Source organism: Cataglyphis hispanica, chromosome 4, assembly GCF_021464435.1.
Source record: "Cataglyphis hispanica isolate Lineage 1 chromosome 4, ULB_Chis1_1.0, whole genome shotgun sequence".
Classification (NCBI taxonomy): domain Eukaryota; kingdom Metazoa; phylum Arthropoda; class Insecta; order Hymenoptera; family Formicidae; genus Cataglyphis; species Cataglyphis hispanica.
This window is the reverse complement of record NC_065957.1, coordinates 4,728,861-4,999,273: the sequence shown is the minus strand read 5'-3', so window position 1 is coordinate 4,999,273 and position 270,413 is coordinate 4,728,861. Positions and strand designations below refer to the sequence as shown.

General features: G+C 35.3%; 20 protein-coding genes across 49 annotated transcripts in view; 10 read left to right on the top strand and 10 right to left on the bottom strand.

The window, feature by feature from the left end:
- Window positions 1-19,602: 19,602 nt before the first annotated feature.
- Window positions 19,603-36,961, bottom strand: LOC126849347 (paired box protein Pax-6-like). The gene is made up of 6 exons (XM_050591093.1): window positions 35,378-36,961; window positions 28,571-28,747; window positions 23,883-24,023; window positions 22,009-22,410; window positions 21,174-21,358; window positions 19,603-20,995 (listed from the first exon to the last, which is right to left on the bottom strand). The coding sequence occupies exons 1-6, from the start codon at window positions 35,862-35,864 to the stop codon at window positions 20,426-20,428; spliced, it is 1,962 nt and encodes a 653-aa protein (XP_050447050.1). The 5' UTR covers window positions 35,865-36,961; the 3' UTR covers window positions 19,603-20,425.
- A 26,336-nt stretch (window positions 36,962-63,297) lies between these two features.
- LOC126849345 (proton channel OtopLc) lies at window positions 63,298-92,497 on the bottom strand. Of its 8 annotated transcripts, none has more exons than XM_050591084.1 (10): window positions 92,056-92,497; window positions 83,728-83,972; window positions 82,956-83,098; window positions 71,165-71,504; window positions 70,391-70,499; window positions 70,138-70,298; window positions 69,872-70,028; window positions 69,261-69,772; window positions 68,856-69,183; window positions 63,298-68,698 (listed from the first exon to the last, which is right to left on the bottom strand). In XM_050591084.1, exons 2-10 carry the CDS (start codon window positions 83,935-83,937, stop codon window positions 68,004-68,006), a joined length of 2,655 nt encoding a protein of 884 aa, XP_050447041.1. In that variant the 5' UTR covers window positions 83,938-83,972; window positions 92,056-92,497; the 3' UTR covers window positions 63,298-68,003. The 8 variants fall into 8 exon arrangements, with proteins under 8 accessions (XP_050447041.1, XP_050447038.1, XP_050447042.1 ...); XM_050591081.1 differs by having other exon boundaries at window positions 92,060-92,497; XM_050591085.1 differs by lacking the exon at window positions 92,056-92,497 and adding an exon at window positions 88,153-88,236.
- Window positions 92,498-97,537: 5,040 nt separating this feature from the next.
- Window positions 97,538-115,586, bottom strand: LOC126849346 (proton channel OtopLc-like). 3 transcript variants are annotated; one of them, XM_050591089.1, is made up of 9 exons: window positions 114,861-115,586; window positions 111,492-111,771; window positions 110,298-110,551; window positions 104,335-104,562; window positions 102,891-103,093; window positions 102,317-102,633; window positions 101,289-101,454; window positions 100,935-101,220; window positions 97,538-100,663 (listed from the first exon to the last, which is right to left on the bottom strand). In XM_050591089.1, exons 2-9 carry the CDS (start codon window positions 111,576-111,578, stop codon window positions 99,958-99,960), a joined length of 2,247 nt encoding a protein of 748 aa, XP_050447046.1. In that variant the 5' UTR covers window positions 111,579-111,771; window positions 114,861-115,586; the 3' UTR covers window positions 97,538-99,957. The 3 variants fall into 3 exon arrangements, with proteins under 3 accessions (XP_050447046.1, XP_050447047.1, XP_050447048.1); XM_050591090.1 differs by having other exon boundaries at window positions 102,317-102,630; XM_050591091.1 differs by lacking the exons at window positions 110,298-110,551; window positions 111,492-111,771; window positions 114,861-115,586 and adding an exon at window positions 107,502-107,648.
- An 858-nt stretch (window positions 115,587-116,444) lies between these two features.
- Window positions 116,445-118,487, bottom strand: LOC126849363 (vesicle-associated membrane protein 7). Its single transcript, XM_050591122.1, has 6 exons — window positions 118,213-118,487; window positions 117,588-117,799; window positions 117,380-117,517; window positions 117,135-117,293; window positions 116,951-117,043; window positions 116,445-116,871 (listed from the first exon to the last, which is right to left on the bottom strand). The coding sequence occupies exons 2-6, from the start codon at window positions 117,789-117,791 to the stop codon at window positions 116,803-116,805; spliced, it is 663 nt and encodes a 220-aa protein (XP_050447079.1). The 5' UTR covers window positions 117,792-117,799; window positions 118,213-118,487; the 3' UTR covers window positions 116,445-116,802.
- Window positions 118,488-118,900: 413 nt separating this feature from the next.
- LOC126849352 (mitochondrial amidoxime reducing component 2) lies at window positions 118,901-125,706 on the top strand. The gene is made up of 5 exons (XM_050591100.1): window positions 118,901-119,222; window positions 122,764-123,062; window positions 123,425-123,709; window positions 124,318-124,595; window positions 124,806-125,706. Exons 1-5 carry the CDS (start codon window positions 119,219-119,221, stop codon window positions 124,972-124,974), a joined length of 1,035 nt encoding a protein of 344 aa, XP_050447057.1. The 5' UTR covers window positions 118,901-119,218; the 3' UTR covers window positions 124,975-125,706.
- Window positions 125,707-126,267: 561 nt separating this feature from the next.
- LOC126849360 (uncharacterized) lies at window positions 126,268-155,477 on the bottom strand. 4 transcript variants are annotated; one of them, XM_050591116.1, is made up of 8 exons: window positions 155,467-155,477; window positions 147,299-147,347; window positions 144,910-145,019; window positions 141,073-141,174; window positions 137,238-137,450; window positions 135,011-135,208; window positions 132,155-132,313; window positions 126,268-127,730 (listed from the first exon to the last, which is right to left on the bottom strand). In XM_050591116.1, exons 3-8 carry the CDS (start codon window positions 144,997-144,999, stop codon window positions 127,665-127,667), a joined length of 828 nt encoding a protein of 275 aa, XP_050447073.1. In that variant the 5' UTR covers window positions 145,000-145,019; window positions 147,299-147,347; window positions 155,467-155,477; the 3' UTR covers window positions 126,268-127,664. The 4 variants fall into 4 exon arrangements, with proteins under 4 accessions (XP_050447073.1, XP_050447072.1, XP_050447075.1 ...); XM_050591115.1 differs by lacking the exon at window positions 155,467-155,477 and having other exon boundaries at window positions 147,299-147,459; XM_050591118.1 differs by lacking the exons at window positions 135,011-135,208; window positions 155,467-155,477 and having other exon boundaries at window positions 147,299-147,459.
- A 3,093-nt stretch (window positions 155,478-158,570) lies between these two features.
- LOC126849370 (uncharacterized) lies at window positions 158,571-163,637 on the top strand. The gene is given in 10 exon segments (XM_050591150.1): window positions 158,571-160,111; window positions 161,012-161,125; window positions 161,128-161,253; window positions 161,410-161,478; window positions 161,578-161,640; window positions 161,701-161,823; window positions 161,910-161,969; window positions 162,089-162,157; window positions 162,287-162,478; window positions 162,749-163,637. Coding segments are annotated over 10 exon segments (2,256 nt in total). The 5' UTR covers window positions 158,571-158,974; the 3' UTR covers window positions 163,052-163,637.
- Window positions 163,638-169,443: 5,806 nt separating this feature from the next.
- LOC126849357 (uncharacterized) lies at window positions 169,444-180,592 on the top strand. 3 transcript variants are annotated; one of them, XM_050591111.1, is made up of 8 exons: window positions 169,444-169,767; window positions 173,069-173,195; window positions 174,162-174,321; window positions 176,031-176,141; window positions 176,358-176,655; window positions 177,023-177,201; window positions 179,309-179,449; window positions 179,767-180,592. In XM_050591111.1, exons 3-8 carry the CDS (start codon window positions 174,202-174,204, stop codon window positions 179,854-179,856), a joined length of 939 nt encoding a protein of 312 aa, XP_050447068.1. In that variant the 5' UTR covers window positions 169,444-169,767; window positions 173,069-173,195; window positions 174,162-174,201; the 3' UTR covers window positions 179,857-180,592. The 3 variants fall into 3 exon arrangements, with proteins under 3 accessions (XP_050447068.1, XP_050447069.1, XP_050447067.1); XM_050591112.1 differs by lacking the exon at window positions 169,444-169,767 and having other exon boundaries at window positions 173,054-173,195; XM_050591110.1 differs by lacking the exons at window positions 169,444-169,767; window positions 173,069-173,195 and adding an exon at window positions 173,208-173,382.
- Window positions 180,593-182,160: 1,568 nt separating this feature from the next.
- Window positions 182,161-188,899, top strand: LOC126849354 (uncharacterized). Of its 4 annotated transcripts, XM_050591104.1 has the most exons (5): window positions 185,374-186,454; window positions 187,260-187,559; window positions 187,644-187,877; window positions 188,275-188,601; window positions 188,705-188,899. In XM_050591104.1, exons 2-5 carry the CDS (start codon window positions 187,260-187,262, stop codon window positions 188,789-188,791), a joined length of 948 nt encoding a protein of 315 aa, XP_050447061.1. In that variant the 5' UTR covers window positions 185,374-186,454; the 3' UTR covers window positions 188,792-188,899. The 4 variants fall into 4 exon arrangements, with proteins under 4 accessions (XP_050447059.1, XP_050447058.1, XP_050447061.1 ...); XM_050591102.1 differs by lacking the exon at window positions 185,374-186,454 and adding an exon at window positions 182,161-182,387 and having other exon boundaries at window positions 187,260-187,877; XM_050591101.1 differs by having other exon boundaries at window positions 185,367-186,454; window positions 187,260-187,877.
- A 169-nt stretch (window positions 188,900-189,068) lies between these two features.
- On the top strand, window positions 189,069-193,811 carry LOC126849358 (uncharacterized). Its single transcript, XM_050591113.1, has 6 exons — window positions 189,069-189,751; window positions 190,243-190,317; window positions 190,563-190,649; window positions 190,729-191,044; window positions 191,177-193,023; window positions 193,732-193,811. The coding sequence occupies exons 1-5, from the start codon at window positions 189,692-189,694 to the stop codon at window positions 191,497-191,499; spliced, it is 861 nt and encodes a 286-aa protein (XP_050447070.1). The 5' UTR covers window positions 189,069-189,691; the 3' UTR covers window positions 191,500-193,023; window positions 193,732-193,811.
- Window positions 193,812-193,840: 29 nt separating this feature from the next.
- LOC126849351 (PE-PGRS family protein PE_PGRS18) lies at window positions 193,841-198,929 on the top strand. Of its 2 annotated transcripts, none has more exons than XM_050591099.1 (7): window positions 193,841-194,000; window positions 195,984-196,170; window positions 197,055-197,407; window positions 197,769-197,843; window positions 197,932-198,124; window positions 198,205-198,440; window positions 198,532-198,929. In XM_050591099.1, the coding sequence occupies exons 1-7, from the start codon at window positions 193,899-193,901 to the stop codon at window positions 198,583-198,585; spliced, it is 1,200 nt and encodes a 399-aa protein (XP_050447056.1). In that variant the 5' UTR covers window positions 193,841-193,898; the 3' UTR covers window positions 198,586-198,929. The 2 variants fall into 2 exon arrangements, with proteins under 2 accessions (XP_050447056.1, XP_050447055.1); XM_050591098.1 differs by having other exon boundaries at window positions 197,766-197,843.
- Window positions 198,930-200,777: 1,848 nt separating this feature from the next.
- Window positions 200,778-202,572, top strand: LOC126849366 (uncharacterized). Of its 2 annotated transcripts, XM_050591140.1 has the most exons (4): window positions 200,778-201,227; window positions 201,484-201,582; window positions 201,964-202,311; window positions 202,409-202,572. In XM_050591140.1, the coding sequence occupies exons 1-4, from the start codon at window positions 201,081-201,083 to the stop codon at window positions 202,493-202,495; spliced, it is 681 nt and encodes a 226-aa protein (XP_050447097.1). In that variant the 5' UTR covers window positions 200,778-201,080; the 3' UTR covers window positions 202,496-202,572. The 2 variants fall into 2 exon arrangements, with proteins under 2 accessions (XP_050447097.1, XP_050447096.1); XM_050591139.1 differs by lacking the exon at window positions 201,484-201,582 and having other exon boundaries at window positions 200,786-201,227.
- Window positions 202,573-202,665: 93 nt separating this feature from the next.
- On the top strand, window positions 202,666-204,739 carry LOC126849369 (uncharacterized). Of its 3 annotated transcripts, XM_050591147.1 has the most exons (6): window positions 202,666-202,977; window positions 203,065-203,118; window positions 203,506-203,611; window positions 203,805-203,914; window positions 204,311-204,383; window positions 204,491-204,739. In XM_050591147.1, exons 1-5 carry the CDS (start codon window positions 202,900-202,902, stop codon window positions 204,356-204,358), a joined length of 396 nt encoding a protein of 131 aa, XP_050447104.1. In that variant the 5' UTR covers window positions 202,666-202,899; the 3' UTR covers window positions 204,359-204,383; window positions 204,491-204,739. The 3 variants fall into 3 exon arrangements, with proteins under 3 accessions (XP_050447104.1, XP_050447103.1, XP_050447106.1); XM_050591146.1 differs by having other exon boundaries at window positions 204,311-204,739; XM_050591149.1 differs by lacking the exon at window positions 203,065-203,118 and having other exon boundaries at window positions 204,311-204,739.
- Window positions 204,740-206,790: 2,051 nt separating this feature from the next.
- On the bottom strand, window positions 206,791-218,733 carry LOC126849123 (tetraspanin-9). Of its 2 annotated transcripts, none has more exons than XM_050590702.1 (5): window positions 218,569-218,733; window positions 211,752-211,863; window positions 209,288-209,479; window positions 208,550-208,732; window positions 206,791-208,392 (listed from the first exon to the last, which is right to left on the bottom strand). In XM_050590702.1, the coding sequence occupies exons 2-5, from the start codon at window positions 211,827-211,829 to the stop codon at window positions 208,057-208,059; spliced, it is 789 nt and encodes a 262-aa protein (XP_050446659.1). In that variant the 5' UTR covers window positions 211,830-211,863; window positions 218,569-218,733; the 3' UTR covers window positions 206,791-208,056. The 2 variants fall into 2 exon arrangements, with proteins under 2 accessions (XP_050446659.1, XP_050446660.1); XM_050590703.1 differs by lacking the exon at window positions 218,569-218,733 and adding an exon at window positions 212,171-212,859.
- Window positions 218,734-219,394: 661 nt separating this feature from the next.
- LOC126848876 (protein THEM6) lies at window positions 219,395-221,058 on the bottom strand. The gene is made up of 3 exons (XM_050590151.1): window positions 220,797-221,058; window positions 219,891-220,105; window positions 219,395-219,803 (listed from the first exon to the last, which is right to left on the bottom strand). Exons 1-3 carry the CDS (start codon window positions 220,939-220,941, stop codon window positions 219,567-219,569), a joined length of 597 nt encoding a protein of 198 aa, XP_050446108.1. The 5' UTR covers window positions 220,942-221,058; the 3' UTR covers window positions 219,395-219,566.
- A 944-nt stretch (window positions 221,059-222,002) lies between these two features.
- Window positions 222,003-231,354, bottom strand: LOC126849056 (protein THEM6). 5 transcript variants are annotated; one of them, XM_050590530.1, is made up of 6 exons: window positions 230,792-231,354; window positions 230,606-230,713; window positions 229,180-229,600; window positions 225,726-225,940; window positions 224,942-225,127; window positions 222,003-223,996 (listed from the first exon to the last, which is right to left on the bottom strand). In XM_050590530.1, exons 3-6 carry the CDS (start codon window positions 229,334-229,336, stop codon window positions 223,886-223,888), a joined length of 669 nt encoding a protein of 222 aa, XP_050446487.1. In that variant the 5' UTR covers window positions 229,337-229,600; window positions 230,606-230,713; window positions 230,792-231,354; the 3' UTR covers window positions 222,003-223,885. The 5 variants fall into 5 exon arrangements, with proteins under 5 accessions (XP_050446487.1, XP_050446489.1, XP_050446488.1 ...); XM_050590532.1 differs by having other exon boundaries at window positions 230,813-231,354; XM_050590531.1 differs by lacking the exon at window positions 230,606-230,713.
- A 349-nt stretch (window positions 231,355-231,703) lies between these two features.
- Window positions 231,704-235,794, bottom strand: LOC126849055 (probable tyrosyl-DNA phosphodiesterase). The gene is made up of 7 exons (XM_050590529.1): window positions 235,608-235,794; window positions 235,426-235,503; window positions 234,989-235,353; window positions 234,086-234,783; window positions 233,451-233,993; window positions 233,170-233,371; window positions 231,704-233,009 (listed from the first exon to the last, which is right to left on the bottom strand). Exons 1-7 carry the CDS (start codon window positions 235,618-235,620, stop codon window positions 232,863-232,865), a joined length of 2,046 nt encoding a protein of 681 aa, XP_050446486.1. The 5' UTR covers window positions 235,621-235,794; the 3' UTR covers window positions 231,704-232,862.
- A 4,017-nt stretch (window positions 235,795-239,811) lies between these two features.
- On the top strand, window positions 239,812-241,926 carry LOC126849281 (uncharacterized). The gene is made up of 2 exons (XM_050590968.1): window positions 239,812-239,939; window positions 241,166-241,926. The coding sequence occupies exons 1-2, from the start codon at window positions 239,822-239,824 to the stop codon at window positions 241,924-241,926; spliced, it is 879 nt and encodes a 292-aa protein (XP_050446925.1). The 5' UTR covers window positions 239,812-239,821.
- Window positions 241,927-254,970: 13,044 nt separating this feature from the next.
- On the top strand, window positions 254,971-265,682 carry LOC126849279 (LIM/homeobox protein Awh-like). 4 transcript variants are annotated; one of them, XM_050590966.1, is made up of 6 exons: window positions 254,971-255,265; window positions 261,366-261,658; window positions 264,264-264,481; window positions 264,774-265,022; window positions 265,231-265,401; window positions 265,543-265,682. In XM_050590966.1, exons 1-6 carry the CDS (start codon window positions 255,260-255,262, stop codon window positions 265,608-265,610), a joined length of 1,005 nt encoding a protein of 334 aa, XP_050446923.1. In that variant the 5' UTR covers window positions 254,971-255,259; the 3' UTR covers window positions 265,611-265,682. The 4 variants fall into 4 exon arrangements, with proteins under 4 accessions (XP_050446923.1, XP_050446922.1, XP_050446921.1 ...); XM_050590965.1 differs by having other exon boundaries at window positions 265,219-265,401; XM_050590964.1 differs by having other exon boundaries at window positions 264,777-265,401.
- Window positions 265,683-266,546: 864 nt separating this feature from the next.
- LOC126849280 (LIM/homeobox protein Awh-like) overlaps window positions 266,547-270,413 on the bottom strand; it is an 8,625-nt gene continuing 4,758 nt past the window's right edge. The window contains exons 3-4 of the mRNA XM_050590967.1: window positions 267,324-267,778; window positions 266,547-267,245 (exon numbers count right to left, since the gene is read on the bottom strand). Coding sequence (XP_050446924.1) covers window positions 267,040-267,245; window positions 267,324-267,778 — 661 coding nt within the window. The 3' untranslated portion in view covers window positions 266,547-267,039. The remainder of the gene's footprint in view (window positions 267,246-267,323; window positions 267,779-270,413) is intronic.

The window sequence follows — 270,413 nt, the reverse complement described above, 5'->3', positions numbered from 1 at the left end:
CACATTTTGCAGTCGTTAGAATTTTTATCACGTTACTTCCTCTCCCTCTCTGTCGAGATTAATATATATACATCATCTATTTTTAAGAGACATGCGTGTTAATATATTAATGCAGCAATTGGCAATATTGATGTAATATTGATCTTTTGTTTTCTCGGAGTTACACATATTTTTCATATAAATCTCGCGATATATAATTTTTTTTTGCCTTTTCTTTCAATCTAATCATATAATTGTTACAGCAGGATTTTAGTAATTCTTATAAAATTTAGAGTTATATTAATACAATAATACTGTAGTGTTTATAACTATTAATAAATTTATTTCTCACACAATTAAAAATATTTTAATCTTTTTAACTTTTTATTGCATAACTAAAGATTCTAAATACATTAAATTTCTCAAAAAATTTTTAATTGTTTCAATATATTTGTCTAATAATATAGTAACATAACATGATATGACGTTCTTATGCTAGCTTGGAAAATAACGACTCGAAGAGATTTTATTCTTATCAATTTTATAACAAACAGTTGTGGTGGCGCCATCCATTGCTACAGATCGAAAGATCAAAATGGATGCAGCGTAATGCTGCGCGATAACTCTCATCAAAACTACAACTTACCGTTGATAATTTTCTTTCTTTTTTTCTCTCTCCGATATTTTATATATAATGTTAAATATAAATATTACCTTCTGAGAAAGAAATTGTGTGTGCGTAAAAGAGTTTTGTTTTAATATAGTCCTTATTAAAGTTTAAAAGAAATCAAATAATTTTTATCTTCTCGACTGTTAAAAAAAGGACTGTCAAATTAATACAAAAAGGTAGCGCGCGATAAACGAGTTGAAAGAATCCCGAGTTGAAATTTTTCTTTTTCTTTCAACTTCAATGTTCAATCTAACATCCACTTTAATATTTTAAACTTTAAGCAATCAATCACTCATTATATTTTGGAACTATTTAACCTATAGTTTTGCCGAAAGCTCTTTTTAATTATAAATGTTTAATTGTAAATGTGTAATTGTAATTGTAAGGAAAACTATTCGTGTACTGTCCATTTGAAGCACAAAAAATAAGCTTAGATCATTTTATGTATGAAAATCCTTTAGATTCCATAAGCATGAGAAAATAGAGGTTGATAATAGAAGCAAAATTTCGATTCGGGATTCGTTTATCGTTAGCACGCATCTCCTAACGTCTTTTAAGTCTATCCTTGTACTCAATCAATGACAGTTTCTCCCTGCGGGTACAGGCATCGATATCGCTTTACGTGCAGATCATGTAGATACAATTTCTCACACGTATGCATCACTTTCCGACATGGTTTGTCCCCCTAATGTCTCGTGCATAAAATTTAACGTGTTCATGTTTTTTTGTATAATTTTCTCATATCGCAATCGCGCACACGTGATTAAAGGCACACATGTCAAAATTTCTTTATACAGACACTAAAAAAAACTTTTTGAAGCGTAGAATTAAAGAGCATAAATATGAATCATATCACTATTGTTAAAGAGGCTATAATTGTATTCTTAAAATGGGAGGAAAGGAAGAAAGAGAAACTTTCTTCTCGTATTTTGATACGTAGGATGATAAGTGCATATGCGTGCCGCGAGTGCCTATTGTGAAGGATCTCATCGTTTTCTTTTCCACGTTTACGAGATAGGTTCCCACGAGCAAAGTCAAACGCACGGTCTAGAAAGGCAATAAGCAAAGATGATTAAGATATAGTCATTTTGTTCTTTGCTCTCCCCGGCGGTTCGGCTTGTCGTGCCGACACGAATGCAAACGCGCGGCACAGTCGTTAAACGTACAATTTAACATGTTCACGTTTTTCGCATAATTTTCTCATATCGCAGTCGCGCACACGTGATTACTGACGCACATGTCGAAATTTCTTTGAACAAAAACTAAAAACTTTTTGAATCGCAGAATCAAAGAGAATAAATATTACTCAAAATTAAATATAATAAAATTAAATATTGCTTATACTACAATAAGTACATTTTATAAAGAATCTTATCGTCTTTTTTCCATTACTTTTTCATTGTTTATTGGTAGATTTGAAGAATAATTCTTCTCTCTTTCTAACATTAGAGTCACGAGCCGACCCAGCTGTTCCAAAATGTCACATCGGTTAAATGATTATATATTGCATTGTTTATATGCAATTATTTTGTACGACAAAGAAAAATTTAAATTGATAAATGATATTTTTCCCTCTATTTTCCCTCTTTTTTCTCTTTATTCTTTATCCGCATAAAATTATACCGTGCTACGATTATAATATACCGATTTTGCAAATAGTAGATGTCACATTTTCAAATATTTTAAAATTAGTTTTTCTCTAAATTAATTATACGAAATATTATGAAAAATTTAGATAGAGCTTAAAACCTTCTCGCATAATACGTAAAATAACGGCGTTTATCGATCCACTTCGTTCTAAGTTTGCCTTTAAGCCACGTGAGTATAGAAACTACTCCGATCGTAAACTCGGTTAACATCAGGCTGGCCATTATCGCGAGTTTAAAGGGTTGAGAAACGGTGCTCGGCGATACTCGATAATTTTTCGCGCGGATCGTATTTCGACGAGCAATTTATTTGCAACTTTAATGATACAGGGAATGACATTTCACAACATCCTGATATGCTCTGCTGACTAGACAAGAAAATTAATCCAGCTATAATACCGTAATGTAAAACGATATATTTAAACTGTTTTCGCGCGATTTGAGAATCTTTATAATCCGTGGCAGCGCGACAGTTGTCAATAACAAAATTAACATCTTTCTTATTTTATTTTCGAATATAATTACAGATAATAGATATGATTAATTAATATGTTTATTATTTCTCAACATCTTTTTTATCATTAGATTTATACAGCAGATACAACAAGATAATGAATAATACGTTATATTGATATGAAGACTTAAGATCAGAAAGACTTTGAATAAGAATTGCCATTTAATAAGCAGCTTATCACGTGCGCGTCTGATATATCGCGTATCTAATCAATTTTTTTGACATAAGGTAAGAGTGCAAGGTTTTTATTTGTTAGCGTAAATTGTCCGGTGAGATAAATTATATGCAATGTTAAGAGAGAAAGAACGCCTAAAGGGAGGAACGCCAATCATGAATCGACTTTAACATTGGGAAATTCCGCGTGCCGCGGAGTCGCGTGTGCTCGCACACGCGTGCACACGAGGGTCGATCGTATGAGGTTACGGACGGACGGGCAGGCGAGGCAGGCGGGAGCACAGGTAGGATCGATTTAAAAAGTAAATGACTGACGGACTGAGGTCGCCTACCAGGCAATTCCAGTAGCGCGGGCAATTGCGTGCAAGAAATTACTTGCCAATATTGAGTGGCACGCAAAGCTCGGAGCGAACGCGAACGCTGAAGGATGGTGGCATGACGGAGAGAGGCAACGTCGGCCCCGCCGTCGCCTTCTCACCTCTTCCTCGTCTTCGTTCTTCCCTCAAACCTTCTCCGACTATCCCGTCACCCATGCATGCGAACCTGTCGACCACGAACGAGCCATGCGACTCTTCTCGAATTCGTGTTTGCCTCTTAGGTCGAATCCCTCACAGATCGACTCTCAAACCTTCCACTTGCTACTTTTCAACATTTTTCTCGAAGCTTGTTGATATAATCATCCAGTCACAAAGATGCCTAAAGGGAAACTTTGCAAACGAAATGTTTTTAATCATATAAAGAAGACTATTAATTAATCGATGATTCGTATTAATGTATAATATATTTAATTATTTTTTTGTACGAATCCAGATAACTGTGTATTTCTTTTATCCTCTGATATTTCTTGTGTTTGAATAAAATGTGAGAAAATTTTGTAAAATATTTTGTGTGTTAATCGATTTACAGACACATCTAGCATAAAATAAATCAAATTTTTTTCAGATTTCTGTACATATAATTACACACATTATTATATCTAATTATATATTTTAATATTTGTTGACAGATGCTGTACAAAGTGCTGAGGGCAATTAACTCCGGGAGTGCTGCGCATAATTAATATCGGCAGTGTCGTACAAAGTATCGCGTATAATTAATATCGAGAATACTGTGCAAAGTTCTGCATATAATTAATGTCGGGAGTGCCGTGCAAAGTTTTGCGCGTCTTTAACGATAAGATAGAGAGTGCCGTGCAAAGCATCGCGTTTAATCAATATCGGGAGTGCCGTTCAAAGTGTCGCGCAATCGACGTATTTTGCTAATTGGTGATCATAATTAGCCGCGTGTTTTTGCGAGTATGACACTGTATTGTGTCAAGGAGTCAAAAAGATGAGTAAGAGGAGGAGGAGGAGGCGCGGGAAGACACCAGGCAACGGCGGAACAATCGTAGAGTAAGCACCTTATAATTTGTTTAATTTATTATCTGCTATTTAAATTATATTTAATTAAATTAAATTAATTTATTATATTTAATTTAATTAATATATTTAATTTAATTGATATTTTAATTATATATAGAATCACATTCTCATATTTATCAAATTTCATAAAAGTTTACCACTTAAAAAAATCTATTTTTTTTTTTCTTTAAAATTTCTTATGTAATTTTTAAATTAAATATTTATTATAAAAAATGAATAAAAATATTAACATATTTTTATAGATGAACGTTGTGAACTACAATTCCGCTGCTGCGCATCGTGTGCCGGTGAGTCTCAACATATATTTTATAATCTCGAATTTGTACGAAATAAAAAATAAAAAAAGTAATAACAAAAATATAGATGAATCTATACTAAATTAAGTAAATTTTTTTTATAAATACAAAATTTTCTTTAATAAATATTTTTGTATAACATGCAAAGAGAGAGATAAATTTTGAAGTATACATTTAAGCGATCGCGAGTATTTTCATTTAAACGGAGTTTTTGAATTTTAGTAGCAGCCCTTTTGCAGCACTTTCTGGAGGCCTGTTTAATATTAGCAAGTTTTAAACTTTTACTCCAAAAACGTTTTACACTTCGACACGAAGTGGTGGGTCTCGTAAAAGTAACACTTTTCTCGCTACCGTTTCTCTCGATTTGCCTCCGCGTGCGTTCCTTTAACGCTTCGATGAATCTCTTCATCCTTCTCGGAACTTTAAAAGTATTAGTTGCCGTCCTTTATATTATGACATCAGAAATTTCTCGCTTTGGAATTTGAACATGCGATGGATTCTCGTTCCAGAAATAAAAAAAGATACGCGCGATAAAGATATGTCGTAAATAATAAAAGAATCTTATCGTATTTGACATTTTTTCATATTGTTGTACAATGATTAATAAATTGATTTTATTCTTTAATACTCTCGTACAAATTCGGGATTAGATTAATTGCATGCAAATATAGGACTGATGATCTCGTTAGAGACATGTCGAGGAGCGGCATCGTAAAATTGGACGATAGTCGTGCAGGCGCAAACATTATACGCAGCCTCATAAAATTAATGCAGTATCGGTCGACAGATAATTCCTCGGTTACGGTAAATTTTATGCCAGGCAATAAGCAACCGCGGATAGTTTCGCATTATAAGGCCGCGCCTTGGGAAACAAGATGCTCGAAGATAGTATGTACCGAAAAGAAAAGTTTACAACAGTTCTTATCAGACTTTGACTCGATCTTCTCGCGTGATATTGCGCGCAAATATAACAAATGGTTTAGAGAGCTTACGATGTGTCAAAGTAAATAAATATGTTTGGATTTTTTTTTTTTTTCAATCATTGTTTATCTCGTCATTCGAAGGAAAACAAATTCCGAGGAAAAGTTAATCTATATTTGCAGCGATATAAATATGCGTATTAATAATAAGAGGCTAGGTATTTATCTGAAACTTTATCTGGATATAAAAATCGATTTCACATGATTGATTACATGGCGATATTCGAAGGAACCGGTCGATTATTAATGAAGCAAGAACGGATCGCTCCGATTTGTCCCGGATTCCGATGGGCCGTAAATGAGCGAACCGTTCGTCGTATACAATGTAAAACGTGCGCGCCTTTCAACTGAATCTTCAAAATTGATCCATGGCGAGAAGAAACAGTGGGAAAGAGAGAAAGGAGAGGAGGCAAGCAGAAAGGAGCCAGCTGCTCGTAACAATTACATTCGCATAATACACGGCCGGTTATATCCCATCCGTGCTTAAAACCAGTCGCGAACTTCACTGCCCGGAGTATCCCGAAGAATTATGCCGTTGCACCGACTGATTTTACGACGCGTCGTTGTGTTCGTATCTAGCACGTCACCGTCTTATTTTACGATGCTGCCGCTCTTTTAACGCTTCCTTAACTTCAAACATCGCCAGCGCACGGCCCATCGTTTTACATACGGTTTTACACGCGCGTGAGATTCTCTCGTGTGCGTGCTATGCTGAAAACACGCGCGAGAAACGAATGTGTCTCTCGATTATCATAGTGTTGCCATTACCGTGAACACAGCGAAGGATGCGTAAGAAAAGCTGTGTCCATAATAAGAATGATATTAGATTGCAGTTTTTGCGTGCAACAGAAAAATCGTAGACAGGTAAAAACTGATTGATGAATAAGGCAGATTAGCGTAATGACAGATTACTTTTAAATTTATCGTGATAGTTAATTTGCTCGCGATTGATGTTAGAATACATTAGAATAAATTGTTATAAAATATACAACTTTTCTCCCTCGGATTATTTCGTCAGAAATAGATACGTCAATTAATCGAAACGTTGTTGCAACCGCGTGTCTTTTACTCATTACGCGTATAAGGAAACCAGGCGATCCTGTATAAGCATCCGATTAATTCGCGTTTAACTGCCAGTATTAACTATCGCATTAAGTACGCGTTATAGAGCGAGTTCTCACTTTCACTGAACATCAATTTAAGCGCAAAATCCATTATCGCATAAACGCGCTTTTAATGGTGCGTAATTTTATCTGAGAATTGTTATTATTTCATATGAAAAATATGTAATGAGATAATTATTGTTGCATCAAGAAAAAATCGTGGGAATAACGATACAGATGTGTTACCCTGACACGGTTAATCCAAATCGAGATGATTTTTTTTAACGAAATTATATATGTTGCTGCAATCTTTGATAAGTAACACATACATGATTTTATTTCGAGATATATTTCTTATTCCTTTATAAAATACAGGTAGATCTAGCAAAAATATAATTAATTGATTTTTTATTTTATCTGAAGCTGTAAGATGGACGCTACTTATTCAAGATGTGTTCTTACGTACTGATCCTAATTAAATCCGACATTATTTCTCGCGAATTAACCAAGTAAGCTCTTCACAATTTTACTAGTAAATATCACAAAAAAATAAATTTGTAAGAATCTATTATCGAATAATACGAAAAGTAATCTATATTCAACGCATAATGGTATCGTCGCCTTGTAAACGCTTGCTACCGTTCGACGGTATCCGTATCAGAGATATCTGGAATCGAAAGAGAGAGAGAGAGAGAGAGAGAGAGAGAGAAAGAGAGAGAGAGAGAGAGTGTCCGGGATAGAATCAAAAGGGAGTCTCGTCCCGGGAGGGGGAAGTAATTAAAGAATTAATTAAACGGAGGCTTACTCAGCTAAGTTTAGCCATCGATCAAGGCTAACCACGGCGGGCTCTTGTTTGGCGCTGACAAAAAACACCGCTACCGAAATCATAGGGAGGCCTCATTGTGGCCGCCAAGTTCTCGGAGAGGGTCCGGCTCTCGGAACGATGACGACGATGGACACCGCGATCGGCATCGGGAGTCAGGAGTCGGGAGACGAGATCGCGGTGCGCTGGACGTAGAGACGATAGGAATGCAGCTCGCGTGCTCCATCCCTGTCGGTACAAATTAGAGTAAAAATCATGAAGCAGGATCGTGGCAAATAACTTGCGCAGCGGGATATCTCCCCGAGTGCAGACCAAAGGAGCGAACAATGCCTTCAGCTCTCATCTTCCTTAGAGCGGACTACACCGTCGTCGTTTCTCGAGGCCTGCTTTACTCCTCTCGTCTGGCTCCCTTTCTCTCTCTCTCTCTCTCTCTCTCTCTCTGCGCTTTGCTCTCGATCCAAGATGCCATGAAGAGCGAGCAGTGGCAGATATTCATATTAAAGAAATAAAAAAGCAGAAGTATCTGTAAGTCCTATACTGAGAGGACGTACGCGAAGGTGACGTTTCGTTTCCCATATAAACTAATTCTTTGCATCCTCGTCTTTCTTCTTTTCCCGTCATCATTATCGTTTTCGTTTTCTCAGCTCGAATCTTGAGATCAGCTCGAAGAAGAATTTAATCATATTATTGACTAAATAGAAAATTGAATGAATTTAGAGAAAAAAGTATATGTTTAAATCCACGAAAAGCTTTTATTTACTTTTATTTACTTTTAAAAACGCCGGATATTAGAAAAGGAACAAGAAAAGTTATAAAGACAAAAAAATTATATTAATAGATTTTATGCCACGATAAATTGATAAACTTCGAAAGAAAATATTTTATAATACAGATTACACTTTTTCTCTCTTTATAGAGCTGTATAAGGCTAACTCTAATTCTAGACTAATATCAGGGCTATATAAATCTCGCTTTTACTATAAAAAATTTCACCAAATATTTTAAGATCACACAGATATGTTACTGAAACATCTTGGTTTTGCATTATATAAATAACTTCTTTAATAGAAATATTTGAGAGAATCAACAATAACAGATTATATTACATAATTTCTTGCATTTGTATTTTTATCCTTTCAAGAATATAATTGTATCATGCACAGCTTTTTACTGAATTGTCTTAATATTATGTTTTGTTTCGTCATAACATAAATACATAAAATCTGCCGGGTCTTATGTTAGGTATGAACAAATTTTTGAACATAAATTGAGGGTATCATTAAAGCCTCTGCTCATTTAAGACTTATTTTCAATTGATAACCTGCTCACTCTTGCTTCGCATTTGACAACTTTCATATTTGCAACAAGTCTTGTGAAGTTACATGATAATTAGTGATGTTACATGATAATAATTACATTTTATCGGAAATTTCCAGATAACAATATCGAGCGTGTGAAGAATCAAATTAGCCGAGAGAAAAATACATATTTTCTTCGATCGACTATGTTAATTTTTTGCATAATATGTGTGAAAAAAAAAAGAATAATAAATGTCATAATCGGCACAAGTGTCGATACATTTAATTTGAGAAAGAGATACAAAATAAGAATGCAATCGATATTTATGTGCTTGTAAATAATATTATAATTCGAATAATACGTATTAATATGGTTCAACGGTTTATGTTTATACTACGTTTGTTTATTTACATCTTCTATACCGCCATAGTCCGCAATTGAGAATAGATATCGCTTACTCTCATTTTATTCGCGTCGAGAATAAAATCGCTTCGTTGCGTCTCACACAATATGTGTATCGCGCGCGTTGCGTTCACGTCTTCAGATAATTTCTTCCTCCATTCCAAATTATCGTGTCGATGCTCCCGAGAGCCATCACGCGCCGTCACGCAATAGCATGTAAATACGCTCATACCCGATCGAGCGGGAGAGAGGTGAGGTGATTCTCCTTCCCACTTGCCGAGAGTACAAAAGCCGCCAGCGTCTTGGAGAACAAACGGAGCTGGCGAATAAATTGGTCGAGGAGTTCGGGGCTGACCGGTAGCACCCGACAGCTTCTCACTTTGGGGCTCGTCCATTTTCGACGGTCTGACGAGCCGAAGCGAAAGCCTGTCGGCCATTAATAATTGTTCGTAATAATGGGGCGGCGGGGGAAAGAGGGTGGACGGGGGACTCCACTACCGCGGAAGCGCGGGGCGAGGAAAGGTGGATAGAAAAAAACGACCGCGCGAGACAGGTAACGAGCCTGACCGATTCACGGTTGCGTTGTTGCTGCCGTTGGTGTTGGCGGATGGGGGAGGCGAGCGGGAGGAAGCGGATGGTAGCGGTGTCGATCTTACGCGGAGGCCACCCCCGCTGCGTTCCTAATAAACCTACTTGCTAGCGGGATAATGGCTGGACGGTGACTCTACACTTCTGATGAGGGAGCGAGACGGGGCGAGAGATAGAGGGAGAGAGAGAGGGAGAGTGGGTGGCGGTGAAATGGAGAACATCTTCGACATCGACGAGACGTTGGCTACCATATCGAGCAGCAAAAAGGAAAGAATCGACAGTGAGTCGAGCATTAGCAATCGGCTCGGCATATGCTTTGTAGCGAATCTTTCGAGAAGAGCCTGCTCCGTGAGATGGATCACTTGCTTACGAGGCGTTATACTTTTGACGCGTCTACTTTATATATTTCGCGAAGGAGTTGCGCGGAATGGGATGTCACGTCAGTCTATTTACGTTCAAATCGCTATAAACATGAATATGCGATCAATAAATGTTATTATTATAGTCACCATGTTCCAACCTTTGAACGTCTCGCGCCCTTATATGCGTATCTGAAGTTATCTTATCTCTACATTAAATAATATCTTAATTGCTCGTTACATATCCATTCGTTGCAGGATCATTATTCGTTTAAATCATAATTATCTTTTTTATGATATTGAATTGCTTTTACGGTAACAAATGCAAAATGTGAATTAATGGCTATGTATATAGCGAACGAACGGCAGGTATCGTAAAGAATTACATCTCTCCTGCGAAGAATCATTAGATCCTATTTGGATGACTCAGCGTCCTTATAAATCGACTCACACATAGCTCGCTCCTTAATAGCCAATTACTTTGTGCCCTAGTATAATTAGGTCTTTTTCCGATCCTTGACTCTCAAAAGCTTTAATCTTCTTCCTATCTCAGGTGATCCCTCGCACCTTCACAATCCGCCTGGTAGCGATCTTAAATCGTTAAAATGTATGCGCGCGATAGCAGCCTTTGAAAACGATCTCTGAAATCAGATCTCCAATTAACGCACGCAGACAACGTAGTTGATACATGCTATTTTAAAATCTAGATCGATTCACTATACCGTTATGTAGAAATATTTTACCCAACTGTTACTTGAATATTTCTTATTTAAAAGTCATATTGTTAAACAATATTACTAATATTTCATAGATTAAAAAATAAGTAATTAAAAAAGAACCAATATTTTCGATAAAACATTATTTTTAATTATTTTATACGTTTACTTTCTTTGGAAAATTTTTTAAGTAACATATTGCCTGATATTATATCCATCCAGCTTTAGCAGAGCAGACGCGTTAAAGAAACATGAAAATTCAAGTCACGAGCATGATTGCGGTAATCCATGATGGCAATCAGTCAGCTCACGCGGTGTATATGATAGATCGGATGATCGTCGTGTGTCGCCTCGTATGAGGGATCGTTCCGATTTGCATCCCTCGTGCGGGGAATAATGCATAAGCGAGTTGACATTTGAAGCTGCTCGAGCGGTAACGATATCGTCGTATTGCGGTTAATTTTATCGCGTTTCTTCGAGCAAACATTATCGATGTATTACATGTATATTACATGATAGTATAAAATTTAATTAATTTAATTAATTTAATTTTAATAAAATTTAATTAATACTTTTATTGATTGATTTTTTTCTTTTTAAGCAAGTAGTTTTTCGTGTGGATTGTCAATATCAATTCTATGAAAAATAAAGATAAGAAGAAAAAAATTTTTCTTACGACGAGTTTTCTGTAACATATGATGTAATACTTAAAATTCTTTTTCTTTAGACTGTAAATTCTTTGGCCGGTTATAAATCGATTTTTTTTTTTTTAAATATTGAGGCATACATAATTTTTGAATTATAAGCAATTCAAAAATTATTTGAGAACTCATGTCTTTAAATGAAAAAATATATAGATAATAGAATCATATATGTTCCTCGGTTAATTTAAATATATTTCGCTTTGATAAAATTTTAATTTGAGCTTTAAGTTAAAAATATATACAATGTGATGTGTACAAAATTTGTTTTGTCGCGATGCAAATGAATGATGCGCAAGACAAACTTTGTTTCTTTTCTCGAAACACACGAATGATTTTTATTTCGAAAATGTGGTTCATGATAGAAGCGCGATCACGAGGCTGCATTTATGTTTGAAATCTCGTAGGGAGTAATTTGATACGACGAGGCTCGAGTGATCTTGCGTGGACGATAGTAGTACGATTTGTCAATCGGCCGGCAGGTAAAAAGAATTCTCTCTCTCTCTCTCTCCGGTCTTTTTCTTTCTCTTTCTCTTGTATCCTTTCTCCCGCTCGACACGAATCGCCTTCCAAGCTGACGATGCCTATCAGCGTCATTAGGCAAGTGGGTGCTCTATTAAACTGAGAACTTATTGGGAAAATTTATAGCGGAAACTCGTGATTTCCCATTTGTGTTAGTTCTCGAGACTTTTTGTAACATCGCTACTATTACGAGCCGCCTTCTCCCTTAGGTAGTTATTTGTACCTTATACTTGTTTCTCGAGAAACTCCCGACTTTCTCCACAATGATCGTTCGGGAGAGTTTTATATTTCTTGACTTATATCGCGTAATCGCGCGCGTCGTCTTATCTTCGTTCGCGCGTTTCCTCTGTCATTTTGTCCGTTTATTTATTGCTCATCAACGTGCCTGTGAGCCACTCCACCGATAAAACGACAATTCGTATGCCGAACGACAAGAGATCGGGGTGATAACGATGCGCTCGACATCGTAAGAAAATTAAAGCGGGGTACTAGGTTATCTTGGGGATTTGCGTGGCGATGCGTGGCAGATTTAATTGATTACAAATTGGTGCAGGATTCGCGGTCGCACATTCGCGCCCGGCCTTTATTCCCCGGCAATTTCGTATTCACGATCTTCCGTTATCTCACTGTGCGCGCCGCGTCGCTTCGGCACCGCCTTGTTTTTCAGCAGATAAATTAAATCGTCCTTTTTACTTCGGACCTCGTTACATTTTAACCGTGCCTCCATTCGTGCCGCTCGACTCCTGCTTCTTTTTTTCTTTTCCTTTTCGGCCACTTCATTCGCACCATGACACTACGGAGCCTTACATATGAGCCGCACATATCCCATCTCTCTCTTTCTCTCCCTGGTTCCTGATCGTCCTCGCGGACAAATTCCTCGCAATCAATTCTCAGCGAGCTTATCACTCCCAATTCGATATTTTATCGCCGCCGAGGCCGAGTGCACAGCTAAAGTCGTTCAATTCTCGTTGCATTCCAGTAAATCCAAGCACCAATTCATACGTACGACGTGATAACGCTATTCGAGCGTACCCCCTGATAACGCAATCATTTATATGCCGAGCGTCGGCGCGATGGTAATCGGTTCTCTATCTCACGCGATGAGGATAAAGAACGGACTCTAGCGCCGAACACTCTTGAGATAAAATATCCTCGGGTAAATATCTAATTGATGACAAATACAAAAGAGTAACCACTGCACGCGAGAGTCCCCTCCGATCGTTTTCGTATAAATATGTTTATAACAATTTCCGATAATAAGCTAGCGGCAATTATGTATTGTGCGCAACCGTCTTCCTATCTCCATTCGCATAAACGCAAAAGTGCTCAACTATTGCTTAAATAAATAAAAAACCAGTACCAGAGAAAGGAAACGAAAAAGGAAACGAGAGTAAGAGCGAAAAAGAGAAAGAGAGATAGATTAAAATGAGATGACAAAATAACAAAAAATAAAAAAAGAAAAGAACGTACCGAGATACGACGGTGAGGGATAAGGAGCAGAAAAATCGACCGAGACCGCGATGAGCAGGACAAGACAACGAGAGAAAACGAGAGTAAGTGCCGAGAAGAAGAGGGAAAAAAGAGAGACGACAAAAAGGAGACTCGATCTGACCACGAGACCGTGCTTTATACGCCGATGCGTCGGGGAGAGAAGCCGAGGTTGGTTGGTGGTAGTGATGATGGTGATGAAGGAGATCGGGGGTAGAGAATGGGGGGGGGAAGCGAGACGAGAGTGGAGGGAGGCTCGGTAAAGAGGGAAGGGTTAGTAGCTCTTGTAACGCTATCGACCCTGTCGCTGTACATCACGTCGACACCATCCTAGTCCGCTCATTTCAGATCGCGGGTGTAGTAGGAGTCGGCTTCTGCGCCATTACTTCGGTCACCGGTCCTGTACGCACGCACACACGCGTGTACCGTGCGGCGTGAGCGTGAGCCACGTATATGCAGGTTGCACGCGAGCGAGAACGGATGAAGGAAGGGTGGTAAGAGGGGAGCCGCTCTAAAGGAACGTGGTGCATTATGTATCCTGGCAGCACGCTTCTTCGGAGATGCGATGCCGATTGCGCGAAATAGCGCATTCTTGCCGGTAATATCAGGGAAATTTATGCGGCCAATGATAGCGAAAACTTGTGACGTTTTCAAAGTTTTCAGTAGGAATTGTTTCAGCCTGCTTCCACGTGCGAGATCCCGACTTCTCCGAATGAGATTTTATGAGCATCAAAGACGGGAATGATCGGACAAATTTTCAACTCGATGATACACCATTGCGATATAGCAATGCTACTATCCTCTGCATAGAGATCGATATCGATAAGTTAGGATAATAGAAAATTTAAGGCAGTTTTCGTTAAATGTATAAAATTTGTATTTAGAACGGAATACTTGTTTCGCAGAAATTTTGATTTTTTTAATATTATTAGAGACAATTTCGATCTCCATTTAAAAGACTCTGCGCATCTGTTCCGAATTTCCGACGAATTGATTTAAGTGAACGCCGTTTTATAAGCACGCTCGTCATAGAATATCGCTCGCATTAATTTAGATATGCGAATTGAAATGATTTCTTGAAATAATCCGAGTAATGCATTTGCCTATTGACGCGAATATTTGACGTAGAAATTTATTTCGTAGACTTGATCGTTTTCGATTCTGGAGTACATCATGAGCAAATGCTATATTCGGTCAATAATACTCGCGGATTATTTTGGACGTTCCTTCGGTAAAAAAATAATCAATAAGAATTTTTCTTGCACATTAGCAAAAAGGTGCATAGATGCTACATTGTTTTTTGATGCGCGTTTAAACAGCATCCAAGTAATAATGAAACAATGCACGTATATATTCGTTCGATGACGTTTCGTCAAATTACTGTATATATGTATATGTACCTTTATTAATATCTTCATTAATAGCTTCGGTATATTAACATCTATCGCTCAACGCATCAGCATCGATGCGTTTTTTTTTTGCAGTTTGTGTATCGGCCTTGCGGAAGTGAGGTTGTATGTGAAGCATGCTATTCTATAAAATGATTACGTATGCTATATATGTATTAATACTCGAATTTAAAACTTTGATATGTATTTATACAATATATACACGAACGACACCGGCGATTGCGCACTCAACTAAAAAAATTTATTCTATATTTATTTATTCTTTAATTTAATATGATGTTGATATTTTAATATGTATGATAATTTCTACGTATGTATTTCTTGCGCGTACCTGTTTACTTATCTCAGAGAATCATTATTATATATAAGAGCAGAAGCTACGCATGTCACACATCCGATGCGTTCAGTCGAGTGAATTCTTCTCTCGACCAAATTCTACTTGCTCGCAGCTCGTTGACTCGTAAGCGCGATGCACGCGACCACGCGATCGCCCAATCATTCGCTCTATTTCCCCGGTCCTTCGTCCACCGAAAAGCTCCGGGAGTCGTCGTCGACTGATCCGTACGCGGTCGCCGTGAGCTAACCCGGCGGAGCGTGAAACGTGCGAGAACGTCTGTTTCTGGTGGGATATCTCACGACCATTTCCATTTAATTGATCGTCCTGAAACGTTGGCGCGTATATATGTGCCCTGTGGATCGAAGGTGATACCACGGGACGGCGATTTCAATGGGCAGTGGACGAGCCAATTAGCTCCGTCCCAATGCTCAGGTATTCTCTTCCCCTTCCCCCTCCCCCCCAGCCCTCGCTGCAGCTCCTCTCTTTCTTCACTTTCTCTCTTTCTTTCTCGTTCTCTTGCACTCTCCATTCTTTTCTTTACATTATCTTTCTGTTAGCCTCTCTTCCTGTGTCTCTCCCTTATTTTCTCTCTTTATCGCACCGCTGGCTTAAGTCCTTTATCCCATATCTTTCTCTCTTTCTTTCTTTCTTTCTGTTTCTGCTGCCAAGCCAAACTCCCGATCTATATGCGAACCTGGAAGGCTTCCGGACTGAAGCGGGATATTACAGACCCCTCTTTCGTCCCGGACACGAGAACACAGAAAACCGGGATCCTATCTTATCCGCGAAGAAGTTTATAGCCCGGTCGACTCTAATTGGGCGAGAAATCATCGGGCACTCCTTTTCTCCGTCCGCACGCTCAAAAAGACCTCTCACTAATTCACGATTTCTCGCGTATTATTGCCGGACCGTGCCACCGTCTCCCTCTCTCTCCCCCCCTCCCCCCTCCCCCTTAGCTCCTTTCGTCGTTCTGTCAAACACCTTCTCTTTCTTCCTTCTGGATTCTTGGCAACGAGCAGACATCATTCCGATAGGATTTAACAGTCCCGATAAATCGGCTCTTAAACTTGAACAGCGTATTTGAATGTTTTTATGCAGTGTGCCTATATGTATATTCATATTTTACAAGAATTGAGATACATAGCTGAATAAGGAGTCGAGATAAAGCAAAATTGGATAGATGTATGATCATCGCAACATAATCAATAAAACGAGTATGTATATTGTTTTTTATCAATTATTTTTCTAATTATTTTACATAGTTGAAAGAAATTGAATGCGAGAATTATTCAAGTACGGGTAAAAATGTTTTATACGATCTGCATAAGCAATTTGCTTATCAACAGACTATCGTTCTCTCGTTTCACCGCGTAATAAAAATGTACAAATCAATTTACTGCAATTCCTCCTTTAAAAATAAATTCAGAGAAAGAGTTAATTATCTGGAATAAAAATTTTGAGGCAATATTATTAATCTCGCCTTAGGATTTATACCTCAGATATCAACGCGTGATCGACTTTGTCGATTAAGCGTTTGTATTAATTTTCTCTTTATCAGATTCGAATTTTTTCTCACGAACGGACGCGACGGAAGTGACTTAACGCAATTTACGGCGAATACGAACGGCCGCGCCTGCCTGTCGGCATATAATCCTCCTCGTCCTAATTCTCGTTAACATCCAAATATCTCAGTTTAAGCGAACTGCTCGGTTAACGCTCGGCGCGGTAACAGACGATTCGGAGCGCGCGCGCGAGGAGGTGCGCCAGGCAATATCTCACTGAGCAAAGGAGGAGGTGACTTTAACGTCGATCCCCTCTCCCCTCGCACTCTGCCGGTGAGCAATCGCGGCCAAGACGGGGCCCGACCGTTGCCCGACGAGGGAGTAAGATCGTTAATCTTACCGCGCACCGATCGGGCGCAGATAGTAATTGTTACGTTCTGCTTTCCTGTGGCCGACCGTTCGAGCGTGTCCGACGAGAGGCTCCTCCAACACCTGAGGACTCGAACCCCCCGTCTCTTTCTCTCTCACACAGCTCCGCGTTCTATTTCCCACCTCTGTCCCTCCGCGCACGCTCGTTTCTCTAAGTTTGCGTCAGGAGTCGCCGACCGATCCTCACCCATCACCGGGCGCATTAATGCCTCCGGCGAATCTATTGATATTACAATGCCGCCGATATCTGTTTGCCACTCTTTTGCCGACTCTTGGCTTCTATATAACGATGACAGGTGAATGAAACCGCGCGCGCGCGGAAGTTGACTCGGCCCAAGCGAAAAAACTCCGCGATTTAGAGGAAGAGTAAAGTATGTGATGATTCGCAAGCGTGAGCAATGTGAAAAATTAAAAGGCCGTTTAAATAGGAAATTAATGTTTTTTTTTTCTTATTTTTTTTTTACTCTCGCGTTGATAACTATACTAAAATACATCGTCATTTATGATCGATATTATAATAAAAGAAGCCATGAGAATCTTTCTTGAATGAGGGAACCGCCGCGATCGCTATCCTTTATACCCAGAATTTCTGGTCTTCTTATTGGGCATCCTTCACCTGTTCCACCTTCGGAAAGGCTCGAATTACTTTCTCATCTCGAAATCCGCAAGCCCTATATCCCAACTTCGTGACTTTTCGCGGGATTTCTTCGTGCCTTTATATACCGATGCCGACGAGTCTGTCATACAGTCGTCTCACTCACGCGCAAATCAGAAGCAGGTTCCCCATTCGGTCCCCCAAAAAAAGTGGAGATACGCGCGTGAAAAAGTACGTCGATCCGTCGTTTTAACAAGTCCGCTCGTATTACATGCCCGACGACGCGATCTCGCTTCTCCGCGTTCAGCTTCATCCCTCCTCTCCTATCCAGGCATCCTCTTGATCTCCGGCTCTGTGTCTGCCCTTCTCGTCCTACCGTGCGCGTATCCTCGGCTCGTGAAGCCGAGAGCGCGGCAATAAATTCGCCGCTCGCGTTGACCGTTGACGCGGGCCACGATATCCGAAATGTCGCGCGGATCCAATGTTTTCGTGCTCTCGACGGCAACAGGCGATTCCACCCGTGCCGAGTAGATGAGAGTGTCGCTGAGGAGAAACCAGTTTCGCGCGCAGATTCCTTATTTGCGAGCCCGACGAAACCGTAGATTCGAGTTAATCGTCGATGAGCCTTCTCGCGCGCTTTTTCTCCCGTTCCCCTTTCTTACTTCCCCTCTTCTCTTTCCCACAATTCGTACACGCGCGTTCGAACGGCCCCAGGAATACCTGTGTCATCATCGACGTCTGCCACGGAATGAAATTGTTCCGGTAACGATTGTGAAATATTTAATTTCTGTCACAGGTGTGAAATAAATTTATTTTTAATAGGAAAATTTCAAGACGAGAGAGAGAATACGCGAATGAATATTTCCGCAATAATTAATTTAAATAAAAGAGGTGGACGATAAGATCATGCTTAATTTTCAGGAAGTCGCAAATAATACTAACCGATATATTTTTATTGTGTTCTATGGAATATTGAGCAGATTAAAATTACTAGTTAGATTCTCTCTCTCTTCGGGTGTGCAATATGTAGCGAAATATCTTGTATATCGAAGAGTAGATATGCGGAAATACATTCCGCCAAGAATAATTGTCGTAAAGTATAAATCGAAAAGTATCTAGAGCTACTTGTAATATCGATTATTTTACGTATTGATATCCTCAGCAATTTCAATGTAAATCGATAAAGATATGTATAGTCGCCGGAAAGCAAACACAGATTAAGTTATTGTAGGAAAAACATCTCGCATTTTTCTATAGCTTACCTGTTTTTCATTTCACGCTTTACCCATATAATCAAAGCAATTTTTTAAAACGGAAAGAAATTAGTTATTAAGTAATTAAGTATAAAAAAAAGAATTGATTTTATTTTTTTTACCATTATTTATAACTTTGGATTGGAAGGAAATTGATTCGACAGATGAGATATTTATGTAAATTTATTTCAATATAATATATTATATTGTGCGAATATATTCGATGGGTAGCCGAAAATTGTTTTAGGGAATAGTTGGAAAGGAAATTTTTGGAAGAGTTTTCGCAAAGAAAAATGATTTGTGTGACGCCAAATATATATATATATATATATATATATATATATATATATATATATGTGAATATTTACAAAAAAAAACATTTTCATTTAAATAAACGTTATTTTAACAGATATTTCATACAGGATTATCTGTATTTTCACTTACGTCTATTTCAAATATTTAGATAACGCACACCTCTAATTCATAATGGTTTGCTAGGACTAGTTCCGAATGAGCTCGAACGATCTCACTCTTTGCTCGTAATATTTTCGTAGTATTTTATTCTCGATTCACGCGAGCGGCTCCGCAGACAGGTTTGAGCGAATTAATAGCATTTGCTTTTGCCACGCGATATGCATGGATTGTCTACGTAATCTACAACAATAATTACAGTGACACTGATAACTGTTGCGTTTCGATATTACACAGAACGCAGCAGTTATATACTCGCAATTTTAATTGTAAGAAATCGTCCGTATTTGTAATAAGTAGTTCCAGAAGTGTTAAAGATTTCAACTGATAGAGAAGAGCCGAGCCCGATAATAAAGAAAGATGAGAGAATATAATAAGTACATGTTGTTGCATCTGACGTTACACGACGATAATCGCCGTGATGCAGTTTATTGCCGATGTTAACACGTTATCGATCTGCCGCGTATACACTATCGATGTTTCGGATCGACAAACACACATTTCATGGTTAGCTAATCTTAGTATAATTCGAGCACCATAGAGCGAAAGAATATTTTTTCCACCTTTGCACTTATCGATCACTTCGAGCACTGATAGAATTACATATTTGCGCGATTTTTTCCGGTTGAGATATATAAATAAATAGCAACACGCAACCGTACGATAGATGTTCCGATCTCGTTGAAAAATGTCACTTCAGATTTGACAGTCATGTCGATCGAGACCGAACTGATGTATCACATCTCATTTAACGATCGTGCTTCGTCAATTCCAACGGTTGTTGATCAGTCCAGTGATCCCTCCAAGCGATCGGCGGCGACGACGGTGCATCCTGATCAGAATCCTGTACATCAATCTCCTCATCCTCGTCCTCATTCTGATCGTAGCGTATCCTGTGCGCTGATCCCGGTCTCGGACCAAATCCAGATCCATGTCGTTCATACATAGGACTGGTTGGTCTCGAGAGTTCGGAAGAATCGTCGCCCACTAGTTGACTGATCATGCGAAAGGCGCTGGGTTTCTTCTCCGGTTGCTTCGGTACCGATTCCAGCCTGTCGATCCTCTCGGATCTGTCAAGATTTGTGTCCCTAGTCGCGGAATTGGTGACGACCGCGCGGAATGCGCTACTTTCGCCGCCCATGCCGGCGATGGAGCAACCGGATGTACGCTGGCCGATTTCCATAGCGGACGTAGCGGAGTGCGGTTGCTGCTGCGGCTGCGGCTGCGGCGGTGGCGGTGGAGGCGGTGGTGGCGAGCGTTTTAAGAGGTTCATGCGCTGGTGACGACGCCACTTTGCCCGTCTGTTGGAAAACCAAACCTAAGAGTCACGAGTTAGGTCGTTAGAACGCTCGTGATCAAGTCGTGATAATCGGTAATTCGAGAACGACGCGACCGTTCTTCGCAGAGTCCGCTTCAATAAACGATCGAATTAGACCCTGCGTGTTTTGTCGCGTCGGTCTTTTATTTTTTTATATCTGCGAGTAGTGGATCCTTACCTGAACGCGCGCTTCCGAAAGTGACGTTTTCGAGGCGAGACGCTCGCGCGTCGACACGCAAGGGTAATGCGATCTCTCGAACTCCTTTTCGAGCTCTTCAAGCTGCTCCGGACTGAAAGTCGTGCGATTGCGTCGGAATTTCGGCTGCTCCGAACCGTCCAAACTTCCGTCATCCCCGTCACCGTCTGCACATTAATAAAAGCATGTTTTTTTTTATAGGCTGTATGTCTGACAATAAATACAATTTTCGTTTGAAATAAAACATCCTTTACTTATCGACGAATTTTAGCAAGACTCGTAATATATCACAGTATGAGTAGTATATAATTAAGAAAGTAGAAAACTTTATTTTTATAATATCCATATATTGTTGATACAAAAATAATTTAACAAATAATAATTTAACAATAATTTAAAAAAAATGCAAAATATAGACATTGAAAATTCAATTATAGAAAGTATAGAAAATTTTTATTGCTACCTTTTATTTACACAAATTGTAAATATTAATTACCGTAGGCGAGAATATCTTGACAATAGAATATTGAGTTTAAATCAATTTATATACAAACATGTAATACACAGCTGTTTTCATTTCTACTACAACGATTATATGCGAATCTGTATTTAATTGCATCTTATCATTTGGAATCTAATCTACTGGAAAAAATGTTTAAATCTTTGAAAATATGATGCAAAATATTTCTTAAAAATCAAAATACAAAATATTTTCTGAAAATCAAGTAGAATATTTTCGTTCTCCTAAAATAGAAAAAATTCCGCATGTCAAGATCTCAAAAGACGACAAAAAGCGGCGTGCTCTTGTCTCTCCTACCTTGCAGGTATCCTCGAGCGATCACGTCGGCGGCGTGAAGCGCGTGCTCGGAGGTGCCCGCGGCGGATGCGGACGCGGCCGCGGCCGCGGCCGCAGCCGCACCGGGACTCAGAGACGGCGGCAGAAGCAGCGCCGACGCGGCCGCGCCGGATATGCCGGTCGCGAGAGGCGGCAGCATCCACGGATGGCCGGCCGCGCCCGCCGGTGCCGGCCAACCTGCCGGCAGATGATGGCTCGTCGTCGGATGCTGGTGCGAGTTGAAGTACGGATGCGGCCCGGCGGCCGCGTACAGTCCATAACCGGCGGCCCGTGCGAACTCCGCGGCCGCGCGTTCCGCCGCGCGATTTCGCAGTATCCGATTGATGCTGCTGACCGACGGTGCGGTCGCGTTACTGCAAACTCCTGGAACAGGGCGAGTATCGATGCCTCGGTCAACAAGAGGGAGTCGTGCTCGATGTAAAAGTGTCGCGGAATTATTAATTAACATGAATACCATGAGAGATTTTATTATAAATGCGTAGAATTTTTAAAGGGTTATATGTTTTTGACAGGCTGAAAACTAGATTAAAATTAATGAATTTTTATTCTGGGTAAAATTATGTTTTATTAAAAAATGAAAATACATGTCTTTTATAATAATTTTTCAGCATATCTTTCCAAAATTTTAATAAAAAATATCAAAAGTTGATATTTTGCGGTAGCTATTTTCCTGACTAGTATTTTATAAAAACGGCGTTTGCCAAAAATATCTCTGTCTCTTTTCATTCGAAACAAAAAAACAAAAATTTTTTGTTAAACTAGATGAATAAACCTAGTACTTGTCATATGATTTTTTCGATTTATGGCTTAGTTTTTTTTGTACATATAAATAAAAAAAAAGATCGATTCTTATATAAAAAATCGCATTTTTTGCTACGAATTGCTTTTTTTGAAAAATCAATATTTTCAAAATCGGCAACTATGACAAGTACTAGTGTTATTGATATAGTTGTTTCTAAGAAAACATTTTTGCTTTTTGTTTTAGATAAGAAGGGAAGTATCTCTAGTACGAGATGCGAACGTCATTTTTACAAACATTGTTCGGGAAAATAATTGCCAGAACCTCAATTTGTGATATTTTGTATTGAAATTTTAGGGAGATATTCTTAAAAAACTACTCTATTAAACATGTATTTTTATTTTTTAGTAAAACATAATTTTACTCATAATAAAAATTCGTAAATTTCGACTTACTTTTAGACCTGTTCTTTGACAGACCTTTGTATGTAACTCTTTAAGATACTCTCTTTTTTCCGTATTTTCGCCTCATCATTGTTAATTTTATGTGCGCGATGCAAATTTTGACAATACGTTGTTGAATTTTCCGAAAGCATTGCATACAGCAAGGGCATTTATGTATGTCTTAAGTCTTAAAGTTTACTGACAATTGTAATGAGATTCGTGTTAGCACGAAGAACGAAGTATGTATGTCAAGCAATAAGGTCGCAGAAACGCGTTTCTTAATTCTTCTAAATTATATGTTATACTCATACGTGTGTCTGTAATCACGGAAGGTTTGCATTCGCATGGCTCACAGAGGACGAGCATAATTAAGTATAAAAAGAAACACGCTAGTTTATGCATCGCGCTGACGAAGACTTGACGTTATGACTAACAATAGATGCGTTCTGCGAAAAATCGTAGTCAATGTCAATGTTAGTCAATCTGTCTTTGGGTTTAAACTTGACAATAATTGCTTTATCGCGTTTTTTGCATTAATCTTTTGATCATTATTTATGATCGATTTATTCCAATTTATTTTTAATTTACAATTTTTAGACGTCGCGTCTTACGATAAGAAAAATTCCGCCCAAAAAGCGGCATCGTTATCTTACCCTCCGAGATTAATCTCTCTCGAATTTCCCAAGCGAAGATGGTCGGATTCTCCCTTTTGTATTGCTCGATCTTAGCGACGACAGCCGGTGTCGCTACTTTTGGTTTACTGCCACCGATCAGACCTGGCGGGCGCAGTGTACCTGGAACATACGGATAAAACGAGTTTCAAGGACGCGATGCATTGGTAAAAGTGCTGGCCTGCGATAAAATCGCTGGTAAAATGGCGCGCCGCAGCATGCTGCATTTATTTATTTTGCATTCTATTCGGCAGGCTCGGTCACGCCAAAAATCACGAAGCTCGCAGTAATTTCCGAAAATCACGCGATGCACGCGTCTCGCAATCCGAACGTATCTTTCGCAGACATGATGAATGTGAACGAAATGATAATTATAATATATTATACCGTGTATGATTGTGTTATTAGATATAATTTATCGCATTTTTAGACATCTGATCGCCTCGAATACTGCTTCATGTATATAAAAAATGCGTTAAAATATTTTCAAAACTTTTCAAAATGTGCATAAAAACATTGTGTGACGTAACAATCAAAAAAAAAATTTCAAATGCTAATATATAATATTGCAAACGTCACGGAGCAATATTATGCTTAACATCGCGTGCTGTCATACACGAACAGATATCAATCCTATTGTCGTATCTGGGCGGATTCATGATGCAGCGATTAGGACAATACGAGAATACCTTACGTAATATACATCGTGATACGACAAAATTATATACATACGTGTGTAATCGCATTGGCTTGCGATAATCCGGAATATTTCGAGTATCATTATCGCGCTTTGTAAATATCTGTTTAAAAGCTCAATTGTACGCTTTGTTCGATTGGGCTATATAATTTATAAGAATTATAGTTTGCAAATAATGTTTTTGAGGTTTTATGAAACATTTATTATAATATATTTAAACAGAACGCTAACACACCCACGGTCATAAGCAAGCACATAACATATTATATCTACCGCTGTCATGTTCTATAGAAACTGAGCTTATAATTTACTAACCCGTGGGAAAAACAATGAGTAACGCAGTGGTCAATTAGTAATAAATTAATTACTACCTATGAGCGAATGCTGAGATGCATAATAGTCCGACGAGCATATTACATGTATAAACAGACTATACGTATGTACGATTGATTTTACGTCGTGAAATAAAAGTTGTTGATAAAAGACAAATAAATTATCAATATTCTAAATAACTGTTTCAATGCATTAGATTATAATAGTTTCGAAAGAGATTAAGTACACATACACATTTATAACGAAAATAATTTTATTTCATATCCTGTATATTTTTCCAAATAAAACAGCTAATTATTTTTGTCTTTTCCTTTGGCACAATTTATAGATTCAAAAAAAAAAAAAAAAAAAAAAGAATGAATGAAATATAAATAGTTTTTGTATAACATTTTTTTTTTAATATTGATTATTATAATATTGTAATAATGTATATAATTAATATCATCACATATTAATTATATATATTATTTGTAATATTTTATTTTAATATCGCACAGCAACATCCATATAATATATATATAGTTTTGTAAGATATCTTTTTTAATCTCCTCAATTATTACTATATTATAATAATATAATAAATATTGATTTATAGGCTTTAATAGCAATCATGCATTATATTATAAAATTTTTATTTTTTTATTAATTTTGATAGTCAAAAGTATTCTCGTGTATATGGACGCGAACGGGTTGTCGCTTTTGTCTTGTTTTTCGCGAATGGCAGAAACGGGAAGCAAAGAAACGAAAGTCACGTTCGCGTGCTGACATCAACGTCAACCATCGAGCATAAAGGGTCTCATCGAGAGACTCGCGCCTTCCGACCCCAATTACGCGTGGATTCATCGTGGAAGAGCGCGTACGTCGCCTATGTGCATGCATCATCCGTGATTCGCGTTTCTGTCGTGGCCACCGCGGTCTTGGGGAAGAAACGCGAGGAGAATCGTCCGTCAATTCTGCTGAGAGGCCACGAGGTAATGGAAACCAGAGGCGCAGGCAGACTTGAGCAATTATCGGTCGTTAGGTACTATTATTAATAACAATAATGACGGCTAAACCAGGCAGGGTATCGCGTGCGCTCCCACGGGTGAAATGCGTGCCGGGTATATAAACGATGTACCCATCTAATAGGTATCCACGCCGCGAGCAAATTCCTTGCCTCGACCTGCTATCTCGGTCTCTCATTCTCTCCCTCACTTCATCTTTTAGTTTCTCTCTGTTTTTCCTTCCGTATCTTTTCATCTATACCCTTCCCCTTCATCTCTTCCTACCCTGATCTCCTCTGTCTTTATTTGCTGCTCGCTCCGTTTGCTTCTGTGCACGTGTTTTACGTACGTGCGTGCGTAAGACATAAAACTTTTGAGCGACGTAAAACTTTTAATAAAAGAAATTGTGCACGAAGCCAATTTCGTTAGCCAGGTAGGTTACTCGCGACCATGGTCGCGGCATGGTTCCAGGCGTTGTTACGGGGGCGAAAAAACGTATTTAGAGCGCACGTTTTCAGCAAACAGCGACGTGATCTTTTTTTGATGAATTGATAATGAGGGATTAGCAAAATTACACGAAGAAGAGCGATAGGATGGAAACTACGAGTACAAATAGTCGGAACGCCTCCGGCATTGTCCTTTTTAATTATTGTCCAGCTATCCAAATGATTGCGATAGTGACATATTGTTTGTTGACATATAGCTTGTTGTGACGTTAAGCTTGTCACAGCATGCTTGAACGATGTTAAGCATTGAAACCGCGTTAATTCATTTTCGAACGGATTCTCTGCGATTCATATAGGAAGTGAAATTGCAGTTTCTAAAGATACGAAGGAAATCAATATAATCGAATTATATTTTTAGCTCATAAAAAGAATAAGTAAAACTGATATAATACAATTCGCATCTCGTGGTTTTTTTTTTCCGTACAAAAGAATCGACATGCGCGAATCGGAGTAATTTGTTTGCTCTGAAAAGTCGACGAAATTAATTGCTCCCCGCGTTTAAGTAATTGGCTGACCACGATTACGGTACATTATATTCATTTCGAGATGCCTTAAGGAATCCGTATCCAACGGGATGAAGACATTACTGGCGCGCCGCGAGAGAACAGGCCCCGAACGGTATTTTTACGAGCGGCTCGTAAAGTTAACGAGGATCGTGCGAGATAGCAGGCAAGGTCTTATACGAGAAAGAGAGAAACTCTTCTCCGACATTTCACGGAGATGCCCGGTGGCTCGCTTCCATTTTTTTTTTTTTTTATTATTCGCTTCTTCCGGCGCGTGAATTCTCCTTTTTCTCTCTCTTTGCTGCTTGTTTTTCTATATCTTTCTTGGCTTCCTTGTCTTTCTGCTCTTTCCTCGAACGCGGATGCGGGCTCCTGTACGGGCGCCAGACGATTCCCGATCTCGTTCGAGACTTGAATTTCCGCGAGTTTCACCATGCTCTCTCTCGCATGCCGGGATCGCACTCGCGTGTCCGTATTGGCGAAAGCGCAAATATTTCAAAATCCAAGATACAAGGAACAAAGAAAAGGGGGAATGCCGGAAAGTACAAGACGTCATTTTTTGAGCGATTAGATAGTGCCGTGTTGTAAATGAGATGTAAATTTTTGCCGTATTCCAAAATATACTTGCAAAGAAAAGCATGCCCTGAAATAACTTTTCAAAATCTGTCATATAATATATATATATATATATACAATATAAAAAATATATTTTATAAAAAAAAATCGCTTTATGAAGTCGCAAAAGACTCTAACGTTCATCAGATTAAGAAATTTGCTGGAATGCAGAAAAGTTAATGCAATCATTGACGAATTATTTGTGTTGCCGAGGTGCTGAAGAAGTTTGAAAGAAGCGATTATTACGCGTTAATTTTCGCGAGCTAACGAGGTTCGAGCGGCCCTTCACGACTTCACTCGTTACATCCAACCGTGTTTCACGAATATATTCAGTGTTGTGTTCTTTGTTCTTTGCCTCGCGAAAGAACACTCGAAATATTAACGAAACATTAGCGTTTAAGATCGATGGTGGTTGCCGCCAGAACCGGCGGCGAAAAATATTAAATATATATGTATATTAAATAAGATTTTAATCCTCTTGAATATTTTCAAACGAAAATTAAAAAAAAAAAGTTTTTCTTTTTTTTTTTATTTGTGTGTCTATAAATATGAAAGAAAAAATACGGTTATTATTTTTTACCACAAAAAAGCATGAAAATTTAATTCGATAAATATGACAACCTTTTGCATCAATTTAATAATTCCCATCTTTGGAAACTACCTTTGTACATCTTCTATTTCTTTTTTTCATTCTGTGTAAGGGTCGATGGTATTTCCGAGATATAGCAATGGATGATTTCTACCCTGTGACTTTGTATCAAAATTACGTATGTACGTAATGCGTACAGCGCTCGATAGCCGCGATAGCCATAGGGCTGACGATATAATGACGATATGTCAACGGAGTAGTTTTCCTACGTAAGTTCTCGTATTCGGAATGTCACTCAATAATTTGCATATTCTTATATCGTCAACGATAGGAAACACACAACGCGGTATGTAATATTGTATATATACCGTGAACGCGATTCTTTTGACGTAAACTTGCTTCGAGAAAAATCGTAAAAATATGTTTCACGAAATGAAGACTCACCTAAAAGTTTTGTGACGACTGCGCCCTGCTGATTTAAGGACAATACGTGATTAGCGAGATCGTTATAGTGCCTTAATGCTCCTAGCCCATGTGATAATTCGATTAAACGTTGCCGCGATGCTCCACCGTTATTTCCGCTCGCAAATGGACCCGCCGTGCAATTTTGTAAATTCACACCTGTAATGAAAGAAAAATTTTATTGTGCTATGCATAATAATAAAATTATAATATTGAATAATTAGTAGTAATTATTTGGAGACAAGTTGGCTTATCTTTAACAATTACGATTTTATCACATTTTTATATTGTTCATAACATCACTTCCATAAACAAATTAATGAGATTCGAATGATGATTTTACGGTTCGAGATAATCGGGAATTTTTTTCACCAAGATCTTCGCGATCTTCGAAGTCAGTTGAATGCTTCATTAAATTAACAATCGCCTGCGTAATCGCTGTGACGAAAGTGGTCACGGTCAAATATCTTCGGGTTCGTGCGCATTAATTTAAACTGCAAGTGATCCTGTGATCCCGTTATTGATGCTATCTTTCAGATCAGAATATTGAAAGCGCAGTTAGAACACCTGCCGCTCGCAAAGTCTGATTAATAATCTATATTCACACACTTTTAGTTGAAATCGAAGGTACAAAGACACATGCTCGACTTCATGCGTATTGGAACTGGCTTGCACTGTTTTTACATTTTTTATATCAATACTATAAGCGCGAGCCATTTATTTTGTCTATATTATATTTATTATATATGCAAAAGAAATGACAGAATTTTGCTTAGATATTTATTGACAGATATAAAGAGACTTGGTGCAGAAAAAACAGGCGCTATATTTTTGCGGACAATTATTTCTTTATCAAAAAAAAAAAATTTCTCTAAGATTAATAAAAATATAAAAGATTATACAATTAATGAATTTAATGTTAATCTAAAGTTGAAGATAAAAATTTATCTTTACTTTATATTTAAATGAAAATTTCATAATTTATTATTATTATTATTATTATTTTCTCTCTTTTAAACTTTTACTTATCCCGAAAGAAATTTACGTGATTTTAATAAATCAAGGAAAAAAAAAAATATATATTGCCATATTTTTTGTTTAATATTCAGCGCGGAATTTATATTTTTTAAAATATATATATATATATGTCAATATTTTTGAGGGCAATAACAAATCATTGGTATGCGGCCTTGGTATAGCGTACTAATGTTTACATCGAATTGTTGTCATATTTGTCTTTAGCGTAAGGATTTAAGGTGTAACGATCGGATACACGACAACATCAAGAATTAAACATTGATTTAATTATTAAACTGGAGATTTAATCATCCATTTAATTTTGAATACTCGAGCATTTAGTCGATCGTTTAGGCCAAATTTATGATTACGTATCTATGTTAAGCAGAAGATTGACTCATAAAAAGTAATGTTAAAAGAGAGAAAACTGTAATTATATAGCATCAAATAAAATCATGGTAGAGCGAAACGTTTAAGTGTAAATCGATGCAAGCTTAAGGATAACATGAATTAGAAATGTGAGATACATGTTAATTATCGTAGCAGCAGTGTGATCAAAATTATGATGTACTTATTTGCAGGCTTGGCTTTCTCATAATCGCGCTGCCGACTAATCTTAATGACGTTTAGCGCGACTCATCGCAATTTACGATCAAATAATACGATAATATTAAGAGCGTGAAGTAACGGTCTCATTTTACAAACGGCAAGCGCAAATTACTTTTCATCCCGCGATCGGTGGGAAGGATCGTTGGGCGAAAATTAAAATCCCGAGTGACGGCAGAAAACAGGTTCGTCGTGCTCATTTGTATCGCGTTGTTTTAATTGGTTTTAACGGATGGATCGTGTGTTCAAATACGTTAGAGTTCGTTTACATAGTGAGACTATTTAATTAATTCCTTTATGAGTTGAGCGGATTACCAATTAATTCGGCATAAGACATCTTATGCAGATTGTTCGTAATTTGCTATACATACGATTGAGCGGCCATTTTGACAGAATGTACGACGTTAATGCAGTTAATTATTAATGAGAATCAGAATTTAATTAATTTATTGTAATTTGAAGGAGGATAATCGATGCGATATTTTTTTGCATGTGATTATTATAACATTATTGGATGTTTATTATAGTCTATTATTTGTTTTTTAAGTATACGTTAGATTTATATATATATATGTTAGATATATGTAGGTATATATATTAGATTATTGTGGCAACTTTACGCTTTTCGCCCTTTTGTTATAATCTTGATCTTATTTGATATTGCATTTAAGAAAAAATTATTTTAAAACATAGCGTAAAAATGCACAGCTTTAAAGCACTTTTTGCATTAATAATTAAAAATTCGTGAAGATCTAAAAATCATCTATCGAATCATGAAAATTTAATTAAGAATAAAGATATTTTTCCAAATCATATTTGCAAAATCCCCGAGGGATTTATTGCAAAACTGAAGTGCCACTGAAGTTATTTAGGAATCTTGTTCGCGACGATTGCTCGAATAATAAAATTTACGGGAATCCTGCGAATCTCGCACCCGTTCCGTCCGTCTAAATAGCACATCGAGCGCGCATTCCGCGCTCGTTTGTGTGTCAAAGCGATGGGACGATGTTGTGAAAACGAAAGTAGCCGATGCACAGAAAGAAATGCGTTCCATCGTTTCATCGACACGAAGCGGGAACCGGTTCTGAGCGAGTTTTGGTATCAGTCCTCGCGGTATAATTCGTCCGTATATTTGAAATCGCCGCCGGTAAAGACCGATCGCTTGACACTTGGTAATAGATAATAAAAGATAATAGAAGAAGTGGAAGGCCGATTTTCTTTCCGCGAACAAGCCAACTCGTTCGCTCCCGATGAATGGTTTTGTCTGAGCCAAACCCGTAGAGATGATTTCAAGTAAAACACCGTATCGCGAGTGTTTGCTGACGCGAATCAAGTTAGCCCTTAAATCAACTCCTTTTTCAGCGTAATAAAAATAAAATGCAACAAAAATTAAATTATTTGGAAAGAATGTTACGAAGTAGATGATGAACTTTATGCATATGGAATGAAAAGAAAAATAAATATTTAATAATTGCTAATAAGAACTCAAAACTAAAGATCTACATTAATGTAATTTTAAACTCTATGTATTGTATATGTGTCTGTCTTTGTCGATAATTTATTGTAATAACAATTCACATAATAGTAAAATGTTGCAAATAAAATCTAGGCGATTTATGCGTTATTTCTGCGAAAAGTAAAATTCATACATATTCCTTGAAGCACCGATCAATAGTTTACATTGATGGTAATACCTGATAAAAAAATCTCATACATACATATTATCAGATTATCATTTATAAAAATAACGTTAAGAGTAAAAATTATACATGATAGCCAATAATTGATATATATATATATATAATTATAATCGAGCATTTTTTACGTAATAAAAACTCGATGATAGTGACGTTTGTGGGAGACAATATGATACTCAAGAAATCGGGAGGGAGGAATTCATTGTAAATGAAGATATCTATTTCTTCGCAATTGCCGTAAACTAGGGTGTAATTAGAAAATCTCAAAGGATTGGAATAGGATAGTTATGTGTTGTGCGTCACCGTAATAGTGTCTAAAATTTCACATTTATTCATAAACCTCATCGTGTGCACGTTAGTCTATATTCGCATATTTACTTTAAATTTTATCAATGTTATTACATAGGTTGAGAGACATCTTTATATCACATCTAGCGTTAAACGTGTAATGAAATAGGCGAGCCATTGTTTTTTAATCACTTAATCACGACTGACTCGCATGGCGCATTATTGCAATTAAGAATGGCTATAAACGCGAATCGTTATGATCGTAAATTTAAAAGTACGACAAATGTAAAGTTTGATGTTGAAGAGCATGTATAGGGGGAAAAAAGATTACATTTTACAGCGAAATTATAATCTGATACTCAGCAAAAATATTCCACGTGTAATTAGTACATATCTCTTTGCCGATATTTTTTATCATTGATCGCCGAAACTGTAACAAAGTGCAGCGTGCTAGACAGCTATTAGTCTCGAGATATTTATTTCAAAATTCTCAATGCAATCATAAAATTCCGCGATCTTACATCAAGTATCGAGAATAACGAAGCGAATTCGTATTAAATTCTTAAACTGAATTAGCTAAGCAAAAGCTACGCTTTTTATCTCCAACAATTTGAATTTTTTGAAACTTTTAATTTGCAATTATTACTATTCGATCAATAAGAATATTAATTGAAATATAAGTTCAAAATTTAATATATATATAAAACTTGACGGATGAAATATTGACGAATTTAATTTAGATGAACGTTACATGTCATCAAGAGAAGATATATATAGTTTTCATAATTAATATACATCTTTTTTACACGCTGTTTTTATTTCTTCCTCTTTTTTCATTCGCGAACGGAGACGTTTATTATTTATATAATGCCTCAAAATAGTCTAGATATAATCATGAAAGCTTCTGTTTCTGAAACAAAATATTCCGAGAGAGAGAGAGAGCGAGAGCGCAAACGTGAGAATCGAAATGAGTACTCGCGGGACCGACGGATATCGAGCGTTAAACGAGAAGTGATATCTCTTCTGGAACCTAGAGACATATATTGTAAACGCATTGAAACTGGTTTCGAACAAGTGCGATTTTGAAAATCTCCGTATTCCATCTCGGCAAGATATGCAGATGCATATACGAGATGAAGCAACGGAATAATCGCCGCTCTTGATCTCGCGCCCTCTTTTATTTTCTTATCAACAATTTCGCGTTCAAGCTTTGCGCGAGACGAGCAGCATTTTATCTAAAAAAATTTGCGCGTTGCAATTATATTTACGCGAAATGACGTAGACGAAAGTGAATCCGATTGTAACAAATACACATCTTCGTTCCTCGTCTGCCGACAACTTAATTAGCGGCTAAAAAGTGGCGATGCGGTCGGTCGTTGATAATGAGCCGTAAACAGAACGAATCCAAATCGAAGAATCTAAAAAAGATTATTTTCTTATTTCCCGATTCATATGATCGGTGTAGTATAGTGTATTGAGCCGGTCTCGTAAAGATTTAGAAACTGGTATTGGACGGCTTGATTAATATGCATGTTTTCAACATGACGATCAGTATCATGGCAATTCTTAATCTTGGAAACAGGAATTATGTCGCGTTCCTTCCACGATTTATTATGCTACTATAATCTCTAAATCGAATTAATTATTTTGCATTTAGTAGTGATTAAAATTTCATAAAGCTCACTCTTTCCCCGAGATTTTTATGTGTTTTAAGAAGCGTGAAATGGTCCAATTATTGTTAGCTGGGAGAGGTGCCCTGTACAGGTGCTCGACTATACAGGTGTTCGATGTTAATTGCGGTTGCCATCCTGCATCGAAAGGTTCATGCGGCGAAAGATCGTGAAGCGATTCATAATTCAATTTAGTTATTTGGTTATCTCTCATCGAAACAGATATAATCGATACATTCATTTGTCGTTGCGCGTATCGCATGTTTAACTTTCACGCTATCAAGAACATATAATGATTAAATGATTATTAGTTGCATAATAAAGATGATTTTTCACTCTTCCGCGACGTTTGAATGCAAATAAGAAGCCTGATTTAATCCATATTTTTGATTTATTTTGTTTACTTTATTAGATTGTCTTTAATGATTGAAGATAAAAAGTAATATATTCTTTAATGATATAAGCAAATGATATATCATATAATTATATTATAATGATATCATATAATCTATAATTAATAATATATATATATATATATATAACAAAAAAAAATATATATATATATATATATAATTAAAAAAACAAGATGTTTTTAGAATTTAATTTACTTAACATTATTTCGGTGAAAAAAACCGAGATTTATATTAAAAACCAATGTGATAATAATTCAAAGAAAATTTGACAATATCCATGTTATCAGAAATGTTATTTGATTCTCGTTAATTTTACAGAATTCTCGTCGTTTCCAGGTACTCGTTATTTCGATTTCATCGATTATTGTCTCTATCTTCGATAGTCCCGAAGGTGTATTCAGGTGTTCGGATGAGGTCTGTTAAACAACGGTTTTAAATTTGAATAACGCCGTCGTGCAATTTTGTTATAATAAAGTGCATGGAAGACGATTGTAAATAGTGACGCTGCGTGTGACGTATCGCGTAATTATCGATTTATTTGCGGCACAACGGAATTAATTGCCTCTTCATTGCTTACACACGCGCGCGTTCCTCTTATCTTAGATATCCGAAACTGAAGAATGATATTATAATCAGTATGGAAACGTACCGAATATTTCTATAACAGAAGCGATTGCGTATTACTTTTAGCAAGAATTAGAATTCGTTTCAGTCTATAACGAATATATTTCTTATCGACAAATAGCGACAAATCAAAGTGAAATTATGCAATTTGATGAAAATATTTGCCTTATCATGATTCATTTCCGAACGTTCAGCGTGAAGAAATTATTTTAACTTGGAGTTCAATGCACTCCAAGATTTTCTTTGTTATCAAACGATTAATGGGATAATATTTGCACGCAGATGAAAGATATATACAGTAGCCTTTTTAAACAATCATTTATTCGATCGACAGCAAATCGATTAACTGAGCTACCGTATGAGAAAAACTCGATAAAAGAAAGAGACACGTGAAGGATAGTGTGAAGATTCTCGACGATTAATAATCGTTCGATTCGATTCGAATTTTACGAGAATCTGAATATATCTTCTTACCATCGATGAGAGAGACGGGTACGTTCATCTGCTGATGATGATGCGCGGCCGGATGCTGATGATGATGGGGCGGATGGATCTGCAGCAGGTGCGATCTCGTCTGGGAGAAGGTCGGTGAAGACGGTGGTTCCCAAGGTCGAGCGACACCGATGCTGACGGGAACGGGGTCTTCATCTTGACAGCAAAATTTGTCGCTGGCGCCCGAGGTGGTTGTGCCGGCGCAATTCGCGACCCCGTGTCCATCATTGTTGTTGTTGTTATTGCTAATCTCCCCGTTATTGTTGTTGTTGCCGCTATTATTATTATTATTGTTACTGCTATTTGCGAGGCGCGTGGTGGTCGCGCCCGTCGCAGGGCTACCACTACCACTAGCACTGCCACTGACACTACCACTGCCAATGCCGTCGACCTGCACCATTTCGCTGTCGATCGCAGCAGCCGACTTGGCAGTACCAGGAGGGGTCGCGACGCCGCCACCGATCATCATCACCAGACAATCTCACCTCCTCCCCCTCCCCGCTCAGCGCAATGGCTCCTCCCTCTCCCGCTCTTCCTCCACTTTTCCGTATGCGCCAAGTCTATCCTCGGCTCGTTCTCGTGCCTCGATTTGTGTCCAACAATGAATTTTTCGCTGTATTACGCGTCGATTGTCCTCCGCGGATTCAACAAGCAATCTAAACGTCAATGAATGTCTTCGAGCGCGAGTTGATGTATCATCTGCAAATAAGAATATTCACGCTTCTCATTATGCGTCGGGCAATATCGTTGCACGGACATTTTTTGGATTTTTGCGTGACAAAAGTAAAAGTTAGTAATACGCTTTCAGTCAACTGTCAATTCAGTGCGATATGGTCGAATTCGTTGTATTCCTCTTCTATTTTAGTTCTCACGCACGTCGTCACAATAAGAATTTGATACAAGTTTAATATACATTCCTCGTGTATTCGTCGAACAACCGTTCTCATTTGTCTCTGTGAAATCTTCACTTGATCCTTATCGATATTCACTTGTCACGTGTCACACCATGAGAGCACACCGTCAGACACACTATCCTCTGACAGCATAGACGCGTTTCACGCTATTTGTCACGTGACACACGAGTCATTGCGGATGCCCTAGGGATCCGATTAGCGAATCGGTATGATTTCTCGTTTACTCGCGCGATGACAGTCACGACGCATCGCGACGCGAGCTTTTACGTCGTCGCGATACTCGAGCCTAGCAGCCGAGGTGCCGAGCAGCGGAAGGCGCGGAATGTTGGAGCGCAAGCGCCTTCGACGAAGGCGCTCGTGACCACGTCCTCCTTCTCTACCTCTCAACCCTCCTCTACCACCACCACCACCTCTTCCCTCTCCGTACTCTTTTTTCGCGTGTCGATTGCCCTCTCGCTTCTTCCGCCTATGAAGGCTCCCCTACTCCCAATGACAGGCCGAACGAGGACTACGTCACCGGGGTAACTTGCTCGCGCTCCGTCGGATTCGAGCGCGGATTGCCTTCCGCTCGGGGTTTCGAAGCGCACCCAGACTAGCCTTACCCCCACCGTTCCCCTCCCGCCGCCGGGAGAGACTCGCCTCTGGCTCGCCGAGGTGAGATCAAGATTTAATGTGACGTGTGACTTGCCTGGTCACTTCGTACCTGATCACGACCGATTCCCTCCTCGCGCTTCCCCTCCCCTCCCCTCCCCCCTCCCTCACCGTCCTTGTCTGTTGACCACGAGATCTTTTTCTCCCGATGCACAAGTTATCGCCGGATTTCTTACCCCCTCGTGCAACTTTTCACGTGTTCAGGAGACTCTTTTTGATATGAAAGAAAATATAAAAAAAAAAAATCCTCTTCCAGGAGGATCGCGGGAACGAGTACTCTTTTCCTTCTTCTTGCTTTGGTTTTTTTCTTTTTTTCTCCCGTCGTTTTTCCACCATGCACTACTTTTCTTCTCACGCGATCAATGCGTCGAACTATCTTCTTCGTGTCCCGGCGGGAGAGAAAAATAGAAGAACTCACCGCAGTTCATCGTTCAAGAAGAGGACCCCGTTATTACAGAGATGCTCGACTGTAATACCGGTGCATCGACGTGTATCGACGATTGCTCTCTTTAATCTTCTCTATCCGGACGAATGCGTGACGCGGGGCAACCTGCTCGCGCTCCGCCGTATTCGAGCAGATTGCCTTCCGCGCTGCGCACGAAGCGCGCCCAGACTAGCCCTACCCCCACCATCTCCTCTCGCGAAACACTCTCTGCTCTCTGCTTGCTTCTACCCACCGTGAAGATGAGATTAAGATTTATAGACGCCGCGTGGTGCGGTAACGGCGAAGACGAGGGAAGCGAATCGACGAGGAAGGCGGTCGAAAACATCAGAAGCTATTCATTAGACCAGGCCGGAATGTAAAGGGTGGACGGAAAACACCGGCAGTCGCGGGCACTGGGGGAACCCTCGCGAGACCTAGTCGATGCGCATACAAGCGTGGTGGGGAACGAGCATCGTGGGGATGCATGATAAAAAAAGAGAGAGAGAGAGATAGAACTACAAAGAGAGAGAGAGAGAGAAAGAGCTGGGTAAAGCCAGCCAAGTGCGCACAGCAAACCGCGCATCTGAGCTTACCCAACGCCCATCAACCATTACCAAGACGATCCACCAATTGGGCGAACCGGTAGCCGCCCACTGATCTGTTCGTTCTCCCACGCTTTTAAAGAGCGACCTTCCGCTCTTCTTTGCAACCGGCGTGAAGAGCGTCGTCGCGATCCTCGCCGGCCGTTGCCACGGTTGCCGTATGCAATTTTGGTATCGTACGTTGATGTCGGACACGAACAGCACGCTCGGGTATAACCGATTGGTGCGCGCGGTTGGTACCGGCACATTGCACTTGCTTAGCCTCCAGCCTAGTCTTTCCACGCGAATGAAACTGGAGTACGAGGTAATCACCCGACAGTACACTATCTAGGGAAGTTCTATCTCTTCGAGTATGCCCGAGAAAGGTCTATTTATATCGCCCTCGAGATTATCTATAAATTGTCGGTTATTAGTGAAATTTCATTCTACCAATCATTGACTGACGTAATATAGTTGAACGTACTTAGGAGTGGATCTTCTTTTTAAAAAGCGGCTAATTCAGGCACGCACAAAATATACTTTTTCTTATTCCATGTTTGTAATTTTAATTTAAAAGATAGTCCATATATGTATATAATAAAATATATGTGCATATATACACATATATCACAGAACTATCAAATTTATCTTTAATCATAATTGTGAATTTGAAAACAATTTCTTAATATTTAAAACATTTTTGATACATTTTTATATGTATAATTAATTTTTAAATTAAATTTGTATTAAAGTTTATTTATATATAATTAACAATTTTATTTATTTTTTAAACTTAATTTATAAAAGTTTATCAGCTTTATATAATAATTAATTTATATAATAATTAATATTTATATGAAAATTATAAATAAATATTAATAAATTATATATTTATTTATAATTATTAAATTATAAATAAATATTTCAACATTTTTGCATTAGAAAATTGATTCTTTATTGGGCAAAAAATCTATAGTGCTAAGGATACTTCGTCGTCTTATAAATATTCTGTACTAGATAGGAATTTTTCTAAAAATATACTTGTTAATCGAGAGGCGCGATTAGAAAACAATGAAATCGAGAACGATTAGAAAATGCGGACATCGAGAAACGTTAAAATTTTGAAAATGAAGACAGATCAAAGGGCAATTATTCTCGGAGGCTTTTATTTCGAGACAATTTCACAAGATCTGAAACAATACATTTAAAGCCAAATACAATAGAACAGCTGAAAATGTATATGTTTGTTAGAGCGTTATTTATTAAATAATTTTCTTAATCAATTTGAATGAGATTATTCTGAGAATGAGATTATTCTTTTACGCGCTCAAGGTAAAAATAGAGTGACAAGACGAAGTGTATAGCCGTCGCACCATTGCCGTATATAGTATTTGTGTGTTGAAGATATATACATATTAATACATACATATATCGATTACTTAAGAAGAATTATACTCGTCTATACCAATCGATTTATTAATAGGGGCATATAAATAGTTACCGTACTTATAATTTTTATGCTGGAGAGAAGAGAAAAAAAAGAGAGGAACGAGATGCTCAATATATACTATATCTATACATCATATAACTAGTCATATTAATAATAGAAAACATAAAATAGTTAATGCAGATAATAATATTAATATAAATAAGCGATGATATAAGTCGATAATAGCCATTTGAAATGGCAACTCCATAAATTCCATAAATTTGATATTTATTTTAGTTTATTTATTATTATTATTATTATTTAATGAATCTTTGAGTAAGCGTGTAGATGATATTTTTCTTTCCTTTCTTTTTAATATTTCTTTTTTAATATCTTAAACGCATTGTAATTTTATGCTCGATGAAACAATGCAAAAATAAAACACACAAATTTATTTCAAGAAATATAAGAATGTTAAAGAAATTATTTAAAGAAATTTTGGTTATTATTTCAAAAATAAAGGGCATACATGATGTGTCAACTGGCTTGCTCACGATTTTTTTTTCTCTCGAATTAATTCTCAAATGAGTTGACACTACAATGCGCTATATCTTTTGATAGATTTCTGATTTACCGAAAAATTGGAAATTTTTTTCTTAATATTATTAGAATTGAAAAAAAGCTTCGGTTTTATTGGAACGACATAGAAGCTGTCACACACATACACACATATAATAATTTTCGGGCGTTTAATTAATAGATATTTTTCTAATAACAGTCAGTTATACTTAGTGCGATCTTAATTTGATGAAAACAATATGTCTCGATGAATATGAAATGTTTATCTTTCGAGAACGAGTATATTACAAGCGTTTGTTAGGCGCGAATATTACGTATTAATGATTATGGACTGATTAACGAGATTAGTTATCTAGACAGCTGAATAAATCAATTTTTGTTTCACCAACTGTCTGATTAGAAATAATGAAGTTATCCAAACACACGGGCGACAGAGTTGTCTTATGGCAGTTACATAGTTATACAGTTTGATAGCGATGAATTTAAAGGAATCGGCGATCCGTTCGCAAAGACTGAAATGTAAATGCTTTTTTATTTTTCCGTTACGTTACAAATTTGCAGAATCGTTTAATCGTTACGTTCGAACAAAGAACAAAAGAAGGAAAATCATCGGATACCACGTGTCCCAAATTACAAGCCGCGCGATTACTCACCGCGAATTAACGTAACATATGCACATTGTTACAAAGTCGCAAAACATTCGAGACTGTTATTATCATTCGTGCGACTGAATACGCGATCTTATGTCGCGTGAAAAAATAACGAGTCAGACATGTGTGGTGAAAACAACTATTAATTATTGCAGCGGCATATTAACTTTATTGTTCTCAAAACATGGATAGAATGGGAGAATCAAATGAGAATTAACTTGTCCACTGAAACAAAGAAATTAATTTTTTCGTGTAAATTTTATCTTGCTATGAAAGAACGTAGTTATACATTTTTACAAAAAAAAAAAAATATTCAAATAAAACAGGATAAGTTATTATCATTATTTCTTTATAATTCTTAACGCTTAGAATTGGTGTCTAATTTCATAATATTATACAGGATAAAAATTTATACATATGACTTTTTTATGCAAATAAATATGCTTATCATTTTACATATAATGATAATAAGATAAAATCGTCAAGAAACATTTCATGTTTGAAATCATCTTTTATATTAATATACATATACTGATATAAGATGCAATATCTTATATCTTGTATAAGATATTCTCATTTTTCAATTTCTTAACTTAATTAAATTTTATTTTTTTTTTTTTATTTTAATTAAGCAAAGAGAAATTAATCTCCATGCAAAAGTGTTTCTATATTGCTTGAACTGAAAAATCAGTTTTATCTCTGACAAAGATTCATGACAGTTAGATATCTCGACTTCTACTATTTAACATGAAAATTTTTTTCTTAATCTTGCATATTTATGTATGCATAAAAATGGGATTTGTTGATTTTATTACTACTTATATTAATATATTAGTATATTTCATAATAATTTTCTCAATGGTATTGTTTAAATGGTGCGCAAAAATGTCGCAAAATTTTGTAAGACAATAATAGGGACGAAAATTTTCCATTATAAATCACACGACAGGGAAACTATCGAGATACTTGTCGCGTTTGGCATGTAAAAAATGAGATTATTGCGATTACCTAGGGATAATAACCGCGATAATCACTCGCACATCGTGCGTTCTTTACGCTGCCGCTTATTCGGGTCGCGCCAATATAAAGTATTGTCAGTACCACCGTCACCATCACTACGACCACTATCACGAGCCTACCATTATCACCATCGCACGCTTGACGGTGATAAATCGTGCGACAGGAATGATTCGGCTAAATTGCTGCTCGCACGTATCCGCGCTCGATGCCTGCCGTGCGGGTCGCGTTGCATGGTCGGAAAAGCGATGCCGTCGGTGGGACGCAGGGGGTTGCGGGAGAAATACGGCGGGGGAGAGAAGGGTACGCGACCTTTCCCCACTATAGGCCGAGGTGGTCGGGGACCGGGGTACCGGCGAGAGGCAATGTCCGTCACGAGCGGTAATTACGCACGCGTTCCAGTAGCCATTGGTCTATTGATTTTGCCGGGGGAAGCTTGTCGGGTCGGGTGCCCTCCGTTGCTGCGACTCGCCCGGAACAGCTCGGCGTGGCGTTCGCGCAGCGGCTGCGGATGGGAGTAAACTTGATAGGCAATGGTCGAAGCTGGTTGCAGTGGGGCAACACTAGGACCGATTGGTCGGCCACAATCTATCGCCGTCGAACACGCTATCTCCCTGACCGCGTCGGAGATTTTCTCTCTCTCGCTCTCTTCGGCTCTCCCTGATCCTCGTTTATACATTGGGGATAGCGTGCGCGATAGCGCGATTGCGTTGATTTCACGCTACGCGCGGATAAAGGAATATCCGATGATCGACGCGACGCACTTGACGCTTCCACGGGCTTGGTCTTTGTTGAGAGATGAAGGACGAGAAATTGAGAATTGTTATCTCGTTATGAAAAACGACACCGATGAGAAAAAATGTTTCGATAGGTGTGTCATGTAGACGAGAATTCTTTCTCTCTTTTTTCTCTCCTTAATATGCAAGCTAATTGTCATAAAAAGGAAATTAACGAATTGTCAATTTCAGAAGGTGCTTATGGTATTAAAAATTATTACATGTATATATGCGTGTGTGTTGGGGATATACAGGGTGCTAAATTTCAAACGTAACAGCCAAATATCTCGATAATTAAATGAAATATAAGGATCTTTTTTTTTACGCGCCCATCCAAAGTCGAATTTTTTTCAAAATTTGTCCGCCTAAAAATAATATAATCTAAAAAAAAATCAATATTTCAACCCCGATATTTCATTTAGTTATCGAGATATTTAGCCTGTTACGTTTGAAATTTAATACCCTATTTTATTAATTCAATTTTCTATTAATATTATTTATAGTAAGCTATATTTTCGATTAGCCTTCATAATGTTGAAAGGAAATATAGGGATAATAGAAAAACCAAAAATATATACTGTTATTTTTGAACAAAGCTTATTTTTTTAATCATGTATTATATACAAACAGTGTATGAATAATCGACAAATAATTTGCGAGCATGAATAATAGAGAAATTTTCTAAATCTTTTGCAAATTTGTGTACGCATCTATTTATTACACGATAAATCTGCTCAAACATATTAATGTATTTACGTAGTTTCCAAGTTTACAAATTACAACTCATTTTTAGAATAAGCTTTCATTAAAACACGTTACAATGACATTTCATACACAGTTGTGAGCAATTATCGTATAATGCAAGGTAAGTCCAAGTGACTTTGTCATGCCTACATTCTTGTAAAATCCATCTTGGAATTATAATATTTAAGTCGTTAAGAAGAAGGTCTTCTCATTTAATAACGTACTATTATTAGCCACATCCTTCTCGCAGAAACGAGCTTGCTTAATGCAGAGAAAGGATTGTTACTGCGCTAAATGGAGGCACCTGATCATCCATTCGATAATTCTTCGCGGTACCTACATTGTAAGTAATTTTGAGCGGATAAAGAGAGCGCGGCTAATTACGTGCCTCGTATAAATGGCGTCGTGACGGTGTTTTAAGTACATCAGACGCGTATCGGAGCGACGTCGCTCCTCCTACTAGCGCGAGAATTTGCTACATTCACATGCGACCCCTTGTGAAAGTCAGTTAATTGGTTGGCAACCAAGTCTCTCCATTCTCAGTGCCGTCCTATGAAAATTGCGATTTCCAACGCTCTGGAGATATCGCGGCAACGCTATTTTCTTATCGCGTAAACGTCAATCTCTACATTCTACTTCCGGATTCATTGTATTTCCGAGCGTGTTTGCGACTCCTCTAAGATTGTTTCGACACGAACAATAATTAAAAAGTAATTTTATATTCATCAGGATTATGAACAAAACTATCTAATCAAGTGCAAAGTATTATTTATTTCATGGCAGGTGTATGTGTTGGAAATTTTCTCAAAAAATAATAACACTAAAATTATTTAAAAATTTTTTAATACTGTATCTTGAAAATATATACGATTATTGCTGATTTTTAATTGAAACCATACTGATAAAATCAATGATAATATTCATTGATAATATATTTATTAATATTGGATAAAATCTTGTGTGACTGCTTTAATCGGCGATTAATTAGTAATTTTCATTGATTTAATTTAAGAGAAATATGGTTTTTGAGAATAAAAAATTTTTATTAATTTAAATTTTGGAAAACATGTAATAATTTTTTTACTTTCTCACAAATAGACTTATTCTGATCTAATTTTTAATTGATAGCATAGTAAAGATATAAAAATAAAAAAATAAAAAATAAATAATATAGATGATAAAATAATAATTTTGAGAATTTTCGCTAAAAATATATAAATCGCTCAAAGGAGAAAGCTAAAAAAAACCAATAATAATAGTTCTGAAATTTTACATAAAAATTATTGTCATTATAAATTTTTATAAAATATCTATTTGTTTATCTAGCGTGGAAGAAGTAGAATCAATCTTTCAGAAAATTACGCTCGACGTACAATCTAATTCAATTTAATTCTTACAAAATATAAAGTAATTACAAAATCCTGATGAAGACATCTTCGTCAATCGTTGAAAGGCACAATTAGCGGCAACGTTCGCGGACGCCTTGACCGCTGTCAAACCGCGATCGGTTCGAATTTTCGTGCATGTTAGTTTCTGAACGAAACGAGAATCGTCACATGTGCGTACGGGCGCGCTTCGTCGATGTTCCTTCGTCAGTCTGTCCGTTTTCCTTCCTTCTCAGAAGCGACCCTGAGACCTGAGACGCGCGCGGTGTGCACGCGAGAATTAAAGGCCGCACGGACCACCGGAACGAGAGGGACAAAGGAATACCAACGGTGCTTTCATTCTGACAAAAAAAATAAGAGGAGTCGGAGAGGGCCTGACAAGGCCCTCCGTTCGCGTTGCTTTCCCTTCGAGATACACCCGTGAATGCATCGCGCGTGTAATGGACACGTATAAACGAGGCGGGACTCGAAACTCCGACCGGGAGCAACGCTCATCGTAATATCGCGTCGACGCGACCGGATGGGAACGCAACGATGCCAGTCCAAGTCGATTGCTCAAGCCGAGAAACGCGGGCCTGCAGGACGCAGCCGCGCGTATTGATCGCACGTAATCGCACACGCTCTTCCGCTTCTTCGCCGCGGCCGTTTCTCCTTTTGTTCGCGATAATATAACGAGAGGCCGGGCGATTACTGACCGCGTGCGATATGCGTCGGCTTATAAAACGTTTTATGGAAAGCAACTTCTACGCGATCTTTTTTCGCGTGCACCGAAATTCACCAGCGGTAACGCTTGGTATTATATCCTCGTTTCTTATATATGTCGCAAGAAGCAAGAGTATTCCTTCAACAGTATAGATAACGAATTTAAATATGATAATCGTATAAATGCTAGTGTATCATTTTTATCTAAATGATATTTTTTTATATATTTTCTCGAGTCTCGCATTTTTATCTAAATCTCTCTGATATCTTCTATACATTTTTTCATATTCTGCAGACATTATACAGAATGGCTTAAATGGCCAAATTTAAAATATAAATTTAGAACCTCAAAACAAAAAAAATTTTCGAATAATATTGTTCACCAGACTTAATATTATTAAATTTTTTTTTGTATGGGAAGCTTTGAAGCAAAAAGTGTACCTGTTAATGATCTTCAATCATTAAACCAAAAGATAGTGCAAGCGTGCGAAAAAATTACAGACATAATGTCCGAATTAGCCACTCGTTCTCTCATCGATAAGCAATGCTTGTCTCAGGATTAGAGGTCATCATTTTGAACAAAATATTTAATAATTAAATTATTGTAAAGCAATAAAGAAAATAAAACTAGATTATTTCAAAATTATTCATTCTTAATATTCAGAAGAATATTTTTTGAACGAAGCGCTTGCAAATAAATTTCCAAAGAAACATTTTTTTTGTATTGAAATGTCAAATTCACATTTCCAATTTGGCCATTTAACCTGGAAACATCCTTATAATAATTAAATTATATTATATAATAATATAAAATCATATTATGTAATAATTCTTTAAAATATTTTATAACATTGTCGCGTTTTTCACTCGATAAATAAAAAAACCACCGCAGTCAAGCGTCTCGTTAGTCAACTCGCGCAACGAATTCGAACTATCCGTATCATCGACTTATGATAACGTGCACGTGACGCAGTCATCAAGTGCGTCAGCGGCTACGCATACTTTAGAAACACAGTGTTACACATTAAACGAACGGCCGTATCGTATCTAGCCGAGGCAACCACCTGTGCGCATAGCTAATACCATATAATAAGGGTTCATGCATATGAATTTAGTGGGCCAGTCCCCACCGGCTTATCGTGAGGAATCTATCGGGCAGAGCTCTACTCGCGGCAGAGCACCACTGCACCCGCGCGCTCAACCCTTTTCGATACATAGAGATATATACACGCATAATAATGCCTCACCGGTGCCTCATCGTGTGTGTCACGCATGTTCCGCCACTTTCAGCCACTTAGGATACACGCGTGTGGATGCGTAAAGATACAAAGATTACAACGCGGTCCGATGTTCTTTTAACATGTACGAGTGTACCGTGATAAGGTATATTTATCTTTTTCCTTTTTTTTTTTACCAGAAAATATTCTATAAATTTTTCCCTAAATTTTTAAATATAAATTGATTAGTTTAAATCAAGATTAATTTTAATTGATATCAATATAAATTGTTTAATTGATTATTAATATAAATCGATCAGTTTATTATCGGTCTTATATGCTAGCTTTAATGTAAAATATATTTTATTTCTGTGTTTGATATTTTTATTTTATTAAAACGATCAGTTGTAAGAAGCTCTTTTTGATTTTTCAATATGAATACTTTATTCCGAAAGCAATTATAATACATTCGTCCAATTAACGCAAAATTTCTTCATGTTTTAGAAAGACGAGTAGTGTTTATATACTTCAATGGAATATAAAAGGGATAGTTAGGCTTTTTCTGAAGCGAGGTTGGATCGGATCGTTATCGCTCATCAATATATGCACCGTGAAGATCGGATACGTGGAACTAATGTGCGTGGAGGAACTTTTTGTATTCCTAACTTATAATAAAGGCTGACTAAAGAGGAGCAGATGCAGAAACACACGGTAGCTGATCAATTCCACCCGCTGTTGATTCTTTTTGTAAAGGTGGCGATCGATGTCTCGGCCATGGTTTCTTTTCATCGATGCGGACACGCGCATCGGTATGCCTAAACAAACTGCTCGCGTCGTTAACGGAATAAAATTGGTTAATTTGAAGGATCGGAAGCCATATAGGAGACACTTATGATGTATTGATGGTAAAAAAAATGTGGGCGATCTTAGTCCTCTGTTAAATTAGAAAATATATTTTTACTCGTTTACCCTATAGCTTATATAGAATTCAACGAAATGAAATGAAGAAATAAATAAATGAAAAAATAATTTATTGTGCAATAATATGGTTTATAAAAAATAATATAATGACCAAATATATTATATATATATATATAAGTAAGGATTCTTGACATGTATATAATGTGTAATAATTAATCCGCACGAAAACATAGATCGATGACCAATAATCATAATCATTCTATTCGCATAATTAATTAAAAAGATCGGAATTTTTGAGAATTTTGTGAATTTTATTGCGCGAACACGTCAAACCACCTCGCATCTTCTTGACGTTTTGGATCTTTTTTTTTCTTGCATCCTTCACGCATTTTTCTTCCATTATTCTCGCATTATCAAATTTCTAATTCCTCCAGAAAGGCACGCTCGAGCGAGCATCGCTCGGTTTCTTCACACTCGGTATATATGCAGATAAAAATTAAAACAAAATATACTAATATTTTTTGACAACTTTCAGTTGTTTAGGTATCGCACATCACACCGAAAGTGACAAATAACATGTTTATTTACATGTTCACCTATCATCGACTTTCTTTCATGTCTCAATTTAGTTGACTGCTTATATACAAACTTATTTCATACATGCGATTATAACGTTGATTCGTTCTGACAATGAGCGTTTTCTTGAAAGACAGTTTATTGGGGGCGATTTAATATATCATTGATATATCGTGATTAAAGCAATCAATGCCATTTGCATAAAAAGTAAATGTTTACACATATTATTTATATTCTTTTAAAATATTCTATAAGATGATGTTATAATAAATATACATTAATGTTAATTCACTGATGATATTCTTTTTTATTCATTTAAAGTATATTTAAAACATTTTCTAATTCTTTCTTTCTGTCTTTCTCTATCTTAAAAAAAAAAAATATTATTTGGAGATTTTGAAAATATATTCATATCTATATAAATATAAATCTATATAAATAATTTACAAAAAATGTTATAACATTTGAGATTCAATACTCTTTTAAATGGAATCAGGTATAATTGAAATCTTATGCCACTTTTAATCAGTGCGATTTTGTATTATCAAAAGATTTTATATTATCAATTTTATACTAATTGTATCTGTGAAATTTCATAACGTAACATGCTCGGCTAAAAATTTCTTAAATAATCGAACATAGAATCAGTGCGGAATTACACGTACATCGCGTATTCCCCGCTGATTTCATTGAGTATCGTTCGTGACTCAATCGTGGCACATAACGATTTCCGCGATTCGAAATAATATCCTGGAAATCGAAGGCCGCGCCGTCGCGTTTCCTGATCGGCATCCGTCATGCGATTAGCTTGTTCAACCGCGTCGAACACCTTCAAATTATACATTAGAACGACAGATAGGCGCGTAAAAAGCCGCGCAGCCATGCTGGATCAGTTCACGTCACATCCTGTCGTTGTCGTTGTTGCTTGATTGCATTTAATTATCAAACGTCTGCTATACACGCATTTATCCCCACCCTTCTATTCGTAGGGAGACATTTGTCTGGACAATGTATATTACCTTTTACTCTCTCTCTCTCTCTCTCTCTCTCTCTCTCTCTCTATCATTCCTGGTATTTGACAGATGTGCGCGCTTGCGTATTCGCGTATCGGTACATTAGAATCGCATGCGTTAACTTACGTCGGCATTTTTAGATAGGATATATATTTTGACAACAACTATAGACTGACGAATTTCTACGTGTGTATAGATTGAAAAAATAAAAATGTTTATTAATTTCTAAATAATTAATAGATTGATAAAAGGAGTTTTATATGATTTTCATAATGATTATAATTGTTTAGTTAATTTAATATAAATTTTACTTTAAGAAAATTTAAAAAAATTTAAATCATAAATTATGAAAAAATTTGACGAAGTCGATGCTTTATATAACGCGAATATATGTTTCTACTTATCGAATTATTATGTTAAATAAGTTTTTTCTTAAAAATATTACACTTGTAGCAGCTAAAATGTTTTAATAATTATATAGAATGTCTTAAAATTGATATTCCCTTCATAGTAGATTCTCTAGTCGACTATGGAAACGATTTTTTTAAATCAAAAGTCTCAAGGCATTAATAATTTTTAAATTTTAAACAATTAATGAAAAGGCGTTTTGCAAATTATATAATATTATTATTAATTATTTAATTACTTACAAGTAATCAAATAATTGGAACAAAATTGTCTAACCAAATTACTATTAAGAGTGATTTATTAAAATTTTTTATTGGAGCAGTTTTATTCGTGTAAACCCGTGGAGAAATGGACAAATTTTTCCTTAAAGAAGTCAATTCCTTAAGACAAAATTTAACCAATTTTACGGGTTTACACGGATAATGCTCCCATCGTATTCAATGATTTGTAAGATTACATGTGTATAACTTACACTTTTTAAATAGACCATTTTAGCCATTGTTCTTTACAATTAGTAGTCACAAAAGTACCTGATAGAAAAAAATTGGAAACTTGCAAGAAATGACGATCTCCTTCGACATTTTTGTTAAAGAAAAATCGAATTCAAACCAACGAGAGAATCTGCTATCAAAAAAGTAACCGGCTTATACTCATCCATTTCATTTCTTATCCATCTATCAATTTTGCTTCCATCCTCTCTGTTCTTTTGCTTTCCTTTTCTCTCAATCGCTCAACTCTCGGTGGCGCTTGGGCCATAATGAAGAGAGGAGAATGCACCGATGAGAGAGACAAAAAGAGACGGCTGCGCGCAAGCTAAACGGCGGCAGAGAAACCCAGAGAGTCGAAGTCAAACGAACATCTGTGCGAACTGGAGCGGTAACGCGGGGACGCGGATGGGCCGAACGGGTGGACACGAAACAGGTGGGCCACACCGTCGGGATTCTTGGGAGACGGCGAGTTTGCCCTCGGGGCACATGGCGCGGCGCGAGCCTTTAATTCATGAATTCTCATTGCGGCGCCTCCGCGCGGCCGCGCGTATCCGGTGCGTGCCGCCGTATACGAGAGGCACTGTTCCGGTAATTGCACGCGCGCCCGGCTGGCTCCGTCGATTCCATCGATTTGCATCCTGTTTGATCTGCGAATTGGTCAAGCCCGGTAATTGTCGGTGGTGGTGGCCCAGCCACGTTGTTATTACGCAACACCACCGCCATAAGTCGCGGCGGGTCTGCGCGCGTGTGTTGTCCATAAATGTATTTTTCGGCCAAGGCGGTTGCGTATACATATATCTGCGTGCGATGTGTGCGTGTCTTCTTCGCAGCTGTGATTTTTCGATCTATCGTACAGTTATTCGCTTTAAACGATTCGTAATTCGCCACCGGATTCGAGATAGGAGTCTACTTATAATTTTCTGTCGTGTATTTGGAGAGGATTCTTTCAAATATATTTTTATGTTACACGACTAATATAAATAATATAAATAAAATTTGTTTTGACAGTTATATTTTTGACAGTTACCAGGTATTCCTGTTTTTATTTCATACTCGTATTGCTTGATCTTTAATATGCATCTAACATTGTAATGACCTGTTGGTCCGCACGCAACATTCTCATACGTCTTGTAAAATGTTAATTCTTATTGATATCGATTGTTATTATTGAAGGCGCGAAATATATTTTGTATTGATTTTGCAAAATAACTTTGTCGTGCTGTAATCGATATCGCGCGGGCGGTCGAGATGCAAAAACGTAGCTTTGAATAATACGTCTTAACGGCTGCGTCGCACTTACGTCAATCGTAGTTATTTATGCTGATCGCGCAGCTTGCGTGCACTGTGATAAATAGTGCTGCTGGACAGGACGGGTTAAAAAAGTCACATACGCAAGGCAAGCGACAATAAAAATTTAATCCAATGAATTGCAACTCAGTGTTTGCTGAATAACTTGAGGCACGATACGCAGGGGAAAGAAAAGATGCAAATTTTAAGAGCTCTGCAATTTTCGCTTCTAATCATTAAATACAAGCAAGAGATGTCGGTGATATTTAACGCGAAATTTTTGTGAATTTTAGACAGTATTATTGGAAGTTTAGCAAATGAAATACTTTATTACACATGTTTTCGATATCAAATTATTACGTTACACAAATGTTTCGAAAATACGGGCCAATTTAAGATTTAAGGTTTAAAGAAGATGTATAATATTACGTTGTACGGCCGCTAGGATGCGTGTCAAGCCATTTTCTCGATAACGTTTCACTACTGATAGGATGATTTATAGAAGATTCATGGGGAAAATTGATCAGAGATGCTTGCGGCTGAGAAATGAAACTAAACTGAGGTTTTATTCATCCCCGGGATTCTCGCTGGGATTTAAACAGAGAAAATATTACTTTGCGCAGCATCTTTATTTTTGATGTTTTTTTCTTTTTGTTTTGCGTAAAAGTCTCATTGCGGAAAGTGTTCTTGTTGAAAAAAAACAAATGTAAATATATTGCGATATTCGCGAAAGTTTATTCCTTGTAATATTATTTAGTAGAATTAGTTTAAAAAGATTTAATTTTTGATTAGAGATTTCTGAAATTTTTTATAGGATAAAATTGTTGTTTTAAAACATAAAGCGTTATCTAAAGAAAGTTTAGCATGTTATTAAGATGTTATTAAAATTTTAAATGTTTTTACATCTAAATAGTGAAGAAAACAATCGAAAAGACTGCAGTATGGTTAATTGCCGAGTGTTTCTCATCGCATTTCCCCTCGCAAACTACCAGTCCGGAGATAATCTTCAGGAAGTAACACGATAATCTCCGGAGATTAGAGGCCTTATGACTTTCACGTTATCGATGTGAATAACCGTATGTTTGTCACGCATTCAATAATTTATCGCGGTTAAAATTAAAAATTAAAACAATATGTCGCTCTAGCGGCAGATTTATAAATATGAGAGTTTATTATTTCGCGTACTTGCCAGATGAATTTTGTTACAAAATACGAAGAAGTTGATTTACCGCTCCTATCCGGTCAATTGTGATTTATGATCGAAGATCATGCACCTTTCTTATCTGCCAGTTGCTTCTATCGTACGCGGCCTCGCCGAAATCATAAAAATAATGCCGAAGGCCCGTAATTTCACTCTCTCGCTGAGCCCGCGATAAAGGATAACTCGGCGATGACGTATAGCCCCGGACTGAATCTCTCCACCTCCGCTTCCGGCCCGCGGGCAGACAGGTAGGTCACCACCTGCCGAATACCTGCCTACCGACGCACGCACCGCATCAGCGAAATATCTGCGCGGTCCTTGAGACCGCTAAGCGCCGAAACCGCGGCCAGATGTTACCGTTAAAGTGGCGGCGAGAGATCGCGATCGTACGATTCGCGCGCGTACAACCAGCTGCGGCGTATCCTCCGCACCGCGAATTTATCGCCGCGATCTACGCGTCGTTGAACTAATCGGACGTTTCTATCGTACAGAGGGGCCTTTTTCTTCCGCACAAACTTTCTAAACGATGGGCGGTTCTGGACGGCTTGAGAATGCGGATCGATGCGCCGTTCATTGTTGCCCGAGAGATTTCTAGGAATATGCGAAACCCGTTTCATCCTATTTTCTCAATCCTCGCACTGTGAAGGCGGGACTAGGAGTTACTTTTATTACGCCGCACATACGTACACAAGTGCAAAGAGCTATTAACGATGATAAATTCTTTCGGTATATCGAGCTAGATCGTTATATCGATTATTATTAAATTGATATGTGAATAAATTGATGTAATCATTGGTCGTAATTAATCAATCTGGCCAGATTGTTTTTCCTTTGCAAACTTTCTCGCGCAGCCTTCATTCTCACCTGGTTTTTGCCACTTGAGAGTGTACACCTGGTCGTACCAGAAAAACCTTGGATCGTTAACAACCGTACTTGCATATCTATACACCTGTTGTCTTTTAACGAGTTGGATACAATAAAAACTTTATACAACATTAATTACTGACTTTGATACTTTGTGAAATATCGTACGAACAAAAAAGAATTCACTTTCACTTGGAAAAAGCTACGTATGTTCCCGTAACGTTAATTTTTTTTTTTTTTTTGTAATTTATATAATAGTATCTACATCCAGGAACTGCGAATTTGATAGATAGATATTTTATATTATTTTATATTATGATATATATATATATATATATATATATATATATATATATATATATATATTATATGCAGGGTTGGATAAGTTCATTTTTCTTAAGTAAGTTAAATTTAAGTTTAATTGTCTCAAAATTAACTAAATTTACTTAAACTAAATTAACTTAGTTAAAGTTAAATTAATAAATTATTATCTTATTATCCAACCCTGATTATATAATGATTATATGATTATCTTATGTTATAAGAATTGACATTCTCTCAAATTAAAAATACATATTAATTTTCAATTAAAATATTTTACTTTAGAAAATTTTATACAAACTTTCTTGTGTGTGTGTGTGTGTGTGTATAATTAACTAATAAAAACGCCATCCTTTTTGTGGTATGTTCCTGGGGATGAATGATGTCTCCGGAAGCTTATTATCAGCGTCACCTTGTAGTTGCGACAGTACCGCTACACTACGAGAAATAATCGACAACCATTCTCTCATGGGGAATATCTCTTCTGTCGGAAGCGAAGAGAGCGTGTTGGTAGCATAACGCGAAGCGACTAGAGCGGAATCGCTCGCAACCGCGTATTTCGAGCGGCCAACGCGTCGAATTTATCAACCTCGATCTTCGCATAATGAGCTAATCGGATGTTACACTGTTACCATCGAGTCCCACCTCTCTTTTCCTCCTTCCTCTTCCCTGAATACGGCCGGGCGAATTAAGGCGAGCTGAGAAAGCGCCGCCGCGGTAGCGCGAAGGAAAGGAGACGATAGAGAACAATGAGAGGAAGTGAAGGTCCAATGAGTGCGCCTTCTTTCCATTCCCGATTGCCACGGAAGACTCTTAGAGCGAAGATATCATCCGTCCCTCCGTTCTCTCATCAGCGCGCCCCGTTACATACAACGCTTGTGTCAGATATACCTTGGGAGAAAAGGATACGATGCCCTCCCTCTCTCTCTCTCTCTCTCTCTCTTTTCGTTATTTCTTCTTTGTTCAATGCAGTCCGCAATTTATCGAGAGACCGAACTGATCTAGCTCGTGCATCGCGCGGTGCCACCTCGCGAAATTACAGCCTTATTCTTCGACGACTCGCTTCGTCTTCTTCTTCGTCGTCCACCTCCTCACGTTTACGATTTACGTAATAGCCTTGCACGGACTCGGCGCGCTTTCCCGGATACGGAAGATTGAGTTTGCCCTGCCAAGTCTGGACGATAGATGCGGCAGGTGCATGCGTTAGGTGTAAATTGCGAGATTCTTTAAGCGGCTACCTGTTTTGCTATGCATAGCGTTTTCTATAAGTGAACACGAGAAGACGTTTAACTTTTTATAGAAGAAATAAAAAATTTTTATTTTGACAAGATATTAGACAGTTGAGTATAATGATTTGGAGAGAGAAAAAGCGAACTAATATTCAATTAAATTTAACAAGAAAATTTTAATCGGTAATTATACATTGATTAAATATTAGCTTATACATTTATAATAATGATTATTATCTCTCTCTTTTCTTTTTTTTCATATTTTATTTACATATTAATCATTATCTCAAATTAGGCTGTATTACTGTTGATATATATTAAGATGATGAAAATATGTGATGTTTATAAAAAATGAATTATACTTGTAACACATGATACGCACTTCTCACAGTAAGACGGATGACATTAAACCCGCGTGTTTAACTGGCAATCATAGACACGCGTGCACTTCCTCGCGACAGGCGAGAAAAAATATATGCATATACCAGTAAATTGCGCAGACTTTTAGATCAAGCTGAGACTTCTTGTTGGCAACGACCATCCAACGTGATGTGTAATAATAGTAATTATTTTAATGTCTCAGAAATGAAAATCGCACATTTTCTCCTCTTACCGTTATCTTCATAATTATTTCATCGGCGCTCGGAGATATCAAGTTTCTTATTTGATTTGCAATTAATGTTTGAGCGGAATGACTTATGATGAATTAATGCTTCACATGAATCGAAGGACAGGAGCCCCTACTTGTCCTCTCACTTCTTTCGTCTATAATTTCTTTAATAAATTTCTCATATTAATGTCTAGATATGATAGATGATTTTCAAGCCCACCTTCCGAGTAAGAGAGTCTATTATTATTATAATTTATATTGATAAAAAAATAAATGCGTATTGATAAATATCATTTTATCCAGATACGATTTTACAAAGAGAAATTTAGTGAAACTCGTCTACTCTTTTCCCTTTCTTTTTTTTCGCGCTGGGAATTCGTATTAAATGAGCCCGGTTCGGGAACGGTCGGTGGCGCGCAGATGGACATATGGAGAGGAGGTGTTCGCGAGGTCATTCTGCGGTTTTTACGCACATCGTGCGTATCATCGAGTCGCGCGTAATAGCCGGGTAAGCATCCATCTCTCGCGCATTTCGCATCCGTGCGTGAGGCTGCCGGTGCACGATCGTGACGTGCATGTTGGATATGCGTCGTGCTGCGCGTGTGAGAGAGCCTCCGGACGGAGCGCAGCGTGCGCTTCGCTCGCCGGCTACAGCGTGTGTGCGTAAACGCGTGTAATAGGCGGGGAGGGGCACGCCAGCTGGCGTCAGAGTGACAAGATCTAAAATTAGAGCGCCTGTCTTGCGTGTCGATCGTCGCATGCGCATATCGTACGCCCCCTTCCGGTTTCGCCTTATTTTCATAACTTCTTTCAATTCTTCTTCTTCTTCTCTCTCTCTCTCTCTCTCTCTCAATGTTTGCCTCTCTCGATTCTGTATCCTTTCCCTCCCCCTCGTCGCCTCCGGAGAAGTCTTTTCCTCGTCGCTCCTGTCTCTTGAGCGATCGGTCTCCCTCATCTATCTTCGGCCGCGGTTTCACGAGTTCTATCTGTCTCTCTCGTGGCTACCGACGATTCTCTTCCTTAGACCGCAAAAAGAGAAACCGTGAGAAGATCGATAATCCGCGGAGAACTCGCGAGAAACCGTGAGTGCACGTTAGATACATTCACAGTGTGGATATATCTCAACTTTTCCATCTCTTCAATATTCTAACGTTATTGTAAAAAAAAAAATTGTAAAATCTGCATATAAGTTTGTCTAATTAAACCATTTGACAATATCATACAGTTAACATATTGACAATATGTGATTGATATATGAATAGCAGAAAATGTGACAAAATTGCTTTTAATAAAAGTTTTGTAAAAAATGACAGATGATATAAAATCATGTTTTGGAAGAGAAAAAAATTCTAAGCCATTTTAAAATACTTTAAAATCAATTTGCTCTCTAAACAAATAATTATCAAGGTAAAAATCAAGATAATTATGAAAAAATTATATTTTCAATTATATATTTTTTCTTTAGATAAGAATATTTTACAAAAATCAATATCTTTATATTTTTATTTTTATATTCTAGTTATTTTTACGTATAAAGCTACGGAGACGATCCATTAGGTTGGAGAAACATTCGTTCGTGCCGTTAACAAATGTAATCGAATCTTTTGCGATTGTCGTATTTGCGATTTTTCGCGCTATCGCCGCGAATATAATACACTTACAATCTCGGTGGTTGCGGCGCTCTTAAAGCCGAGAGAGATATTTGCATAAACGCGTATGAAACGCCTAATGCCTTGCCCAGTCATGGCGGCGTACGCACGAGAGAAAACTAATGGCACTTGCACGTGTGCCTACCCGTAATTTAACGTAAGTACGCTGCCATGGTCGCACGGGGTTGCAGATAAGTGCAGTCCACCTACTTTATGTATCCACCTGCATTATTTCGTGCCGCCTGTAAAAAAAGGCCTCGTCGGGATTTACGTCGGGCCGACAGCAAGCCAGTCTTAGAAATATCACAATGCAGTTTCTTGTTAGATTTATGTTGATATATGCGCGAGTATTTGGATATTTTCGAGGATAAGGAGGAAAACTGAGTATTTTTTTTTGGATTTGTCTTCTTACAAAAAATCAGAGAGTGAAAAAAAAATTTTGCTGACCGTTAGTAATCTTTAGTGAACCTTAAACTATGAGAAAATGAAGCTGGTTGCTAAAAAAATATTTGGCTATCATGGATAAAATTTTTTGAAGAAGTCAAAATATCTGGTTTTGCCTTATCGATAGGGTAAAACCGGATATCTATTTAAAAACATATAAAACATCATGCAATTACAAAATCTAGATTTATTTTCTAGATTTAATCAAAATACAAGAATGTACTTTATTGATAAAAATCATACATAAAGATAGCTTCTTGTCCTACATTGCTGCACGACTATTTTATTTATTTTTGCAACTTTAAGGAGTTTAAAAAGTTTTTTTTTTCAAAAAATGGTTTTATTTTTTGAGTGATAGTTTTTGTTTTCAACAACTTTTGTAGGAAGACAAAGTCAGGATAACAGTTTTTTTCTTTTTTCATTATACATATATTTTGATTGTGTGCCTCGATATCGATCTTTTTTAGCCCGAAAATTTTGAACTTTTTTCAAAGAAACAAATATCGTGTGCACGTGGATACGATTCATCTCAAAATAAGATATCAATCAATAACTACTAACATCTATAATAACATTTATAACTAATAACACGAGTTGTCAAAGATAGTAGAACTTATCATGCACGAAGAAACAAAAATATCCAGTTTTATCCTACTTTCCCTTATATATTTTAGATAGATTATTAAAAATTTAGATCTTGTTGTCCGCGTCTGTAAAAATTCGTCGTGCTCGCGAAAATGTTTTTTGTGACTGACAATGCGAGAGAGATTTTCACTCGATACATAAATTGCCGGATGAAAAGAGCGAATAAAAAGCGATTAATTCGATCGCATGGCTTCGAAACATGAATCTCATTTTCCCGTGCAACTTCGAATTCGACATATTGTTCTTATAGATAAACGCTCGTAATTACGGCGTTCGGTGTTTCCCGCGATAAGAAAGCGCGCGCTGTCGGAAAATAGTGATTACCGCAATCTAGTAGTTTTGCGATTCATAACTGCCGCAATCGGACTAATAATCAAATTAGCATCCTGTCTGCATTATACCGAACGCGAAACGTTCCACTTTGATGCCCACGGATTACATCTCCTGGCGCTCGTCTATGTCGAGAAAGCCCGTAATGACGACTATTAAAAAATTGGGCCCGTATATAGACGAGAGAGCGGAAATAGAGGGAAGATGCGCCTATTATCCTTTTATCGATCCGAGCTAGAAGGTAATTAAGGATGCACTTATTCCGCCCCTAAAAGAAGAGAGCGGAAGCCCTTTCCCCTTTGAAGAAAAGTGCAAACAACAAGCGCTATTATCGCCTTTGAGTTACCTGCGACGAGTTATATATCTGTGGCGTATATGCATGCACGCAACAAACATAATTATTTTTAAAAAATTTTAAATTAATTCGTATAACTTTTATCTTTTATTGTGATGTGATTTACAATCTCAATAAATATTCAAATAAAAACAATTTAAAAATAAAGTAACAAATTTTTTAATACATGTATTTGTATTAGGTCAATAATTGAAAAGCAAAATTTTTGTTTCGCATTTTTATTAGAAAGAAGAGAATATATTCTCTCCATTTTCTTGTTGCTTACTATATGATTCTATGATCCATCTTTACGTAAAAATATTTTATTTTTTTTGTAAGAAATAATTTTGTCCTTTTGAAGGAGTCAATTGGAGCGCACTCTGTGCGCCAGTCGAGCCGGCTGGCCAAGAACGATTCATCGTTTCATTGTTCTTTCATCGGCGATTGTCGGTCTTAAAGACGAGCGGCCAAGACGCGTGTTCCGTTCCCGATTTCACATTATGCAAGAAAGTTAGTGCCAGCGCGCACGTATGATGTCTCACTTCCTGTCTCGCGAGCAGCTGCCGTGAAATCACGGATCACGGTCGCGGTGTGAAATCGCGACTGTTCGTTCCAACTTGCTCTCGTTTCGCACCGCGATATCAGCCGCCTTCTTCAACTCGTATTCTTATACGTGCACGCATCTTCGTTGTCGCGCGGTAAAAATTTTTTTGATAAAAAATTTTCTTCGCGAATAGTTTACGAAACACTGCGCAGTCTAAAAGAAGGTATTAGAAATGACACGTTTCGCATTTGTTACGGATTGTGAATAGTTAATAAGTTGGCTCTCCTTTTTATTCCTTGTCTTTCTAATCTTTACATAAGAAATAATGGAAAATGTCTCCATTAAAAAATTTATTTAGAAAAAAAAAAAAACTTGTTTACCTCTTTGTAAGAATAATGAAAGATAACGCACGAGATGTATATTTTGAATTGATAGTGAGAAGCGGTTTGAAAGCTTTCCCTGCCATTACTAACGTGCGGTAAATCTTAGCTCTCGCTCTTATCGTTCATATACCGGGGAACGGCCGGACATCAGTCAGGGGCGAACATATTATCGCGCAAGGATCGACTTGTACGCGACGGTATGCAAGCAGTGCGACCTGGCGCATCTGCGCCAAGTCGGGCCGAAAAAGACGAGCGTGTGCACTGGAGCTCTCGCAGGTTTTACAGGTAACACCGGGTTAAAAGGAGGGTGCGTATCGGGCACCGAGATAGTGATCGCGCGGCGGTAGCCAAGACCGACCGGCTGGCCGAGATAAGGATCATCGGATCAAACGAGGGCAACCCCTTTCGCTCGGCACCCGCGTCCGCCTTTCCTAGCCACCTTGCGCCGGATTGTCGTATGCATTGCGTATGCGTGTGTGCGTCCCGCGCGTTCCTCTTCGTCGCACCCTACGGTCCACCTTACGGCGCACACACAACAATATATCGCCATCTGTACGCCTCATTAGCTTAAGCGGTACAAACAGCCTGTGGTCTCTCACCTCGCGCGGCTGCGCCAAGCCGCCCGGGGCATCTCCGAGTCGATTCGCTTCCTCGAGTCGAGTCGAGTCGAGTCGAATCGACTCGCACCCGCACCCGCCATCCAACCGCCATTATACGGACTATTACGTTGCCTCTAGAGTGGAAAGCCGTCGGCTATCCGGAAGCACGCCAGAGACTTGCGATTTTTGACGTCGCAACCGCGCGTACTGATGAGGAGAAATCTCCCGGTTGTAGAATGTTATCAGCCTTTCAAGCACGGGATTACTTGGGATGAATTCCCAGTAGCCTCGTTATCTCGATGATGGATCGTAGTTAAACAAGCTGAAGGCATGGCCTCTATACTTCACGAGGAATGCGAGTAGTTAAGAATTAGAAGAGAATTTTGCAGAATGCAAATGTGTTAAATTTTCTCAGCATTGAAATATACGTAATTTGAAAAAAAAAAAAAAAAAAATTACTGGCGAGCAAAATATTATTTTTATTCAACGAAATTAAGAAGATAAAGTGAAAATACTTTGCAATATTTTTTTTAGGGGGTATCCTCTTATACGATTACAAATATATCACAGACTTGAATATTTCTCTCTTACTATTACAATTTCCTACAATCATTCACCCGATGTTTCTTGTCATTGATAATCCCGTGTCTCACCTAGCGAACCTAGCTAAACACGGATTCCACCCGATAGTCGCGGCGAACACCGGAGACGAATAATTCTTCCAGCGATTATCGTGAGAAAATGCGAGGCACGGACAGGTCACGAGTATCTGAAACATGTTTTAGGAATCGGTCTTTTAACGCGGCTGCCGTGCGCGGTCGCCACCCACGCCGACAGGAATACGGATAGGTGCAGGTAATACATGGTATACGGAGCCTCGACAATGGCCGTGTTGCACAATGAGAAGAAGACGAAGGGAAGCAGCGCATTGAAAGGCAAATGAGGCCCCTGCGCGGGGCCGGGGCTCCTCTTCTTCTTCTTCTTCTTCTCCTTCTTCTTCCCCGCTTTCGGTACGTCATCTCCTTTCTATTGCGCACCCACATCCGCTGCTGCCTTTTCAAGTAGCACCCCAAAACACACCTTACGCAAATTAATGTCGCATGTTAACCAGGCCCGCCACGAATGACCGGGACGACAGAGTGCCTGAGGACAGTCGGCTCTCGTCATCGTCGTCTTTAATAATGATTCATCGCCATACGGCGCGACTAATTGTTTACCGGTCGTTCACAATGCCAGCCAGCCAGTCAGCCAGCCAGCGAACACTTCTGGCGACGTCGCGCCTACACCATACATATGCATTTGTGTACCTTTTTTTTTTTTCGGCCCGGCCGTTTTCCACCTCGTTTATAATTTCGCTCGTTCAACGTTGCTCGCCTTCTGTCTTCTCGTCACTCCTTTGCGTTACTCTTGTCATTCGAGTATTTCGTTAATTATGGTTCCTCATTCACGCGTCCGGTTTATTCGATTTCGCAATACATTACGTAAGCAGATTTTTACATAATTACATTTACACTCTTTCTCAAATTATCTTTTTCTATAACTACAAACATTAATGGTTTTTTTTTTTTGCATCTAGATACAGTTTTAGAAAAGCAAGAAAGACTTTACTTACATATTAAAAATTTTTATTTCGGCATATAATAAAATAATTTTTTATGTGAAAATAATCTTTTCGCATTCTCCCACAAGTAAAGCATATTAAAAGCTTTTATTAATGTTTACATCGCAGATGTATTATAAGTGTCGTGCGACAAAAAAATCGTGCTAGATTTCCATTGAACGATGTCCTTAACATACTTTATACGCGCAGGTGGCTTAAGCGCGATATGATCTCCAAATAATTAATGCAACGATTAATAATTCACAACCGACCTAATAACTTTAACCGGGCTGATTATTCGCAAGGCGTACACGAGGTCTAAGCACCGGCATTGCGATTCTCGCGTGCAAGCTTAGATAGCGTCCTAGTATGCACAAATGTTAAATGCAATAAGTTAATGATAACTCGGACAATATATGAAGCAGTGCGGAATTGTATCGCTGCGTTTCCGAGAGAGCGGGTAGAAACAACCACCATCTCGCGTGGTGAATGTGAAATTCAATTGAATTACACGCCCTCGTACTTTTTATCAATGTTTAGACTGAATTAATATGTTTTCATTATAAATATCTTTGAATTAAGTATGTTTTAATGTTGAATTTTTATATGTAAATTGCATGAAAAATAATGCATGAAATGAAAATGATGTGTTTGGAAACTTGTATCTGCAGTAGATACATGAATCCGTTACGTGAATGTCGTTTACTGACAGTTGATCTGTATTTTAAGCACGCCAGAGGAGAAATGTACTTCAATTTACATAATTACAAAAATGAAAATAACTCTAAAACTTGTAAACTATAAAAACTTATAAATTAAAAAATATTTAAAAAGAAAATTTCTTTCTCTCTCTCTCTCTTTGCTATTATAATAAAATTGCATTATATAAAATTTCTGTAATTAAATATTATATAGTAGTAAATAGTATTTACATATTTATATATACATATTAAATAATATATAAATTTGAACACACACACATGTGAGAAAAGTCTACACAAACAGATAAGACACACGGACATCATGTATAAATAATTCCAATAATTTTTATAAATTTTTTCCATACATCTTTATCTTTTTCTTATAATTGAAATAGTAATAAATTTGAATAGAGAAGCAAAAGAAGGAAATATAACGAATAATTTCAATAAAGCAGAAAACACATTACATATACGTCTAGATAACTTTTATTAACCAATATAATCATGTATCGTTACAAATGATGCGGCAATGACGTGCCGATGCAACTCGGGTTACAATGAAACTGGTTTTGTTAACGGTATACAATGAAAATAGGAATTGATGTGAATGAGCGAATTTACGAAAATTTACAGACGTATTCGTCGCTATTCGACATTCGAAGAACTGCTTACACCACAACATGTAATTTATACTTTTATTTTTTTTTTTTTTGTGTCTTGCCTGCCATTATCGCCTGCTGCTGACGAAACGTTAACTTCTTCCGTTCTATGCCTGCCATTGTCCTCGCTTCCTCCTTCGATATAGTGTCTATCTCTGGTAAATCCGTGAGTGATGTCATTTGTGCGCGCGCATATGTATATATGTATGTATGTATGTATGTTGCGTATAACTGTGTGTATACGTGTACAAACTGTAATTATATTCGAAGACATCGAAAACTCACTACATTATGTTAAATAATAATGTGTCGCGGATTTGCTTCCGGCGCGCATACATATGCAAATTCTTGCTGTCTTTTTTTCCGTTCATTTCTTGCAGATTCGTGACTTGGAGCTATATAAAATGAAGTTACGTGCTGTTATTGCTATGAAAGAAAATTACTTAAACATCTGGGCGCACTATATTTTTATGAGATTAAACTATTTATTTGAGTAAATAGTATCGATCTATTATATATTCACACACACACACACACACACACACACACACATAAAATATATAAATACTATTTACGTAAATAAAAACTTATATAATAAATGAAAAACGGCATTTGCGCTCTAAATTTGCAGAAATAATTCTGTCGATTACGAGTAAAAATAAAAAAAATAAAAAAATAAACAGTGCAATTATTTGCAATTAAAATCTTGATTCTCTGGCCTTATCGCAAATCCGCGACTCACTAGTTAGGCTTACGGCTACTATCGAGATATTGATGTACATATACAAGAATTGTGGTTTTTTTTTTCTCCTTATAACACGGGTATAGAGTATACAAAGACGTTGTTTGCCGAAGAAAAACAGTTCGCATTGTATCATTTTTTCCCCTTCTGTTTACCTCTCTCTCTCTCTCTCTCTCGTTCGCGTTTTTTCTCTTATCACGCACACGTACATTGAGGGCTACGCATTTGCATTCGTTAAACGTGGAAGGACCTCGGCTTCATATATCTCTTTTCTTTATAGCTTTTTTGTTCATGGGAAATTGATAAAGGATTATTGGTTCTCTTTCTGCGTTATCTTTCCTCTTTTCCTCCCCGAATCCCTTCAATTATTCGTTTCGGCTTTGTTGGTCCGGTGTGGCAGTGCCTGGTTAATTAATTTAATTCTCGCAATTGATCTCTTTCGCTATGTTGTCATCTTGTGACTTTATCCTTTCTATCACATGATTGCGACCAAATTTGCAGTGGCACAGAGTGTCGGTGAAAAGATTTTTGCAAGAAAAACTCTCTTCTCTTACAGTTTGGTGATGAGATATTTTTTACTTTTCCTCTTTAAAACAACAATATTAACTTATTATTCTCACGTGTATAAGCTGATTCATCTATGTTATTTTCACTGATTAAATCTGCAATGATTATAAAATGCATGAAATTGCTGTTTTGATTTGTTGAAGTTTCGTAAGAGCATGTAATCTCTCTTTATATTAATATACATATAAATATATATTATATAAGTATATATTATAATTAAAATCATAAATATATATTATAGGAAAAATCAGCTTATATATCTTGTAGCATAAAATAACAATGGCGCGAGAAATTAAAAATCTATCTGAGCGCAAATATCTGCATCACTATTTGGGCAATAAAGTCAATCGTTTCACAGACACTTTGTTGAATAATTATTTACTGACGAAGAATGACTATTATTATTATTATTTACATATCGCGCTCTCCTCTTACACAGTTATGCGCATAAAATTAATACAAGTTTTTATTATATATATATGTATATATATATATATATATATATATATATATATATATATTTATATCGTATTTATTTTTTAATAATGTCATCCTTGGATTATGATAATTATGTATAATCGATCGTTAACGGCTGCTTTTTAATAAGCTTCCAGTGCAACAACATTCCTTTCATTTAACGCACGCACGCGCGTTACTTATTATTTATATATATATATATATATATATATATATATATATATATATATATTATCTCTAATAATTAAAATATTTAGACTCGAAAGCTAAATACGTCGACTGGTGTATAGTTAGGACTTCCGTCAGGGGATTTCGAATATACCTTGTGTATTATTGTTTTTTTCCTTTTGTGGAAAAATTTTATTCGATAAAATTTGTATTTTAATAAATTTTATAGAATAAAACTTGAAAAACGTGAGTTTTTCTTTTTAGAACACGGGAGTATTTTCACAAGGTTCGTAGATGAATTCACAAAGTATAGTCTCTATACGACAAACGTTTTCTTTTCAACAATCTACATACGATATCAATAGCGAAGTAAATGCGAAGGATCGATATCTCTTCGAGATAGGCTTAAATACTAATCAATAATGATCATAATGATTACCTCTTATATTTCGTGAAGTAGTGTGCGAGCTCCTCCATTCGCGTATATCGAATTATTCCTCCGTTCTTCATTTTCTACCCTCAAATTCTCTTTCTTAACTCTTTCAGGGGCCGAGAAAGCGTATTTTGTGCAGGACCTCCGAAAGAGAGAAGCTACTATTAGAGCGAAACTTAGGCACTGTAGTTCACAAATTAAACCACATCGCACCAACATAGAAACGCACAAAAGAGTCGTGGCACCTAAATACATTACACTGTGACTTATACATATTCGCGTGAAGTACATACATAAGCTGCACCATCGCCCCTCAAAGAATTAAGCCATTCGCAACGGAAAGCCTTGACGTTCGCGAACATCGTATCGCCGTATGTGCCAAAATATAGTTGAAAGGATAAACACATACGAATCGCTTTCCGCTGTGAATAAGCCTTTTTGCTGCGAAGTCACATTCTTGACTCCCCTTTCATTATCTTACGTACGTCTTAGTCACATAATCTGCATTATAGCGCGTAATTTCTTCCTCGAAAACTCCTCGAGTATATTCTCCCTCGAGTCGAAAACGAAATATTTGCTATATACAATCGCTTCGTCTTGGCTTCGAATACGCGATCTTTCCTTTTTCATTGACTTTTCGTTCAATATTATATTTTGAATGTGCCTCTTCGTGCTCGCGGTAAAGACACGACAAAGATATAGCGTTGTCGTTGGCGCGTTCATTCGAAGAGCGCGATTGTTGATAAAGTATATCGATAAAAGGATTCGAAAAGTTTTAGAAACAATTTTGTACTCTGTAGCACACAACGAGAAACAATGATTAAAGATCTTTCAAATGCGTATCCCTTTTGAAGGGATGGATCTCTCGTTAATTGCGCGCTCGTAAACGCGAGGAAGCACTCGCGTTTCTTGTCAAGTGACTCGAGAGAATAAAGGGATCTGTCGCGAGATTAAAACGTCGAATAATTTCTTTTGGTTAAGCAAACACAGCTCTAGGAAATTACCTTATTCTATGTAAAATCTCTCTAGTTTCTTCAGACTTGACCATGAAGGGATGCCACGTGGATGATTCGTGGTATATTGAATAGATCAAGTTATCCGTTCGCTAATTTTATGATCGTGTGAAATTATTTCGATAAAGTACAAAAACGAATTTGTTCTTTTCGATAGTCAGCTAATCGATTTAATACGATCTTATAATTCCGAATCAATTAATGTCTTGTAAGATAAATATAAGAGAAGTTAATTAAATATTGTAAACTTAAAAGCTAATTTCGTCCGCTAAATATCAAGATTTATAAAAATATCGAGATTTATAAAATATTAAATATTTAGTTATAAACATTTTGCGTTAACGTACGAATAGAAAGAGATTCATCGTCAATGCCGACTCAAGTTTTCACAAACGCATATATCACAGCGATCCGATATATCTTTGAATGAAATAAGAAAATTGTCGTGCAATTATCGGAACAATCTAAATTCTCGCGAGCATTAACTGAATTGTCTATAGTATTGATACGCGATAGATACGGCGAAGATACATATACTGGAATACATACAATACATATAATACATATAAAAGTAGAAAATTTGGTGGCAGTATAGAGATTGTGTAAGGTGCGAAACGCGGTGAAAGGGAAATGCAATCGTATTTCATGAAACGCTAATATTTTTGTTGTTTTGTTGTGCTTCATTTGCGTCGAAATCGGCAAAAGCCTGTCTGATCAACAAGATCATTGACACGATCGTTCAGGTCCTCTCCTCGTCGTCTCTACTGATATTAAGATAACATAAAAAGAAAGAAATACAACTTGTACACAAAACAGAAGATAAAGGAACAGTTTACGGTTCAACACGATCATATCTGGCTCCACTTTACACGAAAACTCCTCTTTGAGGATGTCAGATCGACTTTGAACATATCACTGAAGTGTCTCTTCAGATGTCTCTCTCTCTCTCTCTCTCTCTCTCTCTCTCTCTCTCTCTCTTTCTATCTTTGTCGATAAAGATATTTTCAACGAGATAAATCTCTCCAACTTGAATTCATGGAATTTTCAACAATTATTAACGACTTGGATATCATCTGAAGGTCTCTTCGTGCAACGGACATGTTAAACACGCTATATGTTTGATTATTTCGGCTGATCCATCATTTTTCAGTATTACCGCCGTCTTCCTCAACCAATCTTCTTCTCTCCCTTTTCAAGCTTTTGCCTTTCTTTGAGACCCGAAATCGATGTATGTGATTGAGGTCGTCGAGCATCCTGACCAGCTTGCGCTCGCTCTTTTGTTCCTACTGACGACCGCTCCGGACGATTGACCGTAACGAGATTCCCCGCTCATCTACTCCAGACGTGCCTTGTAGCTGGTCTTCCAGATTTCGGCGAGCGTCACGGCGCTGTGGAATCTGTGGAAGATGCACAGTGGCAGGGTGACCCTTTGCACGATGGCCCAAGCCAGGAATCCGTAGAAATCGAGCTGCACCGGGTTGGCGATGACTTTCTGAGCCTCAAAGGTATAGATCACCCACATAGTTACATTGCAGATCAGCAGGAAAGTGACAACCTGCCTGCCAGGCTTGCTGCGATCGTGCTCCGGCAAATGAACACGCCTGCGCGATACATCGGCGATAAACAGCATCTGGAGGACTACTTGGGCGACCGAGAGCAATCCAGTCACCATCACCAGTAAATTTGGTTCGTGCGTAAAGGCCGCCAGGGAGCCGGCAATCACACTGAAGACGGCGTAGATGAAGAGACCGAAGGCTGAGACGCGCAAGAGGATATCGTTAAGATCGCTCTGTTCCTCGGCTTTGAACTTGAGACTCTGCACGCGGATGAAACCGATGATTATGGCAATGATGGATAACGCCATTAGTACGCAATGAGACACGTCGGCGAGATAGATCGCGAGCAAACCCAGCTCCGGGTGATGAATCAATACGAAGAAGAGAATCAGGCATATCAAGGAACCAACCAGAAGAAGCAGTCCGAAGAAGAGCCCTTTGCTCGCTCCCACACAATCGACTCTGGTATGACCTAATAATACTTTATATTAAAACTCGATTCTTAAATAGATAGAAGATAAATTCATATTTTTTACGCCATTTCGGAAATAGAAAAATTCTTTGCATGTGTGATTCAGCAAATTCAAAATTAACATAACGAAAACATTGTAAAGAAAATGCAACAATACCTGCATGAGCAAGAGCGACGGCTCTTCGAGAGAGCATGGCCTCCAGGCGACGTTCAAGATCCGCTTCGGTTTGATGAGGCCAACGCGGATGTCGACCGATATGTTTCCACATGACATAAATCACCGCCGCTCCGATCAAACTGTATTCGATTATAAATGGGAACAAGTACGGTGCTGCATCCTGAACGATGCTTCCCATAATATTGACGCGGCCACACGAGTTGGACACTGTTCCATCTTCTGTCAAAGCCTCCGCGTAGATACCTAAATTCGGACTCCAGTATTCGCTATTGTTTGTCAAGTTGCTCACATCGAAGATCTGCGGTACCTAAAAGAGGCGGATGAGTTTTAATCACTGCGTCAACGATATTAATATTCAGAGACATAATGAAACGTAATTCTAACTTGATTATCCATATCGCCTTGCGGCACATTCATGAACTCCATAATCTGAGACCATAATGTGGTAGTAGACGGTGTGGTGGTGCTGGTGGTACTCGTTGTAGTTGGAATAGTGGTGATCCTCTCGGTAGTCGTTGTGGTGGTAGTAGTGGAAGTGCTAGTAGTTGATGGTGTAAATGTAGTCAGGATAGTCGACAGGGTCGTCGCCGCGCTAGTGGTCAGATTAGGCAGTATCGAGGTGGTAGTCGACGGTGTCGTCGTTGACGAAGTTGTCGTGCTCCAAGTGCTCGTGGATATGTCGGTCGGTGTTGTAAACGCGTCCGCGATCGATCTTGCCGTTGTTGTCATCACGCGGCCCAGAGCGGCCACGGTCGTGCCAGTCGTGATATGAGGAGGCGCGATGGTCGTCGACCTCGTAGAGGCCACGAGAGGAGCTTCTCGTAATTGCGCCATGTCACGCGGTTCGGTACCCAGTATTGCTCCAGCGTTTCGCATCGAGTGTTGCTTAATGCTCTCTGCAAATGTTGGCATGTTATTGGCACACGTTATCGCCGAGAAGTGCTTAAATCGTCAAAGCGACTTTAATCGACAAAGTCTGCAAATAGATTGCTTACCAAGAATCCCTGCTTGAACCTGGCCTAGTTTTTTATGATACTGAGTGATCTCCTTGAGACTCTCCAGAACCAGCGTGCGTATCCATACGCAGAGATTCGTCGCAACCACGTGCATGAGACCGAAACGAGCGATGACTTTGAAGCGATGAATGTTCAACTGCAAACAGAGATAGAATATCGTAACGGTACAGTATGCTCTTTTAATTTCTTCTTTTTATTCATATCTATTCATGTGTTTTTTTTTATTTCAAATTACGGATACGTACTCGGGAATTCATGAAGATGAAATACATTTGCATAAAGGTGAAGATCATTTGCAATACGGGATTGACGCCTTGTAATATCTGATAACAAGGTGACGTGGGTGGCACTTCAAAGAAGGCGCCGAATTCCAAACCATTGTATACCATAGTACCCAACCCGAAAGCTGACAAATTACGTTTAATTAATTTATTGATATTTGAGATTTCTTGCATCGTTTTTTAGGAACTTTTTTATTAGCAAAAATTTCAGACTTACCTATTGCGCCAATTCTTAGGAAGAAACTTCCATGACTATGGTCATTTTGCGTAGTTTTTCGTTTTCGTAGGACTCGTGTAGCTACACCAGCTTCGACATCAGTTGCATCCTATGAAAACGAGATATAATAAGATGTTTAATTGCAAAATTTTGATTTTAAACTCGGAATTTAATTGATTTTACATTGACAAAGAAATATGCGCACAGAATGCTTACAGAAATATGATATGTCGCGTAAAAATAATAAAGTTTAAATATCTTCTTTTTTAAATTGATTATTATAAACTGATTAGACTTCTTTTATATGATCTAAAGAAATTTATGTCTTCGCGCTCGAAATACGATTGATAGCAATGATTACGTCAGCGTCAAGAGTATCCGCATAAGTGCCACGCGCTAACTAAAATACATTTCATGGGTAACATGCCATTGCCGCAGCCGTGAAACTCGCTCGAGAAACGAAATTAGTAACCTGTTGCGGTGCGTCATGATTCTGTAAACACTTTACATTAAATAAACCGCTATAAATAATTTTACAACTTTTTTTTTTCAGGAAATTACATCGCGATAAATTATTTAAAAAATTTCTCAAAATTTTAGAAGGCTTTACAAAAACTATTTAATAAACAATGCATAATAAATTGGATGTTAAAGGATGCAGCGGTATTTTGAATAAACAAAATATATAATATTGATCATTAATTAAAATTGTTAATTTGTTCTGGCTGATTTATTGTTAATATTTTGAAAAAAAGCTAAAATTTTCAGAAAAACCTGTGTTTCCTTTTTGCTCTTCGGCTGTTTTTGATCCTTATCTTTCTTGTCTTTCTTCTTATTCTTGTCCTTAGCTTCCTTAGAGGTCCAGCCAGTTTTAGGTGGCCTCGGTGGCGGTGGCGGTGTATCACTTCCTCTTGCACAACAGGCGCTCTCTTGAAGGAGGAAGCAGAAGACGTACAACAGGAACAGGATACTCATGCCGTATAGATACGTGAAGAATCCCTCGTAATAATAGAGCGGTAGTTTATGCGTCACCACTTCGCTTATCACATAAGTGATGCACACGACTACGAGCAGTTTTGCATAGATGAAGCTCATGATGATGAAAAGCGATGTTCTGAAATGAAAAGTTTACCTGTAACTTTTCTTGCACTTAGAAAAAAATGATAGCTACCATTTCGTAATGATGCGAAATATGACACATGAGTCAGTGTTTATGTGATACATTAAAAATCAGTTGCATCAGTAGGCAATAGTCTTGTTTAATAATTCTGTCGTGTTTGTTATAATAAATAATAATCTCCTTTTAAATAATGATCTCACCCTTTTTTTTGAATAATTTGCACTCTGCTACTTCGTCGTGGTACATCTTTTCTGCTTACGTTATTGTCGATGAATGGTACCACTTCGACTTCCATGATGGTTGTTGCAAAATAAATTTGCACGCGACGAGAAATAATATGCTTTAAATAATTTTTTTAAACGGATGTTCTTCTCATCGCGCAAAAACTTCTAGTTTTGTATCTTGCACAATCACCGTTTAAAATTTTATTATTATTAATGTTACGCTATATATTTTTAATTATTTATTAATTTAATAATAAATAATGCTTGTTGAAGAAACTTTTTTACTAAATGTTTTACATGTCATCTATACCGTGTCCTACTTCGATTAATAACTAGCGTCGACTGTTGCGCCCGTGATTGCGCAAGTCGATTCACACGAGTGTGCTATTTCTGTTTTCGCTTTTCAACTATGATGACGTACCGACTCATCGAATTTTCATTGTTTTCACCGAATATAACTGTACGCGTCCTCGATATTCCATTTAACCTACATAACAATTATTAAATATTTAACTTTTATTATTATTAATAACAGATAGTTTAAAAGAGAATCATTAACGAATATAATTGAACAACCGAGCTATTAAATATTACGTTCTAATTTTATTATGTTTTATTAGCGATTAACAGCAATTAATCGATTGTACATATCAAAAAAATTACACGTGTCACCAAATTGTAATGTTTCGTATTTTTGATAGAAACCAACACGCACACATTCACTTGATAACATTGCATTACTGATTAATCAAAAATATATAACGTATATATATATATATATATATATATATATATATATATATAATACCAGAACTAAAACATTTAATAAATCAAAGATAATTCACAAATAAATTAATATAGCAGTTAATTTCGATTGTGCGACCGCTTGATCTTGGAAGAAACGATTATTCCGAACGCGACAACGGGGTCGATCTTCGATAACAGTTGACCTGGTGCATTCGCTTTTAATCGACGAGCATGACTGCCGCTCGAACATCTCGGACGCACTTAACCGCCCGCCTCATCCTCGTTACGCTCTTTTTCTCGCTTAAAGGTTAGGCGTCGCAATCGATGGTCTATATATAATGCCGATCGCAAACCCGGTGCGCGATCTCACCAAGAATCAATCGCGCGGGAAATGAGGCTTTTCCACAGGAAAACGAGGCCGCGCGCACGCAGGAGGGACGGCACGTCTCCGCTTCGCTTCGCGGCAAGCAACGACGCCCGCGCGCGTCGCGACAACACGTATGCGTTACGTCTACGTCGAGAAGGGCTTAACCGCCCTTTGTCACCGTGGCATTTCAGGGGTTGGGGTGCAGACTTTATTGTGCCCCGTACCGGAGCCTGTACACTCGTGTCAGAGATTTTTTTTTTTTTCTCTTCCCGGATGTATGGAATAGGTGAGATGCTTGTTTGAATAGAGGCGGTGGTATTTTCCATCTTTTCACGAGAGTTCGCGGATTGCTTTTTTATTTAAAACTGTTGCTTCTAAAGTTTGTTTTACATTCTCGTTTTAATTGATTTTATAATATCAAAGGGAGATTCATCGGGGATGTTCTCTCAATTATATAGCTATTTTAGTTAATTCGTAGGCGATTTTATTTATCGAAAATGTCGCGAAAGATCGCCATTTATCGTTTCTTTTATTATTGCATATTTTTCTAGCTAAAATTTGAATTAAAATTGCTAATTTTTGGTCGGAGAAAAAATTAAATACACATTTATATAAAATTCATCAAGAAAATTGTAGAAAAAAGAGACATTCGACTATTTTTGATATGCCTTATATACGTTGTCGTTCATTTTATCGGCGCGCAAATTTATGTTAGGCGAGCAAGCGTATTAATTACATTTGCACAAATTCATTGATATTAATTAGCTGAGGAGCTGTATAACTAAGCCGTTCCTAATTGGATTGATCGGGCAGATCGCGACTATTGTTCGCCACAATTGGGTTGGCAGGCGGAACGTTTCAATGACAATGGACGAGTTTCTCGCTCTGAATATTGCTCAGTATCTCAATCTATTTGCTTTATTACGCGGATTCTTGATACCGAGTCATCATAGAGCGGCACAACTTTAGGAAATTATTTGTCTACAAGTTTAGAAAATTTATCTTACGTCATTTTACGTTTGTTTGAAATTAGAAGCGAAGTAAAAAGATTATTATTATATACGCGATTTTTTTATTTTTATGTTTTATGTTTCCGTGACTATAGATTTTGCATGCGCGCGAGATTGTGAATAAATTAACGAGCAGCTGCTCTGAAGAGTGGAGGAATATCGAGGAAAAGCGGATCGCAATCTTATTTTCTGTACGGGGAAAAAAAAAACGACGTTTTGTACAGTTAGTTTTTTTTCCAGTTGCAAACAAGGAGCGTGCGAGAAAATGGTAACAGTAGCGCGGACGCATAGAACGGTCCAGACTGGTCGATATCTCGAAGTACCTACTTTCGGTGCTCCTCCCTGTTTCCTCGCCCTCTTATGGGCTTAACCTCGTCTCATCCGCTTTCAAGACTCTATCATTTCTCAAATCCTTTCAAACGGAACTCTACTCGAGGATGTAAGCTGTCCGCGTACATTCGAGTCGAGCTTAAAAGTCGCGCTCGTTTAAATCGTTGTCATCGTCCAACATCACCGTATACATTGTGTACTACGGAATTACGGGGTCAATTAGCAAGCATTGAAAAAGTTGTTCCAGCAATTTAAATACGTAATTTCTCCCAATACGTAATTCATTTTCCTTCCATATTTTACACGTAATCTTCATACTTTTTTACGATGATCTTGATTGCTTGATAGTTAGATCTTCAGTCATTTACATTCTTTACTTTGCCTGTGACAACAAACGAGAGAGAAACCGTCCGTAGTAATTTTATAATTGGCGATAACTCGATTTACGTCGACTCTCCTCGATTGTCATGGACCATACCATCCTTATTTTCGCACCGAAAAATCAATCTCAAACATTCTAATTTATTATGATCGTTTAATGAATTTTTTAACTCCAACAAAAATCATAGTTATTTATATTTTAAATATAATCTGTCATACACTATGTGTGCAAGTCGCATTAAAACACTTTTTAATTAGAAATTTGGCGAAACCGGTCTTATGCGACACGGCATTATTTCGCAAGACCTTTATTAATCACTGGACTTTGATATAAATTGCGCGGCCGCGACAACAACGGTTGGAAATCTCAATTTCTGAGTTAATTAAATTTAAGTGAAATTACACTCGCGCGAGAGATTTGTGGCGGCACTGTGTTGTGCGGCGGATGCAACGCGTGGACTGCCGATGGCATTGGCTCGAGACCGTATTAATGCAATTGCGACTGCGGCTGTGTAATCCGAGATAACTATTGCTTCGTCGCGGGATGCACATATGACTACACTTGTCACGTCCAATCGATATTTAGTCAATTGAAAAGTAGCGCGCGAACTGTCCGATTTATCCGCGACTCTATATAGTTTTTCTATCACCGTCCGCGAAGCCATCATCTACGTCACCTTGATGCTTTTTTTTTTTTTTTTGTAAAGATTTAAAATAGCATTTGTAAATATTATTTCACAAGAATCGAAATTTCCGGTTTCGTTTTATTCCTCGAGCGATATTTCTCTAAAGATCAATTAATTGTCATTCGTCGCACGTGTACATATATTATGCACGTCGTTCATAGACGTGATATAAGCGTCACGTATCCATCCAAGCTGTGCACGGGTTAACGAACTATGTCGTAAATAGACATGCGAGCCGAACTCGACTATCTCGTTTCCATTTCGAGCCCCTGTTACTATTTTCTCGCAGACCGGATGTTCTTTTAGAGTAGAGCGAAGGTAACGTCTTACCAACGCTTTCTATCCTTCTGTAACTCAAACTATTCAGAGACGGTCCAACCATCGACGCATGTTAATTTAATACAAATTAGTACGAATATTCGTAAGCTACATGTATAGATAATAGGAATTTTTCATTATTTGCTGCGAAAGATTACTTTTGCGGTTTTTACGTTTCAAAACTTAATATCTTATTGTATATAACTTTCTTTGTTTAATCCTATATTATTTTATGTAGATTATAAATCGTATCATTATGCAAATAAGCTCTTTTGCATACTTTTACAATCGATATTTGCATCTTTTGTTTCAATTTTATTTAGTCTCGTAACGTCATATTCGTGTTATGACTGTATACGATCCGTTGCCTTTCACGCTTCAGAGACGAATGTTTTCGTGTAGACAGACGCATCGATATTTCTTTATTCGTAAAGTTACAGCATTTGTGCTGTTACACACGCAACATGAGTAACCGGAAATTAATATTACAACGAAATAACTTGTTTTCGAAAATTATAGCTACCGTGTTTTAAGCATCTAATTAATAAAACGATAAAAAATATTAATTTTTTTCATAAATGACAGTAGTTTTAATATATTTACACAATATGGTAAAAAATTAAATCTTTATATAATCAATCATTAATTGATTCTATTTTGCAATTATAATTGTAATTTTCGTAATTTCTTATTTTCAAATACAAAATAAAATTGCAGTTTAAATCACTCTCGAATTAATTGACTTTTATTATGCTTTGACCGATTAGAATCAGCGTTGCGCGTATCGTAAGTCACGCCAGGCCCTATGGCTGTAAATTCGCAAACACGTAATTAACGTGTTGTTAAATAATTATACTCCCTTAACATGTACGCTACAATCGGCCTAAATAACGTTTATACTTGACCTAGATTTCATTCTTGCATGGAAAAATGTCCGGTACTCGTAATTACGTATCAGTAAAATTATTCAGAAGAAAAGTACAGTGAATAAAAAAGTATTTGCGAGCTATATACTTGTTGGGATAATTTTGCGTAAGAAAGAAGATTGGATGTTGTTGCAAAACGTTTTATTTAATATATCAGTACAAAACGATATATTCTGTGCTAAAAGTGCTTTGTCGTATAAAATATATATTCTTTCTTCTGTATAAAATTATCCCAAAAAGGATCCGCTGATGCGAATACTTATTTTATCAAGTGCGCATTAGCGCTCGCGTTTCGCGAGCGTGAGATGCAAATTGGGGCGATTCTGAAATTCAGATCCTTTCATTCGTACGTCTCAACATCGCGCGCCTTACTTTTTCGCCGGTGTCGATCGCACGTTCTTCAGCTCCATTTCTTTGTTCGCGGCATTGTTCTTCTCGGCGTTGTCCTGTGCGTTCGGTGGCGAGTTTTGCGGATTGAGGGGCCTGGTGACCGGAAGTGTCGCCGTGTTGTCGCCTGCGGCGGCCGCCTCTACCTCCACGGTAGCGACTTTACAGTCACCACCACCCACCATCATGGATTTCGTCTCGTCTCACAAGCTCCTGACGATTGTCAAAAAGACACTCAACGATCTTGTAATAAATCGATCTAATTCCCCTCCCCGCGTATTCGAGTGCCCCCTACGTGGTGGTCGTATTTCAGAGTGCTGGTACCTACGTCGCCATTTTGGTGCACGCCTCGGTATAAGTCGGATTCGTTCAAATCATCGTATTAATCTAAATCAATTAATTATTACGAGAGAATAATTTTTACATTAATAGATAATTTTCGAGTTAAAAAAATCTGTCATTTTCTATTGTTCTTCGACTATTTGTTTTCACCGGAAACGCATGCGCTTGATTGCATTATTTTTTTTTTTCTTTTTTTATTCGCTGAAGTCTTCTCTCTGCTGGAGCGCAGAAACGGAGCGCACTTTCTCTTGTAATTGCGTATTGCGTAATATAATCAGTAATATATTAAAATGTGATATGTATTGAAATATGATATACTCAATAATTATATCAAGCCAATGAATAATTCATTTATGATCTCGAATTTCTAAATTGAATCACTTGTTTATCTTTCACAAAAGCGAGAAAGAGAGCTCCGCGTAGCGTTCCAGTCAAGAAGCAGAATCGAGCAGCGAAAGAACAAAGAACCGTGGAGCTACAGAGGAATCAGGAAGAATATCCGGAGTGTACCAAGAGGCGATTGAACGGAAGCGAGAGTTGGACAAAGGCAAAACAAGAGAGAGAGAGAGAGAGAGAGAGAGAGAGAGAGAGAGAGAGAGAGAGAGAGAGAGAGAAGAGGGAAAGATACGCAATATTCCTAAAGTCTCTGATCTCGCGTACTTGGTCGAACGAGCTAATTGAAAATCCCGTGCACACACAAGCGCGCGGCAGAATCTCCTAGGATCACGGGCACTGTACGCTCCGCTGACCGACGACCACCACTTTGAGCATCGCGACGCACTCGCGACGACAGATGATAGAAGAGACTCACCTGCGAGAGGCGGTTGGTTGAAGGGCCTCGCGGTGACTGCGCCCCGGCTTCGGCGGAAAAGGGTGTGAAGCGTGGATGCGGAGAGAAGAGACGGAGGGCGGATTGGGATCCCCGGAGAGAGAGAGAGAGAGAGAGAGAGGAGGTGCGGATAAGGGACAGAGACGGAGAAAGATAGAGAGAAAGAGAGAGAGAGAGAACTGATGGACGGATGCGGCGGCGCCGACGGAGGGTGGACCACGGTTCAAGGGAGACAACGAGAGCCCGGAGCTCGTCTACTCGCGCGCGCCAGAGCGGGCCGAGACGAGAAGATGCGAAGCGAGAGAGAACGAAGGGCTTAATTCGAGCGGTTGCTGAGGAGTAAGCGGGACCGCGCTGCAATCAGTCGGGCCGTGTTATCGGAGCGCCACGAGAATGGGGGTAGAGTCACGATCGCCGCCCCCAGCATCCCGGAGACTGAGGCTGGCCGGGAGATCTCTTCCCGGGCAGCGGCAGCTTCTCGCACAAGCGCACTACGAACTGCGAGAGCTTTTGGTCTATATAGAGCCGCGGGGGTGTTCTTCCCTTTCTATCTCTTTCTCTCTCTCTCTCTCTCTCTCTCTCTCTTTCTCTCCTTTCCTCGAGATGTTGTCCCCTGTCCTCCTCGTATCAACTTATGGTACGTAATGCTCCGCATTCTCCGCCCGGCCGATGCAATCCCGTGTCTTGGATTTTTTCTTCGCGCTCTCGACCACTTCTTGAAATTCCTCTTTAAAGATATGAACACGTCTTGGGCAAAATCATGACAAAGAATTCGCGGATGTTTAAAGATACGCCGTTCTTTGCAGCATTTTCTTGGAGGAAGAAATGGTCTCGTCTTTCGTTGGAGGCAACGAAATGGTTTCGTCGAGAGCACTTCTCATTTCTGCATACTTTTTCTCATAACATCGGTAATATAAATCGCATGACAATGTTTTTGTCATTAGTTGCATACATTCTCTCACGCGTAAAAATGAGAACACTTCCATTTCTTATGTTAGATTACACTAGTGGGCTAATTTCATCTGCATATACAGCTGGCGCAACGTTCTCCCGTGTTCTCATTCTAAAGTGTCCTCATCTTCAATTCTCCTTTATGATTCTTTTTTCGTTTAGGTGCCTCAGAATATCACTTCTTTTTCAGAAAATCTCGCATGAATTTTTCCTAGATGCAAAATCGTTTCTTTCTTGATACTTTTCAAGAAATGGAGCCTTAGAAACTGCGTTGCCGTTTGCAGTTCATAAATATTTTATATTGCTTAATTATAGATATTTTTTATAGATATCTAAATCTACGTAATACATATATATTTACACATACACACACACATGTATATATATATATATATATATATATATATATATATATATATATACAATTATTTGAAATATTACGCAATTATTCACTATTACAAATTTTTTTACAAACGGTATCGGCGATTATTTAGAGAACAAATATTTTCTCGTTTTCTCGTATCGAAGCGTATCGGATATCTTTGTCCGTAATTTCGATCGATACTTTTTAGAGAGAAGTTCTCTCTGTGTTAAGGAATTCCCTTCTGTTGTGCCATAAATTTTTTCATAAATATGTCTCGCCATCTTTCTCGCAATTTATCTTCATTGACGCGCCCTAGGTATGCTCTCGATGATATCTTATTATTTGCGTAAAACAGATTCAAAAGTTTCAACTTCAATTTATATGTACATTAAAAATTGCTCTTAGAATTTTATGATTCGAATCTTGACTCGGACAGAGAAATATATCTCAACGTATAATGAAAACAGAGTCTCTCTCTCTCTCTCTCTCTCTCTCTCTCTGTTCGCACATAAAGAAAATGACTAGAAATTAGTTATTGAAAGATTACAATATATTGATATGCAGAAGATAATTTGATGAAAATATAATGAATTAAATAAACGAGATTCTTTATTCAAACGATGCAGAAATAATGCAAGAGCTCTTGGCCTAGTATCCATTCGAGTAAGAAATCTTGACTTGAATTCTGCTTAGATAAAAACGAATTTTCACAAAGTCGAGGAGACTCGAGTATTCGATTCAGCTATCGCCGCTACTATCCCACGGGAAGATGTCGAGAGGTGGGCGCAGTGGGTGGCCGCTGGTGAGGTAACGCTAGTGAGGGGGAGGTAGGGTTACAGGGATAGGGGGGCAAAATGCTCCGTGGTTCTGCGACCCACTGACCCGCTCGATAACGCTGCCACCGGGGTCACTGACCTTCCTCACGCGCGAAATTCGCGTCGGTATGACCCCCTCTTCGCATCGTTTCGTTTCTCCAAGTCAAAGATCGTACGCGACAAGTAAGTGGTGGTCTCCGGATCGCGTGACTCCGATGCCCGGCCGAATGCGACGACCGATGAATGACGAAGAACGAAAGTGTGCGCGGCTAGAGACGCGCAAGACGCGGTGATTGTCAATTTGTGATGCCGGAATTGGTTTTCGATCCGCGGCGTCCGAGGATTCGGCGGAATTTATTGCACTACGTTGATATTGGAGATGAGAAGCCACGGTGATTGGAAAAAAATATTGCTTGCCGAAAAACAAGAAGTCGCGAATATATACGCGGACAGATGTGCGAACGCGTACTTTATTTCCAATGTATTTTAAGATAGTTTCTATTATGCTATTTCGCGCGCGTCAAATTCAACTCGCGTTACATTTGGTTTTCAATCAGGTTATTTGTTAGATGTTAGTTGTAGGATCTGGGAACGAGATCCGAGATTACGAAATATTCTTAAGTTACATTCTACGGATTGACATGTTTAGTAAGTTTATTTAAAAACATATATCGCATTGCATTTCCGTAATATTAGTAGTGTAAATCTAACATTATTTGACAGCTCCTTGATGAGACTTGGCAATGGTCCATTCTCCCGGGCTCCATAATGTCGTAATCTCTTCTTCATAAATTCTTAAGACATATTGAAAAAGTGGATACTGAATATCGTCGAAGCTTTGTGATTAATTTATATTAATTAATTTAATTTATCGCAATTTAATTTATCGCAGATCTTTTAAAAATATGTGAATGTAATAAAAACAAGATTTTTCTTTTTGTTTTTAAATATTAATATTATATAAAAATTCGTAATTACAAAGTTCCTCGAGTTTTTTTTTTTTTTTAATATGTACTTTTAATATATTCAATTTTATCATATGATCTCCATTTTAGTTTATTATTTATTATTCTTTTCTATGCAGATTAATAAAAATGACAAGAAAATATAAAAGAACTGAACGGGAAGTGTAAGAATCGCGTGACATTAATTATACTATTAAAGACGGGGAGAAAAAAATTAAGCGAGAACTGTCGCGTGGTAATCTGATTTATACATTTGAATCGAGCGCAACAGCTCGTTCGTAGGATTTTTCTGCGTGCTGTAATATTGCGTTTCAAGGATTGCGACAGAAGAGACACTCACGCACAGCAGTATTGATTTCGAGACGCGCTGGCAGTGCTGCCACGATTTCGCGTCTCTAGAACTAAACTCTGAATGAGAGATTACAAAAACGAAAATAAACTAAAATTTATCCTAAAATGAAACATGAGTTCTTATTCCAGGAAGAATACAATCTTATATGCAACGATCATTTCTCTCTCCAAGATTTTCAGCTGACTCTTTAAACTTCTTTGTAAACGATTGCTAATGTAATTCAATTTATATGTTGAAAAAAAAATTGTAAATTATAAAATATTTATTGTCAAGTTTCCTTATTATTCATGAAATTATGTGCATATGTTTTGTTATATATAATCATTTAGTGTATTATTATTTCTCATTTTTATTATTTTAAATCCATTTTATGACTTTTTATATACTTTTTTATATACCAAGCGTACTAATTACATTTAAGTGTAATCGATTATAGATATGTTGTGCATTTAACCTTGTATTAATTCATTTTTTTCCTTTCAAATTAATGGCTAGTAAAATTTATCTATATTGTTACTATATATGCCAAAGGTACTTTAAAACGACTTTCCTCTTTAAATGCGCATATTAATGAATAGCTCAGTAGATACTGGTTGTAAATTGCTGCGTCAAGTTCTTGCCGTTCACTATACGTTCGATGATCTCAATTACGAAATTGTCTATAATGTGACACAAAGTTTATTAGAGCGCACTACATAAGGTGATCGCAATAAATCTTCATCAAGTTATTTAATTTTTACCTTATTAAGATATGTAAAATTACACTTTTTTAAATATTTTTACGCGCCTTTACATTGCAGTTAATATTAATTTTATCTTACTTTATTAGGATTTCTTAAATATTTATTAAACAATTAATGATATCTTTAATTACGTAACAGAGAGATCGATACATCAGCTAAATATACAACTTGAAATAAATATACGGCTATATTATAAGCTATTTGCTTGCTAAAAGTCAGTCGAGTCGATGGCCTCGTCCGTAAGATATCCGTGTATCGTAAAACGTGTAACTGTCTTGCAATAAGTAATCTCTAAAGCTATTTTAAGTCGCTCGAAGGGTTCCAGAGACTCTTTAACGATAAGCAATGTACTTGAAGCACGACATCCATATGGCGTGATGATTTTCGGATTAAACCAGTGATCCGGATGTTTATATTTAAAATGCGAAACAAATTTTATTTTATATATATATATATATATATATATATATATATATATATATGCGTGAAGTATTATTCTAAAAAGATTATATTGTCGACTATTATATCGGTTAAGAATATCTCCTTTTGTTGAGAGAAATATGAAAACTTTCCTGTAAAGATTAGATGAATATTTCGAAATATTATATCTTTCGCAGGGTGGAGGCATACATACATTACATTAATGTTTGTGTATATCTTTACAGTGAAAGATCTTCAGAACGTGTATTTGTCAGAATGTATACTTACTTTGCATTCTTTGGCAGCATGCCAGTAGTTGGACCAGAATATGTGGGAGTGAGGCAGAGTGGTGGGTTATTCGCATTCTGCGGAACTAAGGGCTGCCTCGCATGCGCTGGCGACGTGTGCGAACCATAACCATCGGAGTTGAGCTGAAATCACCGTAACGAGGATGAATTTAAACGCTTTCAATAAAATTCCTGCCTCAACATATTACGTATTTTGAAATTATGTCACATATACAATTGCTTCATGCATTGAAATTTTTAATTTTAATTCCATTCTTATGACATACACTACTTCCTTTAATGTATCATTATTGATTAATGATTTGTAAGTATAGCAATGCAAAGAAATGAGATTCAGAATGAAATTTCACCGAGAAAAATCAATGACAATAGTCAATTTTTTAATGAAATCTTATTGCCCTAATTTGTGAAACAAGATGAAGGAGAGTATGAGTTTTCATTGTTTTCGGTGAAATATTTATTTGGTAAAATCTTTGATGTGTCATTGCTTTAATCAATAATATTTTCTCATTTAGTTTTAAAAAAGTAGATGTTTGAAAATTATATTCTTTTTATTGAAATTCTTTTATAACTTTTTTTCAATAAGAATATCAATGAACTCATAGTTTTCATATAATTGTACTCTGACAAATTATGATATTTTTATTAAGAAAGTCGTTTCTGAAAATTTATTAAAAAATCATTAGACATCTGGATTATAAGATTTTATTTTTTATGCACAACATATTGTAGCACTATGTTTAATTACTCACCTTAACGACGGTACCAATTAAAGAGTCAGGCGGCATTTCCGGGGGCTCGGGTATCACACCTGGATTCGTATGTGCCGGATAATCATTGTGCAGATTAGCCTCCTTAACAGGAGTACCACCGTCGAGTCGTTCCATGTCTAAACTGTCGGTTGGTGTCGGTTGTGAGAGCAAACGCTCTTTCATCTCATGGAGATAGGGACACCGTTGCATCTCTTCAGAATCTTTTTTGTTGTCTTTCTGAGGATCTGAAGAAGAAGAAGACTAGAATCAGAAGTACGAAGAAACTGTCTTATACAATTAAATATACTTTGTACATTTCAATACGGTATATATTAAATAATCGCAAAAATTTCGTACACGGATTTTTATAAAAATTAATTAAATTCTTCGTAAAAAATTTGTTGCTATCAAGAAAGCTCGACAGCCATGTTCATTGTTTTGTGAGTGGCTATTTGAGAAAGAAATACAATAAAATTTTATTTTTTTATGATTGTATGTACAAGTTTAATTGAAATCTATGAAAAATATTTTATTCATCGATAACAGATCTCTAAGAAAATCTCTAAAAATGATTTAATAAAAATACATAAACAAATGAATAACCATCCGCAATATATTTATAAAATTATAAATTAGATTTAAAATCTCGTTGGATTTTATTGGACGCTTATTTGATTTTAATTAAGCGCATACAATCTACAGCTTCTCATCTCTCTATCGAAAGAAACACTTACAACTTTTGCAGATTGTTTACAAATATTAAAGTATTTTTTGATGTTCAGAAAAATAAAAGAGAGTAGAAAATAGAAGAGCCTAGACTTTTAAAAATAAATGAAAATCTCTTAAAGAATATTCGAAATTAGGCTGAATTTATTACAAAGTTTTATACAAATAAGTGGCATTCTATGCCATTAAATGTTATTATTATACTTACTCAAATTTTAAATTATTTCAATACATATATAAAAGTTTGGGCGAACTGTCGTTAATGTAATTGTATCTAGCTGATAGAGTGATATAATCGAATGAAATATGAAACTTGTGGTAAATCATATTTTTTGTTATCGTTATTGGGTCAGACAAATAAATATCTTAAAAGCAACAAGTTGAATTTATTTTTTAATCCAAGGGAAAATTTATCATATTAATATTCCTATGTTTAATTATTATCGGATTATTATATTCTTGTTTTTCTTTTTCAAACTTTATATTTTCAAACGTGAAGTTCTTAAGATTATAGTAATTTAATTCACGTTTGTGAGCAATTTTAATTTCGCGTACTACCTTATTAAATCATTCCGTCGAACTTACTTAAGGCTACGGTACCCATGACGCACTTTAATACTCGTGTTTAATACTCGAAGAGAAGACTCGCGTAAGAATTCAATGAAAAACAGATCGAGCCTGCAAGAGTCTGACAACGATAGTGCAAACGCGATCGGATCGAATCAGACTGTCTCAAAAGGGAGCCCCATCGCCGTTAACTGACTCTTGGCTCTCTCTCCATAGTGGAGATCGCCAAACATGGAACTGCGATTGGCGCACTCATCTGGTCACGTGCATACATCTTTCCACGTGGATGCTATCCGAGGGACTTGACGAGAAAACGAATGAGCACCTCGAAAAAATATCGCGATTCGGCGAAACGTCATCTTTGATATATAATTGTAGATAATTTTTTAAAATCCACCAAGTTAAATCTCAATTTATTTATGCAATTTGTTCTTATGTTATTTAGTGCTATTTTATTATTTAAATAATTTTTTTAAAGCACTTATTTAATTTTAATCAAATTATACTCTTATGGTCAAATAATATCATGTAAATTATTATCGAATTTTATTATCTTGTTACATTTATTTTATATCATTCATATTTTGATTAAATGTATTTTTAGTGAAATAAGAAGGCGAATCACTTTATATTTGCTTTGCTTACTGCACTGAAAGGGTGATGGAAGTTCGAAGACGGTTACTGACCTACCTCTTCCTCCCTCTCTCCCATGGTTACAGTATCTATCTTTGTAAGAACAAGGCAAACGGCACAAAATAGCCCTATGAAGATATGGAATAGTGATTTTACGGTGTTGCTCGTAGGGAAGAAGAAACTTAAGTACATTTGTTGAATATGTGCACAGTAAGAGATAAATATATATCAATCAGACATATAAAAAATTTATATGTGAGAAAATAATTTTTTAATACTTCCTTTTTGCGATATATAATTTGTATAAGTGACATTACTATTCGTAGCGATAAGATTTTACCTCACGTCGTTTTTGAATAATCACGTTACCGAAAATTAATTACAAGTCGATTTTTATATTATACCTTATAGTCTAAGTAATAGTAATTTATTTTAATCCAAGTGTAAGAGACCAAAATGTGAGGACCAAAGATTCAGCGATAACTGACCTAAGCGACCGCGGTAACGCCGCTCAGGTAACGCCGCGACGTCGCGATGCCCACTGTAAGCTCGCTCTCGTGCAAGCTCCGTGTTCTCCCTCTCTGCCTATTTTCATCCATCGTCGACCATGTGTACACATATGTTACATATATTTAGAGATCCGCGCTTTAATTATGATTCGCTTGCGTTTGCTACATTCACCCTTCTTTCATTCGTATTCTTTTCTTTCTTTCGCAGAATACGGAGCACCCTCCTTTTCTCTTTGTACGTACACGTGAAAAGGTGTATGCACGTGCGCGAGATTATTTTTGTCTTGATCTCCGGGCGAGAGAATGAGGATCGATTTTAAAAATCTCACACACTGTCAGCAAGCGACATGAGTGATAATGGTTTCGAAAATGCCTTGAAGGCAATTTTTTTACCGCTATTAGATGTGCATTCTAGTAAGCCTGAATGCTGAGATAATTTCGAGATTATGTGTTTATTAAATTTATTCAATCGTTACATTATTTAATTTTTAAATAAATAATTATAATTATTATTTTCATTATTTTATATAATATTAAATTGAGCATTGTAACTTTTACATGTATTTAATAATATTATACAAGAATTTTCTTTTGTGTGTATGGGTGGATGTTCCTAATAATAACATAGTTCTTCTTTTAGAATATGCTTATTATTTGGTGAGAGGATTTTCAGAACTCGTACATTTTATCGTGAATTAAGATTATTTTCTTTGAAAACTTCATGATTTGATTATCACATGAGAAGTACAATTGATTTAAATCAAATTAGACAAAAATCTTATTGATCGGTCGATCGATGGAATAGGTCGAATAAAAAATTTTGAAAGATTTATAGTTTATAAATATACAATATATTAGAATCTTTCTTTAAAGATATATATTACAAAATTCGATTTGGGACGAAATAAAGCTGTACATACAATTTTTTTTGTAAAAAAATTATAAATAATAAATAAAATAATTATTTGTATTTTATATAAATAGATCTCTTGTTAAAAAGAGCAAAGCAAAAAGAAAGAAAGAGAGAGAGAGAGAGAGAGAGAGAGAGAGAGAGAGAGAGAGAGAAAAGACAGTTCCATATTTGAAAGCTTCTGATATTAAAATATCGAGCGTTTAATCTGAAACGGCTTTGTGTTTTGTAACAAAGTGATAAGTTCTTTCTGTTGGCTAATTACTTTATCCTTGTGCCTTGGCACAAGAACGGTCTTTAAACTCTAATCCACTTTAAGCTTTCTTTATTTAACTAGAAGTAAATAAAATCATTTGGTAGTTGTGTAACTTTAAACGATTCGTAGATACACTTGGCACTTGGCAAATTAAAAGTTTTATTTCACGAATGTTTAAGTGCCCAAGTTACAATATATGTCAACGGAGCAACAGGAGCGTCCCGAACGAGAGCGGCTTATTGTTAATGAATGAGACTTAGAAGAACACTATAAAATATATGTAGCAAAATTGTTACAAAATATAAAATTAATCAAATGAATATTTGGTCTTACATTTTTTAATTATTTGTTGATAATATATCCTGTACTTCAATTTTAATATGCCAGTTATTTTCAGTATTAAAACATGTACGCAATGAAAACTTGAATTAATGATGCATATTGATAAATCTAAAATATGTTTTAAATCTCAAAGAATATCAAAGAAATATATAATATATTTATCGAGATATATGTATTTTGATTGAAGGAAATAGCTTTTGAAGTCACGAGAGACAATTGTTCACTATTATACATTATTAATTAATGAAACGGAAAAGAAATTCTAAAACTATACGAGATATTCAGTATTATTGAAAGATATAATTAATGATAATAAATCCACGGATAACAATAAATATAAAAATGACTATTATCGTTAAACAACGCTCTAACGAGGCATTCAATCATAATTATTCCGATTGGCTCGTCAACGAGATTCCACCGGTGTTCGTATATTATTCGGACAATGTCAAAGTGCGTGTCGGCAATCGGCGTGGGCTTACATGTGCGAGCTCGCGATGATAGAATAGTCGCAGTGACTCGTGCACAGATAGCGAAAGATAGTCGGAATCACGTATACACACACACACACACACACATAAATGCACGTATATCGCGGGGGCGAGGTTATTGCTGAGGTGTTCCCGCGCGCACGGGCGTCACAACAAACGGAAGCCGGAAGTAGCCGCGGATCGATTCTGGCCCCGGTCGGTCGTGGACCTCGAAAAAGCGGCAGCTCACCGAGACGCTGCCGGTGGCACGGCACGGTACCCGACACGAAACAGGGCCAGACTGCGTGGCGACCACCTGTGAGCTTCCTACCGACGCCGGCGTCGCGACGCCCACGTAATATCCATCGACCGATCCGGCTTCCATGTCGCTCCCTCATCCTCCCCCTCCCCCTCCCCCTCCCCCTTCCCCCGTGAGGGGATGCTTTTCAGCGTCGAGTTGGTCAATGACGCTCGCTCTTTGATACTGTCGGTAATTTTTTAACTGACTCTGATATATCAGGTTGATACACTGATAATATTTTTTTTTTCCAAATATTTTTTCTCTCAAGTACCGTTTTAAATAAAGTTATTGATTTCACACATGGATCTCGATTTTTAATCATTTAGTTACGTTAGAATATAAAATTGTTGTTCGATATGTCATAATTTTGGGGCCGGGGCGGGAGGGAGGGGAGCATGAATATATTACATCAAAGAAAAGCTTGAAATATTGGAATAAAATAGAACGGTATTGTTTTGCGAAATGTACAGATACAGCACGATTCTATGAAGATCGACATTACCTCGATTGTAACTGCGCTGCATAGTAATTGCTGTTATTACGGTAATTACAACAGTTATTGTCCTTCCGCCTCTGACTTTGCTATCTCGGAAATATTTATGCCGGACTTGCTTTCTCTCTCTCTCTCTCTCTCTCTCTCTCTCAACTTGGTGCATGTTTTACAATTTTTTTTCAATTAAACGCGTGTAATGATTGTATACAGATATATTTACAAATATAAATGCGTCTATAATTTTTATTATTTTTAAAGATCAACAAAATTAAGAGAAAGAAATTTTTAATCTTTTTATTGAATTTATTTAACGAAAAATAATAATGTTTTATAGAACGTATGCCATTTTAGATTTCAACAATAACAATGATTTATATTATCAATGATATATATTATCACATTAATAAAATGTAAATAAAATAATAAAACTTTCAGATTACACAAGAATGACAGAAATTATTATTTAAAAACTAATATAAAAAAATCCACAAAAATTGATTTGCTGATTTTTCCATTTCTTACCTCCATTATGGATCGAGGGAATATTTCTAAGTTCACCGTGCTTAACGTACCGAAAAGTTTAATTAACCGAAACACAGTTCAATCAACCGCGAACATGTTTGATACAATCGATTTTTCTAGAAGAATATTATTTTTTATTAAAGATTGTCTCTCAAATCTTTTTCCACTAAATCTCTATAAATATATTAATTTTAATTATATATATTATTTTTTTGATATAAGTAAAACACGATTTTTAGATCACACACACACACACATACACACGCACACAATCATATCACACGGTTTCCTATCAAAGATTAATTTAACATTGTTTTATTTCTCGCGTTTATAATCGAAGGAAGCTATTGCATCGAAGCACTGGCGTCGCGTTTCGTGTCTCGCGCGCGAATAATTCTGGCTCTATGATGGTCGCACGGTACCCCGCGGGAACCTTTCTCTTTTCGAATCGCGGGTCGACGGTGGATATTCTTGGAGATATTCTTGGTTACTCGAGGCAAGTAACTTGATAATGTATGCTGAAGTACATCATGCGAAGCCTATCTTTGTTTTCAGTTTGAACATTATTATGACGTTTAATTTAGCCGATTTTAATATTTTATTTAACAATATAACTTTATTTTTTTTCTTTTTATGACTTTTATAAAGTAGTCCTTTCGCTGAGACGTTCGTCTATCTCCATTGAATCCTTTTGAAGTTTAACACACACTAAGTCCTTCCGGTCTGACATAAGAAGAATTCAAAAGAATAATTATCATGGACACCGTGGAAAGGGTGGAAGGATACATAAGAACTTTTTCTTCGATCTTACAAACACTCTGCCATTCATTGCAACTTCAAAGAAGTCCGATTGATGACAGACATGTTCTCACTTTTTATCTACCATGATTTCTTTCATTCTCCGAGCCTTCGCTACTTTTAATCTATACAAAGAAATATTTTCCTTCAACGGCAATGTTTTGTTTCAATTGACAATTTTTCAATCCAAAATATGTATATTTTGCGTATTTATTCCGTTTCATTCATTCGCGCATTAAAAAATTTTAGTTTCTTAACGAATTTACCGACAGTTGCGTGATTCAAAGATACAGGTAGAAATTATATATTCGGAAAGGGATTGACCATGTCCTTCTTTCTTCTCAGTCATGAAACTACAATTTAATACTGTGGCCTGGCGAACGTGGCGAAACGTAATATATATATATATATATATATATATATATATATATATATGTACTATGTGCGTATATAGAATCCGAATAGTCCTCTTATTTTTGTTCGCCGGTCCTTGACTCGATTTTTGGATCGTTGTAATAAATACAGACTGATCGATAAGTTCAAGGTTCGCGGCATGGCCGAACCGAAACCTCGCACATTTGTCAGCTCGCTAAACGCTCCCCTTTCACGTATAATTTAAAACGCGCCGCACGTTTTTCACGTTTACGCAAGATTAAATGGTGCAATGAAGTGCAAGAACCACTTTTCCAAAAATGCATTATTTATGGGAAATTTATAATTTAGATAAAAAAATCAAATAATTATATTTGGCAAAAATCTTTTTATTTAAGAAAACATATTAACTTAAAATAATTTAAGTTATATTTTTATATGTTTTATGTTGTATATATTTGCATACATGTATGGCATATATATTCACGCATAATTTTAACATTTATTTCTGTAGCTTTTTATCTTGTTCTTGTTATGTATGTATCGCGTTGCATAATGATTTGCATTGTTGTGATGATTTTCGTGAAATTTCTCGGCTATTGTAAATACACTCCATTCCATAAAAACTAATTTCATACGTTTACACGCAACGAACTTAAAAATCGATACTGCTCGCATGGAATTGTTTTGCTAGGAAGTCATTGACCGAGAAAGACTAGCGCGAAAAAGTAGCATTGCATTTCTAATTTAGACCAAAAGCCAAACCATAAATACTATAATTGGCAATGATCATCCATGCGAGCACATAAATATCGCAAAATAATCTCGTAATTTATAATCGATTATTAATTTTATATTTTACATTATATAATTTTATATTTTATATTATTATATGTGTACGGCTTGAATAGTGTCATTAATTCTTTAAATAAAATTTAAATAAAATTTATATTTACATTTAAGTATGTGAAAATTTTTAAACTATATTAAAAATGAATTGTATTTAAAAATTGAGACTTTTTAAGATCAAGATTTAATGCAAACAAAAAAATAAAAATTGTTTGACACATTTTAATTAATATTTAAAGCTATAATAATGTAAATCAACTTCAATTTAATAACTTTGTGTATAATGGCTTACTTGTTATGAAATTCCGATATCGCGTTCTAAAATTAACATATTTCAAATACTTGCGAGGCCACGATCGATTATCACTTTAATTAAACCTCACCATTCTTCGAGCGCGATTTGTAATGTTGACAAATTAGCGAATCATTCCTTAAGTCAACATGCTGAACATGCACGTGACACAAGCATTCGTCGATCGTCGCGCGCGCAACACGTAATTCTCACAATCAGTACGAGACGCTCACAACACAAAGAGACACACTATAAAACACCCGTGAAAAGCCCACATGGCAGACATACTCACGCGCCCATTAATCGAGGAAGCAGGTTCGTGCCATGGGCAAGTCCTGTCCCTGACCTCCCGAGGTCGTTTTAAGGCAAAACGGCCACCTCGACGAGGAAAGCTCCCTTGTTAGTGGCCCGGTTTCTTCAGTCAGATTTATAGGAAGCGGTGAATCTTCACTGAACAACGTGTGGCGTGGATCGCGCTGCCTCGAAGCAACGTGCTGGTCGGCGCAGGGCGGATGTAAACAAGGAGCCCCGAGCTTGCGCCCTGCCCGGAAGCAGCCGGTCTCTCTTCGCGTCCTTCTTGGAGCACGACTTCTTCGTCTCTCTTTCCACCCTCTCTTCCTCTTCTTCTTTCCTCTCGTGCTCGCGCGTATTTCTACGCGGCTCCTGATAGACGGACTCGCGTGTGCGTATACGTGACTCGATTCGGTCTCGGCGTGCCGGCCGGTTCGAGTGATCCTGTCTCTCTCCTAGCACGCCGGTGACGCTGCGCGGTCGCCCATGGCGGTGTAATGGCGACGCTTAGTTGGTTATGGGGGTCGCCGCGCGCGCGAAGCCACCCCCATGCAATGTGAAAAGGCGATCAATACCCGCAGCTCCCGCGATTCCCGCTTTTCCACCCCGTGGACGGTTCCTCTGTCCCCTGCCCGTACGTATACTGGTCGTTGTGTTTACGTCCGTCGGTGATAACACTGACGCTTCTAGTCGATGGTAGTTGTGATGATGGTCGTTGTTGCGTCGAAACTGCCGCGCTCCACGTACGATCAACGGAGGCATCAGGGTTATTGCAGGTGAAATGGTAGGGTTAATTTCTGTTCGCGCGCGCCGAACAGAAGAATCGCGCGCGGTCTTTGTCCTCTTTCGCCGATCGGGAAGCTTCAAGCGTGCGCTTTTGGAAAGTGCGAAATGATTTAGGTACCGGAGAAAAAAAAAAAAAAAATAAAAAATTTGAAACGCGTTGAAATTTATTTTCCATTTCTCATTAATATAATGTCAATTATATCGCAATAATAATAAAATATTTTTACATACCTAATATTTTACACAAATAGCATAAAATAATAATGTAATAAATATCATATTGCGTATATCATATTAATTAAATATCAAAAATCTATTAAGTAATTAAATATTATCCTATTAATTATACAATGTTTATTTAAATTTCTCAAAGTCTTTCGTTATTACGCTGAGGAGCCGATTGAGAAGCCAGTCTGTCGGATATATTGATTTTATATATTACGACTTAAACTGCTCCGTGTAACGATGACTGCGGGGTTGTAGTGCGGGGTTTGACTAAAATGCACCCTCTTTCGAAAGCTCGGAACCTGGCAACGCCGACGAGGGGTAGATTTAGCCGGTAATTACGGATACTCTCCCCTCAGGGGAGGGATTCATCGCCTGGATGATTTGAACAAGATATCGCGATCCTTCACCAACGCATATAACGGAAAATATTGTTATTTCTTTGTTCCTGCTGATCGGTTTTCTCGAAACATGAATATTCGCACGCTCCTTATTCTCTTTTGTTCTGCGACAGAGTCCCATCGAGAGGATGATCGCGGTGATGTTATAACGAGGTTAATTTGCAAGCGAAAGTAGGGTAAACTTTTAACACAATATCTATCTCCTGGAATCGACTAACAGTCTATTTTTATTGTTACGACATAGTATAATCAAAGTCTTTAACTAAAGCGTACAGAGTTTCTCTTTTTATTAGTCATATTTTATCGAAGAAATGTATAGATGTATTTAATCACTTAGCCATTGCGACCGAGAAGAACTTGATTTATTACTTTCATTAATCGGCACAAAATAACGATGTCGTTAATTAGCAGCTTTTATCGTTTATTTATATAACTGCTATTCTCAAACGTCAATTACACATACGTGTACAACAAGTAAATACCATTTCTATTTTCTACCTGATGCCCTTATAAACATCGAACGCGCGTTTCCCGCTCTTCGTATTTTTCGTGTAGGAGGCGAACTGATCGTAGGATGGCTGCGGAAACCGAGAACGAGTAACACACCCACGCAACGGCAGCCTGTGAGCAAACATTGGGCATTAAATCGGGCGCACAAGGGTCGTTCCGTTCGCACGCTCTCTTATGCAACAACCATCCTCTCACGTGCCGCGATAAAAACGGCCTCCGTACACGCGGCGCATCTAAAGGCCATTGCACGTTAAAAAATTTTAGTCGTAATCGTAAAGCCGTAAGAAAATTGACCAATCACAATCAAACATTCTAAAACATAATAGGAATGTTTGAACTGTGATTGATTGATTTACTTACGGCTTTACGATTACGATTAAAATTTTTTAACGTGCAATCGCCTTAACTCTCGATTCACGCTGTCTTTTTGCAGCTCTCAGTGTGGATTCATCCAGAATCTCCACACATTGCTCTCCACACTGATATATTTCAACAATGTTGATTTTAATTAGAAATTAACGAGACGATAATTGGCATTAGGTAATATTTATATTCTTGCGAATTAAGTAAAGTACTTTTAATCGATTGAGTTTACACTCGGCGATGGAATAATTAAGGGCACGTACTCCATTTGATAATTTAATTAATTATGTCTCAAGAGCACTCAGGGGAGTTCCTGTTACATCAGCAGCATGTTCAATATGAAATACTCGTAATTATCCTTTCCACGTGTCGCTATTTTTACAAATATAACAACATAAAATTAATTTTGTTAATTTTCATTATGCCGACATTACGATAAAATACATAAACAAGCACGCAATATGCTACTCAAACTACGCTTTATTACTAATAATATAATTAATATTAGCATTTCATTATTATCAATTTTTGCGGAAATTCGATTTAAATATTATATATCGTCAAATATTAAGAAATTTATTTAAAAAGCAAATGTATAAAAATATTAATATATGCAAAATAATTTTTAGCATATTTTTAACGTATCGTTATAAATTATAAAGTCAAATATTAAATAGCAAAATTAAAAGTATAAATATTAAAAAATTAAAAATATAAATATTGGAATTGTAATAAACAAATGTAATAAAATTACTATAATTATAGTTATATAATTATAGTTTATTCGTCAGGCTTATCAAGTAAATTGATAATATCTTTTTTAATTCGCGTAAAAACGGATTTATTCCGCAAAGTGAAAGTCGCGAATGCGGATCTCGTTTTCCATTAGATTCAATTTGAGGGTCGGTTACTGGATGACCTTGGACCCGAGGAAGGCCTACCTCGATGTCGAAGAGATTGCGAACATATAGTCGTGGAGTCGACTCTAAAAGTCGCAAGTATTTAGGTCGACTTGATCGCTCGGCCACAATTCCTCGTTATCTGAATTATTCGCCGCATTCACTGCTTATCGCAGTACGAAGCAAACTTGATCTTATGTAGAAAGTGTGATTTTAGATGACTATGATTGAAATTTCATCTCGGCGTTACTTTCGTCCATTATTCAGCAAGCATAATAGAAATGCGGTTTATTAATTTGATTTGTAGGTATTTTCTAATAACAAAAATTAAGGGGGCATGTTCGTTTGAAAAATGTTCGAAAAATGAGTACATTTTCTAAATTTTTTTGCAAAATTTTTCATAAAATCTTTTTTTTTACGATATTAATATAATATTATCAAGTATTTAAATACAAATTTTTAGCTTAATTTTTTTTTTTAATTTTGCGAATATTTGGTGTCCAAACGTAGAATGAAAACGTTCGTTTTATCATCAAAACGTTCGATCATATCTGAAATTAAAAACACAAATTTTTTTTGTGAAACATATTAATAGCTATTTGCTATCTCAGTTTTTTCAAAATGTTTAAAAATAAGAAAATGGCATATTGAATTAAGCTTTTGTTAAAAAAAAAAAATTCATTTTTTTCTGTTTATAACAAAAAATGGGGAATTGAATTACAAAAAAGTTTCAGCAAAATATTAGGAACTCGTACGTAAAATTTGAAATCGAACGTAGCTCGATTTTTCGTGCACACCGTATACAAATATAAATCCGCAAATATTTGGACATTTAAAAAAAAAAAAAAATTTTTAAGCTGAAAATTTTTATATTGTAAAAAATAAAAAATTAGAAAAAAATCTAGAAAAAAATGTATTTATTTTTTGAGAGTTCAAACGGGTATGTCCCCTTAATATTACGATGATGTGGCGATGTGATCGCAGCAATAAAAAAAGAAACATTTTATTTATTGCGGACGAGTGTATTGCAATTCGTAAGGTACAAATAGTACAAAGGGTATAAGAGTACAAACATTGCGTAGGAACTAGATTATGCGGACATAGAAAAAGTACAGTTTAGAAATGTGATATAGTAAAGAGAGAACACCTTTCCTCTAACTCATTTTCCTCTTATATCACTCGCGAATGCGAATTGCGTTCTTTCGTAATTTCGCCCTGATTTTCATCTTTTTTTTTTTACGGAGAAGTCTCATGCCGAGATCCGTAAATGCGTCAACGATGTGCACGAGAGAAATCTATCCGGAAGAATAGGACGAATCTCCAGCAAGAGATTTACTCCTGCAACACTGGAAGTGAAATGTAAATTTTTTAATTTGAAATAATTTTTTAATTTTTTAATTTGAAATAAATTAAACTCTCCAACACAATTAAATTTAAATAATCATTTAATATTCTTTAAAATTTTATCTTGTTATTTAAATATTTGTTTTGTTTCTCTATTGCTTGTTTTACGACATCCTAACTCTGCTTAGGAGTCACAGGCAAAAAAGCAAACGAGAGAGAGAAGAAACATGAGATCTCGGCATGAGTCTTTGGGACTTTCAATAAACATAACATGTCGCGCGTAAATTCTATATATATATATGTCAGATATTACAATAAATATTATAATAGAACAACGTAATAATAAATATATTTATATCTTGTATATATAAATATGTGTATATATATATGCTATAGGAAGAAACATGTCGACACAACTAGCGCTAAACACCGAGAGAATTTCGCTCTTTTATTATATATTCTCCTCCGTTTATTTACAATCGCCTTAGAGTAACTATATCTTACAAAAAATCGACTGCGCACCGACCGGATAACTATAATTCGCAACGGCGATAATCGATATATCAAAGCTTCTAGCACGAAACACGTATTATCTATAAACGCTTGTACATATTTCCGATCTCTTTAAGACTTTCCCCTCCTTTCTCCGTATCTTTGTTTTTTTTTTCTTTCGTCTCATGTACAAGGCCACACACATACACTTGCATACATACACACACGCGTACCCGTACGTGATCACGTCTCAATTTGTTCGTTCGCATCTGCGATCCTCTCATCATCACATCTCCGTGAGTTAAGCAAAAGAGACTCGAGTAGGTCGCTTCTAGTTTCGAGATCGCGCTTTTGATCACAATCGATCTTTTTGATCCCCTTTATCTCTCTTATCAGAGTTCGGACAGCACTCTTCTCGACGGATTTAAGGCTTAAATGATATGATCAGCCATTGTACTGTTGTATCTTCTACTTCGAACGCGTTTTCATTTTTTTTTTCTTTTTTTTTTTCTTTTTTTCGTTTCCGTTTTCTAGCCCTGAAAATTACACGAGTAGTCTGCGACAGACATTTGTCCATCGATTTGAATCCTGATCATCTTTCTGAACCCGGATGTAAAATTAGTTTCTCTCGATAATACAAATCCAACGCCGACAATAAAATATCCAAGTATTATAATCATAACAGCAGTACTATTTTCGTCTCTACCAATTGATTTCTACGATAGTAATAATGTGTAAAATTATATTTGCGTACATCTTTTCGGGTATAAAATGGCTAAAGTTCTCGAATCTCCGTGGACGCGCGTTTTCTTTTAGAATATTTAATATCTATATAAAATTTTTTTGTTTCGAATTATAAATGGACCGCGCACGAGGTGCTATAAAATATCAAATTTATTGATGCGAGTATCGATTTCGAATCGGATAAATAAAGAAGCGAGGAATAAATATGGGTGACATCGTCATTACTAGAATATTTCTAATTAATTACGGCATTTGTTCGTCAATTAGAAAGATAATTTTGTTTGTTACGAAAATATCAGGGAATAATATCTGTGTACTACGATATTATCTCTTATTCTATTGTACTCGTAATTTCTCGATCTCCCACCGTTATTTTATTTTCCGAACTATCTGCATGGACGATTGCTGTTTAAACTGCAGTTTGTACTACGTGGAAGACGGATATTCGTGAGAGTATTCGAATGCCATGAATTACGAGCGTCGAACGAACGTGTTACAGCCAAACGATTCGGATCGAAGTGGATCAGGATTTATGCTCGGTTCATCTCGACCGCTCTCCTAACGTTCGTTTCAGTCTTATGAAAGAGAGAGAAAGAGTAAATTTTTCGCGTCCTTCTCACTCATCACTTGGAATAGATAGAAAAATTTATCGAACGATTTATCGAAGATTTATTGTTCCCTTAAAGGCCGAAGAAAGGCCTACGCCAGCCGCTTCGACCAGATTGTTTCTAAGAAAAATCTAGTCCTTTCTATTTCTAACGCGTGTTCTCTAAGACTCGTGCGTTTTAGACATCAGAATGAGCGTTAATTTAAATGTACATATAATAAAAATCATGATTATTATGTTTTTTTTTGCAGACTTTCTACATCGTATCTGTCGATCGATTAAATTGAGAAAATATATTTGATTATCTCCAAACGAGAAAAAAATTTAAAAGCTACTACATATTATTTATCAACGAATCTTATTTCAGGAGATTGGTCTAAGCAGTTAGATCGATTTGAAGTACAATTGATTGTTTTACATAATTTTTTTCATACGAAGTAGATAAAGGATCTCTTTTTCTTATTCGATAGAAATTGCGTTGATCAAATGAATCCTATATACGGTGAGCTCGTGCTGTCACTTCTACTCTGTAGGATCATCGCGTGGGGCAAAAGCTGTGAGAAAGCGACAAATGTCAATGCACGCGTCATATCTCTTTATCGCACCGAAATCTGCGATTCTATTAAGTGCGCGTTTGTGCGGTTGATAAAATCTCCCCTTCTTTCCGTAGGTTTTGCACAGCGTGGTAAAGAGGCTATTTACAGATATCAATGGCGAGTAAGAGGATTAACATTGAAATCTCTAAAAAGTAGTCAAGAAGACCGTGTATAATATCGTATCCCAATAAATCGGCTTATATCGGCGAAGGGATCTCGACACACACGCATCTCCGGAGACAGTCCGCTTCTAAAGTTTTCTAAAATTTTTCTTTTCGCCTGTCTATTTTAGCGAGAGTGAATTCGAACACGAGTGATTCTTTTCAAAAAGTGATGATGGTTTGAAACAATGGCGTTATATTAATTTTATAGCCTCGTCAATATTTATGTATTGACGAAATATATTTTGTACAATGCTAGCTAGAGACATCGACTTTTTTGATAAGTGACGAGATAACATACCGTGAGAGTTACGTGATAGTTTACGTGACAGTTTTTTTTTTTATGAGTACTTTTTTTGCCGAGATGCATTCTTCTTGAAGTAATTTACGTATGTAGTATCCAAATATAATTTGAAGTATCCGAATCTGTTTAGTAAAAACTTTTCTAAAGAGATACCCTGGAGTGAATACAAATTTCGCACGTTGAATTGTGTGCGTATCATCGAGTCAATTGTACTCGAATGTCTAGAAAAGTTTTGTTCATCTAAAAAAACTCGATGTTGACTACTCTTTGTTGCGTCGCCCGTCGAACACTTTCTCTTCGAGACGATTTTCACGCCAGCTTCGATGGCCGCAGCAATTCGATATTTCTCTCGATCATATGAAATATGCCGAATCGTTCTCCGCGATGGCGTGAAGCCTCGACTGTTGGCTCTTTGGCCGCTGCGGTGCACTCCCGGTCTTCCATATGATCTCGCGGGACCTCTTACGTCACATGTAGGTCGGCTTGACTTTGTAGGCCCGCTTCCACACCTCGCACAGGCACACGGTGCTGTGGAATCTATAAAAAATAGCCAGCGGCATCGAGACATGGGTGATGATCGTCCACGCCCACAGGCCGTAAAAGTGCAATTGCACAGGATGTGATTCCGCTCGTGATTTCTCCAAAGTGTTGATCGCCCACATGGCTAGATTCGTCACCAGTAGAAATGTCACGATCTCTCTGCCAGGTTTTCGGCGTATTTGCTCGGCGGTGGCCACAGAGCGTCTGGACGCGTCCAGGATAAAGATGGTTTGGCAGGTGGTCTGGACGACGCTGGCGAGAGCGGTGACCAGCACGAGGACCGTGTGCTTCTGCAGAGTAAAGTGACCGCCGATGATGGTAAACGTGGAATAGATAAACATGCCGGTCTGCGCGGCCACCAGGAGGATGTTGTCGAGCTCGAGATTTCTACCACCGTCGTAACGCAGTTTGCGCATCTGGAACATGCCGATCAGCGTCGCCATAGTGGACATCCCGTAGAGCGTCAGCTCGCAGACGTTCACCTCGGTCACGGCGAGGCTGACCAGTTCGGGTCGCGAGATGAGAACGAAGAAGAGAATCAAGGAGATTATGGTCAGCACCAGGATCAGTATGCCCACGAAGAGGCCCTTGTGTGCGCGGGCGCAGTCCACGCTGTAATGATGAGGTGATCTCCTGCAAATAATTGAACGTTTATTTATTAAAAATGTTTAATTCGTAAATTTTTGTGTGACGGAACACACAATGTTCTAGTGATATTTTATCACGCGTTGCTTTACACATAAAACACATATTATTTATAGTCGACTTTCCAATAAACGGTGCGTTAATGGAATTAGTTCGTAAACTGGGTTGTCAATTGCATGCTCCTGCGTAGACGCGTATTGTTATTGCACCTGTCTAGGCGTGTATTGTCGCTCCGTAAGCATGCCTATTGTCACTATACCTGTAGGCGTGTGTATGATGACGCGAACCAGGTGGTGTCGTGGGCTGCGTGAATCCGATTTTCGATATGTTTTTCCACATAACGTATAAAATGGCCGCGCAAATCAAGCTATATTCTATCGTACATGGGAAGAGGAAGGGGCTGGCATCTTGCACCAACGATCCCATTATATTCGTTCTTCTGCATTCAAACATGTGATGGGGTCCTTTGAGACCGCGGGGAAGTCGCACGTGTTCTCCGTGATGAGAGTGAGTGTGACCGCCGAGATGAAGTCCACCCTTTGAGCCTGAAAGTTCGAAAGTCAGACAGCAGAATCGAATCATTGCAATCGTAGAAAATCCATAATGCCTTTACCCAGTCTGTGAGAAATTCTGAGAGAGTTGTTCTCCGGATTATAAAAGGTGAGGATCTCGTGTTTTGTTTCCTGCACGAGAACGTTCAGCCAGACTGACAGATTCGTGCCAATCATGTGCATCAGCCCGAAACGCGCTACGACGCGATGGCGATAAACCTTCATTTGCTACAACATATGATTATATTATTTTAATATAAATGACATTTTATTATCAAAATCAAACGTAATTGTAATACGTATATATTTATTCTAACAGATTTTTTTCGTTAAATTTGCTCAACATAATATTCATAATAATATATATAAAATATATATTATAATATTTATAATACAGCTAAAATGAAAAAGAATCACGCGAAATTGAACACTTTTTCAACAACAATCTTTTTCTTTCGATAAAAATTTTTTTATTCATAATTTGTAGGTTCAATTAAATAAATCCATTTAATTTAATGGAAACTATTTTAACAACAATAGCATGTAATTTATTACATGTCAATGAAGCACTGCTTGGATAGTCACGTTATTGTTTTCAGGGTTGTTCACCCTTCTGTTTCATTAACCGCGTAACTGACGAGTAACTGCTAGCTCGATATTTTCATCAGTGGATTTTCCATCAAGTTATAACATCAAAGTTTTCCGACACAACACGTACAACGTGTATTGATTCTCAAGAAATCAATACAAAAATCTTCTATGTGAATGACGTGTATATATGTATATACAGATTATTTTTTCATTAAACTCTTTTTATATTAATAATTATAATTCCTATTTTAAATATGTTTATATTATTATTTGTACTATTATTTCTTTATTACATTATTATTTTAAGATTTAATCACAAAAATATGTGATTAAAAATTGAAGATTGACGATTGAAAAACTATACACGCTGAGTAATAATTGCTTTCGGTGCTCTCGCTGAAGAAAATTCAATTTTAAAATGACCAGGGGATCTGTTACTAAAATTGAGATGGCGGCTTGCGAGAGATATACGTATCATTCACATTCAGGGTCCACTTACCTCATTGTTTAGGAATATGAAGTACATCTGAATGAAGATGAAGGCCATCCTCGTGGCCGGCGTGAGAGCCAGCATGATGTTGTGACACTTGGTGTTCTGTTCCAGCTCGAAATATTGGCCGAATTCCAATCCGGAATAGATCATCGAGCCGATGCCGAACGCAACAGCTCCCATTCGCAGGTAGAAGCTGCCATAATGCTGGACCGGACGTCCCGGATGCATGTGCGGACATCCGTTCTCAGGCGTGTCGCTGTCACCGCCGGCGCCGCTCGACGATCTCGATGAGTCCAGATCGCATACGTCTTTCTGCTTCTCTGCTTCGCGAATTTGCAATTTACAATGGGCCAATTAATTCCGATCGATTAAACTGCGATAACGATCGCCACCGTTTCGTCCGAAATCGGCATCGCTCCTGATTTGGCGATCGCTGTCGGCGCAGTGGCTTTATCTTATGCATCTTTATACTTTTCATTGTTCGTTTACATTTTATCTATAATGCTCTGCGAGTTTTCTCGAATATCTTTATCAGACACAGGAATGAGGATTGCAAACGAAATAAGTTTTCGAAACTTACTCGGTTTTGTCTTGTTGTCTCTGAACAACATAGCGTACATGTAGACCAGGAAAATCATGCTGCCAAAGTACAGATAGAGGTAGAAAGCCTCATAGAACGACGGCGGTATGTACGTGGATATTACTTCCGCCATGGGAAAGGCGATCCCCATCACAACCAGAAGTTTCCCGTACAACGCGCTCAAAGTGGTCGCCAGGGCGTCGCTGCAGCAGAAACGGAAATTGAAGCTGAATGAATCGCGGATTTGCCTCGCGCGCGCGGATTAAATTCTCGTTCGAGGAAATAGATCCATCTCCGGCTGTGCTTTGAGGAATCACATTTCTCTTCAGTTACTTAAATACCTTGCCGTTTTATTGAACTCCATCTCAATTTGAAACGTGAGCCGATGAGAAATTTTATCAATCCGCTCTCGTTTATAAATCTTTTTCCCGTTTGTAAATGCATTGTTTTTATTGGCGAATTTAAATTAACAAATTTTGAATCTTGGATGAATAGATATAGTTTTTTTTTTTTTATAATCCAAGCGATTTCATGATCATAATTAGTTGAATTAATTTCAATTGGAAATATTGAAAAACTTGCAGTGATTTTTTCTGATACAAGGATTCCGTGGAGATAGATTCTTCTTCTTGGCCCTGACCTAAATAAAAATATTTTTATCGCAGAAATTATGGAAAATGGGAGATTGAGGACAACCGCGCGTGCGAATGATGGATCGTTAGCTCGATGCCCATCATCGTGTAACATTACAGCGGAGGTACCATTGGCCGCAAATATAGCCACCCCCGTAAGAATTGGCTCAATTACGAGTAATCGCATGGTCGCCTGTACGCGTGTGTTTGATTCATAAAGTACCGGTAATTGCGGTGTAGACGTCGGTCAGGATAACCTGGAAGATCACGTGAAATTTCCGTGACGACTGACATTCCCCCTTCATATATATCTGTCATAAATCTGTCATGAATTGAAGTTGCAAATCTTCGCGAAACGTCCGACATAAAGCAAAATCGACAAGAGAAAGATTTTCATTTTACTTTCAGCAAATTTATTCACAGAATTATGTAAGTGTGTCATTAATAATATTTTTTTGTCAAATTTAAATAATTCTGCGTATAAACAGTTTAACAATTATTCGCTTAGCTTTGTGAAATTATATGTTAGTGAATAATATTGTAGCCAAGCATTATATATTGCAAACTGCCGCGAATGTGTTTGAATCTAATTAACATTGATAACACAATTAATTGCATCACTACTTATAAGATGGCTTATAAAGATCGTATAAATAATTCTCCTAAACAATTAAGCAATTAATAACTACATGTAATATTTAATTGCTGGGGAAATTAATCGCAATTGTGAGATAGAATGTTAGAAAAACACCAAACAGGAAAGAGTACATCGACCTGGATAGGATGGCGAACCGCATTGATCCACTACTCACCATCCAAGGTTCTTCCACTTCCGTTCGTCGGTGACCTCGAGAAAGGTCGGCGTCGGATAGCAGACCGCCGGAATCGGTTGCGAGGAACATGGCAGGGCCAACGCGAACTGGGGTGGTCGGTGAACGCGAGAAGGTGAGCTGCTACTGTGTCTAGACAGCGTTTCCGGCGAGACGATTACCGCGGATGGCGAGGCTGGTGATGGTAGCGCGACCGGCAATCCTGGCCAGCTGTGTAGAATACATCAATTATTTTATCTTCTTTTTGTCTAATTTCTTTTAAAATTATAATAGCATATCTCGCGAACTCGCATTCGTATTCCATATATTTTTTTCGTTGACATAGAAATACTTTTCGCCAAATGGTCATCTACGATAACGCGAAAAAAGTACAGGAAAAATATTGTTTGAAAAAAAGAATCAAGGAATTTCGCTTATTAATTGATAAATAAAAGTACCAGTTTTCCACAAAAATTATGTTATTAAAAATAATTTCAAAAGTATTTTCTTTTTTTTTGCACAGCAGCTATACTTCAACATTTAAATAAAAATCAATTTGCTTTCAGACGTGATGTGTATATATATGTCATTGATATATATTCCTTTTTATCTTTAGTATTTTACGTGATGCCACGTGGGAATTATGAGCAACTATGATCTTCGCATTAACTGCCATTAACGATTTTAATTAATTAATAAAGTCCGATAAGAGCTCTGTAAATTGCCTTATTATTTTTTAACAGTAATGACTTTCCATGTGCGACCAGGATAATTCACTTATTACGATTTTAATTTCATATTTACATTTATTAAACCATATATATATATATATATATATATATATGCACGCACATATACGCAAACATTTTATTCTTTTTTAGTCAGTCACATCTGCAGCCTATTGATTAATTTAGTGTTATTACTAATTTATAATGCAAATTTATTAAAAATATCGACACATAAAAAAATGATTTTATGATTAACCACGCACTTTGATAATACATGATTTTTTAATGAACTTACACGATTGCCTGATTTAAGGTCAACGTAGTGCCATAACGTTTGACACATTACATTGACACTGGTTGCAGGAAGAGACCGACTAGTGCTGATGGCTTTGTGAGCGTCATTAGATGATGTAGCTTTGACTTTCTAACACGGGTCGTTTATTTAATAATAGTCGTAGCCGATCTATTTAACTTGACACGTGATAAAACGTCCTTTTCTCACTCTTTGCACTTAGATTTTTTTACTTTATACATTTACAAAAAAATTATCTAAATTTTGTCTAAATTTAAGATTTTATTCAAAATTTAAAGTTATTGTTAATTATATTAATTTGATTGTCATGAAAAACTTAAAATATTTAAATTATTAATATTTAATAATAGATATTTTATATTTCAGAAAATTAAATTTTCGTATTAAAAAAGAAATACATTATCACGATTGTTCGAATCAATTGTACATTGCCAACGGAAAATTTTATATCTCTATTTATTCTTACGTTCTTATTAGATCACATTCCTTACTTCAAAAATTCCTGGCAGTGCTATTCTAACACAATTATAAATAATTACAATAAATTTTAATGAAGACAATTTTAGAATAGGCTGGTGTGAATTGCTTCGATTCTTTATTGTCGCAATTGTCATTATAAAAATTGCGCACTTTGATATCTTTGACATCAAATCATTATCTTTGACATTAATTCACTAAATCCAAGGTTGTTCCGCATATTTAAGGAGATAAACGATCGGGCGTGCGACGACCTACCCCTACGATATCGGGATTCGAAAAGGGTGAAGAAAGTGAACCCCTTTTCACAAAGCGCATGCAGGCGGTGTAAAAATGTTTTACAGGAACATCGCGATATGAAGGCGACGACGGAAGGGTGGAAGCTCATCTTATGCCTTCGAGCTTTTTGAAATAATCACGTAGCGTTGTGAAGCGTTGGAGCGAGAGAGGGTGTTGTTGGCCAAGGAGAGGATGGGCGGGAAGGACGAGAGAGGGCACTGAGAGGTTGATTCAGTGGTCGAGTGCCATCCCTCGTTGCGAAGGGCGATGGTGGCTTGAGGATCCGGCGCATTGCCTACCCTTTGAGATACCGTAGAGACCGTCTGCTCTTCCACCCATCGACGTCCCTCACAATCCTCAGCACGTCTCCCCGTATTTTCTCCCTTTTTTCCACAACTTTCTTTTTCTCTAGATCTATTATATTATTAAAATTCTTTTCAGCGAACTTTGGCACGACGCTCTGACCTGGTTTCCTTGCAGTTTTAATTCATTTAAAAAGACGGATAAAGTTGGCACATATAAACTCATCGATGTCTTATTGTATTAACGTTATCAATTTTATTCTTAATTCTCAATGCTTTTCCATTGCAAGATCCGAACCGAAGGAAAAAGCGAAGTATCTCGCTCGTGACATATTTGTTATTCTTACAAAATTTTTTTTTAATGTTATTTGCTTAAATTTTCTCATCTTCATATTTGCAGATTTATCGAATAGACGTACCTCGCGAATATTTCCATGAAAATGAAATTATTATGACAATTTCTTTCGTAATTTTTTTGCACGCTGTCATCTATATAATTTGTCGCCTCGCGAAGCGATTTTCCGAGGAATCTTTCTCGTTTCGCAAAGGCAACGGCGACATTTCATTTGAATTCAATTGCCACGCAACTATTGTCAAAGTACATCTCTTATTCAGAAACTTGGAGACTCCAACGCGCAGTCCCTTTGAACTTCGTACTTCAGAAATTCCAGCTCGCTGGCCTTTCTCTTTTCCATCACTTTCCGCATATTATGATGGGAATTACACTTCCAAGATGTCTGTCAGTGATGAATATCGCTTGTCATTTCGTCTCCCTATATCGTCATCTCCTATCACTTGTACATTTCTCAACACATCATTTCTCTTTCTTTTATTTCGATTTATTTTACTCACACGCGGCAGTAAATTTTTGACACTCGCTCTCCGTGTCTTTCTTTCAACATAAAATAAAAATATGTAATTGAAATTTATAATCTCTATTTTAAAACAATATATATTGTAATTAAATCGCGTTAAATTATGTACATTAACACTTAGATGTAAAAGATCGAAGAAACGTCTCTATACATATGTTTAAATGCAATCGATATCAAATACAGCGCAGCGATATACCTGAGGGATGTTTCCTTGATGAGCATACCCGTGACCTTGACTCGCGCTTTCCTTGATCGTCTCGGCGGAACGTTGGCCCTCATGAATGGCCCTCACCAACGGATGACACAATCACGGCCCTCCGGCTCGTGACACGGCACTCACGGACCCCGCATCACAAACTGAGGCCCTAATCGGGGCAGACCGGCTCCCTGACATACCCGTCGCATATCGATCCTTCTCTTCGCGTATCGTTCTCTCTCTCTCTCTCTATCCCTTCCTGGATATGCGACCGTTTGATAGCGAGCTCGTTAGCGGTATCAAATTTGCAGCAACGTAACATGCCTTTACATTGCCAGTGCTTCAGCTGATCGCTCGGTTACGTGCCGTGAATTCGGAAAATAAACGAAAGGGAAAGCGTTTGCAGAAAAAACAAAAATCAACGGGAGGATTCCGAGAGAAAATATGCAACGCATGATAAATTCGAATATTATCAGAGATAATATAGGATGAGGATTGATAAAGCATAATCATGTAGACGATGATTTACTGTGAAAAAATATGACGAAAGAAACAAATGAAATATTTTTTCAAGTACTTTATTTTAGAAACGGTGGAATTAAAAATTGGATAATTTCTAAAAATTAAATAATTAGCAATATCCTTCTTATATTTTAAGATGAAAAATAAAAGATAAATTTTATCCTAAAATGATTCTAAAAAAGCGCATAGTTAATATCGTATCGGAGATCCGTATTCAAGTATCGTACTTTAATATTCACACTTCGATTCTTATTCCATCTGCCTTCCGTGATCGGCGCGGAACTCCCTCCTACATTTGCTGGAAAATATCTAACGGCGCTTCCCCGACCAATCCCATGTCTACCATTTTCCCATCAAGACGACAAATTCGACGATGGAGATAGAAAAAGAAAGAGAAAGAGAGAAAAAGGTTTTTTCGTCGAAGGAGTGTGGGATATAAATTTTTTTGTCGAGCTACGCTTCTTCTAGTACCGGAAAATATTTTATTCCGGAATAAAACATGTTAGGCACGTATGAAATATTTGTAGATAAATCGCGCCAAAAGCAAAACATTTTTATAGTTTCATAATAACATTTATACAACATATCTCTGCGCATTAACAGCGCAAGAAAAAATTTTTCATTTTTTACTGTTATATATATATATATATATATATATATATATATATATATATATATATAAATATCTTTAAAAATAGCGAAGATATTCTAAGTGCTTCTAAATGCTTTAGAAGAAACATCCATTATACATCAAGTATAAGAGGCATTATACTTTTAAAAATTTGTTTCGGGTATAACATGTTGTATTAAAAATTTTCTTGTATCAAAATGCGACATGTCGAGTATGTGTTTAGGGTGATCGAATCTGCATGTAAATCGACGGAATAAGCTGCTTTCCTGATAGATTGGAGATGAGTATTCGGAGGGTGGTGGCACGAAGGAGACTTGGCGGGAGACGGTTAGAAAGCCTGCGAAAGGTCGAACCGGAAGCGAGAGGGGAAGACATGGAGCGGAGACCGAGCATAAGCCATAACCGAGTGACAGGTCAATATTAACTCTGACGCCGACGGCCGTCGCGTGGACGTGAATTCACGTTCGATATCCGGCGGAAGTAATCGAGTTCCGCGGATGGACCGGATTCGCTCGCAAACCAGACGCACCCTGGAATTCGAGAGAGACGTGGCAATATTCGGTCTGCTAAATCGTTCTCCGTTTGAGACATTGCGATATGAATAATGACAAAACAGATATGGCGCGAACGATCGCCATATTATTGCTTGAAATATATGAAGAAAGCCGCGCATTTCCTTTTACTTATACAATAATATTAACACATACAAGATTACACATATACAAGATATGTGATGTATATATATATGTATATAATATTATATTATTTTCAATATATAAATATTTTTTTTTTTATGTTTATAAATTTTATATGAATTATATGAATATATTTTATATGAATATATATAACTTATATAAAATTTACGAACATAAAAAAAAATATTATATATATATATAAATCACATTTATTTAATCTCAATCATTGCCAATAATTATTGACAAATACGACAAGACAATTTTTACATTCATATCAAAAGAAAGTCAAAAATATGTGAAATTGATGGCGCAAGAGAAATCGGCGTGTCGCTGCGAAATCGCTGAGACATTTTTCACGATCAGGTTTAATTGTTGATGGTGTACACAAAGTGCAGGGTCGTATGCTGGGAACCGAGGGAAATGTGCGTTAATCGCAGACGGTGATTAATACTGCCCGTCGGGAGCGTTGGCGTTGGTCACTCCAATGAAGAGACGTGGAGAAATGCGAGCTCTTTAGGGGAGGCTGTAATTTATGTTGCGGTGGTGCATACAAAGCGGCATACAATCGATACAAAACGGTCGAATCGACGACGACTGCACGTTTCTTCAGAGTTTTAAAAAGCGTCTTGAGAAAGAAAAAATTTTAATTATTTTTCTTTTATATTAATTATATTTACTTCAATCAACTGCGTAAAGATTCGAGATTGAAATCCCGTTTCGAAAACGAAATAAAATTATTTCTTTATGAAATCGCTTATTTATGGTTTTTCTGCTTCATTCCTACTTTTGCCTACTCCGGCTTTTCAGCCTGAATCCCATCAAATGGCCCGCGAGAGTGTCGCGCGCAGATCTCTAATGATCGCGAAAATTAATAACGAGGAGAACTGTACGAGGTAAATCTCGAGTGGAGAATTATGGGTGTATACGAAAGGCAATTTCTGTACTCACTCCTGCGTGAGCGTCGCAGCCGACGGTTTCCTGATTTCCGTGCTAATCGCACCACCGTCTGGCGTTCGAAGCGCAGCCTCCAATGCGGCCGCCTCCTCCTCCTCTCTTAACTCTTCGGAGGCTTCTTCGGGGATCGTTGTGATATCCTCAATCGGCGGCAGATCGTTCCCGTTCTCCTCCAGATGATTTTCCAGCATAGGATCAGAATTATTGTCGCCTGGTCGCGTCACTTCCTCGATATCGGAATCGATACCCTGTGGGATGTTTTTCCGTTATTGTAGTTGGTGTGCTGATTTCAAATTAGTTTTAAAACATAATTCCATTTTCCACGAAAAATAATTTTTATATTTTTTATATAAAAAATTTTGTATATATTGTGTACTTTTATATTATATTTATAACAATCGCTTATACAAGCAGGTGATAAAGCGAAAGAGAAGATTTTGTTGAATGTAGTTTTTTCTACGGTTCTATTTATATTGAAAGTTGCTAAATTTGTCTTTCTCGTGTATGTAAATTTATTGGTAAACTCTGATAGCAATAAAAGATGCGCTGCATTTATCGACTGCGTGTCACGTGGCATGTGATAGGAATAAATACTTAATAAGTTCATATCTCTAGAATTAGACAGAATAAATGTTTTAATCATCTTAACAGAACAATCAATTTTGCAGTCGTCCTACTTCCGAGGATATTGAATATGTGATTCGGGGCATGTGACATTATTGGTGTGGTATTTCAGTTATTGACACATCGATGCGCTTTAATCCGATTTTATAAGGGGTCAAATACTGAGAATATCCCCCAAGAATAATTTAATAGAAATTTATCGAATTCCGACGTTCGTGTCGCAGAAATTATCTCTTGCCGTTCTACGTTAATTGTCAAGAATTTAAAAGGCGATAAAAATAAAAATATAAATATAAAACTTTTATTACTTCGCCTCGTTTCTTATGTAGATTCAAAAAATACTATATATTAAATCGAAATAATCCGTACAAAAAAATATATTGTAATGTATGCTTTTATCATAATGATTTATCGTAGGTAGAGATGCGATATCGAGTCGCGGAACCTTTAGCCTCGTAATTCTCGTCGCGTCTTCATCCGAAATCTTTCCGAGTAATTACCTTCGGTTACTCAAGATAGATGATTTTTAATCTACAAGACGCGCGCGGCGTCTCCACCGCATACCTGAGCGAAGTCCATGTAGAAGGAGTCTCTGGAATCGGAGCTGCCTTGGCGTAGCCGGAGGCTGAGATCCGGCGAGCTCTCTCCCATCTTCCTTATCTCCTTATCTCCCTCTCGCTTTTTCACCCCCTAGGCTCAACCGCACCTCCTTCTCCTCGTTCCTTTCACCCCTCTCGAGCGCCGACCCCCTCGTCTTTGTCTTCAACAAACTCCTCGCTCCTCTACGGACGGGGAATTCTAAAGAGGGTGGGCCCTTACGCACACAATCCACGGGATTTGCAGCCTGAAAGAATCGGTCCTTGAAAGACAGATCGCCTCAACGCCACTGCCTCCTTTACCTGTCTTTCGCGCGAGAAGAAGAGAGGATTGCTCTCGACTGCGCGATGCAAAAATATTCCGCTGAAAAGAGTCGGCGAGAGTGCGTGATCCTCAACGACAACAACTTTCAGATCCTGGATATAAAAGTCTGTCTCCTTATTCTCTTGCGAAAGACGATCGCGCGAGTACGCGTCGGCAAGTTATGATTTTTATTTCGCACCTTATAGACCTCGATCATTAATCGCCGAATATAGTCTAAGATGTAATCTAGGATCTATAATTGCTAAGAATTGCTTCTTAAAATTCTCTATATTAATATTAATATAGTTTTAAGATTGTCTTAAAAATTGTCGCGTGAAAATATCAGACATTATATATTACACATTTTACAATTTTCGACGATACTTATAACATGTTTTGCACAAGAAACTTTGTCCGGACAAGCCCGGAAGCAAACTTTGGCGCTCTTAATTACGTGAGACGATGGGGATACAGGGTACACTTTATAAGATTGAAACTAATTACGCCGAGTAGAAAATTAAATCTGGCTTTTTTCCTGTTAATTAACACTATTTACAGCGAGACGATAATTTAAATTGAATTTAAAAAAAAATATAATCATGATTCACAATAATTGCTCATATTGATCGTAGGGTCAATAATTATATCGTCTTCGAAACACATTATAATATTTGTATAAAATATTTTATTAATACATATAAAACTCTATAAGACAAATAAGAGGGAAAGAGCAAAAGCCTGTAAAGTAATCTTATTATCAAGTTAATCAAAATGCGCTGACGCGAGAGTAAAGCATGTGAAACGCATAGTACGAAGTTAGAGTTTATCTTACGAGAAGCAGACTTATGTACCTAGCCGCTTAGTCATGTTGTTCCCCTAAGATTTATAGGCATGCTCGCTGTACAGGGTATTATTAGCGGAGTAACAAGATACTCTATTAAGGCGCTCTTTTATGCTCGCGGAATACATAATTACTCGCGAAACTTACTATAAAGTCTGCGCGATTACGAGCCACAAAATTTAAACAACTTTGTATAACATATAATATTACGTGCTAACGTTATCAGAAAATCGAAGAAAGCAATTTATACACGCGTTTATCGTGACGTTATTTATAAGCTAAATTTCGGCAGAGACAATCAGATTAAGCGTATAAAAAAAAAAAAAAATATATATATATATATGAACGACGAAGAAATTAAAGCTAATTTAAACCATCCGCCGAAACTATATAAGGCAAACTATATAAACAAATGGAGAATTGCCTGCTCGCAGGGGAAAAGGGCAAAGTCTCGTACCTTCAGAAGGCATATCGTCGTCCTACGGGTGATTCCAGTGCGAAGCCAGTAAAACGCTTCCTTGCCAAGACACGGGGGCTCTAACGTCAATGAACATTCTTCCCGTTCGGCCTCGTCCCTTCCACGCCATTCCACGGACGGACCCTCCCGTTCTCCGAACGTTTTATGGCTCGTATAACGTGGCATCGAATATTTCTCTCCATCAAAATGACCCCCTCCCCCATCCCCTGCCCCCCGCGCGCATTAGAAACACTAGGCACGGCGGAAATAACGCGGGGTCAGATACGATACGTTCTGTGGATCGATCGCAGTAACGCAAATAATTTGCGCGCCACGCAGAATATAATATCGAAAGTTAAATTTTATCGAGCAATGTGCGAGATGTGTGATTTTAATTATTACAATATCCAAGGGCATAATCACATGCATAATTACGGGCAATTAGATTAATGGGTACATTTATTAGTGATTATATTTTTGGATATTGTAATAATTATAAAATCATTGGATTATGTAATCATTATCTCGGATTATGCGGTAAAATCTAGCTGTTAGCTTTATATCAATTATTATTACACGTATATATGCATTACCTTTTATAGAAAAAAAAAAGAAAAAAATACTGATATAGATTCTCAAAAAGATTAATAGCAAAACATGATTTCAAGAATTGTTACTTCAGTTTCTGAATATAATGAGTAGCCAAAAATTAAACGAGAGGACATTGTGATAATTTTAATACATGATATGGAATAATTTATAGAATTATATGTATACAGGTGGCACACAAGGCGGAAGTGAATTACGCTTAAGCGAATCGATACGAAGATACTATATTTAACAGAGTGTCAATAGTACAGTTTCTCTCTTTCTCTGGTACAGTAATGCAATTGTTGTTTTCCCAGAATTCCACAGCAACGATTCTTCATCGCGTGCGGAAAAAGGTAGTGTATTTTCACTGCTCACGTTCATGCTTGAAAACAGTTCATTGCCTTTTTACGCTGACGCGATGTTGCGTTCCGACATTTTATCTAAACTATACGTCTCTAGATACGTTGCTAGATGCACGCAATAAAGCACGCAACAGAATGAAAAATAAACGGTCGGCAAATGATAGACCGAGAGAGCGATCGAACTAGATCAAAACGCGGCTTAATATTTGTGAGAAAACCGGGAAAATTGCGTGCTCTCTAAGACTTATATAAAGTGTCTCAAATTAAAATCCTGTCAGAATAAAGTTAATTCGAGAGAATTAAAATAAATGATAAAAAAATTGTTTACATTTTATTTGTTAATTCTGAGGATTAATTCGAGCGCGAAAGGCTGATATCAATTACTTGAAATATCGAAATTATTAATATCGATATTTTCTCTAGAAGTGACAGTTAATTTCAGATTGACCTAAAATACAAAAATACTTCTATTCATAAATTTCATCTTTTATTTCAAGAATAGTCTCATATACCGCGTCTGATCGATTTTACGTCTTACGTCATTTTGCATACAAAATGTGTAATATATATATTCCGTGCCGTGTGCAATGAATAATAATTCATTTCGATAATTTAAGTACATAAAATTATTTTTCGATGCACGGCAGTTGAACAACGGAAGTCTCAACGTGTGCGTTCGGAGTCCCTATTAGATTTTTTTCCCTCCAACGCCGAATATCGGTGACTTCCGCACGTTCTTGCGCGTTGAAGAAATTTAAGGAAAAAGGAAAAGACGCACTTACAGGCTGAGCCTCAAGGCATCCGTCGCCGCCTTCCGGCGTTCGTCTTCCCGCACCCTTCGTCGTTCTCCCGAGGGCGACGCATCCTCCCTCTCACATCGTAGTACGCACCCCCGTGCAGTCTCCCGTTTTCACTTTCATTCGGCGCCTCCTCTCGCCGGGCTCGACCGCGGACCCGTCATCTGCCGCCTTCCGCCTCCACCCGGGTCCACTGTGAATCCATATCCCGTAATCGGTGCTTAACGCCGCCGCCGCCGCCGCACCACTCACAGATTGTAAACACACGCACCAACGCGTACCTTACGCACACGCGTATCCGAGAGCGGCTCGTCGCTCGGGGTGCATATGAGTCGCGCGATGTGTTCTCGCGAACTTTTTGCTCTTTTTTTTTTTTTTTTATTTGAAAAAAAGATCCGAAAAAAAGCGCGTTTGATCTTTTCGTTCTCCTCTTTTCGCCTTCCTTACATTTCTTTTTCTTTTACAAAAGTCCGGTAAAGGGACTATAAAACTTGTTGAACAAATCGACCGGGGAGAGGAGAGAACGGAACGATATAAGGGAGATAATTGCGAGGAAGAAGATTTTCGAAAATCGAGCTCTCGGGGATGGAGCGCGATCAATCGTGGCGCGCGTGTACGAGGCACGGAGACAAGACTTCGGCACCTCCCGAAGGGCGCGCCACGCGGGACATCGACATCCTGCGAGGGTCGCCGGGCTGCTGCTGCGATGGCCCGGGCGTCGCGACGGGAGCGCCCGCGCCGCGACGCCGCTACCCGTCGCACGCCGCTGCGCCGAGCGACGTTCCTCGCGTCGCGGCGCACGACGCCGTAGCGAGACGATGGACCAGCAGTCGGAGAATGACACCACACGTCGATATCCTGTCAATTTTTGTATACAGAGAATTGAAATTTCGATTATCGAAAATATCACGCAGGAGATTTCATCGAGCATATTTTCCGAGCTCGTGAAAATTATTAAATATTTGTAATATACAATCATTATAGATCTCCATTTTATAATCTGATCTTTTTTTATTAAATTAAATGCATATTGTGAAGATATGGTAACAGATGTATATATCGTAACGGATAAAAACGCGTTGAACGTTCACTTTTACAGCTCAGGATTTGATTCAAAACGAATTGTTTATTTAATTATTAAGTTTGGATTGAATCTCTAGGCATGTTCCATACATGCTACAGCCCTTGACTTGAGATTGCGCGCATGCGCCTTCAAATAGCTATTAGGAATTCAAGGTGGCTTATTATAATATATATATATATATATAGGATCTATTCTTTATAGCTGAACTGGCCGAATTATCTTTCTACCTTCAGTGTGGAGAGAAAAAAATAAATTCTAAACTAATGTTAGTTCAGTTATAAAGAACAGACCCATAAACTTAGACTTCTCACATGAAAAGAAATATTAATATAGACACAAATGTACACATTAAAGCAAAATTAGAATCTTATGAAGGCAAACAGCAAAAAAATATTCTTTGCAAGATTTTATAGTTAGATAAATTTTTCGCGATCGTTCATTAAAACAGGATAGGATGTGATAAAGCATATATAAAAATATTAACATATGACTAAAATGTGTTTATTTTTTTTTAATAACACATAATGTGCATATCTTGGAGTAAAAAAAACGAAATCTATAATATTAAGCCTTATCCAGAATGTAGCTGTTATATTCTTTGTAAAATAACGATTATAAGCATTATAGATAAATATTGTACACTTATATGTATATGTATATACGTATTAATATAATGTTCTTATCGTATTATGAAAAATTAAGATATAACAATAAATTTGCCTGTTTATGATTTTGTAGATTTAATTATCGTCGGCAGTCTCGTACTAATCATAAATTTCCACGCATTTTCCATCGATCCACATTTATTCACTCGGGATTGAAATACTTTGTCATGAATATATATTAATTTCCCACACATTTTTGCCAAGCCAAACCTCCGCATGTTATAGAGACAATTACGTATATTACAACCTGCAGAAGGGAAAATAGATGATGTCAGATTACAGCAGAATTTTAAGAGAATCAAAATCGATTATAATATTAAACTTACAATCAAAATTGAACCAACAATAACGTAGATCTTGATATTTTTCCAGAATAAGGAACGCGCCAAATTTCTACTTGTCTTTCTGAAGGTAACAGACTGAAATAAAAAAAAATAATTTTTTTTTATAATATTCAACAATTAACAAAATAAATATGAAATTTAATTAGTTAAATATAGTTTTATATACATTGGCAGATAAATTTTCCGTTTTGTTTACAAGCAGCTCTAACCGTTCCCCACGCATCGCTATATTGTCAATATTTTTCACCATAATGTCTTTAAGTTCATCTAGCTCACCATGAACTTTAGACAATCTATCAAGATCCTTGGATTCACTATAATGTTTCTAAAGAAAACAAAATAACACATGTGATGAGACAAATGTGAAAACAACTTTTTTGAGATATAATCAGTTCTTAGTTATGTCATTACCATTTCATTGGCCAAAACACTGCCAAATTCTGTATTCATAGCATATGCTAGGGCAGTTTGAACACCTGGCCCATAAACAGCCAAGAATCTTCTCTTAATTTCATTGAGGTATAAAAATGCTCTAGATCTTTGAAAATCCTGAAATAAAATCTCATTATGCCTTATGTTTATGTCAATATATGCTTACCTCAACATTTTTAATACATACATCATCAGTAATGCACATGTAAATAATGTAATCTTCACAGATATAATGAAAAAGATAAGGCCCTTGGGAGTATGTCAATTTGTCATTTTCTGGCGGTATTTTAGCCAAGATTTTTGCTGTAACCTCCTCAAAATTTCCAACGCAAGCAGCATGTTTTGCCAATATAATTGTTCCACGAGCTACTACACTATATAAAATTGGCATGTTGATAGCTGCAACAAGAAGAATGCCCTATATTTTTATATATTTGCTATTGACATTAAATTTTCTTTAATCATAGCAGACCAATGCAGTAAGTGATAATATTATGCTCCCAATGGGATTCTTATCATATCACAAAAACAACAGGTCGTAACATACTGTATGCAGACAAATGATTGGTCTGGTTATAAACATGCAAAATACTCATTAAAAACATCATTAATGATACAGAATAGTTGTGACGTCAACGAATAAATAATGAATTCCAGATATATGTAATATGTAAATTTTTAATCTTAATTTCTCGATAAAACAAATTAAGTTCTATTTATTGTTTGAACTTTCATTGAACAATGAAAAATAGCTAAAATGTTTGTTTTTTTTAACAAAAGGATAATCATCGATGATTCAATGTTCGACTTACCTCGACAAAACAAAGCATATATATTTTAGGGAACAATTGCGCAGAATTCTTTATTTACGCACGTTCTCAGCAAAACTCTCCGTAGATTTACATTTATCCGAGAATAATGATCAATCAATCGATTTATTATTTTTTTTAGAAAACATTCGTAAAAGCATCGAAACACACTTTCTGTAACACAGTGAAATCACTAGTCGCACTTTTCTAATAATCAGCTGATTAATGCGCGTGAAGTGACAGTTCACAGTTCATCAGTCTGTGGCACCATAATGGCACATAGAGGGAGCTTGGGCGTTTGTTTTATTTGATCTTGCGCACATTGTAACGCGCGAGATCTGAAATGACGAGGCATAGAATGAGTAGTATTAATTCTGTGATTTTAGAAAAGAGAACAAATTAATGCAAGAATAAATTAAAAATTAAAATTGTGGATTAAAAAATTTTTGTCTTTCCTAAATTTTCTTAAAAGTAGAGCCTGATATCTATAATCTTAATTATAATTTGTCCTTAAAATTATAGCTCTTTTTCAATAAATTTCTTAACATTTGTCAATAAATGTCTTATTCTAATTATTTTATACAAGAAAATAAGCAGGAATAATTGGAAAATTCGGAGAGACCGGCGTCAGATCGGCGCATGTGCCACCCACGCCCGTAGAAAGCCGCGTCCCAATTCTGGACGAACGCTCTTACACACCATGTCGATTGCCTGCTGCCACATGTCTCTATACTCGGTGGCGATGACTGTTCTTTGCTACAGTGTTGGAAGAAGATAGCACAGCAGAATAAATAACGGTATCTCTCCGTAGTGAGGAAGGAGATGATCGTGGTGTGCACGTGAAGCCGGTGAAGCTCAAACCAGTATCGCGAAAGCTGCAGAGAAGTTTGTTTGTGGACAATCGTTTCTTCGAGATTTCGAGGAATATTTGCTGAAGGATATTTTTGTGAAATTACGACTCTGTCCGCAAAGCTACTTTAGACTTCGTCGCGACCTTGGCATTGTGATAATGGGTAAATATACTGTGCATATATCTTATTATATAATATCGTAGTATCCAGTATGTCACGATTTATTCGCGAAAAGAATAATGTAAAATATTTTTATTTGTTCATTGAAAGATTCTTTTTCTGAGAGAAAAGATAAGAATAAATCGATATTGAGAGCAGGTCAATGTGGGATTGATAAAAAAAGATGAAGCTGGGAACATATTATGACAAAAATTAAGAAAAAAGAAAAGGAAAATTAAGTTAAATACAGGTGGAAATGCAATGAAAAAAAAACGTACAAAGCCAAAAGAATTTTTATATATTTCAAATTTTTTTAAATTTAATACGTAAATATGGATCAAATACGTCATTATTAAGAATATGAATATTATTATCACAAAGTTAACAGTTTGAAAAATGGTAAAATAAGATAATGATAAGAGAAAAAAAAAGAATGATGTATCACAGCGACAAAAAAATCAATGACTTGTGATATTACTGTTTGATATATGTTGATAATGAATGTTTTATGAATTTAAATAAAGGACGGAAAGTAAAAAAAAATTGTGTAATTAAGAACGCTTATAAAAATCTTTACATTCAGAAGAATCAAAGACTCTCTTAAATTTTGATCTATGAATATAAGAAAATAATATAATTAATAAAATTTAGCTCAACATTCATGTATGTATACATACATGAAATGGAAAATATTTTTTTCTTGATAATATATCTGTCTTATTTTATTTTTGCAGCACATAGCGTGCAGACAACGTATATAAAGTAATTATAATTAATATACATAATGTAAAACGCGGAACACAAGCAGATATGTGTTTATTTACATGTATCAACTGTAAATTAAAATAAACAAATGTGCTATTATATAAAGGCAACATTCCAGAACAGAAAGGCGTAAGAGTGAAAATAACATTATAACTCGTGAAATGACTGCATGGAATCTATGCATTTCGCACGGTACATTTCCTACGAACAATGCGTACGTTTTCTCCCAATTTTATTTCTCCCGCGGTAACTTTTCTTCGCCATTAAATTATTGAATGGAACAAATGATTTGGCAAAAATGCGCATTTCTCTTAGCACAAAGAAGTACAATATCTGTTAATTATATTATTTATCAATAATAAGAATAATTTTATCAATTTATATTATTTGTTTTTACATTTATATAAAATATTTAATCTATACTATTTAATTAATATTTAATTAATATAATAATCTATAATATTTAATTTCTTTGACAAAATCATAAAGTCATGTTTGAAGGGGCAGCTAGCTTTCCATTGTATTCGAATAATGCCTATTTCTTGCAGTATTGATTCTGCGAAGAGTGCGTGGTTCCCTAGAAGCCAACACGATGGAATCTCCCCTTTAGAAAGTATATTTTCGAAGGGTCGAATGTGTAAAAATTACGTGCGTTTATTATCCTATTTACAGAGATTGATAGAAAATAATTTACGTGTCAAGATTCATCTTACGATAAAGTATTTCTGTCATCACGCGCGATGCAAAATGCTTGAAAATGTCATCTTGCAAAAATTTCAACAACCCATGTTAAACAAGCCTTTTTTGTTCTTATTGTTGAACTTTGTTCAGATTTTTTTTCGCTCGAAAACTGCGACAAAATAGCTGCGCGTCTGATTTATATAAAACGTGTTTATCACGTACTTATCCGATCTATTATCACATGCAATAATAATAAAAATATCTCTTTTATAACCGAGTTGTCGGTAATAAAGTCGGCTACCATTACTTGGCGTTTCTTAATCAAACTGTATAAATATCTTGTTATTTTTTTTATCAAATAGTCTTTGCTTCAAAAGATAACATGACTTGTGAGAAATCTGTTATTAGTATAATGTGTATGTGTGTGAAGAAATGATAGCAAAATTGTAAGATGTATATTTTTTCTCTTTGAAGATTGTATCACGCGAAGATGTATCTTGCATTCCGATTTATTAATACATAAAATTTACATGGAAATTATTTTATGCATAAACCGCAATGCATTTATGATGTCGGCGATATCATCTGAAATATGGTGCGGTCGCAGAAACAGTAAATCTAGTGATTTGTATGCAGGATGTTATAATTAGCAAGCTATTTAACATACTTAGTTAGATAACGGATTTTCGAGTAAAAATTTATCCGTCGTTTATATCTGAAAATGCGTTTTACTTCAAAATCTATATTATAAAAAATGGATATTAAAAAATTGTCGGGAAGAATTCTGTGCGAGTTTCGTTGCGCCTCGTTGCATTCAATTGCATCGTGTATGCGTTAACCGGTCTCGCACGTACGCATATCATTATGCAGCGATAAGAAAAGAGTGCAAGACATTGAGTGCATGCACATTATACATCTGTCTCCACGCATTTCAAAAATAACAGTACGTTACATTTTCTCAAACGCAGTGCTTATACATCAATTTTCTCTGGCATACATGCGCGCGTTTATATTGAAAATATCTACTTGAAATATTTTGTAATTGAAATTGTCTGCTGACTCTTCAGTAGTACAGCTATTATAGCTATTATATGCATTACATTGCGGTAGATGATTAAACGACCTCGTTTAACGACTTTTATGAAACGTTTCCGGAACTTATAAAACCGGTTATGCATTTTGTAGACCTAATTTTTTTTTTTTGTTACGAGAAATGAGTTGCTATGCGACTTAAACGCTCGATCACGTTCATCGAATGTGACTTGCAAGATAAATCCGATGATTTTATAAGCAACATCACAGATTGGTCACAATCTATTTCACGATCAAATTATCAATTCAGCCAATTTTGAATTGATATAGCATAATAAAGGAGAGGAGAGAGGAGAAAGAGATTTGTTGAAATTATAAGTTTACTTTCTCCGATCTCTTATGTAATCTGGTAAAGTTGTAAAGTATTGATATGTCTCGAAATTTTTTGTAAAAGCTGCTCTTAAAAATTCGCCTGAAACGTTTGCTTTTATATACATACGATTATTGAATTATAATCAGAGTAGTAATTAGTTAAATAGTTAAAAAGTTAAGTTGAAATGTTGAAAAGTTAATAACTTTTAACTTAACTTAGTTAATTTTAAACGTGTTAATTTGTAATTTAAACTATATAGTTATTTTCAAATGTATTAACGTTAACTTATTAACTTTTTTATACAAGTTAAAATAATTCATCAATATTGAAGTCGTGTGAAAATGGTTAATTGTATTGCAAATATTTCACTTGTCGTATAATAAGTTTGTCGGATGTATCGATTCGCTGTTGGAAAAAAGAAAAGAATTAATTTTCAACTTTTTAATGATTTAATTTATTAATAATTTTTTAATTTAATTTTAATTGAATTAATTTTTTTTTAAATGACTTTTAACGTAAACTTAGTTAATTTCTGGACCATTAACTTTAAACTTAACTTAGTTAAAAAAAAAATTAACTCTAATCTTGATTATAATAAAATACGCGCTCCTATCGTGCTGGCTCTTATCTAACTTTGTTTTAATTTAATTAAACTACATTAATAATTTATGCTTTTTTCATGTACTTCTTCAGACAGAACACGACTCGCATTTGTCACGGCTGCCGCTGTGGGCGCAGGCACGGCGGTTTTCTTCATCTGGTGGTGGTGGACTAAAAAACAGAAGCCTCAGCCACCGTCAAAATGGCGAAAGGTCGGAGAATTGAGTGATATAATGGTATTCCCGATTAAATCATTCGCCCCAATTCGCATGACGGAAATGGAATGCACAGTATTGGGTCTGAGATCGGGTTGGTTGAGAGATCGTACATTGCTGGTCATCGATCTCGAAGGGCGATTTATCACCGCCAGACAGTTACCTAAAATGGTCAATGTAAGAAAAGCTACAATATTTAATTTATTCTGTTACACAATAATAAGGATATAAATATATTTTATAATAGTTTTAATTATTTTTTTTATAATATCGTGCACGATATGCGTAATAAATTGTTAATACAAATTATCCGATTAAAGCTACTTCTCTGCTTCACGTATTTTATGCATCACTATAATTTTACAAAAAAAAAAAAAAAATAGATTAGTAAAAGAGCGACGAATACAGTAGCTCACCATTTATTCCTTTCATGTATTTACCGATTGTTACACATTCTACTATCCCGATTCTCTCAAGTTAACGTTACGATAACGTCAAATATTATTAATTATTCTGATCATAATCTTCGTCTGTTGTAGATATCGCCCGAATATTCCGGTTCCGTATTGACGCTTCGCGCTCCGGGCATGATGTCGATATCGATAGACCTCGCTCAGCTTCGCGGTAAAGGTTTTCGAGTCGCTGTTTGGGGTCAAGCGGTACCGGCACGCGATTGTGGTGAAGAAGTTGCTCGATGGCTGTCACGCTTCCTTCTTCAGGAGGATGCCGGTTTTAGGTTGGTCTACTATCCGTTAGATCGTCCGGCGAGAGAAGTGAGAAAAAGAAATGAAAACTTCTTTCCCTTAGCCTCGACGATAGATACCGTAAGTACCTTTTTTCGCAATGATAAAATGTACAAGATTTAATAATCATAATTTGTTTGTCAAAAAATCAATTAATTTTTCTATTATTATCAATTAATAAATATTCTATTACCAGTTAATAGTAATTTGTTTCAATAAAATGTGTATTATTTTTAATAATTATTTTTTCTTCTCTTGCTTTCTGGAGATCTAAACGATCTTTCCGTTATCATTTCTTATAAGTGTTTCTAACGGAAGAAATGCTTTTTATTATACTTCGTGCTAAACATTTCTGCTATCAATCAACCTAATTACCTAATTTTTTTGCATCATGCATCTGTTACCAAATCGTTATCATTATGCGAGGATAAATATATTTTACTATATATAAAACTATCAATTTGATTGATAAGGAAAAAATATTTTTATATCATTTATATCATAAATAGAGAAAATAGTTTACTGTATAATGTAGAAGTAATTATACAATTATACATATATATATATATATATATATATATATATATTGTAATAATTTTATTTTTGCATAATGAATTAAATATCGAAAGTTATTTCGTTTCAAGCAATGCACGACACAGAAAAACTATAAGAGTTTATTTCGTCAATAGGGAGCCTATCCAGATGAATCAAGTTACAGTCTTATAAACGAAGCTTCGCTAACAGACCTTAATAGCCGACTGGATGAACCTGTTACGTCACTGCAATTTCGCATGAATTTCGTGGTCAAAGGTGCCACTGCTTACGAGGAAGATAAATGGGACTGGGTAAAAATCGGAAACGTGATTATGAGAAACATTAGACCATGTACAAGATGCATTTTGACTACGGTAAATCCAGAAACTGGAACGAAAAGTACCACAGTCGAACCTTTGAAGACTTTAAAAAGGTATATTAAAAATATAAATTTCTATATAAAATATATAATATATATAAAATTTTCTTACATATATCGAGACACAAATCTATGGCAAAAATATATAACAAATTATAAACAATAAATTATGCACAATAAAATTATATATTTTACAAAAGACGTCGAAAGAAAAATTTAGATAATATATATCGTGTCATTAACAAGAAATTTTTTTCCCGACAGTTACAGACAGATAACCGATCCACAAATTCGACCCGCAACTGGCGACAGTCCAGTTATGGGAATTCATCTTGGTCTACGAGGACCAAAAGGAATGGTTCGTTTAGGCGATCCGATTTACGTGGGTATCCCGGAGGAGAAAGCAGCGCCGCCTTTGACTTCACCATCATAGCTATACCGTTGGGACTCCTGCGAGATTTTCGAACACGAACAAGGCATCGACTGGACGGTCGAGGGCAACAAAGTATGAAAAGCGGAGTCCACAATTAACATTAAAATATGTAAAGAACACACACTTGTGTTGTGTGCATGATTATGTAAAACATTTTTAATTGAGAATATACGATTGAGGTCTTTCTCTAAGTGGTAAAAAAAATATAATATTGAAATATAAAAATATAAAACTACAAATGTATTTATACTAATATATAATATCATTATCTTACAAAATAATAAATTTTGTAATATATATAAAAAAATGGATAATATATATAAGGAATCTCTAAAATGAACAACGATGGGGAATTAAATAATCTTAAATTATTTGTAAATTATTTAGATCTTTTCAATTTCTGTGTCATAGAATTGTAATAGTAGTCTAAATTCCTGTTGCGTCTCAGTGCGTCCGCGTCCGTGTCGTGGCAGCTATGCTGCTCTTTCGAGGCAAGAATGTAATCAGGGGCCCCTCTCCTTTCTGCATTCAATCGCCCATTCTGGGAAAGGCATGTGGAAAATATTCGAACGGATCCCGATATAGAATCTACCGATTTTATCAGTCGGTGGCTTTTATACGAAGCCACGCATCACTCCAGTAGTTTAAATATTGTAGCCTAAAAATTTGTAAAAATATATTTTGCTATATTGTTAAAAAATTAAAGAAAATATTTGCTTCTTGAATATATCATTTACCTAAAATTTATTATTCTAGAATAGAAACAAATTTAATTTTTCACCTTAGAACAGAAACAAATTTAAGTTTATTTTGCAATACAAAAATGATAGAGTTTTGAAAATGATGGTAAATTTTTAAAAAGTTTTTGTGTACGCCATTATGATGCTTGTAATTAATATTTTTTTAATGCATCATCAAATATCCATATTATATATGGTTTTAAATTAAACTTTAAGCATAATTCACGTAATTCGTATTGCAAAGTACTGTTTTTGCACGTTCATGCAACTCTTGAGGCTAATTCCTAAATGTTATGTGTATAACATTTTAGTGCAAATTTATACTAATTTTAACTAAGCAAAAATATATCAGGAACTATATGGGTTATATAATTGTGGATTTTGTCAATTTTGTGAGTATTTGAATCACATATTTGTCTAATTTTATTTTGGTATTTTAAGAAAATATGTTTTAATAAATTCTTAATATTTTGTGAAATGGAAATATTCGCTATTATATTGTATTAAAAATCGTGTTAATTTATCTATTTAAGTCAAAAACATATAACTCTCATTTTTTATTACAATAATATTTATTTGCACTACAACACAACAGGGACGTTTTACAGAGAAAAATAATACGCTCGGTTCAAGGACGAGAAACGCCGCGTTTCATGAGCTGACATTACGTTTCCTCAAATTACATTGCTTATTGGATTTGTCCGGAGCGGAAAAATCCAAAAAGGGAAGTAATTTGTTTCAACGGTTCGTTGCAGTGACAGGCTTTTACAAATTACATCAAATTGAAATACATGAGAAAAAATATAATCAGAGAAATTCTGATTTCATTATTAACGGTATTTAGCAAACTTAATTACCTAAATTTCACAAGTTTTACGTCACCGCAATTGTAGAGAAGGAGAGAAATAGATATATATGAGAAATAACAAAGAAAGCAGTGTTAAAGATACGAATAGATAGAAACAATATTATGCCTGGCACTGTTCCATTCCGCTATAAGCTATATACAAGTTTGCGATATCTTATTTATTCTTATGCTCGACAACGAGCGATTGAAACGCATCGTTCGCGCAATAATAATCGAAGGGCATATTTAGCAACGTGTTCTTCGATCTTGCAAACAGCACGCGTCTTATGTTACGATCGAAGGAGATCGTAAGGCTCTGTACATTATATTTTCTACAGAAAAAAATTTATTTACTTTTATTCTTACTTTAAGCGCGAATTGATATATTTTCCAAGCCGAGGGATGGCTCGTAAAGACGCGGGAAAGCGCGGTGGAGAAATTTGTTATCTGTAGTCGTCGGTGTATGAATTATTTCGTTTGAATTGTCAACGGCGAGTGTGTCGTATCACAAATTCGTATCACGATTTCACGAGTTTCAAAATCTCTCTCTCTCTCTCTCTCTCTCTCGGTGTGTTTCCATCGTACCATGGCAGCGCGAGCCATCCCACAAAATTTTGATCGTCTTAAAACGACGACCGTCTACGGAAATTTCTCTATCGTTTTAATAATCGATTACAGAGAAGTAAACAAAAATGCAAGAAGAGAGATAGAAGACGAAAAACGAGAAACAAAGAAAGAAAAAAAGAAAAGAAAGAAAAAAAGAAAGAGAGAAAGAGAAAAAGGGAGAAAGAGAAGAGTAGATGGAAAGGGGGGATTGTATAGAGAGCCGAGTGAACGAAGTCGAACGCGAAATCGAGTTGACGTCGCGTTTAGAAAGGAATACGTTTGGTGACGAAGTGTCTTGTGTTTTCACAAAGAGCTCGGCCATTGACGAAGCAAGTGAATTCAGGATCTCGGGAACAAGGGGGCAACACCGTGAGGTCCTGTTGCCAACGTCGTACCCGTGTTCCTTTCTGGCAGAGGCGGCTCGGCGTTGATGTCCATGTATTGATACCAAGGCCGGTGAGGCCCCTGTGCTTCCTCATCCCGATTCTCGAATAAGCTTAGATAAGCCAATTGATAACTTTCGCCTTGTAGTTGACAAACCTTTCGCTCGTAGCCGCTACGCGCTGCAAATTAGAGTGGAAATTAATTTTCATCTGGGTATTCTTATATATATATTTGATTTGGCTGTTCTCGATTTTATTATGGGATTGTATCTACCTTATTTTTTGTATAAATAATAATTAAACATCTTTCACTTTTTAGCGTACGCAAAGAATCTAGTTTCTAAAAATTATAATATTTAATAATTTAATATGAATTATATTTTCTTTATATTATAGAAATATCAGAAAGAATTGTTACTGGCGCGTGTGCTATGTTACGCGTTCCGCATAAAAGATAAGGCTGATTTCCGCTGTTTCTGTCTACGTTTAATCGCGCAAAATTAATCGCAAATGCGCAGAAGAGCTCTTAATTCGCCGGATCAAGAAGTTCCACGCGGTAGACGAAGCGTAAACACTTTCGAAGCGACTGACGGCTCCTCTCGACAATAAAACTCCTCGCACGTTCGTGCGAGTGAAGTAATGTGCCGCGAATTGCGCATAATAATACTATTACAGTCGATTCAAGACGCAGCGCGATAAAAAAAAAAAAAAAAGAAATTGCAATGGCAGTGAACAAAAATACAATATGTTCCAGGATCTCCATTCCGTGTTTCCTTTCTGCTCGCGCCTTTACACAAACAGTTTCCTACCCGTACAGTTAATCATATCGCCGCAAACTTCTAATTTACATTACATTATGCGATTTCTCGCAAGTACAATACAAATTGTATAGTTATATACAACAAGATCTGATTTCAGCCTGTCAATATAACGCAAAAACTGGTGTGTTTGCACTATCTAAAGATTCGTTGCACTATTTAAAGTTTCGCAAGATCATATATCTATAAGCACCGTGCACGGTTGTTAATTAACAATTAGATTCTTTTATCTTATTGCTATCTCTCTTTTACACATTATATCTTATTATCAATATTGATATATTATCAATTTTGATACAATTCCAATTTTTCATTTTTTAGAATAATATTGAAAATATATAGCATCTTATGTGTAAACTAATGTTCTTTCATTATTATTCATCTTTAAAGAGAAGGATAAAGTAATCTTTGGGCGAGTCTATCGATCAAAGCATTCGTCATTAAAAAAAAAATTTATTTAATCCAATCTGTTTCATAAATTGATGAGCATGAAGAACAAGCATCTGTTTTGTTAATAATATGAATAAAAAACCAGCTCTCTCTTTTTTTAACGTAGCTTTTAACACAGATTATTAAAATCTTCTGCGAATTAATTGCGCACTCTTTCGTTAAAGTTTCACTTTTGCTAGAAGCAAACAACAAGCCAGCTCGAACTTGTTTCAAACCAGATTATTAATTAGTATCAGTGTATTAATTAATATCATATTTTCTTTTTTGTATTTATAATAATTATTTTCGATAAAGTCTCATATAAATATGAATAATAATCAGACTGATTTTTTTATGTCAGTAATTTTATCTTTATTATTAGTAAATTTGGTTTTATTGTTGAATTATTTTTTTGCATTTATTATTATAAATCTCTTATTAAAAACTATGATTATTAATTTTATTTATTAAATGGTTGTAAAATATTTAAATTATTATATGAAAGTAGCATGCAAGTGATACGAATACATCGGCTAGATGATCTAAGTTGGATCTAAGTTGGATTTTCCATAACAATTCCGAGTGTTACGAGAGTAAAAATCATAGTTTATTGCACGACAGAACAAAGAACGATAATTGTTACGCACACGATGTAAACTAGTTCAGTTCCGACTTTCATATTCTAATAATGATGGAGATTATTATGATCACTATATTGTCAACTATTGAATTATAGAGGATCAAGTGAGCCGATTGCGTAAGACGATTTCGCTCTAATCCTTTTTACAGTATGATGTAGATCAAAGATTGGGAGGTCAATTATTATATTATGGAACTCGTATAATTTACATCAAGTAAAAGATCATTTATCTCGCACTATGAAGATTGAAAATCGTTCGGCAATGCGAAATGAAATCTCCTATACAATGTCCAGTCGACTGTAGCCAACTTATTTCATGCTCTACGAGCTCAAAAATCGGTTAAGTCACAAAGTGAAAGTAATCCATTTGGCAACGTATGAAAGTTACCGCGAATATAATAAATGTCAGTTCTCATTTTTCAATCCGCTTCATCTTTATAATATCCGCCATTGAAGAATTGATTTAGTAACTTGGCTAATATCCATTTGCAATTTATATTAAGTTAATTAAAAACTGTATAAATAAAACTTTCCATATTATTAAAATTATTATTAAAATTGAACAAATTTAATTCCAATGCAAATATTCATTTATCCTGAAAATTGCAATTTCTATGCCAAAAAACTTGATCATTCAGTAAGAAATATAAGGAAAAGTAAAGAAAATCTATTCATCTATTTTTGTGAAGCTCTTGCTTATTAAATTTTTTTTTTGTGAGATTTTTTTGATAAATTAGATATAAACCGTTTTTGCACACAAAGCAACGTAACGTAACGCGGATTTTCAACAAAGTAGTAGCCATCGGCCAGTTGTCGCCCCCGGACAATCTCGCGTGCCAGAAGCGGTTTCTTGCATAAGTTGCAACTGATAAATGGACGTGCTATTTCATAGAGAAAGTCGCTTATATTTTTGCTTTCCATCGATCCCGATGGCGTGCTTACATAATTGTCGGATTTGCATCTAAAAGGACGCAATGCGAGACGCATCGTGGCGCCACGCTTGCTCGAATTTGTGACTATATGAAAAAATTTAATTTTTTTCTATAACCATTCTAATAAGGAAATTTTAATCAGCAATTGCGCGACAGATCTTATGCGGTCTCACGTCACGCAATTTCATAATACCGTACTATATTGTAGGTCTGTTCTAAGCACTGCGATTATTATGACGGACTAATAAATATGGGTCTCTTTAACGTCAAAATTAATGCTGCATAAGCTAATTTTACGAAATTTTTATGAAATTTTATCACGCAATTTATCTATTATCATGTGCGGAATCAGCAGATGATACACAATCTTTTTGTATATATTAATGATTTTTATTTATTAAAATTGATTTTTAGCGCAATTTGCCAGAATATTTTTATATTAATGATCATTTTAATGATTGTGTTATATGTAATAATTATTTATGTTATAATATTAATAATTGCTTGATAATTACTGTTTCATAAAAATATTTTTTGTTTTTGTTGAAAAATGAATGCAATCTTATGTATTTCTTATTAACTTTGTTACGCGCGTTTTAATTAATTTTGTAATTTTATATAAGAAACTTATAATAGAAATTTCACTTATAAATCCGTTAAAGGAACAAATTGCGAATGGCAATTATCGCGTATCGACAGATGCAGTCATTTGCGACGACAGATTGGTTTATTGTGGAATCGCGGCCACAATTACGCGACGTGTGCGATATCAATTTTTCATGTTTCTGCTCAAACTTTTAAATTTATTTTTAATTAAACTCCTTAATGAATTTATAATCCAAAGAAATTTTATGCATTTCATAGATACGATAGATCATAAACGTCCAATTCGAATGATTTTTTCCTCGTTTTAACGATGACGAAATAACATCGCTTGCGGTTTCTCTTCTCCCTCTTTCTCTCTCGGATAATAAAATATAAATATGGAATAATTCATATGGATCAGATACAGAAGCGCAATTACATGCATACGTTTGCGTGATTACGTACAGAATTACACGGAATTAGAATCTGACAGTTATCAAATTAATTACCTTATTAAGTTCTGACAATACAATATATGCGCTATTTATTTGCAATTGTTTAACGCGATTATATGTCAGTTCGACGTCTATTAATCAATCGCGTTTCAACGTAGTTGTTCGATATTTCGTCATAGTCACGGTTTACTTTCAAGTGAACCTGCGTCATTAAAATCTCGAAATCTATAGATCGACATCCGGTACAAAGAGTAACCTGCCGCTATGTTGCCTACTTGTACATGAAGCAAAATTGACTTGAATGTCTTTTAAAACCAATCATTAAATACTCGTATACTATTGTTAACGCCAGTTCTGAACTGTTGTAACTAAGCACAATTAAATCACCATTTATTTTTTATTACATGTAAGAATTGCTTGCACAATACATTTTTTTCAAGAAAAAGAGTGTAATTGTGAAATTTTTATATAGTTCTCCATTATTGGAATTATATGATTGTCGTTGAAAATATAATTTATTTATTTATTTTCTTTTTTCAACATTTTAAATTTACAGAAATGTTTTCATTAGATTCTTTACAAAAAAGTGTCAATAATATTAAGCAAAGTTTAGTGACTAAAATAGCGAAATAAAATTTACGTTGTAGTGTTTAGACTTTATTACAAATTCGCATTGAAAAACGAAAAAATAAATGATTATAGGTAGATCATAGTGAAAGTTTTAGAAGAGATATCTTTTACTCACAAGTACTATGTCTTCGATGAGATTCGCCCATCCCCGATTAGCGATGAGGAGTAATCTGGTAAGGGGACCGGATATAGCTGCCGTCATACCCTGCGTCGGTCCTATTACAGGTTTTTCTTCGTTATTGCCCCAGGAGTCACTTCCGCTGCTGATCGCCGTCTGGAAATATTCCGGAGATCGTTGGCATTAGTCGACAGGTAACATAGTAAACGGAGAGGGATCCCCTGTATCTGGGATTCTCTCACGTCCGCGGATGCATTACTGGACAGCCTGGCGAAAGTGAGTACAAATATATAGGGATTAATTTACAATTATTTGTTGTTTTGTTTGTTTTGGGGGATATAATTGCGGTGTGTGTTGCAGCTCCACGTCCAACTCCAGCGCTCCCGACACTACGGTGCTCTCACATCCTACTTACGGCTACGATCCATCGATCTTGCTGCTACGATCCTTACGTGCGCTCCTTCGGCTCGTAATATTCGAGACTTGTCTACAGGGTGTCCATACGTATTTCTTTTCTCCACTTTCGGCTTGAGAATTATGAAAGATTTACTCTCGAACGCGGACATCGGTCTCGCGGAACAATAAATTAAGAATTAACAATAAGTTAAGGATTTTTCTTGGAATTTTTATATGGACACCCTGCTGTTGTGCACCATAAAAAGGTGAAATCGATACCCAATAGACAACAGAGTAAACCATACACCATAACGGGCTCAATAATACTAGCTTATACTAGCGACTCGCAACGCAACAGAAATAATATTTGTCGAATTTCTCTAGTCACAAGCGCGTTTTCAAGAGTTTACACATGTAGACTAATTATCAAAATTCCAATACTACGAGATACAAATCGCTGATTGGCAGACGAACCGGTATCAGTCTTGCGGAGAAGCCCTTATATTTGATAAAAATTCAATCGCTCTCTTCGCGTACAAAATTTGCGAATTTTATTATTATTATTATTATTTCTTGTAACCGATCCGTATGCCGATTAATCTGCGTGCATTTATAATATATATATATGGTGTATACATCCAAAATATACGAGATGAAACAAGATACAACTATGACCGCTAGATATACGGTGCAATGAACGAGTACGAAGATTACAACAACGAGAGAATCGGCATCGATCAATGGCGATTCGTCAGATCTCGAGTAAATCGGCCTGTCCATCAGCCGATCAGTACGCCATAAAAAAGAGTCTTTAAGTCGGTGGTTGTCAGCGTTGCGTCGGGACCGTTGGCCGGGTGGAACAAGATAGGATTTGGAAAGAGAGATGGACCGGATAAAATTTATCTGGTAAATTTTTCAAAAGTGAAAAAAAAAACAAACTTGAACGTATAATTAAGTGTGTGTGTGTGTGTGTGTGTGTGTGTGATTAAAGATTTGAATAAATTATTAATTTTTAAAATTTCTTAATTGCTAAATCTTTAAACTTTTACGAGTATAAGCTACTTTATAATGAGACTAAAGTTGTCAAAAGTGTCAACAAGAAATATCAATTTAAGATGCACGTTTTAGTCTCAACTAGAGTAGTAGTACTATAACTCTATATTTTTGCATATAGAAATCTCTAAACTAACATATAATTATGGGTTAAGGGGATGCGCAATTTATACAAATTACATGCCAAGACCTCCTTGCAACGTTAGACGTACAAAAAGTGCGTAAATATGAAAGAAGTCGTAGCGGATAAGAAAGACAGTCTTTTTCACATAGAAGAAATGGCAGATTAGAATAATTGCTGTCGCGTATTATTTTCAGACGTATACATATGCATACATACATACGTACACACACATATATATATATATATATATATATATATACATATGCAATATGTATATATAATAAAATATTAGAGATCTTGATATGCAACTCATGCGCAGCGAGATAGGCAAGACTCAAATAGGTAGAATCGTTGTATGAAGGAAGGAGAAATGATGAGAGAGAGGAAAGAAGAAAGATGCCAGACAGGAAGAGTGACGGTATAATTTGTTCAGAATAAGTCGTCAAGGAGGATTAAGTCACCAGTGGAAAGTAAGCGGAAAATATGAGAGAAGTCTCTCTCTCTGTCTCTCTTAAATCGCGAGAGTCAAGAATGATCGTGATGTACATGCATGAAAGAGTGTGGCATGCGTAGACATACAATGTGTGAATTCAATACGAGTTATATTTTGCCATCGAAAAATTATGTGAAAAAAATTATGTGAAAAAAAAATAGTTGTCTGTAAATAATAGAACAATCAAGAAAGGATGCGATTGCAGACTACGGTGAAGAGTGCAGTTGTGTGTGCTACTTTTGCATGTAGCGCGCAACAGATTGCACGTGATATTTGCATGTACATATGTCAATAGAAAAATAGAACATTATTGTTGTGAAAAAAAATGATGGCTGATTCTAGAGCAAAGTGTGACTATCATAAATCGTTAATAATCATTGGAATAAATTTTCCTCTCCATGCAATTGAGAAACAACATGCTACGACGACTATTATGAAAGAGTATTTACGTATATAAAAAGAAATATGAAAAAACAGAACAGGCATGTACAGGGCGTATTATAGATAAAATGAGATAGATATACAGAGAGAAGAAAGAAAGAAAGAAAGTTGCTGAGCGGACCCGATAAAATCGATTGGTCCTATACACGTGCAGTACCAACCGTCGACGCGGTTCACATCAACAACACACAAATCGAAGGATAGTCTCGTAATCGAGACACTCCCGCAAAATGTATGTTGCCCTGCGATTGTCCCACTCGTCCCTTTATCGGGCCCGATCGGAGAGAAGCGCAGTCGCCGTATCTCTGTCGGCGGACGCTTAGGCGTTGTGTCGGATTTGGCGTACCAGTAGTGGAATGCCGGCTCCTGGGGCGGCTGTCGAGGGTGCGTTGGACGTCGGGGTGCTGTTGGCAGCAGCGGGGGCGGCCTGCTGGGGCGCCGGGCCCACGTTACGCGAGGCGCTTAACCCGAGCCCGAGGCTCTGTGTACCGGCGACAACACGGTACACCGTGCCCGCCGCTCTTGCCGCCCCGTCGGCCGCTTGCTAAACGAAAACAGAGACGAGAACTTTCGTTTACTTGGCTCTCTTGCCCTTGCCCGCTGCAAGAATCGCGCGCGTTTTCTTTTTTCTCTCTCTTTCTCTTTTCCGTTCTGCCCGCGCGATTTCGCGAAAGATCGCGATCTCTTCGCGGTCGGCATGCGTCTTGGAACTCCTGCAATGTGGCTGGAAAGTGTTTCGTTAAGAGGTCTGGGATTGCAACGTAGTAGTGGGCACCTCGGCAGAAGGAGGCCAGAGATCGCCTCAATCGTCGACGTTTTTGTGTTTAAAATTTTTGTCGTGTGAAAAATGGAGAAAAATTACTCATTTAACAATTATCGTGTCTATGCAGATAGAAATTGTATAAGAAAAAATCAGTTTGATATCGAGCGAGCGTCCATGTTATTTCAGGCGGTGTTGCATAAATTTCCTTCATGTGTATGTCCCTATGGACATGTACGCCAAACATGTACGTCAGATAAGTTAAAGACTGTTCGCTGTTGATCGATGATTGCGCGATGTCATTGAAAATTTACTACCAAATATATTTAGAAAGTTTGGATGAAAAGTTATTTTTCACTAACCATTCGTCAAGTTTCTCTATTTTGCGAACATAAATATTAATTTTATTTTATATAATTATGATGTTAAAGCTACCTTTGCCTGTGTGTGCTTGCGGCATAAGACAGAGCGCCACTTGTTTCCGTGATGCAATAAAAGGGTAATTCGCTTCTGGCATAATTTCGAGAGTTACTTATTAACGCAGGTGAATACTCGTGCGGCAAAAATAAATAGAGTATCGGTTACGTATAGACAAGTTTCTCGTTTTTTCAATCCGCGGACGGTGAAGGGTCGCGATCGACCGGTTTTTGAAATCGCCTCGAGTCGCGTTGTTCGTAATCTTTTTTTATAGGAAAGTGAATAACGATGGCAAACGCTTGGAAACTTGATTTTCGCATGACTGCAACTGTCAACGTTGGCAAAAAACTTGTTCCGCCGAGATAGACTTTGCGAACAAAAAATCGGTCAGCGTGTAAACGCTGATGATGATTATAATGATTGATTTTATTATAGTTTTTATCTATTTCGAGAATATATATAATGTAAATTAACGATTGACATAATGACATTGCGCACACACATGGCAAGAAATTAAATCTTTTTGATTTCTCTCTCTGTAACTCTGATAAATAATATTATTACTAATATAATGGATGTGAATTTCTGTGCATATTTCAAAGTGTTTTTTAAAATGCGATCACACTTTGTTAACAATGAGTTCCGTTATCAGTAAAGGCACATACAATAATTATTAAATACTTAATATTTAATTGTTTTCGATTAATTATTAATCAAATTATTTTTTAATATTACGCGAAAAAGAACAAAGAGTGCATTAAAATCTGAAAAATTGTTTAAAAATGTTTCTCGCAATCTACCGTGACAAAGTCTTAATTAAAAGTCTTAATTAGGCTGTTGCAATGCCGAATAAAATTGTCACGCGATCTCTGTTTCTCTTTTTATCGCTAAATTTCTAATTTATTATTCCACGCTATTTCATGCTTATATCATCGCGTATGAAATCGCGGATTCGCGTGGATTTTAATCATGGACGCGATCGGTGAAAATCCTAAAATAATTACTTAATACTGCAACTCGACAAGACAACTCGATGGTGCCTAGGTCAGAAATCTTGAAATAGTAACCAATAATATATGTGATGAGGCTATGTAAAGGCAATTTGGTTGCTCACTTTCACTGCGGTCTGCAGTTAGACGCCCTTGCAGTCGCCAGTCACCGGAATATCAAGTATGCGAGATTTGTCGCCGTGCGTGTCATGTATTATATCGACATAACTGCGCGCTAAATGAGTCTCCATTGTTCCTATCCTTTCTTCATCATCCTTTCTCTTATTCACGTATGAGCGTGATTTTCGCTCGCCGTAGAAGAGACGAAAGAATCGGCGTTCTCCATTTTTCACGCAACCTTATTAATGAACATGAGATGCTTCTATAAACTCCATAGCACAACTCACCCTGAAAAGATCGAAGAGAAAGTTGCCCGATTGTGTGGTACCTTGTCTCTTATCCCTGTTCTCCTCTTCGTTGACCTCCGTCTCATTTTCACTCAATGGCGTGAGCTCTTCTGTTTCCTTCGCTGGTTCGTCCGCGAATTGCACCCGCACTTCGTTATTCTGCGATTCCGCTTCGGCTTCGTTCACTCGATTCTCCGATTCCGGGTTCACGTCCTGTAAAAACACATTTCCTCTGGGTGGCAAGAATCAGACGATCAAGCGATATTCTGTTGACTCTTTACCCCGATATGAGTAATTTATTTTTCTATTTATCGGAATATTGATCAATGAATCATTGCTGATTGCTTGGTCGTGTGCCAAGAAGTGCATAAAAGATCAAGATCGCATGACAAGTAGGTCAATTGTATAACTTCAAGGTCTATGAAATGTATTTAGATGCGTGTAATGTGTGTTGCACATAGCAGTATTTTACTTATAAAAATAAATTAAATTAATTATAAAAATTATAAAAATAAATTTAATTTAATTATATAAATTTAATTTATTATAAATTTTAATTTAATTTATTATAAATTTAATTATAAAAATAAATTAAATTATTTATAAGATATATATATAATTTCACATTTCTTCGAGATTTTTTATGCACTAATAAACACATAATAATAAAGCGAAAGAAAATTAATAACTGCTCACACTTCGAAATATCTTGTATAGATCATGGTTATACTATTGCAAATTATTTGATTTTGTGTGTGAGAATATAAGAACAAATAACATGCGGATTATGAAGTAACACAGATGCTATATTTATGAGGACATAACATGCATAATCATTAAGCAACAAAAAAAAATTATATATTAATCACAACTTGCACAAACTTTATCAATGCAAACATGTTATTCATATTAAATACACATATATCGGACAAAGTCATACAATAGCCAATGATTTATCGGACAAAAAGCTGAATACCGATTATTGATTACTTGATGTTTATAAATATTCCTCGAGTTTTATATTCACAATTATATTCTGTGGGATATAATATACAATAAATGTAATGAACAACTTATATTTTTATAGATACACGTGATTCGACATGTCCTGCGAAAGGTGATAACATAGAAATGCTTGGTGGAAAAATCATAATCGAGATGAGCTTCAAAAATCGAAACCTATTTGCAATTGAAATGACGTCATAAGAGAAGAAAGACATTATATGAAAAATATAAAATCCGTTTTAAATTGATGTCAGAATTAAATAATGAAGACGAAATAAGAGAATTGGATAGACAAAAATATACAGTTTCGAATGATCGAATGATCTGCAAATAACATGAAACTCGAATTGTGCAGACGATAGATCACAGAGAGATGAATTGAAATATCGAGAGATGGAAGATAAGCCCGGAACCGGCGTATAATGATATTTTTTTTTCCAGTATAATTCTGGCCAACCCAGAAGAGATCGTAATAACGGATCTCGTCACATAGCGACAATAGCAACAACAACATTATTAACCGATTAATTGCCGAGAACACGAGAGGGCAGAAAAGGAGTTAGCAGTGTACGAAAACGTGCGTGGCCGCGGCAGTCCTGGTTGCGCGGTAAATTAGCGACCATTTGCGGACCATTAGATCCCTACCCCTCCCGTTCGAGATCTGAATTGTCGATCGGATATCCGATCGATTTGATTCTCGTTTTCCTCGACCACCCGATGAGTAATTAACACGCAAAGTGGACAACGCGCCGCAGCAGTCCTGAATGCGCGGTGATTCTGCATCTGTTGAGGATTCCTCAAGGTCATGACCTCGAAAGTTTTACCGAGCTGCTGACCCAACGACGTCACTGCGAAGCGGTGACTTCGTTGTCTAGCGGTGATTCTGTTGTTGTGACGATCGACTCGGTAGTGTTAACCTCGTCTCCGCTTTCTGTTATTGTTGGGGATGGAGAGGAGCTGGGCGCTTCCGTCTCTGCCGCCTCGTCATCGTCTGGAGAAAACGTCGGCAGAGAGATCGATACTCTGGAATTGTTCGAGTTGGTTGACTTTGTCTCGCTATCATCTTCATCCTTTTCTTCATCATCGAAGGGCGAGGTGCCCGTTACGCTTGTGCCATCGTTGTTCCTTTGGACACCTGGGCGATTACCACCGCCGAGGACATTGCGGAGGATGACCGGACCGAGGGCGCGAATCACTTCCGCGACAATTGCGTTGACCTTTGCTTCGATTCTCTAGAAAACAATAGGTCTTAGCTGGAAAGTCTCTTAGAGTGGCGATTTCTCGATCCTCTTCCCACTCGGACTTCAACGCATTACTTTGCCTTGTGATCCCCTTATGAGCAGTAAGGGTGATATCGATCCACAGTAGTGATCGTAGATTTTGTTTTGTTTATGAATGATGCTTATATCGTTCGGTCTGTACGAGGATTTTTTTGAATCTCTGAATAATCGTCGTCTAATAATGAATGTTTATGCGAGTTATCCGGTGTTGTGCTTAAAAATCGATCAATGACTGATTTATGTTATCATTATTCTGACTGCATCTCTTATTATCGGGCTTTCCTTCGAAGGCACTGCAAGTCATGGGAAATCATAGTTACGCCAGTTTGATGTTTCATTCAACATCTGGTAATATTCAAAGAAGATCTTTGTACGGGCTCTAGTTTTGAATTTAATGACAAGAATTAAACACGATTGATTGTCGGAATTATTTCGGGAAGATTCACATCTACGCACATCGTTTAGTATTACGTTGATGACTATTATGTGCATATTCAATCATTCGGAGACGTTATACCGCTGGAAAATTTCAACATTCCCCTCTCAAGGAATAATCTTCCGGTTCGCGACGAGAATTGCGACTTTGCAGCGATATGGGATAACTAACTCCCGTTATTCTGCGAGATTCATTACCAAATCAATCGCATTGTCATATGACATGCAACCGCATGCAAGAGAGGCCGGCCAACATAGCCAACACAGGAAAATCGCTTGCTAACGAGACAAAAAAAAAATCACACAGCGCATTATTAGTCAAATTAGGAAGTTATTCTTGGACAATTCAATAGCCTGCGTTATGCAGAAAAAAAGCTTCGCACGTAATATATAAGAAAGAAATTTTCCCAAGATGTTTAGGTCTTCTTATAGGATTCTCTTGTATCGAACGATTGTCTCGTATTACGCAATTTGTTGTTCAAACTATAAAGCTTTCCCTACAAGATCGTGAAAGTTCTCTTGATATAATTCACGAGGTCAAGTAAAATCTCTGAAAGGAAGGAAAAGAGAAAAAGTAACTCGAGAAACACATCATAGGTACTCTTAACAGTAGAAATCGACGGAAGCGCGATGATTGTTTTTGCAAACGCGACTATAGCTAATTGCTTCCGCTTCCATAATGCGGAATAAACACGACGAATAGAATCGAAACAAATCGATCCGTCTACGCGAGTGTGTAAAGGGACAAATTGGCTAGTGTCGACTGACTTGCAAATCGAATGCGTTACTTTCTCAGTAAGAATGTGAAGTTAAAATTGAGATGTTTGACAAATGCCGCTTTACAGTACGAGTTTGCAAAGTTCGACAAAACAAGTCCTAGTCCAACTAGAATGTTAAAAGTCTTTAACGCAGATCAAAATCAGATGAGTTCGCTCAAGGGCGTCATATTGCTCCTTGATGATATGTGCATGATATTGTATGTCGAGCGAAGTAATCTATGATGATAATTTATGTACAGCCTTGCTTATAAAACACCGCTCAAGAACGGCAATTTAGTCCTGGCCTTGTTCAGGATTTCTCTGATTATTCGTGTTTCGCGTATCACGACTGCTCACCTGGGAGATATCTGGAAAGAGCTGTCGTAGAATGCCGATCGTCCGTTTGTTCCTCAGGGCCGTCTCATTGTCAGTTTCGGCCATCACTAGCCGATCGAGGGTCTGAAAGAAAGTTTCCCATTTGCCCTACCATACGATTTCTAATTCTTTACCGGACAACGGCGATATTTTCCAGCTCCTAGTGATCGTAGAATATCAAGTATTGTCAAAATATTTGATTAGTATATTTTTCTGAATATTGTAAATTATTGATTATAAGAAAGATTAAAAATTGCAAGTTATTAGTTTGATAAATCAATATTTTTTTGCCAAATGAGAAACTGTATATCTATGTTGTATACACGTCTATTTCTCTCTTGCGTAAGGACTTTTAAATATGTATGAAGTGAGATTTTTTAATATATATATATATAGTATTGGAGTATATATGTCGTAAAGTGTATTATGGACAACATTTGACTTACGATCGTAATAAAATCCGCAAAGGAACTGCCTTCCCTCAGTTCCCTTTTATTAAAATTAATCATGCATTATGTGAATGTTGTTGTCAAAGTGGCGTTAAAGAATACGCGAAGAGTATCTGCCGCGAGGTAGCGGCAAACAAGGAAGTGTACCGTAGTGCATAATTTTCCCATTCAGGTGAAAATGGATGATAAAGACCGTGGAGTTTGATGCCTTTAAAAATGTTAAGGTAATTATGTTGTGTAACAATCTCTACGTTAGATGGTAGCAAAGCAAGGATCATTAACTTAGCGCCGTTGTATATTGAACGGACTTGTCGATTACTTTACGATTTACTGCCCGGAGGCGTGAGAGAACTGATTCTTCCGTGTATTCTCGGAATTCTGACAATGCGAATGAAATTAATTGCATTGTACGAAAATTATTAATAAAGATCATCACTCAACACTGATTGACAAAACTATTTATTTCATGCGAGAAATATATTTCATAGCAATTTATTAAACATTCCCATGCAAAGGAATTTCAATATATTTGGCAAAATTGACAGGATAATTATTCGTCACATTAATTATGTAAGATCGAAATTTCGGTTGTATCTACTTTAGTATCGAAGGATAACCTGTCATTATATAATACAGGGTGATTGAGTTGTATTCTAGTGCGTTTTTCATTTTGCATTAATTTCGCATAAATCTCAAACTGATAGAACCAATGGGAACGACCATTGAACTCAAATATTGCTCAACTCGAGTATTATAGTTCACTTTCCCTCAAAGCTTGTTCATATTCAGGTAGTCGACTCGTCCCTCTCAACTCTTTAGCCGAGAAATTTCGCTTGTATTTTTATTTTCGAATATTTAAAAATAATTTGAAGTAGGCCAAAAAACTAAATATAATCTTTTATATTTTATATAACTAAGCATAATCTTTTATATAATACTTACTTGTTTTTATATTATTAATATATGTCTTTTTATAATATTTTTAAAATTTTTTTATAACACATTTTTATTTTTTATATAATATATAATATATTATATTAATAATTTATATATATTATTATATATTACATATATTATATATAATATTTAAATCCCCGTCTCTCTCTAATAATAAACATGTAAGATGTTGCTTCTTAATTAAATGTATCTTATTCTCATAAATCTGAACTGATTTTCTGAATTTTAGATCTACTTTATTCCGCTTATTCGTCTACTTGTCTCTGCATCTATTTAACATTCTGTATTCTTAATGTTATCCACGAAATTCTTTCTAACTGCGTGCAAAATACGAATCAAATGGAAGTTCGCACAGTATTTTGAGTATCGCTGTTGCATGCACTTATACGCGTACGCGTACGCAACTTTCCATCGGGCACCTATCGACCGAAGAAAGTGTCCGGTTACTTGGCGGCCAGTGAAAGTGTCGGAGGGCGAGAGCTGGACGACCCGGCTTTTTCAGATCGTATATTTTGAGGTTTATACCGTTTACGAGAGTACACGTCGTGCCTGTGGTTTACGGAACCGCATGCGAGCGTCTGTTTACTTATCGATATGATTATATTACTCTTTATACTAGTGTTATAATAAAATATAATAATAATCTACTATTTTTACTTATCAATATGACTTTCGGAAATGTACTAGCAACCATGAGAACTTTTTTATCATTTCGCAAACATATAAACGTTTTTATTCTATCATGAAAATATTATGCTCACGAGGAGCCAATAAAATTTGCATGAGATAGTGTTCCGACATTGAAACATAGAAAAAACCTTTTGAGATTTATGGAGTTATTATTTTACAGCCGCATAATCAAAGCCTTAAATTCCTTGACACGCCGTTAAAAATCCGATATTATACGCGAAATTTGTGTTTCTCATACAAATCACTCTTTTCGAATTTCTCTTCGTGTCATGTAATCATCACCAGCTGGTGACCATGCTTTCGCCGCGCACGTGTGTTACGTTAGGTTACACAGATGTTATGTAAAAAATTATGATAATTATAAGTAAATTGCGATATTATAAGTAAATGCTACATATAGCTACATAAGTTTGAGTAACGACTGTGAAAAAATAGGCAACTATTATAATTTCCGTGATCATGTAATAACGTAACGTAATTAATCGTAACAATCGTAACATCACCAATTTTCGAAAAATTAAGAATTACATGCTTTCAATGAATTATTACGCGAACATCAGTATAAGAAATTAAAAAAAATTTCTTATATTTATTTCAGAAAGTATAAAAAAATTTTATTATACACGCTTTAATGTTGGAGCATGTCTGTCTTATGCTAGGTCAATTTTAATAGCTTTTTGTAAATTATTAAAATTTGCGTAAGATAAGATACGAAAATATTTTTATACTTCAAATTATTATTTAAGATAATATTATTTTTTATTTGTTTTGTAATTTGTTTCACGATTTATTTTAACAGCTTCATGAGCTATTAAAATTTGCGTAAGATAGTGTTTCGACATTGAAACGTGTATTAATAATATTTTCGTGACAGAATACATTTATAGATACAAAGATACAGATAAAGAAATGATTGCCAGCACATTTCCGGATTGCCACATTAATAAGTAGATTCGATTTCACGTGTGCGATTTTATAAATCGCAAGGTACGGAATTACGAAAATTTTAATTGCGTCTGATTTCTACTCCTTTATTCGCGCTGAAGATTTATCGTAGCCGCTATTAATCGAATGAAAAACTCGTCGAAAATAAAACATTATCTTTAGCCATCGAATCAATTGATTCGATAGAAACGATCAGAGATTTAATAGATCAGAACGTAGCTACTTTCGCGATCGAAAAGAAATCGTCTCACGTTTTATCATGTCGTTTGAGCATTAATAATTATTTCATTAATTTAATTTTAAATAAAAGTTAATTTTTACGCGTCGATTATGTCATTGAGAAATTCTCGGCAGAGATTTTTTAGAAAAATCACTTCTTTTTTAAGTGATGTGATGGGAAGGAACGCAGATAACATGAAGTGAAGCTAAGATTAATGGAAAATTATTCAGTGCCACTAGATTATGATTTTCGCGACCTAGTAAGAACGTTAAAGCCATTAAAATAGTCATTGCATAATTTGATAATAATTTCATGCAGGAATTTATCGAAGCATTTGTGTTAATTAGCTATTTAACAATTAATGACGGCCTTTTTTTTTAATATTTACACTTGAAATTTGGCCTCGAATTTTGTGAGTTGCGTGCCGCGTGCCATGATTATTAAGCAATGACGCAGCGGGAGAGGCAATAGCTGATCCGTCGCATTGATCTTGCGATAATCAAATAGACGGAGATGTTAAAAGAGAAAGGCATGAAGATGCACTTCTCACGTGCTTACCTTCGAATCGAGACCGTTTTCCGGAAGCGGATTCGAGCTCACTAATGCGAGACAAAGCGCAACCGTCAGTGTCAGAATGGTATACTTCATCTTGATCGGATAGATAAGTTCTGCGAAAAGAATACATTACACATTAAACGGCGCATATGTACGGTGCGTTTACGGTTGCAAATTCTAATGAATGTAATGCACATTATCGCGGCATCTCACAAATCTCTCATGATCAATTTTTCGCACACAATGTTATCTAGCAGTTTCTTACTTATTAGTAGATTGTAATTTTTTATGGATGCGTTGCGACTCGACAAACAACTTCTTAGAAACAATCTCTTGTGTTGAACATGTTATCTTGCGCGCAAAGCTCCTTTTCCTAGATTATATAAGAAAATTGTCTGCATCTAAACATATAGGACGGACAACAAACATCTAATATGTAGAAGAATAAGAGACTTTTCACGGGGCGTGTAATCTTGGTCCTCGTGTGATTTTCTCTTATTATCATTTGATACGCCCTTATCACGCGTGAACACGTGACGAGCATGTAGTTCACAAACTGGCAATGTGAGATGGAAATTTCTCACGAAATTCGAGAATCGTGAAAAGACAGAGAGAAGGTGCACGGGAGAGGAGCGGGAGAGCAAGAGGAGCAACGACTCTCCTTTCTCGGGCATGGATCCGTTCACGACTATCACTTTCGACGGAATGAAAGTGGCGAATGCTGTTGGCGTCTGCTAGACACAGGAGGAAACGCACGCGCTTCGTAATTAATCGCGATTTTAGTAAAATGTGACTTTGCGTCATATCCTCATCAAAATATTATATTATTCATCGATTCACGTTTTTCTTTTATAGAGCGTAAAATTTTTCTCGTCCCTTCCTCCGTACATTAGGCTTCATCATCGCTCGTTTATAACAAGCTTTAAAACTCTAATTAGATTTATGATAAAAAAATTAATTTTAAATATACATAGACATTTGTTAAAAAAGATAAAAGAAAGGTATAATAAGAAATATATAATTATTTTCAAATTGCTTATAATTGCATGAAAATAAAATGTTATAGTTTTATTAGACTAAATATGAAAGAGATGTGTGCTTGTCAAATTACAAAGTATTTGCTTTCGTTGAGGAATGCTGCCAGTGTGTGTGTGTACTTCTGTAATCCACCAATGTATGCCATGTGCAAATAAATGCACACGCATTTGGCACATTGAGAATGAATCGTTGATGAATCGAGCATGAATATATGGCATTGAAACGATGTAAATTCAATACAAAACACTTCTGCTCGAGGACGATTTTGAAATATTTTATTTTTGAACGTGCTGATTAATTTAATTATTATTTGTACTATTTTTATTGCGCAGAAAAAAGTTTACAATTATATGATAAATAATTTGAACAATATTTTTTTTTTTAAATAAACATATTCTAAAAAATTTTAAATATATACTCTTATATTTGAAAGAATAATTATTCGCGCATTGTAATAAAATGCAAACAATTTTGATAAATATTATAGCAATTCAATTGATGTCGAAAAAAGAACATGATTTTTGATCTTTTTATAAAATACGCAATAAGAATTGAACAAATAAATTTAATGAGATATAACTTTTTCAAAAAATCTTTTGTTTAAAAAAAACAGTAGATTTGCTTGTATTATAGATAACTCAAAACAATGATCGATGCAACTTTTAAATTTTACTCAGAACTTACTCTTTTCATAAGAATCATTTAGCAGATTTTCATTTTGCCAATTTTTTTCTCGGATCTTATCAAATCTCTCTCTCTCTCTCTCTCTCTCTCTCTCTCTCTCTCTCTCTTTGCGCTATTTAATTTTTTATTATTGATCTCATATGTATACATTTTTTGAATTAAATTTCATATTAAAATCTTAGAAAATATTTAATGAGATCTGAATATTGTAAAATATATATGTGTGAAAAATTGGACTCAAAATTTTCATCAAATGACTGATTACTAACCAGCTTGCACGTCCAGATGGAAAGAGATTTCTTCGGAATAAGCATAATCTTTAATAGCAGTCTTATTAAATATTGGATATAGATACTTTATTACGCCGAAATATTTTCTATTGATTCCGCTTAATCGATAATAAAAAAAAAAAAAAAATTGCAAATTTTTATTTTATTAATAATTATTTGTTTTTACATCTAAATATACTTAACGCCGTTAAGCAATAAAAATATTTCCAGAATTTTCTTCGTCTACACTTAACACGCGAAACTCAAAAATTTCCCACTTGTCACCATCTCGCCACGTGGTCGCCGCATTGAGCAATTTTCCACGAGACACTAAAGATGCATACACGGCGATCCGAAAAAAATGTCGATCGAGTTAGATACGCGAAATGTGTTGAACTCACCACGCACAGATACTATCCGTCACACGGTTTGTCGTGAAAATTGTGCAAACTGAAATTTTTGGGAAAAAAAAATCTCAAATTTGCAGGGTCCTGAAGGAGCTCTCGGCGGCTCCTGCTCTCTTCGGGGTTTTCTGTTACTGTGTGTGTAGCGGCGCTTAGTGAGCGGCTTTTATTAGAAGGAGGGGCCTGACACCACCTCCACGCTACACTTATGTCTGCGGCCTCTCGTCCTCTCCTTCTGTCATGTCGCATGGGAAATCCTGAAGAAGGGATCGCGATCACCTCGAATAAATTTTGGTCCAATCGCCGAAACATGAACATTTCGACGATGACCGTCGAGAGATGCACTTGCGCATCCGACTAGCTTTCGAATGTAATTTACTGCTTCTCTTGCGCTAGAAAATTCTGAATAATATTTTATATCTAGTGCAAAGCCATTCTTTTATATTTTACTAATTCTTAATATCTTATGAGGCTACTTCCTCTCGCGCAATACTTATCTTAAAATGAAATCTCCATTAACGAAGATAGAATAATCAAACAGTAGAATCTCTTTGTCATTGGATTTCTCATTTATATATGAATTTAAAACCGTTCTTCTTCTTTACAAGAAATTCTGAAATATTATGGATAATTAATACATTAAATTATAAGAAGAGTATACATATCGGAAATGTAAATGACATATCGTAAGATATGAGATACGCATAAGATTGAGGCGTAGACTAAATCTTGAGCAATCAACGGATGAATAACTACATAGGATATTAATTTCTTTTATAATTTTTATAATTTATCTAGAAACATTTATTTAACATTTATTTTTTTTATTTATTTTTTTTATTTATTTATTTTATTTAACATTTATTTAAACATTTATTTAACATTTATTTAACGTTTATTTTTGATTAAACATAACGCATTTAGCTTAAAATTGTGAAGCTGTAATAATGATAACAATGCTTATTAATTAATATTAATACTTATTTATACGTGTTATTTTAACCAGCATTTTTACTCACACCATAAAGCGGCAAACTTTGCAATCTTATTCTTTTTCTGACGACATAAGCTATTAGATGTAAATTCCCATTGATTAGAACAAAACGGTGTCATTGCGAGTAATTACACACCATAGATAATGAAAACGTATGTATACAATACATCCTTCGCTTAGGTCTTGGTTCATCTTAATAAGTTATTTAGCTACTTTTTTTTATGTGAAACCATTTAGCTGTGGTGACTTTGCCAGGTGGCTTTCCTCTTTTTTTTCACATTTTATAATTCAGGGTTGAAGATATTAGCTAGCGGTTTTTAATACGTCGCAAAAGAGTATGTCGCAACGAAAGGTGTATTATGGACAATAGGAAGTAGAGAGAACAAGCGTTAACAAATTGATGCGTTGTTGTAAATTGCAATAGACTGACAACCGCACAAACCGAAACTTACGTTTGAGATTCTGCTTTTTATTACTTGCTGGAATTTCCGTTGTAGAAATATTGTTATTTATATCAAAGATCGCCTTGAGCTATTTACAGAAATTTTGCATACACACGCATTTTATAGAACTAATCATCTTTTTTTGTGAAAAAAATTACTTGTTTCTCGCAAACGGATATCGCGCATTAACACTGAACACATAAATGGATAATCATAGTTTTATACATTAAATAAGATGTGCAATGAGAAATCGCGAAAAATAAATTTTTATCGAATCTAATGTTATCTATCATTGTCTACATGGTGGTAATTTTGGGGAATTTTCTCGGTAGTAGAAATCATACATGCTCGATATTATTGCGTCAAGCATCTTGCTCTCTATTTACATAGCTGTAAAACTTTTTCATTACAGCTTATTACTTAATTATTTACCAACAAATGTCTGGAACACGAAATGCATATGGACTCGAATTACAGAATGCGCATGCACTTGCGATATGCTTCGTTTAGCAACGAGGATATTTCTGCTCTATTCTATGTTTCTATTTATTTTAGAATGATTTGCTGGATAAACCCATTGGATAACGCAAGGCGCATTTCGATATATTTTAATGTCTTTATTTAAACAGATTTTTAAACATAAAGTGATACGTTGTGTTCATTTTTGTCTCGTAAGTTAGTCCTATTTTGTTTTATAGAAAATATTAAACAGCAGAGAAATAATCACTTACAAAGTAAAATCTTCTATATAGTAAATTTTTCACATGTTATTATCGTAATAAAGTAAAAATCTGGTCTTGATTTGTATACGAAAAATAACTACGACTTATTTTATATTTTTCTATATTTAAATCTGCAATATTATAATTATTTTTTTCATTTTAATAAAAATACATATATATAAAATTAAAAAATATATAAAATAAAGGCTTTTACAAAAACAAAAACAACAAAAGAAAAACGGGCTAATTAAGAATCAATTATATTAAATATTTTATTTATTATAATTATTTATTATGTACTTTTCGATCTTGGTATCGGACCATCTTCAGGAGAGAGACTCATCTTATTTTCTCATCGATACTATGGGCCGTAATTCGAGATGTGCACATACATTAGTCAATACGTATGTAATCACTGTATGTCTATTTATTTTGTTACTTTAATGTTTTTTGATCTACATGTTTTTGTTTATTTTTGTTTATTTGTACAACACTCGCTGAAGATGGTACCAAAACGCTCGACTCTTAATTATCCCGTTTTCCTTTTGTTGCTTTTATAAAAATATGTATATATATACGGAGAATATATGTAATTACAGAGGCAATATGTAGAAAGTATATTACTAAGTAAAAAGAAAGCCTTGTTCTTGTGATTATAATATACTTTATATACTAATTTTGTCGTTTTCTTTAAAATTAACACCTCATTATCTCGACGTGGGATCTGTACATCAAGCGTTATATTTGACTCAGAATTACATCCTAAAGATTCAAGTGCGTAATAATTATAATCAGATAACATATTTTGTGTAATGACGCAAACAATGTTACTTAAAATACTATCACATTTCGCATAAATTTCGAGGTAAAACTTGCTGTTTCCGCGAAATAAAAAAAATGTTTTCAAAAAATTTACGTTTTCTATGTTTTACAAGTTCTCATCGTCTGAAGATTACATAAAGTCTTGCAAAGCCATGTAAAATCAAAAATTTATTATAAGAAAGCTAAAAAAAAAATGAATTAAATATAATTGTGTTGTCTTGCAAAGAGAGCGGATATGAAAATCATCAAGGAATTTTTGTAAATATTATCAGATCAAAATTTGCATTATCATGCATAATGCTCATTTATTTTTATTTCCCATTACTCCATTACCATAATTAAATTATATATCATAATATTTTTAATTCTTTCTTTTCAAATATACATATTACGTGCCACCTTTACCTATTTAGCTTTCCAATTATGCGTTAAGCCGCGCTTTTATTACGTATCAATTTTCTTTTGTTCTTGAAAGACTGCGAATTTATGTCGACGAATTAAGTTTCCTCTCTCTCGACAGTTTCCGCTCGTTACTTGTCTGTATATTGGAATGACAGCCAAGACAAGTGAAGCAATTATCTTCCTTTTATGACGAAAGAAAATGATGATCTGTCCTGGCTGGCGGATATTTGACGACACGATTAGTACATGCATTGACAATGAGAGATATTCATCTAACATACATTTACACTCGTCTACTTAAAGTTATTATTATCAAATAATTTTATTTATATTTTAATTACAGCCAAAAAGAAAATATCTTGCATATGCATTGTTGCAACTTTATTTACAACGTAATATACATCAATTTATTTATAAATCTTCTTTGTTTCACTAAACGACGCAATGAGAAGATATAACGTATTTTCAAGCCGATATAAGGTAACGCAGAACTTGAAGAGAAGGTGCACAAGGTGCGACGCTTGTTCTGGTACCGGAATTATATTCCAGAGAACTGGATATGTGTGTTGTAACTAACGGAGAAAATAAATAAAGAATAAAAAGTAAAGGAGAGAAAGAGAGAGAGAGAGAGAGAGAGAGAGAGAGATCGCTTCTCTCTATTTTATTCCTTTAACGATCAATGACTTTATTGCCTTCTTATGTTAAAAGTGTTATGCGAAAGAGACATTGAAAGCAATGATTTATAATTAATTTCAAAAAAAATTTCTTAAATCATAATCGTGGTTTCACGTCATTGCTATGGGGAAAAGAAATGATGCTTGAATTGATTATTGAGTCAGTTGGTACGTATGTAACTTATATTATGTAACTAAAGAATCTACGCTTAGAGAGTATATTGATAAAATATCAAATGTTATTTAACGTTAAGAAATCGACATTAATAGTAAAAAGTGCGCAAGTACTTTTACTCCTAATTTTATTACATAGCATGTCTGCAATATATTGCTAATATTTTTAGATTAGAATTATCGAGAGACACAATTGATTCATTGATAGATGCTGTTATCATGACGTCTTAATCGCACATCTCATATTGCATCACGTAAAGAATTGTTTCAGAGCTATGAACGTATTTATGAAAACAATTCTGGGTAGGAAAAAGCTACGCCCCAATTTCTCGTTACTATTCTATGTGTTTCTGAAGGCTCCCTCTCCTTGCAAAATCGCGTTGACTCACCTTTTGCTCTTTACTTTTTTTTCTTTGTTCTATTTGATTCAATGCGCGTTACCAAATTTGCACAATAATCCCCAAGTATATGTATTAAACTTTATATTGAATAAATTAAATATTAATTAAAACAAGACATCGCCTTCTGAAGCAAAAAATTACCAGTTAATTTATTGACATCATTTTGAATAATTATGAAATTTGGGTGTGGGAATAAATTTGATATTAAAAGCATATAAAAAAATATATTAGATATAAGATATAATAATAAACAAGTGTTAATACGACCAAACTGGCAATTTATTGTTTGATTATTATATCACGACGTTTCGACCATATGGTTTTGGTCCTTATCAAGTGAAACTAAAATTACAATACAATAAATAATGATAGTCATGTTACAAAGAAAAAAATAGGATTAAGCAACTTACGTTATAATTAAAAAGTAGAAAGAGAAAAATCGAAATGTCAAACTGACATTGTGTCAACCACTATGTTTGGAATACTGAGATCAACTAAACGACCTTTATTAATTTATCGTATATGTTGTTTAAATTCTCTGTATCTTTTTGGGAATTAATAGTGTTGTCAAATTTTTTAATAAAAAACATTTCAGCTATTTCTCTCTTTCTTACATGTTTTTCGTTATGTAGAATATCAGGCGCTGACCAATCGAAGTCATGATCAAATTTTAATTTGTGTTTGCTAATTACGGATAAATTACTTTCGTGCATTTTTATATTATTACAATGTTCCTTGACTCGGGTGCTTAAGTGTCTCTTTGTCCGGCCAATATACGAAGCGCTACAATTCTTACAATTTATTTTGTAAACAACCTCCGTTCTATTGCTAATAGGCAAACTATCCTTGCCGCGTTTAATCAGTGAATTTAATTTTTTAGGTATATTGTAAACCACTGTCAGTCCCATATTTTTAAGCAACCGACCAACATCGTCACTCAAGCCTTCGACAAACGGTAGTGCGATGTAGGAGGGTTTGTCTGTATCAATTTCCCCATCACCTAGAATGTTTTAATTATAACGTAAGTTGCTTAATCCTATTTTTTTCTTTGTAACATGACTATCATTATTTATTGTATTGTAATTTTAGTTTCACTTGATAAGGACCAAAACCATATGGTCGAAACGTCGTGATATAATAATCAAACAATAAATTGCCAGTTTGGTCGTATGAACACTTGTTTATTAATTTATTTACTGGCGACATTTTTAAAATTAAACATAATAAGATATAATGTAGCAAGTAAAAAATAAATATATGAATAATAATTTGACAATGTAATTAACATATGTTTCGCTAACTTTATTTTGCAGAAATAATAGCTGACATTTGTGAGAAAAAAAATCCAGTGGCACGAAAATCTTGATTGTTCAATATGTTCTGTAGGCTATAAAAATATAGTAGCTATAAAAATATCTATAAATATTTCGTTGTAGTATTTATCAAATGTTATTACATTTTCGGAATAGAAATAAAAATTTATGAGCAACAAAAGTAAATCGACACGATTTTGCAAGGATATTAAAAGGGGATATTTCAATATCAAAAAATGTTATTACATTCTTTGATAAAATTCGCAATATACGAAACATTTATGGATATTTTTATAGCTATTATAATCTCACCTTAAAATAGCTAAAGTTAGACATTTAAGAAGCAAATGATGATTTCTATGACTGAAGAAATTTTTAGCTAGTGTCTGAATTGTATTTTTATAATTTTTACAAAGTGTTAATTACAACTGAAGAAAAGAAACTTGCTAATTGTGCAGTATTGTATTCCACTAATTTTGTAACACCAGTAAGCTTTTATAAATATTTTAATATAATGTATTTTTGATTGTTGAAGCAAATTCCCTATAATAAAAGCATGATTTTGTTCGCGAAACGGAGATTGTAATAGAAGCAGAATTTCAAAATTAATACAATCAAGCAAGGTTTAACTAAAAGCGTTGCAACAAAATTGCAAATGTACATAAATTTCTGAATCTTTCACGATAATATGATGTTGTAAAATTTTCTAAATAAAATAAAATAATAAAAACTAAAATAATAAAATAATAAAATAAAAAAATAATAAAAACTTTTATCTATGCGTTTATATTGTATGTATATTACGTAGGAACCTAGAATTATAAAAAAAATATTCTTTATCTTTTATTAATACTTTACATGCGCTTATCTTAATAATAAAGAATTACCTGCACTTCGGCCTATTGAATATAATTTTTTGAGCATCTTTCCCGCAGCCTTTTAGTGCTATTATTCTTGCTTTTCACGCCGCAAACTAGAAATAGTACGTCTGACTGTTGAATTATTCAGACACAGTGACTATAGTCACCCGAAGTCGAAAAGAATAGATCACAGCGCGAATGTTGTTAACCTTGCTGTTGCGAGATTTGCAATTCTGTTTGATCGCAGACCCGATTGCAATCGGCCGTGCGTTACTCGATTGCATCTAAAACATGAGTTTCACATTAATATTTGATTCTTGGTGTGACGCAGGGCGCTGGGTTCACCACACTTTTTCTCGCGCGGGGTAAAAGTGAAAACGACTATTAATTGGCGTAACAGTGCAAAGGTTTATCTCTCTTTACGTTCCGATTTTTACTGTTCGATTGATTCTTTGAATCAATTGATTATTACGTTGCATTTGCGAAAGAGCGAAAAGACCGATCGTCGAGCTTTCTTCGCGGTTCTTTTTCTGTTTTTCTACGCGGGAATGGTTATTGCTGAAATAAATAGTAAATAAATTTGCAATTACATAGATGTTTACAATGACATAAAATTAAAATTAATTAACAATGATAGTTTTACGTATACATATATTGCGCTCATGTTTAAAGTAATAGAAATTAATTAAACAAAAAAGATTGTTTATTTCATTTAGAGCATGTTACGTCATAGAAATGTGACAGATATACGCAGTGTTATTCAAATATATAATTTCATATTCATTCAGTCATAATTTACATGTGCAAATGTCACACACACATACACACATACACATATGCTATACAAATTCACGATAAATCAAGAAATTGATTTGTTGAAACAAGCAAGATACAAAATGACATCCTCCTTGTAAAGATTACTTAAGAAGATTTTGTAAAGGTACTAACAAATTTTAATTTGCGCATAAATTTCAATCTATTCAATCTATAATTCAATTTATTATTTTAATCTATCATTATTTCAATTTATTAATTCATTCTATCTATTCAATCTATATTCAATATTTTGATTAAAGTCGCAAACTTTAGTAGAACATAAATTCATCAATCAGCGTTTATATCAACTTTATTAGAATATCTAACATTTTAACATTTAAGATTAATTGTATTTAATTATAACATAAATTATAAATTGTATTGCAAAAGAAGATACAATTTATTTAGTATACGATCACGATAAACAGATCAGTCAACAACTTTTAGCGCCACTTATTTTGCAGATAATATTATTGCTTCATCGTTCAATCAAAGCGGCACGGGCGAGGCAGATGTTTCCGGATTTCTTAAAGAATAAATGAACTTGAAATTTTTTTACAATCATGGCGATTTTACCGACAGTTACGTTAATAAGACAACTGTGGAGAACAGAAAGATCTTGATTAACGCTCAGGCTTTGGTGAATGTTCGCCAGACGGAGACACCTTTATGTGCATCAATAATATTTTAAACTTTAATTGCTACCTGACAAATTTTAATAACAGATATTTACGCGGTATATTTTTCATATTTGCCATCCAGTTGATATATTTGTAAAATTTTTGGCGCTGAAAGAAGAGCCAATTTATTCAGATTTGATCGAGATGTTGCACAAAGATATAAATGTTTGATTAAATTGTATCTCTATTGATGAAGTTGAAAGACTTTCCCTTTTTTTTTTTTTTACCCGATTATATCTGACGCATGGACGACAATGCAATTTTCTTAAGCCAATTGATTTATATCGGCTAGGAATTAAAGATGTCTGACTACAATTAATGTACAACTTATTTTATTAAAATAAACTGGTTCGCACAAGACGGGGAGCAATCGATTGAAATGAAAGGTAGATGTTAATCGGTGATAATTTGCGTAAATTGTGAGGAAACCAGTATTTACCTCATCGCTGACTAATCCAACTTCCTTTATAATTATTGGCAATATATGTATTTCAATATTTATCTATAAGTCTTTTTTTAAATTTACTATAATGATTCAGCATTATAATAATCGACTTTCGAAGCAAGATATAACACACGAAACAAATAGAATTTCTTTGTTTTGTCACACTACTAGTTTTCTTTAAAATATCAATGCTCATGTTAGTTTGCAAATCTATATTCGTATCTTTATATTTATTTATTTATTTTTTTTTTTTTTTTAATTAAATGATCGTAATTTAATATGTGTTTGCCTGTAAATATAAATCAACCATTTATATTTTATTTATATATTTTATATTTCTAACAGAATTATATGCGTAGCTATATTTTTAAGCGCTTTTCTTTTCCTTTTCTCTGTAAGAATTGCGAAAATTAGTTTTACCAGATATAGACGGAAGGACTTTGCACCTTGCAAACACGATAATGCGAATCGCGCAAATGGTTCGACAGTACGATGCACACTGACAGTACATTTGTAAAATGGAAAGTCCGTTGGTTTCATATGTTTCATTCTTTTTCCCCATCACGTTGATGTTGAATGTTGAATTTCGTCGCGCTCAATTGCACATCATCAAGTCATCGTGTTCTGTTATCTTGATGATCGTTTCATTTAAATATTGACATTAGAAAAAATATTTTGCGAAATAGACTCATTGTTGAAAAAAAAAAATTTGTTGAGGGGAAAAAATACAAAAATTTTATTGCGCAGCAACTATTATTCTCTATAAAAGTGTATGCAAATTAATATATACGCCTCTTTTAAAAACACGGTATATATTTTAAATTTTGCAATTATATTTCTCCTAAATAGTGACACTGTATCTTTTTATGATGTTTTACAAATGTTGTACGCATCGCCATTTACTTATAGTGACTGTAATATTTGCAAATTTTATGCAAACCTTTTTTTTCAGCCTTCTTTCGAAGGCTGAAAAAGTGAAAGGTTACCAGATGTAACCGATCATTTCTGCCATTGACAAGAAATATATAAAACTGACATTTTACCGGCATCCGCTTATTTTTGTTGCGTATTATATTATGAGATTTTGCAAATAATATATCCCAATAATTTAAATATATTACGACATTTGATATGTTGCCTTTAACTTTCTCTATTTTTTTCTTTTGCTTCTTATTTAAAAATTACATATATCTCACTAAAATAATATAAATATATTACACTTGAATTTATATATTTTTGCTTTTAATACTTTTAAGACATTTCGATATTATTTATTTTTATTTTTTATTTATTTATTTATTTTTATTGATTATTTAATTAGAAATCAATTAATTTAGACAACTTGCTTCGGAATTGTGTGTAAATTGAAAAAAAAATTTATTTTAATAGATTTATTAATATAATTATTATAATGCTTAAGCTATTTTAAATATAATTAGTTGCATGACTTAAATTATTTGAAGAAAATAGTGTAATAAAATTTTCTAATTTACATTTTTGTTGGTTCTTTTTTTCTACTTTCCGTACACTTAACTATTGTAAACCAACACCTTTCGGCGACTCAACCGTGAGAACTATCATTAGTATGAGTGGGTGCGAACGCGTCCTTGCTTTGTGCCTTGCGTGAAACGAGATATTATCGCTCATTAGCGGCACTTGTTCTCTCATTGTTATCTCTTAGAATTTCAAGACCATGATCACGGTCATGATGTAGATAAATTTACTCTACTCTTTGTTACAGTTTTACTTTTTCACTTTTACCTCATGACGGATCATCTTCAAAATGCGGAAATGCGGATTTTTCGCCAAAGTAAAAACACACACGTATCACAGATTTAAAAAGAATCATTATCAGATCTGTCAGATATCATGTTTCGAAAACCGTATAATAAAATTCCTAACGATGCAATTTAATAAATAATCGATCGTACCAGGACGTTATGTTTAGTTTGACAATTGGTTTAATGAAGCTGAGTATTGCGAAACACGACGTTTGATATCAATGAGGTTGTTCCACCCGGAAGAAAGCGCGTAAACGACAAACTCATTTCGATGAGTTCCGCGCATCAACGATGATTTAAGCATAATCGCTTAATCGCGCTTAATCAAAGCCTCGCTTGTCGTCGCTGGCTCTTAACGTAATACCCGCCTCCAGTAAAGAAATTCACCCATTTATGATACGTTTGAAAATTGGATACTCGCGCTGTCTTTACGAAAGTCGCTCTCGCCTGTCATCACGTGCGTTTCGTCGCATTACATGTCCGTTCGCGTATGCGCATAATTACCTAAATGCCGGAGAGAGGAAGACCTCGTCGAAGGAAACGCAACGACGGAAGTGAACGCGGCCGCCCCCGATCCGGCGCACTATGATTAACGAAGTCGATATCCCGACGGTGCATGGAAAAAAGTGCACGCTTCCGCGATCAGGGAAAAAACAGACCTCTGATTAGGCCCAGCCTATAAAGCAACCATTTTCCTATTCAACTGTCCAGTTCTTCAAGTACAATCCTCGTGTCCTTCCGCGCGAGAACAGCATCTAGGTGCCTTTGATTTAAAAAAAAAATTAATCGATCTTTTTAATTAAACTATCAATCTGACGTGTAAATTATTGTTGGTCACGGTTAGTGAGCAAAGTGCCAAGTCACAAGTGCGTTATTATTTAACAAGCTATGACTTAATTTAACTATATTATATTGAGATTATTAAACACATTCAGAGAAATTTGTCGAGGAAATAAGCGGAAATAAAAAAAAAAAGTATAATGCCATTTTCTTCTGAAAATCATGGTATTACAATCGTCTGCTAAATTATACCTGAAATCTGAAAATACTTGATATAATATCGTTTGAAGGAGAAAATCAATTTTCAAGATGCTGTTCGTATTGTCGAGGATACTATCCCGTTCAAATTGCATTCTAATTTTGATAATGTCTGATCTCGCGGTTTCGGCGCCATTCAAGTCTCGAAAGCGTTCGACAAGCGGAAGCGAACAAGGCTTCTCGGCCTCACCGAGGATTCTGGAGATCCAGCTGCCACTCAAGATTGCTTCGAAGCAAGATTTAGTAGCTTGGTCTAAGTATGTGATGGGTCTGGTAGCATCCAAGGTGAATTTCACGTCGTCTGGTTTAAAGACACACACCCTGTCAGCTGAGAAACGAGTGTCCCTTGCGGATAACTCGGTCACCAAATCAAAGGAGATGATAAAGAAGGCGCCTTTCAGTGAGAAACGACAAGGCTTCAATTATCCGGCCCGAAGACTCAAGGGACCCCATATGCAAAGAGGGGATGAAAAAGTGATGGCTTATCCATTGCCTTTAGGAGAAACAAAAATCGCCAATCCGCAAGATCCTTTCAGTCTCCCTTCTTCAAATATAAATGGACCGACTAACTTTGCGAATTCCAATGTAAACTTTAACGCAAACTTTGAAAATCCCTTTCAGCAAAGTGAGATTGATACCTTCGGCAATTTCGATACGTTGGCGCAATCGCCGTATTTTCCAAAGGCCTTCGACAATGAGCTCGGACAGACGCTACCAATCGCTATAAACGATGAATTGACAAGGAATCTGTCACGTTTAGGTGAACCTCTTTTGAGCTTCCCATTTCAAGCGGTGATAACCATCAATAGCCAGCTTCCAGCAGCAACGACGATCTTGAATACGCAACCGAAAGATTATTTCGCGTTTCGTCCTCTTTCGCAGTTTGAAAGAGATTTTGAAAAAAATTACACACTTACAAACGAATCTGGACAAATCAATGTTGTTTTCAATGACTCGGGTACAAATACGAACCGAAAGAAAACGAATGAATTTGCAAGAAAAGAAGAAAAAGAAGAAGAGGCGGAGGAGCAAGAGGAACAGAAAAAGAAAAGCGAAAAAAAGGCGAAAAGCACGAAGAAGCAGAAGTCGAGAAAGCAACAGTCGTCTGTACTCGGCGATTTGTTGAGAATGTTGGGTATTCTGAGAAAACCATCGAAAAATACTACCGAGATTAATGTCGCGACACCTGTACTCTCTATCCTGAAAGGTACAAACCCGCAGAAGATACAGGTGACCTTCGACGAGGTAAGTAGATTGCGAACAGCAAGTAATTCCGAACGCATGTGATTTCAAATAATTAACTTTTCAAACCGATAAACGTCACGATGTAAAAAATACTTTGCGAAATAAATATATATCGTAATAAAAAAGAAAAGAAAAGAAAAAGAAAATAATATGTTAATATATCTTAAAAACTTGACTTAATGATTATGAAAAGATTGCAGTTATCGCGTAATAATAATATTTGCGAAACTCCTGAGATATAAAAAGCCAAGTGAGAGATCAGTAGTCGATGACGCTCGATAATACGACAAGCGGATATTAAACGTGAAAGTCTCTCTTGCAATTTGCATTTACGTTTAGGGATTAAATGATGCTGCAATATATATCGCATATCCTTGAGTGAATCGCTAATTAAAGCTATTGTATTGTATTTTACTTTAACACGTGGCTGAGTTAGTCGTTACTGGGTCATCATACAAAGACATTCTTTTGGTTGGTGAGAGATTAATAACAGCGATAATAAGAAAAAAGTGAAATTCGCGTAGTTTGCAATCGGTTAACCACGATATTTGCAATCTGATGGATATTCCAGCGCATAAATATGTATGAAAGAGCATCGGGTCAGTAATCTATTGCGCAACTGAGGACCAGGTGCGGCAAAATCCTCTTTTAATCTATCTATAATATAAATAGAAATTGCGACCAAATTTATGAATCCGCATTGATTGCGTATCAATAAAAATGTAATAATATAAAACGATGAAATAATGAAAAATTATGAGTGATTTTTTTCACACTTTTAATCCACGGTAACGACTTAACTCGTTTATTTGCATACTTACAAGATTAATTCATGTGACAATATTTATTTATTTGTTATGAGAAGGTGAATTAAAATGCAATTATGTATGCTTATTTCAGGCGCTGCCTAATCAAGAAAGACGCAATGAAACGAGTAATCAAGCGCAGGAGCTGAACGTATATAATCTCGATTATTGTTTTATCATAATATACGCAATATACGCTATTTGTAATGCATTATTTCGCAGGACGATGACGACGAGGAAGAAGAAGAAGAAGAAGAGGAAGAGGAGGGTGGATCTATACAAGCTCTGATCGATTTACTACCGTTAGCTGCGCCGATTCTCGAAGACCTTAGTGATGTAAGATGATATATCGCATACACAAACTTGTAACATCGTTGAAATAATTTTCAATATTGCAACTTGTGTGTAATGTTGTGAACACAATATTGCATCGCAACACAATTTCAGAGGTAATATAGGAGAATAATAATAATAATTTATATCATATTTTAGCCGAATTCCGATACCGACATAGCGGAAGTGCTTCAAGCCGCGATTCCTCTTCTCGAGGGGCTCTCTGATGTAAGATTAAAATGTTTTATGTATACTATTCTGAAAATTATGTGTAAATATTTAATTGTATAAGACGTATTATATAAGAATATTTGTCGCCTTTTCTAGCCGGAAGAGGATGGAATTGATATTCCTGGAGTTTTGCTTCCACTTTCCCAAAAACTTAGCGAGGTAAGATTGAATCAAGTGATAATTTTTGACAGAGATGGATGCTAAATCTCCTTATTTCAGGGCCCAGAAGGACAAGGTAGCGACTCTGGTGCCATTTTAGGACCTCTCATTCAACTGATAGCACCGCTAATCGGACCTCTTCTGGGGCCTCTGATCGGTCCGTTGAGTCGTAGTAGTAGTGGTGTAAGTATTTTATTTCTGTGGAGCACAAAATTGCGTGGTTTTTATGCAACACCAGATATAAACGGATAAGTCAATTTTATTTTTAGCCCACTGGTAAACAGGGATCGGCATCTATAATTTCAGCAGCGGCTGGCCCTTTGAGCCAGGTAATTAATAAATAAACATAATAATTGTGTATGTATGTATCTCATATAAGTTTCGTAATATTTTTTACAATTGCAATTTTTTATTATAATTTATATCTGTTTGCTTTCGTCGATTGTAGCCACAGGGACCGTATGGACAATCAGTATTATCGAACCTTGTCGCCAGTATCACCGCTAAATTGAGTAAAGTACGCATCATAAAATTATCATGCTCTTATGGTTATTTATAATAATATATTTCCCTCTTTCATATTTTAAGTATATTTTAAATTTTCTCTTTAAATTATTTAAATCAATGTTCTGTGTCTACACTTTAGGAACTCGCCGCTTCAGCAGGTGATTCAGACGTGAAATCTCTAGTAAGTTCGCTGGTATCAGGCGTACTTGCTGGTGCTAGCGCTGGTTCTAGCGGTCATAAAAATTACCGTCATAACACTTATGGTCAAAAAGACACATATTACGCACCTACAACCTATGGCAGTTATGGTACCTACGACAGTTATAAACCAGTAAGTACACAATTATTTTTTACAGCTTTGAATTTATATGAATCGATATTTACAAGCTTAATTCGTGCTTATACATATAATAAATATAAAAAAATTAATAAAATTAATAAAAAAAAAAAATAATTTATATAAAATAAAAAATAAAACATTTAATTTATTTAATAAAAAAAATTAAAAAAGAGATAAAGAAAATAATTTGCTATTATACTTATCGCACTTACATAGAGACAGCCATTATTTTTGCCTGCAATAATTTCACGATCAATTTAGCAGGAGGCTACAAACGACATTTCCGCGATCTTAAAGGAAGTCCTTGGCGCCTTCTTGAAACTGTCAGCCACATCGTCAACCTCTAGCGCAAATCTGTCCGGCACATCGTCAAGTGGCAGCGCTGGTCTGTCCGCCAGTTCATCGGAAGGTTCATCTCAGCCACCTAAGACTCCCGCGTATGGTCCACCGACAAATCCGCCCTACGAAGCGCCGCCGTCCATGAGGCCTGCTTACTCTCCACCTGCGAGCTCTCCCTACGAAACATTCACGCGAAGGCGAGCACATCAAATAAAGAAATTTTAAATTATAGTTGCAATATATACTATTTTATTGAACGAGAAGAGATGATAAATGATTTATCTGTTGTCTATTTTAACATAACTTGTAAAAGTGCATAGAATTGTTTTTCAGTCTTTCGGTTATTCAGATCCCTTTGAAAAGGCTTCGTTCCGCACAGATGCCACGGAAAGTCGGCGCATGATTTCGCCAATAAATCCTGGTAATATTATTTTGCAACAATGAACTCAGTTGAAACTAGAAACACACGGTATATGCGAGCTAATGTACGATAATCGCAGGATAACTGCACAAGGACAGAAATCACGTCAAACCTTCCCCTTACTTAAACTATTATTTCCGGATAATTAGCGTAAAATGTAATGTAAATGACCTAATTGCCAGTCACGTTTCAACACTTGCGTTTTTTTAACACTAAAACGAATTTTATTTGATACATAAATATATATCATGATTAATAATACTATAATATATGTAAATGATAAATTTCGTTATATCTTTTTCTGTCATATAATCAGTAATCCGAATTATTTTCTATTTATTATTATTATTTTTAAGAATTATTATCAAAAAATCTTAAATGTAATTTAATTTTAATTAAAATATATTTTTTAATTAGAGAAAACACTGAGATGTATTTTTGATATATAGAATGAAAAGAAAATTCTTTTAGAAAGAATTTTTACATTTATTACATTCGGAGCATGCACGAGATACATAAAAATGCATTTAAGAAACTTATTGCTTGAGTGCAACAGTTGTTTACATTACTCGGCATCTTTTACCGTGTTCGATATATATGCGTGAGAGTTTACACCCGGAAGTGACGTAGAAGGAGCATTTCGCTTTCATGAAGGCAGTCAATTCTTTTGAGCATCTAGTTCTTATAGCTTCTTGTTAGCTTAAGCTTGACAAAGTGGCTGAGAGACACACATGACCGATAAAGAACAAACAGATTTGGCTAAGATGTCGTGTAATCGAAGAAATTATACAGGCAGTATCTTTACAGTACAAGCTGATAGACATTACGAATATCCCGGATATATATATATATATATATATATATATATATATATATATATATATATATAATGCGTTCCGGTCGTGAGTTACGCATTAGTTATGTAAACTGTTTCTAAATAATGTATCGTTAACAATCTATCTTATTAAAAAACGACGTTCTCGTACGTCGCCTTTCTTCTCTGACGATACGGTCGATTAATCGTAATGGGATTAAGAATAATTCAGCGGTCTCGATTCTGCGTATCCTTTTGAAGAAACTATCGATGTTGGGAATTTTTGCACGTTCTGCAAAGAGGATCTGTCGAAACGAATAATTTCCATAGCTCGAAACACTTTTAACGAGACTTTTTATGACATTAGGGCACAGTTTATTTAGAATTATTCTCTCTCTTCTTCTCTCTACCTCTTTTTCTGTTCTCTTGACACTTATGTCATACAACCAACGGGTGGGACGTTTCTCGGCGTCGTTATGGATTGACAGGTTTACGCAATTTCGCATAAATCGGCATCATTTGCTCTTATTTATCTCTTCGCGTTTCTCTCTGCCCTCCGTAGATATCCTGCTTTGCATTTCTTTATAATTTAACGGATAGCATGGGGAAATTCCGCTTGACGTAGCGTTTGTGCGTACGTATTTTAATGGCTCGTGAAATTAACTATTAACAGCGCAACGCAGGCAAACAACTGGGATGTAGATTTGTGTATAACGTTACGTAAATGTCGATTTAATTGCCTGCAGCAACAACTCGACATCTTGACTTTTTCGAATGGCCAGTGAAAGTCGACGCGATATTTAAATCTCGGGAAGAATTCGGTCTTTGTTCCACAAACTGATCTCCCGAGCAGGATCTTTAAAGCCGATGGGTTTGTCCGAATGCAAGTTTCGTAATATTATATTCGCGTCGATTCACGCTGGCGTCATGCGATAATTGCAGAATCTATTAATCGATGCGTCTCCATCTGGCATAGCATCTCCAACGATTTCACTTCGATTGCATGTAAATGATAAATCACAAAGGCCCGAAGATGTTATATCGACGGAAGTGAAAATTCCTGATCGACCGCACTTCTCATTTCCTGAATGTTACGCGCGCCGTTGACATCATTTTCGGAAGACCGTTAACGCGTATAAGAATAAAATAAAAGATAATAAATATTTAATATATTGTTTCATCATTCGCATTTTTCTCTCTAGTTTCTCTTTTTCCAGTACATAACTTTGATTTCTGTGAAATATTTAAGAAATATTTTCTAAATTGAGAAACAAAATTAAATCTAAATTAAAAAACAGCGATAAGTAAAAAAGCAATAAGGATATTAATTAGTATTCTTCTCATTTATTTTTATACGTTAATGGCTTTTCGAAAATAAAGTCTCACATTTTAAATGATGACTCGAAGTTTCCCAAGGATGTCGGCATAATTAAACGATTGGCATCAATTAACGAATGAGAAAAAAATCGCGATTCCGGCGAGATATCTTCATTAAATTCTCCGTTTTATTAAAATTTCAAAGGATGAAGCGTCGCATTGATTCTTTCGATCGCTGTTTCACAAGTGAAAGCACATTTCACTATCTGACCTATGGATCTTTCTAGAATTATACGGAAGATCATTCTCTTCCGCTAATGCTTGAGCGCCACTTGCGTACAGATATCACTTCTCATGTTGCTCGTGCGTATATCACGGTAATACGCACCGTACGATCGGTAGACCGTAAAAATCACAAGATTGATTTAACGGTGAAGCGATATTTTTTTAAAGAAAGTATATTGCAACGATCAATTTCGATCAAATAAACTATAATAAGTTTTAAGAAAAGAAAGATAACAAAATGAAAACTAAAATGAAATTTATGCAAAAAGATAGAAATGCAAATAAAAAGGGACAAACTTTTTAATACCTTTTATTCTTTTAAGTTTGAAAAAAAAAAATTGTGCTAACAATTAGCGCGTAAAAAGAGTACTGACAATTGGCTGTAGATCATAGATTAACTTCGAAGGCCACAGTCACTTTCTACCTCTGAAGAAAGTGAAACTTTTCGTAGACTCGAGGTCGTTAGTTGACCCTCGTGCCAGTGCTTCATGACTGGCAGACACTCCTAGTAATAGTACAGACACGCTCTATCATTCGCATTATGCAATAATTCTGACCGTCGATTTTATTTCATCGATTATTTCATTGAAATGTATAATGAAACGAGATATTATAAAGATCACTGGTGTTTACTCTTTTTTGAATATATAAAATTTTAATTATTATATTACATTTTAACTGTATGTTTATTTTAATTTTTTTATTGCGTAGAATTTTATGAAAATCATACGTGTTTCCCCAGCGGCGATTTCCTTTCACATGTGCAAATGATTTGCAATAAATATCAGTCAATTAGCTCACATCTCTTTCAATTTAATATCAAGTTTACGTCATACGGTGGAGTCGTTTTACTCGCATATAAAATTAAAACAAGAACTACTTTCTTATCGTCATAGGTCATTGACACAGCGATATTAAGAGTGAAACTTGAGAGACTTAATTTTTATATATTGGTTACTTATTGGCTATAAAAATCTAGTATATTACTTTTGTGCTGGTAGATACTATATTGAATAATTCACAGTAATTGTATATAGAACACGCATTGATATACGACCCTGGAGGAGAAATATACGTGCGCGCGAATTAAGTAGAATGTCCTGTTATTCTGTTTCTTACATCGACGATGTATTAGCATCAGATCTATGCTGTCAACTTTTAATCGCGCAGATGGACAGCGCGTCAATATGCGAAATCTTGATCAATTGCGAAAATCTTCATAATATGTGAGATGCGTATGATGGTGTTTCTCTAGCAAATAAACCACAGATCGTGACCTCCATTCCGATGCCACTCAAAGACCCGTGAGCCTTGCCCAAGAGCTTCCCAAGTAGATCACCGTGGTCTAGAATCCGCAGAATTGTGCAAAAAAAGAAAGATGAGAAAAAAAAAATTGTAACATATTATCTCGCATACATATATTCATCGGTAATCACAAATTATGCGTAGAATGTATAATCATATGCGGTGACAGAGATATCTCTTATATGTTGATTCGTAATCATAATTAATGTACATCTTTCGATTCAAGATACTTTATTAATATTTTTCAAAATTTAATTACATTGTTTTTCTCTTTCTTTAATCAAAAAGCACGATTTCTACTTTATTCACATCGAATCGTGTTCGGCAGCGCAAGTTTTGTTGCGAAAAATCTTGTCGCATCATCTGAAACAATTCATCAGATTACGAACAGCCATGTTTGCGAAAATCGAATTAGAACGGACGCATTTAAATACGATAGATACATCTCGTTCCATCGTTCGGGATCGTCGTGAGTACCTCGTGTAATTACGTGCAATTTCACCATATGAGTTGACTTATACACAGTGTCAACTGTCACGGCTACAGAACGTTGATCCTCGCGAATAATTATTAAAGAAGATTACAGCACAATTTGTTTTGCATCATCACTGTCTATTGCATAGAGACGGCAAGCGATATCATCTATAATTTTTTACAAAAGATAGAGCGATAAATTATGTATAAATTACATAAAAGTTAGCCTTGAAATATGACACACTCTCTTCTTAAAACATTTTACAAATTATCGTATATTAGTAAAAAATTATTTTACATCAGCAAATACAGGTTAAATGGTATACTCTATCTTGCAATCACTAATATTTATGATATAATTGACGCGTTATTATTTGAGATTAATTGTTTAACCTTTTATACTTATAAATCACCTTTTCTAAATCACGATAAATAAAGACATTACAAGAGAGAGAAAATGTATACAATTATTATATTATATTTCTAAATAATCAGTTTTATACGTGCATTTTGTTTTAATAATTATGTCGATGTTAATGATTGCAAAAATTACTTTTTAGCTCCTTGATCCTAATACGGCATTATAATAGTTTTAAATACACAGAAGTGTATATTTATGTTATTAAATTATAAGAAAACGCGTTTTTAAATTACTGTTATAGAACAGTATAACTTATCGATTTGGATTACGCAAGCACTGTAGATTTCTACGACACCATGATGATCTAAATCTGATCCGATCAGACCTGTCATTATCTGCATTGCGCACTTCGGTTATTATCTCTTACCAATTATATACGTGCTCCATTCTGCATATTGTAGAAAATAGAGTCCGGGAGATTGAATCTCCGTCACGTACTCTCACCGCGCTTAGATGCAGTTACGAAATAAACTTCCGGAACAAAACGTATGAAAAATTAACTCTTTTCTTAGCGGATTTATATTATGATGAAAATAAGTTTAATATATAACTATTATCGATGTATTAATGGAAATAATGGATTTTATTTATCGAAAGGCTAACGGAAAGAATAAAGATAAATGTATCGCGCGAGATGAAAGTGATTAACTTTTACTCTCATTCTCGTCGAAGATACGAAACGTGTCGTGTGCCCATTACAATAAATTTTCTTAATGCATATGCTCGATACGGCTGGCGACAGCTGCAGAGGAAGTTTCATAGAACTTCGGTCGGAGAAAGTAAAGAATGATATATTTATTCGGGTTACACGACTACGATTGAACAACACAGCCGACGAGTCATCGTTCGCGAACAAATGTGCACACGCGAACGATTTGAGCCACGCCACATTACATAATACCGGTCGAAAAGGAATGAATTAATGCTACAAAGTAAAAGCGTTTCACAGTATTTAAGGTATTGCAATAAAATAACAGTAAAAATAGGTTTGTCTTTCTAAAATAATTTAAGACGACATAATGAAGATAAATGCAGCAGCTTTGAGATGACAGATTTGAACAATGACATGTATATTGCGTAATAAATAAATATTGCATTGCACGAGAAAAGTGTAAAGATGTATAATCTTTTAAGATAAGATTCATTCGTTACATCAAATCTCTCATTAGTACTTTAGAAAACAAAGTAACGCTTTTTATAAGAATGTAAATACGACATTTTTTACATTCTCGCATCTTTCGCAAACGAAATACTCATAGAATGTGAGTATTTCGCTCTTTTATGCTTTTATTAGGTATACAAAAAAATATAGTCAATGTCAGATAGATGCGTGATTACTCCGGAAATTCCAAATAATCATACTTCGCGCCGAGTTCTGGTCGATGTGTCAATTGATCCATGGATCTGTCAACGGCGTCGTGCGTGAAACCTGTCACGCGCGCGCGCGTGTCACGCGACGCTGTATCTACGTAAATTTCTTCACCCACCATCGTCATCGGTCATTCGCGCCGCCATGGTGACGTGTTGCTTCGTGAAGCTCAATTTCCCCGACTTTCTTTCACGAACGGCCAACGCCGTTCGTGGCCGCCTTCTAGCTTCTGGCGCGTTGCTGTATTAAAGTCTCAATCTATCTGCCGTGCCGCGAGCAAATAGTTCTTCCGTTTTGGGAGTTCCTCTCACAACGAGAGTGCGAGAATCATCGTCCCTCTCCGCGATCGATGATCAAGACGTTCGCAGCAAAGATCGCGGTTGCGCGAGTGATCGCGAATAACATCTTCGAATGTGCGCGTCACACCGATGAACTATCGCGATAATTTAACGAGTGTATCCTGCGGCTTTTTTTGAGGTCAAAGACCCTGCTGATTGCGAGAGAAGGAAGCAACTCTGCGGCACGGAGAAAGAAGGTAGATGTAAAAAAAAAAAAACAGCGAGATGAATTAATGGGCGATTATTTAAATAATTGGTGAAGTTAATCAATTTTTTCTTAATCTACACAATATCATTAATAATCTTTATCATAGCATTATTTAAATTTAATTTCCCTGCATAAATTTATGTTAGATAAGCGCGTACAGTTTATATACACACTTATATATTTTGTATCTTACTTTATGTATATTTTATAACTTATGATCCGACGATTTTTTTTAGCCGAATAGATAAACAAATGTAAATTATTGTCAATTAAAGGTGAGTGAAAATTAGAAATCTGCGCGATCATCGACAGTCAGATAACTCGATTTGGACAACAAGAAACCTTGGGTGAAATATACATATTTATCGTTATATATAATCAAAAGGAATATTAACATAAACATGTCATAATAGATCATCGAGAAAGTTAATATTCATATATTATTTAACATTCTCCCGTAGAATTATATATTCTGAATAATTATTCTTAAAACGTTTACGTTGCTATGCATACTCTCTTTTACCAATACGATGTAGAAGATCACAAAGTGTCAATAAGTGCGAGCAACATAAATAAACAATTACATGACATTGCTTCTGAAATATGTACATATTGTTGTTACACGCTCGCGCATGATGCAAGTATTTTTTCTCCTTTATACGCGACACGATTAGAATAATTAATGATCTTTACTTAATATATGTACATTTAATCTTATCATTCTTGGATTTTATTCTGGATTAAAGAAGGTAAGATTGCGTATTTATACATGTATGTATGCGAAAAAATTATGTTATTATTTTCTTTTATTTTTTAACAATTTTATAAAATGTCATTACAACAGATTATTGATAAATTTCTTTAAAGAAAAGAATCGGATAAAATTAAACGTAATAATATCGTTATCGATTGCACCGGAAATGCGTACGACCCATTTGATCCATTTTTGAGAAATGAGGCGCGTCTTACGTAAACCGGCCGTGTCCGGCTGCGCGAGATGTTTTGCACCTTTTTTTTACTTTCCTCCTGTATGAGAATTACCAAAGTGCGTTACTCTCTCTTTCATTGGAAAGTCACTTGGCCGTTTCTTCGCGGTTGAGATGCCGCACGCGTCTGCGAACGTTATCGCGGCGCGGCGCCACATCACGAGTGGCCGATCAATGGTCTGACCAGTGAAAAGCTTTACTACTTAAATGGAGAGAACTGGTATTTAAAGTACCTAGTTGATTTTAATAAAATATTTGAACATTTAAATGTTCAGACAAGCCCCTTTCGTACTTCTTCCTCAGTTGATTTAAATAAAAATCATTTATTTTTTATCTATTCTATTTATTGAATAAATATTAATTTTATGTATAGTATCTTATTATTCATATATAATTTTTAAATATTTTGTAATGATTCTCTCTTTATCTTTTGAAGCTGGATCATTAGTTTGACACTTAGCTTTTAGAAATAAAATTAAATTCTTGTAATCTATTTTAAAAGATCTTTCATCATCGCGCATATAAATGGCAATCTTAAATGGCGAGGAGTAGACTTTGTTGAGCAACTGTCCTTAAAAAAAAAGTAGCGACTAGCTATACAGAATCCGTGCGTAGAATAGTTCATAATCGTTTTACGGTGCGATAAAAGAAGTGCAGAATGCATTCCAAAGATACGCGCTTTCAAATTCTTCACAGAGAACGTCCTTGATGCTTCTTTCGACAAGAATTATTAATGGAATTCCAATATCTTAAATTTTTAGTGTGCCATTTAATTATTTTAGACGTTGTACTCAAAGAGTATCAAAGATATCATGCATTGATTCTGAACATTTTATTTATAATTAAATTTAAAGTATCAAAATAATGACATTGCATTAAATTTAAGTTCCATCTTAAACATTTCTTTTACCTTTTTATGTCACATTGCATGAATAATAATTCAAAAAATATTCCACTTATAGGATAAATATCGAATTTTTATATATTTTTCTTTCTCATGTAAATAATTGAGAAGAAAGCTGTCAAGAAAAGCTGTAAGGAATATGAGGCCTTTAATGACTAACTTAAATAAATTATTATATGTTACTACAATATATATATATATATATACATATATATATATATATATATAAAGTGCTCCGAAATCAGAATACTTTCAAGATAAAAATGAAAGAAAGTTTGTCTTGATTAACTCTTAGAATCGTCTCGAGTAAGCGCAATAATTACGAATATGTCCTACATTTATGTATAACAATAATTAACAATTGTAAAAGTAGAGAGAATATTAATATGCCAGCGCAAAAAATATATAAGCATGTTTTATTCGAGAGATAAATATTCCTGTAGTCTCATAAGTTTTGCTGATTTTCAAATATTACGACATGATGCAAAAATATCGTGACGCGTTATCATTCAAACAGAATATTATTCACAGTCCGCCATGTGCCTGACTTATTTTTCTAAAATAACGAAGATGAATGGTCCACTTTGGAGAAACTATCTATTACGTAAGCTAGTGTGACGATTCGCAATTTCATATGAGATAATCTCAAAATGAGTTGAGAAATCGGGGCTTTAAACTCAAGTTTCTAAGCTTCAAAATCACGCAATAATAATTCTGTTATGCATATTATGCATGCAAACTCTTGCGTGTATTGTATATGTATATACATATTTTATAGATATATATGTATGTATGTATATATATATATATATATATATATATATATATATATATATATATATATAGAAAAAGAATGATTTTAATCAATCCTTTCTCAAACAATTAAACTTACATCATCTAATTATTTAGCCATGTATTCTGTCGAAACTTTAATAATGCCTGCTTTGCGAGATGATAACAAACGATAAATATATTGAATAATACTAGAAGGTTACGTAGCTCCCACGTTTAGTAATGCTTTAGACCTAATTTTTTCTATTTACCTTGGAAAGAAATGATATCATAAACACATAAATAGGTTTTCATGATTTAGAATAGAATTTTTATGATTTCTCAAATGTTTATGATATTTATTGCATACGCGCGAAGCATGACGCTAAATCTGATTGCTAAATAATACCAGCGCAATAGTAAAAAAAAAATATGTACAGAAGAAAAAGGAGAATTTTTCAAAAAGTCCAATTGTTGAAGTCTATTTATTAAAGTTTGTTTTTATAAGAAATAAAAGAAATAACGTTTTGCATCATCATATTTTTTTTATCAGATAAAAAAGAAATAACTTTTAAGCTTATAACTGCGGTCTTCAATAATTTACGAGTTTTACGATGTGTTAATTCAAGCGATGATAAAAGAAATAAACAAGGGAGGGTGTTTGATTGCGAAGAGTGCTCTGGATAACGCATTGGCTGACTGAACGGGTTTCTCAAACAAAAGTGAGCTGGAGGGCGCCCCACCTGCCTACAGGAGGTAAGACTCGCAATTCTCGATTCTCGATGGGGCACATATGCTTGCCTTCGGCTCCGTAAGACATCGGGACCTCCTTCACCGTGGTCCTCAAACGAGCCTCGCGCTCCGCCAGATACACAACTCCTCGCGCATTCGCTCGCTCGCTCGCTCGCTTGCTCGCACGCACGCATTCGTCGCACCGGCACTCGTAAGTCCATGCATTTTATTCGCTTTGACTGCTCACGTGACATACTTGTTAAAATTTTGTTAATTTTCTTTTTATACGCGTTAAACAGAAAAGATGCGTTTGATCCGAAAGAATCGACAGTTGCTGTAAATCAAAAGAAAACATTAATTTTATGATTAATTGTTTTTCTCTCATATTTTTATATTTATGTCATGTTGTTCTCTGTTATAAATACTTGTGCGTGATTATTTCGAATTAATTATTCTTATTTGTTCTTATAATTTGCTGTCTATTACTCGACCAACCATTTTACGCCTGTAATTTAACAATCAGCTGATTGTGACAGCTGCTTATTACTAATATCTCAGTAAGCTCTAAACTTATTCTTAGTAATTTATTTATTTTTTATTTTCTGCGATTTCTTTCTCTTGTTATTCTCTTGTTTAAAAGCTAAATCAGATTGGGGATAATACTCTTTTTTTCGATATTGTACTTTGTTAAACTTTTGAAGGAAATGGCAATCAATATATGATTTGCATACAACCAGTTACATAATAATATTTGTCTGCATCTAAATTTTGTTTTATATCAAACTATTTATATCAAATAAAATTATTATTAATATTGTCTAATTATATACTGTTTGCAAAATTGAATCAATTTAATTACAAATCAGTTTTTAGATGTATTAAACTTACAAATATGAAACATCTCCTTTCACTCGACATTTAAGATAAACTTTCAACTTTATTGCCAGGAATTTTAAAACCGCCTTGTGAAACATCTCTTTATTTACGCAGACTAAACTGAAATACAAATCGACCAAGTGAGAAAAACATAATGCGGGTAGTCTGCACATTTTGCGGACTGTTCTTGGCCATTGCCATTGTCAATTGCAGTCCTATTGTCAAAAGAGATGCGGAAGAGTTACCCCAAGAGGATCTTAGTCCATTAAACGAAGTAAGTCTTATACTTTATTTCTACTTTTTAAAAGTGTTTTAAAGCGAGTTGTCGTCAAGTACGTTATACATTAAGCTACTGAATGTTCTTTCTAGTCAAGAGATTTATCAGAAGATAGAATGAGTTACCTTGAATCTTGAGTCTTAGAAAGTAAAAGAATAAAATTGAAAGTGAGTTGCAATCATGCACACCGTGCTTCAATAAAGTAATTTAAATGCTGAAGCACTTTTTGTGCACATACTTGTGCACAAGAAGCTATTATCGATCTTTCGCGTTGAGAATTTATGATGATTATGTCGGACGCCCTCGAAGACTCTCGAGAAATTGATACATAGAAAATGAAAGCGCAATCAAATCTCTGACATGGGAATCACGCTTCTTCGAAATATATGATCGAGAAGAATTTGGCAAGCGGCAGAGCGCCTCGTCTTTTTCTTTCCTTTCTTTCTTAAGTGCAACGTGCTGAATAAACTGATACCTTCACTCGACCTAGAACAGACCGGACAGTTCGAAACGTATTATTGGAGACAAAAAGACAAATATAAAGCTTAGCGCGGCCAAAGTGAAAGTAAATATAACAAAAATTGTTAACTCAATAATTCACGTAAACTATTTAGGTAAACTACAATAGAATAAATAAAATCAGTACGAAAATCTCATAACATATATAAACATTTATCTTTTTAATTCAGAGGAAAATTTTTTATCTTGTGCATTTTTATTTTTTTATTTATTTTTTTTTTTTGTTAAGAAGAGAAATGGCAACTAATTCTGTAAAAATTTATGTTGATATTTTTTTAATCTGTAAAAGACGCTTGTATAAAATGAAATTTACTTGTCGTCCTAAAACGTTACAATAAAAAATAAATATAAAAAAAGTAAACAGAGGTATAAAATATATATATATATATATATATATATATATAGAGAGAGAGAGAGAGAGAGAGGAGAGGAGAAAGAAAAAAAGAAAGAGAGAGAGAGAGAGGAAGGGGAGAAAGAGAGAGAGAGAGAGAGAGAGAGAGAGAGAAATAATTTTAGAGAATGAGTCAAGGAGTGAAAGTGGTTGGCGCTGCTTTTACGTACTTAAACATATAGAAATGCACCCGCGTCATAATTTCTGCAGCACGCACGTGGCGTACGCGTAACGAGCGACGAAATATCATTGTGCAGCGTGCATAACGAGCAACGAAATATTGTTGTCACAGCTGACGATCACGCATTAATATAATCGGAATGCGATTCCGTACTACAGCACGTGCCGATCTCTTTCTCCTAAAATGAAAGCAGTGTTGCATAATAGTTATATCGTTACGTATATGAAGTTGTAACGCTTATAAATCTCGCGCATGTAGCGTAATTGTAATGTTTTTTTTTTTTTTCACTTTTATATTAAACAATTTGGAAACACATTGTATTTAAATTTTTTAAACGCTAATAATTATAATAGTAATAATTATAATAATTATAATAATTGATGTAACAAAACGCAAAGTATATGCTTGATTGATAAATAAAAGTTACAGCGTGTCAACAAAACATTCTCACGGAGACTCTTTCTTGCAATAATGCATACCATCTTCGACATTTTTCTCTCTGCTTATTATTAATTATAAATTTGATCTTCTATCTCCGTATGTGTTATTCTTATGTTAGAATATTTCAATTTTATTTTAAAAACTTAAAGAAATTTAATTATGGCTCTTATATAGGTCTACGTATTCGAAGCCGATGAACCCGATGGCGATAGAGGCGATAGGGATAAGAGAAAGATTGGTCTCACACTTGGGATAAAGAATGGCATCCTCAACTTCGTGTTCGGCGTAAGAATAATAATAATATAACAAATTTTTAAATAAAATTTTTACAAATGTCATCAAAGTATAATTAATAATTGTACAAATAATTAAAACCGCAAAATATGATTCCATTAAAAATAATAACTCTTTAAGAGATGTCTTAGGTATAATGTAGATATATTGTAGAGATATATAATGTAGCCATTTTTTCTCTTCTTTGATAAATGCATATTTTTTTAGAAAGTGGACTCCTTGCTGGACTCAAAGATAAAAGCGATCGATGTTCTCGAAGAATCCAACAGGGCGAAAAACGCCATTTATGGAATTGATGCTAGCAAGTCACGTACGACAGAATTCGTCAATGATTTGGTGTCCAAGAAGATTCAGTCCGCGACAAGCAGCATAGGGCCGATTATAAACAGTGCGACGACACTCTTCTCAGGAGCTTCGGCTGGTTTGTCGAACGCATTTGTCTCGAAATTCGCTCCATTAAGCTCGCTTTCCGGTGGTCTTTCCGGAGGTGCTGGTGCAGGTGCAGGTACGTACAAATACGAGTTTTTTTATTTACTTATACCAGCGCTAATATAAGTACGCAAAAGTATAGAAAAAATTCTCTCACTCTTTCTCTCTCTCTTTGTCTAATTTCTTTCTTCCATAAATATTTTAATAAAATCTTTTTTGTAGCGCAATAAAATCACAGATTTTTCCGGAAAAGATTATTTATAAATTTTATAATTACTATACTTTGTTACAAACTATTACAATAGTTTGTTATTAATAATAATAGTATAATAATTGTATAATAGTATAGTTTCGCAATTAATATACATATTTTTTAAGAGACAATATATTTATTGTATTTATCTATCAGATTATTTAATTGATTTGCTTGTAAAATAATATAGGAGGCGGAGGATCGGCTCTTATCGGCACTCTCCTGACCCAAGGGATCGGCGCTTTGTCAAGTATAAGCCAAAGTGGCGGTGGTCTGAGTGGAGGAGTCACTGCCGGCAAAAGCGCTACGAGTTCTGGTTCGCAGACCGGCACTGGAATTAATGTCGGAGCTTTCGCCAATTTGGCAGGGGTAGGATCGCAATGAGCTCATTTCATCCTTTTCTCTGTGAATTGTGATTTTTTTTTTTATTCTTTAAGTCTCATACATGTCGCCTGTTCTGTATCTGACATGTAATACAAGCTGTTTCTGACGTGAAGGGATTCTAAAATATACGTCTTCGTAAGAAAAAGTAATTTGCTAATTTTAATAAACGTAATATGAACGGTTTCACTTTAACAAATCTCAATAAACAAACTTGGATGATGGGTAACATTACTCATGGGACTGTCGCTATTTGCAAGTGACAACATTAATTAGCGCGCTACGAGTGAAGATAAGTGCATGTTGTGTAAAAAGTGCAAATAATTTTTGTATTTTATTATTATATTTAATATTAATTTTCAATTTGCATGTGTGATTCCGTTCCTAATATTCTTCCAATTTAGCATCTTTTTTTATTTCATGTTGAAATAATACGATACATTTAACAAAGCTAATAATATAATATTATAATAAATAATAATATAATCCGAACGTATTATCTTTACGTTCTGTCTACTTTGGCGCTCTTCTCTCACTCTGTGCCCTGAGAAATAACGCTACTACTACTACTATATAAATAAAGAGTTGAATGCAATAAAAAATCTGGTTCACGCTGATACGCTTCATTAAATTTCCGATTATGCCACTAATCAACGTTACTGATTAAACGCCTTTATAATCTCGGAAGACATCTTCACGAGATGAGCACTTTCGATAACCGCAAAATATCTGCGATTAAAATAAGTATTGTACATAAACAGTACGATTACACACCTCCTCAAGCGGCTTAAAAACGGGCGGGATAAAAGCGGGCCGATGGGGTGCGGAAAAGGGATGTTGGACTGCGGACTTTTTATACGCCTGGACCGGCGAGCAGCAGGGAAACGCTTGAGAGAAGATATAACTTTGGGAAACAGAGTTACAAACAAACGTTAAACAGAACGTAAAACGCATCATGGAGAAGGGGACGGACTTTAAACGGATTTTCGCATGGAATATGAGCGTTCCATATAACGTGGAATGTGTGGATTTTTGTTTTTAGTTGGGCTGATAATTGGCAGGATCTTTCTCTCTCGCTCTAGAAGCTCTTCCTCCTATAAAAAGTCTATTAGAGCGCTCAAGCAAAATATACGAAAAAAAAAAAAAGGGAAAGAAAGAAAAAATTCTACAGAAAGAGGAAACTCTCTCTTGACGAATCGACGCTTCCCGTTGAATCATGGACTATGCTGTATTTAACATTGCAGAAGACCTAACATGAATCGACTTGCTATCGTGAAAGCTGTAAATAATTTAACAGTAGCCTCTAAGCGAGACGAACTAGTGGAATGTGTAAATGATGTAAATAGTGCATCCAAAAATGCTCTATAACATGTAAAGTGTTAGTAATGTTGAGATTGATAATGATGGTGATAATGCAAATGTCAAAAATAAATTTTTAATTATATTTTTGTCTATTACTTGTGAAGAATTTATTGTAGAGCATCACAAAGTCCAATGTATCCTTTTTCCTTTTTTCCTTATATTTATTCTAGAATTTATCCGTACAGATAATCACTCTAATTTTTTAACCTATTTTTTCAAAACATTGATAAGAAATTAAGCTTATAATTAAAATTAAGAATATAATTTTTTCATTGTCATCTTTTTGAAATATTGCTCATACAAATACTTCACACCAATATCTTTTTGTAAAAGTATTTCGAATAAATATATAAATATATAAATGCTATTCTATCTTTAATCATACAAAAAATATTTTATTTTATGCATTTATATTTAAATAAATATAAATTATTATTAAATAAAATATATTCACGCAAACTAATATTATAAGCAGCAAATGAAATTGTGAAAGTAATAATTCTCATTAAAGAGTCGTTTCCTTAATATTTATCGAATCATTACAAATTAGAAAAAATTAGAAAGAATGGATACGTGATACTCATACATGCTCGTATAAAGGACTTTCAAGTTCTATATAATGTTTCCCATGCGATACTTTTTATATTGTTACTTCAAACGATGATGAAATGTATAATTAAGTAGTGACGAAAGAAAATTGAATAAATCTCATTTATCGTATATTTGTGTGCAGAAGGTGCCTATTACCACTACCACGGATGATACACCCGTTTTCGACAGAACTAGGGTGTCCTTGGATATACCATCAAGAGCATTCGGCACTGGTTTCACTTTAATTACTAATGTTAGCAAAATCCTCAACAGTGTAATCCTAGTAAGTATCGCGTATGTTCAGGCGACGTAAGAGATACAATATTAATGATTTTCATAAGAGATACAATGTTAACGATTTTCGTTGACGTAAGAATCTAATCATGCATTTTTGTGATGATTATGTTTTTTTTTTTTAATTTAATTGCACCTAAACGATTAATAGTCGAGTTACCCTTCACTCAGAGTTCATTGAATAAGAATACGAAAAAAAAAACAATTCTATTCGCTTTCAATAGAAGCAGGATATTATTAATTTCCTCGCACACGAACATTTATTGGCCTCTTGTCCTTAACAGTTGAATCATTCACACATTTCAGAACTCGGCTCGCCGAACACAGACGTTCCTAGAGATCTTCAAGCCGATCTTCCGTGGTTCATTCGCTATAAAGGGTTTATCGGATAACTAGACGTCTCATTTCCGTATCCGTAGGGATTATTATTATACTAGGACTTAATTGCTCAATGACCATTGTTTCGTAAAGAAACAATTAGCAAGATTTAGCAAGTTCCGATCACATATTTTTTAGATAAATACCGTTGACTAGAACTTGTCAATTTTATTCCAAAGTTTTTGATCGTAAAAGACTTTAAATGTTATTTTAGAAATTAAAGTACGATTTAAATGTCTTATCCTTGGTAGAATATTTTTCTGCTCATATTACACAATTATTATTTATGACGCCATATTATTGTCTTATCTTTTATCTACTATTCTTCTATGATCGTCATCTATTTGTTTGAGTTTGTTATATATAATCCAAAAATTAGTGACGTAAGTGACAGACAAGTTTTTAATGATTAAAAACATATTACGTTTTTTTGTATATGAAATAGAGATATTTATACACACATATATGTTAATTATTAAATTAAATTATTAATACAAGTAAAAATTATTTTTGAAATATTTTAGTCAAGTTTTTAATTAAATAGCATGTAATAATAAAATTCAAAGTACGATAAAGTAGGAAAGTAGGAAAAAGAGCGATAATCAAACTAATTTACATCCCATAAAATTAATTCCATGCAATTATAATTGCAAGCGTGAAGAATCTCAGAAAGTTTCTCAATATACATCAATTTGTAACTTAATACCATTGCCATAATCTATTGATCATTAATAAAAAAATATCATTGCGTAAATTTTTTATTTTATTTGACATATTGCTTAAGATACTTGTTCGTATGGCAAAATGGAAACCTCGTATTTATCAAAACTGATTTATTATACAGTCGACAAATCGTAAAAAAATTCTGCGTTAATAATATTTGATTGCCTTATATTATTCAATGATTTATTACTTACACAACTATACAATTATTATACAAGATCAAGCGGTCAGGATGTTTCGCCTGGTGACATCGAAAACTCGACCATGTAACGTTTTGCCGTTCATATAAAAAGAATGCCCCTAGCAGCTAGCAGATGCAACGCCCTATAAAAATTGCGCTGTCCATTCCAACTTTTCAAGTGCGATAAAAATAATTTTAAAAATAAAATATTAAAATATCTGTCGTTTAAGTCCAACAACATTGACATCTTCTCGAATATCTTAATATATGTGGAACATAATTACTTGATGCATATCAGTAATACTAGAGAAAAAAAGGAAGTGTTTGATAATTAATTAAATTTATTAATTAAATTAATTAAATTTATTTATTAATTAAATTTATTTTGTCCTAAAAATTTTATGCATTTCTATCTATCTATCAGTTAATGCTTATTTTGGCGACGTCAAAACAGTGGTGACTGGGAAAATCCGCTTTGCATGATTCTTAGATCAGCGACCTCTTGCACGATTTTCCTTTTGACGAATAAGTCAATGAGGGTCATGTAAAAACATAGCGCAAGAATAAATCGCGACGTGCAAAGTTCGAGGAAGAATTGCGACAGACGATGTAACGCACGCTGGCGAAAAAATGTAGGTAAAAAAATTCAAAGGAGTCTGGCAAATAAGCAAAGACAGCGATAATACATTTGAATAATATATATGAAGAAAGATTATTAATAGATGTCTATAAAAAAGTTTAAATTAACATAACATAATTTATTTGCAAAATGTGCTGCAAGAAAATTGTCTGCGTTATAGAGATTTAATTTAACTAATTTTAGTTTCTTAAAAATTTTATCTTCTGTAAAAATTTTATTTTCTGTAACGTTTGTTGTATACGATATTTCTAAGGAGAAAAGCAGAGAAAGAGAGAAGGAGAGAGAGAGAGAAATCAAAAAAAGATTTAGAGATCAAACTTTCTTGCGCATAATTCTAATACCTGCATAATTCTTATCTGTTATATAATATATTATTTACCTACAGACACAATGTCAGATAATAAGCATAAATATAGCATAAAATTAAAGAAAATAAAGAGCAAGATTAATATTAACTTTGTGTTATATGAGTCGACTTGTATTTACATTAAAAAAAAAAAAATTCATTTAATAGTACCTGCATATTTTTTTGACGAATATTGTTGATCGCGAATAAAATCCCGGCGATTGTCTAATTATTAAAATAATAACATTGAAAGCGTGTATCGTGCGGACATCAAAAAGTTCTTATTTGTCCAAACGGAGTCACATAGTAATCTCGTTGATTTATTCCTTTTATACCAGAATACGTAAGATATGTCGTCAAAATGTTGACGACCTTCGGGGCCGATTCCCGAGGTATCGGGCGGTGAAGGAAACTCATCTCGTTAGTGCGGGTTCTGCCGTCCAGCAAGATGCACTTGTTTCCACAATTTCATTTGCCGAGTTCGTCAAAGATGTTAGTGTAGATTCACTAAAAGTTGTGACGTGTAGCCTTGCAAACACGGACATTTTAGTTTGAAGCATAATAGTGTATAAAAATATAAAGTACAATAGTGGACGAACGAATAATTTACTGTCAGAAATTATTTTTATTTAATAGAAATAATATAGATAAGATCGAAGGTAAGATAATTACTGCTTTAATTATATTCAGTATTCTGTCTCTATCAAATTATATCTATAAATATCAAATTATTAATATTTAAATTAAATATAGATACAATTCCTAAATAGTACTAGAGAGATGCATTTATCTAAAAAATTTTTATCCGTGCTATAACTCATTTTTATATTACAAAAAATATTATTATAGCTATTATCTAATTATAGCTGTGGCTATCATGCAATATATAAATGCCACGTTTGTGTATTGAACAAATTGCACACTGCATTTATGTTATTTTCTATCTTACAATTAGTAAAATCTGGATCCAGAACAATCGCTTAATAACTCACATTAAAAAATTTGTATTTTTTTGTTAGTTTACATAAAATTACATAAATTTATTGAATAAATTACATATATTATATAAATTACATAAATTTAAAAATGTTTTAAAATCTAATTACTTTTTAACAAAACTTTGATGATGCGACAAATAAAAATAAAATTTTCTAATAATTTACTCAAATAATAGACTCATCTGCATACACAGTTATTTAGCATCAAGTTATATGTAGAAAAAAGAAAATTACTATAATAGCATAACAATAGAAATAATCTTATATAATGTTTTATATTTTTGTGATCTTAATAATAAATTTCTGCATATTTTTGCAACAAAGGTAAGTAAGATAAGAAGTGAATATCAAAAACCTTCGACAAAATGTTTCTTTTTTAGATACGTATTTAAAAATACGAGATTCTTATCAAAGTCAATGCAAGTAGCTGAAGAAAGTCAATGCTATTCAGGAAAAAAATTAAACATTATCTGTTCTGAAACTGGTTTCTGAAACTGATTTCTTGTACTTGTTCTGGAAAAAAATAGAGTAGAGTATTTTCTTATAATAGCGTTATTATATTTAAATACTTTAATTTCAAAATTCTTTTACATTTCTAAATGTAATCGCCATAACTCCGAATTTGTATTTGATCAAGGCTGAATCTTTGTTGAAACAAGTCTTTAACATATAGACGTAATTTCCTAACTATGCTTTACAAAACTTAATTTAAATAATAGAATAGAATCTTGCAATCTTATTTCATCTACATATGTATAATTATTGATTATATTTGACTGTTCAATAATTTTTACAAATTTGTTACTTCCCGTTCCCAATCAATAGCTTACCATTTTATCTAAATTTAATTAATTTTACTTTATTATTTTGAATAATGTTTAATATATAGCATAGATTCTATATTCTTGAAAAGATTGTTTTTGCTGATAACATTTTAATGTATGTAAAGAAAAGCAGAAATATATTTTTTAGTACAAGTTCTTCTTGTCTTGTTTTACTCTACAATTAGATCAAAATTGCATTAAATATAATGTTGATAAAAAATTAATAAATGTACTGAATAACTAATAAATGTAAGATAATAGTAGACAAATAATAGATAAGTATTGATATATGTAGACATGTAGCAATAAGTAAGTACTGACGTGCGAGGACACATTTATTACGTAAGGCATGTGTATATAAAAAGATATATGTTACATACATAACCACGTAAAATCCCAATATTTCGTCAAACGAAATTTTACATCAAACCATAATAAAACCTAACATTTCACATTACGTCAAATATTCACTATAAATAGTGTTATATTTAATAATAGTATATAATAGTATATAATAGTATATAATAGTAATAATAGTATATTTTATTAAATATCAAATACAACTGATATTTGATATTTCTTGGTTGCTGCTGCTATTATTTTTTTTTTATGTTATAAAAATATTTTACGCAAAAGTCTATAATTATTATTACAAACTAAAATTTTAAAAAATTTTGATAACAGTTTTTATAACGGAGAAACTTTTCGCAGATCGATGCACATAAAACATTTCGATACGAACAAATACGTGAGTTTTTTATTCACGCATACCTTTCACAGTGAGATCATTAGCACCTAGTAATCGGAGCATATCATACACCAATGTAACTGGTTAAGAAAATAACCGTAAAAATATAATAATATGGCACAAAAATCATTATTTTTATCAATATTCTATTTTTAAGACAATTTAAATTTTTAAAATAATTTTAATTGATAAAAATTTTTTTTATCTCTCAATTGTTCAGTCACGTAAACATTAAAAATTTAAGAACGGACAAGGAATTAATGGCATTGCTGTTATACCGTATGATTTTCACAATTACAATTAGATACATACTGATGGTTATAACGGAACTGCTCTTGATTACGTGTGTGATTACGAAGAGTGAAAGTGAAAGATGGAAGTTGTTATGTACTGTATTCCACGTGGATCTGAGCCCCGAGCAGGTTTTCAAAGACATGAACGGTTAGGTACTACAGTTGTCGATCTCCGTTTAAGACGGCGTGAATATAATAATTACATATAAAAATTTTTAGTAATTTATTATTGTGCACGTGTGATCGAAAGAAAATACAGCAAGTTCATCAATGTTGTGCTTTATATAAATATGTGCCAAATAAGAGAAGATTTAAAATGATTGCATTAAAGTCGATGTTCGCGACTTTAATTTTATATAATCTCAAATTTTAATAAATTTACGTTTTTCTAGTGAGGCAATGATCAAGTAAAAATAATTTTTAAATTGCACTTAGTGATGAAAAAAAAATGTCTTCTCGTAAATTAAGTTTTAAAAAGATAAATAGATGACAAAATTGTAATCAGTTAATTTTACTTAAGTTTATTTTAATATAAATTTTTATCCTTTTTGATATGGATTTTGTTATATGATATTTTTGTTATATGAAATATATAATATTAATAACATTCTTTAAAATTTTCTTTCAAGACCATAAATTTTTTAATCAGAAAAAATCTAACAAAATTAAGATTGCAAATTGTGTGAAATTCGTATTTTTAATTATTCTTAGAAATCTAGCGCTTCTTCCGAATAATATGAAAAAAGTAACGTGTTTTTTTTTTATATATATATATAAATAAAAAACTTTCTTATAAAAAACATTATTTGATGCAAAAGGAGAGTGAAATTTGTATCAAAAAATAGGTCGCCAAAATTCGATTGTGCGATCGGTAAGGCTCACATGTTCCATTTAAATCATGCCACGTACACCTGCATTTTCACAATCAATAGAGAGATATTTGTGTGATTTATTTCACAGAAATAGAAAGTCTCGTTTGCTGTCCCGTATTACAGAGATTTAAGGACTGTTACGCGTGTGGGTTAAAATATCACAGTATGCTATTATTTCAAATTATGCCATATGACACAATCAGCCACATGACACTCTCAATTGATGTTATTTAAAATAATCATAGTGTCGATGATCGACATTAAATGTCATATAGTTACAAGACTTGAAACTTGAAAATTCGTGCAAGTATTTCTTAACGAGTGAATTGCAATATTCAAATACCTAAATATATGTATAGCTAGCTTTCGAATACTTTATATGTTTAGCAATTCTCGGCTATTAAAGTATCTATTATTCTGAAAACGTCAAGCGCTGCAGGAGGTCCGAATTTTTGACGATGTTGCGACATGCTGGACATTCGGCGGGCTCTATTATTTCGAAAGATAAAGTCAATAAAGTCGACCGTTAATTCAGTGCACGTGTTGTACGTCACGTACACCGTGGTGGCCGAAATGGATCGTCGAAGTCCCTGAACGATCCTCGTGGAAGAAAATCGCCGACGTCGCTGTCGATCGCGGTAGTTATGCTTGACTGGCAGCGGAAGCCATCGACCAGTACTGTCATATTATGCGAAGGCTGTATTAGGTCGAAATGAAGGCAATTTTCCGAACGATCGTGCGTGAACGAGTCATAGAAACGACTGTTTTATCGCGGCAAATTGAGTGAGTGACGCAGAGACCTGTCAGCGGGAAAGGTTTCCCGAGTTGAGACGATTTGTGTGAAAATTTAATATAAAATGTACGAAAGATTTGTTGTGGGTGTTAAGAGACGTTTGAGGATGTGGAATAATTATTGAAGCAATGTGTACGCGCTTGAAGAAAAGAGATATTTTAACAGTGCATCTGGATTTAAAAGTTCTTTGCCATCAACGTAAGTTCAATATTTCCATAGGCCAGAAGTAGAACATAATTTAATAAATTATATAGAAAGTTAGATTACACCGTAATAGGGAGATATATAATCTCCTTATTTAAACAAATTAGAAATTTTCATACTAGGTTTTAAGTACTCACGTATATAACTATACTAAAGTATTGTGCAACTTATATACGTAATTGATTTATAAATAATGGATCATAAAACAATTATAAGAATCTTGTCTATCAAATTACGATTGACAATTTTGCTATTGCGGTTTCGTCTTTCAACAAACTTTCCTTATTTTATTAAATGAACACCGTCGATTTATATAATAGCTGTTGATTCTTTTCCGTGCATCCCAGTCATCGTCCGACTCTCACTCTACGATGTTTCTTCGGTCTCGTGAGTTATAGTTTTATAACAAAGCAATCTTCACTTCTGTTTTGACAATGTTTACGTAATATATTTTTTTTTTTTTTTGTTATGTTGTATTCAAGTTTGAAGATAATTTTTTATACTATTCTCTTATTATTATATATATAAATACAATAATGAGAAAAAAGTATAAAAAATTATCTTTAAACTTGAATACAACATAACTATATATATATATATATATATATATATATATATATATATATAAACATATATATAATTATTCAGTATATTTTGATATTTATAGACTATCATATTTTTTTGATTATAAAAAAATTTATATATCTTAATTTTTATTTTAATAATTGATTGATCTGATTTTTTTTGTGATATATAATTAATCTGGCTTATCTTTAATCATATGAATATTTTCTTACAGATGTATATATCATCAATTAATGCCTTTACAGCCAGTTGGCTGCTTCTCTGCTTGATTAAACCGCTTTATAGTGAAGCTGAGAAATCACACGTGGTTCCTTATGAAATAAACAACACCATGCATCGGTCCGAGCGAGTTTTTCCTGAAAATCAGATTCAGTCTAATGTCTCAAAACTTCCACAGTATATCTATCATCGTAATTATCAATCTAATTCAGTGCCATCTGAGATATTTGAGAAGAACATGCATCCTGTAGACTATGTGAAGAAAAATGTGACAAAATCTATGCCGGAATATCGGGTAAGAAAAAAATACAGATTATATATTATTATTTTGAAACTCTGTACATTGAAAAGCATGGAAAAAAGAAAGCGTTTCCTGCAGTTGGAGCAACGCTACGAGGAGACCGGAAGAAGAGATAAAGAGATAATGCTAAAAATAAGTGTATTGGAGAAACTATTGTCCGAAGATACCAAAGAGCATGACGTTGAGTCGAACACGGTCGAAGACAACATGATCGCGGAAACGAGCATCCCTGAAGAAACCAAAAGGGTCGTTAGACAAGTTCGCAAGCAACGGCCAGGATTCTTTTATACTTTAGCGAGACTCGCTTTCGAGGTACGAACAACAATATTACACATCAAAATTAATGTTTGTCGCGAATATAATGTAATGTCAAAGGATTTCAAAATGAGAATCGATAATGACTGTTCCCGCAAATCTTAACTATGTAAATATAATAAATATATTAAATATATAAATATAATAAATATGTAAATATATTACAGTACTGCAAGTATTGTCAGAGAGAATCCTATAAAAATTCAATATATAATAGCATAGAAAATGTCAAATATAGAAGACAATCCCATTTTTTTTTTATATACTTTAATTCATATTTGCTGGATATAATTCTTTCTCAAGAATAAAAAAAAATTTTTTTGGTTTTATTACATTGTTTAAATTGAACGAGAAAGTGGAGATTTTGTTCAACTATTGTTCCATTTAATTTCAGACGTTCAACGATACGCGATCGGCGATTCAACAAATTAGCAATATTATCGGCGAAAATTTCGAACCGGATACAACCGTGCGATCGCCAGTAGTCAGCAGTAATTCATTGCAAGTAAATGATGCGACAACGGTCACTGCAACGTCGAATGATCAAAATGATTTGTCCAGTAACGTGGCGAGCATTAACGTAACGACAATGACGACGACAACTATGAGAACAACTGAAGCGCCTTTCAGATTCACGCGAAACGGACTACAAGATATAATAAGTAGAAATTTGCGTGGATTAATGAGACTCTTTAATATCGAATGGCAAGATGCTCTAAATGTTAGTATTTATTATATATTTATTTTTTATTAACTTTGAGTATATTTATTGAATTATTCTTTATTATTTTAATACAATTATAATAAATTTTTTTATCTTTTAGCAATCAGACATATCTGTAAGAGAATTTCAAAGAAATCTCGGAAATCAAATAGGCAGTTTCCTGCAAGATAACCCAAACGCTTTTTAAAAGCAACGAAGATAATAAAGAGAATAGTACACTAAATAAAAATATTAAGGTCGAGAAGTTGTACATAATATAGTTTTGTATATAATATAGTGAGATTTATGACAAACAGTTCCGTAACCAAAGATTACAGTGTTGTCACCTAGATCAATATTTAAATCTATGATATTGTCTGCATTATGTTGAGCATTATGCAATAATCCAATTTTTTGATTAAAATATATATATATATATATACGTGGCGGTAAAAATATTTGTCTTTTTTTTTATTAAATTTGATTAAGCATTTTATTATAAATGCAATTATAGATTTATAGATATATATAGCATAATTTCAACATTTTATTTGATCGGTTGCTCAAATAAATCGTGCATATTCTAACAACTGTCAACTGTGTTGCCAAAATAGCCTATTGCCTGTTACTTTCAATTCAATTTTGCCATCTCCCAGATTATTCGAAGTGAACGATACAGTGAATTACAACTGACATCAAAATTCAGCCCGAAAGGACCCGGTTTTGCGGTTGCATCATGAGCGGAGTCATCATCGTCTCATATGTCGACTTGACTTACGCAACTATTTCAGCTGCTAACCCACGCCAAAGTTTTATGAGCATAAGATAAAGAAAGAAAATAGTTTATTCGAATAATCGACCGGTGTGAAAAGAGGACGAAATGATTCGGGGAACACATATGGCACGTGATTGCAATAAATAGAAAGCACCTTCTTCTTCGTCCGAGGAAATCGCGAAATCCTTAAGCCCGATTGGTCGACACCTTGTGTGGGATCTCGTGGCAGCCCTTATAGATCGATTGAAGCGGATCCACGATTCAATCGTCGACCTGTGTTGAAACTAGCTGGAGCCAGTCGTAAGCACGCAATTTGCGAGAGGTATCGAAAGGATGTTTTGGTGCTACAAGTTTTTCAGCTTTCTTCTTCTATTTGGCAATGTTGCGTATGGCGTAAGTTACTTTATGGATATTATAGATTAAAAATTTTAAAATGCTAAGAACTTTAACTATATTAGTTTAAAAGAAAGATTAGAAATTTTCAAAAAAGCTTGCCGTGCGCACATTTTAATAATTTTAACTTTATGCTGTTCTTCAGAACGAAAATAAAAACTACGATAACGTAAATTCTTTTTCAATGACAAAGATTATTAAACATTTTTAATTCGCAAAAAGTGAAAGCTACGATAAAGACTAGGTATCAGATCCGCATTTACGCGTGCAACGACCTATGTGGACCTATATACACTCGGATGTAATGTCTGATGGCAGGTTTAAACTGCGCGTAGGTCGTATTTATCATATCTATCTCGAGAAAGAAATTTTCATGCAATCCGCGCTTAGTTTCCTCTTTAAACGCAAGAGAAAAATGATATGTCGGAAATATTTTTACGCTATCGCACAAGAAAATAAGATTTATGTATCCCCTCCTTCATGTATCTCAGGAAACCTTGAAGAGCAGAGTACGACGCCAAGATTCATTCGCACAAAGTGGTCAACTGATAGATAACATCTTTAATGTAAGCATACCGTAGTATAATAAATTTTTTTATCCACTATAAATATTGATTCATTAAAATCAATGATCTAATGTAAATATAAAAAATGCTAAACAGGAAATAAAAAATTGTAAAATTTTGCTTTAATGAAAATATTTCGATAATTTACATTTTTCGCAAATAGAGGTGAAAGAAAAAATTTGGAATAAATTTGTCCAATAAACGTATATAAATGTTCACATTTAATAATAAATTTTATCTTACAGATTCCAATCACTGCGATTAAACAAACCGCCGCCGTCGCGCATGTCTTTTCGCCGGAGAATACACAGACAATCGACAATATTGTTAAAGTCATGTATATCCAGAATTATTCAGATTTACAACAAAATTCACTTCATTATCTTCTACAATCAATAAAATTATTTGCAGATCCCCGTCTCGACTCTAGAAGCTGTCGGCACACTTGTAAAAACTACAACGGAGCAAAGGCAGCAAAATGCGGAGAGAATTCGAAATAATCGTCAAGAGAGGAGGGAACGGTTGATGGCCATAAAGGAGCAGAAAAGGAAGCGAAAGCAGGAAATTCAAGATCAACGAACGCAATTGACGAGAATTGTCAGGCATTATAAGGATCCATTTGGATTAAACGCGTGGAGCAATCTTTTGTTTGGTCATCACTCTAGATTAGGTGGCAGGCTTCATGGGGGCAATGGCTTGCACGGTCACGGAATTCACGGCAGTCACGGTAACTATTTTTGCTGATTTTTTTTTTTTTACGGCAAAATAGCACGAGGCACATTATTAGCAAAGCTATTGCGAATTTAGGCAAATGAGATACAAAATATATCGTTTTTTTATCGTTTGTCGCTGGTCGAAGGTGGACTTTTGGGAAACCGCCCGCAACACATGTACGAGGTTCACGAGGATATTAATGAGGATACATCCTTCTCTTGGCACGGACTGACCGCTGGATTCGGTAGTTTCCATGGAACTCGACCTTCTAGTACTGCCATCAAAATCGAGAATAAGATTGCTCCTCAAGAAGAGAGGCAGAAGACTTCCAAATATCCGATCGTTGATGTGAACTCCCAGAATAAAATCACGAAGATTCGAAATAAGCTATTACATGAATACCACGACGACTCGCCGATAGAAAATAAAATCGCACCGAGGAATGGAAAAGTATCATTTGTGCGATAATAAATGTATATACAGAATAATGTTAGGTATAATCTTCATTTTTAATAAGCGTTCGCATCATTCTTACGTCGCTCTGCAGATTTTATATCTTGCTTTTATTTTCACCATACAAATTTCTTTATAAATATACAATTTTGTTAAATCTATTAAACCGACATACAATGTTTATAATAATAATAATAATAATAATAATAATATAATAATTTATATAACATTTTGCACAAATAAATATTTTTTCAAATTAATAATATATTAAATTTACAATTCATATGTACGTGATATCTTACATTATATATTACAAATACCTTTTTTTTTGTTTTTAACTTCATGTTTTGTTTAAATCAATAAAAATGTAAAATTTACTATAACTTCTTGTAAAAATATATTTTATCTTAAATTTCGAAAGCTTTAATTAACACTTAACTTTATTTCTATTGATAAAAACAAATTTATAAAAAAACAACAATTGATTCATCATAATTAGGATGAATTATACACACATTGGATGAGTTAATATTTCTTAATAGTTCGAAGTACTGAAGATTCATACATGACGTCAGATATATAAGCTCATTTTATTTAATAATCGAACGCCACTTAAAATAAATGTATTTATCATGAATAAAAAAGATATGTAAAACGTTATTTCCGATGATCAATCAACCGCGGGTATTTGTTTTCGAGTCTTTGAGATAAAACAAATATATTTATAAGCAGTATAATGGTAAAATATGCTTATAATATAAAAAAAATATACTTTTGACATATATACAATAATGCGACATTTTCAATTCTACTTATTTATCGAAGAAAGAATGTTCTATTAGAGATCTTAATCGATATAGCATAAAATTTCACGAGGAATATATAAATAGTCAACAAGTGAAGTCATACCTTGACCTTCATCGAACACTCGCTTCATTTCTGCGTTGTAATGTAATGTAACTCATGTGTCACATGTGTTTATGCTTACTAGACATTGCAGACTTTTAGGTTTATTTCATATTTGAAATATGTACATATGTATACATGGTATATAAAATTTAAATTTATAAAAGTGCAGCGAACTCTTTCGTTATACATTAATTATCATAACAGATGTGAAAAACAAATGTATAAAATTAAATACGCACAAAAAAAGGCGCGTTATAAAATTGAATATAATTTATTTTACTGCAGTTTTATTTTTTTTTAAAGATTTATCGTACGAGAGAGTCATATGTTGATCAAAATTATTATAGTGAAAACGATAAAGAGTGTTTACATTACTGCCATATTCGAACAAACAACACAAATAATCAAATGAGATAGCAATAGATTGACCTCACTCATGACGTTGTAGCGTCACTTTATATAATCTTATTTGATAGTCTCGTCAGTCTTTTGCAAGTCGCGGAATTGTCACGTTCGTAGCTTATCCAACAGTTTTCCGCAATTATAAAATCAACATATGTATATTCTTATCAAAATCACAGAGGAGAAGAACAATTTAACATATATATAATGTAACAAAATACTTTCTCGGTGAGTGTAAGAATGATGAGCGGTCTGAATATTGTGATTTTTAAACAAATTTTTAAATAAATTTAATTACAATACAAATGATTTTTCCAAAGAAACCATTGAATCTATTAAATTTTTGTACAATATTTAATTTTACCTCCAATATTCTATTAATATTCATTAGATGCGCCCAATCAAAATGGATTTATTTTTCATTATTATGTAAGAACTGTCAAAATTTACAGCTTGCATTTAGCACGATTGAACGAATTAGAATATTCATTTCTACTCTGCATGACAAGCGGTTTTAATTTCCGGCATTATGTATGTGCAACCAAAGTTTTTTTTGTATAATGTATTGACGTCTATGATAAAAACAAAGGACAAAAGAGAGAGAACATACATGTATATAAAAAATTTATTAATAAATTATATTTATAAATTAAACATTCTTGGATGCTAATAATGATAAATAGAGATTTCTAACTTTATTTCGATATAAAAAAAAAAAAACTTTTTCAGCATAAAACTATTTTTTATCTCAAAGAGTTAAGTAGTATGTACAGTAAGTGTACATTCTGAATATACTTATTATTATTATTATTATTATTATTATTTTTCTTCGAATTAATCGGTTAATCATATCAACCTGCATGAAAAAAGCTCAATAAAATATTAATCACCTTAAACGTTCAAGGAATAAATCGGTTGGACTTTGTATTATTCTAGTTCAACAAGTAACACGAGCAGAATCGCAGTTCGCCAAACAAACGATACGGATCTCGCTGAGTTTACCCCTTCCAGCAGCAGGTGAGTAAGAGATGCCCTCCGGTCAGGCCAAGAAATGACTGCCTACCTGCCTACTAGCCTCGATCCTTCCTTTAGTGAACGCGAAGATGTCGTTCGACAAGGTAGCTAACTGCTTGCTTATTGCTTTCATAGCTCTGGCTAACGGAATGCCGCAGGAGATTACGACGACTACAGAATCACCTGGACCAGTGAGTAGACAATATTCGCCTTCTTTTAATTCGTTATTATCATTATCAATTACTAAAGTTTATTTTATAGATTTTTCTATTTCATGAAAAAGAAACGTGAGTGCGTATATTTTATAATAAAAAATAAAAAAAGCAAATTTGGCAAAAAAAGAAAAGCATTTTGACTTTTAAAATTAATTGCGAGATTATGTGAAAAGTTGAATTTTGTCGATAAGATGTTAATTTTGTTTATAATGATGTCTATGAACGAGAAAGCTATCATTATATCACATGCGCATTTATAGTTGTAGAGATGTTGCTTCTCACTGAATCTGTCACTTATTGCATTCAACCCGAACAACTGCGCGAAATATGCATACATTGTTGAAAGATGATGATAAATTCAAATACATCGAACGTTACAAAAAACGACATAATACTTAAATTGATTCTTGATTAACATTTTTATATGTCTCCGGTATATAATATCATATAATAAATATATATAATAAATAAATATATATAATACATGATATAATAAAAGCGGTAATAATTTTTGCGATATTATTTATCTCAAATTTTTAGATACGCGTCACACGCAAGTATAACACATTTTATTATAATTCAAACAATTTTTTTATTTCCAGTAATTGCGAGAATGATCGTATTCTACGAATCGAGTGTGGCTTTAACGTCATCATGAATGATAATTAAGTTAACAAGAAATAAAACTCCAACCTCGTGTGATTTAAAAAAAAGCAATAAGTTGATCAATTACTTTGATCATGAGAGGAAAATACCATAGAAAAAGTTACATTAAAGCTGATTAGATAAGCAGATACTCGTGTAGTGAGAGAAAGGATTACGGAAATTGTTTATAACATCTGTCATAAACAAGATAATTATATTCTTATATATTTAAATGGCAAAAACTGCAATAATTTAAAAACCTAAAACTTAATAATTTACGCCAAGAATTACGTAGCAATAAAAATTTTAAAAAAAATAAGAAGTTCAAGTTTAATAATAGCGCTTACTCCTTTGTTTCTATGTTTTTTTTTAAATAGCTAAAATAATTATTGAGTATTTTCTATTTAATCATATTTTTAATATATCTCGCTTATTTTGAAATAATATTTTTATGGCATTAAAAGAAAGTATAATATATTAATTTTTTTAAGTTAATATTGTTGTACGAATTTTAATTAAATAATTTCAATTAGATAATTTCATTAAGTAGTATTAATATTTTTGCGCGTCTTTTTTAGATCTATTTACTCAATATCTAGCGTGAAAATATAAGAGAAAAGATATTGCTTTGTGAAACGTCACGGTAACTAGTTTCGACTTTAGCCGGAATGTCAGTGACGAATGAAACACTTGCGTGCATATTTCTGAAAAGAATAGGTTTTTATACCTCGCAGTAGAGAAGAGACGGAAAACGTTAATTAATTTAAATTACAATTTGATTAGAATTTTGCAATCTAAATGTGGAATGTATGCAAAGATACACAAATAACTAAATTGTGAGAAAAATTCGTACAAACTGTGCGAGAGATCTTTATGTAAGATTATAAAATAATCCCTTTCACTCTAACGCGCGCCAAACATTCTTAGTTCCGATCAAGGTTGAATAAATTAATTTTTTTTTTTTAACTAATTGCCAAAAATTCCGAGTTCTTATCAAGAACATTGGATAAGTTAATTTTGTTTTAATTAATTTTAATTAGTTTTAAGTAAGTTACGTTTAAAGTAAATGGGCCAAAAATAAACTAAGTTTACGAACTTAAAAGTTATTTAAACAAAAATTAATTTAGTTAAAAAATTATTAACCAATTAAAATTAAAAGTTTATACGATATATTGATAAATTATTTTAACTTGTATAAAAAGGATAATTAAGTTAAGTTAAAAGTTATTAACTTTTTTACTTTTTAATTCAACTGTTTTAGCTTCTGATTCTAATAAAGAAATTCTGATAAGAGATTCAATTGTCATTGCATAGCTTCCGTTTCTTCAATTTACTAACGGAGGAATCCGGGTGAATTTTGGAGGATACCATGCTGAAGCTGGACTCGGCGGTCTTCTACGAGGAACGGGAGGTGGACTTCACGCGAGCGCGGGTACTCCGTGGGGTGCGCACGCGGGTGCGGGATTAAGTGGTCAATTAAACGGAGAAGACGGCAATCTCGGTTAGTGTTCGCAAAAGTAAAAGGAAATACAGGATGATCATTAAGAATGTGTTGAAAGTAAGTGGTTATTGCTACGCAACAAGTAAGTCGAACAAAATGAATGAAACGGGGCAGAAAAGGGACAAAAAATTGCTTGCTTGCATGAGCTAATGATATGTTTTCAAAATAATGTTTATCGGCATAAAATTGCAACCGTTTCTGAGAATTTTGAAATACTATCTAACAATGCTGCGAGTGCATTTTTGAATATTATCTATCAGCTCTTCGGTATTTTAAGACTGTATAGCATTTGTCTTCAAGATATTCTCAGAGAAAAAAATCGCACACATTCGAGTGAATAAGGAGACCATTTCAGACCTCCATGAGTAAATTTCAGTCCAAATAATCGCCGAAATCGAGGGGATGAAATATAATTGTTTACTTTCAACACAATCCCAATTGTCACCCTATATTAATGCTAAAGAAGGAGAAAGAGAGATGCATTCTACTTGTTACAAATAAAATTAAAGACAAAATAAATACATATTTAAAAAAATTTTTAACTTTTATACATATAAAAGATATTTATATATATAAAAGTATCTTTTATATACGCATAAAAGTTAAATATCTTTTTAAATATGTATTTAATTTGTCTTTAATTTTATTTGTATATAGATATTTATATATTTAATTTTATTTGAGGATATTTATATATATAAATATCTTTTTTATATATATATTTTTTTTATAATATTTATTATATATTTATTATATATTTATAAATATTTTTTATACATATATATAAGAAATATTTTTATATTTTGTGCATCTGATATAAATCAAGTTTTTCATCGAAGACATAAATATTGAAGAAAATTAAATAAAACGAGATATATTTTCAGGCGGCGGTTTATACGCTCGTGCTGGACTCGGTCGTGGGAGACCGGAAGCGGCAGCCGGTCTTGGTGGAAGATTGGACGGACGATCGTTCAATCCGATTGCCGGTGGTCTATATGCTGGCGCGACATCGGGCGGTCCAGGAACCGGCGTGTATCTTGGAGGAGGTCTTGGCGGAGCAGAAATCGATGGAGCTGCAGCCGGCAATGCGGCTGCTGAAGCTAACGTGAATTCGCGTGCATCCGGCGCGACGACGAGAGAAGTTAATGCAACAGCGGAAGCAGCTACGAGCGTAACGAAGTCGAAGGGCCACACGAACATACAGATCATACGTTCAAAAGAGCAGAAGGAGAAAGAGGTTCTATTTGACACGTAGTTCTTGCATTAATCTAATTTTTATAAGCTAAGGATATACAACAAATTATGATTTTCTAGGTTTCGAATACGATATCTAAACGAGATATCGTATTACTACACGAAAAACGCGAGGATGTTCATTGACACAATTCTCTTTCTAACACTTCTATAGAATAATCGTAGTTTTGTAATTAGTATCTTAATAAGTTATATAAAGGCATTTAAATTTATATTCACAAATTATGGGATAACTCCTCTCTAACAATCACCTTTGCACAAATATATTCGTGTGTGGGATATATCGTCTTTAAAATAAAATCTATCAATGCAGTCTTTAAAATGCAATCTATCGAATGTAGAAGGTGGTGGCACTTGAAGCTGCCGCGCTGCCAGCTGACGAGCCTGCAGATGGGAAGGTCGAGTCGCAAAACAAAGAGGTGATAAAAGCAAAGAAATTCTCGAGCAACATGATTGTGAAATAAATGACAAAATTATTAGAAAATCTTTTTTTCTCATGTGCCACAGACACGAAGAGCGATTGTCGCTGCCGTGGAACCTGCTGCAGCGGAAATTGGGCTGGTCGGATCGGTCAATCTGATTGGAGCGGCGCCAGTCGTAAAATCCGTCGAAAAGAGCATTGTGGCGTCCGCACCCGTGATACCCGTGGCACCTGTAGTACCTGTACAAGAGACAGTTGCAGTTAATACGATTGCAGTCGGTGAGCACAATGATGGTGATGAGTTTTATTAATGTACATACTTAGATGGTATCTTATGAAACAACTCTTTTCTTTACCAGACAAGAATCCAACCGTAGTCGTTTCGAAGCCGGTATATCCACGCTGGTACTTTAGGAAGAGGTTCTGGACCGCTCCTAGGAAAGTAGTCTACGCTGCTCCAGCGGTGACAGTTGATTCTCAAAGCTCACCTTCAGACATTGTCGGTGGACTCTATGCGAACGCGGTGGGAGACAGCGGTACGGTTGCCGTGGGCAAAGTTTATACAAGCGGTTCCTTGTTCAATGACATCTTCAACGTAAGTTGATGCCTGATATAATCATCTCATAAATGTTACGTCATGCATAAGAATTCACGGAGTTTCTAATGAGCTACTACTTTCTCTTCAGATTCCAATTTCTACGTTGTCCGCTGTTAATCAATTACTGAACAACGTCGGCTGAGACTTCCCGTGTTATTTTTACATAAGTTTTATATTCGAAGATATTGTAGTCGCGTGATAAAAAAAGGTTCACGAGCGAAGATCGTGAGCCATGTTTTTTGCAAGGTCCTCCGAATCTCCGAATACATTTAGCGTTCTTATTTGTTGTTATACTCAGCCCCTCTTTCGGCGAATGTTTATTCCGCCTTGCTTACGAATGCCAGGCACACACGTGATATCTTCCTTGCGGTTCCCTGCACGTGATTAGATTGTAATTCCAATGATTTCACAGGCGATATTCCTTTGTCTCAACCTGCGAGTCATTTTAAGAAGGTACATTAATAAACTTTCATACGAGAAAAGCTATTCTTGTGTCTGCCACGAATTATTTATATTCTCCTGAATTTAATTATATTATTTTACGACTTACCTGCTATTCTTATTCGTACATGGTACGCGAGTTTCAAGGATATTTCATCAAGGAAAAATATTTACTTGTTGCCTCTTATTCATTCTTACAATTAGTATAAATCGCATAAAACCACAAATATGATCGTTATAAAACGTTCGCTACTAACTACATACAACCACATTATTATATTTACATAAGATATTTAAGCAATTAAAAGAGATAAAATGCGATTGGTACAAACGATAATAAAACAGACGATAATAATATCCGGCAGAGATGTAAAAAAAGATAGAAGCAGTAAAACAATGAATGAAGAATAAAATATTATATTGTAAATCATAAGCACGTTGACGTGAACGGAAGATTTAAAGAAAGAGTAAAAAAGAAGAAAATGCTAAAGAAAACAAAGATTACGCAAAATATATGATATTAAAAATTGAAAGATGACTGTGTATGACTATACATATGCATATATACTTACAAGCAAACCTTGAAATTATTTCTAAGAGTATGAAGAAGTGCATTTTTCCGTCACAATAACTCTATTCTATGCCATTATACTTGCCAATAGGTATTAATGCGTATAATCACTCGTTTAAACATAAAGTTCTACTGCTGTATTTGAGACACTGTGTTATCATAATGGTTACGGTGATATTTCACTGATATTAATAGAAACTAGTTAAATAAGTTGCGACCTTAACTGCATTACTTCAAAACTCAGTTCACTACCAGTACATCATTATTTATAAATACTTAAGAATATTGCAAAGTATCCATTACACGCATTACGCATCACATTTATGTATTTCTTACGCCGTGTACTATTTAATAAATTTTCAAATTAGAAAAGGAAATATTTTGCAAATACACAAAAATATATTAATAAATAAAACATATTATTTAATCTACGAAATTGCGTAATTTAATTATAGACAATTTAAAAAGAATTTAAATTAGTGAATAATAATTACAATACTTTATTTTCAAATAATAACTTAGTTTCTGCAGCTTTTAATTCTGAATAATGGAAAATATGCTGGAGCAACATTAATAAAATATTGAAACTTAAATATTTATTCGCAACCATCCATTTAAGACCATCTTTTATTTCTTATCAGAATATTATCATTTTTTACATGTTCATGAATTAGTCATACGATATAATAATAAAAGTGACATGCTCGCTTGTATAAATAATATCATGCACGTTTTGCAACATATGTTTAGAAGTGCACAACTAAAAAACACATTTAATTTTACAATAAATTTACAATAAAATTTCTTTCCTTTTACAGCTAAAAGAAGATAATATTTATATTTATACTATACGATTATATTATGTTATATTTTGTAACAGGAAGTTGTCTTGCCAGATCAAATAGCAACACTCTTATATCAGGCCAGTATTTAAATTCTGAGGTAATATTTTGTTGATCACTTTTATTATTTTAATAATAACTATATGTAACTATTTTTTGGTACTGATAAGATGTATATTACTATTATATTATAATATATTTTACATTTATTCTCTTAATAATTTTAGAATTTAACAATATAATAAGAAATCTCTTAATACACACAATGGAATAAATTATTTATTAATAAAATACATTTATTCTTTTATATCTTAAGAATATATTTTTATTTGTTCAATATTAATAACAAGTCAAGATTTTATGATAATTTTAATTTTAATTGCTACATGTGTGTGCGCAAGTTGCGATTTCCAATTTCCAATATGAAGAAGCATACCGAAAGAGAAAGTAATATATAGTGTCGTAAGCTGGTAAGTAAGTTCGTCATCCTGAGCGAAATCGGTTAGTCGGTTTTTCGCTCTTCAATAGTGACAAACTTCTACAGATGCGTGCCATATTCTTAAAATTTCAAACTTAACAATTATTTAAAAATCAAAATAAGTTTGCCAAAACATTATCTTTTATGCAAATTATTCCGATTAACATTCTTATAAGTGCAAATATTCTTTGAAGCGCGCGCGCGCGCGTGTGTGTGTGTATTTAAAACTCTTCTTTGCTTTAAAATAAATTGTATAGAAACTTTTATATTAAAAACTATATTAAAAAACTATATTGAAAAGGAATATGTTGCGAATTGTAATAATTCTGTCGCTTATCTGCTGGTTAGACTCACGGAGTGCTCATCCTGCGGATGAACCGACAAAATTTATTCTCAACGACATGCGAAGTAATGCAGAAAGCATGTTACCTTCAAGATTGGAGGAAGCAAAGGTAAATTGTTTTGCATTTGTAATACTTGCTTTGCGAAAATATATGAAAATGCAATCTTTAGAAGACAAATGTCATAAAAAGACGGCACGTGTCATATTTTTTTTTTTTCGACATTTAAAACGATAAAACAAATAAATCTAAATTAATCGAAAAATCTATGTAAACGATTCCTCAATTCCTCTGTACGAAATTCTAATTGGATCCTCGAAACTCGCCAGTATGACCGGCAGGCGAAGTCAAAATTACTGTTTTGTAGGTATTGTTAGGCCGTGTCGCTGATACGATTAGAATCGGCACAGGAAGATTTATCAATTCGATAATATTGGCCAGAAACATCATTGTCAATCAAGTGGAGGTAATTATTATGTCTATCAAATTCTTTTAATGACATTTTATGTCTCATATGCATACAGCATTATGTAATATCTTTTTACCAGTATACAGAAAGTCGACATACCATTACACACACAATTAGCATTAATCAAATATTTTCTTTGATCGGTTATGCTGAATGATTTATAAGGATGAAGAAAAAATCATAGTTAAAATCCTATCGTAAATAGGATAATGTGAGAACGTCACTCTCATGTACTAATCGATTAATGCAGCAAACATTTAATGTACTTTTGCATTTTTATTTCATTTTCGCTATTTATTTTTGCTATTATCAAATAACAATGTGTTCGTAATTTGCAATAAAAAAATTACGGCATATATACTACCTTTCTTTTTATAGCAATTAATTAGCGAAACTCAGAATAATCTTGAGCCAGTAATTATTATGGTCGAGAAGCCTAATCAGAGCCGCAGGTCGGTGCAAACTACAACACCGATAGTTTTGTTCCATCCGTCGGGGCGAGAATCAGTTCGTTTAGAAAATGAGACTGAGCAGGCAATTTTAGAAAGACGAAAGCCTGGCAACATTAGAGACGCATTGTATAATATTGTGACGCCTACACCAATCGTTGACGGAATTAAGGAAGAAGAAAAATATGATAATACGGGAGACAAATTTATTGGATTTGGAGAAGTGTTTGTTAAAGGTTTCGAAAATTTTGCAAATACTTTGAGCGTCATAGTAAATGTAAGTATCTTGCAAAGCAATTGATATTTTGTCAAAGCAACAAATATTAACGAAAATTATAAAAAATTTTCTTGTTTATTTTAACTGCATATTACAGATCCCTTATAATGTCGCCAAACAAACTTCTCGAGCAGCAAGCCAGGTATTGGATCGTTTAGGCAAAAGACTCATTGGACTCGAATAATAAATATAAATGTACATAAATATGTAATTAATTACGAAAAATGTATATAGATTAAATAAAATGTTATCATATAACTATGTGAAAACCTTTTGTTTTGGGAATATAGAAAAAAATGCAAAGTATTATAAGAACGTATGCACCTGCGTACACGTAGATGTACTGATATCAAAATTGCCTTCAATTAACAATAACACTTAATAATAATGACTTTATACTTTAGCATAATTTTCGAACGAACGATAAGATATAACTTTTTCTTATAAAGAAGTTCTGAATAAGTCAAACGAACGTCAGTTTGTCAAAATACTTTTTACACGAGTTTTAATTTTATTCGCAAAATAAAGATACTATTTCCAAAAAACTTAATATTTTTAAATTGTGTTGCATTTTCTCTTTAAGATATTATGATGATGCTGTTACATGTATTTCTATCGTTGTTCTTCATCGGAGGTGTTTTCGGAGAACTAAGCCAACTATATGGAGTATGTATATACTGTACATTTTTCTTTGATATATAAGGATTTAAATTATTTTTCTATCATAAATAATTTTTATCACTATATTGCTAGAACAACGCTGTGTCAACTCCTCAGAGAATTTTTAACAGTTTATATAATTTTCAAGTAAGTAAAAAACTTGAACAAGAATTATAAAGAGACAAATTTTCTGAGAGTAATAATAATAATTTAGGATTGAAAATACATTTCTTCTCAATAATATTTATAACAAGATTTATTGGAATTAATTTTACAAGATTTATTGGAATAAATTCTAACTGCAAAATTAAAAAATGTGACATTAGGTTATTATAAAATTCTAGATTATATTTATAGATTATAATTCTAGATATTTTAATTTATAAATGATTTATAGATAAAGCCTATTTATTCAATATCCCCATTTAATGATCTTAATTTATAATTATTTTATATAAAAAATTGTCAACTAAATGCTTAACATTAGTGAATTAAAATTAATGAAAGCAAATTAATAAGCTTTTTTCTCTTTAGTCTAAATCATCTCTTGAAAAAGGATTATTTGATCAAGAAGATCCGGAAAACATAACATCTACTGACATGAGCGATATGGACAACCGTTCTAAATTAAAGCAACTAGGTTCATTTAATGTTGTTGATAAGAAATTTATTAGATTTTTGTTCATATGTATAAAATTTTTCTTAGATTTTGTTTTGAATTGTATAATTTATGCTATCTCCTAAGCTATTTAATATTTTATCTACAATACTATGTAAATTTTGCATAAAAGAGAGCTAAGTAAAATATTTAGCTTGCTATTAAATTTATTTAGATGAGGTACTATATATAATGTCTATTAAAATGTTGAAGACAATATGCATCGATGAAATCTTAGAAAAATCTCATTTATTGAATGAGAAATATTATTGGATTCAAGATATAGTAAGTATAATTAATTATATAAGTATAACTAATACTTATCAAAATACAAGAAATATTCTAAAAAAAAAAAAACATAAAAAAGTTTCACAAGACGCGGAAGATTTTATTCTATAATTAGTTTCTATACATATATATGTGATAATCTATGATACATATGATAATCTATGATAGTTCAACAATTTTTATTCTTTAAAGAATACGAAATTAATTTCTTCTAAACTTGCAAATTAATTTTATTTTATAATTTTATAATTATTTTATAATTTATTATTGAATATCTTAATTACTAAATTCAAAATCAAGATTTTATATTAACAAAATAATTATTATATATATATATAAATTGTTTAGTATTAATATTATCTTTTTATATACAATCTTTCTTTTAATTTATAGGTATGCTATGTTAGCAACATATTAATGAACAACGCGATTTTGAATTAAGAAAATCAGGAAGGAAAATAGCTGTGCAAGTTACAAATAAATATTTTATAACATTAAGAATTATAATATAAACTAAATATAAACTAAATATTTTCAAGTAATAATCTTATAATTCGTAAAATTTTGTTTCAGATCTAATGAATGAAGTATAATTGTCTTGCGCAATAGAGTTGTTTATCTTTATCTATTTTTAACATTATAATATATTATTATTAAGTGTTCATATATATAAAAAAGATATATATTATTGTAACATTTTTATCAATTTGAAGATTATTATTTCTTTCTAATTATGCTAAATAATTTATATAAAAATTTTAACTTATGTATACTAACAAAATCATTCTACAGTTAAAGTAAATAAATTATATATGTGTTAAACAATCATTAATTTTATTACAAAATTATTTAATATTCCCATAAATTGCTCGTAAATAATTGCATTGTAACTTGTAACATAAAACGAATAACTAATAAGATCAATAATTACTAATACAAAAACGCCTAATAAAAATTATTATACAAATGTAACTCACACTTAATTTTTATTATATACTTACGGATTTGTTCATTAATTAGCTATAAAAAAAAGAAAAAAAATTAGCTACAATAAAGTTATGAGATGTCGTCACAACTTATACATATAATATATGCATAATTATATAAATAAACCTGATAACTCGTCGATAACTCATCATCGATATATTAAGGCTAATTAAGGTTCATGTGTATCGAGGTCATACAAAATTGCGTCTTTCTAAGCGTTATTCCAAGACACGTGATGAACAGGTTATCGTGAGCATAGGAATAATTAGTCGTCCGCTATTAAATAGGCAAAGAAGTAAAACTCGAATACATAAAAGAAATATAATGCGATCTATATCTTTTATTATTCTGTTGTTTCTTACAGCCGAATATTTGTTCATAAATATGAGTGTGCAAGTATATAACAATCTTTCCTACAATAGAACACAATCAGTTCCATATCATTGTTTGATTGGAACACTATTACATGCAATTCGTAAAATTCTAAAATTTTTTTTAAGCACATGCTCAAAGAAGAAGGAATACCAATGAGACAGTATATCTAAGATTATATCTTATATATAATGCCCTTTTTAAAATTATTATGTCACCTTTGATATTTAATGTTATAAAATGATATTAACTTGCCGATTAAATGAGTAGTGAAATGAAATAAATAGTCTTCCAGACCAATACTCCTATTTTTATTAAAAACATTTTAAGTTTTTTTATCATAATTTTCAAAAATAATGAATTTGTTATAGTCCATTTATTATAGAGCATTTTTAATTTTAACACATTATGCATAAAAGCTTTATGCGAAATATGTAGCATAAGGTAAATTTGCGCTGTCGTAAGACGAGTACATATACATATATGTATATCTTCACATTTTTTTATAGTTTTACGCAAATAAAAACATTTTATGGTATTTACGAGATGCCATTTAAATTCTGACTCATCGACTTTAAACTATTTATATATTATGTACGTATATCATTTTCCGATTGTATACTCAAGGATACTGTCTAACTAAAGTTTTCTTCTTTATTTTTTATATATTTTTATCGATACGTGACGGTATTTTTTATAAACTGCATAGAAGCTTCTTTAAATTCTATAATTAAAGCTATCGAAAAAAAATGCAAAAGCGAATATTAATTCTAAATATAATAAACGAAATAATTTTAGTAGAGTTTATCAAATATATGTATAATATCTATAATATATATATATATATATATATATATATATATATATATATATATATATAATATATATAATATCTTTGATGCTTGTATCAATATTACTAGCTATTTGCAATACTTTATCGATAACTTTGTGCATACTTGGTGCCATAAATCAAGTATTAAGTGATTTATATTACGCATTAGCAAGCAACTGATAAGTAGCGTTTTTTATTTACGGTTATATCTATTTGATTTGCTTCTTTTCACGAATTTTAACACATCAAGATTTAATCGCAATGTAACTAAAATGTAAATATTGTGTTTATTTATAGTTTTTCCTCATAGACGAAGCTTGTTTTTGCGAATGATACAGATTATGATTCGAATGATTAAATAGATGTTCTAGTTTATCTAATTTAATATTTTCCTTTAAGATAATAAAAAAAATCTTTCACTGAAAAAATCTTTCAAATATCGGTATATAAAATTTGAAAAAAAGTCAAACTTCGAAGTTTTTGTCATGTATTAAAATATTAAATATATATTAAAAATTTACATATAAAAAATTGCTATAATAATCTAATTTATTTTTAGACGCGAAGAGAAGGCAATAATAATAAAACTATATATATATATATATATATATATATATATATATATATATATATATAATAAAATCCACACACACATATACATATATATATATAATGATCAGTGTTAACATATAAATATATTATTTATTACTAATAATAATTTATATTTAATACACTTGCAATACATTACTGTCGTCTTGTCATTTCGTTTTTTTACTGTATAATCGTCAACATTACTTTAAATTATTAGTAAATTTTAAATCATGAATATATATTTTCATATACTCAATCGTTTGCTTCGGCGATATCAGCTATAACACATATAAGAGAGTTTTTACTTTAATTAATATATATTAGATATATAAAACTCCTTATATATATATATATAACATAAGTTCATACTTATGACATTGAAAATACTTACTTTAATAATCTATAATCTGAATTAAATACCCAAGAGACTAAATCACATAATCATGCACTATCTATCTATTATCTAACTGTTCCCAATTATTGACATCGAAAATCGATGCGGCATACAATTACTTATCGAAAAGTAAAATGTGATTATTTCTCGTGAATGAAGTATTGATATGATTACTGAGTATATATCAATTAGAGTCATCTTTAATACTATTAAAGCAGGATAGATTTGTTACATAGGAAAAATTCAATTTAATGATCAATCATAATCTCGATTCTCTCCCTTTTTCTCTCTCTCTCTCTCTCTCTCTCTCTCTCTCTCTCTCTCTTACATTATTATATAAATTATTCTGACATACAAATTAATTTTCTGCTGTCAGATACTATTTATACTACTATCTATAAATTAGTTAAAAAGGATCCACAGATGATATTGTTGCTTACGCTTAAAATTATAAATAATTATCAATCGACATAAAATCTGACAGCAAGAAATCTCGATATTAATCACCGGATACTGCAAAGAAACATTATCAGCATTCAAACTAAAGGAAGGAAAATCATCAATTAAATACTTATCATATTTTTTGGTACACAGCGGAAACTTTTTGGTCTGAAACCTCAAGCTAAAACCTCAACGTGTCTTCATCTGCTTAAAATCTCATCTGTAAAATACATTTATAGAATACTGTTTTTAATAATCCTCAATATAATTTAATCTCATTTTATGCTCCGACGTGAGTTTTCTTAAACAAACTTTTAACGTCGTTGTCTATTATTTTTATAAATATCTACGAATTCGGTGCGATCGAAAGGCAGGATCTTCCGTAAAAGTTGTCAGTAAAGGACCAATGTCGATGATTCTGAAAATATTCGTTCCCGCTGCGTGGAACGGGAATCAGACACTCGCGAGGAAGGTATTGTATCGATCTTAGACAGTGGTCTCGTCCAAGATCGATCGGAAATTCTAGGTATTGGTAGTATCGTAACTCTTGTACGTGTGAGAGGACCTCTTGTGCCTGACCGTGCAGAAGAGGATCATGCTGGCCACCTGACCGAACAGCTGAAGAAAGGCGACGATGAGGCCCACCGTACCCACCACGTGGAGTCTGGTGACTAGCCACATTTGTATGGCGGTCGCGCATCCTTCTTTGTACCAGAGCTCCTTATTGCGACCCTCCGGATCTAGACGACCGCAGTAGCGTTCCCGTTGCATGCAACAGGAATCCGGCACCCGATCCTCCTCGGGCCAAGCCTCGATTTGGAACCAATCCGTGTAATCGCGTACGCCGCAGCAGTGAAACTGAAAGTATTTACATATTTATTTTTAATGATCATAATTAATTCAAAAAGTTTTTTTTTGCCATTCAATTGAGAATCCGCAACATAAAATACTATTTTATGAATAATACTAGTACACTACTAGTTTTATGAATAATACTTTAATTGAGCACGCCAACCTCCGTATGTATGTGATCCCACATGCTGGAGAGAGTGCCTGGTTCCCTGGTGATATTATAATGCTTTTCAATACCGTGCAGTAATTCCTCTTTCAGGCTTCTCGCGAGATATTCCCTGAACACGAACGCCAAAGTTCCCAGCATGAACTCGGCGAGAAACATGAGTATCACCAGACTGAAATACTGAAAATTACAAAATGTGCGTATAAACGTTCATTTTCCAAATTATAGAGAATAAAAAGTAGAGATTTCAAAAAAAATATTTCATTTTGCTTTATAGGTACTTACTATGCCTAAAATATTATACTTCATATACATTTCGCACTAAATTCATATTCTATGTAATCAGATTGCTATGCACTTATTATACATGCACAGTCTCGCGTACACAAACAAATTATCGATCCGTCGTATAACTACACGACAAGTTTGACATGCACAACTTGTAGCGAAAAGAATATTTCTGTAGAATTTGTTTTTAGTCTGAAAATAAGCCTAATAATGTGTCGTTTAAGTAAAAAAAAAATAATTAATAAAATAAAAAAATTTAGTACAAAGAGCCGGGAGATACGGATCGTCCTATATGAAATTATTTAAGATAAAAATTCTCTCTACCAACAAGAGAGATACTCAAGATCGGCTTACGAGTCTCGTATGCTGGGCGTGTACCTAGTATACTATAATATACCTACTTTTTGCGAGACGCACGCGTTTTACAATGGATCACGTTGTACTAACCGTGATCAGCATGCATCTAGACTGAAACCACGCGCCACAGCATCCGAAGAAGGCGATGACAAATGTGACGCATCCCGCGCCAAGCAGCAACGAGTCCGCCGATGCGAAGCTGTACTGCGGCACCAAGGTCGCGTATCCGGAATAAGCTAACCGCAGCCAAAGGCCCGCACCCAAAATTCCGCAAGCGCATAACTGTAAAAAGAATTACCGCATGTCAGAGTCATGTCAAGCGTCATAAATGTATGACATTCGACGAGCAGATTTACTAAACCTGTTGAGATAATTACACCAGACATACCGACCTCACCAAAGTTCTTTTTTTTTTTTTATTACAGCATTTATTTTATATCCGATTTTTATTAAAAAAAAAAAAATTGATTTAAAATTTGTCGTCAACTACATCACACAATAATTTTAAGATATTCGGTCAAAAATGTATATATAGTTTTTATTATGGTGGATAACAAAAAACATTCTCATTAATTTAAAAAAAAAAAAATACATTGATAAAAAATTAATTACATTACTTAGTGGAAAACTGGAGAAATGATAATGATTCCACACAATAATTTTGCGCTAATATCGCGTTAATATCAGTTATTAACGTTAATTTGTGATGTAAATCTAGGAGAATATAATTAAGAGTTTCAGGAGAGAGATTCTTATCACACTCATAACACGCGAGTTTACTGGGTCAATGTCGCGTTATTTTCATCCGGCTGTGCTTCTGATAATATATAGTCGGCATTATACAATGTATCGATTACGCAACACGTTATTTAAACAAATTTGGGAATGCAAAGCAGATTGTCAGCTTGAAAATATTGTAATCTTTCGAATCGTCGACGCGAAAGGGAAATTGATATAACTACCATTTCGACGACCACGCATAGATCTACTTTACAAATGCTTGAAAAATAAGTAGCAAAATTTCACGAAGTGTGATACAAATTATTAACCAATAAAAATTATCATCGATTGACAATTCGTTCAACTGTACACGCATAACGGTACACCATCGTTCATCTGCTAAATCATTCGCAAATAAAGAGAAATTGCTTGTCCACGTTCGAGAAAGAGAGAATAGAATTTCTAGGTGAGACAGAGTGGTTAACCCACTGCGCCGTTCGTGACGGGAAGTCGACCAAGCGGCCAGGTGAATATTGACCTTGCAGCTTCGTGCGAGTCCCGTAAAATTGCGATACATTCGACGTCTCGCGCGACCTACCTTGCATCATCGAGCGCGAATGAGGGAACGCGTTTACGCGCACGAGCGCGTAACAAGTCGGCGAAATAACGTATTTATTTACGCGCGGAAAAGACCGCCAGTGGGAGGGAGGGGGGAATAATTTATAAATTGCAACTCGCGCAGCATAAATTAAGAAATTAATGCACTGTTACGCGACCTCAATAGTTAATTGTACAAAAGCGCGTCCGTACTTTCTAATTACCGTCAATGATGCATGCACGGTACTTTTGCAAAGAGAACGTTATATAATCCGCAATATACATATATGTGTCACATTGATATCGTCGGATATTCTATTTGAATCGTTATTGAAACATTTTGCCCTCGCAATTTTGCATATTTTTTTCTAACACAGCATTTCCTAAATAACTATATTTTGAATAATGTGCATGTTTATCTTTCATCGTCTGCGGAGTTTGTATAATAGAAAGCAATTAAAGTACGCAAGTAATCAAGTGCGCGCGACAACAGGTGGCACGCGTTTAACAGTAGTAGAGTCTAATGAGAGAGACGTGTACTAGTTTCAGTACACGCACCGCGCTTTTATCATCGACTTAGGTACCGTAAGTTCACAGCTCATAGAGCACGGTTCAACGCCCTATTTAAGGCTTTCATCGCCATACAGCCGTCGCGAACGACAGACGATTTCAAGTGGAATGATAAAGTGGGAAGGGAACCGGGAATGCGGCGGAAAGCGAATTACAAAAGCGCGTCGATTTAATAGCTGAGTCGCGTAGGCCGTTATTAGTCGTGTGTGTTCATTGTATTGTTTCATTTATCATTCCTAATCAATTGAAATCGCGCCTGCACTGCACGTGTTTGTGAATTGTGTGCCAACGGAACATTTCATTCAAGAGAATTCGTCGAGATGTGCTCACAAATATCTTTTTTAGCAGGACGTTTAAATATAACTCAAGTGCCTGTTCTCGAATATTTCTCGAATATAAATTAATCGATTTTAAAATTGGATATATGAGAGATTTTTCTAATGACATATATATATATATATATATATATATATATATATATATATATATATGTCATTAGAAAAATCTCTCATATATTCAATTTTAAAATCGATTAATTTATATTCGGGAAATATTCGAGATATATACATTTTTGCTCTTTTATCACGCTTTTTTTTATTATAGTGCAATTTACAATCAAAAGACAGGATAACATCTATTTTTCGAAAATAACGTAAAAGAAGCTTACCCAGATTAAAACGTTGAGGGAGCAGAAAACGTGCCTAATGCACGTGTATCCTGTGCGGCCCATGACTTGGTCCTTCATCAAATCTTCACTCTGAAGGGGCTGGCAATGTTTTCTGCAAAAAACGTAGAGTGTGATCCATTTGCGTAAACAGAAAGCAGATAATAGAATCGTTTGACAATGAAGAAACTCGCGAGAATAATGTCACTTCCCAAATTGACATTAGACAGTGCTATCAAGGTACCGGCGCTATATCAACTATGATCACAGAGAAAATGCATGGAGAATATTAATTCAACACAATCAGCAACTTTTGCCTTCTATCGCGAACACATAGAAAAGACTCCGTCTTCCTTATCTTTCTCACGAATATTATTATTATTATTATTACACAATAATTACTGTTGTGATAAGGAACCCACCGTGCGCATCAGCGCGAGAGTCTCGTGGTACCCATCACGGATCACCAGGAAATACTACGTTCGAGGAGCAAACTGAGAAGGATAGATCGTGCGAGGAAAAGAGGAAGGGGAAAAACCGCGACGAGAAAGACAGAAAGAGAAAAAGAGAGAGAGAGAGAGAGAGAGGAACAAAGTGGAGGAACGGGAGTTAATGGTGGAGGAGGAGGAAGAGAAGGCGGAGGTGAACGAGAAGAGAATCCCGCTCGAACGCAGCGGCGTGGAAGATCCAGAGGATCTTCGTCCCAGCTGACTGACTGACTACCCGATAAGACAATTCTTGTCAGATGAGGATCCGTTCCGATATGTCTGAGCACGAGCCGATGCGATTGGCTCCCGTTCGGTCTTTCGCGGACCTTCTAGGTCCGTTAACGGGACAGCCGCTCCGGTCGAAGCCGCTCACCTACACGCGATCATGATTGCGATCACGTAAATCGCGACGAAAGATTGGAAGTGATACCTGCGGAGAGACGAGGATGTATTGCGCCCGTCAAACGTCACTTTTCCCATAGATGACCTATCGAACCGCGAGAATAAAAAGACAAGGTCGCTCGTGATACCCCGAGAGATGTCTGGTCGTTTTCTCTTCGTTGTTTCTTTCTCGCCTCACGCTATCGTATCGTGTCACTGTTCTTTGTTAGCCTTTTACATCCCGGCTGAGATCGTAGAACACGCTAGGCTACAAAGGTGAAGGTAACGTTCATCGAAAGGTCTCGTATATAAAAATCTTCACTTTTGCGAATTGTGTCTTCGTAGAAATTCTTACTCACGCATATAAAGCTACATTATCTCAGACTACTTCCCACAATAAAATTATGCGCTTTCTCTTCTGATTAAAAAAATGAAACTCTTGCGCTATTATTATACACACGTACAATTTATATTTAATTTGATTTCGCTTACAAATTATTCCAAAACTGTAACAAAAATAATTTTCTAATACTGATCTTTTTCCCATATATTTTTTTACATTATTAATTTTCCACTAATTTCTATTAATGTCACTCTATATTTTCGTGTATGTGTGCGTATGTATGTGTGTAACTTTTCTACATATAATAATAGTTTTGTAATATATCGACAGAAAAAAACTGCGTAGAAGTTTAAATAGTTCTTCCCACTGTGTTCTTCCCACTGTGCACAAATGTCAAAAGTATTAGCATATCGGAATTTTAAATGACAGAGACGATTGATGTGATTTTTCTACTTTAAGTTCAGACGATAGATATGCAAATAAAATTGATCGATTAATGCACCAGATAAGAGAAAAAAAAAAGATGTTGAACAACAGATTATCTGCACTATACATATATACATATATTCACAGCAAACATCAACTATTACAATTTCACGTTCTGGCACTTTCGTTTCACCGATTGTTATCGCCGAATCACTCGCGATACGATGTAATTAACATAATTAATGAGTCGAATAATTTCATTGAATTGTTAATATCTCGCCTGTATCCTTACAAAGAGAGCAAGGCAAAGGCATGAAATTATCTGTAAAACTATGATTATTAAAAGAAGGAGTATCTCTTCATGTAATCAAGAGATCTCTGATATACTTCTCATCTCTCATTGATGTGGGATTTTATGTATGAAACTTTCGTATCTATCCATAAATAAGCATTTAGATGAATTTTTACCTGATAGACTGCCTAATTATAATAACACTGATGATAATTTAAAAATGTATCAACTATATCGTTCTCATTAGTAAATGCATCCATCATCGTACACACATTCGCGCACTGTCTCGCAATTTATACGAACAGTTGTTCAGTATCTTTGTAAATTCCGTACATATTTGACACAAAAAGATTTATCTGAATCACGCTACTCTTTAATTAAAGAAACGAGACATCGGTTCGGCCGAGCATTCGCGAGTTAACGGAAAATCTGTTATCAGCTCATTGCGCGATTATTAATGTGTTCTCTCCCTACTTGCCGTAATGAGGGCCGTTATCAGAATTGAATAATATTGATTCGCCTTATCAAGAGCGACGTCTCTCACGCAGAACTCCACCCACCGTCGTAATATTCGTGCCACTTGTCGCCCGTTAAATAAGAACATCATATCAAACATCATTCGCGAGGATGAAATCGTTCGAGCAAGAAGGAGAACGCGAGCGAATGAAAGAAGCGACGATGAACGAATATGAATCTGACGAAGAAAAATGCCAGTCGTTATCGTCGAATTCGTAAAAGACGCTCGTAGTATTTATCTTGCTGCGATCGCGTCTTTTTTATTTCACAGTCGATCGCTTCATGCGTCAGGGATAATCTCTGTGACATTTACAGGGTACACCACCAGCCAGAAGGTGCGGAAGGAAGAAAGCTACCCTATTCTCTGTGACGTTTCAAAGTAAGATATATTTATAGACCTTGAGATATACTCTTATTTTTATCCCAACTGTTAGCTGTTATAGAAATTCCAATATTTGTAAGACAAGTATTACAAGCATTCCCTTGTGTTATAACATTTTATGCCATTATTGTTAAAGATTGCCCGCGAGAATAAACAATTAGAATATATCTTTTCTACATTTTATATAATAAAAAAAAATATTTATGTATCAAGAGAAATTTAGAGGAAAAAAAATATCAATTATGTTTTAAAGATTAATTATTGTCTTACTTAAATATGATTAAAAAATATTTCGTAATATTGAGTATAAGTAGTGTGAAAAAATTAATATTGACACGGAGATCAATTTCTGACGAACGAAATGGAAGGCTGCGTGAAAATAATGTACACGGAGGAGAGTGCAAAGGGGCGCACAAACGGTCCCCCTGCCTCAACTTCCTGCCAATTGCGGACAATTTGTGGTCATCTATGATCTCCCCGCTCGTCGCCGCCCGTCATCGTCTCGTAAAATGCGTGTGGACGATGTCTAAATGTAAAAGTTAACGCGGCCCGGTTCTCCGTCCATCTCTTTCTCCTATTTTTTACGTGCCATCGCGTTAACGCGTCCTACGCATTCAACTTCCCACGTGATGTAATCGAGGAAAGGAGCTCGCACGCGTGTCTCATTATCAATCTTCCGGCGATCGCACATAGCGCAAAAATATTATTCTCGGCGGGCTATAGTGACAGTTTCATTCTTATAATGACAGTTTTATGTCTGACAATTTTAATTCTTTATTTCCCCGTCAAAAGTGCTAAGAGATATAGATTGGTTTACACAGCCAATCATTGAAGACTTTTAATTTATATTTTATTAACTAAAACAGAAATTGTATTGTTAGGTAAGAATTTGCAACGTTCATTAGTTCCTTTATGTGAAATTGTTGCATAAATCATGGCACTTACATGATTGAGAACGTGATCTAGAAAAGCTATAATTATGTTGCATTAGGAGAATATACGTAACAAGTTTGTCGTGGAGAATTCTCGTACTCGTAATAGAGACATCCTATTATACCTATTATGATGATCTATAATTTCCTGACACGGTCAGGTGTCGGCGTATAAAAAAAAATTATGGTTATGTAAGAATTGCTGCGAAATATTGCGTATGATAAATTCAATCGCTAATCGTAAAACGATGTGTCAAAGCATGTGCATCCTTCAGCGTAAAGAAAGCTACACGCGAGCACGAATTCAGCCAGTTTAATCCCTCTCAATCCTTCCCACGTGTACGTGATCGGTTTCTTAAACACCGCATTAAGAAATTTTTTTTCGATCGATAAATCCATCATTGAAATTCTTACCTCGTTCTCAAAGTGTTTACGTTTGTCAACCTTTCTTTGAAAATAACATTCTTCTAAACACATTTCTGCTATATCAAATAAAACAAAGACTAGACATACTCTTCTCTAGAAATTAAGAGAGAGAGAAGGAGAGAGAAAATATTAAAGAGGAAAAGTTACAAAGAAAGTATATGATTTTGACTCTTTCTTTTCAATATATCTTTTTATATATATATATATATATATATATATATATATATATATATATATATTACTTTTATTTTATATATCATACTTTCTCTAAATATCTAATATTTATAATTATTAAAATTTGTTTAAAACGATAAGAAATTTATGTTTACACATTTTTACAAAAAGAAAATAAATATATATATAATATTATGTGTGTGTGTATTATTTAAATTCTTTTCAAAAAGTACAATGGAAATAATCATATATTTATTTTATATTAAACATAAGCAATTTAAAGAAATGAAACGATTCTGATTTATGGCGCCATAATTTTACGCGCTTCTAAATCGAATCCTAAATTCTAATTTGTCGGAACTTTAATTCAAAAATTTATTAATATACAAATCATTTTAGAAAAATTTTGATCGTGTTACGATGTGTCATTTAATGAAGAGCCTATGGCTCGGATTACAAAGAAATTAAAGTAATTTCTATTCATAAGTACTTAAGCTTGAAATGTATACAGTTTCTCACGAATTTATCGGCGAAAGTAATACATTAAGAGAGTATAGTACGTACGAGAAAAGCACCGATTCATTGTTCAGTCAAATGTTGGGTTGCATGGGAAGAGAAATCGACGAGCGACCTGTTCGCACGATCGATTTCCTGGTATTTGAGATAATGGCGCGCGTTATCAACACACTTCCCGATTTCGACACGACCGGAAAAATGTGCGTGCAATTTTATTTAAAAAATTTACAATGGCACCGTCTCGATTTTTTAAAAGCAGAGAATCATTGGATAAGAAAAAGATTTTCTTTTCATTGTCCGAAAGAATTTCGAGAGAAGACAGATTTCAGATGCTTGCTCCCTAGCAAGCAGTACCGCGCTCGATTAGACAAATTGTCTAATTTGTAATTACTTGCACGGAACATTATAAAGGAGCGATATACGTCAGTAAATTCGCGTAATGATCGTAATCGCCAGGTCGCGACAATTCGTTGAAAACATATTAATCCTTTCCGTCGAGGTCTAAATCATCTCGTCGAGGCATATGAGACCATGAGATGCACGCGGCAGTATTAATCTTAATCTGTGCAGTATGATGTGATTATGATTCTCTCGCGATAAACTCATCAGTGGCGAAGACATTTCAAATTCGAGCTTTAAAATGAATATTTTTAAAAAATCCTAAGTTAGAAATGTCATTTTTAAGGAAATATAATGTCATATGTGTATTGCCAATAATTTCTTTTGGTTTATCTAAGCAAAACATTTCTTAAAATCTTACAAAAAAGTCATTTTTCATATTGCACATATTTTTCTTTAATTTTTGATATCATATATTTTTATATCATATATTTTATTATATCATATATTTTTTGATATCATATATTTTATAGAGAAAAATTAAAATTCTTATTAAAGGAAGATCTTTTTTTGTATTAACTACATAAAGTATTGAAATTTATTTTCTTTTCTGAAACTTAGTTTGTCAAACGCTCTTTGTTTTCGATTATTAATTTGTTGGAAACCACAAGTATTAAGAAGAAATTAATCCAAAATTGACGAAAATTATTGGTGCAAATATATACGATTTTAGCACACTGTGTATAAATATGTAATACTTAAAAAATAAGAAATTTTTTTTCCCACATTAAAAAGAAAAAAAGCTTACACGTTTGTAATTCTGTCTCTCATTAATATTTATCTGTCTGCAATCACGTCAATATATATAATCAATAATGCGAGCAGTAATGATGGACGATGATCTACATATTTTCTTATGGGATGTAATCTCGTAAGAATTTTATCCGCGCGTACATTTACGCGTCGTGCAATTATCATTGACTGCATTCACGAATGCAACGCCGACTATATTCCAGATTTGTAAGCAGAAATACGTGAGTCTCACGTGCTGAATTCGCGAAACGTTTAATAAATACGTTTCTACCGGACGAAACACACAAGTGAATCTTATTCACACTTTATTAAGTGAGTTTTATGTAACGCACAAACGTTGCTTTGCTCATGCAATTGTATACATATATGCGATATACTTTGCCATATAAACTTTTATATATTTATAAAAAAAAAATTAAAAATCATTATTTTAAAAATAAAATTTTTTAACCGCTAATTATCGCAATTATTTATTATTTATTGAAAATTTTAAAATATTTTCCATCTTTATGTTATGCGCAAGTTTTAATGACAATAAAATTTTTTCCAACATTGTGCCTAACTCTTTCATCTTAAAATCATTACAGATTCACTTTCGTAAAATCAATTAATTCATAATCAATCAATTTAAATGATGTTCCCAAAATGAGGTATGAAATGAACTCTTGCAATACGTGACAAATTTAACATCTAAATAAAATTTGCAAAGTTTGAGGTGCGAGATAAATAAATATGAAAAACAAGGACTTTTCGCGAAGGACAAGCAAACTTAACAGCTCACTGATCACTCACAGGTGGGATGAGAAGGATCATCCGTATTATTCTTTGCAGAGAACTGTCGCAAGCTCTTCGTCACTGAATGATTCGCAAAAGTTCACGGAGAGCGCAATTAAAGGTCGGATCGCTTTGCTTCGCGGCAGCTTTCGAGTTCACGGATCGACTGCGCGCGCGATACATGCAGCTCGTAGAAACATCCGTTTCTCTGTTTCTCCGAGCCAGGATCGCCATCTGACGGTTGCGCGGAAGCGCTTTGTGAGATGATAAGAGTGATATAAGGAATTAATATTCGCAACGTGTTAATTATAAAAAATCGATCGAGAGATGCTTCATGATTGAATATATGTATAAAACTTTGATTTGCGTCAGCAAAATATTATTTTGAAACAAAATATCATGTATAATTTTTTATTGTTTTTTAAATATTACAACTGTGCAAAAAACATTAACATTTTATTAGTTTCATGATAAATGCACGAACTTTATCGTTTAAACACGAAATAAATTGTTTACATTCGTTACAAAATATTTTGTAACGTTGCCTAAATTAATTACATATATTTAAACATATAATTGAACGCTATAAATATTTCTTACAAAAATTACACGTATCAAAAAAATATTCTTAGCAAATTTTAATAAATTTATTATAATTCATTGTAATTCTCATTAATTGCATAGATCAACATATATTTTAATTTCAATTTAAAAATCAATTTAAAAATTTAAAAATATTTGTTACTTCATCAACAATCATTTTCAATACAATTCTAAATATTTATAAATAATATTTAAAAAAGAACTTCAAAAGACGGAGCGTTATAAAAAATTATTACATTATAAAAAGATAATCTATTAACGATGATAAAATATTAGATACATCTTGAGAGACATCTTTTAATAATGTAACCAGAAACAAACCGAAATACAAACCGTTCTAACAATGAAAAAAAAAACATAAATAACATAATTTAAAAATTATGCTATTAAATAAAAATGATATATATCTTTTATCATTCCTTTTTTCTAAGCTTTTTAGATGATTCTTCCATTGATTCCAGCCATAGCTGAAGTTCTTTGGTGGGTTCTGGTCTACGTGTTTTTGGCTCAATTTCGGCAATTATATCCGTTATCGGTACTTTCAATCCTGTTACAGTTTGTCTACTTAATACAACGGCATGAACAAAATTATCCGTGAGACTAACAAACTGTTGCTCTATATAAAAGTGTTTATCTTCCCAGTAAATAAGCTGCAAAAAACGAGGATCGAAATAGACTTAATTAGAATTATCTATTAAATACAGAAACAATAGAGTGCAAAAAGTATCGATCGTAACCTTTGTCGTGATCTTGTACGGCATAAACATAGGAACTGCGCGGCGATATCTTATAGTGGCTGCACCTTGAACGGCATTACCTCCTCTTTTCACGATCGCTGAATATATTCCTAATCTATCATAAAAATGAAAACGCGCAAAATCCAACTCGCGCAAGTACCTCGCATTATTCATGTGTTTGAAAACAAGGTCAACATCCTGAGTAGTGCAGATACCTGAAATAAAAGAAATTCTTGTATCAGTTATATTATTAATTAAATAATCTGAATTTTTCAAATAACTCAAACAGCTTAAATTCCTTACTCAAATATTAAATTGTTCGCAATTTTTAAAGATTTTTAGATTTTAGAAATTAAAATTGTTTGCCTCTCAATTCTAATGTATTTAAATGAATTATATCAAATGTTTAAAAATTTCATATAAGAAATAAATTCTCGGAGTTTATTACATAATAATTTTGCAAAATACATTTTATATATTTAATTAAATCTTTATACGAATGAATGAGGTTCTATAGAATCAAAAAATATATTGACACTTATATATATATATGTCAACACTGAATATACAGTTATTTGCTGACTTATTCCACATTATAAAATGTGCAAACATTTGCATTACAAGCACATTGTCATAAAACACATGTCATAAAACATAAATTCATTTAAATAATAATGAATTATGGATATATACGCGTATAAAAAGCGCGAACGAAAAGGCATATATTAAACCTAATCTTTGCAAAATATCATCTGTAATATATTTACAGCTTACCTTCTTTAATATAATATTATTATTAGTAAACTTTGATTCTGATGATGCAAGTATGATAATTTTGCACGAGATTTACTAAAGCAATTTATTAATATCGGTGTATTTTAATACAAAATTAATATTATAATTTACCATAAATCGTTGTCGTGTCAAAGAGTTTTTTCTTTTTCTCGAAGAGTCTGCCCCACATGACAGTGGCGATAATTCTCACAAAGTAGTTCACATCAAATAGGAAGTAGAGAATGGCGATTATTGCCACACCACAAGAGCACAGCATTGCTAACTTTTTACTAGCTTATATACTTATCTGAAAAACACCGATAACACGCAAACTCGATGTACGCTTTCTTACGGTCAGCAGAGAACTGAGAACGTGAATAGTACAATACGTCTGCGACCTCCGATGTACGGGAGAACCGGTTCAGATAGCGTGAGAAAAAAGAGACGCTTCAATATTCTGTCACGATTAAGCGTGTTTAAGCACTGCAATCAAATCGAAAATTTAAAAATAAAATTATAACAGAATTATAAAATATAATATCACATTTATGTAACGCATTTATATGATGAATTTATTGATGTGTTAAAAGTACATCAATTTATTGATGTACTAAATGTACTAAAAAGAGAAAGGTATTAGTTACTATGTAGATAATTACTATTTCTATTTTTTTTTTTTTTTTACATTAATTACTGATATTTTTATTGAAAGGAATTTATACACATACATACATACATGCATGCATGTATATATATATATATATATATATGTATATGTACATGTATATAAAATATACATATAATATGTATATAGTTTTATATAAACACACATAAGAGTTCCGAAAATATATTTCTATTTAGATTTTCCGATAAGTACGTACCGAGTCAATTTTGACAAATATATAATTTGTCAAATAATAAATTAATTTAAAAACTTCTTTTACAATTATCTAAATTTTAGCAATCATTCTCTGATTATCAGATTCAAATAAAGAATTAAGATAAAATCAACTTATTACATTAAGAACGGAATTTTCCAGTTTTTTTATTAAATTTTATCAATTTCTATGGAACATTTGATACAATACGCTGATTTAAGGAGAATAAAAATATGTAAGATTCTTATTATCTGTCTTGATAAATCAGTGACCCTGCTTAAACATAGACCTCAATTAATTATGCTAACACATATTTTTTATATTTTATATTCAATTGCATATCCGATTAGACGAGGTCCATAATCGTAATACACAAAAGAAAATTAAATTGAAAAATTATGTGAAGATAAAATGAAGATAAAATTATAGATAAAGGGAAGGAAAAATTATGACGAAACAATGTGTTTAATCTAATAGATTTATATGATATTTCTTTCAATGTATGAAGGCACCTAATATACTATGTAAGTACGCAGGCATCCATTGTTACATGGTAAATACTTATATAGTAACAATTGTTATTTCCCTGCCGTATATATACGTTTTCCATTGAGGCGACTACATACCAAAATTTCAGAGCTGTAGCATATAACTTATAGTGTAAAATATATATATATATATATATATATATATATATATATATATATATATACATACATATACATACATATACATACATATACATATATATACATACATATACATACATATACATACATATACATATATATACATACATATACATACATATGTATATTTTATCAGTTATCGCTAGTAGCGCATTAAATATTCTACGTCTTTTTATATAATGCATATTTTGTAATGTTAATATATTCACAATTTTTTTCTCTCTTGATGAGATAATTTAATAATGGCAAAAAAAATCCATTTCGCTTTTAATTTTGAGATATTATTTTATTTTGATGTAAAAATATTATACATATAATTATTGGATCAGTCAAAAAGTTTGATTCGATTTTTAGCTGGCGTCACATACATGTAATACTCAATAATTCTCTGATTATTTATACATTATATATTATATACAATTTTTAGAATTACAACTTCAATTACTATTTACGCATAGCATTAGTGCACTTATATAGCGTTTAAGTGATACATATATTAATTAAAAATGAGCGTTAAAAAATGTATTTGCGTCATATATTAAGTTTAGAAAATATGTAAATGTTTCTGCTGCTATCGACAGCATTTGTAAAATTTATAAAGATACTGTACTAAAACAGTTAGAAAATGCATGTTTTAAATATGATGATTTTAATTTATTGTTAGAAGATAAACGACGTTCTAAACGCCCAATAGAAGTGGATAATGATTTAATTATCAATTTAATCAATAATGTTCTAATTATATTTAGTAGTCTCTGTAATATCTCCATAAACTTTACAAATGTTTTTGGTAGCAACAAAAATACTTACATCGGCTCTAAATCTTAAATAACATAATAATAAATAACATGATGCAAATGCACTTGATTAACGCTTATTTTTAATTAATAAATACAATACTTAAACGCAATATAAATGCTTTAATGCTATGTGTAAATAATAGCTGGAGTTGTCACTTGAAAGATCGTATATATAATATATTAAATATTATATTAATATTGTACTTTGTTACATGTATGTGACGCCAGCTGTTGAAAATCTAATCGAACTCTCTGGCGCAATAATTTTCATAATCTGCAAGGTCAGATTTTGACACTTTAACATTTTAATTTAAGTATTACATCATCTTTTTTATATTTATATGTGTAAATAAAATATTATATAAATATAATATATAAAAATAACAGAAACAATTTTAAATTTCGCGTTTTTGTTTTAGAAATTTCTTACGAATTTCTTGTTGTGAATTTTGCTAAATTATTTTTTTTTAATTTATCTAATCCACGTTTCAGTAGATTATCAAAGCAAGAGAAAAATCACATTCCGCGATTAAATTAACTATTTTTATTCTGCATTAATGCGTGGACATTTTAAATCGTAGTTTCATACATAAATCTCATCGTAGATTATTTTTATCGTTTACTTCGCCCGAAAACTTTTATGCGCTAAGTTTTTTGTCATTATATCGTTAAATAATTAAACATTTAAGTTATTAGAATCACTAAATATCATTCCGGAATCCCGCCAGGATGTCGTCCGATGATTAAAGATTGGAGATCAACAATATCGCATTTTCTGATATTTATTACACGGTTGTAGTTGTGTATATTGGTGTCGCAACGACGTCATTGCTAGACGTCGCGGCATCGTTTTGTCAGCAATGCGTTGTAATGATCGATTCCTGTCTCAACATTGCCGAGGATATCTCGTTGCTCTCTATCCATCTACTCACTTCGGGTGGCATTTCTGGCTTCGCAGGAGGTACCTAGAATATGGGACACATATTGTTGTCTTTATTTTTATAATCTTCAATTGAGGGGACATACCTGTTTGAACCTTCAAAAAATGAGTACATTTTCTAGATTTTTTTGCAGCGCAAAATTTTTGCAACCAAAAATTTTTAATAAAAATTTTTTTTTTTTACAATATTAATACAATATTATTAAATACTTAGATACAATTTTTTGGCTTAAAAAAATTTTTTTTTTAAATGAAAATTTACAGGTTTATATTTTGCACGGTGTGCATTCGTTTATTATATCTGAAATCAAAAATACAAGTTTTTTTTCTTATTTATTAAATATATATATTAATAGCTACTTGCTATCCAAGCTTTTTCAAAATTTAAAAAAAAAATAAGAAAATGGTGGCATGTTGAAAAAAATTTTGTTTTTTTTTAAAAAATCCATCTATTTTTTGTTTATAACATAAAATAGAGAATCAAATTAAGAAAAGGCTTTGCTAGCAGATGCGGAATTTTATTAAGAATTTGCATGTAAAATTTGAAGTCAATCCGTTGAACGCAGCCCGAGTTTTTATGCACACCGTGCATAAATGATAGTTAATAATAAATCAAAATAAGTAAATCTACAAATATTTGCATAATTTCAAAAAAAAATTCTTTTAAACTGCAAATTTTTATTTAAGTACTTAATAATATTGTATTAATATTGTAAGAAAAAAGTTTTTATCAAATCGTTGGGCTGCAAAAAAAAATATAGAAAATGTACTCATTTTTCGAGAGTTTAAATGATTATGTCGCTTTAAATAATTATTACACTGAAAATAAAACAAGATTTGATCAATCACTATAAATGCTATTGGGCTAATGATATACAGTCTATAGTAATAAAAATATTTATAATGCTGGAATTGCGTAATTAAATGATATTTATGACATTTTCAAATGTGTTTTGCAATTTATTCCTACCTGCGTTACATCTGCTTCAATATTTTCTTTCTGTTTCACCCGACGGTTCAATAAAGCGCCGATAACAGTATCAGCGCTACAGTCAAGGAGTCTCTGTCTACAAATCGCAATGGCTCTTATGAAACCATCACTCGGCGTGATAAATCGATGCTCCATGAAGAAACTTTTCTCGTCCCAATAAATAATCTATAAAAATATAGATAGTTTAATTATTTTATTACATAAAATTCAAAGTTTTACTTCTTCAGGCAAAATGTCAATAATACTTCAAATTTATTAAAAAATATATAAAGCGATGTATCATTTGACTCTAACTTGATTTATTTAATTTCCTTAATATAACATAACTGATGACATACACACATACATACAAAATGACATTACCATATTTATGAACCAATTTCAAATGCTTGCTTTACATCAAACTAATAATAAATTATTCATACTTTTTACTCTTTTACTCTTTCGATCTATCAAATTATCGCTTAATGGCAGATCATACGAAATAATGTAAAGTGTTTTAAGTAAATATATTAAAATAATTAATATATTAAGATAATTAATTGACGTTATAGAAAAAAGCCATCAATAAGTTTACTTTTATATTACTTTTATATTACTTTATATTACTTTTTAAGAATAAATAATTATTAATTGCACAGAATAATTTAATATTTTTTTTTTGCTACTTTTCTTGACGGATAAATGCACTATATAAATATCGATTTTCTATAATCTTTTAAAAATGTTCAAAAATCACGTATCTGTATTAATTTTAAATTACCTTGGACGTTATTTTAAAAATCATTAACGGCTTGATAAAGCGTCTGTAGCGTATAGTTGTAGCTCCTTGCACGACGCCCGATCCTTGAGAACAAACCTCTCGATATAAATCTGTTCTCTCATAGAAATCGGCTTTCGCAAAATCGAGTTCGCGAAGATATCTTGCATTGTTCATATGATATAGAAAAGCGTCCACGTCGGTGGTGGTACAAATTCCTGTAAAAATAAATGTATTATAAAAACTCTACATCGTAAAATAAAATATGTATAATGCCTATTCCTTGATTATATATAATTTCGATTTTTAATATAAATGCTTGCATGTCAATTAAGTAATTAAAGTGTTACATCATATAAAATGAGATAGAACAAATACGAATGAAACAATGCCAATAAAAGTGCAAAAGTCAAATAAATTATAATCCTCAGTGTTTTGCACTAGAAAATGTCTAATAATAATATAAAAATATCTATATATAATAATAGATAGGTTTATAATTAAAAAATCTTTCTTTTCACACATTTTCTGAAAGGCTATGCAAAGTTATAATCAAACTTTTTTTTGTACGATTGTAGGATCGAAACCAGAAATTACGCGACAAGATAATATTTCAAGACATCGTTGACTTTAACTTTGAAGTTAAGTTAAGGGAATTAAAGATGCAGAACTGATTGAGCATCTGTATAATCACAAATAGCTAATAGATATGTTCGCAATATTCGCTAGACCAGGCCTGCCCAACCTTTACTAAAGTGTGATCGACTTTCATGACCGAGAAACACATCACTTGATCACAGCATTTCATTTTTTTTGGTTTAAAGTTACAGGTCAATCATCTTAATCTTAGGTTTAAAAATTCTCCCATTGGTATAGTTATACATATATCTAAAATAATCTTTTTTCCGATTTTTTATAAAAATGTCTACACGATACTTATATAATTTAATATAATTTGCGATAGAATTCAAAATAGAATTCTGTTTATTATGTATGTAATATATATAAAATAAAATAATATGTATTTTTATATAATTATTTTTTAAGTGTTTTTTATTTAATAAATATTAGTAGAATTCTAAGTTTATTTTTATAATGAATTATATAGTTTAAATATAGTATAAACAAGATTTAAAGTGATTTTTTATTTGAAGGCCATTTTAATACAGTAATAATTATAATAAATAATTATAATTATTACTATATAATAATTGATATAATTGATAATTGATTTATAATAATTGATATAATTATTATATAATACTATATAATAATTGTATAATTAATTGATTGAATTAATAATTAAAATTATGTCGAAATGACAGTTGAAGATTCATTAACAATTTATACAATTTTGATGTCAATTCAATCAAAATTTCAATTTTATTTCTACTTTTGATTTTCGACGTTAGTTCAACTATATATTTCTGACTATATTATTTCTGACTAACATAAATAAAAATCACATCGCAGTCGACTAACAATAAGATCACGCGATCGACAGATTGGACATGCCTACGCTAGATTATTTTTACATGTTTTTCTACAATGTAATACGGAAGTTTCTTTTACAACGTATTTTTTTCAACATATTTTGTGCACACGTTATGTATTTTTTTTTTTTTGCATAAGTACGGAAACACAATCACAAATTGTTAGTTAATTATATAACAAAAATGTATATTATGCATAAAATTGCAAAGGTAAGCGTTTTTTACGTAAAGAAATGTGGAAAATTTTACGATGTTTAAGCTCATTATAATGTGCAATCAATACTACTCCGGATTTGCAATAAACCGATCCTACCGGCCAGCTGATTCCCCACACAGTAAGTCAAGGTTCATGAATAGGCAAATCATAAGGATTCTTGTATTATATCGTAACGATAAACTCTCAACGTAACATACCTGCTCGCTTACTGTAACCATCTCCTTAATTGAGATGTTATTAACAAATGCTAAATTATATTGATCACATTAAAAATTATTGAATAGAAAGATCTTCTACATATGATTTTTATAGAAACTTTATTAATTAAACCATTTTATGAGAATAATTATTGAAAGATAAAGAACCATAAAGAATATTATATAAAAATATTTTTTTACATACTCCCCATGACATTAATTAAATGTTACGACCTTAGGAATAGTTATTTTTTCAATTTTTATAATAAAAAAATCTCCTATATCAATATTGTATATCCGCTTTATATTTTTTCAAATATAAATTAAAACCAAAGTGTGATGTATAATCTATTGTATATAAAAGAAAGAAGTCCTGACTGACTGACTCATCAACGCCCCGTTCAAACGTTTAATCTAAGAAAGTGAAATTTGGAAGGCACATTATTTTTATAACGTAGGCACCCACTAAGAAAGGATTTTTGAAAATTCTGTTCGTAAGGGGAGTGAAAAAAGGGATTAAATTTTTTTCATGAGGTTAGGTCTATATCTCAAAAACCGAACATGTTATAGACGTGAAAATTGGTATTTAGATTCTTTTTTAAGAATAAAGAAACACGTGTTTTTCCATTTTCCAAAAATCCACTTAAGGGATAGTTAAAATAAGGGTTGATTTTTTTTTATCAGAATACCTATATCTTAAAAATCGAAGATGTTAGAAAAGTAAAAATTGACATTTTCATTCTTCATTATAAAGTAAGTTTACGTGCCAAATTTCTTGCTCCTAACGTCAATAGTTCTTAAGATATCACTAAAAAAAATTAATATTCTTTTTTCACATCAAAAATTAATATTTTTTTTCATATTAATTTTTTTACTAATAAATTTTTTAATTAATACTCTGTCTTCACATCTAACAGTTGAGTTATAATACATAATTAATATTAAATTGTAAGTATGTATTACTGAAAAAAGAGTATTAACTTTTTTTAGTGATATCGATATCTTAAAAATTACTGACGTTAGGAGAAATTTGACATGTAAACTTACTTTAGAATAAAAAATTAAAATGTTAATTTTTACTTTTTCAACATATTCGATTTTTGAAATTTAGATATCCTACTATATAAGCGTAATATAATTATATTACAAACAACTCATGTTTCTATCACACATAATTATACTAAATTTCAAAATTCACGTGAGCAAAGCTACGGGCATCAGCTAAAATATCATATAACTAAAATTAAATTATTTTTAATGACATTTATTATATATATTTTTGAGTCATTTTAAATAAAAACTGAATTCTAATTATGAATTCTAATTCTAACACTAATTTCCAGAAATAATAAAGCATTACTATTCAATTTTAAGCAATGAAAATGTATTTGCTAGAAGATTTACATATCATAAGTTAAAATTTACATACCATATACTTTTGAGTTGTTTTAAATAAAACTGAATTAATAGTGCAATTTCCAGAAATAATAAAGCATTATTATTCAATTCTAAGCGATAAAAATGTATACATTTTTAGAAGATTTACGTACCATAAACTACGGTTTCGTCGAGAATGTGTACTTTTTTCTTGCAATAGCGTGCAAGGAAGATAGTGAGGAATATTCGCAGGAAATAATGCAGTTCGAAAAGGCCATAAATGAGTACTATGGCTGCGAAGACGCCGACGAGAACCCAGCAAGTCATCATCCTGATCGCCGATCGCCTTACAAAAATCGCTGATAAGTCGACCTTCTCCCTATCGTGGATGAAACTTTGGAAATTCTCGACACTGCCGCAATAGCTCGCGCCGGTTTATCGATTTGTCTGAGCGGTTGATGGCGTTCACTAGCGTTTCTCGTCTCGTCAATAAAAACGCAGACTGCGCTCGCACCATATCGAAAGACTCTGGACGAGTTGCAATAACATCGACGGATTCATCTTAAGACGTTCGCTAATGTCATTCTGCTGAATCTGTTAATAGAAATTAAAATTAGAAGCTTGGACTCTCTCGATTGCTTGAAAGAGAGAGTCAAGAAAGGTATCTGAAAGAGAGAGTCAGAACTTTAAACTGAAATTTAACGATTTGCATGTCTCATTTGTATGTGGATAATTTGATGTGGTTAGTATAGTTATAAAACATATCATTGTTGAATTTATTTGATGTATAAGAAATGTATAAGAAATAAAAATGGAATACAGTCGCGAAAATCTTCTAAAGATAAAAGGAAAGAATACTGTTTATCTCTGAAATAGTTATATTAATCTTAAGACTAACTATGTGTGACTTCCTGTTGAATATATTTGAATATACCGTAGATTTTCCCATAAAAAAAAAAAAATGGTTTTGCCAATGACGAATATATTTGCACGCTATTGCTTGTCTTTTTAAATCATCATTACTTTACACATAACACATTTCTATACATATTCATCATCCAAGAACATTGATCTGGACCTTGACTGTCCAGTACATATGAACGTGTTAATATCGAAATGATGATCTCTTCCTCAGGGATTAACTGAATTTTCTTAAGAGCAATAACTGTATTATAAATAATTGAATAAAATCTCTCATATCGAACAATATAAAAATATATGTTTGTACAAACGGACATGGACTTTCAGAAATTATTGAACTTACAAATTGATACACCGATGTTAATCGATTCTGCTGACTTGACAGCCGATTGACAGCGACCTCCCATAAAATAATATAATCAAACTACTCGAATTAATCGAATTTTCAATACTTGCTAATCATGTTGAGAAATACTGAAGAATAAAAATTATAATATAACAAGATTAAGAACATTGCCAGGTATATATAATGTTACTTTAATAATTTCAATTATCTATCGTTCTTTTATAAATTATGTAAATATATATAATAAATATCATAATAAAAAATTTTTGAAGATTTTAATTAATTTTATTATATTAAGAAATTGGGGCTCCAAATTTATCAAAAAATATTACGTAGAGTATCACGAGTGTGAAGACTGCAAAGTTGGATTCACCCTGTCCAAACGAGGGAAGAAAATTGGATCGAGGATGATTAGCGTCGATGTGCGATTAACTCGATAACTAATTTAAAAGAAAAGAAAAGAAAATTAATAAAGATTAGACAGGATAAAGAGAATTTTATACTATATTGAAACTTACTTTCGATAATTTCGTATTTACCCTCGCATTATCAGGCGTAACACGTTCTGGGCCTATTGTGTTATTCTTTCCGAAAATTTAGCGTCTAGGCACGAAATTCACCTTTTATGTAATACACAAGCACATGTGTATGTAAAGTGTGTCACTTCCGACTTTTTCTTTGGTCAATATTTACGATATTTCTAACAATACTGTAAATTTTGACACAAAGTATCTAATGGTCTTTAGGAAAGATTTTCTGAGAACGGTTGCCGGTACCGAAGCTCCGATATGTATGCGGAGTGAAATCCATTAGGATCCGATGACGGTCCTATTCTATCGATGACATCTCGCGTACTGCTGATCGACGTCCTCGGCTAACGCCGTGATGCCCCTACCCGAAAACCGCATCTGCGCCGAGGACATCCAACTAGGAAGTCAGACTCTTGGTGGGAGGTTTAGAGCTCGTGGAACTTTGACGTCATCCGGCTCCTGGTGAGTTTCAACGTGAGAAGATTGATCCGGTAACGAAGGCGAGCAGATACAAAACGGGATGCCAGTTAAAGACTATAATTAAAAGCTGATACATGAAAAAATAACTAATATATCTTAGTGTCAATAATCAAAATAAAGATTTAAATAATAAAAGATTAGTAAAAACATTTTATTTAAATAATAAAAGATTAGTAAAAAGATTTTATTTAAATAATAAAAGATTAGTAGAATATCAATTATTAAAAAAACGAGATTTAATAAAAGAGGATTATTAATAAATAAAAGCGTATTTACTTTGTATTTTTAATAAGTCTAAATTTAAATTTCTTTAATGTATGAAAAATGCTAAACTAACAAAATAATTTTGTAAATGTTTAAATTTTAGATAAACATATTAATTTGATAATATTGACTAAATTTGCTAATTAAAAACAATAGTTTTAGGCATAATAAAAATTATTGAATTTTATTAGCATAAGTTTTGTCAATAATAACGCCACTTCAATCTATAATCTTGGCAAATTCAGTGTGTAACGAGGTGTAACAAGATTATTACAAAGCAATATCGATAAAAATGCGAGACTTTGCAAAATCGCTTAGTACAATCGCTTAGTATTTACTGAAGGAAGTGATGTTTACATTCCTTCATAATTGTAAATGCGATGTAATATAACAAAAGATAAGAGCGTGCATGCCGAGATAAGGTATGAAAATGAACAATGTTGACACATCGAAATATAGATATAATAGAAAAAGTCAAATATCTGTTTCCTTTATCTGTTTTAAGAGTAATTAACGAATTATTAATGAAGACGCTTCAGAAAGAGAGATCTGTACATCATGTTTGCGTTATTGCTAATGCATTATTACAAGCCACATAATCGCAGAAATGGATTTGTTTATAAGAAATATTTCCATGAATCATATTTGTTTCTCGCGACGAGATGTGTTGCCCAGCGTGCGGAACACATAATTGCCGCGTACTTATACGAGAATATTGCGGTATGATTAACAGCCGTTTGAAGGCTGAGCATGTACAGGACAGACAGCACTAATACCACGAGGAAAGACATTTCGGCCCTCGTATCGAGGAAGCGCTTTCATGCTGATGTTTTATGGAAAGCGCGTTCTGATGCGACGCTGGCATGAATTCGCGGCGAAATCAAGGCGGACAAAAAAGTCATGCACCACGTGAGAATTCATCCTAATATTTCAGCCTGTCATTTTTTTTTTGCTTTGTCTCCTTGTGCATAATCATCTCTCTTACGATTGATTTATGATTTATTATAGATAATGATACTAGACATCAGAGAATTAATGATCGGAAATTAACGTTAAGTTGAGAAAATACGAGATGAAAAAATTCCAACGCAAAAGTCATAAATTAATAATCACTACATGTTTTTGAAAGAAATATGCTTTTGCTCGGGAAAAGAATAAAAACGTTTATTATTCCATAATTTTATGTGAATAAATATATGTAAACAAATATAAATATGTATGCCATTATTAATGAGTGAATCTTTCTTTTTATAATTTAAAAATATTCCATTATTTAAAAAGAAGTAAAAAAGTACTGCTTTCATCATCCGAAATATTACGTTCTATCCAGAGTATTGAAAAATTCGCTGACAAAAGGACTATCGCTAGAATCGTATCGACATAACGGAAGATCATATGGAATCGGAAATACCGGAACGGCTGGGTCTTCTTCGTCTTCAATGGGAAACGTCGTTGTCCCCGTCTAAATACAAATATGAACAAGTGAAATAATAATAGTTAGATTAATATTAATCAACTAATGTCCTTTTTTTTTAATACGCTATAACGCTTTGATAATTAAATAATATATAATTAATATGTTAAAAATTATATAAACAATAATAAATGATAATGGCACTTACAATAAACTTTGGTATAAATATAACACCGGCCTCATAGCTTGTTATATAATGATTGTTTCGTTGGACTCCCCATGCGGCTTTGCTCAGATTCGCACTTGTGAGCACGAACCATGGAATACTTTTCAAATCGGGCGAAATTCTCGTATAGGATTTAATATGAGGCATTGCGCGGTCTCGTCCTGTTCGTTTAGCTCTCCATTGGCTAGATAATCATAAAATTTTGTAGAAATACTTATAGAGCATAAAATTGAACGAAACAAATATAAATATTTTAAGCTTACTACAAATATGATTCTATCCACTGTTGTTTAGAATGAACTTGCATGCTATAGGGCAAACAGCAAGACAAATTTCGAAAATCGAAGCTGTGCTTATAATTCTTTATCGTTGGATAAATAAATTGAAAGTTTGGAAGGCTCTTTAAGCCCTTAGTAGTCTCCCTTGACATACACGGAATTATTTCTTTTGACAACCAGCTTTCAAAGTTTGGACCAAGGCTACCTAGACTGGAACTTTGTGCGATTATAGGCCATTGAGGAGCATCAGGCGGTAATGTAGCATGATGCGATAAGACATATGCCAATTTCCTGTGTCCCCAAGAATCGATCTCGACATCTTTATGAGTTCCAGGAACAGAAGCCACGAGAAATACATTTACTGCAGAAAAATCTGCCCTTCGTACGGCCCATATCCATTGTGTTAAAGCCGGATGTCTATATTTATTTAGATATCGTTCAAGATCCTTTTTAAAACCCGTTGGGGATTCTCCATCACTGAGATTTGCAGATTCCGGAAGCAGAGGTAAGTGAGGCGAAATCCAAAGCCTAATGAGAATATAATGGAAAAATATTTATCTATAAATATTTTTCCATTAAAATAGTCAGCAAGAAATATCAAATAATAGTATTTAACAGACCCTTGTGTCCGATTCTCCCAGTCATTAGAATACAAATTAGCAGTGGAAATTACCACTCTGATTGCATCATCTTTGTATTGAAATATCATGACTTTAGAGTGATGACAACCAAATAGAGTAGGCATATCTACTTGTATCATAGTAATGTTGGAGCCTAATTTCTCATGGTCTACTCTATCACCATAGAAAATCATCATATCAGTACGTTGACCAGCTAATAGATACTGCAAACATAACCATCCAACATCTACCATAAAATTTAAATGAAGACTGTTAACAATCTCTCCAAGACTTCTGTCAAGGATTTCAGGGAAAGTTATGGAGAATTGTTGATTGTAAGTCTCCTTAGATTTTTCAATTCTTGTAAAAAATATATGATAAGGTGCTGAAAAGGCATATTTTAATGCAAACTCTCCTGGTTCTACAACAGATACCGTATACCCAGATCGTCTCATCATCTGAATAGCTTTCTTTCTAACTTCCTTTCTGGTTTTTTCAGAATCACAAGCTTCATACATATCCATGATAGATGTTCCTCTTTCAGAATTGGTACTTCGTTCTTTACTTGTAGAACTACTTTGAGGATCACTGATATTCTTCTTATTATCTTTAGCATGATTGCTGTTCTCTATGCTCATCTGTTTCATCTTTTTTATTACAGAAGCAGCTGTAGATACTTCCCGACTTCTTTTTTTTGCCTATAAAAAGAGCTTTATATTTATTATATTTATTTTCCAGAACTTAAGAGTGTTATTCTATACATTTATACCAATAGATGTAGTATGATTGCACATGTTTTTCGATACGTCAAAATACATATACATTTACAGAGTCTACACTTATCAATAGCTATGTACAGAATAGCAACTTAGAGATCAAAGACTCTTTCTTTATTTCACTAACCCTGGTGTCTTCTGAATTCTCACAGTCTGTATTAATTAAAGTAGTAATAGGCACTAAAGCATGTGCTGCCACATCCATCTGTCTGAGTTTTTCTTGCCTGTTCTCTATCATTGCTTTCTTGTGTCTCTCTACTTTTTCTTTCAAATCTTCTTTAATATCTGCTGTAGCAGTAGACGAAGATTGTACTTCAGAAGATAGATTACTCATACAAGGTATGATATTAGAGATCTTGTCTCTTTCCTTTCGAAGTACCATTTGCAATACTTTTAATTGATCCAATAATTGTGAACGATCATCACATACAAAATGGAGAATCTCTGGTATTTCTATTGTGTCATCAAGTTGATGTACCAGTAACTTTTCCACTGAAATTTAAATAATAATCATTAAGTTGTATTGTGAGCCTTTATAATTAAAAAATACAGTTATATAGTTACAATGAGGATGTGCCATTTCGCTAAAGTGAATTGGATTCTTCCGATAACATTTCTCCATAAAGGGACAAATTTTCTTTACTGTAATATTAAATATTCATTAAATCATTTTTTATTACTTCAAAATCCAAGAGTTTAATATATATATAATGTTCATAATATATAATGTTCATAACCATTTTTACCTTTAGAACTCATCGTTATAAATAAAATATTTATAAACTAGTCCCAGGAAAGCAAAATAATTATCTATAAAGAAAACTATGCTGTTATCTCTCTCGATAATAATTCTAATGTGATATATAACACTTATCAATTTTCTTTTCAAATAATAATTGTCTCATAAACATAAATCATATGGATGCCACATTCTACAATTGACAAGAAGCACTTTTGTACCTTGTATCAAAGAGAAGTCTGAGAGAGGTCACGCTGCTTTTCGAAAGATGCTTTGTTTACCTTGTACAGTAGCGTCAACTGGATCCATTTCAGAGCCGATGGAACTACATGGCCAGGTTCACTTTTCGGTGTTATGGTAATATTGCTGATTGGTGCCTTTCTGTGCTAAATCCATAATTGTGGACCAAAAATACGAAGAAATATTATATTAAAGATTTATTAATATTTTATTAGCTGCGAGTGATGTTATGTTATTTTAGTATAAACTTAAAAACAGTGATAACAAGTTTTATTATGAAAATATTTTTATAAATATTTAAAATAAATGAATTTTATAAATATTTAAAATAAACAAATTTTCATCAATAAATTTTTTAATAATTTTGTTCCTAATTTTTTAAATACAACGTGCAGAAAATATTTAAGTATAATAAATTGCTTTCACTTTTTTTTTATACTTGAAACAAAATTATCAAAATATTTTAAGCAATATCAAATTATGCTTTTAATTTATATACATATACACATAGTTTTTTATAATTAATTAATTAATTCTTAATTATATTATTTAATTAATTTTGTAATTTATGAATTTAATTGGATGCACTTATGCGTATCGATGTACATTAAAAGCGATTATATATAAATTTACGTAAGCATAAATAATTAAAACAATAAGATAATTAAAACTACAAGATTTTTGAAAATAAATACATGACAATAAATACGCTCCGCTTAAAGCTATTTCTCGAAGAATAAAAGAAATCTCTCTCTCTCTCTCTCTCTCTCTCCTTATAAACATAATAATTATGTCTTTAAAAATACTTAAAAATATATTTTTTATCTAACACTTCATCGACTTATTCGACTTTTCAACGCGCAATTTAAATGATTCGGATCGAGAACACGCAATAAAACAATCGAATCGCACAATCAAATAATTAGCATAACGAAAGACTTCGTGATATATTAACCGTTAAATAAATAATTAATTTATAAATTAAGATACTTTTGTAATTAATTATTCCGCAAGAATATATATGCATAGTCATAAACGTATAATATCTAAATCGTGCGATCTTTAGAGGGGATGAAAAGACGAAGATAGAATGGTGATACAAAACATGCTATCTCTGTCTAATATTTGACGACCTTAACACTCGGTCTAAATATATAACTTCTATAGTCATAGTATGTAAAATATTTTGCCAACAAAATGTCAACAAATGTGTTTAGTCTTGACGGAGCGGCGTAAACATTGGCGCGTTACCATTTACATACTTCATCGACCTCGATTGCGTATTAGTGCATCCAATTGAATTAATAAATTAAAAAACTATTTAAAAATATAATTAATAATAAATTAATTAATTATAAAAAGCTATACATATAAATTAAAAGCATTATTTTGTTTTATTGCTTAAAGTATACTTGATAATTTTATTTCAAGAATAAAAAAAGTGTGGAAGCAGTTTATTGTAAATATCTTTTACATATTATATTTAAAATTTAGAAAAAATAAAATTATTAAGAAAATAAATTTAAGAAAATTTATTTTATTCTACATGCGCATATACATCAAAATACTTAAATAATAACTCATTATCGCTATTCGTTTTGTACTGCTATCTATATTCATTTTAAAGGGTATGTAGAACTACGTAGCCGTAAGACACCGTTGGTAAAATCATCGTTTGATGCTACTTCAGAACTTCCTTCCGAATCATCGATATCTCGAATCGCTTGAGTCACTTGATTTTTTTATTTCTCGGTGTTACAGGCAAAGTTGAAAAATGTCAGAACCAAAATCTTTTACGTAAAACATCGAGAAATTGAAACACTTTATAATGGAAAAAAGTTATTTGCTTTACGTTCGATGAAAATAATGTCAAATAAGAAATGTACGATCGTCGCCGGCAGGCACATATTTACCGCCTCCTTTAGAGCTTGCGAGAAATAGGTAAATTAGAAATGAAGAATTTTTTTCAATGATGAATCTTTAAAGATTCCAAGAGGATATAGGAGATCATCATTTCACAGATTCTAGACTATTTGACAAGAATAAATTTTTTACGTTTGACAGACCGAGTATCTTGTAAATGCGCACGCGATTATAAAACATATGGATGCGTTTCTCGAGAATTCATTATTCTTCTTCGTGGACGACGCGGAGCCGATTCTGCCAATCTTCCGATCCCCCGAGTACGGCGACTCGGGCAGAATCGTGGAGGTGACGGATGTCGGCTGCGATACGGAGACCCCCATTTATCCCATACGCGATGCGTTTCATCGGCGTCGCGGAGGAGCCGAGAGCTACGAAACGACTCGTAGAATGGCCGAATGTAACGAAAGACCGAAGAAGTTTACTCGTGCGATAACTACGATCCTAAATAATAATAAAGTAAGGGAATTTCTCTGGCAATGGAGAAAAGGGAAGGGTCATTGCTTCGAGTAGAGTTGCACGAGATGACAAGATTATAAATTTCATATTGTTATCTTGTTTTGAAGATCGAAACAAGACTTTTTTATTAGTTATCGAGACAATATCAGGACTAAGATTGTCAAAATTAATGGTTTTGTCAGGATTATTGATTTTTAAAAATATTTAACTAAAATATGTATGTGCGTAAGTTACACGAGAACAAAATTATTATGTTATATACGTTAAAAAAATTTTATTTAATAAATAAAAACATTTATATTTATTGTCTTGTCTTGAGTCTTGTGCAACTCCAGCTTCAAATATCTTCCGATCGATCGTAGGACAGAAACGGGAATTATATCGAAAATAAAGCGCGGCGAATCGACCGCGATTATGACGACGTATACTTCGCTGATCTGGATTACGATTCGGAGAATCCCTACGACGAGTTCGAGCTACCAAAAGATGATTCCGCTATCGAATACAGAGACAATTATTACATGCAATTCGGCAATCCGCAAAATATAATCGGACATTCTAATCAAAGGAATCTTTCGCGAGATGCACCGTACAATTATTCGAGAGATCCCGAATTTGCATTCGCGCGAAATAATCGCGCGCGTCGAAGAAGACACTTCTCCGCGACAATGGTTCGTCGAAATCGACGAGAGAAACTTCCGAGAGGGAGATGCCGACATCCGTTCGAGATCGCCGTCGAGAGAGCGAAAGAAACGAACGAAGGTTCTTTCGAGAAAAGACGAAAATTTTCATTGCGAGACAAGTACGTTTCATAAAAACAGCTGGGATTAATAATTTCAAAGTTTAAAAATTCGGAAAAAATAATTTCCATATGTCAAATAATGAATTTTAATTTAATTTATTTTTTTATATTTATAAATGAATTTAAATATAAAAAAAAATTTATAAATTATATTATTTAAATAAATATTCAAAAAATTTTAAGAATAAATTTATTTTATGGGGTAAATTAAAGCATTAAAAAAATTTTAAAAGATTATAATATAATTGATTTGAAGAAATTTTGATTGGTTTTAAGAATAATTTAGATTGATTTTGGAACAATTTTGGTTGATTTTGGGGTAATTTTAATGAAAAATGAAAAGTAAAATAAATATTACATTAATATTATATAAATATATATATATATATATATATATATATATATATATATATATATAAATTATTATAATGAATTTTATAAATTTATTTAAATATTTAATTATTTATATTATATTAAACGGACTTTTTGCAGAATTCGGTAAAACTCGCGGCATGACAAAGCGCCGGGAACGAAATGATTTTTCTAACGCTATTGATTCGAAGGATAATCTTTGGGATTCTGTTTCATTGGAAAATGATACAAGCTGCGAAGAATTGACTTTTACAGATCCGTCAAAGTTAAAGAATCGCGATAGTTTGAAGTCAAAAACATCATGTAATTTCGATTCGAAAGGGGAAGAGAAGTCTGCGGGAACGCGGCGGAAAAACGATCGAGAAAATTTATCACAGAAAATTTTCACCAAAAGCGCGAAATATCAAACTTCGAAGAGTGACACGATGAAAGGAAAGGCCAAAATTTTGCGATCGGACACGTTAAACGCGAGTTCTCCGCGCATTAAATCGGCGAAGATGCCCATCGACGGGCGAAGCTCAAACATGAATTCCAGGGGAAAAAGTAAGTTATTTCGGACAGATTTCTCTTATGCCAACTGTTGTCAGCAGTTAAATTCGACATTGCACCAGCAGATGTTTCTGCAATGACGATATTCGAATTTGAATGCAGCTAGCAGACGTCACGCGCGTTTTTCTTAATCGTATAGTAAATAAAATATTAAATCTTGAATATTAAATATTAATATTAATCTTATTATATATTATAATAATAAATATTAATACTCGCAATAAATATGAAATCTCTGTATTATCTATGAAAAATATACGGGGTGTCCCTAACCACCCGTACAGATTTAAAAAAAAAAAAAGGGAAATGGATTTTATCAAAAATCGCTAAAATTTTGATGAATAAATTGAGTGCGCTGTATTGTATAGTAATATTTCCAACTTCTGGTATTGACTAGAAATGAGCTATTCAGACTGCAAATCGAATTTTTTGAATAAAACTTTTTAAAAATTTATTCTAAAATGCCTGTATTGATTTTTAAACGATTTTTCCAGTCTGCACCGGAGTTGAAAATATTACCATACAATAGAGCATTTAACCCGATTTAATCATCAAAATTTTGACGATTTTTGATCAAATCCACTTCCCTTTTTTTATAAAGGCTTGTGCAGTTAAATATACCCTGTGATATAAAAGAAGCACATTTGTCTATTAATATTTCTCAAAATACTTATGTATACTTTATATAGGATATCTAATAATAATCGCACCGTAATGGGCAGGTAAAGTGTGTGAAACCGAGTAAGTACGAAAGTTCTCTGCGTCTTGCGATTTTCGCAATAATTGATGAGAAATTAATTAAAAAATCAGTCAATTCGCGCGAGTATTACCGCACGGTGAAAAAAGATGGCCTGATATGTGATTACTAAGACGCGAGAATTCATCGTTATATATCGCTTGTTATCATCTAGCCCTTCTTCCAAAACTTTCTCGCGCGCCTAATGGCCGCATGCTTTTGGATTGTTTCTTTTCGCTGCGCGCTTATATTCGCACAAATTCGTAAATCTTTTTAAATTAATTTCTTAATAATTACAAAACTCGCAAAATTGTTATAGGTCTTCCTACTCTGTTTAACTCGCTCTATCTGCATATTATAGGGTGATTATTATCAAACCTGTATATGTATATATCCTTAAATTTTATCTCTTATCGCACAATAGTAATAAATGTTTCACTGATTCTTTTATTTATTTTCATATAATTTACATAATCGTTCGTAGATTCGGTAAACGTGAGGCCGCATTCGGCGGTCGAAGGAAAAAAAATCGGCGTTAATTCAGCATCTGAGAAAAGGACAGAAACTATGAATGAAACATTCGCTCAAACGAACGTCGACGATCGTCGATATCGCGTCAATAAACTTTCCAATGAAACGCATCAGCCGGCAAGAACGTTTAAGCACGTCGCCGAGTCAAACAGCGACAAACGAATATACGCAATGAACGAAGAAGATGATACGAATCCTCGTTCTAGAAATTCCGCAAATAATAAAATTAATCGGACCAACGTAACTGTTTCGCAATCAGCAACCGAGGAGAAGAACGAGAATACATTCACGTTGACAGATGCTTCGCCGCGAGAAGTAGAAGTGGAAACGGAGAAGAGGAAATTCTTCTCCAGGTTACCGATAAGAACGTGGAAACGTCTGAGAACGAAAGAACCTGCCGCATTGCGTCTTGAGAGCGAATATACGAAGGGAGATGATAACCAAAAGCTTCAAGCAGATGACATCGCGACTACGAACTTGAACGATCATATGGAGGAAATAAAAGACGATGAAGTCCGCGAAGAGATTCAGACAATTCATGCAAGCGCAGATCGTAGCGATGTAAAACGGAGCAATCGTTTCGGAATAAAATTACTTAGTGCTAATAAATCGAAAACAACTTCCTCCAATATTAAAAATATAAAGGGACTCAAGGGCTTAAGCGCGATGAAGAGAACGAGCGAGCAACAAAAGAAGAGAATGAATATCAAGTAAATAAGCTACGAGGGCTATGAGATATTTCAAAATAAGTAATAATAATGTCTCAATAAAATATAAAATATACATATATCTTTTCAAGCAATATGCGTTTGCGCTGAATATTTATTTTTTAATCGATTTTATCGTTGACAAGTGTGGACACGTGCGGCAAAAATTGATAAAGGACATAAAGCAAAACAATTTGAGTCACTTCGCAACTCTTTTTCGATCGGTATCGTTCTGCTTCTGTGCTTCGTTCAAATAGAGAAAAAAAAAATGATTCGATCGAAAATATATAACCGCATTGAACGAGATGCGCATAATTGTGACACGCGTAATAGGGCTGCACGCGGTGGGTCAAAAGAAGACCCCCGAATGATACCAATTATGCCATCAACGCACCGCGCGTCCCCCTGTCGACGATTCTGTCACAGCACAGTCAGTTCGCCCGCATGTCAACCCCCGCTTGCGTAACCACCCCATCATAGAGGAGAAGCGCCTCGTCGCGTGTATAATGCTGCGTCGCGATTCTCGCTGGGGTCCGCGCGATCTCAGGATCACATAGGAGGGAAAATATGTAATTGTTCGTATTTACCCTTGCACCCGGCGCCTACTCAAACAACAACACGGAACCCCCCCGCGACACAGACGTGATTTAATCCGGTCGCGGTGAATTGAACATTTCGTCGCCTTGCATTTCCTCTATTTGTAATATCCGTTGTTAAATATTTAACACAGATCTATTCTCTCGCGTCAAGAGAAACACGGGACAATGTTAGTCAGTGCGAAAAGTGGAGACACCATTTTCCTATATTTACAATATCGTATACTTAAATTTCATCGAAACTATATCAATCATTATTTCAATCCTTACTTTATTCATCTTGCTATTTTTAATCATCGGGATAGAGATAAGAATGCGAGGACACGTTATACTAGAGAGAAACCGCGACGCCGAAAAAGGGAATGACGAAGAGCAAGAGCAGAGAGAAGCGCAAAAAGGAGGCGGCGAGCCAAGCCAAGCCACCCAGCTGAAGGCGGATAATCAAATAACCTGCACGCACCGTATAAATTATCAATCAGGGCGCGATTGTGCAACCCCAACAGAGGGAGCCATCCGTGTCGGTAAGGGTTGTTACACATTGAGCGCCCGCCGCGGCGGGGAGGGTGACAGAGGGTGGACAGAGGTGGCGGATTGTGTGCGCGACCTCGTCGTCATCGTCGTCGTCGTCGTCGTTGCCTTCGTCTCTCTCGTGTGTCGAGTGACCCCGCAATGGTTATCTTCTCTCCGTGTGTGGGCGTACGTGAACGTGAGTTCACGCCCCACGGTTCCGATCGACGCGTGCAGGCACGAGGGAGAATCGCTCGCGTAAGGTGCGGCTCGGTCGTCGCACGTGTTCACGAGATCCCGCAGATACTCGGGATCGCCAAACCGTCATCGAGTTAACCGGGAGATGAAAATTTGACGCGAGGGAGAGGGCTTTAGATTCTGTATCGCTTTTTTTTTTCAATTCATGAAGATAGAAATGATAGCTGCGTATGTTGTAGGTATATCCCGCAGATGCGATCTTATCTTTTCAAGCATAATTTTTCTCGCTCCAAGTTTCAAGGTAATCGACGTGACCTACTCGCGTAAGGGATGTTTGTTACGTTGACGAGGCGCCTCGGTCACGCGCGAGATGGGAGCGAGAAACAAGCGTAGCCGAGCCAATTAAGCGTCGAAGGGGATCACCAACCCAAATGCCTACGGGATCGTGCGTATCGAAATTAATCGACGCGACGGCTAATTCGCCTCACCGGGATAATCATACACATGCGGCTGTTGATCGTCTCCTTTGAGACCAATTGTTTAATTAATTTTTAATCAATTTTGCTTACTTATAGAGAAACTCTTATTTTCATGACAAATTTTTTTTTCGAAATTTCTACGCCAATGTATTTAAAATGTTCCAAAACGTCAAAAAAATATATTTGTTAAAAATATCCGTATATATATATGTATATGTACGGAATATACATTCTACAATCTCTAACTCCACAATTTTTGAGATATCGAATATTTTGAATTTTTTGAGAAATATCTGTCATCACGTTGTAACTTTCGCAAATTTTGAGATATTGGATGAAATTTTTTTAAAAATAGAGTATCATTAAAGAATTGGTGTTAAATTTGGAGAATCGGGAAAGGGAAAAAATTTCATTTTTTATAAAATTTTGAATTTGTTGAGAAATGCCTGTACACGCCTTTCTCTGTGAAGAAAGCAAAATTGAAAAACCGGATTGCTTTAAAGAGCTTAAGCTTTATGAACGAAATAAAATAATGAGGAAGCAATGTGCACATTTTTAATTTGCACAATTTTCATCTCGTTTTATTTTTTTTTTTTTTATTTTTACTACGTTCTCGGCGATTATGCAGAAATATCTTGTCCGCGAAAATAGGCAGCGATGCCAAAGAATAAATCCCGGGTCGCACGTTCCGCTGTGCCACGAAGCGGAATGCATCTATTAAACAACGCAGCCACGCGCCCCGAATAGAGAGAATCCCGGAGGGGAGACTAAATAGTTTTCTATGGCCGCAGGCAGTGCGCAATTGTGCATCGAGTCGTCACCGATAACGAGATACCGTACGTTCTCACGTTTAGACGTCAATGCACTCGTCGATAGCACCGCTATAGCGAAGATTACCCATACGTTGAACGAGATCGAAAGGTCAATTCGACGACAATGACGAAGACGCTGATAGTAGCGAGTCGCGCCAATAAATGATTCGGTAAACGAGAGAGCTAGCGAGATGCAGCCTTATTTATTTATCGCGATCGATCGACGTGGCCGGCAGCTTCCACGATCGCGCGTAAATGGCCGCGGGCCTTTATTTAATAAGTTGTTATAAATTAAAGGGCTACCGCATATTAAACCACCCTCGGCATATTTATAGTGATTCTTAAGAAAGTATATATACCGGGCGTACGGTTATGTAAATCATCGCTCGCGGTGCGCACGCCACGCATACCGACGCCGCGGCTTGGCATTTCACATGCACACACATACATGTATGTACATATCCTGTGGACTCTCTTATGAATTTATCTTCGGCGATGAAACGACAAACGGTTTTAATTGCCGCTTCGGGCATCGCGCGCCGATGCGATCTCTCTCGTTGGATACCGCAGATACCGGCGGGATCCTTCGATCCTGCCATCGGTGCCTTGTTATCTTCGCTTCGGTTCTGGTCCGACGACGAGAGATAAGAGCGCTTCTCTTACTTTCATTATTAGCAATTTATACACGCACAAATATGTATCATCTTTTCGCGCTTGCATATTGAGGTAGTTGAACCCGATATTAATGCTTCAGGAGAGAAACTTTTTATATATATAACTTGAAGAAATTAAATTTATAACTACAACGCTAAAGCGTGTCTTTAGATAGATTCATAATTCGCGACAAATTTTAAGATAAAATTCTATTTATAATTTTATATGCCGCACATCTTAATGTATACATGTGTCTGATATGTATTTTACATCTGCGTGTATTTCTCGAATGTATTTTCTTTAATTACACGACTCGTAAAATTAATAAATGAAATATTCTATCCCGAATTTTGTCGTGAATAATAAACCGAATAAAGAGAGAACGTGTGCTTAAGATATGCAAAGTGTCTCCGTACAATATTTTAATAATGCACTAGGCTAAAGGCAAAATGAAATCAAAAATCTTAAAAATATCGAAGCTACATTAATTTTTGAGTTATAAGTGTCAATCAAAGTTTGTCAATAATATTGCGCAGAATTCGCTCGCTCAAGATTGTAATTACATTTCCATACATGATCTGTCATCTATTATTATTGTTGACAGATAAAGTAAATAAATAGATTTCCACAAAACTTCTCCGCGCGATCAAAACAAAAATAAACACTACTTCTTAAATGTGTGAAAATATTAAGTTTATACTTTTATTTAAATATAATAATTGATCAACCATTTAAATTGTAATTTAAGAAGAAATTAATTATTTTACGTACAACATTTATAATACTTTAATATCAGCTGATCGCCATAATACATAATATTTATATACATAAGAAACAATAACATCAGCTGTGCAGTAAAAATCTTATTTGCAAAATCAATAACAGATGACAGGTCGCGCATCGATACGCGTGTATATAATTACGAATCTGAGCGAGTTCTACGCGATATCATACTCAAACTTTGATCGCTTATAACTCAAAAATTATTGCAACTTCAAAATTTTTATTTTATAATTTTTATCTTTAGAATACATTACTAAAGTATTATACAGACATTGTGAAATGTCCTGTATAAATTACAAATAAATAACAAAGTAGAAAAAAAAAGTAGTTTTTTATAGAAACGTCGAATCTCCCTAGAATCGATTGTGCCACGTATTGGCGGCGATAATGATCAGTCGGAATCCAGATAGGGTAACGTAATGCGCTTAACTGACGCAGAAGACGACGGTATCGAGGTAGTTCGATAGTTCGCGGCTAACAGCATTTGACCCCGGCATCTGAGCCTGTTCCCGGTTTGTCGGAGACGCTAACAATGCCTTATGTCGGCGTTTCGCTACTCGTGTCACGCGCGTACGCGAGAGAGTTCGACGATGGAACGTGTTCCCGAAGTTTCCGCTATAATCCGATTCATCTCTCGGCAACCCCGATCGAGCCCTTTCTCGCTCTGCGAGATTCACGAGACTTCATTGTCGTCCTTATAGAAATGGCACGCGGCAGGGTTTAGTCGCGTTACCATTGCAAACGATACAAACGATCTAATTTCGTCGACGTAATGAGGGGAAGTCTCGGGGGGGGAGAGAAAACAACGAGAGCGAGAGAGAGAGAGAACTTCTAATCTGTAAACATTTCTCGCGCTCGTCTATAGAAATACTCCCTGAGACATGTTCCCTTCGACATCGAGAGAGAAAATCTTTCCTTCTCTCTCGCTTCGTATCATTATAATTCCGCGGTTATACTATAATCCCGCACGACGCACGAAAAACTGGACGGCGAGTGCGACTTAAAGCACACCGCTCGCCGTAAGTCATTCCGAGGCGAGGAAGCGAGAACGACGGCGAGAGGAACGTGTCCCCGAAAATCGTGAAATCCACGCGGTAACACACAGAGAGTCTCGCGAAGAGAGTCTCCAGGCGGGTTAATATATTTTATCTACTAAGAGAGAGAGAGAGAGAGACCGCGGCCAACACACGGGAAGAGGCGAGGAAGAGGGAGGGGGAGTGCGGGGATATATCCTGCCGAGGTGCGGGCTTTTATATACCGCGTACCGGTATTTATGTGTCGCCGCCTTGCCTAAGCGTTTGATATATGAACTATGAAGGGGGGAAAGAATGATATAGGAGAAGGAGTAGAGGGGAGGAGACGGAGGACCACTCGTCTGCCTCGCCCGCGATATATGTTCTTTTGACAATGAGAGAAGGAAGCCCGGAATAGGAGGGAGAAATATGTTTACCTAATACTTTCGCGAATGCAGATATATTTGTGAAAATAAAATTACTGCTTTATTACACAACTCTACTTTCTCTCGTCTGTAAAATTGTAAATTCCTGAGCGAGCATGCTTCTCATTGTTATCGATGAATATTTCAAGAAAGTCGTATCCTAAAGTCGTGCCCCGTCTTTTGACGATGAGCGCGAACATGGAGAAGCATAATTTAAGGGATGTAAGAGAGGAATGAGACTCCTTGTGAAGTAGGCATCGCGGAAACCCGTGGTAGGAGAGTGAAACCGAGAGAGAGAGAGAGAGAGAGAGAGAAAGTAGAGAGAGGGCGGTCGCTTGATTGGGTTAGCACTTAGCGCAGTGATTGCCGTTTGTGACTCCTTTGCCATTTCGCTTCCAAGTACCCTCCGAGATTGCGAACCCCCGGAGAGACACCCCCGCGATTATTCCCGTGTTCTTTTTCCTTTTTATTGCTCGCGCGAACTTTGCAAAGTTTTCTGTTGACTAGACGGACCCGCCCGCGTCTTACGGATGTGGAAAGAGTGACTTTCTCACAGATCTCCCTCGCGGAAAAATATCTCTCTCGCGACTTTCTTCTGTCTGCCGGAATTACTTATGCATATAAAAAAAAAAAATAAGAAAAGAAACAGATGCAGTAGCCCTTCAATCGCGCGCGGTCAAGCGCGATTACGCTCTCTCTCTCTCTCTCTCTCTCTCTCTCTCTCTCTCTCTCTCTCTCTCTCTCTCCGTAATCAACTATGCAAACGATCTTTAAGCGCAATAAAAATGCAAGTATCTATAATGGCGCCGATGGGTTTTTGCTCGTAAAAACGTTTCCCGTGAATTACGCACTTAATAACGGGCAAGAAGCGGCTCGTAGATATAACCGGCATCTGTTCCTTATTGTGTACGCGTCGGCACAAAATCGGGCGGCTCATATGTACGTTTTGTTACTTGTCATTACACGCGGAATGGTACGTTGATTGTCTTACGATCGTTAATGATAATTACAGCGACGCGTATTACAGTTAACGCGCGCGATTAAAACGTTTCCGCATTTTCAGAGAGTACGCTCGCTTGTTCGATGAACTTTACAAAGTATGCATAGTACTAATAATAATAAAATAGCAATAGTGAAAGATTAAAGAGGCGGAGCCATTGTTTAGACACTTATCGCCCGATTATTGAATTTCAATCTTTCGTAAATTTCTTTTTTATGCGAGAACTATATATATATATATATATATATATATATATATATATATATTATTTGAATCGAATATACATGTGTGCATGAAATATTATGATTTATCCTTTTTTCACGGAGATGAGTCCTTTCCGGATCTATTTCCATTATCTGCGTCATCGAAATCATGGACTGATCTACACACACGTAATATACACGGTCTACTCGCACATGTGCATTCGAAGAAGCGCGGCGACTTCGAGAGCCGCAATAAATTACCTATAAATCAAAAAGGGAGAAAAAGGATAAGAGCTGAGAGCGAGATGCGGCAGCCGCGGCGAGTTACGGTTTCGCGTTAAATATGAAATACTGCGAGCCCGGCCCTATACAGTATATTATATGCATATACGCATACGATATTAAGTAGCTGCTTAACATATTTTAATTGCCAGATTAAAATTTAAAATCGCAGTCTGTCGATGTCTGCACCCGCTTGATAGCTAATGTAAAGCTGCCTCCTTTGTTCATCTAGTTCGGAGTCTCTGACGCGTAAAATTTACGATAAAAGAATAAGTTGATGTAAAAGTTACAGCGTATATAAAAAAGACCCGCTTCTATTTTATAATATTTTTTTTTATGTGAAAAAAATCTCGAAATCGCTCGTGATCTCTCATGATTTCCAGTATAAAAAAACAATTCAGTCAGTTTTCTAATATAAAGACTACCCGATCCATATCGACAGTACTGATGAAAAATGAAAAGAGAAAAAAAAAAAGCATCGAAATGATTTTCCTAAGTGTGGACACGAGCGGAATGATATATCGCCGGCGCGGTAATAATGCGTGTGAATAACAATAAACGATATTTCCGTCGATATTTACGGCTGTCTCGTTCCTGGCGTAGGAGCCCCCAAAATCGTAACGAGTTTCAAAGGAAGGATCTCTCTAGCCGAAGGCGGGACGTTTCTCCTACATGAAGACCGCTGGCCCATTAAAAAGGCCTTATTAATATTGTAATTCCCTTTTAATACGCGTAAATCTAAGTTCAAGACAAGGCCACCTCGGAGACTGTTTTATGTGGCTGGTTTAAATTTTATAGATCTGTCTGAATGCGCCGAGATAAGATGCTCTTGCACGCTAATGTTATAGTTGAAACGGTATAGGGGAAAGTAGGACAAAGTCGGGTACTTTCTTTGAATTTCTATAAGAAATTGTGTGTTCGTATAAAAAATTAGAGTAAAAAAAAAATTTTTCTGACCGTTAATAGTCTTTAGTGGACTTTAAACTATGAGAGAATGAGACTAATTACTGAAAAAAAAAAAATTTGATTAGCAAGGATAACAAGATTTTTTTGGAGAAGTATAAAAAACACTCGGTCCTACCGGTAGGATAAAACCGAATCACCATTTGAAAATAAAATAAAAATAAAATACAAACATGTATTCTATTGACAAGAATCACAAATAAAGATATCCTCTTGTTCTACATTGCTGCATGACTTTTACTTTCCCCTATATAATACATATGTGGCTCTGTCTCGTAAATTAAATAATCGCACAATATCGGTCTAGGATTGTCATCTTTGCGAGTCGATTCGTGTATTTTTTACGAAATATATACGGATCACATTGACAAATCGCGTCGTTTTATGCGACAAGCGTACATACAAGACTCGAAATGATACAGGAAAAAATTAATCGGAACGTACTCTATTCGCGTATTGGACAATGCATAATTTTGTGAGAAGGATATATTTCGTAGAAGGAGAAATGCCCCGATCAAGATGGATATGCGCGAGCCGGTCGTTAAGTAGGCACTAATTATCGTCGTCGGAAATAATAATGTATCGGGTCCCAAAGTGAATCGAAACTACCGATCATGCTCCCAAATAGTGATGACCACACCGCGGTCAGCTTTCGTTTCGTAAGCATGCGCGCATATAAGCAAACGACGCATTCACACACGCATACATGTATATATATTTATGTATACATATATATATATATGTATATGTATGTATATACACGAAACCTTTCCGATTGTTGTTGATGGTCCGGTCTCGCGTAAAGGAGATAAATCGACCGTGCCATTCAAAGTCGCGGCAAAGCCCAGGGCCCCTCGACACACATCGAGCCGTCGAACATGGAGAGAAAGAGAGAGTGGGAAAGAGATGGATAGATATTGCCGCTCGCGTCTCTACACGCGGCGTATCGTTTTCGATGATGTATCCAAGAAGAGACCGAATCGCGCGCATACCTTTATTATTATCGGTAACACAAAGGAGAAGGGGAAAGGGCCCCGGCGTTGAGAGAGCGCCGTCGCCGCTGCGAAGTCGGATATTCTGATGGCGCTGGTATGACGAGGTAAATTATTTATTCACCGGCGACTGCACGAGTGAATAATGGTTCCCCGCCTTCGGCGCGGGAATGGCACTGAGAGAGGCGCGTTATTGATCACCGAAATATCAAGAGTAGGCGTATCCATCATCCGTGGTCCATCGATGGTCCGCGGCTCGGCGTCGAAACGTTACATACGAGCGTTATTCTCGCGCGAGTTAACCGCGCGAGAGTACGAACGAGAATATGCCCGCGAGAATGCACATCTATGTGTATATGTATACGTACCGACAATAAAATCGATTTTTCACACGAGGCATATTTATCATGCGGTGGCGATAATGGGCGTGCACGCGCGCTCAGATACGGGATAAATATTTCGAAGTAAATAATCGTTAGCTCTATGGTATCGGAGTGTCGAGGAGAGGCATTAATAACACACGGTCGGTGCCTGCCTGTCTTACAGTGTATTACGATTCGTCCGAACCGAAGCCTCCGCGAGCCCTATGCGAATCGCTCTTCGCGAGCGGATCCGCTCCTCTATAGTATCATTTGGCGCTGCGAGAGAGTTTTCGATCGCACGAGTGCTCGTCACTCGACGCGTCGTTTGCAAAATTGCCGGCGTCCATTCGACGGACAATGCGGAGCGGGGAGCGCGCACTTCAGGATCCCTTCGCGAGAGGACCTACTTCTTGAGAATCAGCGGGATACTAATTGCGGCTTGATCGCGAGTAAATGAAGACTTAACGCGTGAAAAAGATCGTAATTGCCGCGTCTTCACTCCTCCCTCTAAAATAAAAAAAAAAAAAAAGAAAAGAGAAACTAGTATTTAAAAAATTAATAAATTTTTACGCCGAAATCGGCACGTCACTCGACACCGCTGACACGAGTGGATATCTCGCGTGTATATATGATTTAAGAGACACTTCCTGAGGTAACTGTCCAAATACACACGAGCTCGTTAAACTGCCGTGATCCGTGACGGGATCAATGGACGAGATTGCAATGGAGTAAGATTAATTATCGCTGAAAATTGTCTTCTCGGCCCGATCGGCTGTCGACGCCGATCACTCGAAACGCCGTTTCGCCCGAGCCCGAGAGAAAAAAAAAAAGAAAAAATGAGAGAGAGAGAGAAAAAGAAAGAGATAAGCGGCCGTTCCCGCAACGATGTCCGTGACAAATCTGTGGCGATTAATCTCGGTTGAATACCTTTCCGTGTATATACGCTTCAGCCAGCACGAGTCGGCTCCGGTCGCGTTTATTGCCCGGACCGCGGTAGACAGTGACCGTTTACAAGGTGTAACTATGTACGGCCAGGTGGTCGATCGTCGACGAAGCCCCGAAACGAAAATCTTCCGTCAGGAATGACCCCCAGCTGAGAATTCGCCGGGCTTCTTACTTTTATTTCTCACCTCCTACGGCGTTACCTCTTCATTCTCGCTCTCGCCTCTTTCGCGAGTTTACCGGCCCGAAATGAGCTTCGTGCCTCCGGTCTACCGGGGCCTCGCCCCGATAATTACGTGATCGATACGTTAAATGCCCCGTGGGCCGATTATGTAAATAAACAGACGCGCGTAGCTAATTGGGTTACACGGGCGCGAAAGGGAAGCAAACGGGATAGAGCAAACATGCGAGAATAATGCGAATTTCTTACAAATAGGCATTGAATAGACAGAGAAATGTTTGTTACGAGATTATCGATGATAATTGATAAGAATAAAAATATATATGTATAGAGATAAAATCAGCGAATGTTTTACATTTACTATTATTGCACATTTTTTTCTAACTATCTTTTTCTAATTATAATAAGACATGTGTATTTAATAGAGAATTAAATGATATTACGTGTATGTCGTAGTCAGATTACACAATCCGTCGTTTTATAAAACGTCTATCTCGCATTTTATAAAGTATGGTCACATTGTCAAATCATGATTGGAAATGAAATATTTTACAATCTTAAGATTTTTAATCTTTTTATAAAATAAAACATTAAGCGACTCGCCACGATTTGTATATCGTCTTAGATTCTGGCTGGTTCATTTCAATCATTTTATGAACGGTATGTTTTTATCGATCTTATACTTTATATTACATTTGATAAAATAATTCTAATAAATGTTTTTTATTTTTTTACACGCTTATATTTCTTTTTATTATTTGTTTTCAAACATTAGTTTCAAGAATTTTATTTATGTTACTTTTATAAAACCTTAATTGTAATAAATATAATAAGTATTCATAAATATAATACAACTATAATAAAATACAACTAGTGTTTCGTACAAGCTTTTTTTCATTTAGAAATACACATAATTACCTATTAATTTTCTATAAATATCTATTTTCGGAAGACAGTTCATAAAATGCATGACTGAAATAAACCAGCCAGAATCTAAAACGATATACAAATTATTGCGTTTGACAATATGGCGGATCGCTTGTTAGCATTTTATAAAAAGACTAAAAATCTGGGCCAGATTGTAAAATATTTCATTTTCAACTATGATTCGAGAATATACCGTACTTATAAAATGCTTAGATGTTTTATAAAACGACGAATTATGTAATCTGGCTGCGACATATATTTATATAATGTATATATATATATATATATATATATATATATACATACTAGAATTAAGTATATAAATTAATCATTTATCCAAATAATGTTACAAAGAGCGCGTTCAATCTATCACGCGCGCCGCTGCAGTTGACCTAAAAGAGGGAACGAGAGCGAAAACATCCGAGTTTAATCTACTAATCTACCTACAACACCGGGACACACAGACGTTAGCCGACATTAAAGAGGATCGGGGGATAAGCGCGCGCCTTCGTAAGGGCGCGAGAGGGGTATGTCGGCCGCGCGAACCTCGGGGGCCCCGCTTCGGATTCTTATTTCCTCATAAATAATTTTAATGACGCGCCGCGGCAGTTCAGGTATAAGGCCCGAACTTATATGCAGATCCCCGTATCCGTAGGCAGACTCGTATTGTTATTTATTATGTTCGTCGTGGGCCCCGCGCGCGCGCACGCGGGAGTGCCCGCCGACCATTTTTCATATCAACGTTCTCTCACAGATACTCTGCCTTCTGCATCGTGTCCGGTGTAATTTGCGCCCGCGGTTTGTAGACTTTACACATGTCCCGTGGAAAAAAAAAAAAAAAACGATAACGTTCGCGATAACGCGTATCGTCAATAGTGCTTGCACACGCAGCTTGTCCTCGCCCAGTTACGGACTTTGCACCGCAATAAAACAAGTGTCCAAAGATCATGCCTCAATAATTCATTAAACTTCAGTTAGTCCTCAGTATCTACGAGCTTCTACATCAAGGAGACAAGGAAATATTTTACGCGCGCGCGGATTAACAACGCATCGCGCGCGCGCGCAAATCAGCTGGTGCATACACATAATACATGTATCATTTTTTTTTTTTGTAAACTAACATGTGCGTTAGTATGGAGTAAAACTACCCTAAACTCCATCTCGTCCCTCTCCCTCCCCTTCTCTTTCCCACTATCTATCTATCTATCTATCTATCTCTATCTTTCGCTGTCTAGCGTAAGACTACAAGAGAGGGAGAGAGAGAGAGAGATAGAGAGATAGAGAGAGAAAGAGACAGCTCTCTCTCCGGCAAATCGAGATGAGATCGCGGCCAATCAGCGCGGCGCGCCGCCGCATTTCCTATTACACATCCGCGCGAACGATTCGACGTCAAGTGGGGACAGGACGCGCGTGCGAATTGTAACTGCGTGGCAGCGCCACCTTCGTGTCCTCACGCACTCTCTCCTCTCTCGTCCCCGCGATGATGGACCGTACGTGCTCGGGCGAATCGCAGCTACGGAGAAGCGTACCGCCCATCACGCGTCTGTACCGCCCATTCGGCATACGGGGTTATTCGTATGTGTGTATGTGTGTGTGTGTGTGTGTGTGTGTGTGTGTGTGTGTGTGTGTGTGTGTGTGTGTGTGTGTGTGTGTGTGTGTCGCACGGGTGAGTCCGTGTGGCGCAGCATCCCGACCGGGAGTTACGTTATTGTAGCCGAGGATCGCGCGGATACCAAACTCTTCTTCTCCCGTACGCGGTGTCATGTCGGTGCGCCTCTCGCGCATCGCTGTCGCCTCCTCGCATGGCGCTTAACTGAAGAATCGCCGGCGGTGTTCGCGGCGTCGTGTTACATCTCGTACTTAGATCTCGGAACCTCTTGGCGTGCCGCGGTCGCGTCGTGACGCCGTCGTGCGATGTCGGGAGATCGAGGGCAACCGTGAACTCCGATATCGAGAGCCGATATCTCCTGCAACAGAGTGCGATTCAAGGTCTACGGAAAGTCTTCTCTCGAGGAGAAATTATGAAGGTACGTGTATGCAAATGTAAGAATTATAAAACTCTCAATGTGCTTTAAAAAGGTAGAGATATTCGCAGAAAATTACGGATTTACTATCTATTGAACTCTCGAAACATTTCCAAAGCATTTAATGTACAATGAGACTAATATATTTAGGAAAGAATGATGGCATGATTCGAGAATATATTTATGTGTTTAATAGTATGTTTATAAATATGTTTATAAATATATAAGTTAAATTTAAAAAAAAAAATAGATTTTGATAGATATTATTTATAATCTTTCATACAATTGCACACAATTTCAACATTATAAATAACTTTACTAAGTAAAACTTTAATGTGTCATTATTTCATGACGAGGAAAAGCAGGCAAGCAACGTTTCAGTTTAATAATTGTGATGAATGTTGATGGATACTTAAAATGTCATTTTTACGCGAAAATTTTTAAACGATCGTAGACGAAACTTTGTAATTAATCCTTATTTAAATCGATCTTTATTTGAAACACCGAAACTTCAATAAAATGAATAAATAAATAATGATATCGAAATGTACGTAACAAAAACTGTAATAACTAACAATAAGCTGCGCATAAATAAAGCGGTGAAGCTTTGGTAAAATGTTGTATTAAACCTATGGATAAACGGCATCTTGATTTCTGATGGGGGATCAGAGATTCTTGTTACATTTACATTCCCTATATACACTAACTCGCGACGTACGCACCAGATGAATTACGCATCCGGCTGTAGGTAGAGGCGTATGTAAAGCATGCCTACGCGCGAGCGAAATCGTAAATTCGCGTAAGATCACGTCGCGGAGACGGTCGACGTCGTCCCACGCCACGGGAAGAAGGGCGCGTGAATTGTTGCGCGAAAAAGGCGACCTTTCACGGGATAGCGCGTCATCCGCGGCGCGTGTGGTCCAGTAAATTGTCGGAGTAAAGCGCGCAAAATGCCGCATCAGCCTGATCCGGAGTTATATGTATACAGCTCCGTTTTGTTTTTTTTTTTTTCAAGCGTCTCTTTCTCATTTTCATCTTCTGTGCTGCGCAGAGCTCGACGCGAGCGGAGCAACGAGATGAATAAGGTAGACGAGACGCGGAGGAGAGGAAAAATGCGAGACACGCCTCGCTCAGAGTGAATTTATCGCTTAGCTAAAGTTACACAAGGTACACATATATAGTTCAGCATAATGTAATCGATATTTTTCACTTTACACACAGGCTTCTTTCTATTGCACATTCTTTTGGCGACATAGAGAAGGATTCAGACGTTTAGAGCGATTAAACTATAAATCATTGTTGTATCCTTGAAATGTGCGCGATATGTGGCAGGCGGCGATAAATCGCCGACATTGTTTGTACTTTTTGACAGAGCGACTCCGCGGATAACGTGATAACGTGATAATCCGAGCGTGACATGAAAACTCACGGCGTTTCAATCGCGTATCGCGATCACGGATAATTTATAGCTAAACATTCGTAGAGTATTAATAAAAAAAAAATTTGTTTTCAGACATTTTATATGATTCGAATTTGTTTTCTGTTACTACTTTCTTCTATTATCTTGAATAAATCGATGTAAAGAGATTCTGGATTATACTTTCGGCTTCTCATCTACACGATTGAAGCGCCGAGGCTTCCGTTATATAAGTATACACATACTAACATGGGGGGGGGTGTTGCGTGTTCACGCACGGGCGTGAACGACCGTCACGCAAGACACTCACGAAAGGCACTCGCGCACGCGTGGGCAGCGCGAACCATTGAATGTAGAGCGGGCGCGAGCCCGCCATTGTCACGGTTCGTTCGATGTCCCTCGGCTACTCATCGGCTTCGGGAGGCATTCGCACGGGTAATAAGCGGTCCGGACTAATCGTGAAACGAATCTCTTCTTTCTCCGGCCGTATCTCGCAACACAATGCCGGAACAGACGGGCGACTGAGACGACGATGACGGCGGCGGCGGCGGCGGCGGCGGCGGCGACAATGTGGCGTGCGAAACCAGAAATCGGATGACGATTTAAATGGATTTCGAGTGGCCGTGGACCCATCCCATGTCTCGTCGAAGGATCGGTGGATGGTCTATTGTACCTGCGAGCGCAAGGATCCGTTTCCACCACGGAACGTCCCTTTTCAACGAAGGCGTGAAGAGAGGCTCGTGCCCTTCCCGCCACGACCCGACGCCGCGCCGGCCGTTTCGGGAAAGCCGTACTCGAGGTACACAAAAAGCCCCCCGAACATTATTTTCGATCGCTCGCTCGCCCGCTCTCTCTCTCTCGAAGATATACCCAAATGTAACCGGCCACTTTGTCAACTTGTCACCTGGATTCCGTAGACGTGAAAGAAACGAGCGAGAGCCACCTTCCCGTCCCTCCCTACCCCTTCTCGGGATAGATCGAGATCGGGTCCCGTTCTTTCTCACACCGGGATGTCTCCTTCGCGCGCAGCATTCCGTTTTCTTCGTGTTTAACATCGCTCTAATCGATGGCTGATAAATGGATCGACTTTTATTTCGCGTGAAAACAAAAGGATAGAGAAAGTTGGCAAAAGTTAACACACAATTTGACAAAGGGAAAAGAATTCGATTATTTCTCTCAGAGACCAACGAACGACGATCGAACAATATTCGGTGGTAAATTTCACGGAGAACTACACGGTTGCAAATCTCGAATATTCGACGTCTATAACTCTCGCGCTGTCACGCGCGCGTTTCTCTCTCTCTCTCTCTCTCTCTAATAAATTCCTCTAACGAGAGTCCGTATGTGTGCAGGCAAATTCTATTAGATGATAACGCCATTTCTCGCATCCGGACAATCTACTACAAAGTGTTCGTTTCTAATTAACGCTCGTGTTCATTAGCGACTGAAAACGAATTTGCGTTCCATGCACCGAGATTGCGAGGAAGCTCCCTGGGACATGTAATTCCGAATTTATCGGATACGCACTCGATAATTTAGTTTATTCTAAAATATCAGTTTAATTTTAAAGATTATTAGTTCGATCGCGCAGATTTTTCTGTATTTTTCGAATCTATATTCTAAAATGATATTATTATTTATTGCCAATTATATTATAAATATAAGTTTCAAGATAATTATTAAATTTGTAATGATAATAAACGTAAAACAAAAAATCTAACAATTTTAAGAAATATAAAAAGAAAGTACATACCACGCGATATCGTCGGTTGATTTCGATTTTTAGCGTGTTAAATCGTATTATGATTATTATATGGCCGAATGCATACCTAGGAGAATAGTCTCGCTAGAAAAAGAAATATGGGTTTCAATGGACACAACGTGTCCTGCACTGAAATTGACACGGAGGGCCGATGAAGGCGGAAAGCCTGTACTGGGACCCCTATGGGCCCCCCCGCCGACAGGCTTTCAGCTTTGAAAGTCATACCCATGGTAGTGTCTATCGGTTGAGAAAGGGACCGAAACCGAAATCGAAACCACTCGAGAGCTATAAGAATGGGGCCTCATGGCCATTCTAAACAGAGGCGTGTACGAGGACTCAATACAAGTACGAAATATAAGTTTACCACGGGTCGTCGTCGCAAAGGTACTCGAGACGCCTTCCAATAAGAGTCAATAATATCGTAAAAGCAGGATTACTAGAATAGGTAAAACTTCAAATCCGATTATGAGCGGTCTCTAGGCACTGCATATTAGGTAGTCGACACATGCCAATGCGAAAATTATATCCGCCACATTAAGGGAGGCATTTGAATTCTCGAAAAATAAGTGCATTTTCTAGGATTTTTTGCAGCGTAATGGCTTGATAAAACTTTGTATTTTTTACAATATTAATATAATATTATTAAATATTTAAATAAAAATTTTTTATCTTATGTTTTAGCTTAAAAATATTTTTTTTAGAGTTATGCAAATATTTGCAGATTTATATTTTCATGCACGGTGTGCATGAAAACTCGGATTACATTTGACAGGTTGACTTCAAATTTTGCACTCGGATTCCTAATAAGATTTCTGGTAACGAAGCCTTTTTTAAATTTCCATTCAATTCCCCATTTTTTAGTTATAAACAAAAAAGAATGGACTTAAAAAAGAATTTGAACTTTTTTTCAACACGCCGTCATTTTTCTATTTTTTTAAATTTTGAAAAAACGCTTGGATAGCAGATAACTATTAATATGTTTAATAAAAAAAAAAGTTATATTTTTGATTTCAAATAAACGAACATTTTTATGCATATCGTAAAATTAGAAAAGCTCTGCAAATATTCGCATAACTTAAAAAAAAAAAAAAATTTTTAAGCTGAAAATTTTTATTTGAGTAGTTAATAAAATTGTATTAATATTATAAAAAAATTAAAAATGTTTATCAAGTTATTGCGCTGCAAAAAATCTAGAAAATGTACTCATTTTTCGAAGTTTCAAACGAGTATGCTTGCCCAAAAAGGATTTTTTTGTACAGTCACAGAATTATTAGAATGATTAAGAAATTACATGATGTGTGTGTGTGTGTGTGTGTATATATATATATTGAGGCTCTTATATATGTGTAATGATGACATAAATGCATTCGTCGAAACAGAAAATTGCGTGTGAATTATCATTGCTATTGCCTTTAACTTAAATAGTTAATAAATCTGCATGTAAAAGTTGCCTACGAAAGGCGACAATTTTAAGTAATGCGTCTTTCTCGAGCCTCTATTCAAGAATTTATAATTATGTACATCTGAAATCTCAAGTTTACTTTTCTCGTCGTTGCAAATCTTTCCGCGAAAGCTTTTTGATATTCAAAGGCGCATACATTAGACGGAAGAAGTCTAATCCCGCGTTTTACGATGCCGCCTTTTACACATGAGACTCGGAATTATTATTGTCACCTATGACTCTTGGTGCGCAAATGTACGTATACACAAGCGCGCATAAGAATGCTAATACTCTGTATTAGCTATCCTATAAAATGCAGACATTATTAGAAATAATGTCTTTTCATTCAGATTGATGAGAACCATGGTGTTTTACATGCATCAATATAAATTGCACGCGTCATAGAAATGTAAAGTAATATCGATATCGTATTTCTCCGTCTTTCACTTATCTTATCATTGTAGGCGGAAAGCATACTCATCGGAGATTTGCAGTGCTATTGCAATAAATTAATTCAACTATATTGCAATTGGATTTATATAAATCATGTCTCGTATCGCGAGAGATAACGATTCCTACATTTATTCATCTCCTCTTTTATCATATCGCTCGTATCTTATACTCATCGATATCTCACGCGTCCTCGCGCGCTTCCGTGATTGCCGAATACAGGGCGTACGGTTCCAGTTTGCGAAGTCGCCCGCGGTAAACGATCCGGTAGGCAGCTGGTCAAGCGCAAAGGCACCCCACCGTGAGCGAGCGTAACCGCAGCGAGGTTCGTCGACGCAGCCAACGATCACTCGCGCGATTCGAGTCCTCCCCATAGACATATAGACGGATACGCTCGCGCCCCGTTCCTTTTCAATATGGTGACACGCGTGTCCCGTGTCTCAGCCAAGTGCTGGTACACGTAGCGCGTGTAAATGCATGTTCTCGCCTCGGCACCTCTCCCGATCGCACGCATATACATATATACAGGAACCCTGCGAGCGCGTCCATAACACCCCACAACATTCCCCCAAATAAGGGTTCCACGGAGGCCGGGTGACGCCGATGGGACGCATAATGGCCGTCCGAGCAACCAGTCTCTCGGTCATTATGTTACCGGCCTTGTTACGGGTAAACCCCGGGTGTTAACGTCGGTTTCGCAGCGCGTCCCCTTGGCGTCATCGGCAAAATGACTCTCGAACGAGGGAGGCGTGTCTCGGTAAATCTGTTTTTGAACCTCGCATTCTTTTGACATTCGGAAACTATGCGACCGATAAAAAGAATCTATACATTTTCCACTTGTTTTTTCTTTTTTCTTTTTTTTTTTTCGTGAAGAATTATCTCTTCGACAATTGTATCGCGATTTACAGGATACTTTTTGTATCGAGATTCTTATTATTTTCTTGTGTGAATTTTTTAAAAGAAAATTCTAAGAGAAATGTCAAATTGATCTGACGTGATTCTGGACTTCGTTGTTTTGCTGTTGTGTACACAGACAGAAGTCGAAGACACGAGCGGTGACGGAGCGTGCGACGGCGGCATCGGCGGATCCAATCTCGCCTGTCCCGAGGGCACCAGCGGCCTGGTCGTCGGTCCGGAAACGTCACCCGGTGTAATGGAGTGCGGTGGATGCGGCGAGCGCGTACGAGAGCGGACCGTCCTTTGCGTGGGTGGACGTACGTGGCACTCCAGGTGCCTGAGGTGTTGCGCCTGTGCCAGGCCGTTGCACGATCAGCACTCTTGCTTCTTGAGAGGCATGCGGCTCTACTGCAGGCACGACTATGCCCTGTAAGTCGACTATCGATTGACACTTTTGCTTGAAATAATATTACTCGTATAATTTTTTTTTATTGCATGACGATTACATCAGAGTTCGATATCAGTTTGATATATGTATTAATGGAAGAGAAGAAAGAGATGGGAAGGGAGAAAGAGAGAGAGAGAGAGAGAATAGCTGCTTCTTTTTGTTAGCATTGCTGCGAATGAATAAGTGGGATATTTTTGTTGCGCGCGATGCGCATCGATAGCGATGTAAGACGTACGCGTCTTGGAGATCAAAGTAGACGGAACCCGCGGTGACTCGTCGATTGTACGGAAGGCTTCGGGCGAAGTCTGCCCAATGTGTTTATCCAACTGTCAATCAGTTACTTCAGTCACCTGGGTATTGCACCAACCGAACCTGACATCAGACATCGCGATATCCGATCTTTACTCGCCGCATCTGGCGATAGCGTCTGATATACGTCTGAAGAGAAATCTTTAAGTATACCAAATTTATACATATTATATTGCATTTTTATTCTCGGCAAAGGTATTCCTGCAAAATTGTATAAGCGGGAAAGCAAGTCATTCGTCGAGAGCGATAGATTTTTCGATCACCGCAGAATTAAATTAGATATACCGTCGTTTATTTTTATTTAATTATCTAAGAACGATTCTTTAATATTATTTTTTTTTTTTTTTAAGTCGCGTTAACTTGGACACGCAGACTCTCCTGGAACAGAGTATGCGGGAGGTCCGAAGGAATCTGCCGCGTAATTTTTTTGACTCGTGCTTTCTGCCTGGTAATGCTGCCATACGATGACCCGGTCGTCGGCAAGATCCCCGAACACGACCCGTAGACCCCGTCGACAACCGCCGCCGACAAGAACCGGGGAATCATCCTGTCTCCTCTCGCGCACGGTATAATGGACGCGCACGAAGCGCAAAAAGACCGGAAAGAAAAGATAAGCGGAATTTACGGAGCAAAGTATCGCGTGTAAAGATTTCACTTAAAGATCGCCCCCGTGTCATTTCTTGTCTCGTATCGGCATGTAGCCCTCTTTGTGGCTACTTTGAGAATCGGCGTGTCATAATCGCGGACGAGTCACTCGAAATTCAAATCCTTCTCTAGCTTCCGTGGCGTGGGCGTGACGGGGAATCACCTTTAGCGCCAGAACAAGGAATTAGCCGTCTCTCTTAAAGGACAATAGGATTAAGACGCGTGTAACGCGCCGTCAAATCGAAATTCAATCTCGCCAGGAAAATGTCACGCGAGTATAGAGTCTGTCTACTTTGCTTCTCTTCTTTCTTTTTAAATTCTGTTTATAAGGGAACGTATAAGAGATGAGAAAATATAAAGTAAATAAAATTATTTTCAATACAAAATTATATTCTGTAAAAGGGCAATTTAATTCCCCAATTTATTCCTTGCGGACACGTTTTTCGGCGACGTGTAGCAGGATTCGGCAAGGGTGACCACCGAGGTAGTCGCGTGGCAACCCGTAAGATATTCAAAGCGCGCGATGTAACTGGAGGCGCGTTCGCAAAAACACCGAGAGAGACCGAGGGTATCGGATCGGATGCACTTTCCGTGTTCATGAATATGATAATGGGCTAATGGGCCGTCTAGTCGTTGTTTAATTATCGGTCGCGACACTCTCTCGCTCGGCGGCGACACGGGCGACCGTATGGCGGATTCGCGACGAGGAGGAACAAGCGTCCTCTCGCTCGGGCTGCTGCGCATCCTACGATGCTTCGCGCACCTTCTCGTAGGTGTAAACCTCGTTCCAGCCATTCATCCGGGCGTGCGTGCGTGCGTGCGTGCGTGCGTGTATCGCGCGCGGTAATGCCCGTGTTCGTAGCCGTGGTACACGGCTACTGTTTACAGCGCTCGCTCTCGCATATAAACGCGCGATGTGTATTAATAGAATCGATCTCGCTCTCCGTTGTTGGAGATTTTACACGCGAGCCCGATACTCTTTATTAGGGATCGTAACGGAGGAGTTGACCCCGGGATATCGATACTACATCGCAACCTGTATAATTTTAACTAATTAACGTGAGGGGATATTGTATAATTTCTCTAGCCGCGCGCGCGAACCGGGGTTAATTAAAACGCAAGGGTCTCGAATTTTACGTGCTGTGTACAGATAATAACCGATGGAAAGTACAGAGTCGTACAGGTATATCCCGAGGAACGATATCTCGCGCGCGCGTTCCCTCGCACATCTTTCTTGAAGCTCGTAAAAGGGTGCGGAGGAGGGGAGGATCGTGAAATAAACGGCCGCGAAACACGCGCCACAGTGAAGACCACTTGCTTCTCGGCACGAATATCTCTTTTCTAGTCTCTTTTCTTCCTCTTCCCTTTCTATATCTCTTTCAAGAGAGAACTCTTTGGCTATCTTTGCTTCGACCTTCGCTGCATCTACTTTTCTCCGCGAGTCCACGAGTTATATTCAAGCAATTATCATTACGCTTCGTACTCGCTTGATCGAGTCCGACTATATTGGCTGCCGCTATAACGTAAAATAAAATAAAAAAAAAAAAAAAAAACGATATGTACTCACACTTATAGATGATACGTCTGTAGTTTATACTTAATACATGAGAGTTCCACTTCTCGTGTTTGTAGAGCTTTCGGCGCAAAGTGCGCAAAATGCGGACGCAGCGTGGGCGCCGGGGATTGGGTGAGAAGGGCCAGAGAAAGGGTTTATCATCTGGCCTGCTTCGCGTGCGACGCTTGCTCGCGTCAGCTGTCGACCGGCGAGCAGTTCGCTCTCGTGGACGCCCGATTGCTTTGCAAGGCACACTATCTCGACGTCGTCGAAGGCAACAATACGTCCTCCGATGGTGAGAATGTCGCACAAATGTCCAAGTTTTTTTCCCTTAACTGATTCCGAGCGTATAAATCCTTTGAAAGCGCATATAATAATCTGAAATTTTATAAAAACAGCAAGTTTTACGTTCCTTCTGCGAGCAAAAATAATTTGTTAAAATAATCGTAATTAATTGCAATTTATATTAATATTATTTAATGGATGCAAATATCGTTCATATGATCCTCTATTGTGCGAGTTGAGCGAGATGCCGGATCGTGTGCCGATAAAGAGAGGAGAGGTACGGCTAATTGGTACTTTCGTAGAAGGCGGTGACTCCGAGAGTGGCCACAAGGGCGGTAACAAGGCGAAGAGGGTGAGGACGACTTTTACCGAGGAGCAGCTCTCCGTCCTACAAGCGAATTTTCAATTGGACAGCAATCCCGACGGCCAGGACCTCGAAAGGATAGCACACGTAACCGGGCTCAGCAAGAGGGTGACGCAAGTGTGGTTCCAGAATTCGAGAGCGAGGCAGAAGAAGCACCTTCACACGGGCAAGATGAAAGGACAGCACGGTAAGCTATATCGCGCGCTAAACACATTTCTAATCTCTCCTCTCTCTCTCTCTCTCTCTCTCTCCATTCTATCCTCTCTTTATCCAATTCCCCCTCCCCTCGCCCCGCTCTCTCCTCCCCATCTTGAAAAAATTGTCACAATCATGACTGCGTTTAACGATAATAATTGTAATTATAATGAGAGCGTCGAAGATAGGAATTTTTACAGTTCATCAGTCGCCACCAAACTCCACCGCGTCGCCCAACGATTTCAGTCGTCACATCAACTTACATCTAACGTACTCGTTTCAACATCAGCAACAGCATCAGCAGCAACAACAGCCGCAGCTTAGCCCGGCCACGTGTAAGAGTCCCACGGGTTCCATTTATCACAATCACGGTAAGAGATCTCTTTCGCAACGTTCACAAAGTGTTGGAGAAGCTCCTCGTGTCTGAAGACTGTCGTCGCGATTGACGAATAACCGATTAGGAATTTTCGTTACGTAATTCACGCGCGATTTCGTTGAATCTCTGTCCTCAGGATCAGAACAGTCGATGGACGAGCTCTCGCAAGATTCGATGCTGCTGTCCATGCCGAACGAGGTTTAATGACACCGGCGAATCGACATATTGTAAATATAAACACGTATCGATTTAAAAGTGTCAGAGGTATGGGGTACTACCTCGCGAAGAAGCATCTCAAGCTCAAGTCCCGGTATCGTTTCACTTATCCTCAAGGTGCAAGTTTTCATCGTCGCGCTGTCTTCGATGACGCACTTTTGAATTATACTCGCAGCGCATATGTCTCTCGATGTTAAATCTATCGAAGTGAATATTGTTCCGTGTTATGCACAAAAAAATCGACGGATATAAATAGAGTGCGGGCGTGCATCTGAATAAGTACGCATGTATGCGGGTGTGATGTGTGTATGCGCGTATGACTTTGTCCTATATTTTATGAATCGATCTCTCTAGCTCTTGGTTGTGTTTGATAATTTTGTACTTGATCTTACCCTTTCCTTCTTTCTCTCTCTCTCTCTCCCTTTTCATCTTTTTATTTTTTTTTTCTCCTCGCGTTGGTGCCTGATGATGCAACCAGGAAGGCGGCCGCTTCCGTGGACGATAAAACGAAGAACGTAGGTGTAAAAGGGAGACGGATACGCGTCATCGAAGGCGCACTCGCGTCAACGGAACATTCGCGCGTATCCTGTAGCAATGCTTGAAATGAAAGTATCTTTCGTAGTATCTCGATAGTCGCCTAAAAAGAACATTTAATATGAATGTACTGTGATGTAAATATTGTAAACTAAATATATAAATATATACGATTGCACACGTTGAACAAAAAGATTAGCAGCTCTTTGTCTCCCGATCATCTCCCTCCAAATATCTTCCATGCACGATGTTTTTTTTTTTTAATTATTTAATTAAATTTCAATAAGTTTAATTATCTATAAAAGATCTCTACAAAATTAAAAAATTCGGAGGAGGATAATAGTCGAAGGAGAAATAATCGGAGCAACGGGAAACAATGAAAAGCGTATTTTTATTAATAACAGTATGATTTATAATATTGCAGCGACGAATGTGCGATATCAAATTTTCAGCCACATTTCTCTCTTAATATTTCCATATTCTTTCCTACAGGAAATTTATGTACAAAAGCTACAATTCATTTTTATATACAACCTCGCGCGTTATACATGTAGATTTAAGAGTACTCATGTGGAAAATTCAAAACGACGCAATAGCATCATCCCGGATTGTTTTCTCTCTTTTAAGAAATTTAATCCATTGTGTCGCAAATACATATAAATTGTTACAAGTTTGTGGAATAAATAAATCTAATGTAAATTTTAAATAGGAAATTGTACCATTGTTTTTATACGTTATATATTATATAATATTATCGACAAACGCATTTATTTTACATTGCCTCGGTATATACAAGATACGTCAGAGAATAATTGTATTCTCAAGTACTTTTTCGTACGTAATTATTAATTTGACGCGTAAAAGAAAACGTTTGCGCGTCAAATCATCCCGCTTGATGGCAGAATTGGGCCTGCAAGTGGTTCGGCGTCGTCGGTGTGAGCGGCGTTAACGGTGTGAGTGGCGTCAACGGACTACCAGGACTCTCGCTACCATTGCTCGCCTGATAACCGCCGAGATAAGCGCCCACAACGTTCACCCCACCGGGATATAGATCGACGGGATGATGTTGCATCGGTGGCGAATGATGCACTGCAAACACGCACGAGAGCATAGACTTAATTTTAAATCTCGAGGGATATCTTTCCCCGCATAAACAAAGAAACTTACTTTGAGTCTTAATCTTGCCGCTGTGCTTCTTCTGCCTCGCTCGGGAGTTTTGAAACCAGACCTGCGTGACCCTCTTGCTGAGACCGGTCACCTGAGCTATTCTTTCGAGATCCTGACCGTCGGGATTGCTGTCCAGCTGAAAGTTAGCCTGGAGGACCGCGAGTTGCTCCTCGGTAAAGGTCGTCCTCACGCGCTTCGTCTTGCTGCCCTTACCGCCGTGCTCGGAGTCGCAGTCCTCCGACGAGGACGTGTTGTTACCCTCGACCACGTCGAGATAATGCGCCTTGCAGAGCAGTCGGGCGTCCAGAAGCGCGAACTGCTCGCCCGTGGACAATTGACGGGAGCAGGCGTCGCACGCGAAGCAGGCCAAATGATAGACCCTGTCTTTGGCCCTTCTCACCCAATCCCCGGCGCCCATGCTACGCCCGCACTTGGCGCATTTCGCGCCGAAAGTTCTGCGAACACGAATACAGCGCGTGACGAATCCATCCGAACGAAATTAACTCTCCGACAAGCGTTAGGAAAATTAATTGACGTACGTAATCATGGACAAAAAGTGTTGCGGCCGATAGCGGTATCATCCATTTATCATTCGCTTACCGTCATTCATCATCCATCGATTCACGCGGGCCTCTCTTTTTTGGGCCGGAGAAGCGTCCACCACGAATAGATGCTAATAGACACGGTCTGCGCGTATCGGATTTAATCGCGGGGACACAAGCGAAAAACTATTTTTATCTCGCTGACGGCAGGTTCATCCGGGACCTCACTGCGAGCGCGAGCATTCTCGGCGGCACAATCCTGTCCTCATTAACATACTACTCAAGCCACCCGATGATGTCTTCCCGAGGCACAAGGCACGGACGGCCTCCTGTACGTTTTGGGGATCGGTATCACGATTCGAGAAGTAGATTACGTCGAGATTATTTCTCGATGTCTCAGTCATGCGGCTTCCGTTCCCTATACAAATGACACGGTCTTTTGAATTTATGCCGACGGGAAACAAGCGAAGGATCTTCGGTACTAGGAATATCGGGAAAAGAACACGTGGAAGAGAAGGGTGAAAAAATAATCAACGCGAAAGAAACGAACGTGGAATTTTGCGAAGATCGTGAAGCAGAAGAGAAGGAAAAGAGAGAAAAATAAGGAGGGAGCACGAAGAGCAAAGAGAAAAAAAAAATAAATAAGAAGTGCAGGAATAAAGGAAAAAAAAAAGTAAAAGAGAAGAAGGAAAAAAGAAGCGAGAAGAAGAGCATAGAGAGAGAGAGAGAGAGAGAGAGAGAGAGAGAGAAAGTAGAAGAATGCATCAACGACCGATCGACCACGGCGTTATTGTATGGAAAAATATGGTAAGCTCTTGGAGAGGGATTAGTCTTCGCGTCTGCATAGTCATCGTCGCATGACGCGATGTTTTTCGGGATATTACTGGTTATGGTGATCGCGCAAAGGGCACGCCTAGGAGCTAGTACCGATCTCTAGAACAACTCTCTACCCTGTTTGATCGATAAGTCTTTAAAGCGTCGAAATAAAGACAAGGATCTCGTCGCATTTCTAGCTAACGTATTTAACTCGCATTTAACTTTTATTTGCATGCGCATTTTTTTTCTTCGAAAAATTGCTTTAATTTTCACGATTTTGCGAGAGTAACGTTTAACGAGAGTATTTTCTCGAAGAGAAATGAAGATTTCGCGCCGTGAAAATAAGATTTTCTCACCATCTCCGACGAGTCATTTCAGGTAAATAGTAGCCGCCGTTCTTTTTTCCCCTCTATCTCCTTCTGCAACCCAAGAACGAGGGTTTAACACGTATCGGAGGATAGAAGGACGACGGGGGAATCTCTCATATATCCGGCGGCGACGAGAACTGGTATTGGGTATCAATAAATCTTCAGGGCCGTACGCGCGCGCGTCGGCTACCAAACGGCCCCGCCCTAATTTATTCATTTGTTCTTCCACATAGGCGGGCCCTATAAGTCAACGGGGGATTAAGTTAGGCGCTCGCTGAACCCGCGCGCACGATACGACGCTGCCAAGAGCATGCTCGAATCCCGTGCCCGGCACGGGAAACCCGATCGGCGGGATTCATGATATCAGCGGGCGAAGTTAATTGCGTCTCGGTAGCGCGGATCGAGGTAGCTCGTGCCGTCGTAATTTCCCGCTACGATTCCTTACATTTCTCTTATCACGCCATCGTTATTTTTTTACACGTTATGGTATTTTTTTGCCAAAAAAGAATATCGAAGACGAGCACGAGTTATATCACGCTTATATTATTGCTCTAATAAAATTGCGATTGTTCAACTTCCCAGCTAAACATTATCAAAGAATTGCAATTATTTCGCTTCGAGGTATGCGGTCTTAAGTGCCGGCACAAGTGGAAAAGATAACGCGGCGACAGGTGGTCCCCGCGCATCGACCCGGCATCGCTCTTTTACGCACTGACCGCACTAAAATCGAGAGAAGCGGAATCTCTCGTGGAGAAGGAAACCGCTAATAGAGCGATTTTTGCCGCGCGGGACCACGAATCACTTTGACGTCCGAGCTCTTCTTTTTTCGGTCGAAACGTACGAAAGCGACGAAAGCGGGAAAAGGATTGGAGGCTCCGGCGTCGAAGAAGCGTAAAGGTGCGCGGGCCTCGCCGAGAGGTCGGGTGAATATTTATTAATTTCAAAGACCCCTCTCTCTCTCTCTCTCTTCTTTCTTTCTTTCTCTCGCTCCCTCGCTCGTCTGAAAGGAAGCACCGCGCGACTCGCGCTCGAATGAAGGAGGGAAGGAGGGAACGCGGTTCGAGGATCGCAGCTGGCTTCGGTGCCTTACGAGGCGAATTCCTCAGTCCTCCGGAACACTGACACTAGGCAGTCCCATCTCGAGTGACTCGGCACCCACATATACATACGTGTATATTTGGTATACGAAGCGCGAAGTAACCCGCTTTCGGGACATTGATAAATTAACGATAGCCCGTGGTGATATTCCCTCACCGCCGATGAAATATTAACTATCGTGCGACCCAAGGATGTTATTATTTTTTTTTTTTTCGAATTGTCAGAATCTTTAGAATTGATTTTTGCCTCTAAACAGAGAGCTGGAA

Coding starts and splice junctions, on each gene's coding strand:
- LOC126849347 (XM_050591093.1), bottom strand. CDS start 35,864: ATGATGATCGGTGGCGGCGTCGCGACCCCTCCTGGTACTGCCAAGTCG. Junction 28,748..35,377: donor ACCCGTCTCTCTCATCGATG/GTAAGAAGATAT, acceptor CTTTCATTACAG/GTGTGAATTTACAAAATTGC. Junction 22,411..23,882: donor AGAGAGATTAATCTCGGAGG/GTAAGATAACGA, acceptor GCCCTGTTCCAG/GAGTTTGCAGTAACGCGACC.
- LOC126849345 (XM_050591080.1), bottom strand. Junction 69,184..69,260: donor AAGGCGATATGGATAATCAA/GTTAGAATTACG, acceptor CGCCTCTTTTAG/GTACCGCAGATCTTCGATGT. Junction 68,699..68,855: donor CGTCGCTCTTGCTCATGCAG/GTATTGTTGCAT, acceptor AAGTATTATTAG/GTCATACCAGAGTCGATTGT.
- LOC126849346 (XM_050591089.1), bottom strand. CDS start 111,578: ATGGGAGAGAGCTCGCCGGATCTCAGCCTCCGGCTACGCCAAGGCAGC. Junction 101,221..101,288: donor CAGAATTTCTCACAGACTGG/GTAAAGGCATTA, acceptor TCGAACTTTCAG/GCTCAAAGGGTGGACTTCAT. Junction 100,664..100,934: donor CATCATACACACGCCTACAG/GTATAGTGACAA, acceptor AATTATTTGCAG/GAGATCACCTCATCATTACA.
- LOC126849363 (XM_050591122.1), bottom strand. CDS start 117,791: ATGCCAATTTTATATAGTGTAGTAGCTCGTGGAACAATTATATTGGCA. Junction 117,518..117,587: donor ACATGTGCATTACTGATGAT/GTATGTATTAAA, acceptor ATTTTATTTCAG/GATTTTCAAAGATCTAGAGC. Junction 117,044..117,134: donor CGGAAAATTTATCTGCCAAT/GTATATAAAACT, acceptor TTTTTATTTCAG/TCTGTTACCTTCAGAAAGAC.
- LOC126849352 (XM_050591100.1), top strand. Junction 123,063..123,424: donor AGTTACCTAAAATGGTCAAT/GTAAGAAAAGCT, acceptor CGTCTGTTGTAG/ATATCGCCCGAATATTCCGG. Junction 124,596..124,805: donor CCTTTGAAGACTTTAAAAAG/GTATATTAAAAA, acceptor TTTTCCCGACAG/TTACAGACAGATAACCGATC.
- LOC126849360 (XM_050591116.1), bottom strand. CDS start 144,999: ATGAAGTATACCATTCTGACACTGACGGTTGCGCTTTGTCTCGCATTA. Junction 135,209..137,237: donor TTCTCTTCGATCTTTTCAGG/GTGAGTTGTGCT, acceptor GTTTTCGTTTAG/CAAGCGGCCGACGGGGCGGC. Junction 127,731..132,154: donor TCATCGAAGACATAGTACTT/GTGAGTAAAAGA, acceptor TCTAATTTGCAG/CGCGTAGCGGCTACGAGCGA.
- LOC126849357 (XM_050591111.1), top strand. CDS start 174,202: ATGCGGGTAGTCTGCACATTTTGCGGACTGTTCTTGGCCATTGCCATT. Junction 176,656..177,022: donor AGGTGCTGGTGCAGGTGCAG/GTACGTACAAAT, acceptor AAAATAATATAG/GAGGCGGAGGATCGGCTCTT. Junction 177,202..179,308: donor CTTTCGCCAATTTGGCAGGG/GTAGGATCGCAA, acceptor ATTTGTGTGCAG/AAGGTGCCTATTACCACTAC.
- LOC126849354 (XM_050591102.1), top strand. CDS start 187,260: ATGTATATATCATCAATTAATGCCTTTACAGCCAGTTGGCTGCTTCTC. Junction 187,878..188,274: donor TAGCGAGACTCGCTTTCGAG/GTACGAACAACA, acceptor ATTTAATTTCAG/ACGTTCAACGATACGCGATC. Junction 188,602..188,704: donor AATGGCAAGATGCTCTAAAT/GTTAGTATTTAT, acceptor TTTATCTTTTAG/CAATCAGACATATCTGTAAG.
- LOC126849358 (XM_050591113.1), top strand. CDS start 189,692: ATGTTTTGGTGCTACAAGTTTTTCAGCTTTCTTCTTCTATTTGGCAAT. Junction 189,752..190,242: donor TTGGCAATGTTGCGTATGGC/GTAAGTTACTTT, acceptor CATGTATCTCAG/GAAACCTTGAAGAGCAGAGT. Junction 190,650..190,728: donor CAATCGACAATATTGTTAAA/GTCATGTATATC, acceptor AATTATTTGCAG/ATCCCCGTCTCGACTCTAGA.
- LOC126849351 (XM_050591098.1), top strand. CDS start 193,899: ATGTCGTTCGACAAGGTAGCTAACTGCTTGCTTATTGCTTTCATAGCT. Junction 194,001..195,983: donor CTACAGAATCACCTGGACCA/GTGAGTAGACAA, acceptor GTCATTGCATAG/CTTCCGTTTCTTCAATTTAC. Junction 196,171..197,054: donor CGGAGAAGACGGCAATCTCG/GTTAGTGTTCGC, acceptor ATATATTTTCAG/GCGGCGGTTTATACGCTCGT.
- LOC126849366 (XM_050591140.1), top strand. CDS start 201,081: ATGTTGCGAATTGTAATAATTCTGTCGCTTATCTGCTGGTTAGACTCA. Junction 201,583..201,963: donor TCATTGTCAATCAAGTGGAG/GTAATTATTATG, acceptor TTCTTTTTATAG/CAATTAATTAGCGAAACTCA. Junction 202,312..202,408: donor CTTTGAGCGTCATAGTAAAT/GTAAGTATCTTG, acceptor TGCATATTACAG/ATCCCTTATAATGTCGCCAA.
- LOC126849369 (XM_050591147.1), top strand. CDS start 202,900: ATGATGATGCTGTTACATGTATTTCTATCGTTGTTCTTCATCGGAGGT. Junction 202,978..203,064: donor AACTAAGCCAACTATATGGA/GTATGTATATAC, acceptor CTATATTGCTAG/AACAACGCTGTGTCAACTCC. Junction 203,612..203,804: donor TTCTAAATTAAAGCAACTAG/GTTCATTTAATG, acceptor AAATTTATTTAG/ATGAGGTACTATATATAATG.
- LOC126849123 (XM_050590702.1), bottom strand. CDS start 211,829: ATGAAGGACCAAGTCATGGGCCGCACAGGATACACGTGCATTAGGCAC. Junction 208,733..209,287: donor CTAGATGCATGCTGATCACG/GTTAGTACAACG, acceptor TGTAATTTTCAG/TATTTCAGTCTGGTGATACT. Junction 208,393..208,549: donor GGGATCACATACATACGGAG/GTTGGCGTGCTC, acceptor AAATACTTTCAG/TTTCACTGCTGCGGCGTACG.
- LOC126848876 (XM_050590151.1), bottom strand. CDS start 220,941: ATGCTGTGCTCTTGTGGTGTGGCAATAATCGCCATTCTCTACTTCCTA. Junction 220,106..220,796: donor TGACACGACAACGATTTATG/GTAAATTATAAT, acceptor CTTTTATTTCAG/GTATCTGCACTACTCAGGAT. Junction 219,804..219,890: donor CGTACAAGATCACGACAAAG/GTTACGATCGAT, acceptor CGTTTTTTGCAG/CTTATTTACTGGGAAGATAA.
- LOC126849056 (XM_050590530.1), bottom strand. CDS start 229,336: ATGATGACTTGCTGGGTTCTCGTCGGCGTCTTCGCAGCCATAGTACTC. Junction 225,941..229,179: donor CGACGAAACCGTAGTTTATG/GTACGTAAATCT, acceptor TTATTTTTACAG/GAATTTGTACCACCACCGAC. Junction 225,128..225,725: donor TTTTTAAAATAACGTCCAAG/GTAATTTAAAAT, acceptor ATATTTTTATAG/ATTATTTATTGGGACGAGAA.
- LOC126849055 (XM_050590529.1), bottom strand. Junction 234,784..234,988: donor AGAATTCAGAAGACACCAGG/GTTAGTGAAATA, acceptor CTCTTTTTATAG/GCAAAAAAAAGAAGTCGGGA. Junction 233,372..233,450: donor TGGATAGAATCATATTTGTA/GTAAGCTTAAAA, acceptor ATGATTATCTAG/CCAATGGAGAGCTAAACGAA.
- LOC126849281 (XM_050590968.1), top strand. CDS start 239,822: ATGAAAGGAAAGGCCAAAATTTTGCGATCGGACACGTTAAACGCGAGT. Junction 239,940..241,165: donor CATGAATTCCAGGGGAAAAA/GTAAGTTATTTC, acceptor AATCGTTCGTAG/ATTCGGTAAACGTGAGGCCG.
- LOC126849279 (XM_050590963.1), top strand. Junction 261,659..264,263: donor TGCAGGCACGACTATGCCCT/GTAAGTCGACTA, acceptor TCGTGTTTGTAG/AGCTTTCGGCGCAAAGTGCG. Junction 264,482..264,773: donor CAACAATACGTCCTCCGATG/GTGAGAATGTCG, acceptor GTACTTTCGTAG/AAGGCGGTGACTCCGAGAGT.